At 60.4% G+C, this 233,645-nt stretch overlaps 12 protein-coding genes and 1 long non-coding RNA gene across 40 annotated transcripts; 4 read left to right on the top strand and 9 right to left on the bottom strand.

Moving 5' to 3' along the window:
- Positions 1-374: 374 nt before the first annotated feature.
- S1PR5 (sphingosine-1-phosphate receptor 5) lies at positions 375-1,717 on the bottom strand. Its single transcript, XM_039514087.1, has one exon. The coding sequence runs from the start codon at positions 1,590-1,592 to the stop codon at positions 429-431; it is 1,164 nt and encodes a 387-aa protein (XP_039370021.1). The 5' UTR covers positions 1,593-1,717; the 3' UTR covers positions 375-428.
- Positions 1,718-30,375: 28,658 nt separating this feature from the next.
- ATG4D (autophagy related 4D cysteine peptidase) lies at positions 30,376-39,621 on the top strand. Of its 3 annotated transcripts, none has more exons than XM_039514082.1 (11): positions 30,376-30,505; positions 31,939-32,239; positions 35,022-35,105; positions 35,518-35,691; positions 36,198-36,531; positions 36,757-36,821; positions 37,065-37,213; positions 37,778-37,856; positions 38,326-38,402; positions 38,488-38,607; positions 39,075-39,621. In XM_039514082.1, the coding sequence occupies exons 2-11, from the start codon at positions 32,023-32,025 to the stop codon at positions 39,246-39,248; spliced, it is 1,473 nt and encodes a 490-aa protein (XP_039370016.1). In that variant the 5' UTR covers positions 30,376-30,505; positions 31,939-32,022; the 3' UTR covers positions 39,249-39,621. The 3 variants fall into 3 exon arrangements, with proteins under 3 accessions (XP_039370016.1, XP_039370014.1, XP_039370013.1); XM_039514080.1 differs by having other exon boundaries at positions 30,388-30,505; positions 31,936-32,239; XM_039514079.1 differs by lacking the exon at positions 30,376-30,505 and adding an exon at positions 31,442-31,558 and having other exon boundaries at positions 31,936-32,239.
- Positions 39,622-40,481: 860 nt separating this feature from the next.
- Positions 40,482-42,586, bottom strand: LOC120391241 (galactosylceramide sulfotransferase-like). Its single transcript, XM_039514713.1, has 2 exons — positions 42,486-42,586; positions 40,482-41,586 (listed from the first exon to the last, which is right to left on the bottom strand). The coding sequence occupies exons 1-2, from the start codon at positions 42,584-42,586 to the stop codon at positions 40,482-40,484; spliced, it is 1,206 nt and encodes a 401-aa protein (XP_039370647.1).
- Positions 42,587-43,090: 504 nt separating this feature from the next.
- Positions 43,091-54,712, bottom strand: KRI1 (KRI1 homolog). The gene is made up of 19 exons (XM_039514071.1): positions 54,564-54,712; positions 54,198-54,262; positions 53,761-53,866; positions 53,135-53,237; positions 52,486-52,537; positions 52,050-52,099; positions 51,672-51,768; positions 51,363-51,437; positions 50,564-50,688; positions 49,531-49,657; positions 49,029-49,124; positions 48,410-48,580; positions 47,237-47,312; positions 46,693-46,796; positions 46,391-46,532; positions 45,925-46,055; positions 45,368-45,432; positions 44,757-44,852; positions 43,091-44,102 (listed from the first exon to the last, which is right to left on the bottom strand). The coding sequence occupies exons 1-19, from the start codon at positions 54,643-54,645 to the stop codon at positions 43,676-43,678; spliced, it is 2,190 nt and encodes a 729-aa protein (XP_039370005.1). The 5' UTR covers positions 54,646-54,712; the 3' UTR covers positions 43,091-43,675.
- A 1,795-nt stretch (positions 54,713-56,507) lies between these two features.
- Positions 56,508-59,500, bottom strand: CDKN2D (cyclin dependent kinase inhibitor 2D). 2 transcript variants are annotated; one of them, XM_039514113.1, is made up of 3 exons: positions 59,447-59,500; positions 58,621-58,778; positions 56,508-58,102 (listed from the first exon to the last, which is right to left on the bottom strand). In XM_039514113.1, exons 2-3 carry the CDS (start codon positions 58,762-58,764, stop codon positions 57,743-57,745), a joined length of 504 nt encoding a protein of 167 aa, XP_039370047.1. In that variant the 5' UTR covers positions 58,765-58,778; positions 59,447-59,500; the 3' UTR covers positions 56,508-57,742. The 2 variants fall into 2 exon arrangements, with proteins under 2 accessions (XP_039370047.1, XP_039370048.1); XM_039514114.1 differs by lacking the exon at positions 59,447-59,500 and adding an exon at positions 59,108-59,129.
- A 1,291-nt stretch (positions 59,501-60,791) lies between these two features.
- On the bottom strand, positions 60,792-69,554 carry AP1M2 (adaptor related protein complex 1 subunit mu 2). The gene is made up of 13 exons (XM_039514118.1): positions 69,409-69,554; positions 68,370-68,526; positions 68,110-68,177; positions 65,969-66,099; positions 65,588-65,735; positions 65,257-65,383; positions 64,865-64,978; positions 64,732-64,751; positions 64,348-64,419; positions 63,639-63,797; positions 63,052-63,177; positions 62,008-62,083; positions 60,792-61,789 (listed from the first exon to the last, which is right to left on the bottom strand). Exons 1-13 carry the CDS (start codon positions 69,448-69,450, stop codon positions 61,767-61,769), a joined length of 1,263 nt encoding a protein of 420 aa, XP_039370052.1. The 5' UTR covers positions 69,451-69,554; the 3' UTR covers positions 60,792-61,766.
- A 6,178-nt stretch (positions 69,555-75,732) lies between these two features.
- SLC44A2 (solute carrier family 44 member 2) lies at positions 75,733-119,755 on the top strand. Of its 4 annotated transcripts, XM_039514073.1 has the most exons (23): positions 75,737-75,854; positions 92,250-92,371; positions 97,163-97,211; positions 97,492-97,565; positions 98,649-98,733; positions 99,614-99,698; positions 100,318-100,434; positions 100,633-100,693; positions 101,346-101,469; positions 102,000-102,083; positions 102,937-103,049; positions 103,827-103,958; positions 105,520-105,619; positions 105,911-106,003; positions 106,249-106,336; positions 107,036-107,298; positions 107,427-107,521; positions 108,485-108,588; positions 109,073-109,146; positions 109,729-109,799; positions 110,084-110,172; positions 110,697-110,781; positions 111,920-119,755. In XM_039514073.1, the coding sequence occupies exons 2-23, from the start codon at positions 92,335-92,337 to the stop codon at positions 112,042-112,044; spliced, it is 2,148 nt and encodes a 715-aa protein (XP_039370007.1). In that variant the 5' UTR covers positions 75,737-75,854; positions 92,250-92,334; the 3' UTR covers positions 112,045-119,755. The 4 variants fall into 4 exon arrangements, with proteins under 4 accessions (XP_039370008.1, XP_039370006.1, XP_039370007.1 ...); XM_039514074.1 differs by lacking the exon at positions 92,250-92,371 and having other exon boundaries at positions 75,733-75,854; positions 114,841-119,755; XM_039514072.1 differs by lacking the exon at positions 92,250-92,371 and having other exon boundaries at positions 75,733-75,854.
- Positions 118,346-122,321, bottom strand: LOC120390980. Of its 3 annotated transcripts, none has more exons than XR_005591185.1 (4): positions 121,834-122,321; positions 120,720-120,895; positions 120,394-120,528; positions 118,346-118,414 (listed from the first exon to the last, which is right to left on the bottom strand). It is a non-coding gene; the product is annotated as an uncharacterized LOC120390980 (long non-coding RNA). The 3 variants fall into 3 exon arrangements; XR_005591186.1 differs by having other exon boundaries at positions 120,723-120,895; XR_005591187.1 differs by having other exon boundaries at positions 121,962-122,321.
- A 503-nt stretch (positions 122,322-122,824) lies between these two features.
- Positions 122,825-143,533, top strand: ILF3 (interleukin enhancer binding factor 3). 14 transcript variants are annotated; one of them, XM_039514048.1, is made up of 21 exons: positions 122,890-122,963; positions 123,903-123,969; positions 128,175-128,266; positions 128,350-128,576; positions 128,906-129,086; positions 129,454-129,601; positions 130,918-131,009; positions 131,392-131,487; positions 131,856-131,967; positions 132,690-132,787; positions 133,204-133,315; positions 133,417-133,545; positions 133,826-134,025; positions 134,507-134,677; positions 135,175-135,312; positions 135,543-135,719; positions 135,999-136,155; positions 136,403-136,456; positions 140,199-140,567; positions 142,545-142,679; positions 142,878-143,531. In XM_039514048.1, the coding sequence occupies exons 3-21, from the start codon at positions 128,264-128,266 to the stop codon at positions 143,009-143,011; spliced, it is 2,733 nt and encodes a 910-aa protein (XP_039369982.1). In that variant the 5' UTR covers positions 122,890-122,963; positions 123,903-123,969; positions 128,175-128,263; the 3' UTR covers positions 143,012-143,531. The 14 variants fall into 14 exon arrangements, with proteins under 14 accessions (XP_039369990.1, XP_039369985.1, XP_039369989.1 ...); XM_039514056.1 differs by lacking the exon at positions 123,903-123,969 and having other exon boundaries at positions 122,825-122,963; positions 133,417-133,527; positions 135,190-135,312; positions 142,545-142,670; positions 142,878-143,533; XM_039514051.1 differs by lacking the exon at positions 123,903-123,969 and having other exon boundaries at positions 122,825-122,963; positions 135,190-135,312; positions 142,878-143,533.
- A 7,022-nt stretch (positions 143,534-150,555) lies between these two features.
- LOC120390963 (beta-1,3-galactosyltransferase 2-like) lies at positions 150,556-162,029 on the bottom strand. The gene is made up of 2 exons (XM_039514099.1): positions 161,963-162,029; positions 150,556-152,480 (listed from the first exon to the last, which is right to left on the bottom strand). The coding sequence occupies exon 2, from the start codon at positions 152,414-152,416 to the stop codon at positions 151,328-151,330; it is 1,089 nt and encodes a 362-aa protein (XP_039370033.1). The 5' UTR covers positions 152,417-152,480; positions 161,963-162,029; the 3' UTR covers positions 150,556-151,327.
- Positions 162,030-165,463: 3,434 nt separating this feature from the next.
- On the bottom strand, positions 165,464-213,120 carry LOC120390944 (potassium channel subfamily T member 2-like). Of its 4 annotated transcripts, none has more exons than XM_039514044.1 (31): positions 213,068-213,120; positions 210,581-210,831; positions 197,969-198,048; positions 197,316-197,418; positions 196,893-196,946; positions 196,761-196,809; positions 195,599-195,658; positions 192,990-193,064; positions 192,455-192,538; positions 192,047-192,144; positions 191,556-191,736; positions 188,915-189,079; positions 185,678-185,814; positions 185,306-185,369; positions 183,738-183,846; positions 181,909-182,017; positions 181,343-181,399; positions 180,810-180,959; positions 180,021-180,256; positions 179,032-179,254; positions 178,322-178,427; positions 177,102-177,274; positions 176,829-176,900; positions 176,179-176,313; positions 175,801-175,912; positions 174,145-174,246; positions 173,008-173,091; positions 168,900-169,028; positions 167,983-168,271; positions 166,553-166,637; positions 165,464-166,241 (listed from the first exon to the last, which is right to left on the bottom strand). In XM_039514044.1, the coding sequence occupies exons 2-31, from the start codon at positions 210,667-210,669 to the stop codon at positions 166,136-166,138; spliced, it is 3,516 nt and encodes a 1,171-aa protein (XP_039369978.1). In that variant the 5' UTR covers positions 210,670-210,831; positions 213,068-213,120; the 3' UTR covers positions 165,464-166,135. The 4 variants fall into 4 exon arrangements, with proteins under 4 accessions (XP_039369978.1, XP_039369977.1, XP_039369976.1 ...); XM_039514043.1 differs by lacking the exon at positions 213,068-213,120 and adding an exon at positions 212,294-212,474; XM_039514042.1 differs by lacking the exon at positions 213,068-213,120 and having other exon boundaries at positions 210,581-210,913.
- Positions 213,121-214,119: 999 nt separating this feature from the next.
- On the bottom strand, positions 214,120-221,944 carry QTRT1 (queuine tRNA-ribosyltransferase catalytic subunit 1). Of its 2 annotated transcripts, none has more exons than XM_039513693.1 (10): positions 221,546-221,944; positions 220,522-220,590; positions 218,659-218,797; positions 218,186-218,264; positions 217,334-217,449; positions 216,557-216,695; positions 215,769-215,844; positions 215,473-215,582; positions 215,016-215,100; positions 214,120-214,790 (listed from the first exon to the last, which is right to left on the bottom strand). In XM_039513693.1, the coding sequence occupies exons 1-10, from the start codon at positions 221,774-221,776 to the stop codon at positions 214,638-214,640; spliced, it is 1,197 nt and encodes a 398-aa protein (XP_039369627.1). In that variant the 5' UTR covers positions 221,777-221,944; the 3' UTR covers positions 214,120-214,637. The 2 variants fall into 2 exon arrangements, with proteins under 2 accessions (XP_039369627.1, XP_039369628.1); XM_039513694.1 differs by lacking the exon at positions 221,546-221,944 and adding an exon at positions 220,800-220,824.
- Positions 221,945-222,910: 966 nt separating this feature from the next.
- Positions 222,911-228,365, top strand: LOC120391136. 3 transcript variants are annotated; one of them, XM_039514514.1, is made up of 4 exons: positions 222,911-223,064; positions 226,330-226,513; positions 227,264-227,402; positions 227,870-228,365. In XM_039514514.1, exons 2-4 carry the CDS (start codon positions 226,336-226,338, stop codon positions 228,147-228,149), a joined length of 597 nt encoding a protein of 198 aa, XP_039370448.1. In that variant the 5' UTR covers positions 222,911-223,064; positions 226,330-226,335; the 3' UTR covers positions 228,150-228,365. The 3 variants fall into 3 exon arrangements, with proteins under 3 accessions (XP_039370448.1, XP_039370450.1, XP_039370447.1); XM_039514516.1 differs by having other exon boundaries at positions 223,026-223,064; positions 226,238-226,513; XM_039514513.1 differs by lacking the exon at positions 222,911-223,064 and adding an exon at positions 224,628-224,782.
- Positions 228,366-233,645: the final 5,280 nt, after the last annotated feature.

The following is a 233,645-nucleotide window of genomic DNA, read 5'->3' as shown; positions in this document are numbered from 1 at the left end:
GCCGCGGGATCCGGGATCGGCTCTGCGCCGGGGGGGCCGCGGGATCCGGGATCGGCTCTGCGCTGGGGGGGCCGCGGGATCTGGGATCGGCTCTGTGCCGGGGGGGCCGCGGGATCCGGGATCGGCTCTGCGCCGGGGGGGCCGCGGGATCCGGGATCGGCTCTGCGCGGGGGGGGCCGCGGGATCCGGGATCGGCTCTGCGCCGGGGGGGCACTGGATCATTTGGGGGGGGGGTGGCTAAGGCAGCTTGTGCGAGCCGATTCGGGCCCGCAGCTGTTAACGCGCTGTGCCGTACAGACCAGCAACGAGCTTCATACAGAGCAGGCCAGCAGGGGGCACCCCCGAGCTACGCCCTCGGCTCCCAGGCAGCCAGTCCCAGCCCTTCCCCCGGCCCGTGCCGCGCTCCCACCCCGCTGTGGGGCAGGGGCTCAGTCCTCGGCACTGGGCACCAGCGCCTTGACGGGGGTGGGCGTCCCGTTGCCTGTGGACAGGCTGGCGTCGAGCCCCTCGGGCCGGTGGGACGAGCGCTCCGACTTGCTGGTGCTGCACTCCAGGATGGGGAGGCCGAAGCGCTGGGCCGGGCTGGCCTCGGCCGGCCCCCCCAGCAGGCAGCACAGCAGCTTGAGGATGGCGCGGCGCAGGTCCCGGCTGGTCAGCGTGTAGATGACGGGGTTGAGCAGGGAGTTGAGCATGGCCAAGCCCAGGAAGTAGTCGGCCTTGTAGAGCACGCGGCAGGCCCCGGCCTGCGCCTCGCACCACACGTCCAGCAGCAGCAGCAGGAAGAGGGGCAGCCAGCAGGCCACGAACGTCCCCACCACGATGGTGACCGTCTTGAGCAGGGCCATGGACTTCTGCGAGCGCTTCAGCGTCCCCTTGCGCAGGCTGCCCGGCCGCGGGCTGCTCCCCTTCACCATGCGGAAGACGCGGGCGTAGAGCACCGTGATGGACACCAGGATGGCCAGGAAGACGGTGATGCAGAAGAGGACGTAGCTCTTGGAGAAGAGCGGCAGGACGGTGGAGCAGCTCCCCAGCCTGTCCAGGCAGTTCCAGCCCAGGACCGGCAGCAGCCCGAGCAGCAGCGAGGCCGCCCAGGTGGCCCCCACGAGCAGGAACATGCGGCCCTTCTTGGCGCCGTGGTAGAGCTTCATGCGGCTCATGGTGATGTGCCGCTCGATGGCGATGGCCAGCAGGCTGAAGACGGAGGCGGCCAGCGTGATGAAGACGCCCGCCTCCCGCAGGAACCACAGCAGCGGGGTGAGCTGCAGGGTGTTGGCGCCCGACATGGCGATGTTGGCCGTGTAGGCCAGGCCGGCCAGCAGGTCCGAGAGGGTCAGGTTGCCGAGCAGGTAGAACATGGGCGAGTGGAACTTCTTGTTCCTCCAGATGGCCAGCAGCACCACCAGGTTCTCCAGCACGATGAGGGCGCAGACGGCCAGGAAGGCCACCGCATCGGCCTTCAGGCCGCCCTTGTACTTGCCGCTGGCCTGCAGCTTCCCCGTGTAGTTGTAATGCAGGGAGATGAGCTCGTTGTTGTGATACTCCCGGTAGAGCCGGACCAGCCGGGCCGGGGACTCCGCCGTGATCAGCTCCATGCCGGTGGCTGCCGTGGGTGCTACATGGCGCGGCCCTGCCCGCTCCGGCTCGCCAGCAGCGGGGGCTCTCCTGGTGCTGGGCTGGGCCCTGCTTGCTACGGGGGGTGCTGCTGTGGCTCAGCAGCGGGGGGCCACTCGGGTGCGGGGCATCCTCAGCCGCCCGGGGAGCCCTGTGAAGAGGGGCAGAGGGACGTCAGGACCCTGGGGCCGTGTACCGGCTGCAATCGAAGGGGCAGGCTCCGCCGGGGCCATGGAGAACACAGGAGGTTGGGGGGCAGAACTCCAGTCAGGGGCTGGTATTGGGGGGCTCCCTGGATCACCCCGTGCTACCTCCCACACACAGAGCTCCTGCTCCCGCCTCTCAGCCCCCGAACTGCCTGCAGCTCCCAGCCACTTCCCGCTCCACACGGGCCTGCACTTCGACATCACAGACCACTGTGTATGCAAGAACCCCCCCAGCCTGTGAAGCCGGCGCTGCCTCCCGCCGGGACGCTCCCCCCCATGCCCTCGGCCTTCAGGCAGCCGGAAGAGCCGCCCGCTTTCGGCAGCGCGTCTGGGGCTGCACATGGCGCTGCGCTCTGGGCCTCGCGCCCCGAGTCCTCAAAGCACCCGGGATCCCAGCACAGGGCTCCCCACTCCCCCCGCTGGCACTGCCCACTCCTCACTCAGGCGAGCAGGGCGTGGGCGTCTCAAGCTCCTGGGCACCGCGCTCTGATTGGCTGCCAGGCAGCTGGGAAGGGATCAGCTGACGCCCTGTGCGAAGTGAGGGGCAATGGAGTCTGGGGGGAGCTTTGCCGGGGGGGGGGGCTGATCCAAAGCCCGGGAAGGTGACGGAAAGGCCCCCCTCCCCCCCTGCAGAGCAGCTGTGGGGCTGTGCCGCAGCCCTGGGCCAGGCGGTTAAATACCAGACACTCCCTCTGAATCCCCAGCCCGGGGGCCGCTGGCAGGCGCTGGCTCCGCTGGGGCACGCCAGGCACTGCTGGAGACGTCACAGCCCTGCCTCCACTGGGGCCTAGCCCCATGGACCAAGCGGGCCAGGGGGCCGAGACGTGGGGGGGGAGCCCGGGGGGGTCTCCCAGGGCCTCTTGCAGCAAAGCTGGGCGCTGGGTCACGGCCCTCATGGCGTGTCCATCCCTCAGGCCATGGCAGAGCCTGGGACAGGTGGGGACCTGTGGGTTTCGCTCTGCCCGCAGGGGGTGTCTGGAATGGGGCTTGTGCCCCCCCATCCCCTTGAGACTCAAATCTCCACAGCCCCTTTGTCACCTGCAGGGTTCAGCTAGTTTCTAATCCCCCCCATCCGCACCCCCACCCCGGAGCACACACCTGCTGCTGGCTGGGCCGGGCGGCAAACGGAAACTCCGGCGGAATAACAGCAGCTGGGGCTGGGGGGGGACAGCCGGGACCGAGGGGCGAGCCAGGCTGGGATCCTGTTCTGGACAGAATGGCCTGGAGGGATTCATGGCGCGGCTGCGAATCCTCCCAGGAGCCAGGGCCAGACGGAGAGATGGGGACGGGTCACTTGGGCTGGCCAGGACAAGGGATGCAGAGAGCAGCTGCACTGGGAGTGACACCCCCTCCCTCCCCCATGTGTCCCATTTCCCACCCCACCCCAACCCCATCGTGCTGCTGGGGCAGGGACTCTCTTACTGTGGGTCTTGGCAGCGCCCGGCGCGACGGGGCCCTGATCTCGGCCGGGGTCTGGGCAGCGCCTGGCATGACGGGGCCCTGATCTCAGCTGGGGTCTGGGCGGTGCCCGGCCCGACGGGGCCCTGATCTCAGCTGGGGTCTGGGCAGCGCCCGGCATGACGGGGCCCTGATCTCAACTGGGGTCTGGGCAGCGCCCGGCATGACGGGGCCCTGATCTCAGCTGGGGTCTGGGCGGCGCCCGGCGCGATGGGGCTCTGATCTCGGTCAGCTTTTCCATCACGCAAACACTAACAATCACTTGTCCTCCCCCAGCTCCGGCCTTTCCCCGGCGCACTCTGAAAATCCCCCTGTGGCGTCTGTCTGAGCCTAGGAACCAGGAGTCCTCGTAGCACCTTAGAGACGAACAAATTGACTTGGGCATAAGCTTCCGTGGGCTGAAACCCACTTCATCGGCTCCCACTCTGAGCCCTGCAACGTGTCATTCGTCCCCTGGGCCCCAGAGCAGCGGCACAAACCCGGGCGTTCGGCAGCTCGGGGGGAGCTGGACCCCAGGGCAGGGTGAAGCATCCTCAGGCTCCCTCTGAGCACTGGTCAATATGGGCATATGTGAGACCAGCAGGAGGGGCAGAGGGGCTGTAGGTAGCCCGAGCTCGCTCCACAGACCCAGCACGGAGCTTGGGGGCTGGCTGTGACCCCCGGGGGAAGGAGGGGGGAGCCTGACCCGGCCCAGAGCCCCCCAGCCCCGGAGCATGTGCCTAGGGCCAGCGCGGGGCGACTCCCTGTGACCTACCCCCACGGGGCAGGGGGCTCCGCACTAGGAGCGGGGCTGGCAGCGGGAGGGGCGGATGGCTCAGCGGGTCTGTGCTCTGCCCCCAGCGAGGGGCAGGTGGCAGAGACCCAGGGCCCATCCCCGGCCACCCTCGAGAGCAGGGCGGAGGGGCCAGGCGGGGGGAGGGAACGGATCCCGAGCTGGGGGCCGGGGACCGGGGGGGGGCCGTGCCCCCCAGGGCATCGAAGGCAGCGAAGTGCGGGTGGGAGCATCTGCCCCTGGGGACCCCAGGGTCGCACCGTGATTCTGCCCCATGGGGCCGGGACCCCCCCGGTCCTGCGCTCCGATGGGGGGGCCGTGGACACCCCCCGATTTAATCCAGCTTTGAGCCCCGAGCCTTGTCCGCGCGGGGCAGGCGAATCCCCCAGCGCCGCGTTCCGCCCGCAAATTCCACGCGGGACAGTCCCGGGTCCCCGCGAGTCCCGATCCCCGCCCGGGGGCTCCTCCGCGCCAGCCCCGCACTTACCGTCCGGCCGCGTCCCAGGCTGCAGCGAGTAACGTGCCGGAGCCCGGAGCCCGGAGCCTGGCCCGGTGCCTGGTCACGTGGGAACCTCCTGTTTCCCCCCCCCCCGTCCGCCCCCGGCCGGGGGAGCGCAGCCTTCACGGGGGGGCGGGGGGAGGCGAGTCTGGGCTGCAAAGGGCCAGGAGCTGAGAGGGAGGCTGCAGGCCAGAGCTGGGAGAGAACCCAGGAGTCCTGGCTCCCAGCCCTCACTCCCCTCCCAGAGCCAGGATTAGAACCCAGGAGTCCGGGCTCCCAGACTCCCCCTGCTCTAACCATTAGACACACTCCCCTCCCAGAGCTGGGAGAGAACCCAGGAGTCCTGGCTCCCAGCCCCCCTGCTCTAACCATTAGACACACTCCCCTCCCAGAGCTGGGAGAGAACCCAGGAGTCCTGGCTCCCAGCCCCCCTGCTCTAACCACCAGCCCCCACTCCCCTCCCAGAGCCAGGACTAGAACCCAGGAGTCCGGGCTCCCAGGCCCCCCCCTGCTCTAACCATTAGACACACTCCCCTGCCAGGTGTCCTGGCTCCCAGCCCCCCTGCTCTAACCCAGCAGCCCCCCGTCCCCTCCCAGCGCTGGGGAGAGAACCCAGGAGTCCTGGTTCCCAGCCCCCCCTGCTCTAACCCACCAGCCCCCCGTCCCCTCCCAGCGCTGGGGAGAGAATCCAGGTGTCCTGGCTCCCAGCCCCCCTCTCTGAATGTCAGGCCCCTTCCCCATGGGAAGAGTGGCTGAGCTGGGAACTGGTCCATGTGGGGGGGCTGGGGGATCGTTTCGGGGGGGGGAAGCCTGGCCCGGGGCAGCGACATCAGCCCCCGGGGCCTTGGCCTGGCTCTGACCTCGGGGCAGCGAGGAAGAGGCTGCCCCCCCGCCCCCCCCGGACCTGCACTGGGGAGCAGCTGGGAGGCCTGGCAGCCTGGCCCAGCTCCCAGCACGGACCCGCCACCCTCCACATTCAGATGCTAATTCTGTCCCCGCGTGCCAGAGCCCCTGGCACCGCCCAGCTGCTCCCATCCCCGGCACCACCCAGCTGCAGGGGCCCGGCCGGGGGGGGGGGGGGGCTGGCACAGCCTGGAGCCGGCTGCGGCGGGGGAGGGGTACTGCAGTGCCCCCGTCCAGGCCGCCCCGTCCGCTACCCAGGGGCTGTGCTGGGGGCAGGGGGCACAGGGTGGTGGGGAGGGGAGGGGAGGGGACGGAGTCCCAGGGCATCCTGTGGGGCAGGGGCCTGCAGCCTGGCTTGGTATTGGGGTGTCTGGGACCAGGGGGACGGGCGAGGGGTGATCAGCCTGGGCTCCCATGGTGCCCCTCAACCCCGACCCGCAGCCCCTGCTATCCCAGCCCAGGGCTCCCCCCCGAACCCTGCCGGTGCCCCTCACTCCCGACCCGCAGCCCCTGCTATCCCAGCCCAGGGCTCCCCCCCGAACCCTGCCGGTGCCCCTCACTCCCGACCCGCAACCCCTGCTATCCCAGCCCAGGCCCCCCCCTCCCCCAACAGCTCTGCCAATACCCCCCAATCTCAGCCATGCTGTACCAGGTTTTGCCATTTCCTTGCTATCGCGGGCCCCTAATACCCCTCCCCCAGGAGCCAGCTGTCCAGATTCGGGCGGTGGCAGGGGGGAGTCCCAGCTCAGAGGCAGCTCGGGGGTCCAGGGTCTGGGGCGCTGCCAACTACAGGGTTAGGGATGCTCCACCGGCTCTGTGTGCGTTCGGCTGGCACTGCCCGGCAGGGAGGAACAATACCCTGTTCGGGCAGGCGGAAGGGGCAGTGGCCGTGCCTAATGCAGACACAATAGGGACGGGTCCCGCGGGGTGAATCCTCCAGGAGCGCTGGAAGACAGCTCAGCTCCCTCTCCCCAGGGAAAGGAGGCTCAGGCTGCAGCCTGGGGTCAGAGGATTTCAATGCACCACTGGGATGGGGGGTCTCACCACTCCCTGGGCACGAAAGCACATGGGGGGAGTGATGGGAGCCAGAGCACAGTGAGGAACCACCACACCCAGCGCTGGGGAATGCAGCCCCCACGGCCCATCTGTCCCACCCCAGAGGCAGCCGCATCTCAGCACCTGGCTAGGGGTCCTTGACTCCATCTCACCCTCCCAACCCCACAAGTGCAGGTGCGTCTTGCTGTCAGCCCCTGTGACGAAGTGGGAATTTTCTTAATGTTTCCTCTGAATACTGGTGGGGGGGCTCAGTTTCTGGCTGACACTCTGTGTCCTGGCAACTAATGGCCAGGCCCTTCCCCCCTGCAAGCGGATGCTAAAGGTGGGGGAGAACAAAGAGATCAGGTGACCTCCTGGCCCAGGGAAAGAGACAAAGGCCAGAGAGGAGGGGCTGGAGAGGTTCAGTCTGGAGCTGGCTGGGGACGAGGAGTGAGGGCAGACGTGGGGGTCTGGCTCACTGCCCCCCAGAATGGACCTGGCCGAGGGGTCAGGTTTGCGGTACCTACAAGCTCTGTGTTAGACCCTGTTCCTGTCATCGAATAAACCTCTGTGTTACTGGCTGGCTGAGAGTCACGTCTGCCTGCGACGTGGGGGGGCAGGACCCTGTGGCCCCCCAGGACCCTGCTGGGGGGACTCGCTGGGGGAAGCGCACGGAGGGGCCGAGGAGGCTGAATGCTCCCAGGAGAGACCCAGGAGGTGAAGCCGTGGGAGCTTCTTGCCCTGCAGACAGGCTGCTCCGAGGGAGAGGAGGCTCCCCAGAGTCCTGCCTGGCTTTGGGGGGAGCAGCTCCAGAGCAGCGCCCGGGGACTCCGGGACACCCCCCCATAGCACCCCCTGCCTCTCACCCTCTAGCCCTCGACCCCAGCCCCTTCCTCCTCTATCTGCCCCCCTCTGGGCCCTGCCCCTCCCCAGCCACATTCCCCGGAGACGAAGCAACAGCTGCCGGGGTGATGGGAGCTGCCAGGGTGGGCAGGTGGGAAGATGCCAGGGGGCTGCCAGGATTCGTCTATTTGGGAGCAGCCGTCCAGAGTCCCGCCTGCCCCATCCCCTCCCTGCCCTGGGGGCTGGGCTGGATGGGGGGGTCCCTCTGGCTGGAAAGGCTCCCCAGAACCCAGGTGCCAGGCTGCATCCCACGCCAGACGGCCCCGGCTGCCGAGCTTCCCCCAGCTGGAGGTGACGGTTCCAGGCAGGGGAAGGGGCGACGGGGGCCCACTGGACAGAAATTCACGTCTGGGGCAAGGTCTCAGGTCTGGGCAGGATGGGGAGAAATGGGGGGCGATGGCCCCCAACCCCAATACTCCCCTACTGCTTCCACAGGGGGAGGGGTGGACAGAGATGTCTGACCTCTGCCTCCGCCAGGGCCTGGGGGGAGCTGTGGGGGCAGCACCCTCTTCCCTGGCCCCCAGGGCTGGGCACCGCGTTTCCTCCTGGGGTGCCAATGGGCCGGTGCCTCCGGATCCTCCCCCGTCTGGGGGAATCTGAGCCCCGCGTGCCCTCCTGTGGGGATGCAGCCAGGGCACTATCCCTGCCGAATCGGCCCCCAGCTGCACCCCCTGGCACCCGGCCCTTCTGTTCAACCGGTTCCTCCGCCCGCGGCCCCTGCCGTGCTGTGCTGTGCGTCTGGCTGGCTGGCTCCTCCTCCCTGCCAGGCAAGCCCCAACCTGCTCCCTCGGGTGCAAGCACCCAGCCCTCCACCCCAGGCCTGCTGGGCGTGGGGCTTTGGCTTATTGGGTTGGGGCTGGGGGTCAGGACTCCTGGGATCTGTCCCTGGCTCGGGGAGGGGAGCGGGGGCTGGTGGTTAGAGCAGGGGGGGCTGGGAGCCAGGACTCCTGGGTTCTGTCCCCGGCTCGGGGAGGGGAGCGGGGGCTGGTGGGTTAGAGCAGGGGGGGCTGGGAGCCAGGATTCCGGGGTTCTGTCCCTGGCTCGGGGAGGGGAGGGGGGGCTGGTGGTTACAGCAGGAGGGGCTGGGAGCCAGGACTCCTGGGTTCTGTCCCTGGCTCGGGGAGGGGAGCGGGGGCTGGTGGGTTAGAGCAGGAGGGGCTGGGAGCCAGGACTCCTGGGTTCTGTCCCTGGCTCGGGGAGGGGAGCGGGGGCTGGTGGGTTAGAGCAGGAGAGGCTGGGAGCCAGGACTCCTGGGTTCTGTCCCTGGCTCGGGGAGGGGAGCGGGGGCTGGTGGGTTAGAGCAGTGGGGGCTGGGAGCCAGGACTCCTGGGTTCTCTCCCCGGCTCTGGGAGGGGAGTGGGGTCCACTGGCTCAGTGCGGGGAGGGGGCTGGGAGCCAGGATTCCTGGGTTCTGTCCCTGGCTCGGGGAGGGCAGGGGGCTGGTGGGTTAGAGCAGGGGGGGCTGGGAGCCAGGACTCCTGGGTTCTGTCCCGGCTCGGGAGGAGTGGGGCTGGTGGGTTAGAGCAGGTGGGGCTGGGAGCCAGGACTCCTGGGTTCTGTCCCCGGCTCGGGGAGGGGAGTGGGGGCTGGTGGGTTAGAGCAGGGGGGGCTGGGAGCCAGGACTCCTGGGTTCTGTCCCCGGCTCGGGGAGGGGAGTGGGGGCTGGTGGGTTAGAGCAGGGGGGGCTGGGAGCCAGGACTCCTGGGTTCTGTCCCGGCCCGGGAGGAGTGGGGGCTGGTGGGTTAGAGCAGGGGGGGCTGGGAGCCAGGACTCCTGGGTTCTGTCCCCGGCTCAGGGAGGGGAGTGGGGGCTGGTGGGTTAGAGCAGGGGGCTGGGAGCCAGGACTCCTGGGTTCTCTCCCTGGCTCTGGGAGGGCAGGGGGCTCCACCCCAAGGGGGTGCATCGTGGTGATCCCATAGGAGCCTGGGGAACCCGACCCGCCGTGCTGGGACGTGGGAACCGCCTGGGGCACAGGCAGCTGCTCAAGCACCGACAACCTGGCTGCTGAGCGAACAGCACCGGGGGCTGCTCCCCGGCTCCCTGCCCCACCCCAGCACGTCCTGCGGCTGCGAGAAGCAGAGCCATGGCAGCCCGCACCAGCAGCACTGGGGGAGGGGCCGTTCACCCTGAAACCTAATGGTGCTCATTGAAGGGCAACCCTGTTCACTCTTCCTGGGAGGGGGGTGATATCTAGAGGTTCGTGCAGCGGGGGCTGGGAACCCGGACGCCTGGTTTCTACCCCAGCTCTGATCCCAGCCCGCAGGGGCTTAGAGAGACTTCCCCAAACTCGCCTGGGGACTGAGCCGGGGCTCTGGCTGGGGACTTCCCCAGGGTCCCCCCCAGCCCCAGCCCCACGGGGAATCCTGCCCGGCTGGGTCACCCTCGGGGCAGCTCCTTCAGGCGAGACGTCTGGGAGGGGAACAACCGGCGACTGGCCCTGGACCTGACTCGCTTCCCACCAGGCGGCTGTAACGAATCTCTTCCCCAGCCAGCCAGTCCCCCAGCCCCGGGGCCAGGTCCGAACCGGCGCCTCCTAGAGGGGACAGGCCGCCTGAGCCGACCAGCCCCTGCCCTGGGGCCGGATCTGAGCCGGAGCCCCCCCCCCCCGGGGCGAGGGTCCCACGTCCCCCCTTCCTTTTCCCTGCAGCGACCCCACAACCGCCCCTCGGGGAGCTCCCAGCTCTGGGGTGAACCCCCCCGGCTCAGAGCGGGGCAACCAGCCAGGACCGCCGGGCAAGTGTCCGGACGAGCGGCTCCCCACACCGGAGGGACGGGTGGGCCCGGCTCGGGGCTGGGGGAGGCAGGGTGACAGGACAGAGCAGGTGGGTGGGCAGGAAACGAGATCGGGAGGAGGATCTCCGGAGTCCCCTGCAAGCACCGCTGCCCTGGCTGGGGGCTGCCCCCTCCCTGGGGGCGGGCGAGGCGCCTTGTTCGGGTTTTCCTCATCCTCACCCACCTGCCCCGGGATCCCGGCCCAGCCCTTCCTGCGGTCCATAGCGCCGCTGCGGCCCCCACACCTGGCGCTGGGCCCCGGGCTGAGGCCAGCCCAGCTCCCCCCCAGGATTGGCCCCTGGCAGCCATGGAGTCAGATGGGAGTTTTGCCATTTTCGTGGGGCGCTCCTGGCTCACCCCTGTGCCCGTCTGCACGGCGCTTCGAGCTCCTCGGGCACAGGAGGGGCAGGGCTAGTCAAGGCTTCAGGCAGGTCTGTCCCCCCCCAGCCTGGCGCTTTGCCGCTGGCTTCGCTGGTTCTCCGCTGGCAGCACCACGTGGGGTTTGTGGCAGGCAGCGGAGCCCACGCGCTGAGTCACGGAGAGGGAACCGCTCGCCCCAGCTGCTGAGCCAGCAGCTCTGTGCAGCGAGTCCCCGGGGCACGTGTCAGCTGCAGGGCTCCCCGGCCCCGCTGCCAGGCCGGCCCCACGGGACTGGGGATTTCTCCAAACCGGGCCTGGAGAGACGCTGCCCTGCGCGTGGCTGGGGCGTTAACGGGCCGTGGGGCGGCTCCTGGCGTGTCAGGGTGTGGGGGGAGAGCCCAGCGATTTGGGCTGATCAGCCTGAGTCGGGAGGCACCGGGGCGAAGGGCCCGTGGGGATCAGGAGGGGGCTTGACCCATCACCGTACTCCTGGCTCCCTCCTGCCAGCCCGGCCGCTGCTTCCTCCCGGGGCTCCTGGGAGTGTGGGGGGCAGACGTGTGGGGGCTGCTTGGGGGGTGGGGATGATTCCTCCCAGCCAAGGGTGAGCTCCCACCTCTCACATCCTGCCCAGGATGTGCCCAGCGGCCCCTGCCCCGGCGCATCCCGCCTCAAGCCTCCTTCTCCGGGACGCGGGCCGAGCCGGCCCTGGGCCAGGACGCTGAGGGGCCCTGGGCTCTCCCATGTGCTCCTCACGCCCCGGGGTTCCCCTCATCCCAGACACTGCCCCCTGGCAGCACAGCCCCCCCGGCCCCACTGACTTCAAGGGGAGATCGCCCCCTGCTGAGCCCCCCCAGCTCCCTGCAGCACAGCCCCCACCCCGCCCCTGCCGAGTCACCCGCGCCGGTCCCTGCTCCCGGCACACTGCCCCCCAGCACCATGCTGGGGCTGGCATCAGAGCTGACTGTGGGGCAGAGCGCCCCCTACTGAGTGCCCGCATAACTCCCCGCAGCCCCCCGCCCCCGCACCTCCTTGGCGTTAGGTCCTTCTGCGTTTGAAGGTTGAAGGAACGGGACCTTCCGCGCTGTTTTCTGGTGTATTACGGTAGCAGCCGTGCGGGCGCTGTACATTATTTATTGGGTGAATTACGGTAGCACTGAGGCTCAAGGCCCGTTGTGCCAGGCGCTGTACGAATATTTGTTTGGTCTAATTTCTGGTCCACTTTGTTTCTCTGCACACAGGATAAAAGCCTCTGTCTCCGTGGGGAGCTGCCGTTTGTCTGTCGAAAACACGGCCCCCAGAGCCCACACGCAGCCTCGCAGAGCGTGGTGCAGTGTCCCACCGCTGCCGCCCTCAAATCAGCTTGTTCCACCCCCCAGGACCCAGGGATGGGACACTGGCAAGCAATGAAACGGGGCCCCATCCTACCTTTCAATTCGGAGGAGGCCTGTCCCCACCAGATGAGCTCCCGAAGACTTGGGACCACAAAATGAAGGGAGGTGAAACACGAGCGGCTCCCCTCGTGCTCCAGAGGGGCTGTGGGTTGAGATTCAGCATTTTTCCTACACTTGGACACGGTCTCTCTGCTTTGGGAAGCCTGCGGTTTGTTGGTTTTGTAAATTATAAAGTTGCCTTCTGGCTAAAAGGGCCAGCGCTGAAACAGAAGGGAAAATCAGTGAAATCTGGCTGCGCCCCTCACCGGAAAGGTGACTGGTTCTACGGCTGGACAGGTTTCGGGGCGGGGGGGGGGCGTCTTAGTCCAAATCAGCAAAAACAATGGGGAGTCCAGTGGCACCTTAGAGACTAACGCATTTATTTGGGGAGAAGCTTTCGTGGGCTAGAACCCACTTCCTCGGATGCACAGAGCAGGCAGGTATCAGTACGCAGCCCATGAACAGATGGGAGCTGCCTTGCCAAGCTGGGGATCAGTGCTAAGGAGCCAATTCAATGAAGGTGGAAGTGGCCTGTTCTCAACAGGTGACAAGGAGGCCTGAATGCCAAGGGAGGGAACGTTACTTTCGTAGTGCTAAGGAGCCCAGTGCAGTGTTGCAGTGTTGGCCCATTTCCAACAGTTGACAAGAAGGGCTGAGTCTCAGCAGGGGGAATTCGTTTTTGTCGTGACCCAGCCACTCCCAGTCCCTGTTCAAGCCTAATTTGATGGTGTCCAGTTTGCAAATTAATTCCAGTTGTGCAGGTTTTCGCTGGAGAAGGTTTTTGCTGCAGGACGGCTGCTGTTACGTCTGTTATTGAGTGTCCAGGGAGAGCGAAGTGTCTCCTCCCGGCTTTTGTACGTTACCGTTCCCGATGTCCCACTTGCGTCCATTTATCCTGCGTAGAGACTGTCCGGGTTGGCCAATGCACATGGCCGAGGGGCATTGCTGGCACACGATGGCACCTAGCACATTGGCGGATGTGCAGGTGAACGAGCCCCTGACGTGTGGCTGGTGTGGTTAGGGCCTATGATGGTGTCCCTTGAATAGATACGTGGACAGAGCTGGCACCGGCGTTTGTTGCAGGGTTTGGTTCCTGGGTTAGTGTTTCTGTGCTGTGGTGTGTAGTTGCTGGTGAGTACTTGCTTCAGGTTGGGGGGTGTCTGTAAGCCAAGCCTGGCCTGTGAGAGAGAGAGTTTTCCAGGATCCTTGGTAGAGGTTTGAGCTGGGGGCTGTCCGTGATGGCCGGGGTGGGCTGTTATTTTCCTTGTTGGGCCTGTCCGGGGTACCCGTCTCGCTCGGGCAGTGGGGGGTGTGGTACTTGAAGAACGCTCGCTGGAGGCCTGGGGGAGTTTGTCTCTGTCTGAGGGCTCGGAGCAACAACAGCAACAGCACCAGCGACGCTTCCCCACCTCTCGTCCCCTAACGCGCCTCCTCTCCTTGCGCTGCACGGACACATCCGGACCCCTGGAAGACGCCTCAGGGCCTGAGGGGCAGCAGGTCTGGCACCGGACAGGCAGCCAGGGCACCTGGGGGTTATTCCAACTAACCTGCTGGGGAACCCTCTCCCCGCCCACCCCTGGCACCGCCCTCGGGCGGCTGGTTGTCCATGGCACCCCCGGGCGGCTGGCAGGACCCGCCCCAGGCAGCGAGCCCAGCAGGAAGTTGCCAGTGACTGTCACGGCTGGGGCTCGGCTCCACTCGAACGTTCCCGTGGACTAACCCAGGGTGCGGATTGAAAGCTCAGCAGCTATTCTTGGTTCACTTCCTGCGAGCGCCTAACACGAAGGCCACGAAATCAGGGAGGGGGGAGGGCGGCTTGGTCCGGGCTCGAGGCCCCTTCCAGCCCAGCCGAGCTAGGAACACGGGGACACGGGCGGCCACGAAGGGAGCTTGTCAGGAACAAGGCCAGGAGCTGACAAGCCCAAAGCCACAGGCTGTGCCAAGCACCCTCCGTCAGACACCACTGGAAGGAGCAATGAAGCCCTCATCGTGCAGCCGAGAGCTCCAGCCAAGGAGGCACTGCCCAAGGCAGGTGGCAGCGCAGAGCAGAGCCCTGGGGGCTGGGAGGTTCCCAGTCGCAAGGCCGGGATTGCAGCCTGCGGGTGCTGGAGGGAGACGGCAGGAGAGGCGCTGTGAGGGTGGCTCTGGGAGGAAGCCGAGAGGCAGAGCTGGCTGAGCACAGAGCTCGCTGCAAGAGCAGATGCGGGGACTTCAGAGCAAGGGAACTGCCTGCTGCTGTTTGTACCCACGGTGCCCAGGGAACCAGGACTCTGTAAATAAACAAAATCCCACCAAGCACAGAGCTGGCTCCTGGCATCCATCTCTCCTCCTAGCCAGCCCTGCCCAGCCCAGAGGGGCAGCGCCACTCCAGGCAGGCTCTGCCCGTGCCCTCACCACCCTGGGGTCTGTCACGTGTGGCTCGCTCGCGCTCTCACCCTGGAGCGCAGGCAGCGCAGCCTTGCGGAGACAAGGCCTGGGTTCACTTCCTGCCTCTGTCACTGGCCTGCTGGGTGACCTTGGGCAAGTCCCTTCCCCGCTCGCTGCTTCGGTTTCCTTTGCAAAGCGCTGGGTGCTGTGTCTGACGAGCGCTGGGAGAACGGCCAGGGGAGGAGTGTGTGTGCAGCAGAGGGGTGGTTTGGGGCAGGGAAGGAAGCCAGGCCCCCAGGGAGCGTGTGCCACAGCCCCTGGCAATGCCCTGGCCCCTTGGGGGAGGATCTGCAAGGCCCCGAGCTGTTCTGCATCGCAAAGGCCAGGGCGAGAAGCCAAGCACAGGGCAGGCGGCGGCCGGTGCCCACCCCTGGTGTCTCAGGAGGGCCCGTGTCGAGGTGCGTGAGGACACGAGGCGGCCAGCGGGTTCCAGGGAGCTGCAAGCAGCTGGGCGTGAAGCGCCCGTGCTCAGCCCTGCAGCGTGCACTGGGGTGGGGTGCAGAGCTGTGCTGGGCCTGAGGTTAACAGCGGGAAAGCCAGCCTGCCTCTGCAGCTCTCCACTGCGCTGGGAAGCCACTTTCACACCTCCCCGGTGCAGGCCTGCGGCTGGCTGGACGGGGGATGTGGGGGGTGGTTCTCGCGGAGGTGTAAGGCTGGGTGCAAAACTCGCTTCTTTTCAGGAAATGAAGAGCGAGGCTGACGACACACCAGCCCCCCCAACGTCGCTCCCCCCAGCAGAAATCCCAGCCCCCCCCCCCCGGGATCTGGCGAGAAGTTCAGGCTCGGGACAGTTTATAAACGATTTGTGTCTTCCCAAGGCGCAGAGGAAGAAACACAGGAAGCCCATTCGTCAGCGAGGAGACGGGTGCTCCCAAAAATCTCGTCACCAGGGTCAGAGCACGCAGGGGCCTGGGAGCCAGGACTCCTGGGTTCTGTCCCAGGCTCTGACGAGGGACTGGGGTCTCATGGTGAGAGCGGGGGGGGGGCCTGGGAGCCAGGACTCCTGGGTTCCGTCCCAGGCTCTGACGAGGGACTGGGGTCTCATGGTGAGAGCCGGGGGGGTCCTGGGAGCCAGGACTCCTGGGTTCCGTCCCAGGCTCTGACGAGGGACTGGGGTCTCGTGGTGAGAGCCGGGGGGGTCCTGGGAGCCAGGACTCCTGGGTTCCGTCCCAGGCTCTGACGAGGGACTGGGATCTCGTGGTGAGAGCGGGGCAGGGCGGGGCGGGGGAGCCTGGGAGCCAGGACTCCTGGGTTCCATCCCAGGCTCTGACAAGGGATTGGGGTCTCGTGGTGAGAGCAGGGGGTGGCCTGGGAGCCAGGACTCCTGGGTTCTGTCCCAGGCTCTGATGAGGGATTGAGGTCTCATGGTGAGAGCAGGTGGGGCGGGGAGCCAGGACTCCTGGGTTCTGTCCCAGGCTCTGATGAGGGATTGGGGTCTCATGGTGAGAGCAGGTGGGGCGGGGAGCCAGGACTCCTGGGTTCCATCCCAGGCTCTGACAAGGGATTGGGGTCTCATGGTGAGAGCAGTGGGGGCTGGGAGCCAGGACTCCTGGGTTCTGTCCCAGGCTCTGATGAGGGATTGGGGTCTCATGGTGAGAGCAGGTGGGGCGGGGAGCCAGGACTCCTGGGTTCCAACCCAGGTTCTGATGAGGAATTGGAGTCCAGGCTCTAACAAGGGATTGGGGTTTTGTGGTGAGAGCGGCGGGGGCTGGGAGGCCGGACTCCTGGGTTCTGCTTAGGAGCCCTTCGCCCAGCAGATTATCTTCTTAAGAGGCCTGGGCAGGCGTCATGTCTGGTTACTATCCGGGAGCCGCAGGGCCGCCGGGCAAGGAGCATCTGGACTGCTGCTCCCCAGCACGGGAGGGCTGGCAGGAAGCCGTGCTGGGGCTCCAGGAGCAGGGCTGGCCTGACCATGAGGCGAACTGAGGCGGCCGCCTCAGGTGCCAGACTGTGGGGGGCGCCACTGGGGCCCAGAGTGTAGAAAATTGTGTCTGCTGGTGCACACGTATTCTCTCTGCTCGAGATGCACAGAGATGGTGGAGTGCTGGGCTCCATGTTCCCCAAAGACAATGAAAACAGAAGTTTCCATCCAACACATTCCTGGCGTGAAATCCCCAATGGTGACAAAGTGGAGAGACCACGGCTTATGCACTAAAACCCCAGAATGCTGCATCCTGGTTTTGTTGCAAACTCTTCCAGTCTAATGTTCCAGCCACATTGGATTCTACAGGAACGAAGGACTGGAAAAATCTGGCTAGAAATCTGGCAGGCCATGAGAAGGCAGCGAATCACCAGAGAGCAATCCATAGGGGGAAAGAGCTTGAGATGAGACTAAGGTTAGAGGCCACCAGAGATGATCAGCATCAAGAGAAGGCTGCATGAGAGTCTCTTTACTGGCAAAATGTTCTGAAAAGGCTCATTGCCACAGTGAGACCCAAAACCTAGCACCGCGGGGCACTTCAGATCAGCTGCATGTGCCAAACAACGGAAACTTCCTTAACATTGTGGAGCTGATGGCTGAGTTTGATGCTAGGCTCCAGGAGCATCTAAGAAGAGTCACCACCCAAGAAATGTCCACACACCACTACCTTGGAAAAACAATTCAAAATGAGGTCAGACACTTACTGGCAACAAAAGAAGATCGTGGCAGATCTGAACTCAGCAAGATATTACTCTGTTATGCGGGACGGCACAACTGACATCAGCCAGACGGAACAAATGACTTTAATGGTGCATTTTGTAAAAACAACAGAAGCTAGTGAAAATCTCCCTGCAATGGTGACTGTCAGAGCATTTTCTAGAATTTCCTGACATTGATGATACTACAGGAGCTGGTATGACAAATGTGCTTCTTAAAAAGGGGAATTGTGATAGCTGACATGAGAGGTCAGGGCTACGATAATGGTGCCAGCATGAGAGGAAAGACCAGAGAAGTGCAGATACGGATCCGAGAGTTACACCCTCGAGCGGTTTTTGTCCCATGCAGTCTCATTCATTGAACTTGGTGGCCAGTGATGCAGCATCAGCTTCTAGTGAGGCTGCTGAATTTTTTAATGTAATTCAAAGCCTCTCTGTATTTTTCTGTGCATCTACTCATCGATGGCAAATTTGAAGCAACATCTGGGAACATCCTCTCACATTGAGTGCCACACGCTGGGAAAGTCGAGTGGAGGCTCTAGCCTATCAAACAGCACACTGGGAAGACAGACGAGGCCGCAGTTGCCATTCTGGAGGATAATGCTAGGACAGGAGCTGTTCGTGGGAGAACAGTGGCAGAGGGAAATGGAATCGCCAGAAACATACATAACTCCACATTTCTGTGTGGCTTTGTGTTGTGGCCTGAGACACTGTTTGAAATAAAGGTTGTAAGCAAGAGACTCCAAGGTGCTGACCGTGAGCTATCTGGAGCAATGGAACAACTGGACAAAGCAAAGTCCCACCTACAGTCTGACCAGTCAGATGAGGGATTTCAAACCGTTCTGAAGAGTGCACAGACGTTGGCGGAGGAACTTCACACTGAAGCTATTTTCCCACCCATTCAGTCACCGACGAAGACGACATTTTGATTACGAGACCCGGGATAATCCCAGACGAGACCCCAAACAACAGTTCAAAGTTGAATTCTTTAACCGCGTGCTAGGTTGTGCAATACAGTCAGTTGAAGAACGTTCCATGCAGCTCAAGGAACACAGCAGTGTATGTGGGATGTTGTAGGATATTCCCAAACTCCTCACTCTACCTGAAGAAGACCTACCCCAGCAATGCAGGGCACTAGGTGACATGTGCGATATTGAGGGAGTGATTTAGGTGATGAACCGAAAGCCCTTTCAAGATACATTTCAGCAAGATCAACTCCAAAGGCTGTTCTGGAATAGATGTGCACCAATAAGATGACCACCCTTCTTCCAAATGCTTTTGTTGCTCTGCGCATACTTCTAACATTTCCTGTAACAGTTGCTAGTGGAGAACGCAGCTTCTCCAAGCTGAAGTTAATAAAAACTTTGGGGAAGTGACAGCTCAGTGGCTTGAGCACTAGCGTGCTAAACCTCAGGGTTGTGAGTTCAATCCTGGAGAGGGCCATCTAAGGCAAAAATCTGTCTGGGGATTGGCCCTGCTTGGAGCAGAGAGTTGGACAAGGTGATCTTCTGAGGTCCCTTCCAACCCTCCTCTTCTATGAAAACCCATCTGTGCTCCACAATGACACAGGAGAGGCTGGTCGGCCTTGCAACCATCTCAACAGAGCGGGAGCTGTCACAGAAAGCACCACTTTGATTATTCAAACAGATAAAAATGCCAGTGTTACTATGCAGACAAGAAAAGTTACATTTGCTGTCCAGGCATTTGAAAGTTTAGTGTTACTTAAAATTTTTGAACAAGGCATTTTAAGTTGTTAGTTCTCCTTTACTGGGGTAGGCAGCAGAGCAGGACCATGAGAGGAGCAGAACGGGAAGAAGGCAGAATTGAGACCTTTCAAAATGTTGGCCCAAGCGAGGGGGCTTGGGGGCATCATTTGAGCTCCCCGCTTCAGGAGCCGAATGTTGTGGGCCGGCCCTGCCTAGGAGCCAAGGCAGCCGGGGGGGGGGGCAGTGCACTTCCTGTCCACCGTGCTGACACACAGGCCCTGCGGCATGGGCACAGACGGGGATGTGCAGCAGCTCCAGGGGACACCCCAAGGCAAGACCCGCCACCACCCCTTTCAGGGAATCGCCAAGGCAGAGACTGGCTGTTCCCGGGAGAATGAACAGAACAGGGGGGTCCAGCTCTGAGCCTTTGGATACAGATGGTCGCTGAGGCACTGTCCCCAGGTTACAACAGGGATTGTCCCCATTTCACGGGGGGGAAACTGAGGCACAGAGAAGGTAAGTGACTCACTCATGGTCATACAGTGGCATAGGCAGGAACAGAACCCACAAGTCCTGACTCAGAGCCCCCCTGCACTAACCACTAGATCCCACTCCCTTCTCTAAGCTGGGTTTAGAACCCAGGAGTCCTGGCTCCTGCCCCCCCGTTCTAACCCAGCAGGCCCCACCCCCTCCCAGAGCCGGGAAGAGACCCCAGGAGTCCTGGCTCCCAGCCCCCTGCTCTAACCACTAGACCCCACTCCTCTCCCCGAGCTGCGCAGAGACCCCAGGAGTCCTGGCTCCCAGCCCCCTGCTCTAACCACTAGACCCCACTCCTCTCCCAGAGCCAGGGAGAGACCCCAGGAGTCCTGGCGCCAGCCCCCTGCTCTAACCACTAGACCCCACTCCTCTCTCCGAGCTGCGCAGAGACCCCAGGAGTCCTGGCTCCCAGCCCCCTGCTCTAACCACTAGACCCCACTCCTCTCCCTGAGCCGGGCAGAGACCCCAGGAGTCCTGGCTCCCAGCCCCTCCTGTTCTAACCCAGCAGGCCCCACCCCCTCCCAGAGCCGGGGAGAGACCGCCAGGAGTCCTGGCTCCCAGCCCCCTGCTCTAACCACTAGACCCCACTCCTCTCCCCGAGCCGGGCAGAGACCCCAGGTGTCCTGGCGCCCAGCCCCCTGCTCTAACCACTAGACCCCACTCCTCTCCCTGAGCCGGGCAGAGACCCCAGGAGTCCTGGCTCCCAGCCCCCTGCTCTAACCACTAGACCCCACTCCTCTCCCCGAGCCGGGCAGAGACCCCAGGAGTCCTGGCTCCCAGCCCCCTGCTCTAACCACTAGACCCCACTCCTCTCCCCGAGCCGGGCAGAGACCCCAGGAGTCCTGGCTCCCAGCCCCTGCTCTAAGCATAGCCCCAGTCCCTTGGCACACTAGAGAGGGGGAGCTCTGTGCTTGGCATGGGGCTGGGTCAGGACAGTGGGTGGCCCCCCAGGGACACACTGCGGGAACGGGGCCCTTGGCCAGACCGCTGCCCAGGCACATGGGAACGGGGGCCCCGAGCCATTGGCCCCGGCACTGCGCAGAGCCCCCCTGCCCCCCCCCCCCCAGCAGCCAGGCAATACACCCACCGGCCTCAAATCAACTACCTGAGCAGGAGGCGGGGCTCAGGCTTTGCACAGGCTCCTCCCACTGGGATGGGTGCCGAGCCAATGAGATGCAAGAGTGGCCCATCCCTTGTCAGGCCGCGTGCCCATTGGCTGATAGGCAAGCTGGGGCTCTGGCTCCGGCCCCCGTGGCCCCCAGGCAGCTGGGCCCCGAGGTTTGTCCTGGCTCCAGCAGAGCTTCAGGCTTCCTCTGCTTTCCCGGACGCCTGGGTCCCCCCCCCCCCCATATAGCCCGGGAAGCCGGGATCCGGGCTGGGAGTGGGGACAGGGCTGGGAGGCCCCTGGGTTGGACCCGAAGCCGCGGGTGTGTACGGCCCGTTTGGGAGCCTGCGTGTGACGCGAGTTTGGGGGCCTCACCTTGGGGAACGTCCCTGTTCGTGGCAGCAGCATCGCCCCCCTGCACATGTGGGGCAGGGCAGGGGCACAACATTCTGGATGCTGCAGCCCGGCCCTGTGAACCCAGCTCCCTGCCCCCCAAAACCCTCACACTATCCCGCAGCCCGGCCCTGTGAACTGCTGGGGGGGGGGGCTAGATCCCAACTCCCTGCCCCCCAAACCCTCACACTGTCCCGCAGCTCAGCTCTGTGAACCACCCGGGGGGGAGGCCTGGATCCCAGCTCCCTGCCCCCCAAACCCTCACACTGTCCTGCAGCCCGGCCCTGTGAACCACCGGGGGGGGGGGAGCAGGCCTGGATCCCAGGTCCCTGCCCCCCAAACCCTCATGCTGTCCCGCATCCCGGCCCTGTGAACCGCCGGGGCGGAGGCCTGGATCCCAGCTCCCTGTCCCGCAAACCCGCAGCCCAGCCTTGTGAACCGCTGTGGGGGGCTCCCCCCAGGAGCCAGTAGCCCTGCATGGAGCCAGGAACCGGGGGCTCAGCCCCTTCGTTCCTCTCCGGGGGCAGAGGTGCTTGGCACTGGCAGGGCAGACGCTCCCCCGCATGTGCACAGAGTCATGCTCCCCCAGGACTCTCTCCTCCCTGCTTCCCCCTGCGACAGCCCCGATGCTGCATGCTGGGCCCCCCGGCTGGCAGTGCTCTGCTCCCAGTCCCTGCAGCTGGCCGGGCGATAAGGATTTATCGGCGGCCGCAGCCGGCTGCCTCTGGCAGAGCTTCCAGCTCCCAGGCTGGGCAGGAAGGAGGGGGCTGGTCGATGACCCAGATGAGTCAGGCAGTGGGAAAGTGCAGGGATGCCCCCACCCCCAGGCCGGGCCTTGCCCCCCGCCCGGTGACTTTCCCAGCTCTGCTCTGCGCGGAGGCGTCAGGTTCCTCAGAAAGGGGCACCCAGGGGCAAGGCGGGTACTGGCCTCACAGGCTCCGCCCACACCGCAAACCCCGCCCACTCCAAAGGCACAATCAGGGCAGATTGAGCCGATCTCGGGAGGGTCACCTGGCTCTAGCTTCACCTGCAATCCCCCAGGCCCCGCCCACTCCTGGTCTCAGCCACAGCCAATTGGCCCAATCTCATGTGTTGCTCCGCCCACTTCCCATCTGCTTTGATCAGCAGGGAAAGGGTTAACAGAGCTGCCCTGTCAATCAGTTCTCCGCAGGGATCTGGCTGAGGCCAGCACGGTTTGCTCAGGCTCTCGGCAAACTCAGGTCCTGTTAGAAGGGTTCCTGGCACTAGTGCCAGGGGCTGCTGGCGTTACAGATACTCACCCTGGGGCAAACCCCTAGGGGAACTGCATGGCAGGGCACTGCCTGGCATGTGGGGGGCATGTTACGAGCCCTGCTTTGCACAGGTAGAGTGTGACTCTGCTTGGGAAATAGAACCCCGGAGTCCTGGCTCCCAGTATCCCCCACTTCCCTCCCAGAGCCAGGGATAGAACCCAGGAGTCCTGGCTCCCAGTATCCCCCACTTCCCTCCTAGGACCAGGGATAGAACCCAGGAGTCCTGGCTCCCAGTATCCCCCACTTCCCTCCCAGAGCCAGGGATAGAACCCAGGAGTCCTGGCTCCCAGTATCCCATATTCCCTCAGTTTATCAACACCAGCGGGTTCAGATCAGTGCCAGTCTCCATGGGGCAGAGGGGACTGGCCTGTTTGATCTTTAAACAAGAGCTGAGGCCGTGGGGCAGTGGGGAGAGGGGGGCCCTGCTTCACCCCAGTCTGAGTCCTGATAACCCTCCATCTCCCTGCTCCGTGACAGGGAGCAGGGGAAGGTGGGGTGGGGGCAGGTGACCCAGCTCTTGTTTCGCTGGCTGAGAAGGCGCCCGGGAGCAGGGCTGGGCATTGGATTGGTCAGGCTGGGTGTCCGTAAAGCGGGGAGCACAGAGGTGCTTGGGGGAGGCCACGGGGGCACAGCTGGGTTCTTGCATCCCAGCTTCCACCCCCCCTCTCCGCCCGGCAGCTCAGATTTCCCAGCATCCTGCAGCTCCGTTCCCAGCCACCGGGCTGCTTCCCCCCCCCCCCGCCCCCGGGTTCCCCGCACAACGCCAAACGCTCCCACTCCTGGGTGGAAAACTCCCTCCCGCCCACCCCTGTCTTCATCTACCCCCCCACCCCCACACTCGCCTTGTCGCTGAAACAGACCCACTGCCCTCTGCCCACAGGCCCTAAGCCAGTGTGACAAACCGGCAGCTTCTCCTCCATGGCCCATACGCCGGGCTGCCGGCAGCGTCCTCGCCAGCAGAGACAGAGCAGCCTCCAAGCTAAAGGAGACTCCCCCTAAGCAGTATAGGGTCTAGGAGGCATGGGGGACTGGAGGGCAACAGTGGGGGCCAGGGATCCTGATTGGCTAAGAGAGGGCAATGACCCTCCTACTGGCCTCTCTCTGCCCCCGGCCCCACCTGTTCCCAGTGCTCAGGAGCAGCTGGGGCTCTGCCACCCGCAGGGCCCAGCTCCTCTCCCTGCTGCTGCATGTCCCGCCACGTCCCGGAGCTGCCCGGCCCCAAGCTGCAGCAGCCGCAGCGCCGCGTTCCCACGGGTCCCCTACCTGCAAACCCCGCCCACGCTGGGCCGGCTGACGGGCACTGGGGCACCCCAGCAGGGGGCAGCAGCCTTTCCAAGGGGGGGCGGAGAACGCTGGCCTAAGGCAGCTGGCTCAGTTCCCAGCTCAGCCGTGGAGCCCGCGGGCAGGTGGGGGCCTCTCACCGGGCCCCATTCCCCCAGGACGACGGGGAGCTTTGCGAGGCCAGGCCGTGTCCGCGCGGTGCCCACAGCGCCTGGCGTGACACGAGGGCCCCAATCTTGGGCCAGTGCAGGGGCCTTCCTGGCTCTGCCCCCGGCCTGCCAGGCTCCCGGCTCTGGCCCAGGGTCTCCAGGCTGAGTGGGGCGCCTGGGAAGCAGAGCCCGTGTCTCTGTTTGCTGCGGCCGGTTGCCCGGCAATGCGAGCAGCCCCAGCGATAACTAGCACTTTGCCTTCCCCGCTTTGTTTCCTGGCAGCACCAAGAGATTCCTGGAGAGAGACCCCCTCCCCCCGCTTGAGCAGCTTCCAGCGGCCCCCCTTCCAAGGCCCTGCGGTTCCTGGGAAGGCAGGGGATGAGGCTAGTCCCAAAGGAATGCAGCTTCCCACAGGGACCTGGAAGCTGAGCGGGAGGGGGGTAAAGCCAAGGAGTGGCAAAGGGGATCTGAGAGCTTCCAGGACAGCTGAGATGCAGAGATACAACCTTGGGGAGCCCAGGGCTGGGTTAGCAGGGGCTGCGTGTCGGGAGTGAGGGGCACAGGCAGAGTGGGGGGGCGACGCTGGGTTAGCAGGGGCTGCGTGTCGGGAGTGAGGGGCATCGGCAGAGCGGGGCGGGCGACGCTGGGTTAGCAGGGGCTGCGTGTCGGGAGTGAGGGGCATCAGCAGAGCGGGGGGGCGACGTTGGGTTAGCAGGGGCTGCATGTCGGGAGTGAGGGGCACCGGCAGAGCGGGGGGGGGCGACGCTGGGTTAGCAGGGGCTGCGTGTCGGGAGTGAGGGGCCTCGGCAGAGCGGGGGGGGGGCGACGCGGGGTTAGCAGGGGCTGCGTGTCGGGAGTGAGGGGCATCGGCAGAGCGGGGGGGGGGGCGAGCCCAGGGCTGGGTTAGCAGGGGCTGCGTGTCGGGAGTGAGGGGCATCGCCACGGGTTTCACAGAGGGGCTGCGGGTTTCACAGAGACATCTGCCCGGCAGAGGCAGGAAGCTCCAGGCTCCATCTGGAGGCTCTGGCTCTGAAGGGAGGGAGAGGGGTTCCCCCTAACTCTGCCATTCCCAGCCCAGCGAGGCCCCGGAGGTTCATTCCCCTGGGGCCGGGGGCGGCTGGAGACAAACCTTCCACACACGAGCAAAGCAGCCGGGTTTGCGGGACTGGCCCCAGCCGTTCCCCTCCCTGGGAAGGCAGGTTCTCCACGGCCCGCAGCCCTCCGCTCCCTGTCCCTGTCCCTGCCCTGAGCGGGGGCTGCCTGGCAAAAAATGAAACATCCAGCCTCCCCTCCTGGGGGGGCGGGATCTGCCCTGGTGGAGGGGGTGGGGTGGATCCACCCTGGGGGGATGGGATCTGCCCTGCGAGGGTGGGGGTGGATTGGATCTGCCCTGTGGGAAGGTGGATCCACCTGGGGGGGTGTTGATGGGATCTGCCCCGGGGCGAAGGTGGATCCAACCAGGGGGGGGTGTTGATGGGATCTGCCCTGTGGGAAGGTGGATCCACCCTGGTGGGGGTGTTGGTGGGATCTGCCCCGGGGGAAGGTGGATCCACCCAGGGGGGTGTTGATGGGATCTGCCCTGTGGGAAGGTGGATCCACCTGGGGGGAGGGGGGTTTGATGGGATCTGCCCTGGGGGAAGGTGGATCCACCCTGGTGGGGGTGTTGATGGGATCTGCCCTGGGGGAAGGTGGATCCACCCGGGGGAGGGGTTGGTGGGATCTGCTCTGCAGGGAGGGTCGGGGTGGATCTGCACTGGTGGGGAGCGGGGGCATTTTTGCAGCCAAATGACAAAACCCGGCCTGCGTTTGTACAAACCCCGGCAGAGGCAGCATGCTGCTATGCAAAGCTGCAAAGGCCAAACTCCCCTCCCCTCCCCACGGGGATTTCTGTAAAGCATTTGCTTCCTCTTATCACTCGAAACCCACTCGCCAACGCACTGTCAAATTCTGTAGTCCCACAACGTAGCCTCGAGTGAGCTGCTTCGGGTCTGGCAGGGCCTCTGCATTCCCCAAACGCCCCCGGCCCTCAGCAGCTGGGAAGAAAACCCAAAAACGCAGGGATAGTTTCTGTAGGGCCTACAGGAGAAGAATGGCTAATGCTCTCGTGCGCCCCCTGCTGGCTGCCTGCTGCAGCGCTCACACTGACGGACCCTACCTGCAGCAGCCCATTCCTACAGCTTCCCTGAGGGTGACCAAGGAGGCCTGGGGGCTTGGAGCGACCCAGCCTTGTTCGCTGGGGGGTCCTGTGGGGATTTCCCAGCCCAGGAGAGACCCCCCCCCCAGCAGTGGGGATTCTGTTCTCCTGGGAACGAGCAGCACGTGCCCGCGGCTCCAGCGCTGCCTCTGCAATGGGCAGGGCTCTCCCCACGCTGCCCAGAGCTGGCGCGTGTCTGCCGGCCCCCGGTGCCCCTCAGTCTCCACCCACAGGGTCAGGGGTGGGGGGCACAGCGGGGTAGCAGCTCCCGGCCCAGGCAGGCCAGGGGCAGCCTGCCAGGCACTGGGCTGGGGGGACCGGGAGGCCCGTGCGGGTTTGGTCCTTGGCTTGGAAAAACAAAAAAAGCTGATTTCAGCTCTTCTGAAGCACCTCAAATTGGATGGTAGCGTTAAACCGAGCGGCCGGGGGGAGGGTAGGGGGGGGTTACGGGGCCCAGGCCAGCAAAGCCACAGGCCCTGCGGGAGGCAGGGGAGCAGAGGGCTGGAAGGATTTGTGGCCAGCCACTCAGCAGCGCAAGGACCACGTGCCCCGGGAGGCCGTGGGTGTGAACAAGGCCGGCACGTCTCCCCTCCTGTCCCCTGAGGTTTGCTCTGCGGATGTGAAAGCTACAGAGTGTGAGGCCAGGGGTACGGGTGTGAACACGGCCCGGGCTGCAGCATGCGAGAGCCTTGCCGGGCGTGTCCGCGGCTCTGCCCGTGCGGCCGGGGCTGGGGGGGGCTGAACCCCAGGTCCCGGCTCTCCGCGGGGGAGGGGTTGGTCATGAGAGCCATGGCCCTGGGGGTCTGCGGGAAGCTGCGGTTTCACCCAAGGGCAAGGGACTCAGCGAGGGAGAAGCCCTGGGCCACTGAGGGCACCGAATGAGGCCGCCTGGGGGCGTGGGAGGGGCTCTGCATGCACTGCCCCACCTGCACCAGCAGAGGGCACACGTGCAGGCCCAGGTTCCCCTGTCCCGCCTACGACGCCCATGCCCCAAACAACAGTGGAGCAGAGCAGCCCCCGCTTGACCTCTGACCCCCCCCCACAGCTCCTAGGGGTCCTCACTCCCCCTCCCCCGCGCACCCAGCAGGCCAGTTCGATGCCTGGGCGTCTGCACTGCTACTTTCTGAGGGGGTGGGTGGGGAGGCGGGGTCCAAACGCTGGTCCCCGGGGCTGGCTCCTTCCCAGGGAGGTGCCTGGGGTCCAGCTGTCCATCACGGGTGTTCACAGCCCCCTCCTTTGCACCAGAGCAGCGTGCGCACGGACAGGGCTCTGTGAGTGGCCCTGCCGGGTGGTAGCCCCTCCACAAACACTGTTTGTCAGCGTGTGCCCCGTTGCTGTGTGCCGCCTGCCGATCTCCGCTCCAGAAGTGGCCGCATGTCGGAGAATCTGGGGGTATTTGGGATGACAAGAGAGTCACGTTGTCTCTTGCGCACAGCTGGCCCAGGCGTGGGCAGGGGCAGGTTACATCCGTGTACCCAGTATCCTTGGACATTTAATTAGCACTTAACGAGGACTGAGCCCTGGAGGTTGCCTACCCTGCGCTAGGCACTGGCCCCTGCCAGCTGACTGGGGCTCCGGATTGTGGAACTGCCGTGTGGACACACCCCTAAACCTTAGCTCCAGCCCGACGGAGTGTGACACCTGCTGTCCACAGCCAGTATTGCACAACAGCACAGAGCAGTGGGTCTCAACCGTGTGTCCTGGTGACCCTTTCCCACAGCAAGGCTCTGAGTGTGACCCCCTGAGCCAGCCAGGCCCCCCTATGCAAGAGCCAGCGCCCCCTCTCTCTCGTTCCCACTCCCAGCCTCCCCATTTCTAGCATTCTAGCCTGCTTTGCCATGCACCAAGCAGGGTCCTGAGCCTCTCCAACCCTCGGAGAAGACACTGTTCAGATCTGCCCCGCAGCAGCGGGAGATATGGGCCAGGAGCACCTCGGGGGGAAGGTGAGAGCTCAGAGCACGCACAGGTGGAAGTTGAACCTCAAACCCTCAATAGAACCAGCAAAGAACCCGGCACCCAGGACCCTGCCATGTAAAAAACAGGCAACCAGCTAGCGCCATCTGCCCTGTAGCGTTAAAACACTCCGCACCCACACTGCAGAGCATGTATTGTCAGTGTTATTAGGTGTATTACGGTAGCACTTAGCAACCTCAGACACAGAACAGAGATGGTCCCGGCACTGACCTCCTCTGTGCCCATCACCCGCTGCACATTCCAGGTTCGCCCCCCGAGGGCTGGTCCTTGGGCCCCACACCGGGCTCGCTGGGTGGGAGTTAGCAGCCGGTGCAGGAGCTCAGACTCCTCGACCTGGGTCCCTTCTGGCCTGACACTCCAGGACTCCAGCACCCGTCCCCTTAGAAAGGCTGCGTCTGTGCTAAATCAGGGTTCCCCCACGCCCCGCTGCACAGAGGAGCCCTTGCCATCCACTCCACATTGAACCTAGGGTTGCCAACTTTCTACTCGCACAAAACCAAACACCCTTGCCCCGCCTCCTGCCCCGCCCCATCGCTGAGGCACCGCCCCCTGCTCACTCCATCCCCCCTCCCTCTGTCGCTCACTCTCCCCACCCTCACTCACTAGCTCATTTTAACCGGGCTGGGGCAGGGGTGCGGGAGAGGGTGAAGGCTCCAGTTGGGGGTGTGAGCTTCAGGGTGGGGCCAGAAATGAGTTCAGGGTGTGAGAGGGGGCTCTGGTCTGAGGCAGTGGGTTGGGATGCAGAAGGGAATGAGGGCTCCAGCTGGGGGGTGTGAGCTCTGGGGTGGGGCCAGGGATGAGGGGTTTGGAGTGCAGGAGAGGGCTCCAGGCTGGGGCAGGGAGTTGTGATGCAGGGGGGGTGAGGGCTCTGGTATGGGGCCAGGGATAAGGGATTTGGGGTGCAGGAGAGGGCTCCAGGCTAGGATTGAGGGGTTTGGAGGCGGGAGGGGGGATCAGGGCTGGGGCACGGGGTTGGGGCATGGGAGGGGTCAGGGTGCAGACTCCGAGTGGTGCTTACCTCAGGCAGCTCCTGGAAGCAGCGGTATGTCTCCTCTCCCCTCCCACGGTTCCTGGCCAATGGGAACTGCAGAGCTGGTGCCTGGGCAGGGGCAGGGGCAGCGTGCAGAGCCCCCTGGCTCCCCCACACTACGCATAGGAGCCAGGGGGAGACATACTGCCACTTCTGGGAGCCGTGCGGTGTCACGGCAGGCAGGGAGCCTGCCTTAGCCCCAAATGGACTTTTAACAGCCCAGTCAGCAGTGCCGACCGGAGCCACCAGAGTCCCTTTTCAATGGGGTGTTCCGCAGGGCCACCCAGAGGATTCTGGGGGCTCAGGGTCTTTGGCGGCGCGGGGCCCTTCCGTTCCGGGACCCGCTGCCGAAGTGCCCCGAAGACCCGCGGCGGGGCCCCGCCGAATTACCGCCGAAGTGGGACCCGCCACCGAAGCGCAGCCTGGTCTTCGGCGGTACTTCGGCGGAGGGGGGCCCCCTCCGTGGCTCTTCGGGGCACTTCGGTGGCGGGTCCCGGAACAGAAGGGCCCCCCGCCGCCGAATTACCGCCGAAGACCAAGCTGAACTCAGCGGCGGGTCCCGCTCCGTCTTTGGCGGTAATTCGCCAGCGGGGGGTCCTTCCACCCTGGAGCGGAAGGACCCCCCCGCCAGCGAAGACCGGGAGCAGAAGCAGCTCCTGCGCCCAACCCCGCAAGAGTTTTCCGGGCCCCCCGGAGCGAGTGAAGGACCCCGCTTCAGGGGCCCCGAAAAACTCTGGTGGGGGCCCCTGTGGGGTTCGGGGCCTGGGGCAAATTGCCCCTCTTGCCCTCCCCCGGGCGGCCCTGGTGTTCCGGTCGAAAACCTGACACCTGGCAACTCTAATTGAACCCCGCTCCTCTCTCCTACACACTCCCATTCCCCGACCTCTCCTCAGCCCTGCCCTCCACGCCAGGCTCCCTCTAGTGCCGACTCCACCACGTGCCCCAAAGCCAGGCGCCCTCGACTCCTCAAGCACAACATCGACTTGCTGCTGCTGCTGCCAGTGTCTGGGACGTCCCCATGGTCTCCCCGCGCTGGTGCTGGGCTGTGTTGATGGTGATGTTTGGCGTGATGACGGGGGCCCCAGGCACCAGACACAGACCGGCTGGGCACCCTAAATGTGAGAACCACTCAGGGGCCCCGGGGGCCGAACCCAGCACTGATCTGCCGCCGGAGGGGGCCTCTCTCCCCACTGGGACCCTGCGCCCCAGGGCTGGGTCTGAGAGCGGGTCGCACCCCAGTGGGGCTGGCGACACCCGGCTCACTGAACTGCCCTGGGCAAGCGGGAGAAGCCGACCTCCGACCTGCTGCTTAGGCGACCTCTGACCCCTGACCCCTTCCATTTGGGCGACCGCTGACCCCTCACCCCTCCATCTGAGCTGTCCTCTGACCCCTGACCCCTGTTGCTTGGGTGATCTCTGAAGCCCTCTAAACTCCAGTGACCTTTGACCTTTCATCCCATCCTATTTTAGTGACCTTTCACCTACTGCCCTTCCAGACCCTGATGACCCGCCCGTGACCTCTCGCCTGACACCCGCTGACCTCTGACCCCGACCCCCCCCTCGAGACCTCCGCTGTGACCCCTGACCTCCCCCGTTCCACACCCCGGTGACCCCTCACCGGAGCCGCGCCGGGAACGACTCGCCCCGTCGCCTGGCAACGCCACTTCCGGTGACGTACGGCGCTGGCAGGGAAGCGCTTCCGCCCGGAGAGGGGCCGGCCGCTTCCGGGTTCTGGCCCGCAGCTAAGATGGCGGCGGCGGCGGGAGGCGGGGGAGCAGCGGGGCCCCCCCCGGGGACGGAGTGAGCAGCGGAGCCGGCCGGGCCCCCCCAGGTGGGGCCATGGGGGAGCTGTGGGGGGGTATGGGGGTATTTGGGGCCAGGGGCTCTGGGGGTTACTTGGGGGCCGGGCACGGGGGCTCTGGGGGTATTTGGGGGCCAGGCACGGGGGCTCTGGGGTATTTGGGGGCCAGGGGTCTGGGGGTATTTGGGGACCAGGGGCAGGGGTCTGGGGGTATTTGGGGACCGGGGCAGGGGGTCTGGGGGGCTACTTGGGGGGCCGGGCACGGGGGGGCTCTGGGGGTATTTGGGGGACCGGGGGCAGGGGGGTCTGGGGGGTTACTTGGGGGGCCGGGCACGGGGGGGCTCTGGGGGTATTTGGGGGACCGGGCGTGGGGGGCGCTGGGCTGCGGTTAGGGGGCTGGGCTGTCCTATGTGAGGCTGTGGGGCGGTTCCAGGTGTGGTGGGGGAGCAGGGCCGTGGGGCAGGTGTCTGGGAAGCCCTGAGCTCTGGGGGGTGCGCTGCGGACAGGGCTGCAGGTGGGAAGTGCCGGGGTTATGGGGGGGGGCTGGAGTCCCCCCAGCAGGCCTGGGGGGTGGTACTGGGGCAGGGCTATGGGTTTTTTCTGGTTGGAGGGGCTCAGTGGGCAGGCTGTGTGGGGATGGCCGGGGCTAGGCTGTGGGGAGTTTGGGCTGTAAGGGGATTGTCAGGGGATCTCTGGCAATTCCTGGCTTAGTAGGTTGGGGGGGGCCTTGGCTGTGGGGTGCCAGAGCTGACTAGGAGGCATTGGCTGGATGGGGAGCAGCAGGGCTGGGGCAGGTTTGGGGGGGTGCCAGAGGTAGGTCTCGGCTATGGGCAGTGTCTGGGGGGGACTCGGGGCTATGAGAGGTCGCTCTGGATAGCTGCATGGCGGAGAGGTGGTGAAGGGCCTTGGTTGGGGGGCGCCAGGGCCGTGGAGGGGACCACGAAGGGATTCCCTGCCAGAGGAGCTGCGGGAGCTCAGGTGATGGGAGGACCAGGGTGTCCAGGGCTGGCAGTTCTCAGAGGGCCCCCGCAACCCAGTGTGGCAGGAAGCGGCTTCTCCCTGCGTGCCAAGTATGGAAAGAGAGTGGGGACAGCACCGTGGGGGTGGGGCATGTGGGTGTAAGGTGAGGCTGGAGAGAGGTGTGGGGCAGGGCATGGGGCAGGAAAAGGCTGTGGGGAGAAAGGACGTTACGGGAGGCTTCCCTCTGTGCCTTACCCACTACTAACCACTCTGCGCTGCCCTGGCTTGGGGTGTTGCGCTGACTTACTGCCCTGCTGCCTGGATTTGTTCGTTGAAATGCCCTTCTCTTGCAGCGGCGTTGAGGGGTGGGGTGCAGACCTAGGGGAAGTGACAGGGTGCGGGGGGGAGGGGGTGTGTGTGACCTTCACCCCCTGTGCTAACGGTGAGCATCTGAACGTCGCCGCCTCCCTGAAAATAACCCCTTGTCTCTGGTCGCTCAGCAGCTCTGCTTTCCTGGCAATGCACGTGCACTGGCGTCCCGGCCACGCCACCCTGAGAACACCGTCCGCGCCCGTCCCGCCTTCTCAATGAATTCCGTCTCACCTGCCTCGGTGCAGTACGTCAGCCAGGACGAGCTGCGCCATTCAGATGGCAGGAAGCTCTTTAACCCCAGGGCCGGGGGCCAGGATGGGAGCTGCAATGGGCTGTTCCCAGGGGGAGCGCAGAGCCGCCAGCCCAGCGAACCTGACGAGGTGGACAAGATCAAGAACAAGCTCCTCTCGGCCTGGAACAACGTGAAATACGGTGAGCGCCCTGGGCACTGCCCAGCACGCTGGGTACAGGCACTTGTGCTGGCCTTAGGAGCAAGGAGACCTGCGTCCTGCTCTGACTCACCGCTCAGTCAGTGTGCTGGGATTTCAAACGTGCCGGGGGCGGCTTGGCCAGCAGGGAAGAGAATGATTAGAAGTCACTTGTCTGTGTTGGAATCGGGCTGCCCCCAAATGTGCTGTCCCTGGGGCTTTAACTCCCCCTGTTCCCAGTCTCCTGGGAGTGCTTGGCCTGTGCCAGCAGGAGCACTGGTGCAGTGACGGTAAAGGGAGTGTCCGTGTGTGGAAAAGGCTCTTCCCCCAGCCCTCGAGCTGGGGAGCGGCAGCTCCAGTGGTGGCAGCTGTTGGTCTGTGGGCAGCAGGCAGGTCGATGCATTGCGAGCTGCCAGTTGTCTTGTAGATTCCTGTGTCGGTACCCCTGGTGCTCGTGTCCCTGCCCCTGGCCATAGGGGAGCAGCCCGTCCCGGGTGCCTACAGGCTCTGTGGCATGGCCAGGCCTATGAGCAAGCCAGGCCTTGATGTTTGTGAGAATCCTGCCAGCTGGATTCCAGCCAGGGGGCCCTGCTGGGAGGCTGGGCTACCACCCGTGCTCAGCCCCAACTGTGTTGCGCCCCGAAGACTTTCCTCAGTCTGCCTTGAAATTCCTGTTCTAATCCCAGCCCTGAAACTGACACGCTCTGGACCCAGGGCAAGTCACTTAACCCTCTCTGTCTTCCCCGGCGGTCGACCGGCTCACCCACCGCCCAGGAGAGTGGCAAGGATCAGTCAGTCGGTGCCTCCACGGCCCCGTAGTACTAACGGTGCTCGGCGTGTCTTGCAGGCTTAGCAGGGTCCCTAAAAAATGGGGACTGTCTAGGCTAATGGCTACAGATTGGGCCTATCATTCTACCCAGGACAGCTGCGAGTCCCGCTCCTAGCAGGGTAGCAGAAACCTCGCCATGAGCGGAGAGGGTGAGGTTCCCCAGCGCAGCTGAGTGCAGGTTTCTCTTCCTGTAACTCCGTCAATTCAGGCTCCTCCAACTCACTGGCTGCTGCTGACGTGGCTGGAAAGCCCACACTCCCCCCAGTGCTGGCTCTGTTTGTGTCAGGGCATCGAGGGCTGACCTCAGACCTACCCTCCTCCTCCTGGGGGAGCCTATTGCCTGCCTGTGAGAGGCACTTTATCTTGCTGATAAACTTCGCAACGTCTGCTGCATCAGCATGTCAACAACGGCAGCTCTGTGTCCTGCGCTGCTCTGGGTGGTCAGGGGCTGGCTGCTGGGAGATCAGCTGTGCTCCTACAGAGCCCCTGGCCGAAGGTCACCTGCCTTAAGGAGGAGCAGGCGCCTCCTCCTGGGCCCTGGAGCAGCTGGGCTGAGGGGCTAATGCAGGAGTGTTTCAAAGGAATCGCTGCCTTGCAGCCCTGGGAGTGGCCAGGATCCAAGCAGGGTGGGTGCCGCAGGGCCATGGAGGGCTGGTAGTGCGCAGGGAGCAGGGAGCAGGTGAGCGAAATGCAGAGCTCGGACTGTGCGAGCTGAGAGCTATTCCTGGCCCCAGCTGGCGGATGCGCCCTCGCTCCAGGCTCGGACCCTGCTCATTGCTGGGCCAGCCCAGTTCCTCCCAGGCGCGCACTAAGCAGGGGGATTCGTGTCTGTCGCCTGTGAGTTCTCCTCCACCCCGGGGAGCAGCCCGTGCGGTGGCGTGTCTTGGTAGCACTGTCGGGTGTGTTGGAATGTCCCTGCTGCTCTGTGCTGGCGAAGGCAGGTCAGAGACGTGCCCCTTGCGTTTGGAGCAGGTGCGAGGTTTGGGAAGGCCCTTGGTGCCCAGAGTTTGTTCCACCGTCAGGGAGTGGCCCCTGGGAAAACGCTCTGCTGCCCAGCCAAGCCTTACCCCGAGGGCGCAGCGCTCCATTGGGCCGGGGAGTGGCACTCTCGACCACGGTCCCCGGAGCTCTGGCCGGTCTTTTGGATCTCTTGGGCCCAGGCCAAGACGCGAACCCCTTGAAGCTAAGGACCGAGGCCTTGATCTGGAGCCAGGGAGCCAGCGTAGAGAGTGGAGTGGAGGAGAAAGAAGCAACCCCTTTCGTCCCCACCCAGGGTCTAGATCAGTGCATGGCTGCGTCTAACAACCTGCTCCATGCTGCTGGCAAATGCTGATCGCAGCTCCTGGAGCCACCCACAGAGGGAATTTCAGGGCGAGGCTCTTGCTTGTTGCCTGTTTCACTTCCTCCAAAGGGCTGGAGCCGGTAGCTTAGAGCAGCAGAGTGACTTGGTGGGAGGGCCATGGCGCAGGCAGCGAGTGGAGCGGAGCGTTCCTGAGGGAGCTGCCCAGGGGACTGGCTTGGGTTTGACGGGGGAGGCTGCGGGGCAGGATTCAGCTGCCCCTTGACCCGCTCTGGCTTGCTTTGCACCAAGGCCTGGCTGCTGGCATGCAAGCAGGCGGGTGGCAAACACAACCAGAGCCATGGAGACGGGCGCAGTCAGCCCAACCCCCAGTGATTCTCTCCCCCCCTCGCCCCCAGCTGAGTACGTGGTGCCCACCTGACCTGATCGCAGTCGGGACGTGACGCTGAGAACAGGGCACCTCTGGAGCACCTGGGTAATGCCCCGTGGCAGCCAGCCAGGGCATCAGAGCTTTGTACACTGGCTGACTCCATGCCTTGTGCATACAGCTGAGGGTTATTGACTCTGGCAGCTGGGGAGGTTCAGCAGGAGGAAGGAGCTGGCTACTCTCTGGGACGGGAGGACACTGCTCACGTCTCTCTGCTTCTCCCCTCCCAGGATGGACGGTCAAGACTAAAACCAACTTCAGCAAGCTGTCCCCCATATACCTCTTCGGCCACGTCTATTGCTTCGAGGTGGAGGGTGAGTAGCCGGGTTAGCTCCGAGATCAGCCATGGCTCCACCTTGCTGTTTCACCAGCTTCTCGCCTTGGGGAGGAGGGAGGCAGCTGCGGGGTTGTGGCGTTTCCAAAAGGAGCAGTTCCGGTTTCTTCCTCACGGTTCGGGGAGGAGAGAAGTGTCAGCACCTCACACTTGTGTTGGGTGAAACGCTTCCCACCCAGCTCGATGCGGAATCCCCCGTCCCCAGTGTTTGGAGCCCTGGCCCAGAGCGCTGCCCTGCTGAGGGGGCTCCGTGCGAACATCGTCCCCTCTGGCTGCTGATGGCGCAGCGCTGAGAGGCTCCGAAATGGGGCCGTGATTGAGTGGGGAGGCCCCCATACATGTCTGGCTGGGGGTCCCCTGTGGCTGACTGGGCAGGGGGGTCTCTCCTGCAGAGGACGTGGAGCGGTTCCAGAAGGACTTTGCCTCCCGCATCTGGCTCACCTACCGCCGGGAGTTCCAGCAGCTGGAGGGCACCATGTGGACCACGGACTGCGGCTGGGGCTGCATGCTGCGCAGCGGGCAGATGATTCTCGCCCAGGGGCTCCTCATGCATTTCCTCGGCAGGAGTGAGTGGGGGGACACCGCAGAAATCCAGGGCTGGCCAGCGTGTGCCCAGGGCTCCCGGCTCCGTGCCGAGGCCCTGGTGGGTGGCAGGTGGGGAGGGCGTACGACACCCTGCAGGAGGCGGCAATGGGACCGTCTGCCCCCAGGGGAGAGTTCTGCCCCGAGAGCTGGCACAAGACACTGCACATGCTCAGCTGGTCGGGGTGGAGGGAGCAGCCGGTGCTCGGAGCACCCTGGGTCGTGTCCCTGCCTAGCCCCTCCCTAGGGCACTTGGCCTTTCACAACGCAGGTGGGTGTTTCTGAGGGAAACTGAGGCAGGGGCAGGCACAGAACCCAGGAGTCGGCCTCCCAGGTGGACAGGGCGTTTCTGGCCTGGACTCCACGAGTGACTTTCAGGCTGAGCTCTGGCCCTTGGAGAGGGGTATTGGCATCATGCCATGCGTGGACCCTGCCCCGTCCAGGGCACGCTTGTGGAACACGCTGCCTGTACCTCTCCTGTTACTCTTAGACTGGACCTGGCCCGACGCCTTGTTCACCACCAGCCTGGTGGAGATGGACCCCATGAAGCCCGTCTCTCTCGCCCGGCCTGGCAGCGCCAGCCTGCAGCAGCTGCCTGCCCTCGCTGTGGACAGAGGCAGGGACCCCTGGCGCATCTGGGCCCCGCTGCGCCCCCTCAGCCCGCAGGAGCTGGAGAAGGAGCGGAGCCACCGCACCATTGTCTCGTGGTTCGCCGATCACCCCCGGGCACCCTTCGGCATCCACCGGCTGGTGGAGCTGGGCAGGAGCTCGGGGAAGAAAGCCGGGGACTGGTACGGCCCCTCCATTGCTGCCCACATTGTCAGGTGAGCAGACGATGGCCCCCGGCACGGGGATCAATCCACGCTGGCTCCACCGGGGTGGCCCTGGGCATGACACGGGAGCCCTCCTGAAGCACAAGCCTGCGGCCTGCGATCTCCACCCCCGCGGCGCCTGGCGTTTTCCGGGCTGCAGGTGTCTGATCCCAGTCGCTGGGCTGGGGCGCGGCCAGGCCGCAGGACGCTCATTCTCTTCCCTTCCATCTCCTGCAGGAAGGCGGTCGAAGGCTGTTCGGAAGCCAGCGGCCTGGCTGTCTACGTATCTCAGGACTGCACAGGTGAGTGCTGTGCTGGGGGCTAGCCTGTGGCTGAAAGCTGACGTGCTCCATGGACCCCCGGGCTAGGGGGCGCTCTGACTCTCAGGTATCACACCTGGAGGCTGGGGGTCTCTCCCTGCCCCCAGGCTAGGATCTGACCCCCCCCTCCCCCTTGGCAGAAGAAGCCAGACTCTACTGGTGTCTAGGGTGGCACCAGGCTGCCAGTGACTAACCCCCCTCCCCTCTGTCTGGTGACCCACTCAGTGTACAAGGGGGACGTGGCAAGGCTGGTGTCTGGGAGCGACGGCCGGACGATGCCGGATCCCGGCGCCAGGCGGAAAGCTGTCATCATCCTGGTGCCCATGCGCCTGGGCGGGGAAACCCTCAATCCTGTCTATGTAGACTGCGTGAAGGTAGGGCGGGGGCAGGGGGCCCTGCTTGGTGGGGGAAGGAATGGGAGGCAGGACTTGTCCAGAAGTCCCTGGCTGTCTCGGGTACTTGTCCAGCCCCCCCTCACGTTAGTATCTGCCTGTCCCAATCTCTAATGCTCTCCGAAAGGCAGGGCAATGCTATTATCCCCACGGCACAGATGGGGAAACTGAGGCACAGAGCGGCTAAGGGAGGTCCCAAGGTGCCCCAGGGAGTCTGTCAGAGCTGGGAATTGACCCTGGGTCTCCCAGGTCAGCACCGTGTCCATCCTTCCTCTCCGTCCCCGTCTCGCCAGTTGCTCTGGCACAGCACGTCAAGCTGCCTTGAGCCAGGTCCCAGGGTAGGAACCTCCCGAGGCCCCGTCCTCCTGGAATTCCTCTCGGTGCCGTCCCCGTCCAGCTCCATTGTGGAGAGCAGCCCCGTTTAGCTGCCTGGATCCCTGCTGTGTGCCGGGCCCGTGCTGGGGGCAGGGCTGCGGCCGTGGGTGGGGCAGCAGGAAGTGAATGCCACGGCTGAGCCCCCCACTCCGTATCTCCGTCTCCTTCCAGGAGCTTCTGAAGCTGGAGCTCTGCATCGGGATCATCGGTGGGAAGCCCAAGCACTCGCTCTACTTTGTGGGCTACCAAGGTACGTGCCCGCAAGCCCTGCCCGGCGCCCGTCCCCGGCATGTTCGGGGCAGCAGAACGGGAGCGGCTGGGCAGAAAACCGGCTCTTCCCGTGGGAAAACTGCGGCCCCTTGGCAAAAAATGGAAACAACAGTTTCTGATTCGGAAACGCTGCTGCGGTGCCTCCTGGGAGTTGTAGTTGGGGTCGGCTCCTTGATCGAACTAAAGTTCCCATGATACACCACAGTCTCCCCCTGGTGCAGGGAGGTGGTTGTCTCATGGGAGTCCCTGGCCACAGTGCATCATGGGAGATGTAGTCTGTCTGGGGAGCCTGGCCCATAGAAGAAGGGGGAACAGGAGGGAACCAAACTACAGTTCCCATGTGGCACCACAGCAGGGTCTGAGTTACAGAGCTTTGGGTGCTGGGGCCGGTGTGATCCCGGCTGCTGAGCTCCTGCTGATGCTCCCCCCGCCCCCCCCTTGCCTTCCAGACGACTTCCTGCTGTACCTGGACCCCCACTACTGCCAGCCCTTCGTGGACACCACCAAGGAGAACTTCCCCCTGGAGGTCAGTACGAGCCGGGGGGCGGGGGGGCAGCTCCTGCCGGGGGCTGGCCCCATGGAGTAACCCGCCTACACGCTCTCTCTCCCAGTCGTTCCACTGCAGCTCACCCCGCAAAATGGCCTTCAGCAAAATGGATCCCAGCTGCACCATCGGCTTCTACGCCGGCGACGGGCAGGAGTTGGACACGCTGTGCTCGGAGCTGACCAGGGTAATGGCCGCAGCGGGCAATGCCTTGGTGCCGGCTGGAGTAGGGACCGGCCGGGGGGGCTCTGCTGCGGCCCCAGGGCGCCCTGGCCGTAGCCCTGCCGCAGCCCCTGGGTGCCTGGCCTCGGCGCCGTGCGTGTGGGCACCTGCCTGGGAAAAGCGCCGGGTGGATTCTGCCTCCTGCCACTGGCGGAGACTCAAGCCCGCCTCAGTATCTGGATCCTGGCGGGTCAGGGCAGGGCAGCTCCGTGCTCCTCCCCCAATGCGTGCCCATGCGGAACCCGCCGTGCCAAGCCGAGGGGCTGATGCCGCCACTGGCCCCAAGCCTGCAGCAAAGGGGCTCCCTGAGGTGCTGCTTGGGAGCAGGGGGGCGCCGCGTGGATTTTGCAAGCAGATAACGTGTATATGGCGAGGGGGGGGTGGCTCTGTCTCCCTTTTGTGGCCCTCTGACCCCAGCCCTCCGCCCCCCAGGTGCTGAACTCCTCGTCGGCCAAGGAGAAGTACCCCATGTTCACGGTGACGGAGGGCCAGGCGCAGGAGTACGGGCTGGCCGAGCTGTGCTCCCGCTTCTCCCAGCAGACCGTGCAGCTCCCCAGGCGCAGCAAGCCCAAGGCGGCCACCTCGGACGAGTTCGTCTTCCTGTGAGCTGGGGGAAGCCGCTCCCCCCTTATTTATTACTTATTTATAGAGACACGGCGGGGGCCACGGGCTGCCCTGCCCACCATGTCACAACACTGGCGGTGCAGCAGGGGGTGCTGGGACGTGGCTCGAGGGCGCCCCCTGTGGGGACAGGCAGCTGGCGAAGGACGCGCCGGCGAACTGGAGCGCCCCCTGCTGCACGCTGTGATTTACACTGGAATAAATCCCTGGCACGCGGGGGAGAGCGGTGCCCTCACCTAGGCCGGGCCTGTTACTGCGCTAGGATCTAGCGCCCCCTGGAGCTGATCGACTGCTGCGCGGGTATTTGCTGTTTCCAGCTGGAGTCTGGCTCTGCCCGGCTGCCATGGCAGGACCCGGCTGCCCCACGGCTGCAGCCTGGCCGCAGAGGGAGCTGCCATCTGCAAGCACTGACCCTGTGAGGTGGGGGGAGGCCTGTATCCCCTAGGGGACCCTAGCACTGCTCTCCCCCAGCCCCCCGTCCTTGTGCATCAGCCCTCGCACCACAGGGAATGAGACTAGGCCTCCGAGCCAGCCTGGGGCTAGGCCCTTCCCCCCCCGGCTGTCACTGGGGGGAGGGCAGGGAGCAGAGCCACAGGGCTCGTGGGGGGGCACCAGGCAGCCCCTCCCTTGCTCTGATCCAGCCCTGGCACAGTGGAAAGCTGCAGCCGGGGGCCCCATGGCTTGTAGGGTGGCGGCCGGCTGAGAGGGCTTTAGCATGGGAATGGAACCAGCCATGTGCGCCCTGTGTAGGGGGGGGCACGGGGGGCAGGCTCTCCCCACCCCCCCATCAGCACCCCCCAGCCCGGGGCAGCCCAACGGAGCAGGCTCCTCCTGCAGCGGCGTCAGAACATCAGCCCCAGCTGCTGGTTTCGAATGGACCTGGTTTATTTAGGGTGGGTGCCCCCAGCTCAGGACAGAGTTGGGGGGGGGCTCCCCTCGCCGAAGTCCGGCACCCGTTGGGCCTCCCGTGTACGGTCCTGCGGGAAGGCGAAAGCTGGGGCCCGCGTGTGACACGGGGGGGCAGGGCTGCTCCCAGCTTCTCCAGGGTGAGCTACGGCAGCTCAGGGGAGGGGGGTCGGGCTGGGCGCTGCACCTGCTAAGCTCGCGGTCCCCGTCCCCCCGAGCGCTGGCCTGAAGGGCTCAGTCTAGCTAGGCAAAGGGGGGGGGGCAGCAGCGAAGCAGCCCCAGCTGTGCTGCCTCCTGCTCTGGGGCTCCCCCCTAGTCAGCGGGCTGGGCGCGCAGCTCCCTGCCGTATTGCCGGTAGTAAAGGCGGGCGTGATACTGCAGCTCCGGCAGCACCAGGCGGTAGCAGCTGGCGTGCTGGGCCGGGGGGAGGTCGGGCCGCAGCTTGTAGCCCAGGATGGCGGCGGTGTCGGGCTGCCAGGGCCGCAGCTCGTCGGCCGTCTCCTCCGGCCCCACGGCGTCCCCGGCCAGGCAGGTCTCCCGGGTCTCCTGCAGCAGCGAGCGCAGGGCCTCCAGCTCGCCCTTCATGCGCGTGTAGCCGTAGCGCTCCACCCGGCGCCACAGCACGGCCTGGAAGTACCGGTAGAGCCGCACGTCCAGCCAGTTCCACGCCCGGATCCGCCGCGCCAGCCCCGGGGCCAAGGCCTCGGCCTCGTCCCCGCCCCCCCGGCGGGCATTGAGCCGCACGTAAGCCAGCTCCTCCAGGCGCAGCCCCAGCAGCTCCCGTGCCAGCAGCAGGGACTCGTCGAAGTGCTCGGCGATGAGCACCAGCTGGAAGGTCTGGTTGAGCCGCTCCAGCTCCCGGTCCCATTGGCTGCCCCCTTCCTCCCCGCCGGCCTCCAGCCCCAGGTCAAAGGCCATGGGGTTCCTGGCCAGCCCGTTGCCCGCGGCGGCCGGGTCGTAGTAGCGCGCCGGGGCCTGCAGGAAGGCGGCCAGGGGCCGGGGGTGGCTGGCGAGGGCCCGGAAGGCGGGCACGGTGCTGCGGTAGTAGGCGAAGACGGACTGGAAGGTGCGGACGGGCTCGCGCAGGATGGTGAGGTAGAGGCTGTCCGGGGGCATGACCCGGCGCAGCTCGCCGGCCGCCAGCCGCAGGTGGCTGAGCAGCAGGTTGTAGCGGGCGGCGCCCGGCGGCAGCGGCTCCACGAAGGCGGCGGCGAAGCGCTGGGGGTAGGCGAACTGGTAGGTGTAGCGGGGGAAGGCGACGGTGAGGTTGTGCCGCTCGCCCAGGCGGAAGAGGAGGTTCTGCAGGGTGCTGCTGCCCGTCTTGTGAGTCTTCACGAACACCACGTTGGGGGGCGGGCGGCCGGCGCTCTCCCCCTCCCCCCGCAGCGGCTCAGGGGGGCTGGTTCTACCCACCTCCCTGCGGCGGGAGAGAGGGGGCAGGTGAGGGACCCCAGATGCTGCCCGGTTAGGCCCAGCCCCACGGCGCTGAGTCTGTGGGGGACAGGAGCGGGGGACAGGAGCGGGGGAGGGGAGGAGGACCCCGGTGTCCTGAGCGCCAGCCTGGGGCCCTGGCTGTGCGGCTCCAGGGTAAATCTCCCTAGCCCCTGCCCAGCCTCAGGGCCTGCGGGCACAACTGCCCTGCCTGCTGGCAAGGCCGGAGCGGGGGCACCCGGTGCCCACCCTGACCCTGCACCGCTTGTCAGCGTGGTGGTGCCAGGCTTTGCCAGCCGCAGCCTGGGCCCCAGCCAGCACCTGGGGGGCTCAGGGCCTGGCCCACCCATGGCAGGGATGGGGGGGGGAGAGAGACGCCCTGCCTGGGAGAACTGCCCCAGCAGCCACTAAATGCCAGGGAGTCCTTGGGGCCCGGCCTGTCCTGGGGTTGTGATGTGCCTGGTACAATGGGGAGGGGGATGCCTGGGCACTACCGTAATACACCCCCCCCATGTACAGTGCCGAGTGCTACTTTAATACCCCCCCCCCTGTACAGCACCAGGCGCTACAGTAATACACCATGTACAGCGCCTGGCACAATGGCAGCCTGAAGCAGCAGCCCCCTTGCTTTGCTTGCTGAGGTACGTGGCCATTGGGGAACCCTGGGCCCCACCCCAGCCTGCACTATGGGGGGTGGGGGGGGGTGTCATCCCAGCCTGCCCCCAACCAGCCTGCCCCCACAGCAAGAGCTGGGCCCTGAATTACAAGGGAGCCGTGGCCCAGCACCCACAGCTGCTCCTGGCCCTGCTGACAGCCACATTCAGCCCCTGCTGCCCCGGTTTGCTGAGCTCCCCCGACGCCCCCCCCCAGGTGCCAGATACTCACTGCTTGGCCGCCTGCCGGAGGAGCAGCAGCAGGAGCCCTGCCAGCAGCAGCGCACGGCACCGCCCCGGCACCGCCGAGCACCACAGGCGAACCAGGACCATCTCCCCAGCACTCCTGCCGCTCTGTGCCCAGCCTGGGGCCTCGCCACGCCTGCCCTGGCCCCTTAAACCGCTCGGCACGCCAAGGGCCGCCTGCCTCGCCCTCGCCTCACCTGCTAAGGCGGCTCAGGGGCTTAGCTGCAGAGCGGCAAGGCAGGGCCCGGCTCCAGCCTCGGGCACCGGGCAGCACCATCAGCCCTGCACGTCCCCTGTCCCGGCCGGTGCTGGGAGGGACAGGGCAGCTGGGCCCCACAGCACCAGGGCTGGGCACGGCCGGGGAGCAGCAGCTGGGAGCCACAGGCGGCACCGGGGGCTGCCCCAGACCAGAGACAGGCCCTAGCCCGGGGCAGCCAGGCTGACAGGACAGGGCCAGGGGCTCGCCCAGCTGGGGGGCCAATTCATGTAACGCACCTCAGGGCCCTGCCCCCCAGCCCAGGACGCCCTGTGCCCCCAAGGGAACTGGGGAAAAGCAGGATCTACCCCCCCCCCCCCCCGCCTTCCCCCCGAGGCAATTCTGCACCAGAAAAACCGGCTTTGGCTCAGTTTGCGCCGCCTGGAGCCGGCGCTGGAGACTCGGCTCCACGTGGCATTAGCGGGTCCCCCGAGGACACCGGCTGCCAGGGCTAAGGCCGCCCCTGCTCTGCGGGGGGAGGGGGGACAGCTGCTCGCCCGACCCGGCCCACCCCGGGCTGCGGGAACAGGCCCATTTTACGGTAAGCAGCAGAGTTTCCGGGGGAGCCGCAGCTGGCACGGGCCGGCCCGAGAGGAAAGCTGCTCTCTGAGCCGGAGCACCGGGTCGAGGTTTATTTCAGAATCTGTAAACAAGGGAACAACGCCCAGCGGGGCTGGAGGAGAAACGGGCCCTGCTCCGCTCTCTGCAACCAAACACTGAGCACCAGCTCCAGCAGGGGAAACTGAGGCACTGAGCCAGAACTGGACCCAGGCGTCCGGGCTTCGAGCAGCGCCGCCTCTGTCCGCAGCTGGCAGGAAGGGGTAGGGACAGTGACCCCAGCTGCTGGCGAGGGGCGCGGTAAACCTGGCCCTGGGGGGGAAGTTGCCACCCCACCCTCAGTTCCAGGGTAGGCCTGGGGCTCAGGCCCGGGGGGCTTTGCCCAGGGGCCCCTTGGGCCGCTGAGTCTGTTGCGCCGGCCGCTTCCTGCTTCGGCGCTGGAGCTGGCGGTGGCGCAGGCGGCGCGGGTTGAGCCCGTAGGCCTGGAGCCTGTGCCCGCTGAACTCCCGCCCGCCCACCCGCACCTTGGCACCCAGCAGCAGCCCCTTCCGCCCCCGCCGCCTCGGCCGCGGCCCTGCCTTGGGCCCAGGGGAGGCCTTCCCCGCCGGGCCCCCAGGCTGCCCAGCAGGGGGCAGGGTGGGGCTGAGGGCCCCTGCCATGGGCACCGAGGGCCCCTCGTCCTCCTGGCACTCAGCCAGGCCGGCGCCGTGCGGCTCCTGCTCCTTCGCCTTGTCCTGGTGCTTCTTTCCCAGCCTGGGCCGTGTCTCGTCCCTGCCGGCCGCCTCCGCGCTGCAGGACAAGGAGAGGGGCCAGGTGAAAATCTGGGGGGGAGCCTAGGGCATGGTGCCAACTCAGCCCTACCAGAGCCACCCACCCCCCGCGAGGCCTGCGGCCCCGAGAGCAGGGGCATCGCCAGCCCAGGGGCCCATCCAGCCGGGTATCCCGTCTCCGGCGGAAGGTGCAGGACGCCCTGCAGGAGGCAGCAGAAGTACAAGCATCCAGGCTTTTCACACTGCCCAGCTCTTGGCCTCCCTGGGCTCATGTGGCAGGGAGTTCCACCGACCCCCGGTGCCTCATGTGAGCACAGCATCTCCCGGCTCAGGGGCACCCCCCGCCCTCCCAGCCTGGCAGGGGGGCACTGCCCAACAGGCCCAAGCAGCAGGGGGGAGAGGAGGGACCCTGCTCTCTGCAGAGCAGCCTCAGTTCTGAAACCCCAGTACAACCCCCTCCTGCTGCCAGCCCCCCGGAGCCCCACAGAATGTGCAGGGGGGGGGGGGGCATCCAGCAGCCTCCTGGGACTCCTAAAAACCAAGGGAACTCCCAGCCAAAACAACGTGGTTAGGGACGAGCTCCCGTGCAGGTGAAGGGTTCAAATCGCGCGGCGGGAGCATGGGGGACCCAGCGCTGGCGCCCCCTGCTGGAGCCCAGGCCCAGGGTACGTACGCGGCTGAGAGGGACTTTAGGACCTGCTGCTTCTTGCTGGTGTTCTGCGCCTTGCGGGTGTAGGCGGCCTTGTCCTGGAGCTCCTCCTTCTCCGACCTGCGGGGAGACGCGGGGTCGGAGGCCTCAGATACTGACCCACAGAGAGGGACCCAGGGGTCACCCTCCAAGGCCTCTAGTTGGAGGAGATGGGCTGAGAATCAGCCTGGCAGCGTGTGAACGGGACATGGACAATAATCCGGCAATGCTATGGAGAGGGAAACTGAGGCACACACAGAACCCAGGAGTCCTGACTCCGAGCCCTCCCCTCCACCTCAGCTCTAACCTCCACACTTCACTCCCCTCCCAGAGCCAGGGCTAGAACCCAGGAGTTCTGGCTCCCAGCCTCCCCCCTGCCCTAACCACTAGACCCCACTCCCCTCCCAGAGCCAGGGATAGAACCCAGGAGTCCTATTCCAGCTCACCCTGCCTGCTCACCTGAGCAAACCCAAGTCCTGGTTTGAAGCACCCCTTGTCCCCCAGCTGGGCCGGGGGCCCAGGACCCATCTGCTGCCGTCCCATCCCCCACCCCACCCCCAAGCGCCGCAGGGGAGGGCAGCCCCCCAGCCCCTCACCTGTACATGCAGGTCTTGCGCAGCGAGCACCAGCGGTTTAGCTCCTTGTCGTCAGCGGCCAGGATCTGACGGGGGGCGAGAGCAAAGTGGGGGAGGGTTCATGACCTGGGAGGGGCAGGGACCCGCCTTGGATCCAGACGGGGAAACTGAGGCACAGCGAAGGGACAGGATTGATCCCCTGAGGTCAGAGAGTCGGGGCAGAGCTGGGGAGAGAACTCAGGGGTCCTGGTTCCCAGCCCCCTGCTCTGACCACTAGGCCCCACTCCCCTCCTGGAGCTGGGACAGAAGCCAGGCTGGGCCCTGAACTGTGGGGAGGCCGGTGGAGCACGGGGCGGGTGCCAGGCAGGGAAGGGGCTGCGGCTGCCGGACGGGGAAGGGGCGCCGGACGGGGGAGCGGCGGGGAAGGGGCAGCGGGCACCAGGGGGCGGCGGGTACCTCGTCGGTGCTGAGGCCGAAGTCGCAGGGCACCACGGCGCGGTACCAGACGGGGCGAGGGAGGGGCAGGGGCGGGACAGCGGGCAGTGGGGCAGGGGCGGGCACCGGGGGGCGGCGGGTACCTCGTCGGTGCTGAGGCCGAAGTCGCAGGGCACCACGGCGCGGTACCGGAAGCGACAGGGCAGGTCGTCGATCAGGTCCTCATAGTCCAGCCGATAATACTCGTCCAGGTATTGCTCGAAGGAGCCCTCCTCTGGGGGGGGAGACGGGGGGCTCAGCACAGCCCTGGGGGTGGGGGGGCTTCAGGGGCTCCCTGGTCCAGCAACCCCCTCCCAGCCCAGGGCAGCACCCCCAGTGACCCCCCCACCCGGGTCAGTTCCCTCTCTCCGCTGGGGGGGGCCCTGAGGCGGACCCAGAGGGGGCTGGGCCCCCTGGCCGCAGGACGCCCTTGGGGCAGACCCAGAGGACACCGGGAGGGGCAGGAGGGCGGCAAAGGGGGGCCCCCAGGGGCTCCCGGTGGGGTGGGGCAGGACGGGGCCCAAGGAGCTGGAGCAGGCTCCGGGCAGAACCCCCCCCGCCCCCCCTTACCAGGGTCGAACGGGGGCTTCTCCCGCTCCACGGCCTCCGTGAACCGCGTCTTGCGCTTCCTCTTCCCCAGCAGCCTCGGCGCCTCCTGCTGCCGCTGCCGGGGGGGGTCTGGCCGCCCGCGGGGGTCGTAATCCGCATCCATCTGGGGGGACAGGTCACACTCGGCTCAGGGAGACGCCCCCCAGCCCCACGGCCGTGCCGGGAGCGCCCCCTGCTGGAGTCCCCCGGCACTGCCCCCAGCGTCAGGCGTTCAGCGGGGTCTGAGCACCGGCTGGCGAGTTCCCTCTGCCCCAGCGACGTACGACGAAGTCGGGGTCCTCGCAGTGCGGCTCGTAGCTCCCCTCGTCCTCCGGCCACTCGCCCCCCTCCGCGGCCCGGCCGCTCCAGGTGTCCCAGTTCCAGCCGTCTGGGTCCAAAGGGGAAAGAGACGGTTTCGCCGGAGCGGATTCGTACCCCCACTGCCCCCCCACGCCCCCAGCTATGAGCCGGGGCAGGGATCACCCCGCCCACCACTGAGAGGCAGCCACCTCTGGCTGGGGCGCGGCAGCTGATTTTAACAGCCCTGCCCACAGGGTTTGGGACAGGAATGGGGGGGAAGCTCAGATGCAATGTCCCCTTGCTGCCCCCCCCGCCCCGTTTGCAGTTTGGGGGCGCTATGGAGCCAGCCCCTCCCAAAGGGAGTGAGTCTCATTTGCATATGTGAATATGCAAATCAGATCACCTTCCCCCTGCAGAGGGGGGGTGGGGGGAGAAGTGATCTCCCCAGCTGATCTGAGCACAGAGGGGGGGTGGCAGTCTCATGCTGCCCCCCCATTGTCCTCCCCCCACATTCCCCCACCTACTTACCATCCACACCCTCCTCCTCCTGGAACTGCGGCTTCTCCTCCTCAGCCTCCCCATAATACTCGGCCCCAAAGAATTTCTGTGGGGTGGGAAGAGAAGGAGCCGAGTGACCAGCTGGGCGGAGAGGGGCAGGATCCCTCCTCCCCCGGGGCAGGGAGTCCCAGGGGGACAGGACAAAGGAGTCCCCCCACGGCAGGTCCCCACCCCAGCCCCCTGCCGGGCTGCACCTCTCGCCCCAGAGGGGAGGGGACCCCCCTGCCGCTGGGGATGCGGCCCGGAGACCCACAGAGGAGTCAGGCCAGGCCAGGGACATGGGGCCCGGGCCAGATGGGAGCCAGCTGGGCTTGGCACGGGACATTAACCCTTGGAGCCCAGATGGGCGTGGCAGAGTCAGGAGATGCGAGGGCCCCATGGGGAGAGCGGGGAGGTCCCTGCAGGCCAGCCAGGAGGTGCCGGGAGGCGCCCAGGCCCCACTGGGGGGCAGGGGGGGTGTCTGTGGCACAGGGCTGAGAGGTGCCAGGGCCCAGTGGGGGGCAGGGGGGGTGTCTGTGGCGCAGGGCTGAGAGGTGCCAGGCCCCAGTGGGGTGGGCGGGGTCTGTGGCACCGGGCTGTGCGGGGCCAGGGCCCCGTGGGGTGAAGCGGGGGGGGGTGTCTGTGGCGCAGGGCTGAGAGGTGCCAGGCCCCAGTGGGGTGGGCGGGGGTGTCTGTGGCGCAGGGCTGAGAGGTGCCAGGGCCCAGTGGGGTGGGCGGGGGTGTCCGTGGCGCAGGGCTGAGAGGTGCCAGGCCCCAGTGGGGGGCAGGGGGGTGTCTGTGGCGCAGGGCTGAGAGGTGCCAGGGCCCAGTGGGGTGAAGCCGGGGGGGGGGGGGGGTGTCTGTGGCCCAGGGATGAGATGTGCCATGCCCCATTGGGGGGCAGGGGGTGTCTGTGGCGCAGGGCTGAGAGGTGCCAGGGCCCAGTGGGGGGCAGGGGGGTGTCTGTGGCACAGGGCTGAGAGGTGCCAGGGCCCAGTGAGGGGCAGGGGGGTGTCTGTGGCGCAGGGCTGAGAGGTGCCAGGGCCCAGTGGGGGGTAGGAGGGCGGGGGGCTGTGCCGCAGGCCAGGAGGCGCCAGGCCCCCCAGGGCGAGGTGGGCGCATCCCGGTCCCCCGGGCGAGGGCAGGTGCACGGGGGCCTCTCGCCTGCATGAGCCGGTCGTGTTCGGCCGGGTCGAAGGCCCCCTCCAGCTCCTGCTCCCCGAAGCCCACGGTCGCGTTGCCCGTCGCCTCCCGCAGCTTCTCCAGCTTGGCCAGGATCTCCTGGCGCTTCAGGTTCTTCAGCTGCTTCAACTCCTCCTGCTTCCGGGCCTTCTCCTGGGGGGGGGGAACGGACCGGGGCTTATTATGGGATGGGCTCCCCTCGGTCGCTGATGCCTCCGCCACCTCCCCCGCAGCACAGAGAGATGGGGGGGGGGGGGCGGCTCCTAACCCCCAAGAGACTCTGTGTCCGATAGAACCAGCCCCTGGAGACACCAGTACACGGAGGCACCAGTACACGGAGGGTAAAGACCAACCAGAGACAGGAGCAGGAAGAGAACCCAGGCGTCCTGGCTCCCAGCCCCCACCCCGTGCTCTAACCACTAGACCCCACTCCCTTCCCGGAGCTGGGGCTAGAACCTAGGCGTCCGGGCCCCCTGTTCTCTCCCCCCATTGAACAGTCTTTGTTCACTCAGCTCCGCGACTCAGGCTGCCCCACAACCTCCAGGGGTGGAGAACCCCCAACCCCCCCTTCTACCCCCCCCACACTGGGGGCATCTCTCACCTTCCTCTTCCTCTCCCTGATCTCCTCACGCTTCTCCTTGCGCCGCTCGTCCTTCCTGCGCACCGAGCTGGCGATGGTCCGCGGATAGGTCCTCACCTGGGGGGGGACAGGGCACCCGTATTACCACCAGATCCCCCCCCCACACACACACAGGCGAGACTCCAGGGACCCTGGCGTCCTGCACCCACGGCCTGGACACTCCCACCCACAGTATGGGAGGCACCCACACTGCAGCCCCCACTCCAGCCGGGGCGGGGTCTCCCAGCACCGCCCTCCTGGGACCCTATCGCGTCCCACCCAGCTGCCCGTGGCTCCAGAGTCACTCCCCCTCCCCGGGGGAGGAACATGGTACCTGGGGAGGGACACAGCACCCGGGGGCGGGCACAAGGGGGACATGGCACCCGGGGGGGAGAACATGGCACCCGGGAGGGGGGCGGAGGGGGGGGCGACACGGCACCCGGGGGGGGCAGGGGGGCGACACAGCACCCGGGGGGTCCCTTACCAGCTGCGCATCAGGCTCCTCAAAGCGAAAGTTGTACTTGCGCTCAAACTCCTCCTGCTTCTTGAGGAAGAGCTCCCCCTCGTCCGAGGAGTCCTCCAGCCGCAGCGGCGCCACGGCCCCGGGGTCCCTGGGGAGAGACAACAAGGCCATGGGGGGGGGTCTCCAGGAACTAACCCCCCCGGAACCTCTCCTGGGGGTGACGTGACACCCTGGCTGGGCCATCGGTGCCGGGGATCGAACCCACGACCCCGGGATCTAAAGGGCTGAGCTAAGAGCCAGCAGCATCAGCCGGGCCTGGGAGCAGCAGGACAGAGTGGGGGCGGGGGGGGGCTCAGCCCAGGCTCCCCCTCTGCTCTAGCCCTCCCCAGGCCAAGGCCAAGCGCCCCCCTGCTGGCAGCCGTCACCCCCACTCTGCAGCGCCGCATGCTTGCCCCATATGTTGATTTCAACAGGTGCCCCTCCAGGCACTAGCCACCCCCCTGGGGTAACCTGATTCCCCCGCCCCAGCTACAGGGACCTCTGCTCACAGGCCATGTTTTCACCCCTGCCCGCTATCCCCAGGAAGCCCCCTCCCCCACAACACTCCCAGCCCCACGGCTGCCCCCCACTCCCCACCACACCCGTCCCCATCTGGTTCCAGTGGGTTCTCCTCCTGCCACAGCAATAACCCCCCCCAGCTCCTGCTCTGATTGGCCACACCCACCCCAGACTGGCCAATGGGAGAGGCGGCCGGTCTCCAGGAGTTCCAAAGGACACATGTCCAGGCAGGCGCAGCTGGGGCGGAGCCGCCCACCGGGGGGCGCTGCTGTGCAGAGCCATGATTCTGGGGGCCCAACCCCCACTGGATCTGCAGGGCACGCAGCACAGGGGGTCAAACCAGGCCCCCCAAGTTAGAGACCCCCCACCCCCACCCAATAAAACATGGTCCGCTCGTGATCTGGCTCCTGGGGTCGGGCTCCCTCCTCCAGCCCCACGCGGCAGGGAAAGACAGAGGGCAGGAAAGCTGCTCCCCAGCTGCACCCACTGCACTTGCCTTCCCTCCTCCTCCTCCTCGTCCTCCTCGTCCTCCTCCCGGTAGCCCTTGTTCAGGATGTAGTCGCGTAGGAAGCGCTCCCCGGGCTCCAGCGTGGGGTCGCTCCAATACTCCTTCAGCGGGGCCTGGTGGAGAGAAGCCGGCGGAACTCACTGCCACAAGGTGCTGACTGAGGCCAGGTTGGGAGAGGGGCTTAGGACCCCCTCTCGCTTTGGGGCAGGACCCCAACGCTCTAACTGACGTGGGTCGGGAGGGACTTCCCCCAGGGGCAGCCAATCCCATTTCTGCCTCCCGCTCCCACCTCTGAAGCAGCTGGTGCCACTCCTGTCCGAGCCGGGATCCCAGGCTAGACGGGCCCCCGGGCCGAGCCAGAGCTGCAGGCAGATGGGGGCGGGCAGGAGCGGATCGCAGGCTGGGCCGACCCACACGGCGCCCGTCACAGGTTGGCCGTGGGGCGCCGCAGTCCCAGGAGATCGCAAGGGAGAGAGAACAGAGCCCGGAGGGGCCGGCGCCCGGCAGGAGCCTCCTGCCCGTGGCTGAGGATGGACTCTCCAGAGGGGAGACGCTGGAGCGCCGGCACCCTGGGCAAAGGGCGAAGTGCTGGGCCAGGGGCTGGTGGGCGCGATTTGGGTTTACACTGGCTGTGGATCCTATTCACCCACCAGCAGGGGGCCCCCAGGCATCCCCCCCCACCGGCCGCGCCCAGCCCGGGCAGCCAGGGGCAGGTCACAGGGGGCGCTGGCCCTGGGGTCCGGGGCTCCGACAGCACCTGGCCGGGGGAGAACGGGCGCCCGCTTACCAAGTCCTCGAGCTGCTGGTCCGGGGGCGAATCCTGCCCTTTGAGCCAGCTGACATAACCCTCCTCCTCTCGCGCCTGGGGAGGAGATAGCAGAGACCCCGTCAGCACCCTGGACGCCTGCGCAGCCCCCACGGCCCCCGCATCCAGCCAGCCCAGCAGGAGGCGCCGTGCCGAGATCCTCACCTAGGGGAGTCAGCTCCCAGAACTGCAGCCCCCGAGCCCAGCCGCCTGACCCCCCCCCAGCACAGGAACCATCTCTGCCCAGAACCCCCACTGGCCCAAGGACCCGGAGCCCCCCCAGTCACCCACCTTCTCCTCCGGGCTCTTGATCCGTTTCTGCAGCAGGGCCGAGCCGCCCTCCCCCGCGCTCTCCTCCCCGTCGCTGTCTGCCACGAACGGCCGGAAGCTGCCGGGACGGGGACGCCGCGGGATTAGCAGCGGGAACCGGGGTTCGAAGCCACCGGCCACCACCCCAAACGACCACAGGCTGGAGTGCTGCCTGGCTGGAGTGCTGGGCACCCCTAGCCCCCCAGCCGGCACCTCCCCAATGGGCGGCTGCTGCACACCTACCCCTATGGGGGTCACAGCCCATCCCCCCAGCGACCCCCGTGTCTGGTGGGTCCCTGCAGGAACCCACCCTGGTCACCCACGCCCACCCTGTGCCCCACACTCCGCCCTCCCCCTCACCTCTCCTTGATTCGCTTCTGCTCCTCAACGTAGCTCTGGGAGGCGGCTCTCTGCACAGCAAGGGAAACAGAGGGCTAAACCTGGCACCGGTCTCCATACCCCCAAAGGGATCCCCCCCCCCAGCGCTGAGATGCGGCCACCTCTGGGGTGGGGCATGGAGGCTCTTTATACAAGGTTCCCTCTCCTGGCACTGAGATGCGGCCACCTCTGGGGTGGGGCCCAGCAGTCTTTCAGCAGCTCTGGTGCAACAACATAGGGCAGGAAGAGGAGAATCCCACGTCCCACTGACACCGCAGGTGGGGTTAAGGAAGCACAACAGGCTCTGTAGGGGGAAGGCTTCCCTGGCACCTCCTCCCTCCCTCTCTCTGGGCAGAGAAACAGCCCCACCCCCGCCCCACACACAACCTGAAAAGGCCCTTTCCAAACCCCTCCCCACCTTCTGTCTTTCAGCTGCTGCTTCCTCGTCCTCCTCATCCTCCTCGTATTTGCTGGAAGAGGAAGAAAACTGGTTACCTGGCAGCTTCAGCCCTTACGCAGCCCCCGCACCATGTCAGCCGCCATCGGCAGAGGGGCCAAGCACCCAATCCCGGCTATGCCAGCACTGCCACAGACCCACAGCTGCCTGCCGGAGGAGGAGCCCTCAAACTCTGCACTGCCCTTTCAGCGACGGGGCCACCAGTCCTGGGCCTTTGGCCAGTGGCCAGAAGGCTCCAGAGGGAGGCCAACCCCTCATCCGCGTTGTCCTCGACACACACCCAACACCTGAAGCTCTGCATTAAGCCAAGGGCTGTAATTCAATCGCAGGTTTCAGGGCCTCAGCCAGTCGCTGGCAGGGGGCAGGAAGGGATGTTTTTCCCAGTGCACAATTAGACAGATATATCCTGGGGTGGGGTCCCCCTCCCGCCTGCCTCTAAAGCATCAGAGATTGGCCTTGGCTGGAGACGAGATATCGGTCAGTGCACATCAGGGCTCTGACCTGGGACAAAGCGTCCTGCTGCCACTTAAAACAGCCTTAAACCCTATGAAATCGCCCCTCGAGAGACCTCCGTAGCCCCGCCCGGCCCAGCCCAGCCCCCACTCCTTACCCTTCCTTCTCCAGGATCACCTTCCTCTCGTAATCCTTCAGGTACATGGGTTTCTCCTTCCTCTTCGGAGCTGCTGCCTCCCTCCCGCTTTCTGACAAAGAATCTGAGAACAGAGCCACAGCCCAGCTCAGCGCGGGGAGTGCAGGGGAGGCAGCTGGACGTGCGGGTGTCCTGCAGGCTGAGAAGGGCGTCCCCATAGATCGGGGAGCCACAGCCCAGCATTCCTGGGTCGGGGACCCCAGCCATGGCCTTGGGGGTGGGGACTTCAGGAATGGAGTAAAGGCAGCGGGGGAGGGGTCCCAGCTGGGAATTAAGCTGGGGGGGCAGGAAGGGGATCCCATGCAGCGTGCCCCTCCTGGGTTACTACAGCAACGTGGCGGGCTGCCCATGGGAGCCAGGCCCGTGCCTCTGCCCCGAGCGGTCCCAGTCCCCATCCCGCCCCGGCACAGCTGGGCAAGGGGAACAGAGTTACTGTGACCAGCGGGACCCACCTCGGACAATGCTTCCTCCTGGCAGCACCACAGAGTCACGCCAACCCTGCGGCTCTGATGGGGGGGAGCCACCGGGGCAGGGAGCGAGGGGGAGGGGTGCACAGCAGAGGCACACATGGGAGGGGGAGACGTTACCTGCTTGGCTGTAGAAGGTGGTGTCTTGCTGGTAGATCCTGGGGTCCTTGGTTTTCAGCAGGGCCAGAGTGCGGTAGAAATCTCGGTCTTGCAGGGGGTCCAGCTCCTGCCAGGACCAGCGAATTAGTCAGCAGTGACCCCCCCCCTTTTTCTGGGGCACTGTGTCTAGCACGGACCCCACCCCACAAGGTACCAAGGGGCAGCTCAGCATTATCCCCACAGGACAGAGGGGGAAACTGAGGCACTGAGCAGGGAAGTCACTCACCCGAGGGCACAGAGCCAGTCAGTGTCAGGGGGAATCCTGGCTCCCAGCCCCCTGCCCTGACCCACTAGCCCTCTCTCCCCTCCCAGGGCTGGGGATAGAACCCAGGAGTCCTGTTCTGAAGCCGCTCCCCGTTCTCAGGCCCGCTGACCCCCAGCCTCCATCCCACGCTCACCACGTCGTCCCCACTTTCCTCCGACTCCGAGCTGGACTCCTCGTCGGCCCCATAGCGATCCTGCACTGGGGTGGTCAAAGGCAGTGGGGTTAGCGGGGAGCTGGGGGGTCTGTGGGTACCTCCTCCCCTCTCCCCCAGGTGCCCAACCCGCCCCAACTTCGCCCCCCCAATCCCCTCCTCCAGGACCATGGAAGGAGCGGGGGGGGGGTCTCTGGGTCAGGGCGGGGGGGGCTGCAGGGGCAGATGTCATGCAAGGGGGGGGGGCTGCAGGGACAGGCCCCTGCTGGGGAAAGGCGCCCTTGGGTGGGGGGTTCCCCAGGCTGGGATCAGGCCCCGCCCCCTCGCCAGGCCCCGCCCCCGGCTCACGGCGCTGCAGCTCCTCCCGCCGCCGGTAGCGCCCGTAGCGGGCCGCGAAGCCCGCGTTGATTTTCAGCGCCGGCTCCGGCATCTTCCTTGCCCACCACGTGGGCACCGGGCACTTCCGGGTCGGGGAAGCACGTGGGCAGGCCAGGAGGCGGGGCTCAGGGGCGGCGACCCAGCCCCACCCCCACACATTTAAAGGGACCGCAGCAACCTGGAGCTGTCGGTGAAGTGTCCCCACCCCCTGCTCCCCCCACCAGAGCCTGGGACACCCCCCCACCTCCTTCCCCAACCAAACACCCCCAACCAGAACCCCCCCAGGACATCCCCTCCCCCATCTCTGCCAGTGCCCCTCAGTCCCCCCCCCCCGACTATCCCAGCGCCAGGTGCCCCTTAGCAAACCTCTGTATCTGGGGTAGTTCTCTGGCTCTTACCCCTGTGGTACCCGAGTGCCATAACCAGGAGGTGGGGCAGAGCTTTCATCCCTATTGTACAAATGGGGAAACTGAGGCCCAAAGAGATTTGGGCCTGGGGTCTGTGGCACACTCTGCTGGGGGGAGAGATGCACAGTTTGGGTTCACCCCACGGTGAGCAAATCACTGGGATGCCGCAAAGACAGAACAAAGGGGCCTGGCATGGGGGTGAGGAGCTGCAGCCGGGAAAAGCCTCTGTCTCCGGTAATCTCTCAGCTTCTCCTGGCTTCCGCCACTTGCCCCAGGCTGGGATGTTGTGAAACGGCCCCAGCTGGGCCAAGGGCTTTCGCTTTTATTTTGTAAAGCTGCTGGCAGCAGCCAGCTCTCCTTTCTCCTCATCTCCTAGCTCGGAGGCTGGGCTGCCCCACCCTGGCCTGGCAACAGGCACCCAGCTAGCGTTGCCAAATGCCGGCTTCCTTCCTTCCGTTGCTGTGTCACTGAGTGCCCCACCCAGAGGCTGGGCCCAGGCCACAGTGACAGCCCGTCCGATAAAGCATCCCTTGCAGCGTCACCTCTTGTGCAAAGATCTCTGCGGAGACCCGGCCAGCCCTAGGAGCAGAGACAGGCCCGGGAGCTGGGATCCCCATCCCACGAGCCCCAGAGCGGATCCCGCTGCCCCCCCATCTCCTACAGGTTCCTATAGCAGCATCTGAGCCAGGACAGATGCCAGGCCAGTAGCTGGGAAACCAGCTCCCCCGCCCCCTAGGGGCCTAGCAGAAAAGGGGAAGGTACCCGGCCAGCATCCCCGAGCTGGGCTCCAGGCACGGCTTTGGGGAAGCACAGTCCCCAGCATTGCGTGTAGCATCTAAGGTTGTGCTGGATTCCCAGCCAGCCCAGCAAAGGCCCCGGAAAAACCTGAATAGCTCTGAGCCCTTCTCCCCACAGCACATGGATCAGGGAGGGGAGCTCTGCCCGAATCACTGGCATCTGGGCGGGTTCTTTGCATCTTCTCCAGTCCCTGGTGCAGGCTACAGGGGAACAGGAAGCTCAGACAGGGGAAAAGAGAGGGTGATGCACCAGGGAGCAATGGTGCCAGACCCCCAGTGTCCTCCCCCCGGCAGTTACAGCAACTGGCACACAGGGCAGGAGAGCCCCTGGCCCAGCTCATCACGGGGGAGCCCAGAGCCGGGGGACTGTGCTGCCATAGTTGTGTGGGATGTGATGTGGGTGCAAAACAAGAGGTATCATGGCAGCTGCAACTACTGCCCAGCTCTGGGAGGGGAGTGGGGTCTAGTGGCTAGAGCAGGGGGGGTGCTGTGAACCAGGACTCCTGGGTTCTGTCCCGGGCTCTGTTGCAATCTGTGATACCTCAGAAGAGTCACTTCCCCTCCCAGTATCAAATGGGAGCAGTGACGGGAAGTCTCACTGAAAAGTGCATTGAGATCCTAATTCCCAACCTCTGTGGCAAGACGGCTGCAGGGAACCCACCAGCCCCGCCCACGCCGCCATCTCTGCCGGAAGGAAGAGCCAGGCTTCATAATCCACAAATATTAATTTAATGGTTAAAAACATTAAATTATCCCCCAACATTTCCTCCAAAGCACAATAAATAGAATCTGGTTTAATCTTTTCTCTGTTTTAAAAAAACACTATGTACACAGCACAGATCCACCAATTCATCCGGGGAAGAGGCTGCAGCCGGAAGAATCAAGCTCAAACGTTTTCAACGCACAGACAATTCTGTTTCAAACACACGGGCGCTGGGGGGGGGCAGGCGCACTGCTCACCCGTCCCCGAGGGACCTAGCAGAGGAGCGAAAACACCAGCCACCAGCCCCCAAAACGTGGCTGGCGCGTGGCTTGGCGAGACCACAGAGCCCGGCCTGAGCTGCATTGCATGCTGGGATGTGTAGTCTCTAGGGCAGCCTGGACCAAGGAGGGGCAGGAGGCACAGAGCTGGGACTGGGTATGGAACCCCCATGGGGACGCCCCCTTTAATGGCAGCCCCATGCATGGCCATGGGGGATCCCAACTGCTGGCCGGCCCTAGACACAGGTATTTGCCCCATAGCTCCTACTCAAATCCAGCGCTGCGCTGAGACAGGAGCAGCCCCCCACTGGAGACCCATCAGCTCGGTCCCATTAACCCTTTGCACGCCACAGTTCCCAGTGCCCCCGCCCCTCCCGGCTGGATTCAATGCAAAACGGACACTCACAAAATAACACTGTACAGGGGAGGGGGGGAACGGCAGATACGGGGGTGGGGAGAGACCAGAGAGCACTGTGCATGGAGCTCTCTCCTGGGGAGCCACACAACACCGCCCCCCCCCCCCCGCTTTGCACTGAAGTGGGAGGGGGCAGGGAAGGTCCGGCTTTGCAAGGCAAGGTTAGCAAGCCACCCAGGGATCCGAGTTCGAATCATGGGCAGCAAAACCAGGCATTCCCCCTCCCCCCGCAACAGGTCAGCAACCCGGAAGGGAGCGGGGACGCAAAGAGGAGAGGGTGGGGAGAAGCCCCCCCCCCACTTGGGAACATCCTAGGAGGGGAGAAAAGCACCCACAAAAAATATAAATAGGAACAACAGTGAAAGTTACAGACGAACTCTGAGGTAGGTGGGGGGTGGGGAGCTGCCTTTACACGGGCCGGGATTTAGGACGGGAAGGGGCAGGCAAGTCCCTTTGGGGCGGGTACAACGGAGGGATTGGGGATGTCCCCGGAGGAGCTAGCCACCCCCACCCCAGAGCGGTGCCACCCACCTCCTGCCCAGGAAGGTGTTACGCGGGGGCAGACAGGTGCTGCCCCAGAATGGCCTCGAGGTGCGACAGGCCCAGGTGACGGGCAAGCTCCAGTGGGGTGCGCCCCTCGGCGTCACGGTGCTGCAGGTTGGACTCGGGCGCCAGGTACTGCACCACCTCCGTGTGCCCCTCCCGGACGGCCACGTGGACGGGCAGTGCCCCCGCCCCATCGGGCACGTTGACGTCGGCCCCGTGCTCCACCAGCACGCGCAGGGTGTCCAGGAAGCCGGTGCGGGCGGCGTCGTGGGCGGGTGCCCGGCCGGCCTCGTCCTGGATGTTGGGGCTGGCGCCCTGCTTCAGCAGCTCCTCTGCCACAAACGTGTTGCCGAACATCATCACCTGGGCGAGCAGAGGGGGGGGGGTTGAACCCAGGACCATGCCCCCCCGATGGGCAGCTGGGGACTGCACCTGTGTCCTAGAGCCCGCAGCCCGCTCTAGCCAGGGAGCTGACGGGGACTGGGGCTCAAACCCAGCCCCCCCACCCCCTGTAAGGCCTGGAGCCAGGCCAAGGGGCTGTGTTTGGTCTGCACCCTCCCCAGCTGTTTATAAACATCTCTTGTTTGGGAGGCACCTGGGGGATCAGTGTAAACCGGGGGAGGGGGGGATGCCGGGGCACTGGGGGGATGGGACCCGGGTGCCGGGCGGGGACACACGCACACGAGGGTGCGGGGGGGGGGTCTGGAGATGATGGGGGAACAGAGATTGGGACCCCGCGGGGAGGGAGAGCCCTTAGCTGGGCAGCCTGGGCACAAAGGAGCTGGGGGCTCCCTCACCCCACAACTGCCCTTCGACCTGCAGCTGGGAGGGGGGGGCTGCCGGGGGGGGGGAAGCGGGGGGGCGGCCCCGGGGGTCCCCACCTGCAGCGCCGTCTTGCCGAAGCGGTTGTGCGAGTCGGGATGAACCAGCTCCTGGTGCAGGAGGCGGCGCAGCTCGGTCAGGTCCCCCCGGGCGGCGGCTCCGCTCAGCCGGTCCCCGGCGCTGATCTCGTCCCCCAGCAGCATGGCCGGGCGGGGACCTGGGGGCAGACACACGCGGGGAGGGGTCAGGCCGCAGCCCCGCCGGGCATCGCCCTCCGCCCAGGTACCCCCGCCGGCCCGGCCCCCCGGCCCCTCAGCGCCTTCCCTGGCTCCCCGCCCGGCCCCCAGTGCCTTCCTCGGGCTCCCCGACACCCCGGCCCGGCCCCCCAGCGCCTTCCCCGGCCTCCCCCGCCCGGCCCCTCCCGGGGCTCCCCGGCCCCCCAGCGCCTTCCCCGGGCTGCCCCGCCCAGCCCCTCCCGGGGCACCCCCGCCCCCCAGCGCCTTCCCCGGGCTCCCCCGCCCGGCCCCTCCCGGGGCTCCCCCGCACCTCGGCCCGGCCCCCCAGCGGCTTCCCCGGGCTCCCCCGCCCGGCCCCTCCTGGGCTCCCGCACCTCGGCCCGGCCCCAGCGCTTCCCCGGGCTCCCCTGCCCGCCCCTCCTGGGCTCCCACACCTCGGCCCGGCCCCCAGCGCCTTCCCAGGCTCCCCGCCCGGCCTCCCGGGGCTCCCTGCCCCCAGCGCCTTCCCGGGCTCCTGACACCTGGCCCGGCCCCTATCGCCTTCCCAGGCTCCCCGCCCGGCCCTTCCTGGGCTCCCCGCACCTCGGCCCGGCCCCCAGTGCCTTCCTCAGGCTCCCCGCCCGGCCCTCCTGGGCTCCCGGCCCCTCACCCTGCTGCGGGGCGGCTGCGGCCAGGAGCGGGGCCGGCGGCTGCGGCAGCGGGGAGGGCGGGGGCCGGGCGGAGCTGGGGGCGGGGCGGGGCGGGGCCGGGCTCAGCGAGGCTGGGGCCTGGGCCTGGGCCTGGGGCTGGGGCCGGTCCCGGAGGGGGCGGGGCGGGTCCCGCGCTCGGCTCCGCCCACGTGGCCGCCCCGTGTTTGTTTTTCTCTCCCAGCTCCGGGTTCGAAACATTGTATCCGAAGCACCGGCCCCTGGCCACGCCCCCTCCCCCGGACTGGCCAATCAGAGCCCGGCTCCGGGCCAGCTCTTGCAGCCCCTCGCCTCCTGATTGGGCGCGAGGAGGCACCACGGAGGGCGGGGCTCCCTGATTCAAACGCAGCTTCGGGCGGGAAGGAGGCGGCGGCGCCGGAATGACCGGGACCCCCTGACCCGCCCCTCCCCCCATAACCAGGAACCCCCCCGGGACGGGAACCCCTGACCCGCCCCTCCCCATAACCAGGAACCCCGGGCGGGAACCCCTGACCCGCCCCTCCCCATAACCAGGAACCGCCCGGGCGGGAACCCCCTGACCCGCCCCTCCCCCCATAACCAGGAACCCCCCCCGGGGCGGGAACCTCCTGACCCGCCCCTCCCCCCATAACCAGGAACCCCCCCCTGGGGTGGGAACCCCCTGACCTGCCCCTGTCTGTAACCCCTCCCACCTGACCTCTGTCTCAGTGACCCCACAGGGCAGGAACCCCTGACCCGCCCCTGTCTCAGTGACCCCGCCCTTCCCCATAGGCAGGACCCTCCCCGGCCCCTGTCTCTATGACCCCCAGGGTGGGAACCCCTGACCTGCCCTTCCCCATAGCCAGGACCCCTTTCCCCTGACCCTGTCTCAGTGACCCCCCCAGTAACTGGGACCCCCCTCATGCTAGGAGACTCGCAGACACCAGGCCCCCTAACCCCTGGGGCCAAGCCCCCAGGCTGAGTGACCCCTGGGGCTGACCCCACCTGAGGAGCCACCCCCAGCTCATGGTCTCTGTCCCCACCTGCTAGGAGCCCCCCATCCCATGAACCCCCCACACGCCAGGAGCCTTGCAGAAGTTCTGGCACCCCCAGACCTGGGCTGTGCCCCCCCTTCCTCAGATTCCCCCTGCCATGCTCCATGGGGGAGCGGGGGGCAGCAACTCACCAGCAGCAGAGGAAGCCGCTGATTGGGGGCGGGGGGGTGCTGGTAGCAAGGCAGGCTGCATGCCCAGACACCAGGCCCTAGCCCCCCTAGATGAAGCACCTGCCCCATATGCTGCATTGGAAGATGGGGGGCCAGCTCCCCTGCGATCCAGCCGGGCATACTCAGCTCTGCCCCCCAGCTCACGGCATTACCAGTGTGGGGAAATTCTCAGGCCTTTCCCCACCCCCGGTGCTGCCCCCGGCTGAGAGGGGGAGGATACGTTCCTCTCCATGCAGCCAGGTCAGCGCACCCATCCATCCTGCCTCGCTCCTGCCCCCACCCCTCCGCCTCCCGGCACGGGCGCCAGGCTGCAGGGGGGTGGCCTTTACTCCGGGGCCATTAATAACCAAAGCCAGCAGGCCTGGGCCCCGGGGAGGGGCCGCAGGCGGTTTGGAGCCAGGCCCCGGTTACCTTTCCCCATGAGCACTAGGTCAGACCCTCGCCCTGGGCACTGGAGCTGGCAGGGGACGGGGCAGGATTCTCTGCCTCCTGCCCCCGTCCCGTCCAATTGCCCTCCCAGCTGCTCCATAGCAGGGGTGACGCAGTACGAACCGGCCAGCCGGCAGCAGCCAGAATCCCGTCTCGGGCAGAGGGAGGGACCCGGCGCCCTGCAGGGCAGCGATTCCTCGGCCCCGCGGTGCCCTCCTGGCCCATTGGCTCATGCCCTGAAGCAGGTGGGTTTGGATCCCATCCCAGCTCTCAGGCTCTGTCGTCCTCCCTTGGGATCCTGGCGGGGCCCAATCCCGTGCTCAGGGACGCACACGCAGCCCCACTGACGGCACTGGGGAGCAACTGAGGGCAGAATGTGGCCCTCTGCAAGCCCCGCCCAGGTACCAGCAGCGCCTTCCAGCCCCCCGGCCGCTGGCCCCAAAACCATCCTCAGAGCCGAGCGAGGTTCATTTTCTCTTTATGCAGCGAGAGAGACCAGGGAGAAAGGACCAGGCCTGGGGCCGGCCAGAGGGCAGCGGCCCGGGGGAAACGCACACAAACAAAATTCTCTTCAAAGGGCCTCTCGAGTCACCGGGGGCTGGCCGCGGTCCGGGGGCTGCAGCCTCCTTCGAGCGCGGGGGCGGCAGGATCCCTCGCTGCCCAGCTGGCGCCTACTGGGTCCGGAGCTGGTAATCTGGAGCGAGAAAGGGAGACGTGCGTGAGGGGGGGTCACCGGGATCACGCCAGCGCAACGTGCACCACGGCCCTGTGACCCTTCCCGGAATCTGCCCGTCCTCAGTCAACCCCACCCCCATGGCCAGGGGCTTCCCCCATCTAGGGCTGAGAGGGGAGACCCCAGAGGACCTACCCTGGCCAAAGCACCCCCCAGCTGGGCAGCCCCGGGTGACTCACCCCCGCTCTGGGTGATGTATCGCACCCAGGGCAGCGCCTGGTACCCGCTCTTCTCGATGATCTTCATGTAGCGCACCTGGGGGGGGAGGAAGTCACAAGGCAGGTGGCTATTTGGTGGGGACGTTCCCACCCCCCACTGGCACCCCAGCCTCCCTCCAGCTTGCCAGGCACCGGGACCTTCCCTTCTGGCCCCTCAGCCACCCAGAGACTTCAGGGGCTCGCTGCAAGCTCCAGTCCCCTGGGAGCAGGTGAATTGGCAGACGGGGGAAACCGAGGCACAGGCCTGACCTCCCTGCGTCTCCAACCCATCTGCAGTCGCTGCATTTCCCTTAGCCCCAGCCCCCCAGACAGCCCAGACTCTGCGTCAGGGTCGCAGGCTCAGGGAAGAGGAGGGGGAATGAACCCCACACCTAGCTACTGAGCTGCAGTCCGGGGGGCGGGGAGCTCCCCCACCGAGTCGCTCGCACACAGAACCACCATGCAGCGGGCGCGTCCCCGGCAGGAACCAGAGCGTCCCCAAGCCGTGAGCGGGGAGAGGGGGATCTCCCCACACCCAAGGGAGGCACTGGCTGCCCCCCAAGTCCTGGGAAAGGGTCTAGCCCTGCCCCACATCCTCCTAGTTCTCACCTCCCCACACCCAGCCCCTCTGCAGTGGGGAGGGGCAGATTGGGGAAGCAGCCACAGCTGGGGCCACACCCAGTCAGCTCACTCCAGGCTGAGGCCTCGTTAAAGGCCCAGGGGCTGCAGAGGCAGCCGGTCCAACCCCCTCGCCAGCGAGAAGTGGCCACGACGGAGTGTCTGCCCCAGGCAGCGGGGGCGGGATGACGACTGGCAGTAGCCACTGAGGCAAGGTGGGCCTCGAGGGCGGGGGGTTCCCCTAGGAGGGGAGGGGCACCGCTGGGGGGCAGCACCCCAAGGTAAGGGGCACGGGGGGCTGAGGTGCTCAGACGGCTGGAACTGAGCTAATTCCCAGACTGACCAGCAGGAGGTGCCATGGCAGGGGGGCCCCTCACTCCATACAACCCCCCGCCCCCTCCTGCCTACCTGGATTCCTGAGACGGTGAAGTAGGGGATCTCGAAGCGGACAGCGATGGGCGGCCGCCCCTCCAGCTCCTCCTTCTCCACGCTGGGCAGCCCGAAGTGGGCCCGCATCAGGAACTCTTTCCCACCCTGCGGAGACGAGTGCAGCCCTCAGGGGGAAACTGAGGCTGCAGATTGCCGCAGGGCACCCCCTCCCCTCCGCAAGCAGCCGGCCAACCCGGGGGAATCGATTCGACTACACAGGCAGCAGGCAAGTAACTCACCCAAGGTTACTTAGCAAGTCAGTGGCAGAGCCAGGGATTGAATCCAGCAGCCCTGGCTCCCGGCACCCGTGGCTCTAACCACTAGACCCCACTCCCTTCCTGCAGCCAGGGATTGAATCCAGCAGCCCTGGCTCCCGGCACCCGTGGCTCTAACCACTAGACCCCACTCCCTTCCTGCAGCCAGGGATTGAATCCAGCAGCCCTGGCTCCCGGCACCCGCGGCTCTAACCACTAGACCCCACTCCCTTCCTGCAGCCAGGGATTGAATCCAGCAGCCCTGGCTCCCAGCCCTTGCGGGCGGAGGGGGGGCGCAGGGGCTGCTCTTACCGGGAACGACTTGATGCTCCAGATGACGATGTTCTTCTCAGGCACGTACTTGGCGCTGCCAACGCTGGTCTTGAACTTGGGGGAGTCGGCGTCGCTGGGGACGGGGACTGAGATCTCCACACTGTTGGCCACCGACTGCTTCTTGAACTGGCCCTTGGCCTTCCCAGGGCAAGGGGGGAGGCAGCGTCAGAGGCTTCCCCTTCACACCTCAGCGTCCCCGTGAGCTGGGGCCGGGCGAGGGGGGGATCAGACCCTCCTGCTGCTCGCCCACGGAGGAGTTCATTGGTGGGGCTTGTTATCAGCCATTAGCACCTGGCCCTGCAGCCCAAGGAGGGCTAGCGGAAAGGTCTCCTGCCCAGGTGCCTGTCCGACCACTCAGTCACCTCCTGCCCCCAGAGGGAGGCCACGTTATCCCCATGTTACAGATGGGGAAACTGAGGCATGGGGCAGCGGCCGTGACACACTCAGGGTCCTGCAGGAAACTGACCCCAGGTCTCATGAGTCTAAGGGAGTGTCCCACCCGCTAGGCCCCTCCTGGCGTTCGTTCCCCTTGGCAGGCTCAGTGCAGGCCAAGGGGAGTCCCCACACCCCGTTACTCGGGGGGATCTGGCACAGCAGTGTGAAAATCCAGGGTGGGTGCGAAGGAGCAAGGTGCCTGGGGCCCAGTCATGGCAGGTTCGCCCCGCCCGCACCCAGCCCGGGGGCTCACCTTCACCATGATCTCCACGCGGCTGTGGGAGAACTTCTCGATGACCGACTCGATCCAGATGAGGGGCTTCACCTTCCCACGGGGAGGGAGAACAGGGAGTCAGGCAGCCCTGCCCCGGGTGCTGCCCAGGAGGGAGTCACTCAAGGGCCCCCAGCGAGTCATTGGGAGAGCCAGGGGCAGAACCCAGGAGTCCTGCTTCAACCCACTAGATCCCCACTCCCCTCCCTGAGCCAAGGGCAGAACCCAGGAGTCCTGCTTCAACCCACTGGATCCCCACTCCCCTCCCCGAGCCAGGGGCAGAACCCAGGAGTCCTGGCTCCCAGCCCCTTGCTCTAACCACTCTCAGCCGGGAGCCCCCTGCCCACCGTGGTGAGGAGCCCGGACATGAGTTCGACCCAGGAGTCCTGCTTCCCCCCCTGATCCCCCTCCACTCCCAGCCGCAGGCCAGGCCAGAGGAGTCGGCCCCCCCCCCTCTAACCACTCACAGCTCTCCCCTGCCGGGATGAAGGTGTTGAGCGAGTGGACTTGAGTTGCCAGTCTCCGTCGGGCCGGGGGGCGGAGATGAGATGATCGAGCCGCACACACTGGTGGAACTTGACGTCCTCCAGTTCCACCGACTTGTTCTTGCCACCTGGAACGCAGAGCAGAGGGGGCAGCTGGGGGGGGGCAGAAGGGCTGGGGGGTGCAACTGGATGGGGGGAGCCCTGCAGACACTTAAGATCTCCTGCTTTAGCTGAAAACCAAGACACAGTTTACGTAGGACCTACAATAACTCAAGGCGCTAGAGGGAGCTCTGCGGTGACCTGTGGGGTCAGCATGGCCCCACCCCTCCAGACAGGGCGCCCCACCCCTCTCTCTGCCCCAGGCAGACGGGGCTCACCCCTGGTAGGGGGCACCCCGGGTACTTACGCCCGGTCAGCTCGAAGAGCATGCGGTCGTTGAGGCCCAGCCGCAGCTCGGGCATGCCGGAGAGAAACACCTTCAGCTTGATTGTGCCCACGATCTCGCTGAGCAGGACGCTGCCGTTGGTGTTCACCTGGGGGGCAGGAGCACGGTCAGGGGCGGGACCCCGTTCCCCTCTCCCACGCTGACCCGGCGGCTGGGCCCGGGCTCGGCTGGGGGGCTTGGGCAGCCACCGGCCAGGGCAGGGAGCCACGGCCGGCGTCCACTCTAGCTGGGGGCGTCTCTCCAGCCCCCGGGGCCCTTGGCCCGTCTCCCTCGTGCCCCCCCCCCCGCTCACCAGCAGGTTCACGGACTCGATGACGTCGATGAAAACCTCGTTCTTCTTGTACTTGATGCCCTCGGAGCGCCAGGACACGGCGTTGGTGACGGTGGGGGGCACGTGGGACTTGCCAGTCTCCAGCTTGTTGCCTTGCTGGGTGATGTACCTGGGGACAACGCCCGGTTAAACGAGCCCGTCTCCGTCCCCGGGGCCTGGCCTTTGCTGCCCACTCCGCCCCTGGCTGGAGATCCCGGTTCCCCCCCAGCCCCACGAATCCGGCAGGAAACTCGTCTCTGTGTGAGCCTCCATTTCCTGAGCTTCTCCGTTCGCCTTGTTTCCACTCGCTGCCTCCCCAGGCCCAGCCGCGGGAATCCACCGGCCCCGGGCCGGGCTACTCACTCCTGCAGGATTTTGCTGTCGGTCGTCTGGGGGAACCCGAAATCCATCAGCTCATCCAGCAGCTCGTAGATGACGACGAAGTTGTCTCGGATGCTCTCCTCCTCCAGCTCCTTAAAGTACTCGGAGAAGACCTGGGAGAAGGGCAGGAGCACCAGTCACTTCAGACCCCCATCGCTTGCCCGCCTCTTCCCAGGGGCCAGGGTGGGATCTCCCTCCCCCAGGAATAACCCATGGCCCCACTCTGCCAGCTGGGCGAAGCCATGCCAGGCACGGGGGCTGGGGGCAGCAGAGGGATGACCATGTGGATCTGTTCTGGGATCACATGGAGCTGGGCCCTGCCAGGCCAGCGGGGGGATGAAGGGGAATCAAGTGGATCTGTTCTGGGAACATGCAGAGCTGGGCACTGCCAGGCCAGCGGGGAGATGAAGGGGAATCAAGTGGATCTGTTCTGGGATCACATGGAGCTGGGCGCTGCCAGGCTGGCAGGGGGATGAAGGGGAATCAAATGGATCTGTTCTGGGATCACATGGAACTGGGCACTGCCAGGCTGGCAGGGGGTGAAGGGGAATCAAGTGGATCTGTTCTGGGATCACATGGAGCTGGGCGCTGCCAGGCTGGCGGGGAGATGAAGGGGAATCAAGTGGATCTGTTCTGGGATCACATGGAGCTGGGCGCTGCCAGGCCGGTGGGGAGATGAAGGGGAATCAAGTGGATCTGTTCTGGGATCACACGGAGCTGGGCACTGCCAGGCTGGCGGGGAGATGAAGGGGAATCAAGTGGATCTGTTCTGGGATCACATGGAGCTGGGCGCTGGCAGGGGGATGAAGGGGAATCAAGTGGATCTGTTCAGGGATCACATGGAGCTGGGCACTGCCAGGCTGGCGGGGGGGATGAAGGGGAATCAAGTGGATCTGTTCTGGGATCACACGGAGCTGGGCACTGCCAGGCTGGCAGGGGTATGAAGGGGAATCAAGTGGATCTGTTCTGGGATCACATGGAGCTGGGCGCTGCCAGGCTGGCGGGGGGATGAAGGGGAATCAAGTGGATCTGTTCTGGGATCACATGGAGCTGGGCGCTGGCAGGGGGATGAAGGGGAATCAAGTGGATCTGTTCTGGGATCACATGGAGCTGGGCACTGCCAGGCCAGCGGGGGGATGAAGGAGAATCAAGGGGATCTGGGATCACATGGAGCTGGGCGCTGCCAGGCCAGCGGGGGGATGAAGGGGAATCAAGTGGATCTGTTCTGGGATCACATGGAGCTGGGCACTGCCAGGCTGGCGGGGGGATGAAGGGGAATCAAATGGATCTGTTCTGGGATCACATGGAACTGGGCACTGCCAGGCTGGCGGGGGGGTGGAGGGGTATCAAGTGGATCTGTTCTGGGATCACATGGAGCCAGCGCTGCCAGGCTGGCGCGGGAGATGAAGGGAATCAAGTGGATCTGTTCTGGGATCACACGGAGCTGGGCTCTGCCAGGCTGGCGGGGTGCTGAAGGGGAATCAAGTGGATCTGTTCTGGGATCACACGGAGCTGGGCGCTGGCAGGGGGATGAAGGGGAATCAAGTGGATCTGTTCAGGGATCACATGGAGCTGGGCACTGCCAGGCTGGCGGGGGGGATGAAGGGGAATCAAGTGGATCTGTTCTGGGATCACATGGAGCTGGGCGCTGCCAGGCCGGCGGGGGGATGAAGGGGAATCAAGTGGATCTGTTCTGGGATCACATGGAGCTGGGCGCTGCCAGGCTGGCGGGGGGATGAAGGGGAATCAAGTGGATCTGTTCTGGGATCACATGGAGCTGGGCGCTGGCAGGGGGATGAAGGGGAATCAAGTGGATCTGTTCTGGGATCACACGGAGCTGGGCACTGCCAGGCTGGCGGGGAGATGAAGGGGAATCAAGTGGATCTGTTCCGGGATCACATGGAGCTGGGCGCTGCCAGGCTGGCGGGGGGATGAAGGGGAATCAAGTGGGTCTGTTCCGGGATCAGGCAGAGCTCCAATGTCCAAGGCTTTGCTGCCTCCCCGTGCAGACGTCATTGGCTCTCCCAACCCCTCTGTGCTCAGCCCAAGTGGGGGCCAAGGGGACGTGACACCGAGGCTGCAGCCCATCCCCCCCTTGGATCCAGCGCCACCCGTGCCCTCACCTCCACCACCTTGTAGAGGAAGGAGTAGACTAGCGAGGCGTTGGCATTCTTCATGGTGGTGGCCACCACTGAGAGGCGGGTTAAGGAAAGGGGGGTCACCTTGGGGAGCAGGGAACCACCTTCTGCCCTCGCACCCACCCCTGCCCCAGGAGGACCTGCCAGGGGAGAGGGGTCGGGCGGCTGCCGGTTAGCGCCAGGAGATCATGGGCGCCGGAGCTTGCAAAGGGGTGCAGGGGCGGCAGCCAGCGCTGGCAGGATACGGTACAGGTTGGTGTGCTTGATCCAGAGGAAATGGACTTTGCCGTGGGTCAGCAGGGGCGTCAGGGCCCCCTCCTCCTCCTTCTGCATCAGCAGCGGCATGAAGTGATCGATCTCTGCCATGCTCACGTCCCCCTTGTAGTTCCGGCTGATCAGCGGCTGCAGGACAGAGAGGCGGGGGGCACATGGGGCCAGGCCCGAGGGAGCCCCCCACGGGGACCCCCCCAGGAGCGCACCAGCCCTGCCCCCCACGGGGACCCGCTCCCCACAGCCAGGCTTTGGCCCTGTTCCAACAGGGGCTGAGGACTTTGTGGCCTTTCATTCATTCAGGCGAGTGGCCTGGTGGACTCCTCGCTCAGGGGACCCCCCCGCCAGGCTCCCCATGCAGCCCCTGCCCCCCAAGGCCCAGCAGCCTGGCAGCCCCTCCAGAGCCCAGGCAAGCAGCGCCCAGAGCTCGGTCAGGGTGGGACGAGACCTTCCTGGGGCAGGTTGTTCCCCATCTGCCCCTGTGGAGCTGGGGCCGGGCATCCGGACGGGAGCCGGGGCTGGCCAGTCCCACCTGGCTGTGGCCATCCCGGGACCCCGGGTGGAGTGGGACGTCCCCCCCTTCACAGCATGCTCCTCCCCACATCTCATCTGCTGAGCCAGGGGGCTGGGAGCCAGGACTCTGGGATGGGAGTGGGGTCTAGCTGTTGGGTGGGGGGGGCTGGAAACAGGACTCCTGGGTTCTTCCCCCAGCTCAGGGAGGGGAGAGGGTTCTGGTGATTGGAGCAGGGGCCTGATGCCAGGACTCCTGGGTTCTATTCTTGGATCTGGTTCTGTGGTCCCCCCACCCCCCAGTGCCTCGGTTTCCAGGGCTAGTTGTTCAGGGCTGGGGCTGGGGTGGCACCAGACCAGGGCAGAGCATGCTGGGGGGGTCTCTCCAGCCTCCCTTTAGGGACCATTTGCAAAGTCCCCCCGTTCTCCCCTGCCTGGACCCAGCTGCCCAGGCCGAGCCGGTCGGGGGCGGGAGGCCTGGGGGGCAGCAGGCCCAGGGCTCACCTTGCCTTTGAGGTCCAGGACAAAGACAGCGGAGGCTGACATGATCCTGGCCTGGCCTGGCCCCCTCCGGCCTGTGCACACTGGCCAGGGCTCCCTGCTGCTGCTGCTGCTGCTTCCTCCTTCCTGGCTCCCCCCAGCGTCACCTGGGCCAGGTGAGGGAGCTGCGCCCACAGGTGAGCTGGCCCCTTAAAGGGGAAGTGACACAAATCCGCCGACAGGCGGGGGGAGGCGCCGAGCCCGGCGCACCTGGGCACCGGGACAGGCGGTGCTTGTGCCCTCCAGTGGATCTGCCCCACAGCTGCCCTGGGCTCTGGGCTGCAGCTCCCGGGGGCTGCACCCCCTCTCAGTGCTTAGCCCCAAACTGCTGCCCCCTGCTCAGCCCCTGGGGGGGTCATTCCCAGGGGGAGCAGAGCCCAGTCCTGGGGCTGTCAGCACGTGGGGGTGCCTGGGGGGAGGGAGCTGGGGGGCATTGTGGAAAGATGGGGGGATAGGAGGGGCAGGAGAGGGGGTGGCCTGGGCCAGGGGAATCTCCTTGCTCGGCCCTGGGCCCTGGCCTGGCAAGAATTCCCCAGCCAGCCACGCGGGCGCATTCCAGCCCCGGCCCGGGCGACCTCGCCAGCCAGGACAATGCGGGGCTGTGCTGGGCAGGGCCGGTCCCAGCTGGTATCCAGCCTCCTCTGCGCCGGGCTATGCAGCTAGGCGCTGACGCGTGGCTCCAGGCGTCAAAGGCGGCTTGTTGTGGAGCGGGATGTGGACGGACGTGGGAGCCTGGCACGAGCCGGGGAATGCAGCCAGGCGGCAGCTGGAGCCGTGGGAGCTCATGCCTCAGACTCCATTTCCCGCAGAAGATTCTCGCAGGAGCATCTAGAAGCCCTGAGCAGCATCGGTGTGTGGACGCAGCACGAGAGCGATTCCCTAAGGAGCCAAAGCCTGGGCAGGGACGTAGAGGCCCCGAGGGATGTGACTTGCCCAAGGTCACCAGCAGGGCAGTGGCAGAGCCAGGAACAGAACCCAGGTGTCCTGAGCCCCACCCACTAGCCCGCACTGTCTCTGTGGTATGAGGAGCGCGGGCGGCTCCGGTACCTCCTCTCCCCGGCCCAGCAGCAGCACTGGACTCTCTGGGCCTTTCCCCTGCTCCAGCTCTCAGCCCGTTTGCTAGTGGGGCGGGTGCCCACCCCCCAGAAACCATCCCCGGCTTGGCACCCCCTTGCCAGCAACCTCAGCAGAGAGGAGCCCTGCTCCCTCCGGCTGGGGGGGAATGTGGGTACTGGGCACGGCCCCTCCCTGAACAGTGCTCACTCTCCCCCCGGGAGGGGCCCGCTCTCCCCCCGGGAGGGGCCCACTCTGCCCCCGGGAGGGGGCCGCTCTGCCCCCGGGAGCTGGAAGGCAGCCGAACCCAGGGGCCGTGGGGACGATTCCGTCACAAAACCCAAACCCGTGTGGGCGTCCGGCTCGGCTGCTGCTCCGGGGCGGAACTCAGAGCTCTGAGCGTCTCCTCCCCGGGCGCCAGCCTCAGGGAGAGTCACCCCAGCATTGGGGGCCCCCCCAGGGTCCACTGCAGCTGAGCTGCCGGGGGGCTAATGGGGTGCCCGGCTCCAGACAGCGGCGTCCGAGCTGCCAGGGTCTGGCTTCCCCATGAGCAGGGGACTTGCCCTTTTCCAAGGGACCCGAAGCCCTCGGCTGGGACGGGCCCAGTCCCTGCCCTGTCCCCACGGGTCCCTCGTGACGTGTTTCCTGGGCGAGCGAGGCAGCAGGGGGCGCTGGTGCCCCCTTTCCAGGACCCAGGGAGCCTGTTTCCATGGGCCTGCCCCCCTGGGATCTCTTTAGGGGTGTCCCTGGGGGAGCCCAGGAGGGGCAAAGACCAGCCCGTTTGGGAAGCAAACCCTGGGGCTTGGCAGCACAGAGCCGAGGAGGGATGAGGAGGAAGGATGGGCTGGCGGCCGAGGTGCTGGGTAGGACCCAGGAGATCTAGGGTCAGTTCCTGGCTCTGCCCCAGATTCTCCTGTGGGGCCTTGGGCCTCTCCCTGCATCTCTCTCCTTTCCCCTCCGTCAAATGAGAGTGACCTGGTGTTCTCCCACTCGGGCTGTCTGGTCTTTTTAGATTGGAAATATGGATGGATTGTCTGGGCGGCGCCCGGCGGGACGGGGCCCTGATCTCGGCCGGGTCTGGGCGGCGCCCGGTGGGACGGGGCCCCGATCTCAGTCAGGTCAGTGCAGTGCCCAGCGCGACGGGGCCCTGATCTCGGTCAGGTCAGTGCAGTGCCCAGCGCGACAGGGCCCTGATCTCGGCCGGGGTCTGGGCGGCGCCCGGTCCGACGGGGCCCTGATCTCGGCCGGGGTCTGGGCGGCGCCCGGCCCACGGGCCCTGATCTCGGCTGGGTCTGGGCAGCGCCCGGCCGGGCCCTGATCTCGGCTGGGGTCTGGGCAGCGCCCGCCGACGGGCCCTGATCTCGGCTGGCGTCTGGGCAGCGCCCGGCCCGACGGGCGCCCTGATCTCGGCTGGGGTCTGGGCAGCGCCCGGCGACGGGCCCTGATCTCGGCTGGGGTCTGGGCGGCGCCGGCCTGATCGGCCGGGTCTGGGCGGCGCCCGCGGCGGGGCCCTGATCTCGGCCGGGTCTGGGCGGCGCCCGGCGACGGGGCCTGATCTCGGCGGGTCTGGGCGGTGCCCGGCGCGACGGGCCCTGATCTCGGCCGGGTCTGGGCAGCGCCCGGCCCGACGGGCCCTGATCTCGGCCGGGTCTGGGCAGCGCCTGGCGCGACGGGGCCCTGATCTCGGCTGGGGTCTGGGCAGCGCCTGGCGCGACGGGCCCTGATCTCGGCCGGGTCTGGGCAGCGCCTGGCGCGACGGGCCCTGATCTCGGCTGGGGTCTGGGCAGCGCCTGGCGACGGCCCGATCTCGGCTGGGGTCTGGGCAGCGCCCGGCACGACGGGCCCTGATCTCGGCCGGGTCTGGGCAGCGCCCGGCGCGACGGGCCCTGATCTCGGCCGGGTCTGGCGGCGCCGCGACGGGGCCCTGATCTCGGTCGGGGTCTGGGCAGCGCCCGGCGCGACGGGGCCCTAATCTCGGCCGGGATCTGGGCAGCGCCCGGCCCGATGGGGCCCTGATCTCGGCTGGGGTCTGGGCAGCGCCCGGCGCGACGGGGCCCTGATCTGGGGCAGGGTCTGGGCAGCGCCCGGCCCAACGGGGCCCTGATCTCGGCTGGGGTCTGGGCGGCGCCCGGCCCGATGGGGCCCTGATCTGGGGCAGGGTCTGGGCAGCGCCCGGCCCAATGGGGCTCCGATCTCGGTTGGGGTCTGGGCAGCGCCCGGCCCGACGGGGCCCCGGTCTCGGCTGGGGTTTGGCGGCGCCGGCGCGACGGGCCCTGATCTCGGCCGGGTCTGGCGGTGCCCGGCCGACGGGGCCCTGATCTCAGCCGGGTCTGGCGGCGCCGGCGTGGACGGGCCCTGATCTCGGCTGGGGTCTGGACAGCGCCCGGCCCGACGGGGCCCCGATCTTGGCCAGGGTCTGGGCGGCGCCCGGCGCGATGGGGCCCCGATCTTGGCCGGGGTCTGGGCGGCGCCCGGCGCGATGGGGCCCTGATCTCGGCCGGGGTCTGGCTGGCGCCCGGCCCGATGGGGCCCTGATCTTGGTTGGGGGCTCTCAGCGCTGCTGTAATACATATATAATAATAAGGGGAAGCTCAGGAAGAAAACTGAAGCAGGCAATCGCTCTGTGCCAGGCAGTGTGAGCAGACGCTGGTGCCAAGTCCTGGGCTCTCTGCCCAGGGACAGAGCCCTCCATGCTCAGCATGTCGCTGTAATTGCACGGTGTATATTGTGGTGGGTACAAGCACATTCTGTCGGGGGACGGCCCACGGCGCAGCAGGGCCCACGCCCAGGGTAATTGGAGGTGGGCAGTGAACGAGGCAGTTCCAGGCTGCCGCCTGCCTTTCACAAGCGTTCCTGGATCTGAGGGAGGCAGCAGGCTGCGGCTTGGTGGGGCTGCGGTTGTGAGTTCTTGTCGGAACAGCCCAGGATCACAGGCCAAGCAGGAAATGTGGCCGGCTGGCTCCTTCTCAGGCACTGACATCGATGTGTGCAGCCCACGGGCTCCATAGGGCCATAGGGGTACGTGCTGCTGAGACCCAAGGAGGAGCAGGGGGAGTTCTGGGGGGGTCTCAGTGCCTGGGTCCAGTGCCCCCTCCCCTCCTGCTGAGCTGATGCTGGGGGTGAAATTAACAATGAGTTTTCATTAAAAAAAATTCAAACTATTTGGACTGATTTGTTCTGACAGGCTGCAGGGACGATGGACTGATGGCCTCATCCAATACAGCTGGGATACCAGGCTATATGGGCCCCTAATAATCTATAGGGCATGACAGGACTATATGGACCAGCAACAGTCCATATACACCTCTACCCCGATATAACGCTGTTCTCAGGAGCCAAAAAATCTTACCGCGTTACAGGTGAAACTGCATTATATCGAACTTGCTTTGATCCACCGGAGTGTGCGGCTCTGCCCCCCAGAGCACTGCTTTACCGCGTTATATCCGAATTCGTGTTATATCGGGTCGCGTTATATCAGGGTAGAGGTGTAGTATAGCAGGCCAATGGACTATATGGACCAGCCACAGGCTATATAGTATGGCAGGATACTGGACTGTATGGACCTGTAAGTCAGGTCCACTAGGGAAGAGCTGTGGATACTGAGGTCTGAGGCCTGGTCCCGGCCAGACCGGTTCTTCTGTTCCGGACTGTTTAGGTTCTTGTCCGGTGCTCATCACTGTGGTGTGTCTCCAGCGCAGCAGGGGGCGGGCCAGTGGCCAGCGGACCGGTAACGGCTCGATCCTGCAGGGCGGAAAGGAGGGTGCTGGACTCTATGGCCTGATGGCTCGACCTGGCATGGCAGGCAGGGAGATATCAGACAATAGCGACCCATGAGCTGATCTAGGGTGGAAGATGAGATATGTGGAGCAAAGTTCTGATCTGCAATGGCAGGAGGTTCCATTGATCTGGAGAAAGGGGTAAACAGTGAGGTGGCAAAGTTTGCAGATGATACTAAACTACTCAAGATAGTTAAGACCAAAGCAGATTGTGAAGAACTTCAAAAAGATCTCACAAAACTAAGTGATTGGGCAACAAAATGGCAAATGAAATTTAATGTGGATAAATGTAAAGTAATGCACATTGGGAAAAATAACCCCAAATATACATACAATATGATGGGGGCTAATTTAGCTACAACGAGTCGGGAAAAAGATCTTGGAGTCATCATGGATAGTTCTCTGAAGATGTCCACGCAGTGTGCAGAGGCGGTCAGAAAAGCAAACAGGATGTTAGGAATCATTAAAAAGGGGATAGAGAATAAGACTGAGAATATATTATTGCCCTTATATAAATCCATGGTACGCCCACATCTCGAATACTGTGTACAGATGTGGTCTCCTCACCTCAAAAAAGATATTCTAGCACTAGAAAAGGTTCAGAAAAGAGCAACTAAAATGATTAGGGGTTTAGAGAAGGTCCCATATGAGGAGAGATTAAAGAGGCTAGGACTCTTCAGTTTGGAAAAGAGAAGACTAAGGGGGGATATGATAGAGGTATATAAAATCATGAGTGATGTTGAGAAAGTGGATAAGGAAAAGTTATTTACTTATTCCCATAATACAAGAACTAGGGGTCACCAAATGAAATTAATAGGCAGCAGGTTTAAAACAAATAAAAGGAAGTTCTTCTTCACGCAGCGCACAGTCAACTTGTGGAACTCCTTACCTGAGGAGGTTGTGAAGGCTAGGACTATAACAATGTTTAAAAGGGGACTGGATAAATTCATGGTGGCTAAGTCCATAAATGGCTATTAGCCAGGATGGGTAAGAATGGTGTCCCTAGCCTCTGTTCGTCAGAGGATGGAGATGGATGGCAGGAGAGAGATCACTTGATCAATGCCTGTTAGGTTCACTCCCTCTGGGGCACCTGGCATTGGCCACTGTCGGTAGACAGATACTGGGCTAGATGGACCTTTGGTCTGACCCGGTACGGCCGTTCTTATGTTCTTATGTTCATACTGGGCTATACTCGGGGGCTAGCACAGGAGGGAGCTGTCTGACCCTATGGACTGACGGTCCAGTCCCAGGCAGCAGCAGGTGGAATATTGGACCATATGGACTGATGGCAGGATGGAGCCGCCATGGGGCTATATGGCCCCTCCCCTCCCCAGGCAGGCGGCTCTCGTAGCAGGGGCGGGGCGCGCGGCCCCACCGAGGACCCAGGCGATTGGGGAGCCGAGCTTTGGGGGTGTGGCCTCAGACCCCGCCCCCCGGGCGCCCCTCCCCGTGGATCCCGGGCTGTGCCAGGCGAGCGGCTGCGGCGGAGCAGCGCGGGGTGTCGGGGAACGCAGCTGCCCGCTGGGGCCAGGACAGCGATGGAGAAGGGGCCGGGCCGGAAGGACCAGGACGGGGCTTGCGGTAAGGGGGGGGCTCCGTGGGGCTGTGCCCAGGATCGGGGCCCTCCACCGCCCGAGGGGAGCGGGGTCGGGGCTGCCCCCATCTGCTGGGCTCAGCCCGGGGGGGGGGGTGAGCTGGGTTCCCCAGTCGTGCCCCCCCACCCCAGTGTATTTCTCCTTAGGCCCCTGTAACGCCCACGGGCTCAGCCCCGCATTCCCCCCCGCGCGCCCCTGAGCTCCCGCGGTCAGTGGGGGGCTGTAAGGGGGGGTCAGCCGGAGGCTGTGGGGGGAACCGGGCCTGTGAGCTGGTCCGCTGCGTCGCCGGGGCGAGTGATGTGTGATGGTGTGTGACGGGGGGACGGGCCCTGTGGGGCTGCGAGTGCCCGGCGCTGTGGGGCTGGGTTCGGCGCGGCTGCTTTGAAAGCAAAGATCCCAGCTGGGTGCAAAGGCAGGAAACCCTCAGTCCGGCCCTGGGCGGGGCAGTGCAGCCGAACCGAGAACTGCGTCCCGGAGACCCCGACCCAGATCCGGGCCCCGTCGGGCCGGGCGCCGCCCAGACCCCAACCCAGATTCCGGCCCCGTCGTGCCGGGCGCTGCCCAGACCCCAACCCAGATTCCGGCCCCGTCGGACCAGGCGCCGCCCAGACCCCGACCCAGATTCCGGCCCCGTCGGGCCGGGCGCTGCCCAGACCCCGATTCCGGCCCCGTCGCACCGGGCGCCGCCCAGACCCCGATTCCGGCCCCGTCGCACCGGGCGCTGCCCAGACCCCGATTCCGGCCCTGTCGCCAGGGGCGGCTCCAGGCCCCAGCGCGCCAAGCACATGCTTGGGGCGGCTGCCGCAGGGGGTGCTCTGCCGGTCGCCGGGAGGGCGGCAGGCAGGGCTCCGGTGCACCTCCCGCAGGCGTGCCCGCAGAGGGTCCGCTGGTCCCGTGGCTTTGGTGAAGCCTGCGGGAGGTCCACCGGAGCCGCGGGACCGGCGACCGGCAGAGCCCCTCCCCCCCCGCGGCATGTCGCTGTGCTTGGGGCGGCGAAATGTCTAGAGCTGCTCCTGCCCGTCGGGCCGGGCGCTGCCCAGATCCGGCCGAGATCAGGGCCCCGTCGCGCCGGGCGCTGCCCAGACCCCGGCCGAGATCAGGGCCCCGTCACGCTGGGCGCTGCCCGGACCCCAGCCGAGATCAGGGCCCCGTCACGCCGGCGCTGCCCAGACCCCGGCCGAGATCAGGGCCCCGTCGCGCCAGGTGCTGCCCAGACCCCGGCCGAGATCAGGGCCCCGTCACGCCGGGCGCTGCCCAGACCCCGGCCAAGATCAGGGCCCCATCGCGCTGGGCGGTGCCCAGACCCCGACCGAGATCAGGGCCCCGTCACACCGGGCGCTGCCCAGACCCCAGCCGAGATCAGGGCCCCGTCATGCCGGGCGCTGCCCAGACCCCGACCGAGATCAGGGCCCCGTCGCGCCAGGTGCTGCCCAGACCCCGGCCGAGATCAGGGCCCCGTCGCGCCAGGTGCTGCCCAGACCCCAGCCGAGATCAGGGCCCCGTCGCGCCGGGCGCTGCCCAGACCCCGGCCGAGATCAGGGCCCCGTCGCGCCGGGCGCTGCCCAGACCCCGGCCGAGATCAGGGCCCCGTCGCGCCGGGCGCTGCCCAGACCCCGGCCGAGATCAGGGCCCCGTCGTGCCGGGCGCTGCCCAGACCCGGCCGAGATCAGGGCCCCGTCGCGCCGGGCGCTGCCCAGACCCCTTGAGTTACAGCTCTCAGCTGCTGTCCCTTGGCGGGGAGCCGGCTCTCACCCCCCGGAGCAGCTCGCGCATACGCAGGCTGATGTGAAGATGGGGGCTGGGAGCACCGGATATGTGATGTTACAGACCATTAGTTCCCCCCCTGGCATTCTGTCCCCTCCCCCCCCAGCTGTCAATCGTCTCCAGTTCCTGGGGTGATGTTTCCAGGGGCTGTTTATCCGAACCAGCCCTGGGCTTGGCCGCCTTCCGGTTTCCATGGCGCAGGGCCCCGTGTTTCTAATCAGCAGCAACACTTGCGTTGTTTCCTTCCTCCCAGACTGAGGGGGCAGGGGAAGGGAGTGGGGGAGGGGCCTGGGGCACACCCTGCAGCCCTGTGAGAAATGCGACGGGCCGGGCGGGTGCCCACACTTGCTCTCCTGCACAAGCAGCACTGACAGCTGTGGCGGGTGGGGGGGGAGAGCAGGGTCTGGGGCTTGCCCCACCCCAGCTGGGGAGCAGGGTCAGGGGCTGCTCCTAGCAGGTCCCAGAAGCAGCGGCATGTCCCTCCTCCAGCTCCTATGCATAGGGGCAGCCAGGGGGTTCTGCGCCGCATGCTACCTCTGCCCCAAACGCTTCCCTCACTGCCCCCATTGGCTGGGAATCGCGGCCAATGGGAGCTGCAGGGGCGGTGCCTGCAGATGGGGCAGCGCGCAGAGCCTCCTGGCTGTGCCTCCATGTAGGAGTTGGAGGGGAGACATGCTGCTGCTTCCAGGAGCTGCCTGAGGTAAGCGCCACCTGGGGCCTGCAGCCCTGAGCCACCCCCACCCCCTGGTTGCCCCTCCCTGTGGCCCAACCCCATTCCCCGTCTCTGATCCCCCTCTTGTTCTCCAAACCCCTCGGTCTCAGGCTGAAACCCCCTCCTGCACCCCAAACCCCCCAGAGCCACCCCAGAGCCTGCACCCCCAGATGGAGCCCTCCCCCTCCCCCCGCACCCAACCTCTCCTGCCCCAGCCCGGAGCCCCCTCCCGCACCCTGAACTCCTCATTTCTGGCTCCACCCTGGAGCCCGACCCCCGGCCAGAGCCTTCGCGCCCTCCTGCACCCCAGCCCAATTGCGTGAACATTCATGGCCCGCCTACGATTTCTATTCCCAGATGTGGCCCTCAGGCCAAAAAGTGCCCCACCCCCTGATCTGGAGTCTCGCCCCTTTCACTGCACAGCGCTGCGCAGCCAGAGGATCAGTCGGGGGCGCTCGTTAATGATATTGCTGTGGCTACCAAAGCTCGGTCCTGAGTGGAGCCCCTGGGCCAGACGCTGCCCAGACCCCGGCCGAGATCAGGGCCCCGTCGCGCCGGGCGCTGTACACAGGGGCGGCTCTACCGTTTTGGCCGCCCCAAGCAGTCATGTGCGGGAGGCGCCCTGGAGCCGCGGGAGCAGCGGACCTCCCGCGGGCATGACTGCAGAGGGACCGCTGGTCCCGCGTGGCTCGGCTGGACCTCCCGCGGCTGTGGACGGTTCGCGGATCCCGCGGCTCCGCTTGAGCTGCCGCAGTCATGCCTGCGGGAGGTCCAGCTGAGCCGCGGGACGAGCGCCCCCTCCGCAGTCATGCCTGCGGCAGGTCCGGTCGTCCCGGGGCTCCGGTGGACCTCCCGCAGGCATGACTGCGGCAGGTCCGCCGGCCCATCCTGCCGCCCCCTAGATTTGGCCGCCCTAGGCAACAGCTTGTTTTGCTGGTGCCTAGAGCTGCCCCTGGCTGTACAAATCTAGACTGGGAAATAGACCCTGCCCCAAAAAGCTCACTTGCTAAGCAGCCCCCTCCCCAGTGCCCAGATGCAGGGGACAGAACAGGGCTGGGGGGGCTCTCACCTTCCTGGTTTATAACAAGCTCTTTCCTCTGTCCTGGTCCCCACCCTGGTGATGCTGCGGGTCTGGCAGCCAGATGGCACCAGAGCTGCTGGGATGCTGGGTTCGGCCCATGGTTCTGGCTGGTGTCTGGGGGGGGGTTTGTTCTCTGCTGGAGGAAGAGCTGTGGCTGGAGCCAGACTGAATCCACGCGAGCAGGTTTCTTGGCCCAGGCGGCTGGTGTGACCGGCCGCAGGGCTGGGCTCTGTTCTTCCCTGGGGCCAGCTCTGCGTGTGCCGCCCTGCAGACGAGGCCCAGGGTGCTTTTCCCTCCCTGGAGCTCGGGGGGGTCAGCTCAGCCAGGCACAGGCCGCCGGCGCTTTGTCTCCACGCTGGCTAACTCCGGCCCAGACACCTCGTTCTGGAGCATATGGACTGGTGGCCCCGGAGGTGAGAGCTGCTGGGCCTGGCCCAGCGGGGGCCTGATCCTGGCAGCGGGTGGCTCCACAATCCACACCTGCCGCAGCCCCTCTTCTCTCGGTAGGGGCTGCGCCGCACCCATCACCATGGTATCCAGCCCCTTCCAGCCGGGCGTCACATGGGGCTCGCTCCCTCGGTGAGCTGAGCGTCCGGGATCCTCCCCCCGGCCTGGGGGCAGGGCAGGGCAGTCACCCTCCAGCAGGGGAGGGCTGGGCCCTCGCCTGGCAGCGCTAGGTTGGCTGGGAGAGGGCAGCCCGGAGGGGGCAGAGGCATTTGCAGGGGATGCGTCTCTCTCTGTAGGGGCTCTCAAGGGGGGTGTGTGCCCTGCCCCCTGTCCAAGGGGGGCGGCGTGGCTGGAGTCGGGGCTTGCAGCCAGGTCAGTGCGGAATTGGTAGCCCCAGGGGCTGCGTTTGCCACAGCGCTGGCCTGGGAGGGGCCGGTCTGGGGCACTTGTCTGTTGGGCCTGGGACGGAGCCCCCAGGCACCTTCCATCCCCGGGCCGGGGACAAGCTACTCGCTGGCAATTCGCTCCGCTGGCTGCAGATCAGGGGTCGGAGGTGCCCCCCCCCCACCAGCTGGCAGCGTTTCAGAGCATGGCCTGCTGGGAGGAGGGGTGGAAGTGAGGGGGAACTGAGGCAGGGAGGTGGCTGCCTTCCCGTCATTCAGCACAGGGCGGGTCGCAGAGCCACTCACTGCCCAGGGACACGCCTGGGGGGAGAGGCCACAGAGCCACGTGTCTCTTGCTTTCGATACATGTGGCTTTTCACTCCCAACCCTGCTGTGCTTCAGCGGGGAAGCCCAGCCCCTGCCTGTGCTCACCTGCCCAAGTCTGAGCTCACAACGGGAGAGGGACCCAGAGGCAATCTGAACGCGAGGCCACCCGTGAACCCAACTCCACTGTAAGGCAGCCGTGCCTGCTGCGGGGGTTTGCAGAGGGGCCTGCTAACCAGGTGCACAGGAAGGGCTCTTCCTAGGAGAAAATGCAGCTGCTTCTGGGGTGGAGCGGGTGCTGTTTAGCAGTGCACAGCCACAGCTTAGGGTGTGTGTGAGGAGTTCTGTGCCCAGAGAAAGACGGAGCTGCTCCCTGTTTGACCCTGCACCCGAAGCTGTTGTGGGAGGGGGTGGGGGATGTTTCCGTCTGTCAGGTGCTGTTCAGTCTCCTGGAGGTTCAAACGCTGCCTAAGGCCCCGGTCCCTGGGGTCAGACCGTTATGGTCCAGAGGCTGCAGACTTTGGCCCGGCTGGAGGAGAAGGAGCCTCCCCTCTGAGTGGACTCCTGCCCCAGCAGCTGACTCAGGGAGAGGGAATCTGAGCAAGGCGGGAGCCAGCCGATGAGAGGGAGTTTTGAGGGGGTGGAGAACCAGGCTCTGAGATGCCTGCCAGGTCACATGCCAGTCAGCACCCAGCCTCCAGGGAGAGCCGCAGATCCCGGCCACGCTGGGGCCCGTCAGGGCAGCAGAGGCCAGAGGCTGGGGAGCAAACAGCTGGGGGTTGGTGCTGCAAACGGGTACTGGGTTGGGAGGCTGGAAACGCCAGAGGTGCCAGGACCACGTGAGGATTCGGAAAGAGGCAAGCGCTGCCCACGGGCCCCCATGGAGCCCCCAGCATCAGAAGGGCCCTGGCCGGGCCTGGCACAGTCACTTGTTACAGGCCAGGCCTCTAGCTCGTCTGGCTGCGCTAGCAGCCATGACATCCTGTTACAAGCCACACGGGTCACGTGCTCCCGCAGGGGGATTTCCTCACCTCAGGGCTGGAAGTTGGCAGCAGAGGGCAGGTGCCAGACTGGCAGCTCTGGAAACTGGCATCCGCTGGGTAAGCCCAGAGCGGGACCGTGGCAGGGTGACCCCACACCTGGGGGGATGGAACGGTTTGTGTAGTGGGGGTGCTGAGAGCCGGTGAACCAAACTCTAAATCCTGTAGGTGATGGAAACCACTTCAAACCAGGGGCTCCTGGCACCCTTACTTGTAGCACCTGTGCCCATGCCCTGTACCCACTGCCGCTGGGCATCCCTGGCCCTGGGGTCTCGAGGGCTCTGTTCTCGCCACAGGTGCAGCCGGGGCCGGGGCAGGATGGACCCCAGGTAGTAAATCAGAGGTTGCGTCCGGAGGCTGGAATTGGGGAACCCGTCCTTCCCGTGTCCTCGGGCACAACGAGGGGGTGGCTGGCCGGGCGGGGGTGGGGGCATCTGACCCAAGCTGGTCACAAGAGCAGCTTTGTATCAGCGGGAAGATCCCCCCAGACCAGGAGACCGGCCCTGCGGAAACAGGCCACAAGCTGGTCAGTTCCGGCAGGAGGAAACCAGGGCCCGGCTGAGGGAGGAGTTGAGAACCCGTCTGGGCCTCAGCCTGGGCTGGGGCTGCTCTGCCGGCTGGTGACCAGGGGGAGGAGGCGGCTGCAGGGATGGAGCGAAGGGCATTGGGAGAGTTCAGCTGGGAGCCAGGACTAGACTTTGGTGAGGCTGCAGGTTGGGACTGGGGGGACAGGCCTGGGGTAGCAGGGGGCTGCGGGTCGGGAGTGAGGGGCACCGGCAGAGCTGGGGGGGGGTAGGGCTGGAAAAGTGGGGCATGTGGTAAAGGGTTGAGGGGCAACGGCAGAGCTGGGGGCAGGGCTGGGCTAGCAGGAGCTGCGGGTCAGGAGTGAGGGGCACCGGCAGAGCTGGGGGGGGGCAGGACTGGGATAGTGGGAGCTGTGGGTCAGTGTTGATGGGGAACCGGCAGAGCTGGGGGTAGGGCTGGGATAGTGGGGGCTGTGGGTCAGGGTTGAGGGGCACCGGCAGAGCGGTGGGGGTAGGGCTGGGATAGTGGGGCTGTGGGTCAGGGTTGAGGGCACCGGCAGAGCTGGGGGTAGGGCTGGGATAGTGAGGGCTGCAGGTCGGGAGTGAGGGGCACTAGCAGAGCTGGGGGTAGGGCTGGGATAGTGGGGGCTGCAGGTCGGGGTTGAGGGGCACTGGCAGAGCTGGGGGTAGGGCTGGGGTAGTGGGGTTGTGGGTCGGGTTGAGGGGCACTGGCAGAGCTGGGGGTAGGGCTGGGATAGTGGGGCTGTGGGTCAGGGTTGAGGGGCACTGGCAGAGCTGGGGGTAGGGCTGGGGTAGTGGGGGATGTGGGTCGGGGTTGAGGGGCACTGGCAGAGCTGGGGGGTAGGGCTGGGATAGTGGGAGCTGTGGGTCAGGGTTGAGGGGCACCGGCAGAGCTGGGGGGGTAGGGCTGGGATAGTGGGAGCTGTGGGTCAGGGTTGAGGGGCACCGGCAGAGCTGGCGGGGGTAGGGCTGGGATAGTGGGAGCTGTGGGTCAGGGTTGAGGGGCACCGGCAGAGCTGGGGGGGACAGGCCTGGGATAGTGGGGGCTGGGGGTCAGGGTTGAGGGGCACCGCAGAGCTGGGGGGGTAGGGCTGGGATAGTGGGGGCTGTGGGTCAGGGTTGAGGGGCACCGGCAGAGCTGGGGAGGGTAGGGCTGGGATAGTGGGGGTTGTGGGTCAGGGTTGAGGGGCACCGGCAGAGCTGGGGGCGGGGTAGGGCTGGGATAGTTGGGGCTGTGGGTCAGGGTTGAGGGGCACCGGCAGAGCTGGGGGGGACAGGACTGGGATAGTGGGGGCTGTGGGTCAGGGTTGAGGGGCACCGGCAGAGCTGGGGGTAGGGCTGGGATAGTGGGAGCTGTGGGTCAGGGTTGAGGGGCACCGGCAGAGCTGGGGGTAGGCTGGGATAGTGGGAGCTGTGGGTCAGGGTTGAGGGGCACCGGCAGAGCTGGCGGGGGTCGGGCTGGGATAGTGGGGGCTGTGGGTCAGGGTTGAGGGGCACCGGCAGAGCTGGGGGGGCAGGACTGGGATAGTGGTAGCTGTGGGTCAGGGTTGAGGGGCACCGGCAGAGCTGGGGGGGGTAGGGCTGGGATAGTGGGGGCTGTGGGTCAGGGTTGAGGGGCATAGATCCTCCACTCTCCCGGGCAGCGAACTCTTTCCCAATTAAAAGACAAAACCAAATTAACCCCCTGTTACAACAGGTCACAAACTCAAGTCCCTTTAAACTGATAAAGGCTTTAAACTGAAATTGTCTCTTCCGTCCCTTCCCCCACGGTGGGGTCAGCGAGGTGGGTCTAGCAGCCGCTGGGGGGTGGGGGGGTGGACAGGCTAAACCCAAGTCGCCATTGTGATACTTTCAGCCCTGCAGCGAGCCCGCGGCTGCCCAGGGATCTCCGGCTACGCCCCACTTCCCCGCTCTCGCGCCCCTCGGAGCCAATGGGGCAGCAGTGGCTGAACAGCCGAGCACGAGGTTGGAGACCTCGGAGCGTGTTACGGAGTGTGGGGGAGTCCGGCCCTGCCCCCCTCTTCCGGGGACTCACAGGGACTCTCAGCCAGCCAGGAAAACAGAAGGTTTATTGGACAACAGGAGCACAGGATACAGCAGAGCTCGTGTTCAGAGCCAGGACCCCTCAATCTGGCCCTTCTGGGGTTCAGGGTGCTTGGATCCCAGCCTAGGATCCCCTGAACTCCCAGCCCCAAACCGAAACTGATCCCCCCCCTCCACTCAGCTCTCTGCCTTTCTCTGGCTTCCCGTTGACCTCCCCTCCCCCCTGCCTAGCTCAGGTTACAGGCTGAATACCTGTCCCCCACCTAAAGTCCTCCCCGGCTCTCCCAACCCCCACACAGACAGCCCCTGCTCCATCACATCTCTCCCCCCTTCGAGACTGAACTGAGCGGGGTCACTCGATGGCCCAGGTAAGATACTTCAGCCATCCCCACCTTGCACTTCTCCGCCTTTACGGTTAACCCCGCCTCCCGGAGTCGGTCCAGCGCTTGTCTAACCTGGCACACGTGATCCTCCCAGGTCTGGCTGAAGACGCAGATGTCGTCAATATACGCCACGGCAAAACTCTCCATCCCCCTCAGTAGCTGATCCACCAGGCGCTGGAAGGTGGCCAGCGCTCCCTTGAGGCCGAAGGGCAGGGTCAGAAACTCGTAGAGCCCCAGAGGGGTGATGAAGGCCGATTTCAGCCTGGCATCTGCGTCCAGCGGCACTTGCCAGTAGCCCTTTGTAAGATCCATGGTGGTGAGGTACCGAGCGCCTCCCAGCTTGTCTAGGAGCTCGTCAGGCCTGGGCATGGGGTAGGCATCAGATACGGTGATGGCATTGAGCTTTCGATAGTCCACGCAGAACCAGATCGACCCATCCTTCTTGGGGACCAGCACCACCGGTGAGGCCCAAGGGCTGGCGGACGGCTGGATCACCCCCAAGGCCAGCATGTCCCTGACCTCTCTTTCTAGGTCCTGGGCAGGTTTCCCGGTGACCCGAAAAGGGAGGCATCTTATAGGGGTGTGTGACCCGGTCTCCACCCGGTGGACAGTCAAATTAGTGCGCCCAGGTGGTTGGAAAACAGCTGTCGGTACAGATGCAGCACCCCTCTGATCTCAGCCTGCTGGGTTGAGGTCAGCTGATCAGAGAGGGGAATCGCCTCCAGGGGGGAACCAGCTTTTGTCCCAGGGAATAGATCCACTAAAGGGTCATCTCCTTGCTCCTCCCAGTGTCCACACACGGCCAACACCACATTCCCCCTCTCATAGTATGGCTTCATCATATTCACATGGTGCACCCGGCGGTGATGAGCCCGGTTCGACAGCTCCACCACAGACCTTCTGCTTCCTCTGGGCTCGGGCCAGATTCTCCCTGGCCAGGCCCATGAGCTCGACAAGTCTTTCCCGGAAGGTCAGGACATACTCCACCACCGACTCTCCATCGGGAGCAGCCTTCCCCTCCCATTCATCTCTCAGCAGGTCCAGGGGCCCCCTTAGCCGCCTTCCATATAACAGTTCGAACGGCGAGAACCCAGTAGATTCCTGGGGTAACTCCCTGTACGTGAACAGCAGGTGAGGTAAATACTTGTCCCAGTCTTGCGGGTGCTGGTTCATAAATGTTTTTAGCATCATCTTTAGCGTCCCGTTGAACCTCTCCACCAGCCCGTTGGACTGGGGGTGATACGCTGAGGCCCAGTTGTGCTGGACCCCACATTTCTGCCACAGGGACTGGAGCAGGGCTGACATGAAGTTGGACCCCTGGTCCGTTAAGACTTCCTTGGGGAACCCCACCCGGCTGAAAATGGTCAGCAGTGCATCGGCCACGGTGTCTGCTTCAATAGAGGACAAGGCCACCGCCTCGGGGTATCGAGTGGCAAAATCTACCACCACCAGGATGTATTTCTTCCCCGACGGGGTCGCCTTGCTGAGAGGTCCCACTATGTCCATGGCCACCTTCTGGAAAGGTTCTTCTATGATGGGTAAAGGCCTCAAAGCTGCTTTCCCCTTGTCCCGGGCCTTCCCCACCCGCTGGCAGGGTTACAGGATTGGCAGTACTGTCGGACATGGGTAAAGACTCCAGGCCAGTAAAAGTTCTGTAGCAGCCTCTGCCTGGTGCGCCGGATTCCCTGGTGCCCTGCGAGGGGGATGTCATGGGCCAGGTACAGGAGCTTGTGGCGAAACTTCTGGGGAACCACCAGCTGCCTCCTGATCCCCCATGACTCCACTTCCCTGGGGGGAGCCCATTCTCGGTACAGGAACCCCTTCTCCCACAGGAACCTCTCCTTGCAACCTCTCCTCATGTTCTTTCTGTTTCTTACGATCCTCCAGCTCTCTCCGTTTCATCTCTCTCTCCCATTCCAGCCGCTTGCTCTCCACGGATGCCAAGCGTCGCCGGGATGATCCCCGGCTGGGGGGTGAGCTTTGCCGGGAGGATCCCCTGCTGGCCGGGGGGGGTCACGGTGCCCTCGGTAGTCGCTGGGCTCCTCCTCCCCCTCCCCCTAGGCATAGGAATGGGGGGTCTCGGGAAGCCCTCAGCAGCCGGCTGACCACTCCCAGCTGGGACAGACACTGGTGCCTGCGCTGCATCTGCCTGGCTGCTTCCCTCAGAGACAGGGATCAGTTCAAAGCGATCTCCCTCCTCCAGCCGGGCAATCAGCTGGGCCTTGGTGAGCTTCCCACAGTGCAGCCCCCTCTGCTTGCACAGCTCCACCAGCTCACACTTGTGCCGCTTGGCAAACATCTTCCTGCTGGCCACTCGCAGGCCGGGGTGCTCGCCGCTCCCCCCGGGTTCCAGGGGACCCCTAGTGTGCCAGTCCCTGAGGTCACCCCCTCTCTGCCAGGGTCGAGCTGCAGACTCCTCCGCCCCTGGGATTGCTCGCGGTGATCCCCCGGGGGACCCTGTTACTGCAAAGTCCTGCTCTCTGGCCACACTCTCCCAGGGGTTAATCGCCCCTTCGTTTTACTGCTCCCCAGTCACTTACTGCAGGAAGCGCCGTCCACAGGGTGCAGTAGATCCCACCGCTGCCACCAGTTGTTACGGAGTGTGGGGGAGTCCGGCCCTGCACCCCTCTTCCTGGACTCACAGTGACTCTCAGCCAGCCAGTAAAACAGAAGGTTTATTGGACAACAGGAACACAGGATACAGCAGAGCTCGTGGCCAGAGCCAGGACCCCTCGATCTGGCCTTTCTGGGGGTTCAGGGTGCTTGGATCCCAGCATAGGATCCCCTGAACTCCCACCCCCCAGCCCCAAACTGAAACTGACCCCCTCCGCTCGGCTCTCTCCTTTGTCTGGCTTCCTGACCTCCCCTCCCCCCTGCCTAGCTCAGGTTACAGGCTGAATACCTGTCCCTCACCTAACGTCCTCCCCGGCTCTCCCATCCCCCACACAGACAGCCCCTGCGCCACCACAGAGCGGTTCCACTTTCGGGCTGTGAGGAATATGCTGGTTCCCTGCCCTGGGGAGGGGCCTCGGGGGCTTCCTAGGGCTCAGCAAACTTGCGGCTTCCTGGCACTTTCTCTGGAACAGCCTCTCTATCGAGCGCCCCTTTGATCCTGGCTGAACGGCAGATAAAAGCCGGCAGCATCCATCTCTTTTAACTAGCGCCACTTCATTTCCTGTTGATCAGGTTGTGCTTGCCAGGATGCTGCTCGCCACCTCCTCTGAACAGCACCCACTGGGGCTGGTGGCCTGGGCAGAGCCGTGCGAGATGGGGGGGTCTCCGGACCGTCACTGTGTGTGGCCGGAGGCAGAGGGCAGCTGGCTCGGGAGGTGACACTTTCGACCTTCTCCTCGTCCCCGTCCTCAGGCCCAGCAGCTCGTGGCTTCCGAAAGCTGCGAGGCTGCGTCTGGGGCGCAGGGACGGGGGCTGCCTCGGGGCTCAGAGCCTGCAGCTTGAGGACAGAGAGGAGGCTACGAGATTGCGCTCACCCGCAGGGGCGGCTCTAGACACCAGCGCGCCAAGCAGGCGCTTGGGGCGGCCGTTTCCCGGGGGGGGGGGCGGCATTTGGCTCCGGTGGAGCTCCCGCAGGCATGACTGCGGCGGGTCCCGTCTTCCCGCGGCTCCGGTTGAGCTCCCGCAGGCATGACTGCGGCAGGTCCGCTCGTCCCGGGCTCCGGTGGACCTGCCGCAGGCATGCCGGCAGGAGCTCAACCGGAGCCGCGGGAAGAGGGGACCCGCCGCGGGACCGGGGAAGGGCGGCGCAGCGCTCCGCGCTGCTTGGGGCAGCCCGATTTCTAGAGCCGCCCCTGCTCACCCGGCTGGCGGGGCGAGGAGAGAGCTGCCTGCGGGAGCCTCTCCTGAGGGGGATTGAAACAAACCCGCAGAATCCATGTTGGGGAAGGAACATGGCCAGAGGGGCCTGGGAAGGCCACGTGATGGGACAGTCAGAGGGTGACAAAAGGAACCCAAATAGCTCCGGGTGTGTGAATAACCGAGCCAGCCCCCCCACCCCCCGGTGAGCTGCCCACGCCAGGGGCTGGGGTATCTCAGCAGCTTTGCTAGCCCTAGCTATGGGAGCTGCTTCTCTTGCCCAGCCCTGGGCTATTACTCATGTTGTACAGCTGGGACGCGAGGCACAGAGAGACTAAGTGACTTGACCAAGACCACACGGGGAGTCAGTGGCAGAGCAGGGAACTGAGCCCAGATCTCCTGAGGCTGAACCCCTGGATCGTCCTTCCTCCCCACACTGCCTGGATCTCCCAGTCCCACCCCTCCAGGCTTCCCGCTTTGCTCCCTCTGCCCCCAGCACTGCAGCTCAGGGACCGGCTAGGAGCATTTGCCCTCTGGGCTGTGGTTAATCGGCCTCCCTCATGCATTCACACCCACTCGTTTCTTGTTCCGCTCTCCCCACCCTCCCTGCAGCAGCCTGAGTGGCAGAATGACTCATGGCCCAGCAGGCTCTGTCCTGCCTAGGGAGTGGGCCTGGCCTCTCTCCTCTCCCCAGCACGGTTGAGGCTTCCCCAGCCCTCCTTTGTGCTGAGGGGCAGCCTGGCGCTGGGCAGGAGGGTGTGGGTCCCTCAGTCCAAGGCAGCAGCTCCAGGAGAGATGCTCAGATTCTCCCGCTTCTCCAATCCCGGCTTTTGTTTCAGAGCCGTAAATCGTGGCCTACCAGTCTGCCCCATGACATCACCGCCAGCCAATGGGAGTGCAGAGCTGCTGCCAGGGCAGGGGCTCACGGGCGACTGGCAGAGGGCACGTAGGGCAGCGAGAAACGTGCTACTCCCACGGTGCGGCGTTAGGTCAGGCCCCAGCTCTGAGCCCAGCAGCAAACGATGCAGCTGCAGGGAGGTGGATTCTGCGCTGGCTTAGGGGGGTTGCACAGGATGTACCGTCAACCTTTGGCCCAGTTACTATCCAAAGGAAGTTCTGTCTAGTGCTTAGAGCAGTGGGGGCTGGGAGCCAGGACTCCTGGGTTCTATTCCCAGCTCTGGGAGGGCAGTGGGATCTCCTGGTTAGAGTGGGGGAGGGGCTGGGAGTCAGGGCTTCTGGTTTCTATTCCTGATTCTGAGTCAATGTGGCTAGTGGGGATTTATTTGCAATCTAAATATAGCGAAGAGGGAACACGACAGCAATGAACTGTGGGCTCAGGGGACAGAGTGGGCATGAGACGCTCAGTGATTTCAACGGCAGCCCGAGCTCGGAACGTGCGCCCTGACGCAACGTGAATTTGGTGGGTCTCAGAACTGGTACCAGCTGGCTTCTTGCTCTTGATCCCAGCAGAGGTGCTGAGGATGCTGAGATGGAGCTGAGGCCCTGGCAGGAGGTGGTGGGAGGCAGAACCTGCTGTCAGGGTTCCCTCCCCACTCTGAGCTCTGGGGTACAGATGTGGGGACCCCCTAAGCTTATATTCCACCAGCTTAGGTTAAAAACTTCCCCAAGGCACAAATTCCTTACGCTGGGATGGTATCGCCGCCACCACCAAGTGAGTTAGACAAAAATTCAGGGAAAGGACCACCTGGAGTTCCTGTTCCCCCAAAATATCCCCCCAAGCCCCTTCACCCCCTTTCCTGGGGACCCTTGAGAATAATATACCAACCAAATAGGTAACCAAGGTGAGCACAGATCAGCCCCTTGGGTTTTTAGGACACTAAAAACCTATCAGGTTCTTAAAAACAGAACTTTATAATCAAGAAAAAAGTAAAAGAAGCACCTCTGTAAAATCAGGATGGAAGGTAATTTTACAGGGTAATAAGATTTAAAACACAGAGGATTCCCCTCTAGGCAAAACTGTAAAGTTACAAAAAAACAGGAATAAACGTGCCTCTTAGCCTGGGGAAAAGCCACAAGCTAAAACAAAAGATACGCTAAGGCATTTCCTGGCTATTACTTACAATTTCTGTAATATTAGATGTATCATTTCAGTAGGAGCTGGATTACTTGCTTGGTCTCTCCTTGTCTCAGAGACAACACCACACAGAGCACAAAACAAAAACCTTCCCCCACAGATTTGAAAGTATCTTCTCCCCTTATTGGTCCTTTTGGTCAACCAGGTTATTTGAGCTTCTTAACCCTTTACAGGTGAAGGAGGGATTTTATGCCCCCCTTAGCTGTATGTTCATGACACCTGCCTTGCTGTGGCTCACCGTGTGCCCCTCAGGATCAGAGGAGGTGCTGGGACTGGCAGTCTGCCAATTGCGCTGAGTACACGTTATGAACACAACGAGCAGAACCAGCTTCCAGCCACAGTCCCGCACCTTGGTCCCGTGCCAGCAGTGGCCAGCGGGGTGGCTAAAGGAAGAAGAAGGTCTAGTGGTCAAGGGCGCTAGCCTGAGATGTAGGTGAGCCAGGTTCAAATCCCTGCTCTGCCACAGACTCTCTGTGTGACCTCAGGCAAGTCACTTAGTCTCTCTGGGCCTGCAGTCCCATCTGCCCACTGGCGGTAGCAGCCCCACCCCCAGGGGGGTGAAGGAGGGCAGATGAGCACAACAGATAGAAAGGCTTAAAGCTTTTTTTTAAAGATACAATTCTAAGGTCTTGTCTATACACAAAAGCTTAACTCTGTCGGCAGAGTCACCTAGTGTGAACCTGGTTAGCCCGATACCAAGGTGCCTTGAACCAGTCTAGCTATTCCTGACAGGAAGGGGTGCAAATCACCTTTACTCTGGCATACCTGCATCCGCGCTAGAGGCTGTAGGAATTACTGCATCAGGAACTGACACAGTTCTACCAGTGCAACCACGGTGCCTCGGCCCGTCAGCAGAATAGAAACGTGCGCGCACATCTAGCTGCGTCTCTCTCCGACTTGTGCGTCTCTCATTCTCTGCGTCGAGGGCTTGCGAGAGGAATGTTTCTTTTTCAGAAGAAAAGAAACTCAGACTTTCTGCCTGTAGCGGTTGTTGCACATGCCAAGCGTGCATGACTGAGAGGAGAGAAGAGAATTCACCTGTGCAGGGGTCAGAGCATTGCATACCTATTTGCATGGGTGTAAAAAAGCTTATTTTGTTAAGCAATAAAACTTCCCCCATTTTGTTGCCTTTTTATGGTTTAAGCAGCTACAACTGTTCACAGCCTGTCTGTGAGACTCCCTTCTCCTGGCACTAAGGCAAAGAGCTGCTTCATTCACCCCTTTCTTTGGGGAGAAGTTCTTCACAGCGGGTCAGATCCTGTGTGTTTGGGGGTGCAGGGCGTCGTGGTTGGGATTTCTCTGTGCAGGGCTCTGCTTGGCCGCAGACCTGGCCATGGGAGATGGCTAGAATCTGATACATCTTCCATGCGAGGGGCATCTTGAGAGATCCTACATGAGTGCTAAAGAAAGAGCCTCGGCCCTGCTTTTGAACTGGCCCCGGCCTTGCACCCTGGGTGATGTTTCCACCCTTGTTGCTGTTCTGATTCGGGAGCATTGACATGCTTTGGCACAGGGTGTGAATGACCAGACACGGCACAGGGCCTGGGAGAACAAGGCCAACAACCCAGCCCTATCCTAGAGGAGGGCTGCTGTTCCTTTAAATGTACTCGCTGAATGGGTTTCTGTTGTTATTGGCTGCTCATAGTCACACCCAGAGAGAAGGGGAAGAGGGCGAAGCCAGCCAGAGAATCAGTGTGGGAAAGAGCCACGCAAACTGCCTGCAAAGGGAGCTTTTTACTAAATACCTATTACAGGTTAGCCCAGTTCAGCCAGAGAGGAGCCCGACTGACTGGGGGAGTCGAAAGGAAGGGAGCTGAGCTCCTGCAGCGAGTTGCTGGCATGGCGGGAGACGAAGAGAATTATTATGGCAAACACGGTAAGAGCGTGCGTCGTGCAGCAATGTCCAGCGTGTCTCCTCTGGGGCCTGCTTATGGCGGCTCCTGCGCTCCCTTCCTGCTCCTGGCGCTTTCTTTCCCCTCTGTGGTGTGCAAGGGTCAGCAGTGGACGGCTCTTAGTTCTGGGAAATCGGGTGCTGCCTCGCCTGGGTGCCTTGGGACTTTGCCAGTAGTGGATGCCTTTCCGATTATGGGCGGAGAGTCTGGAGTGGAATCTGGGCATGGACGGACAGGGCTGGCTCTCAGCAAACTCCCTGAACTTTGATGAATGTCTGACAGTCAGACTCCTTCACAAGCAGCTGAGGTCCATGGAGGGTAGAGAGGCTGCAGTGTTGCAGTTAACAGCTTCCTGGCTAAGCAAGGCAGCAGCTGCCTTTCCCCTGCATTTCTTTTCAGTTGTGGTTAGCCCTGCCCTGAGGCTGAATGGAGAAACAGGTGCTAAGCCCTGGTATCGAGGCACCCTAGACCCACAGAGCTTATTCCCTTTCTTGCAGGGGAATAGCTATAAAAGCACCTTTGTAATCAGTATAAACACTAGCTGGCCTGTACTGCTTTCCATGGTGTAGTTAAAGCAGCATGACTTGTGTGTGGACAAGTTGTCACTCCCTTGTTGGGAGTCACTCTGTGTTAGGTACGTAGCCCTGGGCTCTGGCCCCTCCTCTTTCAGGCTCCCATGGCCACAAATTAACCCTGGAGGCTCTTGGCCCTGATGGCTAAGAAGCTGGACCTCCAGTTCTCCTCTGTGACCCTCACCCTTTCTGCAGAGGTTCAGAGTTCCCCTGCCGTCAGCACAGAGGGTGGAGAACCCCCCCCCCCTTGCTGTCCAAGACATCCATGGGGGGTGGTTAGTTTGGGGGCAATTGCCACAACGTTGTTGCTTGTGTGGTATTTGTAGGGAAGTGAAAGTTCCAGCAAAGTTAGCCAGCGCTGCCCCGGAGTGACCCAGGACTGGAAGAGCAGGGTGGGGCAGAACTGCGGGGTGTTGGCAGAGTTGGGGGCATGGGAAGTCCAGGACTGGAATAGAAGCGAGATGCACTGACAGTGTCCAGGATGAGCAGGGAGGGGCTGCACGTTTGGCCTGAAGGAGGCTGTTAGTTCCAAGCAGGGCTACTAGCTGCTCTCGCTCTGAGCAGTGAATTGTGATCCTCCTGAAAGAGGGAAATCAAGAGCTGTTTCATTTCACGGGTGCCAAGTGTCCTGCTGAGAGCTTGGTGATCTCTGTAGCCTGGCAAATGGGCAACGGTGCATCTTTTGAGTGCGGAGTGGGAGCGGCAAACCTGCCGTTATAAACTCTTCTGCATAAATTCTCCCTGGTGGGGGTGGGGATGCAGCTGCTCTGAGTGTTTGCGCAAATAGTTCACAAAAGCTGCCAAGAATCCTGCTCTGTAGATAACGGAAACAGGGGCCTTGTAAAATCACTTTACTGCTTGTCCACAAGCAAGATAGCCAGGGTGGGTGCTCTGTGTGGGTGAGAGATACAGAGAAGGAACATTGCACACTCATGTCTCTTCCCCAAGTGCCAGCTGTAAGTACATTAGGTAACTGGAATTTCTGGCGTATGTATGCTAGTCTTGCATCCTGTTTTTCCAGGAAATCCACTTGGTTTCACTTTCAAAGCATCTGTGTATGCCTGCCTTGTGCACTGGCTCTTAGGGAATCTCAGCAGCTCCTAGGCTTCTCAGAGAGGGATCTGTGCCTGGCTCCTTCTCAGGGCGGGAGGTAATGGAATGAGCAGTCTGGCTCCAGCTATTGAATTCCAGCCAGAGAGTGCTTGGCTGGGTTAGGGTGGTTGCAGCCTGTAGAGAGAAGGGATTTCTAGGTTAGGGTATGGCTACACTTACGGTTTGCAGCGCTGGTAGTTTGCAGCGCTGGTCGTCCAGCTGTGTAGGAGCAGCGCTGGTGTGTGGCCACACTCACAGCTACCAGCGCTGGTGTGTGGCCACATTTGGAGCATTTGCAGCGCTGTTGGGAGTGCTGCATTATGGGCAGCTATCCCAGCATTCAAGTGCACCAACATGCTTTTCAAAAGAGGGGGGTGGAGGGTGGTGTACTGTGACAGGGAGCGGGGGGAAAGAGAGAGGGGATTTTTGGAGCCAACGCTGTGTGTTAGCTTCCTGGATTGGAAAAATCACAAAATGTTCATGAGTCCTTAGTCTTAATTCTAATTGCAAACAGCCTGCCTCCAACACAGACTGCCCCCTGATTCACTCACTCCCTGTGGTGTACTGTGACAGGGAGTGGGGAAGAGAGAGATTGGAAAAATCACAAAATGTTTGCAAACCCTAACAGCCTGTATCCAACACTGTTTCCCCTGCCTCTCATTTGATCGTTCACAGCCAGGTACAGATAGCTCCTGTTTGCTGTGATCAGTGTTTGTTTTTATAGATAAGCAGTTCAACAGAGCTCCGATCGGCTCCGTTCTGTTTCATTCACTCTGCCTGCCTGCCTCTCATTTGATTGTTTACAGCCAGGTACAGAACGGAGCTCGATGGGAGCTCGTTCACAACAAAACAAAGAGAGGCTGCATAACAAAACAAAGAGAGTAATTTATAAAAGCATTCTGGGATACACCTTATTCCCTGGAGGCCAATCACAGCGCTGGTGTGTGGCCACTCTTGATGACCAGCGCTGCAGCACCAGCGCTGGAATCCTTATTCCCCATGCTGAGTGAGGTATACGGCCAGCGCTGCAGCCAGGGAGTTGCAGCGCTGGAAGTGCCCTGCAGGTGTGGCCACTTACTAATTGCAGCGCTGGTGGAGGCTTTCCAGCGCTGCAAATCGCCAGTGTAGCCATACCCTTAGATAGAACTTGCTATCCTAGGTCTGGAGCTGGCTCTGGGTAACCTGACTGAGGGGCCCCGGGCCTCTTCTGAGGCTCTGAAAACATTTCTGGTGACTTTCCCTCTTGGAAGATTCCCAGGAGCTGAATGGAAACATTCTCTAAGAATTGGCTGAGGAGCTATGTGGAAACTGAATTATTTCCAGCCCTGGACACTAGGATGTCAGAAGAAAAGTGATGTCTTGGTAGATTATTTTCCTCCCTGGTTCTGGGTAGTCTCCAGGCCTTTGTTGTAAAGGTGAAACCCGCTTCCAGCCTCCTCCATCCACACCGTCCGTGGTGCCAAGATGAGGATGTAGTATTCTAATATCTAAACTGTATTGTTAAATCTAGTCACCTAAATTTGGGTTATTGCTGACTATGTACTCTATGTATCATGTGACTTTTAAAAACTAACTTTGTATTTGTGGATAATCTCTAAGCACTATACCCAGATGTACAGACACTCTTTTCCCAACCTACGTATTATATATATGTTTTTAACATTAGCTTTAGTAAAATTTTTAAATCCGTCTCCTGCGATGTGTCCCATGCTTTGGGTGTACTTTCCTGGCATCTCTCCTGCCTCTGTGCAGCGTTATTGGTACGGCACTCAAACGAGGGGTGCCAGTTCCAGATGAAAAGACAAGACGTAGGGAAAGCTTGGAAGGAGCTTTCAGGAGACAGAGGCATGCTTTTGTGGGCTGAGTTCATGAGAAGGAGATAGGACGCCCGGGTTCTGTTGCTGATTCACCATGTGACTGAGGAATTAATTTTTCCATTTTGTGCCTCACTTTCTCCATCTGTAGAATTATGATTCTGACTGGCCTCCCTGGGAGGTTGAGGCACAGGTGATAAATGTTTTGTTTGTAAAGTGCTTTGAGATCCTTGAATGGAAGGCACTGGGGAAAACCTGACATCCTTGGTGGATGGCCAGTATTTCCTTCCTTCCTAGGAGCATTACTAAGTGTTTTGGCTCCAGCCATTTGTCTCTTTATTTTTAAATTCCCCACGTGCCCCAGTGACTTAAAGCAGTTCTCGAGCTGATGAAGTGTTAAAATAAAAAGGTGAGAGTACAGCCCTTGGAAGCTCACAGAGCTGGCTGTAAGGCATGAACTGCTCCTTGGGCCATGAATTCCTGGTATTTTTAGATCTGCCTGGAGTGTTGGTATTTGGTGTGTGACAGAGGCAGGTGAGGGTGGCTGTGTCTCTACTGCTCTTCTGTGCTGCTGGATTGTTTACCTAGCATTTTCCTTAATTCCCGTGCTCCTGGGGGATGGCTAGGATCCGCCCAGAAAATGGTGGTTGGAGGTGATTTCCTGTTCTGAATCTTTCTTGCCTGCGTCTATAGAACTGAAGTTCTCCTGCGCAGGAGAGCCCCAAACTCATTACTAACCCACAGCTTCCTGAGTTCTTCTCTTCTTGGTGGGAAGAAATTCAACTGTCACAAACAGACAATTAGACTTAGAATCAGACTTCTTCAACACACCTTCCCCACCATAACATAGCAGAGGTGCACAACTCTGATTTTGAAAAGTAAATACAATGGGTCATGGTCTGCCCTCTGGGGTACCCCACTGCTGCAGGGCTGCATGGGGTACCCCACTGGGGCCAGATTTGGCTCAATCTGTGTCCGGTGGCTGCAAAGAGGGAACGTTGCCAAGTAGTTAGAGCTGTGGAAAATGGTGTCCTGTTCCTGGCTGTTGCACTGATGTGCTGTGTCCCTTTGGGCAAATCACTTCCTCTTGCTCGGCTTCAGTTTACCCGCTGCCTTGCCACCCGATGAAAGGGGTATTTGTCATCTCTAACCAACACCAATATTTGCCACGTTCCTGCTACTCCTGAGTGTGAAGTAGCCCCATAACAGGTCCTAGTAGGAGGAAAAGGATGGGGAAATTGTCCCAAAGCTACTCCAAATGAATGGCTAACTCAGTGTCCTCTGACCTTCTTTTTAGGGACGCCACAGAAATATGACCCATCATTCAAAGGTCCCATTCATGACAGGTAAGAGCAGTCTCTCAGCAGCTGGCAATAGGAGTGGGGTGCTCCTCACCTGTTCTCATCCGACACTCTGCAGTGGCAATAATATGAATAGGTGACTGGGGAACGCTGATTGCCGCAGAGACCTTGGAGGCAGGAGCCACGTCTCAGCTAGAACGTGGATGTGATTGGTCTCTGCAGGGGGGTGCTGGGATGAAGCAGGGGCTCATAGGGAGTGCTCTAGTCTCCATGCTTTTCTGGGGCTAGTGCCTGATCTTGTTCTTACTTCTCCTCCCTCCCTCAGGAGCTGCACTGACATCGTCTGCTGTATCCTCCTCGTCATTGCCACTGTTGGCTATGTCGTTGTGGGGATAGTAGGTAGGTAGCATGCGGCCCTCTCTTCCTTTCTCTGGTTTTTAGGAAACCGAGTGGCATTTGTCACCCTCAACACCTCTACTCGGATCCTGGTGGGGACAGGCCCTAAAAAGGCATTGGGGTAAAAACACCAGGTTGACAAGTGATTAAATGCTTACTGTGCTGTGCTGTTACATACGTGGGGTGGGGGGGGGGCGCTCACAGGGCAGTACTTGGCACAGCACCCAGTGCCCAGCCACTAACAGGTGATGTTTCTGGGTAGGAGGGATGGTTCTCCTCTTGCAGGTGGAGTCGCCCCTGCTCCTCGAGGCAGGATCCCTGACTGTGACGTGGCAGGGCTCCTCCCCAGCTTTCAAGCGTATGCTGCCACGGCCAGTATTACTGAAGAAAGTTTATTGTCCAAACCAACAAAACCAGTTCCTCAGCTCACCTCTATCCTAGTGTTTTGTGGCCTCTCCTCCAAGGGGTTTCTGGTAATCCTGCTTCTTGCAGCTTTCTGGTTTCACCCAGCTTCCCTTCTTCTGGAAGGCTGGCACCAGGGTTACCTCCTTGAGCACCTGGGCCCTTGTTCCAGGGATCCATCCCCAGGGTTAGCTCCACTCCTCTGTGGTTTCTGTGCTCAGGAACAACCGGCCCCAGTCACTCCTCTGCCCGTGCTCTGACAAGCTCGACTGGGCCCACCTACTCTGGCACAAGGGAGCCAGACCTGGTCTGTTCACAGGGCCCAGCCACCCTGGGACAATCCCTTTAGCTCCTCGGCAGCTGAAAACTCATGGGGGCAGGTTGTCATTTCATGTACTACCTCAGTTTTCTGTCTGCTCCTGTTTCAGAGGGAGGCTGGAAGAGACTGGTCCATGTATCCACAGCCATGTCAGATCAGCACAGAGGAGAACTCTGGGTGGGGCTACTCACGATGAGGCCACCCCCATTGATTTGTTTGGGGAGGAGGGTGTTTATATGAGATCACTTGCTAACTGGGGGAGGTCCTTGGCCAATGATTGACTCAGCAGGTTGATACAGCAGGTGAGGTGGGAGAAGGGAATGAAGGTTGCCTGGTTAATCGTGGCTTTTTTTTCTCCCACTCAGCATGGACACACGGTGACCCCAGGAAGGTGATTTACCCCACAGACAGTCGCGGGCAGTTCTGTGGCCAGCTGGGAACTCCCAATGAGTATGTGCCTGAGATCTCTCTTCCTTTAAAAGACTGCCAGGAAAGCTGACTTGCCATTAGATGGGAACACTGAGTAATGTCCTGTCTTTGCTCCATAACACCTCTAGAAGCAATATAGCCTCAAAATACTACAACCTTCATTTCATGGCTCCCTACAACTCCATTCAACTGTATCTCCTCCCCTCCCCTCCCCTGGCTGCTAGGAATGGGGAGATTTGCCCCTTTCCCTCTGTCCCCCCCCAACCCCAAGCTCCTGTGAGGTATAAAGCGGGACACCAACAATCCTATCTGTTTGCTCAGTGCTACCTTCCGTTTTTCAGGCTGTGTGAGCACCCCGCCCCCTCCTCTTGCCGCTGCCTGAGACTAGGCAAAGCGAGAAAAGCTCTAATCAAACCAGCAGAGACTACTAGAGCTGCAGGTAGAGGCTATGGACCCGGGCTGAGCAACTCAGCCTTTTGGTCTCTATTCACACCCAAGTGTGGGTCATTATGATTTTCCAAGTGGCAGCTCCAGTTCTAATCAGCCAGGAAGTGTATTGCTGCGATTCTCTCATCCTAAGAGATGAACCTCTAGACCACTTGCCAGGGAGCCAGATAAAAGAGCAGGATTGGAACTAGGTTCTCCAGCCTGGTGAGACAGAGCATTTGACTTTAGGTTCCTGCTCCAGCTCTTTGGTCTGTGACAAGGGAAGCAGTATAAATGTTTCGAAAGCACTCAGCTGTCTTGGCTGTGGGAGGACAGTGTGACTTCTCCACTGCAGTCGGATGGGCAAGGCAGCGCAGGGTCTCACTTCAGGCCTGAAGCAGAATAGGTGGTGCGGGAGGTTCCTGGGTCCCCTCTTGGACAGGAGAGTCCAGAAACTGAAATGTCTTGTTTGCAGGAACAAGCCTTTCCTGTTTTACTTCAACATCCTAAAGTGCGCCAGCCCCTTGGTGTTGCTGGAGTTCCAGTGTCCGACCAAACAGGTAACACAGCTCTCCGCAGCGTCTCACGCTCCCAAACACCACTCGCTGCTGCGACCCCGGCTTTGTTCTCATTTGGAAGGTTTTAAATAAGAGCTTTGCAGTGTCCCACGGGCTATTCTTAGCAAATGTCCTTGCAGATAACATGCAGACCACCGCCCGGGGAGCAAGGGGTGTTGCTTTCCAGTCAGCCATGAGGGAATCCTGTAACTGGGTGGGCACTGGGTATTGTGCCAGGTATGTAGAGCACGCGTCTCCCAGTGTTTGTGTCTCAGTGTTTAGGGAGAGAGGAGCTACTTGGTGCGGGATGCCCTCTCTTGGTTGTGCCTGGTCATTGCAACAACAACTGAGAGCCTGAACAGAGAGAGGTGCAGGAACAGGAGCAAAAATGAGTGGCTTCTCCTGGTGATTTGCTTTGAGTTTTATGGCACGATGGGCAAGCGTTGAACTGTAGGCTGAGACTGGATGCTGGCTAGCAGACTGCTGCCCCTGCCCCAAGAGGGAGCAGTGACCTGGTGTCTGTCTCATCCGCTCCTCTCTGATTAATAATGATACTTAGATCTTATATAGCCCCACTCAGTTCTTTCAGTCTTAAGTACTGTGCATGTCTGAACTCTTTCAGATCTGTGTGAATAAGTGCCCCGAGCAGTATCTCACGTACCTGAATGCCAGGAAAGAAGTCAAAGACTTTGAGTACTACAAGCAGTTCTGCGTCCCAGGATTTGACAATCCGCAGAAGGTGAGTTTTATTAAAGGAAAGGGATGTATTTTAGAAGTAAACTATTCAAAACTGGTCCCAGTATGGTGCCATTCCAGACTCTTCTTTCTCTGATGTTAACCTGATGCTTGCATGTTTCTCCAGAGGAAGAGTGAATGGTATAGAAATTTTCAGGCTGAGAATTTCATTTAAACTTGTGTGTGTCTCTCTCTCCCCTAGAGCCTCCCAAAAGTGCTGAAGGATGGAGACTGTCCGGCCATGATCACTCCCAGCAAACCCTGTGAGTTTGACTGGGGAAAAGAGGAAAAGAGGCTGGGAAGGGTCCTGGGAACTGAATACGGCTAGTGTTTAAGTTCAGACAGGGTTTGTTGCCTCTGGTGCAACAGCATGTGAGGGCAATGTACATCCCAGATAGCTTTGCACACAGGTGTGTTACTACCAGCTGGTCTCCATATCTCTGTGTCCCCCTACCTAGGATTGGCTCCAGTTCATTCCCTTGCAAGTTGCTTGGAAGAGACCTGCAGATACAGGGGTACAGGTTCGTTCCCCCAGCGGCACATCCAACCAGCTGGGACGGGGTATTGGAGATGGCAGTGACTGAGCAAAACCCCCATTAAATTGCTGGATAAGAGCAGGAGCAGACCAGCTGCTGGGTTTGGGAGTGCAGCATGGTGATGAGAGCAAGGGAACCAGCCAGGTTCTAAACCCAGCTCTGCTGCTGATCTGATGTGGAACTGTGGCAGAGTTCCTTCTCTAATCTGTGCCTCAGTTTCCATATATGTGTAAAATGGTGTTAGTGGTATTGACACTTGTGTAAGGCACTTCCTGTTAGCCTTTACCTGAGGGTACTGGATTTTTCTGATGAGGCAAGTGGTGATTAGACTGCTTTGCTCTCCAAAGTTCACCTGTGCCTCTTATGCTTCATCCCTCAGTGGCGCACAGGTGTTTACCAGCAATCAACACCAAGAAAGGGGTCGTCATGGTTGGGAACGACACCACCTTTGAAGATGGACTGGGACAACGAAGGAGTGTGACAGAGCTGGTGGAGGGGGCCAAGTGAGTTCTGAGCCTCATCTCTGAGGCGAGGTATCCTGGGTGCCTCTGGGCTTGTCTTCGCTAGGAAAATTGGTCATGTTAGAACATGACCAGAAGGCATCATGGTCAATAATTTGATGGTGAAATACTACTTTTTTACTTGTGTTGTGGTAGCACCTAAGAGCCCTAGTCCTGGACCAGGAACCCACTGTGGTAAGCTCTGTGCAAACACAGAACAGAGGGTCCCTGGCCTAAAGAGCTTACAGTCCAAGTATAAAGACCAGAAAGAGGTGGAGACTGACAGACAGCTGGGGGAGTACCAGCACAGCAACCACCGAGTCACTAACAAAATGTTTGTAGGCATCACAGCGGAGTTCTGAAAAGGTATCTGAAGGAAGACAGTGAGGTAGCTTTGAGGATGTTCAGTGAGAACAATTCTTATCCTGGCACCGACAGGGCCTTGGTTGACCTATAAAGAGTGCAGGGTTGATCAGAAACTGACATGCCTCCCCCCCCCACCCTCCCCAACTCCCTGCTGTTCTTAATTCCAGAAAAGCAAACATGGTTCTGGAAGCAAGACAACTGGCCATGAAGATCTTTGAAGATTACACAGTTTCCTGGCACTGGATAATAATGTAAGCAGAGACCTGAATGGCTGAGCTAATGCATACAAAAAGCATGATGTCCGACCTCCTTCCAGCCAGAGCTGTATGGGAACAGAGCCAGGGAGCCGCTAGTGCTTAATGGGTACAGAGTCTGGCAGAACATGTGCTGTCTGAGAACAGTGCGGCATTTGAATGAATACGTATCAAAGCCTGCTGGTTATGGAAGCTGTAGGGTTTTCTATCCCCTGTGTAATGAGGCTGGGCGGGGGCAGGGGGGGGGCGGGTTCCACTCCACTCTGCTGATGGTAAAAAGGTGGTAGTGGAACTGTGTTAAAATAAAGAGTTTAGAGAGACTGGCTGGTTTGGGATCTGAAAGGAATCCAGGGTTTGTTTTTCTTTATTTGTTGGTTTCTGATCCACCACCAATGTGGCAGTGGCTGAGTCATTCACCTCTGAGAGTTGGGCATCTTGTGTGCAATGAGTTTGGTGGGTCTTGGTCCAGTTCTTATCAGGACACGTGTTGCCAGGACTAACTGCCCCCATTGCTGGTAGCCGCCATCTAGAGACCAAGGATTTGAACAGGCATTGGGGACTGGCCTCTTTCCCCCGCCCTCCTCCAGGAATGGGAGACACAGAGAAGGCAGTTTAGGGGAAAGTTTGCTCTGAGGCTGTTTGTTGCATCTGCTCTGGGGAGAGAGGACTTCAATCAGCAAGGCTGCCAACTTAGCCCCTTCTGCTGCTGTTGAAGTTCACAGGAAAAAAACAAGAGACTAAATCAGTTAATGGAACAAAGCTGCAGGGCACAGAAAATGGGAAGCTCTGACGCGGGCTCGTTTCTGCGTGTGGTTCTGTGCTCATGAACTTGCCTCTCTCCCCTCCACAGAGGTCTCGTGATTGCCATGGTGTTCAGCTTCATCTTCGTTGTCCTGCTTCGCTTCCTTGCTGGGATCATGATCTGCGTTATGATTGTGCTGGTGATCTTGGTGCTCGGATATGGTGAGTGGCAGCTGAGCTCAGAGTCTCTGACATGAGGCTGGCTCCAGGGTTTCTCTCCTTGCATTCACCCTGCAGAACTATCTGAGATTGGTTTAGTGACTGAGGTCACAGCCGCTCAGTCTGTGTTCTAGTCTCTTCTGTTTCACTGTGATACTGCAGCAGGGTTGCAGGGCTCTTCTACCTAAAGATGCAGTTATTTCCACTGACTTATGCCAGCAGGTGGATCCTATTATTTCCAACCCAGGATACAAGAGGATGGAAATATCCCTCTCTGAGGCAGAGGGACAGGGGGTTTTGCAAGGAAAAGCTGAGGAACAGCCAACCTTAGTCAGAAGTTTGTTTACATTAACAATAAAAATTAAGTAAGCTCCAGGAAGGAGGCAAGTTTGGACCATATCCAGCAGGTACATTTTGTGTAGACCAGGGTGGGAACATACATGAACATCTGCTGGGTGGGGAGACCTGACTAAACTGGCTGACATCTTTTGGTCTGTCGCTTAACCCTAGTTTGTATGGGGCTGGGGCCAGAGGCCCTCTCCAGTTATCAGTTGTTTCTTTGCCTGGAGCTCCTCTGAATGGTTAGAGAGAAGTTGCTCCTGTAGATATGCACTGACTGAAGTCTCCTCATTCTTGCATCCCAGAGAGCTGACAGACCCTCCCCATGGTCTCCTTTTAAGGATAGTTCCCGCTGGGTAGCAGATACTCTGAGCATGAGGTTAATCAGAGGCTGCTAACAGTTTCACTCTAAGGCAGTCAAATCTCTGCTCTCCACTGCAGGAATTGTCCACTGTTCCCTGGAATATGTCCGTCTAAAAGGAGAAGCAGACTCTGATGTTACCCTGAAGGACCTGGGATTCCAGACGGATCTGCGTGTCTATCTCCACCTGAGGCAAACGTGGTTGGCCTTCAGTAAGTCTCACTTCTGCTCTCCTAGACCTGGTACAATGCAAACAAACAAGGGGCTGGGGGACAACCAGCGCTCCTATACGCTCATCTCTTGTGCTCGTTTGCTTGGAGGAAGAGGCTAGAAAGTAAGACATCATGAGGGTTTTAGGTCCTGCTGTCCTGCAAGAATAGGAGATGGGGGTCTTAGGTGGGGGCTCTGCAGATGCACAGCAAGAACCCACTGTGACAAAGTTCCTCCTTTACCTTGTTGGGTCCTGCGCTTATTGGCAGATTTGCTCACCTCACAGATTCACCCTGCGGATCGGGAAACAGCCCAGAGACCTTCCCCTCTGGTAGAAGCCACAGTCCAGGTCAATTCCTCCTGTGTTTGATCAGGAGTTGGGAGGTTTGGGGGGAACCTGGGCCCGCCCTCTACTCCGGGTTCCAGCCCAGGGCCCTATGGACTGCAGCTGTCTACAGTGCCTCTGGGTACAGTTATGCAACAGCTACAACTCCCCGGGCTACTTCCCCATGGCCTCTTCCCAACACCTTCTTTATCCTCACCACAGGACCTTCCTCCTGATGTCTGATAACGCTTGTACTTCTCAGTCCTCCAGCAGTGCCTGCTCACTCTCAGCTTCTTGCACGCCTCTTGCTCCCAGTTCTCGCATGCACTTCTTCTCCTCTGGCTCCCTCTGGGCTGACTGGAGTGAGCCCTTTTATAGCATCAGAGGGGCCTTAATTAGAGTCAGGTGCGTAACAGCCTCACCTGACTCTTAGCAGGTTAATTGGAGTCAGGTGTTCTCATTAGCCTGGAGCAGCCCCTGCTCTGGTCACTCAGGGAACAGAAAACTACTTATGCTGTGGCCAGTATCTCTCCCTTTGACTACTCTGCTGTTCTCAACTGGCCTGGGTCTATCACACCACATATCTCCATATGTGATGTCCCAATCAGGAGACTGTGTTCATGGAAGCATTCGACAGGCAGAAATGCCTGGCTGGGGGGGGGATGTGAATTTCAGTGCTGGACTGACTGCACCTGGAGACAGGAATCCTCAATCTCCATAACAGGCCCACCAGCATGGGCAGTGGCAGGACATGTGTCTTTTTCCTAAGCTCCTCTGGGGATGTAAAGGGAAGAGAGTTCATCCTCCATGGCCCTTCAGTCCTCTGACTTTCCGCTGAGACTGCCGAGAAGGCCGCCAGTTTTTGTCCATCTTGCAACCTGGATGCCTGGGAACTGGAGAGAAGGGAGAACTCCTTCAGAAACCAATGTCTAAGGAGGACAATGACGTTGCACAACTGCCTGGTCAATTATTTGGAAAAAAATGTAGCCTGTCCCCTACAGAGGATATCTATGCTCATAGCCTCTATAGAGTTTAAACCCAGGTGTATCAGTGATCATGCTACCCCCAACCCAAAGTTGGTGGGTTTCCTTAGGACTCGGTGGAAGAAGAGGTGGCCTCTTCAAGGTGCGCTGCTCTCATATCTAGGGGCCAGCATTGTAGGGTCCTACTACAAAGAAACCGCACGCATCCAGAGCTCTGATCATGGTACGACTCCAGTTTTCCCCTCTCTCTTTCAGTAATTATCCTGTGCATCATAGAGGTGATCATCATTGTGTTACTCATCTTCCTCCGCAAGAGGATCCTCATTGCCATTGCGCTCATCAAGGAAGCCAGCAGGTGAGCTTCGTGTGGACTGCTGCAGCCACACGCAATAGCAGGGAGCGCTGTGCTCGCTTGGGGGGTGGGGGTGGCGAGGACCAACTCTTGCTGGGTCTAACACACAAGCCACATCTCCCCTCTGGCCCATGAAAGAGATGGCTGCGCAGTGGCGATTCCAAACCTGTGGTGGGAGGTTTGGGGGCTATGCAAAGCAAGCTACTGTCTGGATGGTTTTTCCTCCACCTGTTTGGATTTCCCTTGCAATGGGAGGGTTTTTGTTATTTTTACTGATTCTCTCTTCCCTGGCAGGGCTATTGGTCACATCATGACGTCGCTGGTGTTTCCTCTGTGCACCTTCTTCCTGGTGTGTCTCTGCATTGCTTACTGGGCCAGCACCGCTGTGTATCCTTCCATCTTCCTCTCTCCTCCACCTCCAAAGAACCCCTGGTGTGGTGGGGGCAGAAATCACACATCCCTCAGAAGGCTAGAAATGTTGTGGGATTATTTACTTACATGTATCCAGTCTCATGATCAAATTAAAAAAAAAAAAAGTGTTAAGCAGGATGGTAAGAGCTGGTCTGTATGGGACAGATAGAGAATCGGGTCCAGTCTCATAAAGTTGAATCCCCTTAACTGCTTCTTCCCAGTTTCTTATCTACTTCTAATGAGGCTGTCTACAAGGTGTTTAACGAAATGTCTGAATGTGAATATGCTGGGCAGACCTGCATACCAGAGGTGAGGGGCTCTCTGAATAGTCACAACTGAACATGTTGGACTTAATAAGATTAGTCTCTTGAGCAGACATATTGTGCAAAAGCCAGTTTGGCAGCTACTGTAGCCTCCATCCCTGGAGTACCACATGGCTCCATTTGCTGTGACAGTCCCTTGGGCTAGCTAAACTATAACCTCCCCTCCCCACCCTTTGTTCATATTTACACTCCTCATATCTGTGGATTGCTCTCCTCCCCTCATAATCCTCCTTTAACCATTGTATATGCTTAACCCTGTCCATCTCCAAGCCCCTCTTGAGAGTGGGAAATATATATTCCCATTTTCCAGAGGAGAAACTGAGGCACATACTTGGCTGAGGTTGCAAAGGAAGTCCTGTGTCTGAGTGAGAATTAGAACTTGGGAGTTCCTGACTCTGCGCCCTGAGCTTAGTTCATGCCTGTACCCCTTGCCCTTGTGATGTTGAGGCACCAGAGATCTTCACAGTACTCCCAGGGGCTCAGTGAGTAGTGTGTGTAGACAAGTTCTTTTACCCATCTGAAATGCAACTGCTTCTGGGGTTGAACGTGCTGTACGGGAAGTGAAAAATAATTTCCTGGACTCAAACTCCAGAAATGGCTTTTGGGTTGTCGAGAACTACTGTCTATCTTGGTTCTTATATGGTCCTCATCTCTGCAATATCTAAGCGTCTCTGATTTTCTCTAGAAATTCGATATGACCAACATCACCAAGCAGTGCCCAGATGCCCGCTGCCTCTTTGCATTCTATGGGGGAGAGACGGCCTACCACAAATACCTCATCATCTTCCAGATCTATAATGCCTTTATGTTCTTCTGGCTGGCCAACTTTGTGATTGCGCTGGGCCAGGTCACGCTAGCTGGAGCCTTTGCTTCCTATTATTGGGCCTTCAAGAAACCCGATGACATGCCGGCTTTCCCCCTCTTCTCCTCCTTCGGCCGGGCACTCAGGTGAGCACTGGAGCTTTTCCAAAGAGAGGTTTGGGTTTTCTTGTTGGCTACAGGAGAAATAACTTAAAAGCAAAAATGCCAAGAAGCTGCATCTAACAGAGGTCCTCTCCTCTTCTTCCACATGGCAGGTATCACACTGGCTCGTTGGCCTTTGGGTCTCTGATTCTTGCCATTGTCCAGATCATCAGGGTCCTTCTGGAGTATCTGGATCACAGGCTGAAAGGTACCCAGTTGAGGACAGTTTGGGAAAGGGCAGGTGGGGGACAAACAAGGTGAGGAAGGTTTCTCCATGTCGAGTCACAACTCAGGATAATTTGGTCCGTGTAAGCAGATGCTATTCCTGCCCTACTTCAAACGTTCCCTTTTCCTTTACCTTTGTATCTGATTACACAGGTACTGCTCTGTGCTTCCTTCTGAGCCTAGCTGTTCCTAAAGGCTTTCTCTGTCAGACCCCCTCTTCTCTAGGTTTTCTGCCTTTGTGAGCAGAGAGACCTTACATACTCCTCTTGGGTAGGCACTAACCCACTTGGTCTGACTGGCAGTGAGTCAGTAGAATGGCTCTGGACTTCTGTGCAGAATTGCACTTGACACCCTGTTACAGTCCTGGTCTGACTAAATGACTTCAGTGACTGTGAAATGTGAGCTGTGAATTAAAGCGCAAGAGTGACACGTGAGACCTTCCTCCCGGTATGATTCTCCAGAGCACCCTCTCTGTCCACAGGAGTAGTACAGTCTAGTGGGTAGGGCTCTCACTCCAGACAAGAATACTAAAATCCCAGTGCTTCCACTGGTGTGATGGCTGTGGCTAACTGGAATACCCAACCTAAAACTGACATGGGATGCCCACGATGAAGTGAGGGACTGCTGCTTGCTTCTTCTCTGAGGACACTTTTGATTGTGGATGGCTAAAAAAGAAATTTGGTTTATGTTTCCTGAAAGTATCTCTGCCAGCTACATCTGTCAAAGTGATGGTGCTGTGACATAGGGTTAAGCTGAAAGGAGCAAAGAGAGATGGCTGGAGAACTGATATGGGTGGGGACTGTGCACAGGATGGGGGTTGGAGGGGTGTGTTGCAGGGAGCAAGGGGTCTGGTGCTGAGATTTTTAATACTAGAAGAGTTGCTGTTTCAAAGAACAACTTTCTCTTCTGCTCCACACTCTTTCCACTGTGTCTCTTGTGCTTTTAGCTGCTGAGAATAAGTTTGCCAAGTTCCTGCTGACCTGTCTCAAATGCTGCTTCTGGTGCCTGGAAAAATTTATCAAGTTCCTGAACAGGAATGCATACATCATGGTGAGGACCCCAGTTTAAGAATGCCACCAAATATCCAGTGAATGAGGAAGGTCACAGTACATTTGGAGATTCTCCAAAAGGGACTGCTTCTGAACACTCCTTCCCACCCCATCAACGGTTGGCTTCCCCGAGCTCCATGAAGATCTCATTTAGGTCTTAAGAGGCATTGGCTGTCTTATGTTAGTGACCCGACATCCAGCAGTGTCCACAAGATCAGGAGGTCAGATCTGCCCTGTGTACTAGTGACAGATGGCACAGGCTTCAGACAGAATGGCCGCTTGGCACATTCTGCCCTGGCAGTGTGGTGAAAGGGCAGGGGGGCGGGGGGGTCTCTTTACCCTAATGCGGCTCTGAATGACTAATCTGTACTGCGACAGTTTGGTGACAATCTTTAGGCTTCAGGGCAAAATCTTCTGGAAGAGACCATGACTGCTACTGAGTAACCCCATTTCCTCTCTGTGTCCTCCTTTGTGATCCGTCCCAGATTGCCATCTATGGCACCAACTTCTGCACTTCAGCCAAGAATGCATTCTTCCTGCTCATGAGGAACATTATCAGGTAAGAACCTGAAAACTGGTGGAATCCTCCCTCCTCCAAGACTACCCAACAAGGAAATGGCTCCTCTTCCCCAGGGCTACTATTTACCAGGCTTGGCCAGGGTAGCTGACTGAGGGCATGACGTGGGTACAGCCAATCCATGAAAGCAGCTTGGGATGCCTTGCCACGCATAGACAGGTGACCATTAATAGATGGGTGACCTGTGGAAGAAGGTATGTTGGGAACAGAGAATAAGAGGCAGCAGCTAGAGGTAAGAGGACAGGGAGATATTCTAGTCTCACTTGGAAGTACCCTCTCTGGGGATATGTAAAGGTGGCTTTTGTATCTGAAACCATTTCAGAGGCCTTGTGAACAACTGACTCTCACTGTGGATATCCAAGGTCTGTGTATCTGCCAGATATCAGGTGGGAAATGCATATTGGCTCTAGGTTTGCACAAACCATTGTGTCTTTAGCCCCTTAGCAACTCCTATCCTGGGTTGTCTTTACCACAGAGGAGCTTGGATGCACTTTGCCTCTTTTACTCTCCCCCGCCCCCCTTCCTGGAGGGTACGGAAAGACATGCACTTCTCTCTGTTTTCAGGGTGGCTGTTTTAGATAAAGTCACAGATTTTCTGCTCTTCCTTGGTAAACTCCTCATCGTGGGAAGTGTTGGTAAGTTTGGGATCTCAGTCCTCTGCCAGGGCTTACTTCGGTTAAGCCCCTCCCCCTGAACCCTGTTGTTGTAGAGAGACTGGCGAAAGCTGCATGTCCTTGCATCTTCTCAACCCCTTGCAAATCTCCCCAGCCATTCCAGGAACCAACTTCCTTTCCATAATCCCCCTACTAGATCTCTAAATTCACCTTCCTCCTCCCTCGTCAGCCCCCCATAATGCTGCCCTTTCTTGCTTGTCGCTAGTGCATCTCACAAACATCTCTTATGATTTTCTCCTCTCTAGGAATCCTCGCCTTTTTCTTCTTCTCCCAGCGGATAGATGTGGTTCAGGACAGTGCACCTACTCTCAATTACTATTGGGTCCCTATCCTGGTGGGTATCTTACTTGCCTTACAATGAATTTAGGGACGTTAGCCCTTCTCCAGAACATATGCAGCTTGAGCAGAGAAAGCTTCTCCTACTCACTGTCCTCAAGGAGTCCCTCTTTGTAAAGGAAGGAGAGCTCATTCTCAGTTTGCCATTCAAACCTTGGCTTCTCTGCGGAGTCAGCCAATTAATGCAGAAGCACATCTCCCTATAGGCACTTCCAGGCAGCCTGGCCAGCTTCCATTCACTGGTGCTACTGTGCCTCCATGTGCCTGAATCAGGTTGGGCAAGGCCATTTCTCTTTTCCTATGGAAACGGAAGGGGGAACCGTGAATGGAGTTCAGCAGGTCTTTTCTCTCTTTCAAGGGACCTTCTGCAGCATCTTGCTCTCCATACTGGTATCAGGTTATAGATTTCAAGACCAGAAGGGATCATTGTGATCATCTAATCTGACCTCCTAACACAGGGCAGAGAACTGCCCCAAAATAATTGGGTTCAGCATTGAGGTGACAATCCGGTTTCTCTTACAGACGGTGATCGTGGGCTCATATCTCATTGCACATGGATTCTTCAGCGTCTATGCCATGTGTGTGGACACCCTCTTCCTTTGCTTCTGTAAGTAACTGGGCCGCTTGGGTTTTGGTGCTCAGTTGAATATTACTTTGTGGCTACACCTCTGTCACCCCAGAGGGCTGGCCTGTGGAATTGTTCTGTTGTGTTTGGCTCATGCAACCTTTCTTTGACTACTTGTCACTTCATAGTTTGCTTCTGCTCTACTGAACTACTTCCACCGACATGGCTTTTGCTTAGGGGGGGAGGGATAGCTCAGTGGTTTGAGCATTGGCCTGCTAAACCCAGGGTTGCAAGTTCAATCCTTGAGGGGGCCACTTAGGGATCTGGGGCAAAATCAGTACTTGGTCCTGCTAGTGAAGGCAGGGGGCTGGACTCAATGACCCTTCAAGGTCCCTTCCAGTTCTAGGAGATGGGTATATCTCCATTATTAAATTAAATTATAAAAGAGAGCAGCACACCACAAAAGGACACTCAAATCTCCATCCTCCCTGTTCCCAAGAATTGAGGTGTCATACTTTTTTCCTTAGTCTAGGGCTTCCCCATACTTCTCATTGCTATTAAAGGCTGTTATGGGCCCTCACAAACCTCCAGCTTTCCTCTGCTTTCTGCATCACAGCTCCATTAATCTCAAACGCTGCCTCTTGTGCATGGGCTGCAATGGGAAGGATGAGCCCAGGGCTTAGAGCACTTGGGCAAATCTTTCAAAATGCCAAAGGATTTAGAAGTACAAGTCTTCAAAATCTCCCCCGAAGAGCTGCGTACAAAAATGCGCATGCACCAACTCGGCATCAGTGATTTAAAACCCTGAATAAACTGAGATGATGGAAGAACCCCTGAAAGCTAACTCCTTCTATCATTTCTAAAACTGTGACGTTCTCTTCTGCCTCTCCCTGTTCACCACTCCCATCACCACTCTAACAAGCAGCTCCTGTACGCCATGCTTGGTAGCAGTAGAAATGTGTAGCCTAAAATTAGACTCTCTGTAATCTGTTTTAGTCTCTCTAAATTTCTTGGTGCTTTGATCTTGGTGGTGGAATCTAATTGCAACTAACTTCAGTTTTTTCCCTCCCTCTGTTGTTCTTCTCTCTTGTTTTTGCTATGCTGCTCTCCTTGCTCCTCCACTGCTTCTCATTCCTCCTTTCCGTGGCCACTTCCTTCATCTTCCTGGGGTTGCGAAAAGGTGAAGACCTGGAGAGGAATGATGGATCTCCTGAGCGACCTTACTACATGTCCCCAGAGCTGAGTGAAATCCTGCTGAAGGGGAGCCTAGAATCATCCAAAAGTGCTGATAGCTCGGCTCTCTGAGCAGGGAGGGCTAGCACATGTGGGTGTCTTGTAGAAGACTTGTGCTCACCCAGCCAATCTGTAATTGTGTGGCATTCTTCCAACGCTCCACCCTGGTGGTGCATGATTTTCAGCTGCTTGTCTTTGGAATTCTTGAGGGTAGACGGGGGTGTTGATTTTGGAAGGACAGTGCAAGTGGGTGAATGCTGTATCAAATCCATGTTCCTTCCCCCAACTAATATTCTTGTACCAAAATGGGTGGAACTGTAATTGGGACTCTTGTGCATTTGACATAATCATCTCCTAGAATGAAGCTCGAGTCCCACCTGTCCATTGATGCATGATAGGTTAGCAAAATGTTACCTAAGCAACAAGACTCTGCCTCCACAGAAGCCAAAGTTGGGTTTATAGATACACAGGATAGTGTATATCTCACTCATTAAAAAAATTACCTTGCATCCTCCTCTACTCTCAATTGCCCATAATGAAAGGGGCATTATAGCTACTTCTGGAATGTCCCTTAAAAGTTGACTGATTTTTGCTCTGTCCTGTTCTATGCTCTATTTGTGGGGGAGCCGTTTCTCTTTGCAGTTGGTGAGATGCTAATTTGTAGAATGATCAAGAGGTTTACAGCTGCCCGTATGTCAATCTGTTCTGGATGCAACTATATTTTCCTCTTTATTGCTCAGCCCCAAGCTAGCTGCAAAGAGAAATTAACCACTTTTCTCACTACTATTTCTATGCAAAGTGGAGCTGGCAGATCTGAAGTTTTCTTTACTAGGTGGCATATGCTTCACTTTCAAATCTGTTGTTGTGTCCATGAGGGTCCTGGAAACCTTTGTGTCCCAAAATGGAATTCTCTCTGTTTAAAGTAGGAAACTTGTAGTTGCTGTTTTCTCACACTGACTCTTCAGAGAGGTTATTTTTGGGGAATGAACAAGTTGGCAGGAATTTTTTTTAATATAATTTTTTTAAAGTTGAAAAATCTAATTGATCTTTTCACTCGTATGTACAGCTTGACTTGTATAGAATTCTTTCAGTCTGTCTCCCACTTCCTGGTTGGCTACTCGCTTAACTAGTAACTAAATGGAAGATGGCGGATCTTTGTGGTAACTGGCTTACAGAACTCTGCCCATTCCTGAGGTAGTTCAGATGATGTTTGTCTCATTTTTCCATGAGAAAGATAGATGGAGGGGGTAAAGCAGCTTTCCAGGGTTATAGCCTCCAGGTGTTTCAAATAAGATCCTGGCACCTTCTTAGCTCACAGCCCAGCGCAGTCAGGACAGTTCGGTAGAAAATAACTGAAGCTGAGCTACACAGAACAGAAAGGGACTCCTTAAATAGCTACTATGATTTCCCTTTAGCCACTAGACCATCCATCAAGTCTAGATGCCACAAGAATCTGTGATTATGTACCCATTGTTAATGACTGGAAGAGCAAGAGAAAATGGCAGATATTACATTTGGAAGGTGTTGCAGCATGATGGTGGACAGAAATAGTACAACTGAATCTAGAGAGATTTGACGGATGGCCAATTTTTAAAGTTTTTGGCATCTAAAACATATGCCCGCAAACACCTGATGGATGTTCCTTATTTTCTCCTTACTATATCAAGGACCAGAAGGATGTTGTGTGGGGTTTGTTGTCTTATTTTGATTGATTGATTTAGGAAGGGTCTCTTCCTTGAGGACTCAATTCTGCAAACACTGCCAAATCTTGCATTACAAATTCCCATCCAAACAAGGTTCCCATATTTTGAGTCTTATCCTTTTAGGAAAAAGTTTCTGGGTTTTGATGCTCATGCCCTCATCACTATGCCATCAACCTCAAAATATTCCAGGACTGTTTCACTAAGCTATGAAGCTGATGGTCTCTGTGATTTTTGGCTGTTAGTCTCCTATGGCTTTTGCTGGAGCTTCTGCTCTGCTTTGAACGGCTAGCATCTGAACAATATATTCTGTGCCAGGGACATGCCTAATTATTATGTATGTAAAAGCAGCAGAGAGTCCTGTGGCACCTTATAGACTAACAGGCGTTTTGGAGCATGAGCTTTCGTGGGTGAATACCCACTTCGTCGGATGCATGTTGACAAGGGTGTTGTACACTAGGTGAACTGTGCCAAACAAACAACAAGTGACTTGCTTTACAATCAAGTCATGAGCAGTTACGCTAGACTGAAGAACAATGAGTGAGCACTGTCTTGCCACACTATCCCGAAGTAATGGTAATCTCTGTATTTCCAGGCAATGGTAGTATTGAGGAACCTGTTCTGTTCATATAGGAGGAGCCCCTGTCTTAGCTGATTTGTAACCTCACACTTTAGACCCCCTGTTCCTTCCAAATAGATGTTGATAAACAGCCTCCCTTCAGGAGTCCAATACTCTGTCTTTAAAATGGGAGTGGTACAAGTGTAATTGTGACTTTTACATTTGGAAGCTGCATATATCCAGGGTTTTAGAAGAAAGACAGAATACACATACATGCACTGCCTGTGAGAAGCAGAAGGGCATCCACATCTCAACTAGGTATTTAAAGGATGAGTATTTACATCTGTTCTTTTAGCACTTGTCTGTCTCTAGGCTTCTTAACTGCACCTTCCAGCACAGGGACCACAGCAACTTTCCCCAGCATTCAACTCAGTCTGAATCATGAAAAGTTTGGGCATGCAGATGTGAGAGCACCTGCTGTTTAAATGGCACTGAAAACAAATGTATTCCTACGGGGCTTGGCAAGCCCAGTAACTGGTTCTAGTCTGAGGTGTTTACAACCCTGCAGTACTTAAGCTCTGAATTTTAACCCCCCCCTCCCTCCTGCAGTGGAAGACCTGGAACGTAATGATGGTTCATCTGAAAAGCCTTACTTCATGTCGTCTGACCTGAAAAAACTTCTGAACAAGACAAACAAAGCTCACTAGGATGCATAGCAGCCTCCTCTTTCCTCACTGCTCTCTTCACTTCTATTTGTCCCTTCCCAGTTTCCATTTCAGGAGCAACGCTGCATGGATAACATACAGCATTAAGTGCTCTTAGTCCAATATTCAAACCTTGTTAGTACATTGTGAACTGCAGTATCCTTTACTCAAATTACGATGGACGGCTTTGGCTGTCAGCCTCTGCATTGGCCACAAGCTTGTCCAGAGCAGTGGAATTTGTTTCTGGAGAGCATTTTGCTGGATTTTCCTTCCTCAGATCGAGAGAAGGGATTAGTGTCAATAGTTCTATGTAAGATTGTTAGGCAATGCTAACTAAAAACTGAGCCCACTGCCCTAGTAGACAGGTATTCAGTACTGCAGAACCCAACGCTACTGGGACTTTGTTGGTCTCAGGAGAGAGATGAAGAAGTGAATTGGTCAGTTTACAGCTGAGGCCCACTGATGTAAGGCCCTGCCTTTGTCCATCTCCATCTATTCTAGAGACTGAATTCAGTCTACAGGTTTGAAGCCAGCACCAATCACAGATTCACAGACACCAAATGAATTTTAAAATAAAACTACTAAATCTGTCACACCAGTAAAACTATATGATTCCTCGATTAACTTGCTAGAACATCACTAACCTACTTGACTGCACTCAGATACTACCATGCTGGACACATTAAATACCTGAACTGATTGAGGAATGCACCCATTAATGCCTCGTCTTCATGGACGATGGCAGGGACAGAAGAGAAATCTGCAGTGTTAATCAAGCTGTAGAACTTGAACAGCAGAGGAAATGCAAAATACTCAGAGAAGCACTTGGTAGGGAGCGTGCATGTCTGGATAGTCATTAGTATTACTGATGAAAGCTCTATGTATTTGTTTTGTCTCTAGTGAGATTGACAGCCCAGGAGTGTGCTGCTTCTGTACCTTTAACTTGTTTGGTTTATTGGAAAAATCCAGCATTATATGCAAAAACCCATTTGAATGCATGGGAAAGAAAGGATGCTCACTGTTGCTTTATATAGCTGTGTATATATATATAAAAGAGCTGGCTAATGTAAAAGTACTGTTAACTGTGGTAAAAGAAACCAAAGGGTCAAACAAACAAACTTGCCTCCCAGTTTTGAAAGCCACTGTGTTCTGTGAACTCTACCATCCGATGGGTGCGCCTGCTGGCAAGTTTCCGTCGAAGGGACGCTTCCACCTAGAGAAACACCAGCAATGTGTGTGAGAGAAAAAGTGAGACCGGAATGCCACAAAGCCCAGTGTTGCAAATTAAGTTATCAGGCACGTTAAGAATCACTGTAGTTTCCTTTAAATGGTCGCCATCTCTGACTGTGTCCAATGTTGGCAAAACTGGTAATGTACCACAGGTGCAGCCGCAGAGTAGACAGGACTCCATTTTTTTTTTTTACCAGTGAGCAGGGCTGGCCAAGATGGTGGGAAAAAGGACAGGTCTCGGGTCGCACTAGGGCATCCACCGTTGCTACTGCTAGCTGTAAATTACAGGTTCTGTTTTCACTAGTGTAGATGGGGCCTTCTTGGGGATAGGAAAGGTGGCCAACCTCATGACTTCATTTATTATTTGTAATCTGCTTAAACAAATTGCAGTGGGGCTATCTGGATGATTTACAGCTTCCAAATGATGCAGGAGCACAGAGGTGCAAAGAGGCATTGTGAGGTTATCTGGACTCTTTTTATTTTTTAAACAAAAAGGAATTCTTTATTTCAAATATTTTAATTTGGCCAGTTAATTTTAACATTTAATTTGTGCTAAAGGTTATATTTTACTTTTTTTATACCTATTTCTAGTAACCTTTTGATCCTGTAGTATTTTTTGTAAGATATGAGAATTGTTTTATATCTAAAATATTAAAGGGTTTTTTGGTTTTGTACAATTTGTTTTTATTAGTTGTACCCATGAGCTCCAGTACTGTTATTGGTCAATACTGCTTCTTCTGTTCAACAGAGATCTTAGATACTGGTATGGCTCCTTAGCCATAAAGTCACACCAGACTGAAGCATAGCATAGATGATCTCATTACAGCAGTACATTTGTAATGGAGATATATATATATAAATAAACTTTTGTTAAGTTTTCTTTCTCTCCAATGGATGATCAGCTTTGCACGTTTGAAAAGTTGGTAGTTTATAATGCAAACCAGTTACCTTGGACATTTTACTTTAGTTTTAAATAAGCCAATAAAAATGACCAAATTTTTGAGTTTTGAGGCAGCTCTAGCTACTCTTCTAAGGCACTCTGCAATGGAAAAGACTCACATGCTGTTGTCAAGTTGCTATTGATTTAATACTTAGAACTTTACAAGTTCAAAGCACTTGTCAAACGCATTAATCCTCCCACAGTCCTGTTAGGCAGGTATTATCCCCACTTTACCATTGGGAAACTGTGGAAGAGATGTGCTCTGACCTTGCCCAAAGCTTCCACCGGGAGTTGGTATCAGAACTTTGGAGTCCCTTATTCCTAGAACTGTCCTTTGGACCACTGGGTCTCAGAAGCAGCATCTACATTAGGAAGCTGATCCGTTGCTGACAGTAGCAGGGGGTAACCAGTCCCCTTGAACTGGTGTGAGAAAAGCTCTGCTAGTGTAGATATAACAGTGTTGAAGAGTAATTTCTACTAAGAAAATATGACTGAGACTTGCCAGATCACTGACCAAAGCAGCCCCAAAACCCTAGCAAAACACTGTACTGCATACACTTCTCCCTCTGCAGAAAGGATGAGAGAAATAAGTAATATCTGTCACGTGATTTGTTCTGTCACTTAACTCACTACTGGAAGGTGCTCAGATGCCACAGGTGCAGTACAAGAACCTATATAGAACTGGGGAAAAAAAAGCCACCTGAGCATGGTAAGCAGGAGTTGCCCCTGTCAATGACTCATTGACTAAACTTCACCTCTTTGAAACAACTACAGCCTGTTACATAGATAATTTGTGTGCTGTGGAGCCAAGTCTCCAAACCTGGCATCATCTACCTGTCTCCTACAGCTTGGCTTTGCCTGACAGCTAGTAATCCCTTCAATGGGGCTATATAGACCAAAAACATCCACAGAAGCTACACTAGAGGATTTCTCACTCTACCCTTACATAAACTCCTGGTGACTCCTTTAGAATCCCCTTCCCATTTTAAAATATAACCCTGTGTGATCTTCATATGTCCTGTTATGCATCATATATTCACAGTGCCACTTTTTTTTAATTAATCATAAAGGTAGGGTGACCAACTGCATTTCTAGGAAATAAAAGGCAATTGCTCCTTAAAAACCAGCTTTTCTCCTTCATCCCCAATGTGTTATTCATGGCACAAAATCCTAGACTTACAGCGCATGATCCTTTGCGTGATTTTTACCTGAAAACAAACTATCTGATCAAATGCTGCTTACCGGAGATGGGCTGTGGGACAGTAAGCACCAGATACTGGCTGTTCAAAAGCACAGGATGGATGGTCACCTAGGTAAGGGAACAGGAGTGGTTATCAAAACTAAACTAGAGATTTGATTTACTGGCATCCAATGGAATATGTTTGTAAAATGTTTTGTGCAAGATTATTCTGCTCGTCTATTGCTCTTTTTCATCTCTTCCACAGTCTTTTGTTTTGTTTTTACTGCTAGGGATATTTGCCTGAGGACGGGCTCTGTGGGTGGTCTATTTCTGCTGCTGCATTCTCCAGCTCAACTGCTAATTATTTTTCTAATAGAATCATCTTGGTTGCTGTACAAATAAAGTTCTAAAATAGCAGGTGCCCAGGAGGACCAACAGCAAAGGGATTTCAGGGTCTTTCTGTTCTTAGGATATTTTTCTCATAAGGTGGCTCATTTTAAGTCATTATGGAAAGATTTGTATTTTCAGGCATACAAGAGTTGATGAGGAAGCATAGTTCCAGCAGAAACCATTGCTTTGGCTTAGGATGTATTCTGCAGACTCAGTTGTGGTCTAAGAAACTATGGAATGTAAGGAACAGGATGGGGAGGAAGTCCTAGTTAAATTCCCTAAGGATAACAGACAGCAGCCCTCTCTCTGCCTTCATAGTCTTGATACAATTGTAATGTAGCCTCTTCCCCCTTTTTAAAGACGACAACTACACCTACACTATACTATAATGAACATCCTTCTTTATTCATCCCGGTGAAGTAGATAAACATTGGAGGGGTCCTGCCTTCTGCAGCAAAGGGACATATCTTTTATTAAGGAGCTGTTCAGAATATGAATGTTGTCACTGAATCACTCAGACTGGAAAGACCGTCTAGTTCATTTACACATGCACACTGTGTGGCAGGATGCTAATGCCCCAAAATAAACTCCAGTGATTGATTGTTATGCTGTGACTTGGTGATTCTCACTATCTCCTTATGGGAGCCTGTTTCTGTTACTCAGTTAACTGTGTGATTAGAAGCTTTTTTCCCTACCTACCTGAGCTGCATCTTAAAGCCATAACTGCTTATCTTACCTTTAAGAATAACTGTCCCTGACTGCCTTTAAAATACCTCTTTATATCCCTGTAAACCACTCATGTTCCACTTCCTTCCCTGGGTCCTTCAGGGCTGCTCCTGCAATGGTATTTTGCCTGTACAAAGACTGCAGGATTGGCCCCTCTATGTTGTTGTGATAACTGTCCCTTCCTTTGATTTCCCAAAGATGCTCACTCTATGCACAGGGGCCTTTTATGCAAAATTAAAAAAAAAACAACAACCTTGGGTGGGGATGTATGTATATATTTCCAATGTATATGTGATATTCCACTATATTGATGTCAGCATTCCAACCACAAATAAAGTGCCTACTTGGACTGGAGCTTGGCTTTCCTCCGAGTGGATCATTCTGATTTGTGTGGCTAATCCTTAGCCAGATTACACTGTCATGACAAATAGTCTACTGAAATCTCTTCACTACTTTCATTTCTCCTCTTTCTGATAAGGTAGGTGAACAAATCAGCATTGTTGTCATAACAGAGTAACATTCTACCACATGCAGAAGGGTGTTTGACTGAATTCCACTAAATGTCCAAATTTTCACTGTGGGAAAGGGAGGACACAGCAAGACCAAGGCCTGGACCAAAGAAAATACAGTAGAGAGAGAATCAGACTCCCTGGCCTTATCTAAACAGGTAATTTTAGGGAGTTCCTCCACCATTGGTCCAACCCTGATGCTAGCAGCACAGGGAGCACTTGTGTGGAGGAGCTTCTTTGTGTCTTTACCAATGAGCTGTCCAGACTGCTGAGGTAGGTGACAGTGGTAAAAATGCTGTCTAGCAGTCTACATATTATACCCTTTATCTAGCTGGCATGGCTAAAAATAGTACAGATGCAGTGGCATGGGCTGTACAAGCCCACCTGGGATCTTGATTACTTTATGTTGCTAGCCTGCACTGAGGCCCATGATGCTACAGCTTTGCTATTTGAGTTGTACCTCTGACTGCACTGTAGACATACCCTGAATCTGGATCAAAGACTGGGACTCCAAGGTTGCTAATGGCCATCATTGGCTGTTGTTTCTTGACATTTTAAGGAGACATTAGCACTCATCCCCAGGAACTTGGGTCACTCAGCTGCTTATCAAAAATCATCCTAAAGAGTTACAAATAAAGCTTGGTGAATTTCTAGATACTTCCACAATATTTTCCACAAATGGCACAATATTTTCTTCTTCCGTACAGTTACAGCCTCCCTTTCACTTTGATACTTTGACTTAGCAAATGCAAAGAACCCAAACCAAAAATTCCCCTACTGTAGCACCACTGTAACCAAAAGGCACTTACTACCTTCTTCTCCATATGCGCTACTCTGGTAAAACCTCAGATCTCTTCTCAATTGTGTTCCCCAAACAAAGGCTGTTCAGTGGTTCACCCATCCATCCAAAATCAAACATTTTCTGCCTCTTCTTTACACGGAAGAGTTCTCAGCAACAGTAGATAGCAGGATCCTGTTTTGTTGACTGCATCCAAACAATATAATGCATGAAGTAAATCATAAGTGCACGCAGACCAGCCAGGATAATAATGTGCAGGTGCTGTGTCTGCACTCTACAACTAGCAAGTAACACAAATGTAAGTTATTAGAAATGGCTATGCAGCTACTTCAGTGTCACGGGCTCTCAAATAAACTAGGGTGACCAGATGTCCCAATTTTATAGGGACAGTCCCGATTTTTGGGTCTTTTTCTTATATAGGCTCCTATTCCCCCCCCCCATCCCGCTTTTTCACATTTGCTGTCTGGTCACCCTATAAATAAACTGAATTCTTCAGAGAGTAATATCTATGGAAGTGTGCATCCAAAGTTTGCTTTAGCAAGGGATGCACTGTTATTTATGTGAATTGTCAACTTGCCAACCCTCTGAAACCTGCTCCAAGTGAAATGTACAGAATTTTAAAAGTCACAGTGCACCCAAGCATAATATTGGCTCTTGCTTGGAAGCTGACTTGAAATGGCTTGTTTGGCAAGTTCATGAGACTAGCAAAGCAGGGACTTGATCCTGCAATCCTCACATGACGCTGATGGACTGAGTAAGCAGTGCAGAACTGGTCACCTGACCTTCAAGTCTGAGACAAAGAGCACTCAAAAGTTTGTTCACAGGTGGGCCCCCATCTGTGGGCAGCGCTGGAGAAGGATGCTACCACTTCTCCCCTCCTGCCCAAGCCTCCACCCTGAAGGATGGAGAACAGTAACAAGACAGGGAGGAGAGAGAGCATTGGAGAAATTGGCAAGTGTTTCCATATTTCTAGCTTGGAAATACAGTCATCCAGGCTCAAAGAGGGCAGGGGGGGCCTAAGTCCTGTCAAGTGAGCCTTCTGCATTGTGCTGAGGGTAAGAGCCTCACGCATGCATGCACACAAATGCAGGGAATGAGAAGATCTGAGCCCTTCCATACTCCACCTCATAAAAGGTGTGAGGTGAGCAGCCACCCAGTGATTCTTCCCATGCTCCTTTCATGACAGGATGGACAACTGCTGCAAGGCTCCCCACAATCCTTTCTGCTCACAGCTCATGCTTCAGGCAGTCACCTGCAGGGGTCAGGAAGAGATTCCCCAACACCCCCATCTATTCTGTATTTGTATTTTGTTTGTTTCCCTCCTCAGAAACATCAGTGATGGCTTCAGTTGGCTGGTTCTTGTTCACATCATGCTCAGAGTCTGACTGAGTGCTATATGCAGATTTCAGAAGAATTTTCCCCCAGGTCAGATTGGCAGTGACCTTTGGGGTTTTTTGCAGTCCTCCGTGGCTTGGGGTGTGGACTGCTTGCCAGGATCATCTGGGTATATCTCAATCAGTTTCCTACCACAGCAAGGGCCTTAGGCACTGGGACACCTCACTCCTTCCTCCTAGTCTCTTCCTGTGGCACATCACAGGTTAGTCTCCTGAGGGCTGTAATACCCTCAGGGTAACTGCCCCCCACCCCTTTCCCCTCAGGGCATCTGCCCCACACTGCCCCCAAACAACCCCTCCCCTCAGAGCAGCAGCCCGACACCCCTCCCCCTCAGAGCAGCAGCCCCCCACCCCTCAGAGCAGCTCCCCGACACCCCTCCCCTCAGAGCAGCTGTGTCCAGCCCCCACCCCTTCCCCTCAGAGCAGCTGTGTCCTGCCCCCCTTCTCCTCACGACAACCCCCCCACCCCTTCCCCTCAGAGCAGCCCCCCCTCGCATTCCCTTGCCATCAGGGCTGCCACCCCACAGTACCCCCCATCTAGCCCCGCCCCCTCGTCTCTGCCCCAGTTCCCGCGCACCGAGCCACCTCCCCCTCGTTCTGAGCCCGAGGCGCCCCGCGAGGAGACGCAGACCAGAGAAAGGCGGAGCCTAGCCGGGCGCGCAGGTGACGTCACCGCGCCGCCCCGCACCGATTGGCGGGGAGCGGACCCGGCGGCCTCCCCACGTGATCCCTCCCTTCCCCCCCGACGGCCCCCTCCCCCATTCTCCCGCCGGCTCCTCCCCCCTCGCTGCAGTCGGAGCCGAAGAGCGCTGCGCACCGCACCGTGTGGGGAGCCGGCGGCGGTGGGCACGGCCCGGCCGGTGAGTGCGGCCTCGGGGAGCCGGGCAGCGGGGCTGGGAGCGGGGCCGGGCGAAGCAGGGGCCGCCCCCGGCCTGAGGGACTCCCCGCGCTGAGGCGGAGGACGGGGGGGCGGTGCTGGGCGGGGGGGGCGGTGCTGGGCCTACCCCGAGGCCTGGCGGCCCCTTCCCGCCCGGCCTGAAGGCGAGCGGGTGCCTGGTCACCCCCGGGCCCGGCCCGGGCCCCCGCTCCGCTCGCCCCATTGTGCTGTGGAGACAAAATGGCGGCGGATGGCGGTTGGGCCGGGAGTAGAAGCGGAGGGGGGGGAGCGGTACCGCGCGGGCGCAGAGGGGGTGCTGCGCGCGCACCTCACTCTCACCCCCCCCCCGCGCGCTGCCCGGCTACGGGGGGGGGGGGTGGTGGGGCGGGATGGCGCGTGCGGGGTCTCGCGGCGGTCGCGGCTCCACGCGCGGCTCGGGGCCGCTTTGTTCTCGCGGCCGCCTTTGCAAATGGCGGCGGCTGCGCGCGTGGGGGGCCCGATCCTTCCCCCCCCTGCGCGGCGCGAGGCCGGGATTCCCGGGGCCGCCCGCTCCCTCTGCATAGGGCGGAGCGCCGCATCCCGGGCCGGCTGCCCCCCAGTGCACCAGTGGGGGCTGGGCGGAGAGCCGCGCTCAGTGCACCCGAGGCCGCATCCTCGCAGTGAGCTGCAGCGCTCTGCCTTCCTCAGGGCGATGAAACACCGCTTCGGGGGAGGGTGAATCAGCCAGGGCACAGGCCCGATGGGGAAACCTCCGGCTGGGTCCCGTTGAGTTCATCCCCCCCACCCGGGAGCCACGGTATAGCTACTTCTCCTCTCTTCCCCTCGCCCCCGATATTTATCCTCCATGGGTTTGGCCAGTCAGTTCTAAATGGACACCCACAACTTCCCTGATAGCTGAAATGTCTCCTTTGTTCTACTGCAGATCAGTTTTCAGAGCTGCTGGATTTCTGTGTAACTCAGAATTCAATTTAAAATACGACTCTCAGTAGGTATGCCATTACCAGTCTGCAAAACCTGGAAATCTGTGCTTTCCATGAACATCCTGCATCTCTTTACATTTGCGCCAGGTTTTGTAAATCTTCCCACAAACAGTCTATTCGGGGACCAAGATTTGACCAACTCAAACATTAGTGTCCTGTCCTGTTACTGAAGAAGGACTTGAAAGTGTAACTGGCTGTAAACAAAAATGAAATGGACTACTCAGTCTTATTCAAATCGAGGAAGTTAAAACAAATGAACTGTATAAATGGAGAAATAGAAACTTATTTTTTTCCTCATCAATCTAAGATATCTCAGAATAGACGGGGTATTTTTATAAAAAAAACAAAATTTTAAATCTTCAGCATTCTAATTACTCTCTTGCATTTCACCCACATGAGCCAGTTTGGGCCATTACTTTGAAATGCAAGAACTCAATGCTTCATAGCATTGGAATAATTAGTTAAATCATGGTTGAAGTGGAAATGATAGCAGGAAATTTTAGCATAGTAAAGAGCATGATGTGATTTCGAAGTGCGTGTTACCTTATTTTAGTCCTTTCCCCACGTTTTATTGAATGTTAACTTTGTGAAGCATTATCGATAGTTCACACACCATACCTAGAATTAATGTTTTTAATCTATTCTGTGGTTACCTTTCCTGCAAGGTCTGAATCCTGTGATGCTGCAGAAGCCATAAGTAGCTCTTATTCTCACATTAAAAAGGAGTTTCTGTGATCTTAAGTGCATAGGTAATATTAGTCTTAGAAAATAGGAAATATCAGTTTAATCTGCTATAGCATTTTCTGAATGTGACAGTTACTTTTTTTTATTGACATGATTCAGAATTTCTCATCTCACTTGGACACCAAACAATAGAGATGTCAATAACAAATATTAATGTTTGGCTGTCAACCCTTATTTGCAAAATGAATATTCAAGGTACAAATGAATTTAACAGTGATTTTTAGTAAATTAAGTAGATATTTGGCTAACAGTTGAGGACATTTTTCAGTAATGGTACAAATACTTTCAGAATACAAGTATTCAGAATCCAAACTCAGGCCTTCGGACAGGGATTAGAGAGGTTAGGATTTGCATGTGTTCCTAACATATGACAAGATGTGTGACTATGTCAGAATACCAGCACACCTCTGTATTACAGGATAAGAATGAATTCTGGAATTGTCTGAGACATCTAGACGTCAGTCCTGCAAACGCAGACACGCATGCTTATCCTTATTATTGCAGGTAGTCTCATTGAAGTTAATGGGACTGCTCATAGTAGGAAAGTTAATCATGTTTGTAAATATTTGCAGAATTGCAGCCCTAGCTGTTTGTTTTAATATGCTTTCATAAGAGGCTGCATGGTGAAAATTCCCCACTTGTTGTCACACAGGATTAATGATAGTGGCTTGTCTTCATTATAGCCTATTATTTTGTGGGGTTAGGGGACTGCCTTTTCCTTCTGTATTGGTGCAGCACCTAGCACAGTGGGGTCCTAGGCACTATGATAATACAGCTAAGAACGTTATAGCAGCACTGCTTTAGTAAAATACGGAGTGCTTCATTGCTAGCATTTTTTTCTTCCTAGCCCCTCACAATAGTTTATATTTATTTAAAATGTGTCAGGATTAATTGTAAATCACTATTGAAAAAGTGATATGGCATCCTGAGTATATTGTCAGTGCTAAGTATTTTTATAGTACTCATCAGGGTGTTTTTGTTTTTACAGTCTCCTAAGATACCTGTCTGCATGAATCCCAGTGTAATTTAATGTAATAAAGGTTAAAACTTAGTCCCCTTTTTGTGAAGATGTATGTTCATTTGCATATAGCTGAAATTTGAGTACATGTATTTGATTCTGATTTGTAAAATACAATTGAGACATGATTGCCATGTAAGTCTGAGATAGGTAGAAAATGTGAGAGACGGTTAATATGGATGCATTTAATCTAGTAAAACTGACTAAATTAAGCAGTTTGACAAAATCTGAATTGAAATTAAGTAGAGCCCAGTAGTGGTGTTGAAGTTAAGGGTCTGCCAGCACTTGTATACAACTATAATTTCTGTTGTAAACCTTTACAAATGTATTCATTAGCTTTGAGGCTTGATAACTTTGCATCACCTTTTTGAGATCATGAAGAATTTCATGTTGGAGATGCCATATGCTTAGAAGTTTTTAGCCAGCACCTAACAGGTAATCTAGTTCCTTGAAGTTATTAGAAAACTAGGAGTTTGGGGGTGGTAAATTGACTTGTAAGGTTTTGCAGAGGGAAATCATGGAGACTTACTAAAGGGTAAATATTTTCAAACTGATTTTGAATTACTGTCTCTAGTCCAAGAAACTGTTGGTTCTTGTCATATTCTTATTTCATAACTTCCTGCATTCTGATTGCTGCTTAAAACTAGAAAGGTAAAGCCAGTTTGGTGCTTGATTGTATTTTGGGCTCCATGCCAAAAGTCACCTGCACATCTTAAAACATTCTTGGAAAGGTGTCACCTTTCACAAAGAGGAGCTATGAATCCTTAGGAGATGAATCTTACTGCCATCTCTCTACTATTAAAGATCAATCCAATGAAGAAACAAAGGGGTAGACGTTTGAGTTGATACAGAGTTTAAAACCCGTTATGGCATAAACTGTTTTAAAGCATTTTTGTTCATTTCTAAAGATGACCTCAGAATGGTGATCAGTAATCCCATGGAGATTCTTGTATAACTGTAGCACAACAGTTATGGGCATTATCAAACACTTGTATTGCTACACAAAAATTAGCTATCTTAGAGTTTAGTTTGCACAAGTGTATCTCCTCATAGGTGGGCCTGGAAGGATTAGATTTTTACCAGTAAACATGGATTTCATTGAACACACAAACTGATGGAAAAATGTTAACATTAAAATTTACACATAGTCAAAGTAAGAAAAATGTTTGAATCATTAGGGTTGGTTATAAGGATATTTACTCTGTATATTTTGACATGTGATGTTGACAATTTGTTTTAACCGTTATAAAGCTTTAATTTTTTGAATCTCAGTGTTTGCTGGCATAAAATAATTGTTTGACCCTCCCCTTAATTTGTGCAACTGGTGAAAATTTAATTTGATAAACATCAAAAAGAGTGCTTAAAAATAGACATCAGTGTTATCCGTCAGAAGTATAAAAACTCGAATTCTGCCAAGCCTACTCATAACACAAACAGGGAAACAAGGAAAACAAAAGTTATGGCAACCAACATAACCATACTTGCTCATATACCATCCTAGTGAAAGGCTGTCCAATTACTTGTAGGCAGTAGGATGAGGAGGTGGTATGGGAAATAGATTATTGCAAGTGATCACTTAGGCCTGTCTGGGATGAATAGGCATTAGAGGATCCTTTCTGCTAGGACACCAGGTTGTTCCTTTCGCCATAAAACTACAGTGGTTAGTTAAAAGTTTGCAGTGATTTTGTTTTTCATGCTCCACTTCGCTAGTGGAGACTAGTTTTGAATTAACTGGGGATTTAGCTTAGTTGCACTTACAAATTCATGTCTTTACAATGTAGAGAGGGGCTTTTGTAGTGGATTTTGCTTGTAAAGAAAATGAGTGAGCTTTTTAGGCAGAGGGAGGCTAAATCACTTGCCCAAGGCCACAGTGGGTACAGTGTAAGAGCTAGGATTAGAAATCAGGCAGTCTTGTTTGCTCAGACCATTGGACTCTTATAGTTAAGTCTTTAGACAATATGAAACCTTACTCCTTTTGTGCTCCTGAATGAAATATAGCATAGGGTTGGCATTATACATTTAGGTCTGTGTAGTTATTTCCCATGTTGCACATCTTTAATGTGCAACGGCTGTATGGTAATGGTTGTCAAACCTTTATTAAATAGATATACTTGATGAACTCTGGAATGTTTTCATCCTTCCGCTCAAAGAAAGAACTTTGTAAGCAATTCATACATGTTAGAATGGTATCTGTATGGCAAACTTGATTTTGATCATTATTCTGCACTTGGGTTATTGTTCAGCTACTATATCAATGCCTGTGGGTATTGGTCTTCAGGGGTAGAATACTTGGTCAGCTATAAACTGTTCCTATGGTCCTAATCTACACAGTTTATATGCCCAATTACTTTGATAACAAATTTGAGTTACATATACACACTTACCAAGTAGACAGATGATTTATCAAGTCCACCTACAAATCATTGGTAATTATTTTTGTTGTTGTGTTTAGATTATAGGAAGCTGTATTGGTGTAGTTCCTTGGAGGAAGAAGCTAGATAAGTACTTTTTGAAAGCTTCGGCAAAGATTCGGAAGCAAAAATGGTAAGACTCTGAAATCTCCAGCTTTCAGAAATAAATATTATCCTTAGTCTATTATTAAATTGCATCAAATTTTGTCTTGTCAGCGACCGATGCGTATTTTTGTGAATGATGACCGCCACGTGATGGCAAAACATTCTGCTGTTTACCCAACTCAGGAAGAGTTGGAGGCAGTTCAGAACATGGTCTCCCATACAGAACGGGCTCTCAAAGCTGTATCTGACTGGATTGATGAACAGGAAAAAGTCAGTGGGGAGCAGCCAGAACCGGAGGCCATGGAAACAGCAGCTGAAGAAGAAAACAAAGAAGGAGGGTAAGGCAGGCACTAGTCGGCTGTTTTACAGGGACTCTCAAGTGCTTTAGTAGTGTTTTTTCTCTAGACTGATAGTAATGTGCTCTTAAGTGCTTGAAAAGACATTAGTTCTCACTTTCCCCCTAATTCTAACATTCCATAGCCAGAGGAAATAAACATAGAATTCAAGTAATTTTTCCTGTATGTCTGTAGTAATATTAACCATATTTTGGATCTAAACCATTACTGCTTTGTCCTGTGAGCTTGGTTAATTATTTAAGTGTCCCTTTAAGTGCACTTCAGGCTTTGACTTTTGTGCTACCATAACTGCATTTACATATCTTTCACAGGGATCAGAAGGCCGCTGAGCATCTGACTAGGACCCTTCGTGGAGTGATGCGTGTTGGGCTTGTAGCAAAAGGCCTGCTACTGAAGGGAGACTTGGATCTTGAGCTAGTTCTCCTGTGCAAAGAGAAACCCACAACTGGTCTCTTGGACAAAGTAGCTGAGAATCTTGGAGTACAGCTTGCTGTGAGTAAAATCCTTTGATTGTGCATGCTTGTCACAGTGAACACACGCGCACGCGCGTGAATGGATTAAAGGGACTAGAAGGTAACTGGGATATTTATTAGCCTTCTTACTAAGACAGAATGGGAAAATGTGGTTAATATCTTTGTGCAGTCTTTACAGAACCACCTTGTAAAGTAGGTGGGTGTCATTTGCCGCAAATGATGATTGTATAATCTCACTTCATAAACTAACTAAACTGAAAAGTAAGTTACAGCATCCGTACAAGGCTTGTTGATGCTACTTAAGGGAAAGGGCAGTGCTGTGCACTTGGGAAGAAATGCATAAATCCAAGAGGAAATTTCTAAATGGTAAAATTATTATATTGTAGACTATTACTGAAGATAAATATGAAATAATCCAGTCTGTGAGCGAAGCTGCAATTATCATTAAGAACACACAGGAGCCTCCATTGACGCTGACCATTCACTTGACATCTCCTGTTGTGAGAGAAGAAATGGAAAAACTGTTAGCTGGAGGTATGGAGGACTGAAAACGGCTAACAGTCAGTCTGGAAACTTACGTTGTCTGTTGCTAATCACTGTTAAAATGTGCTATTCAATTTCAGATTAGGTAGTCCAAGCTGTTTGAGACAAAAATATTTCATGCAGACAAATTCAATTTCCAGATTGTAATAGTTCAAGAAACCATGGATGTGGATAATTAGAAACAGACTCCTAAAATTGAGTAGCACCTTTCAAGTGGTATTTCACTTTACTTACTTGGGTCTTTAGTTCACTAATATGTAATATTGTTTAAATCTTTTTTTATACCTAGCCATGTTAAAGGCCCACACAAATGACATCAAATGTAAGCTTGTACTTTAAAAAAATATTGAAGGCTTCTTGTAAATGACTTTTGCATGTACATGAAATTGGATATGTTATATAAAATGGTTTGTGTTGCAGCAAGAATGATAGGTACACTGTTGGGTCTCTTTGGCTGTTTTATCAGCTAAAGTTCAGAATTCCAGGATGTGATGCAGAGTTTTGGATAAAGTTAGACGCCATCCATGATCTTATTCAAACTTACTCTTTGGAATAAGACTTCAAAAATACCTTCACTTGAAAAATCTCTTACTATGATCAGTTCTGTATCACAAGCATCACACGATTTGACTCATGAACTTGTATGCATAGCAAGTGTTCGAACTAGCCTTATCTAAAACCCTGGTCTTCAGACACTTCAAAATTATTAACACATATCTTCAGTTTTGCTGCAGCACAGACTGGAGAATATTTTTGTGCTCTATTGATTGTCTATGGTTCTGATATCTGACTTCGTCTACCAAGCCTTCTAGTTTGTCAATTTTAGGGACGCTGGACCTTTGACCAACAGGACGCACTCTGTCACGGGCCGGGGCCAGGGCAGTCAAGCCTTGTGGGCGGAGGGGGTTCCCTTGGCTTTAGAAAAGCCTTTACCTCTGCTCTGGATGTAGAGTGAGGGTTAACTTCAAACTTCCCTTTCTGTTAGGCACTGTAACATTCTACTTTCTGAAGCTTTGTTAAAGCAGTATAGGCTTTCTGTCCCCTCCTATGTAGAATTCCTCTTTCCCCTCCTAGTATAGGAGTTAGCCTATTCCCTGTTACATTAATCTCCCCCTCTCTGCAGTGTGAAGTTCCAGTTAAGGGTAGTAAAGTGAAGTGTACTGCAGGCTATCCTTTCAGGTAAAGGGTATAGCTCAAGATCTTTTGGGAGCCTCCGCTGCCCTTTAGGAAGCTGCCTCATCCCCTCTCCACCTGACAGAACCCCCTTGGTCAAACTGTGCCTGTCTTCTTATTCCATCCACGAATAGAAACGCTATCAGTCAACGACACCCCGGACGTTCTGGACAGGCAGAAATGCCTTGCTGCCTTGGCGTCACTCCGACACGCCAAGTGGTTCCAGGTTTGCATTTTGTTCTTATATTTGTCTTTATGTAGCCAGTTAAAGTTTACAAATTATCTAACTTTATATTAAAGTACTTTAACATTGGACAATAGTTGTGCTGAACTTAGCATCTGTCAACCATACGGTTGCTAAAGAAGCACTTAAGCGAATTTAATGTTCAAAGATGAAACTTTTTTAATGAGTAGATGCATAGTTGCTGCTTTGTGTTAAGAGTAATGTTGCTTTTGTACACTGTAATTACTATTGCATTATAAAATTGTAATGTAAATATATATTGTTTACCCTTGACAAAGTAGCACTGCAAAAATTAATATTTGTCTGCACATTAATTGGTTTGGTATTTTTATTGAATATGCCTTTGCTTGATTACTTATTCTAGGCCAGGGCTAATGGTCTGAAATCGTGCGTCATAGTCATCAGGGTGCTGAGAGATCTGTGTACTCGGGTTCCTACTTGGGGACCACTTAGAGGATGGGTAATTCTTACTTTTTTTTTTGGTTACTGTTTTCTGAATTGTTTGGTTTTATTCTTTAAGTCACTGGAGAGAACTGTTCTTCAGTCTGAAATTCCATTTTCACAAATTGCAACTTTCTTTAATTTGAAGAAATTGAAGTATTCTGTTTTTGAAATACACACTTGAAGACTTTCTATATGATATAATCACATACTTTGGATCTGTGGGCTGAAATTAAAGTAACTTCTAAACTTATGGCAGTTACAGTCCTCTGCTTCTTATATCCAATTTGGCGATTATTTTGCTGTTGCTTAGGCATCTGCTGTAAAGTTTCCCTAAAACAGTCGTGTGTGCGCATCTCACTTTTTAAAATCTCAAATGTCTTACAGCCTCTGGAGCTGCTGTGTGAAAAATCAATTGGAACAGCTAATAGACCAATGGGAGCTGGTGAGGCCTTGAGGAGAGTACTTGAATGTCTTGCATCAGGAATTGTTATGCCAGGTTAGATGGTTCTCTGCATATACATTTCAAAGCAAGAAATCACATGGGATGCGATTAAAGTTTGGTGCATTGTAGTATTGTGTAGTAGTTACAAGGACCCCCTCGTTGTCAGGGATGATCTAGGTCAGTGGTTCTCAACCTATTTACCGTTGTGGGTTGCATATGTGGCCCACAATGTGTTATGTGGGCCGCATGCAATACTACCTGTATGGCCCTGAACATGTCACATGGTCCGTAGGTCTGTGCTGATTGGGCTGCAAGTCGGCCTGTGGGCTGCAGGATGAGAACCTCTGGTCTAGGTATACTTGATCCTGCCTCAGCGTGAGGAGAAGGACAAGATGACCTCTCAGCCCCCCAGCCCTACATTTCTATGATTCTGTGTTTGCACAGTTGAGATTTAAAAGTTCATAAAAACGTGTAGTGTATATGGGTATTACAGTACCATGGTTTTATTTAGGGTACATGGACCCATGATGATAAGCCCTGTAGTGTGAAGTACCAGGTTCTACGAGTGTTAAATTGGTTGTCTTACTTTCTAAGTGGTTTTGACCAGCTTCACTTATAATTGTACTTGTAAAATAATCCAGATAAATTTCAAAATGTTGGACATTGATTGGTGTTACACAGATGAGTGTTGAATGATGCCAAGGGAATACTTAGTTTAGTTTTTTTAGAAACACTAGGATAATTCTCTGCATATCTTCCTTGTTTCCTGCCTTCAGATGGTTCTGGTATTTATGATCCTTGTGAAAAAGAAGCCACTGATGCTATTGGGCATCTAGACAGACAACAAAGGGAAGATATCACACAGAGTGCTCAGGTATAGTTTTGCCTACAGATGTTGCAAAAACTTAATGAGTTCAATTTATGTTGAACTTCCATATTGGTTAATGGTAGTTTAGTAACCTCACTGAGGTTGGTTTTAATTTTTTTAATACCTAGTCATGTAAAAAAATGGGTCTCTCACTAAAAAAGAAATTTATAGTTTGATCTACCAGAAGCAAAGTATCAGGTTTTAAGTAGTGACTTACCACTATGGCCCAGGTTTTGGATTGAATTTAGAATTCTAAGGAGCATCCCATTTAAACTGAGGTGTCTTTTTTTTTTGGTGTGTTTTTTTGTTGTTTTTTTTTTGTGTACAGGGGTGGGTAGAAGATTCCTCTTTGAACCTCTGCAGTGAGCAAATATTACTTTAGCGACTTGTGCATCCCATTAACATGTGTTCCATCTTTCTAGCATGCTCTGAGACTTGCTGCTTTTGGCCAGCTTCACAAGGTCTTGGGGATGGATCCCCTACCTTCCAAGATGCCCAAGAAACCAAAGAACGAAAATCCAGTTGACTACACTGGTAGGTATTGTAATAAACGAATACATTCTCAGTGCCCAGTGCTCTTGCTACTCTGTCACTCAGTAATTGATATATTTAGCTGCCTCTTATGGTTTTTACAGTCCAGATTCCCCCCAGTACCACGTATGCCATCACCCCAATGAAGCGCCCTATGGAGGAGGATGGAGAGGAGAAGTCTCCCAGCAAAAAGAAAAAGAAGATTCAGAAAAAAGGTATTGAGTTAACGAGAGGTAGGTAACAAGTTGATGCCTAAGAGCTGTTTTCAGACTAAATGAGGAGCAAACTGCAAAAGAAAGTGTTTCTTGTGGAATGGCTTGTAAATCTGAGTGACCGGATTTTTCTCCTGCTTTTTAAGGCTTTATCAAGTGTAAATGATCCTTTCAAATCTGTACTTCTAAACAAGAAGTCCACAGTGGCAGATTGTAACCTCTTATTGTCTGAACTCAGTTGTCAAGTTTATCTTAAAACAAATGTGCATGTCTGACAAAGAACAAACTGTTTTCTGTTTAGAGGAAAAAACTGAACCTCCCCAGGCTATGAATGCACTGATGAAATTAAATCAGCTAAAACCTGGTCTCCAGTACAAACTTGTGTCTCAGACTGGTCCAGTTCATGCTCCTATCTTTACTATGTCCGTGGAAGTCGATGGCAGCACGTTTGAGGCATCGGGACCTTCCAAAAAGACAGCCAAATTGCATGTGGCAGTAAAGGTAAGAGGTTTGTCTGCATGTAAGCGCTTTTTTTTCCCTTCAAATTCCTTTCTCTAAAAAACATTAGTATCCAGACAGTTATTCCCTTAAACTTGATCTTCTGGAAGATCATGTTAAAAATTGTATGTGAAGCATTGTAGGTCCTTCTACACTGGATACAGTTTTGTGCTGAAGTTAAAACACTGAAATAGTAGTAGCACTTGATGGATTAAGTAAATCGGTAGCCAGAAGACTTGTTGCGAATGTTTAAAGGGCCTGGGGCAATGGTTATAGCGTCCTGGAAGTTCCAGCACCATCAGTGGGGATGGATGAAGCTTGGGCTGATACGACATTTGGAATGAATGGAGGTAGTAATTTCTGGGACAGGGCCAATGGACCCACTTCTACACAGCCTTCTCAGCTGCTTATCTCACAGTAGAGAGCCATGGAGGATATAATATCCACACTTCTCAATGGCCTTTCTCCCTTCCCACACCCCTAGGTGTTGCAAGATATGGGTTTACCCACAGGAGTGGAAGGCAAAGAGTCTGGAAAAGGAGATGAATCGGCAGAGGAAACAGAACAGAAACCAGTAGTTGTTGCTCCTCCTCCTGTAGTGGAAACTATCTCTACACCCAGTGCTGCCTCTCCTCCCTCAGAGCAAACTTCAGAGGTGAGCACAAACTTTTTACATCTTTTGAAACCAAATCTTTCCTCCAACCTTCAGGAGAGCGATGTTGTGACAAGCTGCTCAAATGAGTCTTTCACTCATGAGTCTGAAACTCTCAAGCATTTTTTTAAAAGGAATACTGTCCTCTTGAGTTTCAGTGGAGTTTTGGTTCAGTAGTGTGTCCTGAAACTCCTTAGAATCCATAAAATATTTGAGGATTTTTTTCTTTCCTGTTTTAAAAGGGTATTCTAAGTAAGGAGTAAACTGACTATACATAATGCTGACAAATGCAAAATAAAGCTGATAAAAATCATTAATTTTTCAGTTATAGTAATTATAGGGGTTATAACTGAAATTTTTCTACCTCAAACTTAACTTTCAATGTAATTTTCCCTTTAAGGTTAACATTTTCCTTAATTATAAAAACCTTGAACATATAGTGGATAACTCCAAGTCCAACAGCTCGTTGGACCTTTATTGGCACTTCCAATTTATTTTAGAATGTGAAACAACAGGGACCAATCCTGACGAAGCATGGCAAGAATCCAGTGATGGAACTCAATGAGAAGAGGCGTGGTCTAAAATACGAACTGATTTCAGAAACGGGTGGCAGCCATGACAAGCGCTTTGTCATGGAGGTGAGCTGACTTTTTGTAGTCCTCTGTACATAAGGTTACATTTATAGACATTCTGTGCAGTTTTAACTTCCAGGCCTAGTAAAATTTCATTAGTTCATACTAATTTCTGTCTGATACTGCGTGTGGAAGTAGCAAGCTATGCCATAATTTACCAACATGGCAGTGACAAAAGTGACTTTCTTGTATGGCTATTACTGATTCATAGCATGGTTATTTAATCTGTTTCTAAGGTTGAGGTTGATGGGCAGAAGTTTCAAGGAGCTGGCTCGAACAAAAAAGTGGCGAAAGCCTACGCTGCTTTAGCTGCCCTGGAGAAGCTGTTTCCCGATGCGCCAGCTGCTATTGAGCCCAATAAGAAGAAAAGAGCCCCTGTACCTGCAAGGGGAGGACCTAAGTTTGCAGTAAAGGTAGGTAGACTTGCTGGTGATTAAGTGTCCATGTCTGCTTGTGTCCTAAGCAATACTACTCAACCCCTTGGAGAGGCTGGGGAGGGGTGGTGGTTATCCCAGTTTACCTTCGGAGAAATGGAGATTGATTTACCCCTAGTTTTAGAATTAGGACCAAACACTCAGGTTCGTGGCTTAGTTCTACCCGCATTGAACTTTAGCAACACAAACCAGTTTCATTTTGGACATTTAAATACTGATATAAAAACAGGATTGTGTAACAAGTTGTCTTTTCCACAGCAGCATAATCCAGGTTTTGGAATGGGAGGCCCCATGCACAATGAAGTGCCACCTCCCCCAAATCTGCGTGGACGTGGTAGAGGAGGCAACATCAGAGGCCGTGGTAGAGGCAGAGGTGGATTTGGTGGTGGCAATCATGGTGGCTATATGAATGCTGGTGAGTTACCAGGAATGTTTCACTCTACTAACTTAATGTCTGCTGTCTCATGTTAAAGTGAAGTACCTGTTCACAAATAGATATCTCCAATGGAGTTGATCAGCTTTCTTGCAAGTTCTTACATTACACAAGTTAGATAACTTACACTGTAGCTTCTTGGAAGTGAAGTTTGTTTTAATAGCTTTTCATTCCTTTCATTAACAATAGAAAATGAATATCTTAGAGTAATTGCTTTACTCCATTCTAGGAGCCGGATACGGAAGCTATGGTTATGGAGGAAATTCTGCAACAGCAGGCTATAGTAAGTGTTAATGTTTTAATCTTTGAAACACAGCACCCTACTGGGGTTACTCAAACTCTGGGTTACAACATACAGTGATATACCTGTACCTGAACCATCATAGCATGTTCATTTTTAAAATGAGAAATAATGAAAGGGAGCTGAATCAGATGTTTAAAAATTAAACTCAAATCCAGGTGACTTTAGGTTTCCTCTTCAAATGTGAATATTTTAAATTTCTCTGCTTTAAGCCATGTGAAGCAATCCACCACTCTTGTGAATAAGATTTTCCCGAAAATACACAGCTATTTGTCTTGAGAAGAAACCTTCATTGGGGGGTGACAGGAGCAGAGAAATCTAAAACATGACTTTCAAATGTGGCGCATTTTGCCATCTTCAAAAGAATTCTAATTTTTTTCTCTGCTCTGTCTCCCCCTTTTGTAGGTGACTTTTTCACAGACTGCTACGGCTATCATGATTTTGGGTCTTCCTAGATCATCTAAAAGTATTGCAAAAAAACAGCTTTTTACTCCAATTTTCTCGAACTCCAAAACCCAAAGTGTTCGTGCTGTGTCCCTGTGCTTCACTGGGTTTCTCAACAGTGGCTTTTCACCGCAGCTTGTCTGAAACTATTAGCCTGCAGAACTTAAGGCAGTGGCAGTTTTTATTGTGATTTGCCTTTGAACTTGGTCGTAATTTGATGTACACAACAGGGGGAACTAATTATCCAAGAACGTTTTTGTGCAGTTTGCACAAATTTTAAAGTCAGCTCTGTTCAGCATAAAGGCAAAAAGCCCACCTTTGCTTTTTATGGAAAGCATTACTTTATTTTTAAGAAACAAATACTGAAGTTTTAATCTACCTTTGTCTTAATTTACAGCAGGTTTTGTACAAAATTTAAGCCTTTTAATAAACAACAGTACTTGGGTTGATGCCTTTGACAGTAGGGAAGATACTTTCAATGTTTCTGAATCTAGTAGAGCCCAGCTTTTTAAGCATGCAAAATGGTGACTTGTATGTGGAATCATATGTGCTAAATTAATCTTTACATCCTTTGTAACACACTGGTGGATAAATGCTGGAGGGGTGTGACTTATTGTGGCTGATAGCTAGTATACTGTCAAAGGTATTGTATTGTGCTTCCAATACTGGTACAATAAATATCCAGGCATTAAGGAGTTGATGTAAAAAATGCCAGTTTTGATGACTTCTACAAATGCGTGGGGTCATTAGTTACATAAAATCGGGCTTTTTTTGATCCAAGTATAAAGGGCCTAAAGCACTTCAAAAACTAAAATGTCCAAGGGTTGCAAACCCAGCAGGCTGACTGGCTGCTCAGGCCATCTGATATTCTCTACAGCTTATGCCTCTTGTAAAATACTCATTGCTCTAAAAGCAGAAGTATTTAATAGCCCGGACAATGAAACTTCATAAGATTTTGAAGTCTCAGGGAATCAATTGCCCTTTGAGACTCTGGAATGTTTAATAAAACATCATGTGTTCGGTCCTTTATTCTTGCTATGATACTTATGTTTCAAAATTGTATTTTCTTTGTCACTGTTCTTTTTAGCTGCAAATCCTGCAGCACTGCATTAATTTAATTTGTGAGGCTCAATAACATTTGAGTTAACTCAGTAATTTAAACTGGTGAAAACAGTAACCTGTGAAATATCAGGTTGTTGAAACCTCCTTGGGCAAAATTTTAAATATTCAGTGTGAACACTTTTTAAAACAAAACGCATGTCCTATTTTTTTTAGAAAGTTATTGTTTGAGATAATGTCTTTTTATACAAGGGAATAGATATTGTTCTGAATGAGGTGAAAATGCCATTTTTTTTTAAATGAATACATGTTAAAGTAACTTGTGTGTTGGATATTTTTATTCAGTAGTTTTAACTGAACGGGGGTGGAATTCAGGTGTTGAACAGTGTTAATGCTTGCTTAGTTAAATATGAAGGGTTCATCTAGAAATGACGACTGTCCCAAAAGCTCTCTTAACTTGCTTGGGAAAGGAGTCAACTTCCACCATTTGTTTTCAGCTCAGGTGATGCGAGTTTCTCCCTCACCTCCCATTCGGAAGAAGTTCACTTCTGCGTTCTTTCATATATTCTTTTGCTAGAACTCTGGATCTCTGTTTGTACCAAAGACTGGAGTTTAGTACCAAGCTACACACTACAGGAATATTTTTATTGTGGTATGGCTGTGCCATAACATGTTATAACTTCTCTTGGGTGGAAAGAAATATTAAAGAACCTTGTTTCTGCCCTGTTGAAATGTGGCCTTCTGCCCACAGAAGAAGAAGAAACATGTTTTAACTTAGTGTGAAAAGGGCCTTACCCTAATTTAGAGGTGGGGTGAAGTCAGTTTAAATGGTTACTCTGGGAATATTAGGAGTTTTAAACTAGTATGCAAAATAAAAAAGCTGGATGGTTTCTAGAGCCAGCTCTTCTGTACAAACTGCAGGTTTTGTTGGAGATGAGCTGTGAGTCACATCCCATCATTCAGATGGGCTCTTTAAAGTTTCACAAATGTGGAGCTGTTAAAACAAATCACAAGTTTACTCCTTGACTTTCTAACCTTACAGCCTTCTCTATTTGAGAGGTACTAAGTTCTCAGTACACCCCTCCTTTGTTTCTAACGTAGTTTAAATCAGTAAAGCTCCACCTGTCTCTGAAGCATCACTTAAGCTCCTGGAGCTGTACGTACTCTACTGTGGGCGGTGATGCCGGTTTTTGTCTAGATCCTAATGGCTGTCGTTTCTTGGTAAATAAGAATCATGACCTTTATTAAAAAATCAAACCACAACATACCTCCTCTCGACTTAAGTTATTAAAGTTGGCCAATTACCTAGGGCCTGAACTGAACTAGTCTGTTAAATGTGAACATGTTTAAATTGGGCAGGAAAGTAGTTACCAACAGTGCAAGATCCAGTCTGTTAGTGCCACAGGCCGATCAGAAAATAAGTTTCTAGCTGCCAAAAGACTGAGTACAACGTTATTCCAGTTACTCCTTTTGGGGATCCTAAGCCCTAACACAGGATTCTGGTAACCTCCTGAGTTCATGCTGGTGCCAGAATTTGATGGAGTGAGCACTTTGGTACAATTGAATAAGCTTTCTATAAGGCATCTTTAATTTTAGTCAAATTATTGCTATTCAAACAGCACTTCATGTGGAAAGGGCTCTTTATTTTAGAGTGATCTGCATGGGTGTTGGCTCCAAGTCCTTGTCACTGGAGTAAGATTCTTCCTGATTGTCATTCCTTTTCTGTGGAGAATGAGCTTCAATTCTCATTGGTGGCTAGCTTGTCTCCAGTGTAATTTGAGGACTAGACCAACTAACTTTGTAGAACATGATATTGTAACATGCATTGGAAAAACCACTAGTCATCTTGAACTTAATTCTAGAATTTGGTATTGATACTTAAAGTTTTACACACTTAATTCCTATGACTTGGAGAGTTGTTAAATGAGCAGTGAGAGTAACTGGAAGATCCTGTGTCAATGTGTATAGTGATTCCTTATCTACTTAAATGAACAAAATGTTACACCGGTTGGCCTTGTCTGGAATTACTTAAATCTTTATTCATGTGTTGGTCAAAATAGTCCTAGATTCGAAACTGCTGCTTATATAACGGCAAAGCATCGTGGTGTGATATAAGGCACACAAGCATTTACATTTAATAAGGTATTTTAAAACACAGGGGTGGAGTGACTTTCCTCAAGCCTATCGGAAACACCATTTGACTTCCTCTTCCTTTGTTCAGGCCAGTTTTATAGCAATGGTGGTCACTCCGGCAACACGGGAAGTGGTGGTGGTGGTGGCGGCGGCGGGGGCTCCTCTGGCTATGGATCCTACTACCAAGGTGGTGACAACTACAGCTCCCCAGTTCCACCCAAACATGCTGGAAAGAAGCAGCAGCATGGAGGGCAGCAAAAACCGTCCTATGGGTCAGGGTATCAATCCCACCAAGGCCAGCAACAGCAGTCATACAACCAAAACCAGTACAGCAGTTACGGCCCTCCACAAGGCAAACAGAAAGGGTATAATCACGGACAAGGCAACTACTCGTCTTACTCTAACTCCTACAACTCCTCCGGCGGAGGATCAGACTACAACTACGAGAGCAAATTCAGTGAGTGGGGGATTTTCTCTGCTTGGAAGTGTGGTGTGGCCCTCCTGCCCCACAGTGTCACTGCAGCGGGGGGTTCCATGGAGTCTCGCACTCCCAAGCAGCCAGGTTGACTGAACTTTGGACTTGGCAGTCTGCAGCTCAGTACTCCAAGGGGCTGAAATTTAAAAATGGAATGACATGTTTTATAAGGAGCTCATTTACATTTTAGTGAGCTTCAGGAGTTGTGATGGGGGGGGGAGGGATAGCTCAGTGGTTTGAGCATTAGCCTGCTAAACCCAGGGTTGTGAGTTCAATCCTTGAGGGGGCCATTTGGGGATTGGTCCTGCTTTGAGCAGGGGGTTGGACTAGATGATCTCCTGAGGTCCCTTCCAACCCTAATAATCTATGTTACGTCAATGCCATATTGGCATGCAAGTCCATTATGGGTGTGTTGCTCTGCTGAAACTTCCTTTATTGGTTAAGGAGCAGTGTCATGGAATCAGGGACCTGAAGATTCCTTCTAATCCTGTTCAAGGCCCGTAAACACTTCTGTCCAGAAATACTGTTTCTTCATGGTATACAGCCCAAATGAAAGATAGCTAGTGAGACTGACTAGCCCTCGATCACATGTCTGGTCTGAGATGTAGGGAATTACAAAGTCTCTAAATGCAGGCCCATCCTGTGTAGCTGGCCTGTCTGTTCCCTGGTGATTCTGGGCAGAAAATCTGTGGGTTTACAAAAATATATCCTCCTATTTTGTGTAGTTTAGATACAGTGTTTAGTGTTCAACTGGAAAGAAGCAGGAGTCCCAGTGAATGTAAATCTGTTATAAAATGGCACCCTGTGCACTTCATTCCAGAGTGAGATGTTATCCATATTCAGGATCTGAACCTGCTAGAATAATGTAGGTAGGTAGTGAAGTTAAACTGATCCTGTTACACTTAGGGCTGGTCTACACTGGAAACTTACGTCAGCATAGCTACATCTCTCAGTTGTGTGACAAGCTACACCCCTGAGGAAAGCTAAGCTGACCTAACCCCTCGTATAGACAGTGCTAGGTCCATGGAAGAATTCTACTGCCTTTCTGGGAGGTGGGTTAACTACAGCAATGGGAGAACCCCTCCTATCGCTGTTGTGAGTGTCTACACTGAAGAGATTCAGTAGTGCAGGTGCAGCTGTGCCACTGTAGCGTTTTCAGTGGAGACATAGCCTTAGTTGTTTGCTGCCAAATGTAGCAGATACCAGATTGGCCTGTTAGACTGATCCCTCTTCCATTCCAATGCTACTTCCCATGGTCAGTCAGAGCTGTACCAAGGAGAGACTATAGTCTGTTATAGGGTAACTTCTTCTCCACAGCCTGTACAATTGTGCCGTCTCTTTATGGATATTGTCTGCTACATTACTGCTAATGTGATCAGTTGGGCATTTAGTCTTTCAAATGTTTATTCTTCTAAAGCTATTACAGTTCTGCTCTTTCCATCACAAATCAAACTGCTTCAGGGGACTTATGCCAAAAGCCAGCCTGCTTGTTTACATCCAACACTCATGTAGTTTTTGGCTAGGCAAGGCTAACAGGCTACCCATGTGACTCAGCCAAAAAATTACCCAAGTGCCCACTCTCCACAAAAGGGATCTTTTTACTTGCATGAGCTGTTCTTCCAACTGTAGGCCAGACCTACACAATTGTACAGGCTGTGCAGAAGTTACCCTGTTACAGACGATAGTCTCTCCTTGGTACAACTTTGACTGATCAAGCTTCTGCTGCTCTGGCAGCTAGGCCAGTGGCGCTTTTACCAGCCAAAGGCTGCAGGGGAAAGATCTTCTCTAATTGAACACTTGGCCGTAACCCTTACCTTGATGAGTCATAAACTCCTTGGCAGTTTCTATTACTAGCTCAGTTCTATGTTGATAGTCTGGGTATTTTTAAGGTGTCCTGGTCTAAGAGCAGAGTTGCAGACCTCATTGTCAGGCTTGCTTAGCATGTGTTCTCGATTGCAGATTACGGTGGCGGCAGTGGCCGTGGTGGTGGAGGAAATAACTATGGGTCAGGAGGTGCCTCATACAATACTGGTTCACACAGCGGCTATGGGGGAGGATCTGGGGGAGGAGGGTCGTCTTACCAAGGTAAGCAAGGTCAGTACACAACCCTCTTCGACTCTCCTTTGTTAAATGTTTTGTGTGGTGCGAAGACCGCTCTTCTGTTTTCTGTGTGCACTCTGCGGGATGGCAGCCCAGACTGGATAAGTAACAACAATTCTTGTTGCGTACGGTTGTGTTAAAATAGCTCTTGTCTCACCACATGGTTTAGATGGACTCCTCTCTCCGTTGCAGGTGGATATTCTTCTCAGACTAACTACAGCTCTCCCGGTTCAGGCCAGAATTACAGCGGTCCCCCCAGTTCCTACCAAGCTTCCCAAGGCGGCTACGGCAGAAACGATCACAGCATGAATTATCAGTACAGATAAACCGACCCTTTCTCCATGGGTGTGAAGTTTTGTTACCTTCTGCACTTGCGCACCCTTTGAATATTCAGTTTTATTGCATCACAGTAAACATGTAAACCCCCGTTTCCATGTTGCAGTGCTCTTTGTGATACCCGTCACTAATGGTTGAGTACCTGTAATTCCAGACTTAGCTGTATTTTGGACATCTATGTATTTAATGGTTTGTTAGTTGCCATTACAACTTTGTCTAAATAGAATTTTTGAGTTAATAAAATTTCAGTATCCCTTTTCTATTTAAAATGGTCATTCAAGTGTTAACCCAGGATGGCTTTAAATAGATAAGGGATATGCCATCTGTTAATGCTTTTGTGAAGTGAGTTAAACAAGCTTTCTGTATTTTAATGCTTTAGTGTTTCAGTTTTATAAGTGAAGATTTTATTTTAAAAACCAGTGGGAAAGAGAGTGGGTTTTGTATGTCTGGATCATTCAGGCAGTACATCTGGATTAAGCTGAATGTAGACAAATAAACACAAACTCTTGATGTCTTTGTCTCCAACTGTGAAGTTTTGCCTTGCATACAAATGTCAGCTAGAATGTTTGTCTGTAGCAGAATAACTTTTCTTCCTCCTTTAATAGACACAGTGGCACAAATAGTGAAAAACGGCCAGAAAAGCATTTTGCAGAAATATATCCAGCAGCCCCAGAGGTTTGCAGATGAGAAACCTGAGTTCAGTAGCTGTTTCTATCTATATAGAAAGCAAAACTCAAAGTTCGTTCTGCTGGACGTGCTGCCCTAGGTACCCAGGGACTGAAAGAGGTGAGAGATCAAAGGAAATCAGACCCTGAAGGACTTTTACATAAGAGATCAGCAGTTCTTCTCCACCTGGTTATGGAGACCGTGGACACCTAAGAGCACCAGGCTGTCGCAAACACTGACTCTTGCCAGAATTAAAAAACTGGCCTAGGTCATCTGGCCCATGGAAGATGGAGTGGAAGCTGAGAGCCCTGTCTCAAGCAGGCATGTCTGAAATGCCTTAGTTGAGCACTAGGTGGCGCGGCTGTCTGCCGGGGAACGGGAAGACTGAAGGCTTCGCCTGTGTTCAGAAATCGGGTTTGAGCCGACTCCCACCTGTCAGTTTTCATTCTCCCCTCCACCCCCAGCGACCTCTGTTCACGCTCCCTGTCCAGAAGCAGCAGGGCCATGCCGACTCAGCCAGCTTTGACCTCTTCTGGCAGTCGGGCTTGGTCTGTACTGTTAGCAAGACACTTGCAATAGCTCGGTTGGGATGACGCAGAAATCAGTTTCTCTGAGAGATTCCTCACCCCCAAAAGTGCATCAGTCACTAAGCTAAGGTGCTGGGAAGGATGGCAGCCTCTGCTGCCTGCCATGCCCATCGATTTCAGTCCTCAGTGGCTGGCAAGCTTACCCAGCTGTAGTCATCCCATTTGACAGCAGCGGGTTGTAACACGTGAGCCAGTGGGTCAAGCAGCTTGGGGACGGCTGAACTTTTCTGCCTTGACTCATCCTTTGCGCAAGCGGCGCTGAGGCAGGCAGCAAACCAGCCACAGTGACTGATGTCCCTCTGGCCTGTCAGGCGCCAGCCGTGCAGCTTTGCGCAGCGACCCGTCTAGTGAGGCCAGGGCGTCTGATGTCGCAGGTGGAGGCAGTGAGGGAGCCGGGCTGCTGGGCAGTGGTGGGGAATGGGCCGGAGTGTAGCATCAGCAGTTCAGTGCCAGATGGGTGGGCAGGTTAACAGGGGGCAGTGCACTCCCCCCTCTGTGGAAAGAAAACTGCCCTGTTGCTGTGGAGCTGAGGCTTTCCAGCTTGGTTCTGCTCCAGCCTACCTGTACAGCTGCCCTCCTTTGCTTCTACGGGCCCAAGTGTCCCGGGCTCGTTACCCACGCCAGTGCACGGCTAATAACCCCTTCCTGGGGCGGATCTGAAACCTGCTTCTGCCCGAATTGCCATGGGAAAGATTCCATAAATGGCTATTAGCCAGGATGGGTAAGAATGGTGTCCCTAGCCTCTGTTCGTCAGGATGGAGATGGATGGCAGGAGAGAGATCACTTGATCATTGCCTGTTAGGTTCACTCCCTCTGGGGCACCTGGCATTGGCCACTGTCGGTAGACAGGACAGTGGGCTGGATGGACCTTTGGTCTGACCCAGTACGGCCTTATGTTCTTATGTTCCCAGGAGCGCTCCTTGCTGCTGATTTAGATAGTCTTTGAGTCTGAGCCAGAACCTGCTTAGAAGAGCCAATCAGCGCTGGCCCCCTCGCTTTGTGCCCCACCTGCCAAGGGAAGGGCAAGGCTTCATGGGCACTCATGCCAACTCGGCCAGCAGGGTGCCAGTGGGCACCCTGCTCTCTTGCCAGGTGCAGCAGGAAAAGGAACCCTAGGGTGCTGCATCTGAGTGTGGGGGAGATGGGAATGCAGCACCCACCTTGCTGATAGAACACTCAGGCCAGGCTAGAAATCAAAGGGAAGCTGGTGTGAGCTTTCATGGAAGTGAATCCCCATCTGCTTGGATGTTTGGTTCTCCCCTGGTTGGGCACAGCCTGCGAGCCCCTGTCTGGGGCCTCGTCTGTCCCAGCTGCAGGTCCTCGGGTTTCCAGACAGGCTGTGGGGGAAGATGCACCAGGGAAGGGATTAATGCTTAAGCAGGCCAGGGGAGCTCTGGGGGGGAGGAAATGAAAAGGACCTTTTCCCAAGCCATGCAGGTTACGCCTAGGGGTAAGATGATGGGGGGAGCTGTTGGATATGGGGGGGGGGGGGCTGACTTTCACAGGAGAGAAGAGCAGGGTCTGGAATAAAAGGAAGCGGCCTCTGACCGCCAGAAGCTGGGAGTGGCCCACGGGATGGATCACTCAGTAATGGCCCTGTTCTGTTCATCTGGCATTGGCCACCGTGGGAAGACAGGATACTGGGCTGGATGGAGTGGCTGGTCAGACCCCATGTGGCTGTTCTTATGACTGGATATTAGTGGGGAATTCTGGAAAACCAATTTGAGAGGGAGGGAGGGAGAAAGTGGGGAAATAGCCCCATGTCTTGGGGGAGGGAGGGATGGACCCAGCCACACTAGGCTCTAGCTGTGCCTGGCTTGTGGGAGTGGGGGGGGGTGTATTGAGCACCTTCCATAAAGCTGCACAGGCTTTGCCAGCTGCATATTCATAGAAATGTGCCCCTTGCTGAAACCAGGCAGCTCACTTCAAAGAGCCGGGTGCGAAAGGGGAGGGAGGGAGGGTGGCTGCAGGAAGCTATTCACTGCATCATGCAGAGCTGGCTTTTGCCTGAGATTTGCATCACCAGCTCCACTTGCGTGTGATCATTCCAGGTTGCAGGGCCCTTTTCCCAAGGCTTGGGGTGATAACCCTGGTGTTCTGCTCGATTCTGGCACGGGAGATGGTGCTCTACCTACTTGAACACCTCCTGACGGTTTCAGTTAGCACCACCTAGCTCTTACGAGTAGATCTCAAAGCACTTTGCAAAGGAAGTCAGTATCAGCATCCCCATTGTACGGATGGGGAAAACTGAGGCACAGAATGGGGACTTGATTTGCCTGAGGTCACCCAGCCAGCCAGGGGCTGAGCTGGGACCCGAGTCGAGGTTCGGAGTCCTCAGTCTCCAATCCTCGGTAGTCACAGGATTCTCTTCTAAACAGCTGTGCAGTTCTCAGAGAGTTGCTGCGTCCCACCCCGGACGCTGTTTCTGGGCGTCCTTTGGGAGAAATGCCGGCATAGAAATGCAAAGAATTATTAACAAACCTGGGCCTTGAAGCCTGGTTTTAGCAGTGACACGAAGTACGTTTCTGAAACTGCTGCTTTTACGCTTACTCCACTAAAATCAGAGCTCTAGGCTGTGCCCTGGGAGAGCTGGGGGGGTGGTCCAGCTGCCCTCGTTAGAGATTCATTCAGCGTAGCAGTCTCCTGCCGTGTGGTTTTGCATATTTGTAAATCCACTCATCCCCCAAAAGACTACGCAAGGTTATGTGTCGGTCACTGCGCCGGTTCCCCATTGTGTGAAGAATAAATCAGACAATTGGTACATGGGCAGAGCACCAGCGTCCTGGCAGTGACTGTCGCTTGCCTCCCCAGGCCGCACCGCTGAACGGAATCGGCTCTTGGCTGGCGCACGGCACGGCAGTAACCACAAGTTGACTTTTGGCCTTGGCAGTTTGCTTTGTTTTAATCTCATGCAGCATCTCGGCTGAGAGACCGGGCGCCTTAGGGAACAACGTTCAGCCCAGATGGCCACCGTTTTCATCGTGCTTGTAGACAAAAGCGTCGTAACCAGGGCCTGAGGAGGAGGTGAAGCGCAGCGGCCACCTGTCTCCACCAGGGATTTGAGCTGTGTTTGTGATGAGTCGGGGGTTAGGGAGGCGGTTGAGACAGCTGCTGAAGTGTGCAAGTCCTCAGCCCTAGACCTGCATCTCATTAGGGTTTTTCCTCTTCCTCGCTGGCATGGCGCATGCGGGGCCAGATTGGGAGAGGTTGTTGTTAACCTCAGTCACCTCAGCAAGGGCGGGGGGGGGGGGGGACTTGAAAAGGGGAATGGAAGCGGCTTTCTCAGCCATGAGACGGTGGCTGCTGGAATCACAGGGTGCAGCTCTTGGAAGCACGTCAGGCTACATCTAGCATGGTCCCTCCTGGCCTTCAAATCTCCGAATCTAGGATCTACCTGTAAATCAAAGAATCCTGTGGCACCTTATAGACTAACAGACGTTTTGCAGCATGAGCTTTCGTGGGTGAATACCCACTTCTTCGGATGCAAGTGGGTATTCACCCACGAAAGCTCATGCTGCAAAACGTCTGTTAGTCTATAAGGTGCCACAGGATTCTTTGCTGCTTCTACAGAACCAGACTAACACGGCTCCCCTCTGATATCTGAAAATCAAAGGCTCTGAATTGAGGCTGGAATGAAAAGCAGGGGGCGGACCTGAGAGCGGAGCATGACCCTTGTGAAACTTGAGTTCTTACTGCAACCCACCCTCCAGCCCGATTTGCACCTGCCTCCGTGGCCCCTGCCCTTACCCCGCACTAGGGGGAGCCCGGCCCGTGTCTGCGTGCTGCTGTCACGCATGGGACTGGAAGTGGCACTCAAGGGAGTTCCCGGAGCTGGCCAGTAGCCGGGGCCCCCTCCAGCTGGGTCAGGGTGATTTTGCAGATGCAGAATATTTTCCCATTAGCCACTTCCTTTATCGCTGCCCCATCTCCCAGTTCCGAGTAGCGGGGAGTTGGAGGGGACGGGACCCAGGACCCAGCATGCACCACCCAGTCTGTCCCTGTGCGCTTGAGGGTAGCAGGTTGTGCCTTCCCCGCTACCAGCCCAGCATTGTCGAGGTGACGCCACTGGTCTCCATGGGGAAGGGGGATGGGGTGGGGAGGATGCTATGGCAACCAGCTGGCACAGGGGAGAAGGGAAGAGGAGTTGCCTAGCAACAGAGAAAGTGCCAGGATGTTCTGATTTAACCAGCCCTGATGTTTGGGGGGAGTGGGGTGGGGAGGAGAAGCGAAGGTGTCCGTGCTGTCCTGGGGGTGGGGCTGGGGAGGATGACTCCTCTAATGTCTGCAAACAGCTTTGGCCATCGGGGTGGGGGGGGAAGCACTGGGAAGGGGGGCGCGGGGCGCTGCGGGCAGTGCCTTTGCGCAGAGGGGTTTCCCACCCCGCTGGAGCAGCAGCCAGGCTGCGGTGCCAAGCTAGGGAGCGGCTCCCAGGGCCGAGATGTTGGCTGCAGGTCAGCGAGTCTCAGGCACTTGGGCTGGATTCATCCCAGGGGGGAATTGGGGGCTTGTTTTTCTTTTAGGAGGGCAGCTCCCCTCCCTCGGCCCAGGTTTCCCGCTGGCTGGAGCCCTATGTCCTGGAACGGCTCCGGGCTCCCTCCTACCCGCACACGCCCAGAGAAGCTCCTGTCCCATACTGGGGGGCTGGCAGTTCGCTAGCTCACCGGGACGTGCGTGTCAGCCCTGGCTGCAGGCAGGGACCAGGATGGGACAGATGCCGCTCGCTGGTGCCTGTTGGGTACTGAATTGTCACCAGACTCCCCCTTACACACACCCGACTCGGACCTAGGCGCACAGGGGATTGCTGCAGGGCTCTCGGTACCTCGGGCCCAGCTCTGGCTCCAGCCCAATTAAACGGATGCGGGTGAGGTGCAGCGTCTCAGTGTTTGTCTCGGCCAGGCCCGTCTAGCCCCTAGGAGGGTGGCAGAGCGCTGGGGGTTCAGGGAATTCACCCGTGTACGTCGCAGCGCCGGTCCCAGCTCAGCCCCTGGAGCCGAAGGGGTCACTAACGGCTCTCGGGGCTAAGCACTTTCTCGGCTCTGCACCCAAGTCCCTGGTAGCCCAGACCAGAGCCTGTGGGCTCCATTCGGTCAGTGGGTGGACTGGGCCCAGTCATGGGAGCGTTTCTGCCCGGACCAGCATAACGCCCAGGCCTGCAATTGTGGAAGGTCACCAGCAGGTGGCAGCATGCCAGGCCTTATTTTTCTGTTGCCGGGACTGTTGGTTGCAGCATCTGGCTTTGTAGCGAAGCATCCCCCCAGCTCCCCGATTCCCTCCAGCCCCCCTGCTGCAGTTGGTCCCTCACACCTCCCCAGCTCCTGGGGTTGGGGGCAGCTGCTCCTCCCTGGCGCAAGCGGCTACGTCAGCCGCTGCGGTGCCCAGTGACTCATCCGGGCTGGAGCCCTGGTCCCCTTCTGGGTTCTGCGCAGCACAGGAAGGGCCGGATTCCCCCACCCACCCGGGGGTGTTCAGGCCCCTCCACCGAAGGCTTTAGAAGCCCTAACAGCTGGGGGGGGGGCAGGGAACCGTTTTAACCCTGATTTCCGAAGGAACCAGCCAGGAGCAGGGGGAATTAGCAAGGAAGAGAACTGACGGGCTGGAGGACTCAGTCTGGCTGGCCCGTAGCCAGCCCGTTTATTACAAATAGAGAGATCTATAATTTAATACCGAGCCCGGTGCTAAAGCCAGGGCCTGGGCATGGGAGCCCTGTGTCGGCGTCGCCGGGCAGCCGCAGGGTGGGGGCTGTTTGCTCTCTGGCAAAGGCAAAGAGACATTTCAGGATAAGCCCATGAGTCAGCCCCTGTGTGCAGTGCTGGGGGGGCCAGCATGGGGAGGGGGCTGTTCGTTGAGGTCCAGCTGAGAGCCCTGAGATTATGCAGCCAACGAGGCCTGAGCAGTTGCCCAGGAGCCTGAGTTTCTGTCAGGTGTCGGTGCTGTCTGAGGTTAGGCCGGCTGGGTGGGGGTGGGGGGTGGGGGTGGATGGCAGGCAGGGAGGGTAGTGTCTGTGTGTCAATTGTACGGTTGGTGAGTGAGGGGTAGAGCTGTGGGGTGTGTATATACATTGGGCATGTGTGTGTACATGAGGGTGTATACCCTGGCGTGTGTGTGTGTGTGTAGTGGGGGTGTACACAGTGGCATGCGTGTGTGTGTGTGTGTGTGTGTGTGTGTAGTGGGGGTGTACACAGTGGCATGCGTGTGTGTGTGTGTATTGGGGGGTGTACCTAGCGGCATGCGTGTGTGTAGTGGGGGTGTACACAATGGCATGCGTGTGTGTGTGTGTACATTGGGGGTGTATACACTGGCGTGTGTGTGTAGTGGGGGGTGTACCTCGTGGCATGCGTGTGTGTAGTGGCGGTGTACACAGTGGGGTGTGTGTACATTGGGGGTGTATACACTGACGTGTGCGTGTGTATGTAGTGGGGGTGTACACAATGGCATGCGTGTGTGTATGTGTACATTGGGGGTGTATACACTGGCGTGTGTGTGTGTGTGTATTGGGGGTGTACCTAGCGGCATGCGTGTGTGTAGTGGGGGTGTACACAGTGGGGTGGGTGGGTGTACGTTGGGGGTGTATACACTGGCGTGTGTGTGTATTGGGGGGTGTACCTAGTGGCATGCGTGTGGGTAGTGGCGGTGTACACAGTGGGGTGTGTGTGTACATTGGGGGTGTATACACTGGCGTGTGCGTGTGTATGTAGTGGGGGTGTACACAATGGCATGCGTGTGTGTATGTGTACATTGGGGGTGTATACACTGGCGTGTGTGTGTATTGGGGGGTGTACCTAGCGGCATGCGTGTGTGTAGTGGCGGTGTACACAGTGGGGGGGTGTGTACATTGGGGGTGTATACACTGGCGTGTGTGTGTAGTGGGGGGTGTACCTCGTGGCATGCGTGTGTGTAGTGGCGGTGTACACAGTGGGGTGTGTGTACATTGGGGGCGTACACCGCGGCAGGTGTGTGTACCCACTGGGGTGTCAGTCCGGGCAAGGCTCCATGCCCACCCCTGCGTCCCCGCCTGTGCCTTCCTGCACACGTCCCAGCTCCTTCCCCATCCCGCTAGCTGGGGCAGGTCTTGTTCCCGCCCTGGAAGTCCGGCCAGACCCTCAGCAGGTCCGTGGGCCCGAAGTGATGCACCAGCACCACCCTGGAGAACCGGCACTTCTCGTACTCCAGCCTGGCGATGTTGAAGAGGCCCCAGGGGCTGTCGGTCACGCTGACGCCCAGCTTGTGCAAACACAGCCCCATGAACACGTCCTCCATGTTGATGACCCGGAGGGTCTGGGCCACCCCATACACCTTCTTGGCGAGGTCTCCGGAGAGCACGTAGCCGGGGCCGCCGCAGTACGGGGGGTAGGTGTCGTTGGGGTACACCGCCCGGGGCACGTACCACTTGTAGGCCTTGCTCCGCAGCGGCCCCGTGTTCCTGTAGATGTAGCCCGTCATGAAGTCCTTCTTGGGCGGCCGCTGGGGCTGCAGCAGCTCCCGGGCGAGGAAGCCCACGTTGAGGAAGACGTCGCTGTCGGCCTTCATCACGTAGCTGGCATTGGGGCAGTGCCGGCTCACCCACTCCATGCCCAGCAGCGTCTTCAGGGTCAGGTTGTTGTAGGTGTCCAGGAAGTCCTGCTGGATGATGTCACGGTGCAGGGCGCTCTCCTCCTCCAGCAGCCGCTGCAGCGGGGAGCCGTAGCGCGGGTGGAGCCCGGTCAGGAAGAGCCGCACCATGGAGACCCCGGGCACGGCGCTCTCGTTGCCCCAGGTCTGGCGGATGACGTTCCTCACCACGATGTCCTTGGGCTCCGTCACCACCAGCAGCACCAGGAAGGGCGCCCGCTCCCGGCACTTGTCCGGCTCGTTCAGGAGGAAGCGGTAGCTGTAGGGGTAGACGACCTGCAGCGGGTGCCTGGTGGCCGCTGGCGGGCTGGGCGCGGGCACAGGCACGGAGTCCCCAGCTCGCTCCGCCTCGGCGCCTCGCCACTGGAAGATGGGGCTGCCGTGGAGCTGCTCCGCAGAGACAGGCTCACCCCGGGGTGCATACAAGAGCTCCCACGGCAGGGTGCTGGGGGCGTCCTGGTGGACGATGACAACCAGCAGGAAGAGGCAGGAGACGCAGGCGAAGAGCGGTTTGCGCAGGAAGCCGGGCCTCATGCTGGCAGAGTTCTCAGGGACGGGGCAGCGTCGCGGCCCTCGCCGGCTTCGTTACAGCGCAGCCCTAGAGAGAGGGAGGCCCCGTCTGCGTTAGAGCGCGAGCGGCCACGAGCCACGGGGAGCAAGCCCGGCCCCCTGGGGCTGTGACCCCAGCTCCCGGGGGGCTGGGACTGCTAGTGGATGGGAGATCACCGTGTGCTGCAGGGGAAGGGGGGCGTGCCACTCAGTCAGCTGCCCCCAATGCCCCAGCCTGGCACTAGGGGGCGCTGTGCTGCAGGGAGTGGGGTGGGGGCTCAGCAGGGGGCGCTCTCCCCTGGCAGTCGGGGCTGCCCCCAATGCCCCAGCCTGGCACTAGGGGGCGCTGTGCTGCAGGGACCAGGGGGCTCAGCAGGGGGCGCTCTCCCCTGGCAGTCGGTGCTGCCCCCAATGCCTCAGCCTGGCACTAGGGGGCGCTGTGCTGCAGGGACCAGGGGGCTCAGCAGGGGGCGCTCTCCCCTGGCAGTCGGGGCTGCCCCCAATGCCCCAGCCTGGCACTAGGGGGCGCTGTGCTGCAGGGACCAGGGGGCTCAGCAGGGGGCGCTCTCCCCTGGAAGTCGGTGCTGCCCCAATGCCCCAGCCTGGCACTAGGGGGCGCTGTGCTGCAGGGACCAGGGGGCTCAGCAGGGGGCGCTCTCCCCTGGCAGTCGGTGCTGCCCCCAATGCCCCAGCCTGGCACTAGGGGGCGCTGTGCTGCAGGGAGTGGGGTGGGGGCTCAGTAGGGGGCGCTCTCCCCTCTGAATTGGCAGCTTAATTCTAAGTGGGTGAGCCATAACAATGCCCCAGGTCCCTGGCACTAGGGGCCCTGTGCTGCAGGGACCAGGGCCTCAGCAGGCCCTTCCTCCCTGCAGCAGTCGGTGCTGCCCCAGCTATGCCCCAGCACCCCACTGGCACTGGTGCGCAGTGCTGCAGGGAGTGGGGGGGGGGCAGGGGGCGGCTCTCTCTGAATTGGCAGCTAGCCCCCAAAGTGGGTGCATAATAACAAACAAGGCCTCTGCTTACGCTGCTGCTGCTGCTGTGGCTGCCTCCTGCTCATTCCATTGCCCCCCCTCAAGCTCCTCAGGAGACGCACAGGAGCCGCCGTCACCCCCAGCACCCCCCTCCCCACTGTCTGGTGCGTGCGTTGCCCCTGGTGCACACACGGGCTGCTCCACCGCAGAGGCAGCTGCAGCTCAGTGGCTGGTGAGCAGCAGTTCCTGTCACCAGCACCACCTCACACTCCACACGCACCAGGGGCTGGAAAACCCCCAGTGGGGCGGGGGGGCTCCTGGTCTCTGGGACGCAGGTGCTGGGAGGGACCAAGCCGGGATAGTGTGAGACCAAAGCGTCCAGCCCCACGTGCCCCAGACAGGCAGCGCTTTGCAGCCAGCCCCCTCCTGCGGCAGCTCCGTGAGTCACCCGCACCCACCCCGCTGCCTCCAGCCGGCCCCAGCATCCTGGAACGTTGATTCTCAGATTGCGGGAGATCCGGGACTGGCAGGGGCACCCCTTGGCCTGCTGAGACGCAAACAGAGTCCAGCAGCGTCTGGGCCTGTGCCCAGAGCAAACACGGGGGTGGGGGGTGGGGTCTGGCACAGAGCTTAGCACCGGGACACCTCGGCCAAGTGTAAACAGCTTGGTGTGGTGCGGAGTGGGCAGCGCCTGCCTGCTGCTCTGCGGCTGAACCCGTTGGCTGATGTATTTAATCTTCTGCCTCCCCAGAGTTGTTCGGGAATGCAACAGGATCAAGGCAGTGGGGAGGGGACATTGGGAGCTGGGCTCCAGGCTGCCTGGGTTCTGTCCTGGAGGGGGGTGGGGTCTAGTGGTTAGAGCAGGAGGGGCTGGGAGCCAGGACTCCTGGGTTCCATTCCCAGCCCTGGGAGGGGAGTGGGGCCTGGTGGTTAGAGCAGGGGCGGGGCTGGGAGCCAGGACTCCTGGGTTCCATTCCCAGACCTAGGAGGGGAGTGGGGTCTGGTGGTTAGAGCAGGAGGGGCTGGGAGCCAGGACTCCTGGGTTCACTCACTAGGTGAGCAGGATGAAGGCCCGTCCCTTCGCTGTGTCGGTTTGGCTGGCAGCCCATGGCACTGGGTTGCAGCTGGCCAGCCTGCCCAACACACCCTGGAAGGTGAGATCTTCGCAGGAAGAGTCTCTGCCTCTCCCACTGGGGCCTCCCCGCCGGCTGCTAGGCAGCATTCCTGCGGCCCTGTGGTATTTCCTCCACGGGCAATTGATGCCTTTGGCAGCCGTGCTGTTCCAGAGCCAACGGGCCATAAGAGCTGGTGCCAAGGGGAGTTGCCAGAGTCGGGAGCTGCCGCCCAGCGGTTCGCAGCCCCGTGAACCTGGCCCCGGCGAGGCCCCGGTGTGCAATGGGTGTAAAGTGCTGTGTGGGCAGAGGAAGGCTGGGCCTGTGGCTGGGGCTCTAGCTTAGCACTCGGGAGCCCAGCGGCAAGGCCCTGCTCTGCCGTGGCGTTCCTGAGTGATGCCATGACTCAGTTTCCACCTGTGTGTGATGCGCTGCCCCCCACAGGGGCTGGGGGTGTGAGGATCAAGGCACTGCAGATTTGACTCCACTACTCAGCTGATGGGGGGATGGACAAAGAGATTTCCCCTCTAGTGGCTGCACTGCATACAGGATAACAGCCCACTACTGCCGCTCGCTAACGGAGCTGCTGCTTTAGCACAACCCAGAGAGACTTGTGCTGTGGACATGAGGTTACAGCGCTCAACCCCCACCCTGGAAATTATTAGTGTTATTATGTCACTAGGATGGTAGCACTGAAAGGCAGCAATCAAGATCAGGGCCCCGTCGTGCCGGGCGCTGCCCAGACCCCGGCCGAGATCAGGGCCCCGTCGCGCCGGGCGCCGCACAGACTCCAACTGAGATCAGGGCCCCGTCAGGCCGGGCGCTGCCCAGACCCCGGCCGAGATCAGGGCCCCCGTTCCGTTAGGTGCTGCACAGACACAATGAGAGACAGTCTAAATAGACAAGTGTGGGGACAGGAACCGGAGATGGTAAACAGGCCAAGGTCATGCAGCGGGGCAGTGCAGAGCTGGGGACAGAACCCAGGAGTCCTGACTCCCAGGCCCCCCGCTCTAACCACCAGCCCCCACTCCCCTCCCAGAGAAAAGGAGAGAACCCGGGAGTCCTGGCTGGCTCCCAGCCCCCCCTGCTCTAACCACCAGCCCCCACTCCCCTCCCAGAGCCAGGGAGAGAACCCAGGAGTCCTGGCTGGCTCCCAGCCCCCCCTGCTCTAACCACCAGCCCCCACTCCCCTCTCAGAGCCAGGGAGGGAACCCAGGAGTCCTGGCTGGCTCCCCCTCCAGTGCGCCACCAACTAGGCCCTCTTCCTACCAAGCAGGTGCAGAGGGGCGCTGCTGGCGAGAGCGGGGACCTCGCCCTTCCCGTGGGACCTCGCCACGACCCAGCGGCTGCTTCCACTTTTCTGTGAACTGCTCGTCCCCCACCACTGCTTCCCCCCGCCCTGGCCTGACGCCGAGACATGGGGGCGGGACTCAGCTAGGTTACATCGACTGCGATTGGAGGCTCTGTGGGGCAGGAACCCTCGCTCTGTTCTGGGCTCCTAGGCTCTACCGTACTTCACCTAATAAATAACGTACAGCACCCAGCACAATGGGGCCTGGGCCATGGCTCCCAGGTGCTACCGTAATACGCCTAATAAATACTACTAATAAAATAACCTAGGATAATTTGCAAGAAAAGCTGTCACAGAACCAAACAATGGGGGAAAGGGGCCACGAGACGTGTGGGGGGCCACACCCCACAGCACTGGGTGTCGGTTTCCCCAGGCGTCCCAGCTTGTGGGGGGGGGGCGGAAAGTGACAATCTGCAGGAAGCTGAAATGCGCTGAGGGCACGAGGAAGGAAAGTGCCAGGTGGCTGCACGTGTGACCAAGGAAATGCCTCTGCCATGTGGCTCAGCAGCAGCATGTGGCCAACGGTGCCATGACCCAACCCCAGGCTCTGATCAGGCGTCACTCAGCCGGCCTGGGCGATATCACCGGACATGAGCCAGGAAGCGAAAAATTCCCGTGTCTCTGGTTCCCCAAGCCGGAGCCCAGCCCGCCAGGGTGGGGGGAGGGCAGGGGGTCACGTGCAGACAAGGGCAGAGGACCCACCCTTCACAGGGGTTTCCGTGGGCTCATTCCTCCCTCCCCGTCACTCTCCCGCCTTCTGTGACCTACCGGGGGCTCTGAGCCCGGCCCCAAATGGCAGCGAAATGACCCAGGCGGCCCAGTACTCTGGGAACAACCCGCCTTGAGGGGGCGCAGCCAGTCGCTTGGCCGGAGTTGTGCCTGATGCACCACTGTGCTCTGGGTTGCCACCACCCTCCGAAGCGCAGCAGGGACGCCTGGCCGCTGTCTCTCGCTCGCATGCTCAGGCTCAAATGGATCATTAGATCTGGGGCAGAAATTTCCCCCCAGCTCAATGATCCGGGGGAGTGGGGGGGGGGGTGTTCACCTCCCTCTGCAGCGCGAGGCACCTGCTGTGGTCACCAGGACACGCCTCACCTCATCACAGTCCCTGCCTGGGCGTTGCTGGCCTCAGCTGCTTAGTCTCTTGAGGGCTGTATCTGGCGCTCAGACCGGAGGAGCTAATGGTTCCTTCTGGCCTGAAACGCTGACACTAGCACAGAGGAGACCACACACCGGGTGTCAGCTGAAGTGATCTGGATCTGAAATGGAGCCTTGAACTTCCCCCCTACACAATGCAACTTTCCAAAGAGTTTCACAGTGACACAGGTCGAAAACGAACCATCTTCTTGTAAAGGCGTCTTGCTGGGCCGATAAGAGCCTGCCGAAGTGCATGTCCCGTGTCCTGCTGCTGGGGGACGCACGCCGAGCGGCCTTGCTGCTATCGCTTAGACACTACCCCCGAATGTGGGTTCGGAATGAAACCGTCCAACCCGCTCAGTAACATTCTGTAGCTGGGTTTATCTGCCCCCAGGGACGTGCACCACCGTGGGTTCCTTTTCAGGACCTGCACGTGGTACTAATTAGACGATTGGATTCTGATCTACTCTGGCTGCTGCCTTGCTGATTCGGCGGCGGCGTTGTTTGGTTTCATGCTCAGTGGCGGATTCTATTTCTATTTACGAACATAGGAACGGCCAGACTGGGTCAGACCAAAGGCCCATCCAAAGGCCTCCTGTGGTAACTCAGGCACTGTGTGAAAACCAGGCCTGGGAAACGAGGCCCCCACGGGGCCAGACCTCAATGGGCCAGACTTGGGGGGGCTGGAAATGAGGCCATGGGAGGACGGGCTGGCCTGCTCCCGGCCCAGCTGGGCGGCCTCACCATTGGACCTTCGTTGTCCCGAGCCCAAGAGCTGGCCTGAGCGGGCGACCCAGAGGCCATCACCTCTAGGCGGGATCCCAACCACCCCCTGGCATACGAGCCCGTCCCACGCCCCTCGGGTGCCCTTTCCTGCCACACCTCCTAGCTCCTCCTGCCCACCGTCGCCTGGTGCCTTTGATAAAGCTTTTTGCAACACCGGGGCTGGTTTGATAAAGCTTTTTGCAACCCCGCGGTGAGCCCGCGGCCACAGTGAGCCGGAGGAAGCACCACCCTTGGCAGCCTGACGCAGGGCTGTGTTTGCCAGGCCTCGGAGCGGCTGCCCAGCCCGTGCGCCAGGCCTGTGTTTATCCAGTAACAAGCTGACAAGGAAAAGTCAACTCGGCTCCTGTTTGTTCTCCCCCCCGGCCTGTGTTTGGTTTTGTCGTCTAGGAACCGCAGCCGCTCAGCCTGTCTCTGCCCCCCAACCAGGCCAGTTATCACCAGCTTTACCACCACCCCGAAGCGTCAAAGCGCAGGGCGTGAACCCGCTGCCCCGCTGGGGGCCCAGGGCTGGGCAAATGAAACCCTCCCCAGCCCCCCGCTTTCGGTAGCTTTAATAAAGGCTCCAAGGCTCTTTGCTGGCAGGTTTGCCGCGGCGCTGAGCAGGCTCCGGCTCCCCCCCCCCCCGCTCGGGTTCATGGTGGCCAGTTCCAGGGTCGTGTTAGCACCGCTGGCTCCTAGGGTCCATTCGTTCCAGCTCAATTAATGCCCCAGCCCAGCGCCGGCTGCTGGGCACCACCCATTGGGACTGGACTAAGGGGGGTTTCATCGGGAAGGGGGATTAGCCGGGGCCAGGCCCGGGGTGTTTTCTCCCTCACTCAGGCTCTGTACTTTGACTTCAGCTTCGCTCTAGCCCCACCCCAAGCCCTGGGCTGGACACGGGGCCTGCGCTATGCAGGAGCAGGGGGCAGAACCGCTGGGCGGTGGCCCTGGCGCTCGGATGGGCAGCTGGTGCTAAAGGGCAGCGAGGGGACTGCGGAGAGACGGCCCCTGAGGGCAGCGTGAGGCCCAGGCTCTGACCAAGGCCCCGGTTGCCTTGCACAGCCCCGTGGCCAGAGACGGCCCCCGCCCCAAGGAGCTCACGCCCTGTCCCAGAGCCCCGGCAAGACGCTGGTTCTAGTCCTGGGCCAAGCGTGTCCTTGGTGTGTCACTTCTGCAGCTCTAAACCCAGGATAACGGTGGCCACTGCTGGTAACAGGCCCTGCGGATTGCCCTGGGGCTTGGCTGCTAAGCGGCTTTTCACACCCAGGAGCCAGAGCAGTAAAAATCTTTCTAGGGCTCTGGGAGTGCCCAGCCCACAGCTGTTTTCTAAAGCCTCTTCCCTTCCAGGCTGGGAAGCGGGGGCAGGACAGCAGGATTGCAGGGCCGGGGGAGATCTGTTCACAAGGGGAACCATTAGCAGCAGAGGGTCGGAGTTTAGGAGTCCACATTTGTGTTACTGCCAGGAAGGCAGGGGGACCAGACAGCAAGTGTGAAAAATCGGGACGGGGGTGGGGGGTAATAGGAGCCGATATAAGAAAAAGACCCAAAAATCGGGACCGTCCCTATAAAATCAGGACATCTGGTCACCCTACAGGAAAGCAGCTATGGCAGACAGCTGAGAGCAGCGGGCTACCTCCCCCCTCCCCCCCCCGTTCTGGGAGCTGAATGGGGTCCAGAGGTTAGAGCAGGGGGGGCTGGGAGCCAGGACTCCTGGGTTCTATCCCTAGCTCTGGGAGGGGAGTGGGGTCTAGTGGTCAGAGCACAGTCAGGGTTTTTATTACCTTGTGCCAATTCCTCCCCTGCTCCATGCCTCAGTTTCCCCCTCTGTAAAAGGGATGGTCCTGCCTCCATGAAGTGCTTTGAACTCCATGGATGGAAAGTGCCCGTGGCAGGCTCTCTACCGTAGAGTTGCTAATGGCAGGTACTTACCAGGCCCCCACTCTGGTATCTGGGCATCCCGTGGGGGTGGGCTATTCCCCCACAGCAGCTCCGTGGCTCACCCACAGTCCAACAGGGACTCGAACCCGGGGCCAGGCCAGCAATCTAAACACTGCTCCCCTCTGCCCCCTCGCCTACTCTGGGAGGGAGGGAGGATGGAGCAAAGGTGACAGTGGAAGCTGGAGCCAGGTGCTCTGAGGTGAGCGAAAGGGCGTGGCACCAAGAGCGCAGGGCTGGGGCAATCTGGTTAGAGCACATTTCGGCTGATGACTCACCGGAAAATGTGATTTCCCCAGCACCCGTGGGAAGGGCCGGGGTCCCGCTGCGCCCCCAGCAGGAGTGGGGAAGCCAGGGACTCAATCGTCCCTTTGCGGGAAGGGCTGGGGACCCGGCTTCTCCCGGCTAGCTGGGGAATCATCCCCCGGAAGGGTCAGGGGCTAGTTAAAGCCCTGCTAGGACAGGACGGGGGGCAGGGGGGGCGTGTCAGTTACATTCAGCCCCATCAAACCCAGCCGCAGGGGGCGGGATCGAGACCGGGCCCGATCCTGGAAGCCCTGACAGGCGAGTGCAGCGTCACTAGGGTGACCGGCCGTCCCGCTGTGATTGGGACCATCCAGCATGAGGGGCTTTGGCTTCTATACGCAACTATTCCTGACACACACACACCCCCCCCCCCGAAAAAGTGTCCCGATTTTGCACCCTTGTTATCTGGTCACCCCGAGCGTTACGCCCATGAGTCAGATCCAGCTCGGCCAGCGGGGAAGCAGAAAGGTGGCCGGCAGCTAAACTCCCAGCCAGGCTTCAGCCTTGGCAACAGGAATTTCCGGTTTTCCGTGCAAGCCCCGTGGAGGCTGATGCACAGAGTCATGTCACAAATGTCGCAGCTGGGGCTGTGGGGGTAGAAGGGCTGGGCTGGGACTCAGGATTCCAAAGTTCAGTTCCTGCCCCTGGCTCCCTGTGTCGAGTCACTGCCACTCTCCGTGCCTCGGTTTCCCCCCACCCCAGTGCAGTTAGACTGTTAGCTCTTTGGGGCCGGGATTGTCTCTCACGCTGTGTCTGGGCAGCGCCCGGCACAACGGGGCCCTGATTTCAGCGGGCGACTACTGTAACAGACGCAATCCTAAGCCCCTTTCAAAGTCCTGCTTGAAGCTGGCCGGGGCCGAGAGCCCTTTGCAGGGAAGGAATCACAAGCAGTACGGAAAAGCAGCCAGTCCGCGATTCAGCCCAGCCCTCAGCGAGCCCAGCCTGCCTCGGGAGCTGCTCTAACCCCACTGGGGAGTCCTGCCCCCAGCCCCTCCCATGAGACCCCCCAGCCCTTGCCTGGTCTCTGCAGACCCCCCACAGCAGGGACTCTCCCTCTAAGCACCTTCCCATTCAGAATTGCAGATCCCGGGCGTCTCACCTTGCGGGGAGCCGCATGGGCCTGTTGGTTAGATTTCCCCTCCCTCCCCTCCAGCAACAAGGCCCTGACCCACCCGGTGCTTGTGGGGCGACCGGCAGCGTGGGAGGGACGGGGTTAAAACCAGCCAGCACAGCACACAGGGAGCATGAACCGAACCCAAGAGCCCAGGCGTGACGGGGGGTTTCCACCGCGCTGGCTGGGCCGAGCAATTCCTCCGGCGCAGGATGGTGCGGCTTGGCTTCCTTCCCCTTTACCGTGAGAGAGCGAGAGCGCGAGCGAGCGATCTGCTGCTAAGGGCTGGTACAATCCTTCTCCTCACTCTCTAGCCCGGGGGAGGCAACCCGTGGCCCAGGTGCCGAAGGCGGCCCGCGAGCTGATTGCAGGGGCACTCACCCTGCCGGGGCCTGGCCACCGCTCCGGGGGGCTCTGCATTTTAAATGAAGCTTCTTAAACATTTTAAAAACCTTATTTACTTTACGTACAACAAGAGTTTAGTTCTATATTATAGACGCCTAGACAGAGCCCTTCTCAAAACGTTCCAGCGTGTGACCGGCACGCGGCCCCGTCCGTCAGGGTGAATCAATGACGACTCGGCCCAGCGCGTCTGGAAGGTGCCGACACCTGCCCAGCGGGTTCTCGTGGCTTCTTCCCTTAGCTCCCTGTCGCTCTCTCTCCAGCCGCCTTTCTGACTTGTCATTCTAACCCGCTTCCCAACTGTTCATCCTGCCTTTCACACCGCTCCCTTCTCGCTCGCGCTCACCTTCAGCCGTTTCCTTTTCTCGTGCCATGCGTTCCAGCCGCTTCGCTCTCCCCCCACCGCTTCCCTTCCCCGTCCTCCCAGCATCTCCCGCTCACCTGTGGCCCGTGCGGTGCCGCCCGTCTGAGCCCTGCTCGCGTCTCTCTCCTGTCCCGGGCCCCTCCCGCCACACTTTATTCCACGCGCTCTGGGTGCGGGGGGAGGGTTACACAAGGTGGCTGACGACAGCGCCCGCCCCGCAAACTTCCTGCTTCCCTCCCTTGCCGGGGCAGGTCCCTGCTGCCCCGCTGCTTGGGGGCAGGGGATGGGGGTGGCTGGCTGGGCTGGGCACTCACCTGTACTGCGACAGGGTGGGCTGGGCCAGCCGCTTTCCCTGACGTCAAGGCCCTGCTGCCACCTGGCCCCGGGTACCAGGATCTGGGCCCCTCTCGGGTGTGGGGTCTGGGCCTTGTCTGCCCCAGGGAACCTCCCCCCTCCCGGGCCTGGCCAGGCGCTGGGGGTTGGTGATCAGGGCTGAGGATCAAGCACCTGTCGGTCTCTGGGCCGCCCCCCCCCTTGCAGCCCTGGGGCCTAATCCTCACCCCCCACACTGAGCCTGATCCTTCCCCCTCCCCCCACCAGCCCTGGGCCTGATCCTTGTCGGACCCCCTTGGATTGCCCAGCGGGGGCCCCCCGGGGCTGCTCACCGCTCCCTGGGCCGTCACCGGCTCCGGCAAGGGCCGCAGTGTCGGAGGTCGGTGCCAGTGCAGGGCTCGGGGAGCCGGGAGAGGCTCTTCCCCGGGGAGATTTGCACTGGGGCCTCAGGTGAAGGGCCACCGACGCGGGAGCTGGGCTCCACCTCAGAGGCAGCTGCATTTCAGCGCCGGGTATGTGAGCCGGGCAGGCTGCCCCTTGCTCCTTTCAGGCTGGAATCTGACTCGCCCAGCCCCACCCCAGGCCCGGGGCTACAATACGGACCTGGAGGTAGCAGTTCCTGGACACTCGCTCCCAGAGACAGGGATAGAACCCAGGAGTCCTGGCACCAAGCCCCCCTGCTCTGACCCACTAGCCCCCACCCCCTCCCAGAGCTGAGAAGAGAACCCAGGAGTCCTGGCTCCCAGCCTCCCTCTGCTCTAAGCCATAGACCTGGCTCCCCTCCCAGACCAGGGAGAGAACCCAGGAGTCCTGGATCCTACCTACCCGCGCTCTAACCACCAGGCATCACTACCTCCTTGTCCAGAGTCTCCACCCTTTCGACCCATCTCTGCTCCAGCAGGGGAACCTGCCACGATCCCAGCCGTTAATAGTGACGCCTGCGGCATGGCCCCTCCCTGTGCGCCGTAGGCCCTGGCACCGGATTACACCCCCAGGCAGTGGGATGCACCAGCCCCTTGTGGGGTGGCAAACGCTCCCACACCCGGCACCGGGGCGGGGGGGGACACCAGCTCGGGGCCAGGCTCTCAGCCAAACGCAGCCCGTGGCCCTCAGGGACCTAACCCCACAAGCAACTCACTCCACCCACCCCGGGGCGGGACAAGTGTAACGGCCACAGAGCAACCTGCACAGGGGTCGCCCCACCACTGAGATGCAGCCACCTCTGGGGTGGAGTTTATACAGGGAATCCTCTTCACATGGGGAGAGATGCAGCCACCTCTGGGGTGGATTTGGAGCATGTTTGTACAGGGATTGCTCACCTGGGGCTGAGATGCAGCCACCTCTGCTGGTGCCTGGGGCGGGGGCACTGCTGGCTGTGGGCTGCAGCCATTCTTGGGCAGAGGCCAGGGCACTGCGGGATGTGAACAACACCTGCCAATTACAGGCCGAGAGGGCTCACCCACTTCCTGGCCTGGGCAGCTGTCGGCAAAGGCCCAAGATTATTTGTGTAACGACTCAAAACTCCCTTCTTGTGTATGGCCAGGATGCTGGAGCAAGCGTCCCGCTGCTGAGCCCCCGCCCCGCTCCCCGCAGCCCGGCACCCCCCCGCCGAGCCCCGGCCCCACTCTGCTCCCCAGCACCCCACCCCTGGCCCCCACCCCGCTCCCTGCAGCCTGGTGCCCCCACTGAGCCCCGCCCCGCTCCCGGTACCCCGCTGAGCCCCCGCCCCGCTCCCCAGCACCCCACCCCTGGCCCCCACCCCACTTCCTGCAGCCTGGCGCCCCCCCTGCCAAGCCCCTGCCCCACTCTGCTCCCGGCAGTCCGGCACCCCCCAGGTCCCTGCCCCACTCTCCGCAGCATAGCGCCCCACCCCTGGCCCCCACCCCGCTCCCCGCAGCCCGGCACCCCCACCCCGCCGAGCCCCTGCCCCGCTCCCCCTCCTCGGTGCCCTCACCCCGCCGAGCCCCCGCCCTGCTCCCCCTCCTCGGCGCCCCCTAGCCCGGGCAGTGGGCTCGTGCTCAGGAATTGCAGCTCCTGGGTTCCAGCCTGGCTGGAGCTGAGGCAGGCCCCGCGGTTCTCGTACTCGCAGCCACCCCTGCCCAGCCCAGCTGCCCCCGGCAGGGTGGGTGCCGAGGCCTCTCCCCGCCGGGGCTGGCTGTGCCCGGGAGGGGCGTGACGAGGCCCTCGCCCGGGGTGTGGGGCCCGCAGGGCTCTTGCTGGAGGCAGGGGTCTCTGCGGGGTTCAGGCCTCGCGGCTGCTCCGGGGTGAGGAGCCCAGTCTGGCCCGGGGCAGCGACCAAGCCAGGCAGGAACCAACCCCCCAGCCCTGCTCCAAGCCAGAGCAGGGAATGGCCCAGGCCCCACCTGCTGCCCGTCCCACCCGGGGGGCCCTGGCTCGCCTGCACCCGGAGGCCAGGGCAGCGCCAGCCTGGCCAGGGGGAGAGCAGCCTTCCCCACCCACCAGGCTCTGGGGCCGGCCCTCCAGCTCCACTGGGGGGGCTAATGCAGAGCAGTGTGAGGGGGCCAGTGGTCGGGACCCCACTGGGGGTCGAGGGACCTGTCCCAAACTGGGAGTGCGTGAACCAAACTTGTCCCTCCGAGCTGGGCCTGCTGGCTCCAAGCTCCCCCTCTCCCCCACACCCCAGGGGCAGAGCCGCCGGGCCTGAGGTGCCCGAGGAACCAGTGCCCTGTGATGCTGAGGGCAGCAGGGGGGCCTGGCCCGGGGCGGAGCCCAAACCGAGCTGCACCCCCCCACACACACCAGCGCCATAAGCTGAAAGAACCAGGCAGCAAATTGAGCCCCCTCCACCCGCCCACGAGCCGAAGGGTTAAAGTCCCGCGAAGGTGACACACGTCGGGAGCGGCGCTTAGACCCACGTGCTCCTGTTCACGTAACCACAGATTTCCAGCGCCCCAGGCTGGCCGGCAGCCAATGGAGCGAAAAATCACGAGACGAGATTAAAAATCACAAGAGTTTAAACAACCCGGCCCGGCGGCTCAGCTCTCCGCGGGCTGCGTCTGCTGCCCGAGCCCGGCTCGTCTGTCACCGGACGGCTGCACAGCTTCGCTCACTGTTGGTTAAACAAAAGCCAAACGTTGCCTGTGATCACAGAACTCCGGGAGCTGGAGATTTATGTGGGGATCCCAGGAAATATGGCAAGATTCACGAACACGTGGGGAGAGGCAGGCCCCCCCACACACACACATTGATGGAGCGTCTCCCAGGCAGCTAGAGATCCTCTTGAGTTTTATTGTATCTGTACAACTAAGAGCCCATGTTCACAGTGAGACCAGAGCCGGAGACCAGAATCTCTGGCATTAAGAAGTCCCTTAGCCAGCGGGATGGGGGAGCTCTACATTCCACCAGTGGCTGGGGGGGGGCAGTGCATTTCCCAGCATGCCCGGCCTCGATCCTTAAACAGGAGGGGTGCCCGAGCTCGGCTCCCTGGGGATGGGGAGCTGCCTGGGGGAGCAGAGGGGCTGGATTCCTGTCTCTGGGGCTGGAAAGCATGGGGCAGGGCACAGGGCCATCTCAGCCAGCCAGCCAGAGCTCCAGGAAGCATGGGGCAGCGGGCACGGCACAGCGGGACAGGCCTGGCTGACTGTCCCGTCCCATGGGGTGCCCAGGAGGGGGCAGAATACGCGCAGTGCCCGCTGGGTCAGGGCTGCCCGCTGGGTCAGGGCTGCCCGCTGGGTCAGGGCTGCTCTTTCCAGAGCCAGGGGGAAAGCCCTGGACCCGGAACGGGCACGGCCCCAAGTCTTCTCCGGGCAGCGCCCCCGTGGCTCCGGAGCCGTAGCGACTGGGGCCAGGATCAGGCCCGGTGCCCTGGGGGCCGATCCTGGCGGGGGGGCTGGCAGAGTCCAGTGCCGAGCAGGGGGGACGGGGTCACAGTGTTGGCACGTGTCTCCTGGCTGGGGTCACAGGGGGGTGCTGTCCTTGAGGTCCTCGCAGCGGCTGACGCTGGCTTTCCGGCTGGGGCTGCTGGCGGAGACCAGGCTCAGGGGGTCGGGCCGGATGAGATACCTGTGGGGGGACAAAGGAGACGTTAGGGGGGCCGGGGGCCAGGCAGTTCATTGCCCTGCCCCCATAGCAGCAGGCTGGCTCTGCCCCGGCACCTCCCCTCTCTGGGGGGGCTGCTGAGCCCGGCCCTCCCGGGCCCAGGGGTGGGGGGTGCTCCCTCCCCAGGGGGGGCTGGGGGCTGCGAGGGGGGAGAAGGCCAGCGTGGATTTGGCCCAGGGATCGAGGGGGAAGGGTACGGGGGGGCAGAGGGTGCGGGTGCCCCCCCAGAAGGCAGCCCCACCCCCGCTGGCCGTGCCCCCGGCCCCTGGACTCACACCACGTCGTTGATTTCCAGCCGCGTGTCGGGCGAGGGGTTGAGCAGGATGTAGGACAGCGTGTTGCCGTGATCCAGCACGTCCACTGCAATGGGGGGGGGAGATGGTGAGACCCCTGCCCGGCCCCCATCCCATCCCTGGGCGGAGTCAGCTGGCCTAGGACCACCCCCGACCGCCGCTCAGACCCCCTGGGCCCGGCCTGCCCAGACCCCCATCTTCCAGCTCAGCCCCCCGGGACCCTCCCAGCTCAGCTCCTGGGCCTGGGCCCCCCGGGACCCTCCCAGCTCAGCTCCTCGGCCCGGCCCCCCCGGGACCCTCCCAGCTCAGCCCCTGGGCCCGGCCCCCCCGGGACCCTCCAAGCTCAGCTCCTGGGCCTGGCCTGCCCGGGACCCCTCCAGCTCAGCCCCCCGGGCCTGGCCCCCCCGGGACCCTCCCAGCTCAGCCCCCCGGGTCCGGCCCGCCTGGGACCCTCCCCGCCCACCTCCTGGGTTCGGCCTGCCCGGGACCCCTCCAGCTCAGCTCCTGGGCCCAGCCTGCCCGGGCCCCCTCCCGCACAGCCCCCCGGGCCCGGCCCCCCCGGGACCCTCCCAGCTCAGCCCCCCGGGCCCGGCCCCCCCGGGACCCTCCCAGCTCAGCTCCTGGGCCCGGCCCCCCCGGGACCCCTCCAGCTCAGCCCCCCGGGCCCGGCCCCCCCGGGGCCCTCCCAGCTCAGCCCCTGGGCCCGGCCCGCCTGGGACCCCTCCAGCTCAGCCCCCCCGGGACCCTCCAGCTCAGCTCTTGGGCCCGGCCCGCCGGGACCCTCCAGCTCAGCCCCCGGGCCCGGCCCCCCCGGGACCCCTCCACCCCACGCCCCTGGGCCCGGCCCGCCCGGGACCCTCCCAGCTCAGCTCCTGGGCCCGGCCCCCGGGACCCTCCCAGCTCAGCTCCCGGGCCCGGTCTGCCCGGGACCCTCCCAGCTCAGCTCCTGGGCTCGGCCTGCCCGGGACCCCTCCAGCTCAGCCCCACAAGCCCGGCCCCCCCGGGACCCCACCAGCTCAGCTCTTGGGCCCGGCCCGCCCGGGACCCCTCCAGCTCAGCCCCGGGCCCGGCCCTCCGGGACCCCTCCAGCTCAGCTCCTGGGCCCGGCCTGCCCGGGACCCTCCCAGCTCAGCCCCTGGGCCCGGCCCCCCCGGGCTCCCAGCTCAGCCCCCCGGGCCCGGCCCCCCTGGGACTCCTCCCAGCTCAGCTCCTGGGCCCGGCCTGCCCGGGACCCTCCCAGCTCAGCCCCCCGCGCCCGGCCCCCCGGGACCCTCCCAGCTCAGCTGCTGGACCTGGGCCCCCAGGACCCTCCCAGCTCAGCCCCTGGGCCCAGCCCCGGGACCCCTCCCAGCTCAGCCCCTGGGGACCCTCCCAGCTCAGCCCCCAGCCCGCCTGGGATGCCCCCCCCGTACTGTATCCGGCGGCCGAGAGCCCCAGGTGTTTCATGCGGGTTTTGACGAGGGCGCCGAGCTCCTGGCGCTCGGAGCGGCGGTACAGCGTCAGGCGCTGCTGGCTGATGCGCTCGGGGTGGCGCCCGCCCTTGCGGCTCAGCCGCCGCGCCCACTGCATGCTCTTGCGCCGCAGCAGCGGCTGCTCGGCCTGCTCGCTGCCCGTGGAGTCGCGGGGCCCCAGGCGGCAGATCAGGGCGTCGCGCGGCTCCCGCGTGTCCTCGTAGTCCTCCACGCTGACGGAGACCTGCGGCTGGGGGGGCGGGGGTTAGCGCGGGGGGGCCGCGGCGCTGGAGGCAGGGCAGGGGGTGGCATCTGCCCCTGCACCCCACACCCCGCCCGGGAGACCAGCCCTTGGCCCCTGAACACACTGGAGGGGATGGTCCCGCTCCTGAAGGGGGGGCGTGAGCGTGAACTAGGGGTGGATGGGGGGCGGCAGCCCTGCTTCCAGGGGGGGATGGAGAGGGGGCGAGCCCTGCTCCCTGGGGGTCTGAATGGGGGCCCAGCACCGCTCCGGGAGGGGCGGGGGTGGATGGGCTGAGCCCTGCTCCCTGGGGGTCTGAATGGGGGCCCAGCACCGCTCCGGGAGGGGCGGGGTGGATGGGCCGAGCCCTGTTCCCAGGGGATTGGGGCCCAGCTCTGCTCCTGGACGGGGGTGGATGGGCCGAGCCCTGTTCCCTGGGGGGCTGAAGGGGGACCCAGCCCTGCTCCCGGGGGGGGGAAGATGGGGGCCCATCCCTGCTCTGGGGTGGGGGTGGATGGGTAGAGCCCTGCTCCCAGGGGAGCTGAATGGGGGCCCAGCCCTGCTCTGGGGTGGGGGTGGGGGGTGGATGGGCCGAGCCCTGCTCCCCGGGGGGCTGAACGGGGACCCAGCCCCACACCTCGGCGGTGGAGAACCGGTGGCTCTCGGTGCGGTAGATGCCGATCGGGATGTCGCCCGTGCTGGAGCAGAGCTTCTGGTAGAGGCGCCCGTACGAGCGGATCCACAGGTCGTCCTCGGTCACCTTCAGCTGCGGGGGAGAGAGACGGGGTCACCCTGCGGGGGAGGGAATGTTCCCCTGCCCCCCGAGCCTGCCATCCCCTCCCCCAGCGCAGCAGAGACTGCTGCCCCCCCAGCGGCCCCTGCAGGGGGACGAGGAGCGAGACCCACACAGAGAACAGAAGGGAAAGGGGGGGGACGGGGGCGTGTGTGGGGACCGACGGACAGAGGGCTGCGTGTGGGGACCAAGCAGGGGTGGGGGATTTGGTGGGGCAGCTTTAACCGTGAGGCCAGGCCGGGGGCTACTTAGGGCAGAGAACTTAGCAATTAGCTGACAGGAGCCTGGCTCTAATTCCTATAGAAAAGAAAGAAAATTCAGTAACTATTAGACCCGCTCGGCCCTAATGCGAACACGTTCTGACATCCTGTGGCCAGTCACTTAAGGGACGCTGGTGAGGTTTAAAACTGTAACGTCTGTTCTCACTTTGTTACTAACTGCAGAGAGGGAGCCCCTGTCAGGACTCCTGGGTTCCATCTCAGCTCTGGGAGGGGAGGGGGGTCGAGCAGGTTACAGCTTGGGGGAGATACACCTGGGTTCTACATAAGAACATCAGAACGACCTGGGTCAGAGCAAAGGTCCAGCCAGCCCAGTGTCCTGTCAGCCGACGGTGGCCAGTGCCAGGTGCCCCGGAGGGAATGAACAGAACAGGGAATCAGCAAGTGACCCAACCCCTGCCGCCCATTCCCAGCTTCTGGCAAACAGAGGCTAGAGACACCATCCCTGCCCAGCCTGGCTAATACCCGTTGATGGACCCCTGGCCTCTGTGAACTTCTCTAGTTCTTTTCTGAACGCTGATATACTCTTGGCCTTCACAACATCCTCTGGCGAGGAGTTCCACAGGTTGACTGTGCATTAAAGAAACACTTCCTTTTGTTTTAAACCTGCTGCCTGTTAATTCCACTGGGTGAGCCCTAGTTCTTGTGTTTTAAGGGAAGGAGTAAGTAACACTTCTTTATTCAATTTTTCCAAACCAGTCAGGATTTTGTAGATCTCTATCTCCCGTTAGTCGTCTCTTTTCCAAGCTGAAAAGTCCCAGTCTTATTAATTTCTCCTCATACAGAAGCCAGTCCATCCCCCTCATCATTTCTGTTGCCCTTATCTGCACCTTTTCCAGTTCCAATAGATCTTTTTTGAGACGGGGCGACCACATCTGCAGGCAGGATTCAAGGTGTGGGCGTCCTATGGATTTATATAGAGGCAATATGATATTTTCTGTCTTATTATCTCTCCCTTTCTTAATGATTCCCAACATCCTGGTCGCTTTTTTGATTCCGCTGCACATTGAGTGGATGTTTTCAGGGAACTCTCCACAGTGACTCCAAGATCTCTTCCTTGAATGGTAACAGCTCATTTAGACCCCATCATTTTACACGTATAGTTGGGATGATGTTTTCCAATGTGCATCACTTTGCATTTATCATCACTGAATTTCATCTGCCATTGTGTTGCCCAGTCACCCAGATTTGTGAGATCCCTTTGCAGCTCTTCTGTCTGCCTGGGACTTAACTATCTTGAGTAGTTTTGTATCATCTGCAAATGTTGCCACCTCACTGTTCACCCCTTTTCCAGACCATTTCTGAATATGTTGAACTGCCCTGGGCGCAGTACAGACCCTGGGGGACCCCACTATTTACCTCTCCCCATTGTGACCCCTGCCCAGTTATTCCTGCCCTGGGTTCCCAGCCTTTCCCTGGCGTGCCTGGCACGGCTTTCAGGCTCGTTAACCAGCCTTAATCTGCTTTAATGACAAGTCTTTGGTTATCTTAATCACCTGCCTCTGGCTATAAACACACTAGGGGGCAGTCAGGGGACAGGTAATGGGTGGGGAGGGGGGTTGGATAAGTGTGGGTGTCTCCGGGGCAGGGGTGTGGATAGGGGTCAGGGGACGGGGGGGGGTTGGACAGCCGTGGGGTCCCGGGGGGCCTGTCGGGGGGGGGTGGATAGGGGACCCAGAACTGATCCCTGCAGGACCCCACTCGTTATGTCCTTCCAGCATGACTGTGAACCACTGATCACTACTCTCGGGGAACGATTTTCCAACCACCTTATAGCAGCTCCATCGAGGTTGTATTTCCCTAGTTTGTGTGCAGTTAACTACTATCTACAGTTGAGAGCTCCGTCTCTGTGAGCAGAGCTCAGGTACAAAACTCCCCCCCCTGCCCCTCCTAAATGGCGCCCTTGGACAGACAGAGGGTCGCATGTGGGGCCGGCCGGACAGAGGGTCGCGTGTGGGGCCGGCCGGACAGAGGGCCGCGTGTGGGGCCGGACGGACAGAGGGCCGCGTGTGGGGCCAGCCGGACAGAGGGCCGCGTGTGGGGCCAGCCGGACAGAGGGCCGCGTGTGGGGCCAGCCGGACAGAGGGCTGCGTGTGGGGCCGGCCGGACAGAGGGCCGCGTGTGGGGCCGGCCGGACAGAGGGCTGCGTGTGGGGCCGGCCGGACAGAGGGCTGTGTGTGGGGCCAGCCGGACAGAGGGCCGCGTGTGGGGCCGGCCGGACAGAGGGCCGCGTGTGGGGACGGATAGACGGATGGACAGGGCCGCGTGTGGGGCCGGCCGGACAGAGGGCCGCGTGTGGGGACGGATAGACGGATGGACAGGGCCGCATGTGGGGCCGGCCGGACAGAGGGCTGTGTGTGGGGACGGATAGACGGATGGACAGGGCCGCATGTGGGGCCGGCCGGACAGAGGGCTGTGTGTGGGGCCGGATAGACGGAGGGCCGCATGTGGGGCCGGCCGGACAGAGGGCTGTGTGTGGGGCCGGCCGGACAGAGGGCTGTGTGTGGGGCCGGCCGGACAGAGGGCCGCATGTGGGGCCGGACGGACATAGGGCCGCGTGTGGGGCCGGATAGACGGATGGTCGGAGGGCCGTGTGTGGGGATGGACAGACGGATGGACAGAGGGCCGCATGTGGGGCCGGCCGGACAGAGGGCTGTGTGTGGGGCCGGCCGGACAGAGGGCCGCATGTGGGGCTGGACGGACATAGGGCCGCGTGTGGGGCCGGATAGACGGATGGACGGAGGGCCGTGTGTGGGGATGGACAGACGGATGGACGGAGGGCCGTGTGTGGGGACGGATGGGCGCACAGGGATGTGGAGTGCGGACAGCGCAGGAGAGCTCTCCCAGCGCTGGCGTGGTGCTCACATCATCTGGGTGTCATTAGCAGAGCGCTGGGCTAATAAAACAGAGTGGTCTGACAAACTGTGAGTCCTGAGTCTAACTTTGACAGACGGATGGACGGAGGGCCGCGTGTGGGGACGGATAGATGGATGGACGGAGGGCCGTGTGTGGGGCCGGTCGGACAGAGGGCCGTGTATGGGGACGGACCGATGGACGGAGGGAGGGTCGTGTGTGGGGACGGACGGAGGGCCGCGTGTGGGGACGGATGGAGGGCCGCGTGTGGGGCCGGTCGGACAGAGGTTCCGTGTGTGGGGACGGATAGACAGATGGACGGAGGGCCGCGTGTGGGGACGGACCGACGGACGGAGGGAGGGCCGTGTGTGGGGACGGATAGACAGATGGACGGAGGGCCGTGTGTGGGGACGGACCGACGGACGGAGGGAGAGCCGTGTGTGGGGACGGACGGAGGGCCGCGTGTGGGGCCGGTCGGACAGAGGGCCGCGTGTGGGGACGGATAGACGGATGGACGGAGGGCCGTGTGTGGGGACGGACCGACGGAGGGAGGGAGGGCCGTGTGTGGGGACGGAGGGAGAGCCGTGTGTGGGGACGGATGGAGGGCCGCGTGTGGGGCCGGTCGGACAGAGGTTCCGTGTGTGGGGACGGACCGACGGAGGGAGGGAGGGCCGTGTGTGGGGACGCATCACCAGCCTGACAGACGTGTAAAGCAGAGGGATGGATAGGAGAAGTGAGAGGCAGGCAGAGGGACACAGACACACGTGCCCAGAGGCCGGGGTGAGGGGCAGGTGCCAGGCGGCACCCAGCTGGGTACTCACCGCGCACAGGAAGCCGGAGCCTGGCATGGAGTCGAGCCCCAGGAGCAGGCGGGTGATGGAGATCATGTAATCCTTCACAAACGACTGCAGGAGAGGGGGAGGGTCAACGGGGAGCTTTCCGGGCCACCCCCCACCCGACTCCCCATCTCCCCCGATTGGCAAGGAGGGGGCTGGGGCAGATCTCACGGTGCAGCTCGGTGTGGGCAGCCTGGCCCCTGGCCCCAGCTGTCACGGAGCGTGGGGGGGTCCGGGCCCTGCACCCCCCACTCCTGTGATTCCCCAGGACTCAGCCAGCCGGTAACACAGACGACAGGAACAGTCCCCAGCAGGGCTTGTGGGTACAACCAGGACCCCTCAGTTAAGTCCTCTTGGGGGCAGGGAGCTTAGACCCCAAGTCCTGGGGTTCTCGCCGTCTCCCCAGCCAGCTCCCAACTGAAACCCCCTCCAGCCTCTCCCCAGCCTCCCCCCGGCTCCTCCCCCAGCCTTTGTCCAGTGTTTGGGCAGAGGTGTCACCTGGCCCCAACCCCCTCCTGGCTCTCATGTTACCTGCTCAGGTGTCCTCCCTTCCCCAATGCAGCCCCTCCCGGCACAACTCCCCTGCACCCTTCCCAGGCCAACGCTCCGCACTCCCTGCCTCACACCAGCACAGCGGCTCTGGGCTGCCCTGCCAGGGCTGCAGGCTGGCGCCTCCTATGGGGGTGAGGGGGGCTGGCACGTCCCACGGAAGGGGGGGCCAGGAGTGGGGGGTTACCTGGGACGGCTGGTTACCCAGGAGTCGGACTGGTAGAGAAGGAGGCCAGGGGATGCAGGGCTGGGAGTGGAGGAGGGGTTCCCAGGAGCAGGGAATGGGGGTATCCCCAGGGAGGGTGCCCAAGGGCAGGGAGGGGAGGGATCCTAGAGGTGGGGAGGAAGGTCCCCAAGAGGGTCCCCAGGGATGGGGAGGGGAGGTCCCTGTGGGTGGGGGGTCCCCAGGGACAGGAAGGGGGGTTCCCAGGGGAAGGGGGTTTCCCTGAGGAGGGTCCCTGGGGGCAGGGAGGAAAAGTCCCTGGGGAGGGTCCCCAGGGGCAGGGAGGGAGGTCCCCAGGGGAGGGTCCCCGGGGCAGGGAGGTCCCCAGGGGCAGGGGGTCCCCGGGGTACCTGGTAGAGCAGCGTGTCCAACATGCTGACGCTGAAAACCTTCCCGGCGGCGAAAGGCAGGCGGAACATGAACACCAGGTTGGAGCCGTTCTCCCGTTCCTTCTGCGGGACACAGCGAGTGAGCGGGCGCAGGGGGCTGCAGGGGGCCGGGGCACAGCAGGGGATGGAGGGGTACTGGGGAGCAGCTGGGGGTGTGGGGTGCAGCAGGGGCTAAGGGGGTGCAGGAAGCCAGGAGATTGGGGTGCAGCGGGGGGCACACTGGGGGGGCAGGGGACTGGCACAGCACAGGGGGCAGTGGGGGCAGGGGGAGCAGCAGGGGACAGGGGACCGGAGCGCAGCAGGGGACGGAGGGGTACTGGTGAGGGCAGCATGGGGCAGAGGACCGGGGTGCAACAGGGGGATGGGGGCAGGGGCCCAGCAGGCGCAGGGGAGGGGTATGGGGCAGCGTGGGGGCAGGGGACCGGGCACAGCGGGGTGACGGGGCAGGGGCCCAGCAGGGGAGGGCGGGGACCGGGGCACAGCGGGGTGACGGGGCAGGGGCCCAGCAGGGGAGGGGGCAGGGGACCGGGCACAGTGGGGTGACAGGAGCGGGGGCCCAGCAGGGGAGGGGCGGGGGCCGGGGCACAGTGGGGTGACGGGGCAGGGGCCCAGCAGGGGAGGGGGCAGGGGACCGGGGCACAGTGGGGTGACAGGAGGCGGGGCCCAGCAGGGGAGGGCAGGGGACCGGGGCACAGTGGGGTGATGGGGCAGGGGCCCAGCAGGCGCAGGGGCGGGGCGGGGGCCGGGCAGCGCGAGGTGACAGGGGTGGGGGCCCAGCAGGCGCAGGGGTGGCGGACCGGGGCACAGTGGGGTGACAGGGGCAGGGCCCAGCAGGCGCAGGGGAGGGCAGGGGACCGGGGCACAGTGGGGTGACGGGGCAGGGGCCCAGCAGGGGAGGGGCGGGGCTGGGGCACAGCGGGGTGACGGGGGCCGGGGCCCAGCAGGGGGAGGGGGTGGGGGCGGGGGCCCGGGGCACAGCGGGGTGACAGGGGCGGGGGCCCAGCAGAGGGAGGCGGGGCCGGGGCACAGCGGGGTGACGGGGCAGGGGCCCAGCAGGGGAGGGGTGGGGCGGGGGGCCGGGGCACAGCGGGGTGACGGGGCAGGGGCCCAGCAGGCGCAGGGAGGGCAGGGGACCGGGGCACAGTGGGGTGACAGGGGCGGGGCCCAGCAGGCGCAGGGGAGGGGGCAGGGGACCGGGGCACAGTGGGGTGACGGGGCAGGGGCCCAGCAGGGGAGGGCGGGGCTGGGGCACAGTGGGGTGACGGGGGCAGGGGCCCAGCAGGGGGAGGGGGGCAGGGGACCGGGGCACAGTGGGGTGACAGGAGCGGGGGCCCAGCAGGGGGAGGGGGGCGGGGGGCCGGGGCACAGCGGGGTGACAGGGGCAGGGGCCCAGCAGAGGAGGGGCGGGGCCGGGGCACAGGGTGACGGGGCAGGGGCCCAGCAGGGGAGGGGTGGGGCGGGGGCCGGGGCACAGCGGGGTGACAGGGGCAGGGCCCAGCAGGCGCAGGGGAGGGGGGCAGGGGACCGGGGCACAGCGGGGTGACAGGGGCGGGGGCCCAGCAGGCGCAGGGGGCGGGGGTGGGGGGCCGGGGCAGCGCGGGGCCGGCCAGGCCGTACCTTCTCCAGCTTGGACAGGGCCAGCGCGTAGCGATCCTTGGCCTTGAACTGCATGAAGCGCATGTTGGCCGGGTGCGTCAGCTCCGTGATGATGTTCAGGCCGGGGAAGAGCCTGTGCCGGGCACAGATGGGGTCAGAAGGGCTCCTGAGCCCAGCCCCCCACCCCTGCTCTAATCACTGGACCCCGCTCCCCTCCCAGAGCTGGGGAGAGAACCCAGGAGTCCTGGCTCCCAGCCCCTCCTGCTCTAACCACTGGACCCCGCTCCCCTCCCAGAGCTGGGGAGAGAACCCAGGACTCCAGGCTCCCAGACCCCCTGCTCTAACTCACTGGATCCCACAGCCAGGCAGGGAACCCAGGAGTCCTGGCTCCCCCCGTACCTGAACAGCGTCTGGACGTTGACGATGGTTTTGGCGTCGGCCATGTAGTCCTCGTCCGCGATCATGGAGCTCTCCTTGTCCACGACCACCATGTTGGCAGCAAAGGTCACGCCGCAGCGCAGCAGGTCGTCCAGGCTGGGGGCCGGGGGGTCAGCGGTCGTGCCAGGCAGCGCCGCCCTGCCCCACGCCCCTCCCACCCCACGTGTGCCCAGCGCCACCCACTGCCCCCTGGTAATATCACGGGGCCTTGCCAGGCCCGGCCCCCACTGGCTTCCACCCCGAGGCCTCCAAAGCGACCCAAATTGTGAGCGCAGCCGTGCAGAGGGGGGTGAGGGCACCACGACGCCGACGGGATGTGGCCAGAGCTGGCCTGTGCCACCGGCCTCCCAGCTCAGCCCGGGACGGCACCCGAGAACCAAGGGCCAAAGCGGGTGTGGCCGGTAATCCAGAGGGGACGAGCGATTCGGCCCCCCCAGCCCCTCCCAGGACCCCAGCTCCGGTGGGACACCCTTGGGCCAAGCAGGCTCAGGTCTCCGCCCCCCAACCCCGGCTCACACTGTTCGGTGCCAGACGGGCCCGGGGCTCTGTGGGGTCACGGAGCCCCCCACCCCCCAGACCCCCCCGGTCTGCCCCATGCGGCACCTACTCACTTATCGATGGAGCCCACCATGTAATAGACCAGCGGGAACCAGCAGATCGCCTCCAGGAAATGGGTCTCCGGCCTGCAAGGGAAAGGGGGGCGGCAGTGGGGGGGCAGCCCCGGGCAGCACGGACTGGCAGACCGGGGGAGGGGCCTATCCCTGCCCCCACCCAGTCTGCTTTACCCTGCCCCCACCCCCCAGCCTCCTGCCCCCACCCCCAGCCCATGCCTGTGGCCCGGTGGCTGCTCCCCCCACCCCCTTTGCTCGGGGCAGGCACCGTACATGTTCTCCAGCAGCAGCACGATGGGGTTGAGCTCCTTGCGGGGCCGGTAATACGCCCGCAGCGGCACGATGAAGTTGTACAGCCCGTTGGCGGCTCTCTCGGCCGAGACGATGATGAGCTTGTTCTGGAAGTGGTAGGCGCGGGCGTCCTCGTACGGGGAGTGGTGACAGCTCTGCGGGGGCAAGCGGGGTTCACCGGGGGCACAGCCTCCACCATTCCCTGCCAGCGCTGAGACTGGCGCCCATGACTCCCCAGGGATCTGGGCTGGCTGGGAGTACAGCTGGCTTCTGGGGTGGCAGCACTGCGGGGGTTAAACCCCACCGATCCCCCAGCTGGGAGGGGCCGTGACCCATCCCCCCATTTCCCACCAGCAAAGCAGGGGTTAAACCCCACTGATCCCCCAGCTGGGAGCGGGCGTGACCCATCCCCCCATTCCCCACCAGCAAAATGGGGGTTAAACCCCACCGATTCCCAAGCTGGGAGGGGGCGTGACCCATCCCCCATTTCCCACCAGCAAAACGGGGGTTAAACCCCACCGATCCCTGAGCTGGGAGGGGGCGTGACCCATCCCCCATTTCCCACCAGCAAAACGGGGGTTAAACCCCACCGATCCCTGAGCTGGGAGGGGGCGTGGCCCATCCCCCATTTCCCACCAGCAAAACGGGGGTTAAACCCCACCGATCCCTGAGCTGGGAGGGGGCGTGGCCCATCCCCCATTTCCCACCAGCAAAACGGGGGTTAAACCCCACTGATCCCCCAGCTGGGAGCGGGCGTGACCCATCCCCCCATTCCCCACCAGCAAAGCAGGGGTTAAACCCCACCGATCCCTGAGCTGGGAGGGGGCATGACCCATCCCCCCATTTCCCTCTGATCCCCAGCTGGAGACCAAGGATCACCCCCCCACACCCATTTCTTCCTGGACCCATAAGTTGGGGCGGGGGGGGGGGGTTGTATCATCGTTTGCTCACTTGTGCCCCAGACAGGCCATGGGTAGGTGCACCTACCCCCCATCCTCCCCCACCCTCTGCCGTGCCTGCCCCCCAGCCCCTCACCTGCAGCCTCCCAGGGGGACCCGCCCTGTGTCCCTGGGGTGGCCTCAGGGAGTCACAGGGGCAGGCCAGGGGCCCCTCTGGGATGGTGCTGGGGGTCCAGCTCAGGGCCCCTTGGCATCACCCCCCGCCCCCCGCCCCGCAGGCGTCTTGCCCAGCCCTGGCGGTACCTTGTCCAGCCGCAGGCAGCAGAAGGGGATCTTCTCCTGGACCAGGTGGCAGAGGGTGGGGGAGCTGCCGATGTAGGGGGAGTTGGTGGGGTAACCCTTCACCCAGCTGGAAGACCAAGAGAGAGGGGGAAGGAGGAGCTGGGGGGCAGGGAGAGGGGGAGGCTGGCACCCTTTGGGGGGCCTCGCTCCTCATAGCCCCAAAGCACCAGGCCGGGCGCTTTGGAGCTGGGCAGGAGACACGGGCATCCCGCCAAGCCGGGCAGCTCCTTCCAGCTGGGTTAGTGCCACGGGGCATGGGCATCTGTCTGTGCCCTGGGCAGCCCTCAACTCTCAGGGGTCCCCGGTGTACCCCCAACGCCGCACGCCCACGTGCATGGAGACACACACACATGCTGTCGTTGGCAAAGCCCCCCTGGGGTCTCCCATGCCAGGGGGAGCATGTGGGCATTGGGGGATTGCGGCTCCCGACCCACGGAAAGCCAACCCCCTCCCCACTGCTATAAACATTTCCCGTGGGACGCTGCGGGGGGCACTGCAGATCCGGGCCTGAATTCGGGGGGGCAGGATGGGCGTACCCCAGAGGCAAGTCCCTACATGCTCCACTCCCCTCCGTCCCCGTGGCCTCTCTGTGGATGGGGCCAGTCAGGACGCTGAGACCCCCCCCAGCTCGAGCCGCATCACACAGGGCCCCGTGGCCGGCGGGTCCTTACGTGCCGGAGGCGGCCGCGTCGTCGTCAGAGTGGGTGGCCTCGTCCTCCGACTGGTCGCTCAGGAGGTCGAAGGTGGGGCTGGGGATGGCGTCCACCACCTCCAGCACGGGGGCGATGCTGTGGCGCTTCTCGGTGCCCGCCGAGTCGGCCGCCAGGCCCAGCGTGGTCCCGTCCGCGCTGTCCGGGCTGCTGCCAGAGTCCGGCAGGTCCATGGCCACCGTCCCTGCGCGGCCGGGGGGCAGGTGGGGCTGGTCTGGGCACTCTGAGCCTGAGCCCAGCCATCCCGGCTGCCCCACACACACCTCCCCCGGCCCGCAGGGGGGCGTCTGGGGCAGCCAGGGGCTGATTCAGTGACACGCCGCCCGGGGGGGGGGCATGCTGAGCCCCAGCAAACTCATAGCACGTGGTGCCACCCAGCTGGGCTGGACTGGAACCCGGCCCCCAGCTGGGCCCCGCCCCATCAGCACCTGGAGCCCTGCCTCCCTGGGCCTGTGCTGGGTGGGGATTGGCTGGGGAGGTGTGAAGGGCTGGCTGGGGATTGGTGGGCCCCATGCTGAGTGATGATTGGCTGGGGAGGTGTGAAGGGGTGGGTGAGAATTGATAAGGGAGGTTGGGGCCCAGTGCTGGATGGTGATTGGCTGGGATAGTATGACAAGCCAGCTGGAGTTTGGTGGGAGTTTGGCAGGCCCCTTGCTCAATGATGATTGGCTGAGGAGTGAAGGGCTGGCTGGGGATTGGTGGGGGACTCGGGGGAGGGAGGTCCCATGCCAGGTCGTGATTGGCTGAGACCTGATGGGCCAGTGAGGGGGGGGGTGGAGAAGGCTGGGGCTTGGTGCTGAGTTCTGATTGGCTGAGGCAGGGTTTAGCGCCAGCAGGGGATTGGTGGAGAATTGGCGATTGGCTGGAGAGGTGTGAAGGGCCGGCTGGGGACCGGGAGCCCCGTGCGGATTGGCTGGGGCGGGGTGATGGGCGGGGAGGCCGGGGCTCACCCATGCTGGCGATGATGCTGTGCACGGGCAGACGCGTCAGGCCGTGGTAAGCCGGAGTGGCCAGGCGGCTCCGGTGCAGATGCTCCTGCTGGCGGAGGACGAAGGCCGAGTTCTCCTCCTTGGAGATGTTGATGTAGAAGCAGGTGTCCGAGGAGGCCAGGATGTGGCAGGGCCCCGGGTTGAGCAGGATGCTGCTCTTGTCCTCCCGGCACACGCCGATCAGGCACACCCCGAACCTGCCGGGGCAGCCAGGGTCAGCGCCTGCCACCCCCGGCAGGGGGCTCAGCCCTGGGGAGCTGGGGCAGGGAGGCGTGTGTGCAAGCCGGCTCGGAGTGTGGGGGTGCAACAGGTGTGCAGGCCTGGCTGGGGGTAAGTGTGCTCCTGAGCAGAGAAGCACGTGTGAGCTGGATCATGTGTGTGCACGGGGGGGGTGGTGAGGATGTCTGTGCATGTGCAAGGGCGTGTAAGTGTGTGTCTGCACGCGTGGCACGTGTGTGTGTGTGTGTGTGTAAGCATGTGCAAGCAGAGGGAAGAGTGTGCCTGTGTCTGCATGTGCACAACCATGCACGTGTGCGTGCATCTGCAAGGGTGTGCACCGATGCGTGTAAGCATGCACACCGGGATGTAAGCATGCCCATGCGCGTGCAAGCAGGTGGAAGAGGGTGCATCAATGTGTGTAAGCGTGTGCATAAGTGTACGAGCATGTGTGTGAGCATGGGCACGAGCACACGCATGTGCGTGCATGTGCAGCACACAGAGGGGCACACGCCCTGCCCCGGCCCCACTCACCTCTTGTGGGCGTGGAAGGAGGCGTAGGTGAAGCTCTTGCCCTGGTATTCACTCAGGAACTTGCTCTCCCCCAGCCGGACGTGGTAGACCTCGTTGGCCGAGCAGCGGCTGTACATCCTCTGCCATTGCTCCGGCGAGGCGGGGCCGTCCCTGAGGGGGGAGAGACGCCCCCCCCCATGTGCATCACAGCCCTGGGGTCGGGGGGGGCCACTCCTGACCCCCGCCCAGGAGCTCTGGCCTGTGGACTCAGCCCGGGGAGAGGACTCCAGGCCGGTGTCGCTGGCGCCTGGGTCACGGCAGGGAAAGTCCACGGGGCCCAGCCACGCAGAGAACGCAGCGGGGGGATCTGCCAGAGCTGGGCAGGGTTGGGCCCCCCCCTCTGCTGCTTGCCCAGCTCTGGATGCAGGGGCTCCAGCCACGAGGTCGGCCCCAGGACAAGGGGCCCCAGCGTCTCCTCCTGGCCCGTGACCCAGGGGCAAGCGCGTACCCGCCCCCTGCAGCCCATCGCCCACCCAGGCCCAGCCCGGACTCACCTGGATGGGGGCTGCCAGGCGCTCGGCCGCGGCTTGAAGGGCTCCATGGGGGCAGTTCTGGCCAAAGGCACCAAGGGACAAATGAAAACCAACCCCACCCCCACCCTGGCAATCGGCTCAGGCTCTCTGCACACTCAGGCAGATGCTGCTGGGGCTAGGCTCCCCCATCCTGCTGCTGACTCCTGCCTCCCCCAATGCCCGCAGTGCTGTTTCCTCCCCCACCCTGGCACTGGCTCCTGCTCCTGCTTCTTTCTCAGTGCTTCTGAGGGGCACAGGAGATCTCCAGGGCAGGAGGAGGTGCCATGGGGCTCCCTGGTCCCACCCCCCCTTGACTGCCTTCCCTCCCAGAGGAGTTTGAGTACTGACCCCAGGGTGGGGGCAGAGACCTGCTGCTGGGGTGTGAATGGCAGGACCCCCAGAGCAGTGGGGCTGAGAGTCAACACCCCACTGGGATGCACTGGGTGGGTTCCCCCGCCCCGAAAGCGATGGGCTTCGGCTCTGTGCAGACGTGGGCAGTGCTGCTGGGTCTAGTCTGGCCCCGGCCGGCGAGGGGCACAGCTACTCACTGGCCCCGCGAGGTGTGGATCAGCAGTGTGATGAGGGTGGAAGTGGCTGGACACACACAGTTCAGAGCCAACATGGCGTACTTGAATTCTTCTTCGCAGACCACGTGATCTGGAGAGAGAGACGCACGTGGGCTGGGAGCCAGGGCTGGGGCTGACCGGGAGGAGCTGGGCCTGCTCCCCCAGCCGCTTGCTTCCTTCATCCGTCCCTTCCTTCTTCCCTCCTCCATCCGCCTATCATCCTGCCTCTGCTAGCTCTGCCGGCTCTCCGTCCACCAGCCACCCGACCACCTTCCCTCCTCCTATAGCTCTCCCTCCATCCCGTCCACTCCGCCGTCTGATCCATCCCTCCATCCCGTCCACTCCTCCGTCTGATCCATCCCTCCATCCCGTCCACTCCTCCGTCTGATCCATCCCTCCATCCCGTCCACTCCACCGTCTGATCCATCCCTCCATCCCGTCCACTCCTCCGTCTGATCCATCTCTCCATCCCGTCCACTCCTCCGTCTGGTCAATCCCTCCATCCCCGTCCTCTGTCTGATCTATCATCTACCCACCGTCTGATCCATCCCTCCATCCCGTCCACTCCTCTGTCTGATCCATCCCTCCATCCCGTCCACTCCTCCGTCTGGTCAATCCCTCCATCCCCGTCCTCTGTCTGATCTATCATCTACCCTCCGTCTGATCCATCCCTCCATCCCGTCCACTCCTCCGTCTGATCCATCCCTCCATCCCGTCCACTCCTCTGTCTGATCCATCCCTCCATCCCCGTCCTCTGTCTGCTCTATCATCTACCCTCCGTCTGATCCATCCCTCCATCCCGTCCACTCCTCCATCTGATCCATCTCTCCATCCCGTCCACTCCACCGTCTGATCCATCCCTCCATCCCGTCCACTCCTCCATCTGATCCATCTCTCCATCCCCATCCTCTGTCTGATCTATCATCTACCCTCCGTCTGATCCATCCCTCCATCCCGTCCACTCCTCCGTCTGATCCATCCCTCCATCCCCGTCCTCTGTCTGATCTATCATCTACCCTCCGTCTGATCCATCCCTCCATCCCGTCCACTCCTCCGTCTGATCCATCTCTCCATCCCGTCCACTCCTCCGTCTGATCCATCCCTCCATCCCCATCCTCTGTCTGATCTATCATCTACCCTCCGTCTGATCCATCCCTCCATCCCGTCCACTCCACCGTCTGATCCATCCGTCCATTCCCGTCCTCTGTCTGCTCTATCATCTACCCTCCGTCTGATCCATCCCTCCATCCCGTCCACTCCTCCGTCTGATCCATCCCTCCATCCCGTCCACTCCTCCGTCTGATCCATCCCTCCATCCCGTCCACTCCTCTGTCTGATCCATCCCTCCATCCCGTCCACTCCACCGTCTGATCCATCCGTCCATCTCCGTCCTCTGTCTGCTCTATCATCTACCCTCCGTCTGATCCATCCATCCATCCCGTCCACTCCTCCATCTGATCCATCCGTCAAATCCCGTCCAGTCCTCCATCTGATCCATCCCGTCCACTCCTCCATCTGATCCATCCCTCCATCCCGTCCACTCCTGTCTGCACTATTCATGTACCCTCCATCTGATCCATCTCTCCATCCCCGTCCACTCCTCCGTCTGATCCATCCCTCCATCCCCATAGACACCCCCTTCTCTCTCCCCTCTCCCCCACTGCCGACCACTGCAGGAGCACGGAGTGGGGGCAGGAGAGGGTGCCAGGGGCACAGCGAAGGCAGGTGCATGGCAGAGGCAGGCCAGGGGGCAGAGAGGGCCCAGCAGGGGCCAGGGTGGGGAGGTGCGGCGGGCGGGGCGGACAGCTCACCTGCGAATTTGATGTGGAACTTGTTCTCGGGTTTGAGGATCTGCACGTACAGGGGGCAGTTGGGGGCAAAGTCCTTGACCGCCCAGGCCCTGAGGATGGTCTGATGATCCTGGGGGGCGGGCGAGATGAGGCAGAGCGTCACAGCCAGGCCAGACCCCCTCACATTTCCCCCAGTCCCCCAGGTGCCAGGAGGGATCACGCCTCCCCCCACTGCCCTCCCGCAGCCCCCAATGCCCTGCGGAGGACAACATGGCTCCTGCCAGCGTGTATCAAAAGAAGCCGCTGCAGGAGAGCTGGCCGGCCCGGCACATCGGGGCCCCAGTCGGGGTTGGGGTTGTGAGGTTGCACTGCCCATGATTTGAGGGCACTATGCTGGTGAGTGTGACTATAGTGTAACTGGAATGTGCTTCGTGCAAACGGTCTCTTGTAAGGTGTCCTTACAAAGCTTATAATCTACGGCGTGTGGTCATCCTGATTGTCTAACTGTACCACTCGTGTATCTGAAACGAGGAATATGAACTAGAACCCTGAGGGCCTATTGTGATTATGCAAAGTGGGGGCCATTAATGGGGGTTTGGAAGCTTGATGGCTCCCATTAATCAGGACAATTGACTGTGCATGGGTCTGTTTTCCTGCAAGCCTTCCTGTGAGTCAGGCCTGGCTTGGGGTCTCCCAGGACATGTGACCATGTCACCTGGTACCAGAATCCATCTGAAACCTGGGGCTTTTCCATGCAGGAGGGGGGTGGGGACCCAGAGACACAAAGGATTCCCGCCTTGTGCCAAAGCTGTAAAAGGGGGTGGAACAGAACAAAGGGGGCTGCAGTCATGAGCCATCCCCCAGCTACCACCTGAGCTGGAACAAGGCTGGACCAGGGGAAGGGATCGGGCCCAGACTAGGAAGGTGTCTAGTCTGTGAAAGAAGCTTCTTGGAACCTCTCTGAGGGCGAGATTTCCCTGTATTCAGTTTCCTACTGTAGTAGGCTTAGACTTGGGTGTTTTGTTTTATTTTGCTTGGTAACTTACTTTGTTCTGTCTGTTGTTAGTTAGAACCACTTCAATCCTACTGTTTATATTTAATAAAATCACTTTTGCTTATTAATTGACCCAGAGTAAGTAAGTAATTCCTGGGGGAGCGAACAGCTGTGGGCATCTCTCTGTCAGTGTGACAGAGGACGGACACTTTACCCTGGATACGCTTTATATGGAGTAAAACGGCTGATTTGGGGTTTGGATCCCCATGGGAGCTGGGGGTCTGGAGACAGGTGACTTGCTGAGCTGCTTTCAGTTAAGGCTGCAGCTTTGGGGGCCGTGGTTCAGACCTGGGTCTGGGTTGCAGCAGGCTGGTGTGTCTGGCTCAACAGGGCAGGGTGCTGGAGTCCCAGGCTGGCAGGGAAAACGGGCGCAGAGGTAGAGTCAGCACATCAGGTGACGCTCCCAAGGGGGGTCTCTGACCGACCCCCTCACAGGGGTATCTGGGTGCCACCCTGCAATAAATTCCCCTCCCCTGGTACCATCTTTAACCTTGTGCTGGGCCCGGCTGGGTTGCCCGCAGGGCGTGGCACCTACCGCAGCGATCCGGTCCCCTTCGAAGCGGTTGCTGAGGATAAAGCAGGCCTCTGCGTCATCCATCCTTCGGCGGGGGCAGAAGAGACGGGGGTTAGCAGGAAGCCAGACCCCAGCGGGGCAGCTTAGACCAGCTGGGGGGAGCAACGTGGCTGGAGACAGGATGGGACTGGACCCCTTGTCCCCCCCACAGACAGGGCCAGCCCCCTGCCCTGGCACCCCTCCCCTCACAGACAGTGTGGGGCAGGCCCCACCCCCCCATGTGGCGTTCTGACCCTATTGGCCAGTTCCATCGATTTCTTCTGTCCATTGGCTGACAGGGGTGGGAGGAAGGGCCCCCCAGGCCTGGGGCATCCCCGCCCAGCTGCCACTCACTTGGCCCGCATGAGGTCCTGGTCCTTGAGGGCCGAGCCCTGCAGGAAGATGACGCGCTGGGACCAGAGCGGGATCTGCAGCACCCGCCTCACCGCCACGTCCATCTCCGTGGGGCACAGGATCACCACATAGTAGTCCTGCCGGGGAGACGTGGGGCATGGTCAGGGCACCGCCAGCCCTCTACACCCCCCGGCATGGCCAGCCCCCCATGCCAGCCCCATATCCCAGCACAGCCAGCCCCCTGGGACAGCCCCCCCTGCCAGCCCCATATCCCAGCACAGCCAGCCCCCTGGGACAGCCCCCCCTGTCAGCCCCATATCCCAGCACAGCCAGCCCCTGGGACAGATACCTACACCTCCCGGCACAGCCAGCCCCCGGGCCAGCCCCTGCCAGCCCCATATCCCAGCACAGCCAGCCCCTGGGCCAGATACCTACACCTCCCGGCACAGCCAGCCCCCAGGCCAGCCCCTGGGCCAGCCCCCATGCCAGCCCCATATCCCAGCACAGCCCCAGGCCAGCCCCTGCCAGCCCCATATCCCAGCACATCCAGCCCCCAGGGACAGATACCTACACCTCCCCGGCACAGCCAGCCCCCTGGGACAGCCCCCCCTGCCAGCCCCATATCCCAGCACAGCCAAACCTCTGGGCCAGACACCTACACCTCCTGGCACAGCCAGCCCCTGGGCCAGCCCCCTGCCAGCCCCATATCCCAGCACAGCCCCAGGCCAGCCCCACCTGCCAGCCCCATATCCCAGCACAGCCAGCCCCCTGGGCCAGATACCTACATCTCCTGGCACAGCCAGACCCCTGGGACAGCCCCCCAGCCCCATATCCCAGCACAGCCCCACCCAGGCCAGCCCCACCTGCCAGCCCCATATCCCAGCACAGCCAAACCTCTGGGCCAGACACCTACACCTCCTGGCACAGCCAGACCCCTGGGCCAGCCCCTGCCAGCCCCATATCCCAGCACAGCCCCCAGGCCAGCCCCACCTGCCAGCCCCATATCCCAGCACAGCCAGCCCCTGGGCCAGATACCTACATCTCCCGGGCACAGCCAGACCCCTGGGACAGCCCCGCCAGCCCCATATCCCAGCACAGCCACCCTCCAGGCCAGCCCCCGCCAGCCCCATATCCCAGCACAGCCAGCCCCCTGGGACAGATACCTACACCTCCCCGGCACGGCCAACCCCTGGGCCAGCCCCTCCACACCAGTCCCCCAGGCCAGCCACCCCCTTTCCATCCACCACCCTCCCCCCACCCTTCCATGGGGTCCCGAGGGTTCAGGGAGCAGAGGTCCCGCCTCGGGCGACGCCAGCCCTTTGCCTGCCTGCTGAGATGCTCTGCACCCTGCACCGCAATGGGCAGACCCCTGCATCCAGGGTGGGGGCAACGTGGATTGCTACCCCAGACCCCCCCTCTCGGCCGCAGAGCGGTGCCAAGTCACCAGCCCATTGGGGCCCCCTAGAGCAGCCCCCCCCCCCGAGCGCCATTCCCCTGCACCTCCCCAGCTGGAATCAGGGCTCAGTGCCCCCTCGTGCCCAGCTCTGCCTGCTGCGGTATAGCCCACAGCTGCCCCGGGCTGGGTCTGCACTCGTAACCTCCAGCCCTGCAGTGGAGGAGCACCCCCCCCCAGCAGGCAGCAATAGTAACCTCTTATCCGGTAGGGCACCGGCCCCTCTGCTGGGGGTACCCAGGGTCTGCCCCCTTCCCCGGCCATAATGCAGCACAGAGCTGACAGCGCTCCATCCAGGGTGTGACGCTGGCATCGGGACTCCTGGGTTCTACTCCTGGCTCCACCCGCTCCGTGCCTCAGTTTCCCCTTTGTCTACTTACAGTGGTTACCCTCAATTTATCCTGAGAACCCAGGACTGGGCCCTGAGAGCTTCCAAAGCACGGGGAGGGGGGCACTGAGTCAGCTGCCCCATCTATGTCCCCCCGCAGCCCAGCTGCTGGTTCGCTTCCTGGGCAAGGGAGATAAAATGGGTCACTCTGTTCCCTGCGCCCTACTCCCACCTAGGCTGTGCCAGGCACGACGGCCATGCAAGACACGGTGCAGCAGTCTGTGGGGGTGTCTCATTTGCATATGTGAAAATGCAAATCACCCCTTCTGCTAGTTGAGGGCGTTGCTCCTGATTTGACAAGGAGTGAATGTGCTGGCGGGAGGGGGGCGGGTAGACCAGGGTATGCAGTGAGTGGGGGAGCGAACGGTGCATTAACCCCCCCAAAACCTGAACTGGACCCCCCAGACTTTCATATCCAAATCTTACCCCAAGCCCCATGCTGACCCCTCAAAACCCGGCTCTGCCTCCACCTCCACACTGACTCCCCAAACCATGTTCTGCCCCCAAGCCCCACACTGACCCCCCAACCCTGTCCTGCCCCCCAAGCCCCACACTGACCTGTCCTGACCCCCAAGCCCCACACTGACCCCCAAACCCTGTCCTGCCCCCCTAGCCCCACACTGACTCCTCAAAACCCGGCCCTGCCCCCTACCGCCACACTGACTCCCCAAACAATGTTCTGACCCCAAGGCCTGTGCTGACCCCCCCAAACCATGTTCTGCCCCCAAGCCCCACACTGCCCCCCAAACCCTGTCCTGACCCCCAAATCCCACACTGACCTGTCCTGACCCCCAAGCCCCACCCTGACCCCCCAACCCTGTCCTGACCCCTAAGCCCCCACTGACTCCTTAAACCCTGTCCTGCCCCCAAGCCCCACACTGCCCCCCAAACCCTGTCCTGCCCCCCAAATCCCACACTGACCTGTCCTGCCCCCCAAGCCCCACACTGCCCCCCAAACCCTGTCCTGACCCCCAAGCCCCGCACTGACTCCTTAAACCCTGTCCTGACCCCCAAGCCCCACACTGACCCCCCAACCCTGTCCTGACCCCCAAGCCCCACACTGACTCCTTAAACCCTGTCCTGCCCCCAAGCCCCACACTGACCCCAACCCTGTCCTGCCCCCCAAATCCCACACTGACCTGTCCTGACCCCCAAGCCCACACTGCCCCCAAACCCTGTCCTGCCCCCCAAGCCCCACACGGACCCCAAACCCTGTCCTGCCCCCCAAGCCCCACACTGACCTGTCCTGACCCCCAAGCCCCACACTGCCCCCCAAACCCTGTCCTGCCCCCCCAAACCCTGGCCGGAGACAATGCCTGTGCAGGGCTGGGCTGTGCCCTGGCCCGTCGCCCCGGAGCAGCTGGCAGCGGGGTGCTGGGGGGGCCCCCCCTCTCACCTGCAGGCGGGGGTGGGCGTAGAACTCATTGAGGAAGTCCATGAGCAGGTCGATCTTGAGGGAGCTGACGCACAGCACCACGTGCTTCTCCGTCTGCGCCCGGTACCGGCTGTAGTTGCCCCCCGACTTCTGGCGCTCCATCCACAGGAAGGCCAGCTGCTCGAACTGCGGGGTGGGGGCGGCTTAGGGCCCAGCGCGGCGATGGGGGCGCAGGGCCACCCGGAGTGGGGGGGGCGGCCTTAGGGCCCAGCGTGGCGATAGGGGGCGCAGGGCCACCCGGAGTGGGGAGCGCCAGGGCCCAGCGCGATGGGCGCAGGGCCACCCGGAGTGGGGCGGCAGGGCCCAGCACGGCGATAGGGGCGGTGCCCCAGAGCGGGGTGGGAGCTCAGCGGGGTGCCGGGCCACGAGGGGCAGGGCAGGGGCTCAGCGGGGGGCACCGGGATGCGGGGAGTGGGGGCTCGTGGGGAAGGGGGGGGCACCGGGCGGTGGGGCGGGGGGCGGGGGCTTGGCGGGGGGCCAGGGGCCCTGGGGAGGGAGGAGGGGCTCGGCGGGCGGGCGTTGGGCCGTGGGGAGGGGCGAGGCTCGGGCGGGCGTTGCGCCGTGGGGAGGGAGGAGGGGCTCGGCGGGCAGGCGTTGGGCCGTGGGGAGGGGGCTCGGTGGGGGTGCCGGGATGCGGGAAGGGGGGTGGGGGACGCCGGGATGCGGAGGGGGCTCAGCAGGTGATGTGCAGCTAGGAGCCATGCGAGGACACCCCAGCACCAGGCGAGGAGGGATCCCTTATAAACAGCCCCCACCCCCCACCCCAGAGGTGGCTGCATCTCGGTGCCGGGCGAGGGGCCCTGGTGCATGGGGCACGGGCTGGAATGGGGCCCATAGCATGAATTTGCTCTGGGTCCCCCCCCATTCTGCTCTGGGCCCGGTGGTGCCAGCGCCAGGCAGTGAGGTGCCCGCGCTCCCAAGGCCTCCGCTGGCGACAGCTCACAAGCCGCTGTCCTGCCAAGCAGGGGGAGGGCTGGGCCCGTGGGGCTGCCGGCTGGGTTAGCCCCCTCGGGCGGGGATCCCACCCCTTCCTGGCGGGCAGCGCCCGCCCTGAGAGTCCCCGGGCCGGGCAGTGAGGGGCTGGGAGCGAGCGTGGGGGGCAATGGGGAGGCAGAGGAGCTGGCGGGTCACTTCTCGGGATGGGGGCTGTTCCCTGGGGGTGGGGCTGGGGTGTCCCTGGGGGTGGGGGCTGTTCCCTGGGGGTGGGGCTGGGGTGTCCCTGGGGGTGGGGGCTGTTCCATGGGGCTGGGGGGGCTGTTCCCTCCCTCCTGCTAGAGGGGCAACCCCCCCCGCTCCATCTTTATCCCCCCCCTGCCCCCCAGACCTTCAGCCCCAGGAAAAGCCGGCAGCCTGTCTGGGGGGCCCTGTCTCCTGCCTTACCCTGGGGGACAGGGGACGCTGCGGCTCTCCCCAGGCTCCGGGGCTCCCCAAAAACCGGCTGTTCCCAGCCCTGGAAGCACTAATCCTCCTCTCCCGGAGCCGACAGACGGCAGGAGCCAGCACGTCATGTCCTCACCCGCCCCCGTCACTTGTGGGGCCTGCTGCTGCCAAGCCGCCAGGCAGGGCTCCCCACACGCCAGCTCCGGGTGGCAAGTACCCAGCACCCTCCAGACCTGGCTGGGACTGTGGACACACCACACACGCAGCCACACGCAGCTACAGGCAGTGCACACGCAGCCACATGCAGCGCACATGCAACCACACACAGCGCACATGCAGCCACATGCAGTGCACACGCAGCCACATGCAGCGCACACGCAGCCACATGCAGTGCACATGCAACCACACACAGCGCACATGCAGCCACACACAGCACACACGCAGCGCACACGCAGCGCACATGCAGCCACATGCAGCGCACACGCAGCCAATGGAGCAAAGGCCACTGATGCCAGCTGGGGATCCTGTCTCTGGGCCCAAATGCAGTGGTGCCAGACGCCCCGGAGGCGGTTCCCCTGCAGGGCTGATCTGGGGTGACCCCGCTGGAGCGGCGTGCTGGCTACACCAGGGCAAGGGAGCTCAGCGAGCCCGAGGTGCAGCGGGTGGCCCTGGCTGGGCTGCCGGGCTGGAGCTGCGAAAAGGCAGCGGAGAGGCAGGACGCCCCCTCCTGGCCCGCAGAGAGAGCTCAGCTGCCACCCTGGCTCCAGCTTTCCCTCTCTGGATTCCCGCCCCCAGCACTGACCTGCCCCACGGGCACCCCAAGCGGCTGGACCCTGCTCCTGGGGGATCCAGGGCCCCCCAGCCAGAGTCGTCGCTTCTTCCCGAGATGCCACGGCCAGAAGGGCCTGGTCCGACGCCCTGCCCGGTGCAGGCCGTGGGCCGGCCCTGAGCTCAGAGCAGCCAGGGACGGGGAACCCACTGCACCCCCGGGGTCATTCCCCTCCCTGGCAAACATCGGCACCGTGTGGCCAGCTGGACCTCGGCCAGCGGCACCTTCCAGCCGCTGGAGGGAGCCGGTTCGAGCTCGGCTGGTCCCCAGGGAGGCCAGGTCCCCCTGGGTTACACAGACAGGCCCGAGCCCCGTGGAGTGCACCTGGCTCACCACGAGTCCGACCTGGCCCCCCGGTCCGCCCCCCGGTCCGGGCAGCCTCCCCCAGCTCACCTGGATGGGCAGCACAATGAGCGCCACGCAGATCATGATGACGACCAGCAGCTGGGAGGGCCAGATCTTGGGGGTGACGTCCCCGAAGCCCACGGTGGAGAAGGTGACGATGCAGAAGTAGAGCGAGTCGAAGAGGGTCAGGTTGTTGCCCGCGCGCTCCAGGTGCTGGATCCCGCAGATGCTGGGGGGGAGGGAGCCACCGGTCAGCGTCACAGCTGGGATCATCAGGATGGTAAATACCCCGGCGACGCGCTGCCTGGTGAGTGACGTGCCTCGCCCCAGAGCTGGCTGCAGCAATGCACACGGGGGGCCAGGACATCCCCACGCTGACCTCTGCAGGCGGGCGCGGGTACCGCATGCCACGCGCTCAGCCTGGCCGGCTCTGGGGGTTCAAGTCTCCAGCCCCAAGGGGCAGGCGGCCAAGGCCTCCACTCACCCGGCCCCACCTCCCCGGGACCCCTCCCCGCCCCTGCTGCCCGGGCCCCACTCACCAGGTGAACATCAGGCAGACCAGGGTGCAGACCAGAATCAGGACCTGGTTGAACATGGCCGAGTGCGTCCGCTGGATGGCGCGGTGGAGATCGTTCTGCTGGGACGAGAGGCGGGGGGTGGGGGGGCCGCTGAAGGGCCGGGTGCTGCCGTCCCCTCCCCCAACCCGGCAGGCAACACGCACAGCCCTGCACAGCTGGGACACACGACACACACCGAGCCCGGCACAGCTGGGACAGGCAGCAGAAACCCCAGACCCAGCTGGGACCGGGGGCGCGGCTCATTGGCATGGTGGGGGGCAGGGCCCTGCCCGACAGGGCCAGGGAGCCAGCAGAGGCGAGGGAGGGGGGAGGCAGAGCCGTGTCCCGCACCCCTGGGCGAGCCCCCCCTACCCCAGCCTTCAGACTCACAATCATGTTCTCCAGGGCGTGCTTGGCCAGCCAGCAGTTCAGGAACACCGGGATGAAGAGATTGCGCAGCGGGGGCCAGAACACCTGAGCAGAGGGCGGGGGGAGGTTCGCGGGGGGGGGCAGAGCTCCCCCCACACCCCTCCAGCACAGGACAGACCTCCCAGCAGCAGGAATCTGCCCTGCCCTGTGCTTTGCTGGATGTGGGAGGCCGAGGCCCGGACAGGGTGGGGGCGGGGTAGGGATCCCACCTCTGCCACCATGGGCCCCTGGCCTAGGACAGGAACATGACAAGGGCCAGTCATCTTAGGGGTGGGGGGGTGATGGATGGGTGGGGGGGTTGTTGAGGGAAGCAGTGAGCTCAGGGAGGGGTTTAGTTGGGGCTGGGATGGGGCGGTTGGTGGGGGCGGGGGGATGGAGAGGTTAGCGGGAGTGATGGGATCTAGCGGGGCAGGGGATGGGGGGCTCGTGGGGGAAGGGGGTTAGTGGGGCAGGAGATGTAGGGGAAGCAGGGATGGGGTCCCTGGCTCCGACTCACCGTGATGAGGAAAGGTGCCGTGTTCATCATCTCCAGCATGAAGGGAACCCGCAGAACCTGCTCCCACAAGTTCCCCTGGTGACGGGAGAGAGGAAATCAGAGCCCAAGGCCCTCCCGCCAGGGACAAACCGAACCGGATCCCCCTGCCCCCCAGCCCCGGCCCCCCAGCCCCCCGGCCTGGCCCCCCTGCCCCCAGCCCCCAAGTCTGGCCCCTGCCCTGGCCCCCAGCCCCAGGCCTAACCCCCCTGTCCCCCAGCCCCCAAGCCCTGCCCCCCCTGCCCCAGCCCCCCTGCCCCCCAGGCCTGGCCCCCTTTCCCCAGTTCACTCAGGATTGAGGGGCATCAGCTGACCTGGCAAGGGAACCCAGGGCTGGGCTGGCAGGGGCTGTGGGGTGGGTGAGACGGGCACCGGCAGAGCCGGGGGGGAGAGCCTGGGGCTGGGCTGGCAGGGGCTGTGGGGCAGGAGAGTGGGGCACCGGCAGTGACGGGGGGGAGAGCCTGGGGCTGGGCTGGCAGGAGCTGTGGGGCGGGAGTGACGGGCACTGGCCGAAGGGAGGGCAGCCCAGCGCTGGGCTGGCTGGAGCTGTGGGGCGGGAGTGAGGGGCACTGGCAGTGCCGGGGGGGTGAGCCTGGGGCTGGGCTGGCAGGGGCTGTGGGGCGGGAGTGACGGGCACTGGCCGAGCGGGAGGGCAGCCCAGGGCTGGGCTGGCAGGGGCTGTGGGGCGGGAGTGAGGGGCACTGGCCGAGCGGGAGGGCAGCCCAGGGCTGGGCTGGCAGGGGCTGTGGGGCAGGAGTGAGGGGCACTGGCCGCGCGGGCGGGCAGCCCAAGGCTGGGCTGGCAGGGGCTGTGGGGCGGGAGTGAGGGGCACTGGCCGAGCGGGAGGGGAGAGCCTGGGGCTGGGCTGGCAGGGGCTGTGGGGCGGGAGTGAGGGGCACTGGCAGAGCCGGGGGGGAGAGCCTGGGGCTGGGCTGGCAGGGGCTGTGGGGCGGGAGCGGGGCACTGGCAGAGCCAGGGGAGAGCCTGGGGCTGGGCTGGCAGGGGCGGTGGGGCGGGTGTGAGGGGCACTGGCCGAGCGGGGGGGGAGAGCCTGGGGCTGGGCTGGCAGGGGCTGTGGGGCGGGAGTGAGGGGCACTGGCAGAGCTGGCGGGGGAGAGCCTGGGGCTGAGCTGGCAGGGGCTGTGGGGGCGGGAGGGAGGGGCACTGGCAGAGCTGGCGGGGGAGAGCCTGGGGCTGGGCTGGCAGGGGCTGTGGGGCAGGAGTGACGGGCACCGGCAGAGCCGGGGGGGAGAGCCTGGGGCTGGGCTGGCAGGGGCTGTGGGGTGGGTGTGACAGGCACCGGCAGAGCCGGGGGGGAGAGCCTGGGGCTGGGCTGGCAGGAGCTGTGGGGCGGGAGTGAGGGGCACCGGCAGAGCCGGGGGGGAGAGCCTGGGGCTGGGCTGGCAGGGGCTGTGGGGCAGGAGTGAGGGTCACTGGCCGAGCGGGAGGGCAGCCCAAGGCTGGGCTGGCAGGGGCTGTGGGGCAGGAGTGACGGGCACTGGCCGAGCCGGGGGGGAGAGCCTGGGGCTGGGCTGGCAGGAGCTGTGGGGCGGGAGTGAGGGGCACTGGCAGAGCTGGCGGGGGAGAGCCTGGGGCTGGGCTGGCAGGGGCTGTGGGGCAGGAGTGAGGGGCACTGGCTGAGCCGGGGGGGAGAGCCTGGGACTGGGCTGGCAGGAGCTGTGGGGCGGGAGTGAGGGGCACTGGCTGAGCGGGAGGGCAGCCCAGGGCTGGGCTAATGTGGGGCTGGGGGTCCGGACTGAGGGGAACCCGCCGAGCTGGGGGTGTGGGGGGAGCAGTTTCCATTGGCCCTGTCCACGCGGCTCTATCAGTCTTTCCCCAAACTACCACAGCCTGTTGTAAAGCCGGGAGGGGGCGGGGGGGCTCCGCAGGTGCTTGTCTCCCCCCTGGTCCCACAGCTTTAATGAGTCGGCTCAAAGGGGGGTCGTTAAAGGAAACGAAGGGGAAAGATCTGGGAACCCCCATCCACTTGGGCACCAGACGGCTGATTGGGGAGAACTGGCCTTGTCAATATCAAGACTGGGGGGGGCATTAAATCCATCTACCCTGCCCCCCCCCGGCTACAGCCTCTCTCCCCTCCAGTCCCAGCCCCACTCCCCCCATCACCAGGGAATGGGATGATCCCAGGACAGGGGGGTCCCTCTCTGCCCATCCCCCGCAAAGAGCTCATCACTCCAGGGGTGTCCGCCAGCTGCCTCGGGAGGGGGCCGGGTTCCCACGTACTGGGGGATTGGGGGCGGGGCTGGAGCCCCGAGGGCCAGATCCTGAGCTGGGGTAAACCAGGGTGGTTCCATTGATTTACACCCGTGCCGAGTCTGGCCCCCTCCCCTGGCTCGCTCAGAGGGACGCCCCCTGCTGTAGCAGGTGACAGCAGCGGAAAGGCAGAGATCCTGGGGGGCGGCATGGGGGGCAGAGGGGGTACCCGCTTTCTCCTGGCATTGCCCTCCCAGGTAGAGTCCAGGGCCGGGGATTCCTGCCCCCGGGGTCCATTGAGGGGGGCGGGGTTTCAGGCCAAGGCGATTTGCACAGAGCAGCCCCCCCCCCCCAGGTTGTACCTTGTAGCCGAGATACACCAGCAGCATCGTCTCCAGGAAACTGATCAAAGCCACCAGCACCTGGGGGTGGGGAGCAGCGGGAGGGTCAGTAAGGGAACGATGCTGCCAGCCCCACAGGGAGCCCAGAGCTTTCCCCACCAGCGCACGGCCTCGGGGCGTCCCAGGGGCCTGGAGAGGACCCCAGCTCCCGCCAAGCAGCCGTCGGCCCCGCAGGCCCCAGGATTACGGCTAAGGTTTGGTCACGGGTGTTTTTAGTAAAAGTCAGGGACAGGTCGTGAGCTCAGTGAATTTTTCTTTTTTGCCCGTGACCTGTCCCTGACTTTTACTAAAAACACCCGTGACCAAATCTTAGCCGTAATCCTGGGGCCTGCGGGGCCGATGGCTGCTTGGCGGGAGCTGGGGTCCTCTCCCAGGCCCGTGGGGTGGCTGGGAGCTCCGGGGCCGGCACCGCCTGGGGGGGCTCAGAGCTCCAGGGTCCCCCTGCCGCCCATGGCGGTGGGGAGCTGTGGGGATCCCCCTGCTGCCCATGGCGGCTGGGTGTTTGGGGGCCCCGCTGCCTCAGGCGGGACCCTGCAGCTCCCAGCCTCCGGGGCTGAAATCACGGAGTCTTTGGAAGTCACAGATCCCATCCGTAGCCGTAATGATCCCCGGGGCCCTTGGCCAGAGGGTAGATATTTAAAGTGAGTCAAGCCAGGCTGCCGCTGCTTTCTCCACCCCGACCCCGACCGCCCACCCCCAGGCTGGCTGGGGCTTCCGAGCCCTGGGCCTTCCTGGCTTCTGCTCTTCGCTGCCTGGGATCAGCTCTGTTCCCTTGCCCCTTGTGTCGCCCTCAGCTGCTGTGGGGCATTGGCCAGCGGCTGTTAAACGTTGCCGGGTGACCACGCCCCACCCCAGAGGTGGCTGCACGTCAGCGCCCAGAAAAGCAACCTCTGGGATCCTTTGGGAGGAAAGCGGCTGGTGAAACTGCTGAAACGACACCTCCCTCGATAACCCGTGGGACCAGCTCAGCCCCCTCCCAGTGCGGGGGGGTCCCTCCATGTGTCCATCACACCCCCAAGGCAACCCCCCCAATACTGGGACACAGACTCCTAGGCCCCCACAAGTCACTAACCCCCCTGCTCTCCAGCCCCCCGCTGCGCCCCCTGCAGACCCCCCCACTCACCTGCAGCCCCCAGAGGGGCAGAGGCCTATTCACCCAGATAATCGGGGTCCTGAAAGAGAAAAGCCACGTTGAGGGCAGGCTCCAGAGCTCCCCAGCCCTGGCCCCGCCGGCTCGGCACCTCCGGACACTTACCAGTCGAATGTGCTCAGGTGGTGAGCAGAGCGGTTCTGCCTGGGGCAGCCCCAGCTGGAAAGGCAGAGAGACAGACAGACAGACAGACAGACTTCTGAGCCCCGGCCATCCTCTCCCCGGAGGCTGAGCCATTCACCGGCCGGCCCTGGTTTCTGCCCCCCATCCCCACCCCGGGGTGCCCGCTGTGATCCCCATGCCAAGGTTGCTCAGACAGCCTCTCCTGCCCTGCACATGCAGCTGGCACGTTCCTGGGCAGGGTGGGGTGATCGGAGCCCCGGGCGAGCCGGCAAACCCAGCAGTGCCCGCGGCAGAGAGCCCGTGGAGGCTGCCGACGGGGCATCACCCCACCCTTTCTGTGCGGCTCCCAGCACGGCGCTGCTGGGTCTGAGCTAGTCCCAGCCAGGGCAGGGGGCCCCCACTCACCAGCCCCCACGGCCCTCCTGGGGGTCGTCCAGCAGCACCCGGATGATGTACAGGAGGCAGCTGAGCAGCTTGAGAGAGAAGTTAAACAGACGCACCCGCAAACCTGAAACACACACGGGGGGGTGAGACTGGCAGGGCCCCAGCGCCGCGCTGGGGGGAGCACAGACTGTGAGGGCAAAGCCCCCACCCCACTCCCTACAAGGGAACCCAGGAGTCCTGACGCCCAGGCCTCCCTGCTCTAACCACTAGACTCCACTCCCCTTCCCAGAGTTAGCTAGAACCCAGGAGTCCCTGCCCCCCACTGCTCTAACCACTGCCCCTCCCAGAGCTGGGGATCAACCCAGGAGTCCTGGATCACAGGGTTCCTGCCTCAAGCCCACAGCTTGGCTGGGCAGCAAGAAAGACAGAGTCACGCCCACGAGGCGAGGGAGGAGCTGGGGCTGGAGGGGGAAACGGGAGGTTCCCGGGGGCTCCGAGCTGTGATCTGGTCCCATCCCTGTGGCCCAGGCAGACCCTGTTCTGGGCCCCAGCAGCTGCAGACCCATCGCCGCGGGCTGTGGTGCCTGGGCCGTGGGGAGGCCGCGCCCTGCTCTGGCCGTCCCAGACTCTGTGCCAGGCCCCCCCCAGGACGGGCTCCGGACGGAGCGACTCACTGGAGCGCTGGTTCTTGATGAAGAAGAGTTTCAGCCGCTCCTTGAAGGTGTTTTCGTTGACGTAAAACTCCACTTGGACCCTGCGAGAGAGAGAGAGACTGGGAAGAGCTGAGGCTGCAGGGACCTGCCTGCTTGGAACGGGGCTGCCAGGCCTGGGTCAGCACCAGAGACAGCTCCCCAGGGTGCCACCTTCCCGGACACAGTCCAGGGGCTTTTACCCCACAGCGCCCCTGGGAGGCAGGGCAGGGTCAGTGACTCGCCCACGGGGAGTCGGTGGCAGAGATGGGTGGCCACCCAGATCGCCGAGTCCCGGCCCAGCCTCTCCCCACCAGGGTCCTATCGGGCTGCGGTGCCCCTTTGCCTTGGACTGGCAGAGCCCGGCTGCTCCAGGCCCTCACTCCAGCACATCACTTACTGCTGGGTGCTAATTGGCTGGCAGGACCCTAAGCTAGACTCCCTTCGCTTGGCCTCCCCCGATCGGCATCTCGTTAGGTGTGATCACTGAGCCGGAGAGGGAGCCTGGGGTAGTACCAGGCCTGGGGGGGTGCGGGGAGGGATGCTGGCATCAGTGATGTGCCAGGATGCAGAGAGCAGCCAGACATTTGGAGTCCAAAGCCCCTTGTGCCACCGTCTGCCCCCAGAAGAGCAGTGGCGATCGGACCTTCCCCCCGGCTCCGCTCCAGATCCATGGGTGGAATTGCTGGCTCCAAGACCTCACAGCCTCCATCAGACCAAGGGCTCAGGTTATGAGACCAGCCTGCAGCCCCAGGCTCCCCCCAGCTCTGCTGGTGCCCCACAGCCCCGGGCTGCCCCCGCACCTCGGTTCTGACCTGCAGCACCTTCTGAAGTAGCTCACTGCATTCAGATACATCCCTCAGCCTGAGCCAGTGCTCCCGGCCACCCGCTGCCTCCCGCCTCCTCCCTCGCTGGACAGGAGCTGATAGGCCGTCCCTGATCTGCTTGCAGGGCAACTCAGCCCAAACCCCTCTACATCCCCATGGCACAGCCCCGCTCCTAGAACCGGCCATCTTGCTGCGGTGGTGCGTCCCACCCCCAGCTCCGTGCCCAGCCACAATCCTGGCTGAGCGGCTCCCAGGTCCCCCCACTGGCGTGTTCTCACTCCTGATGAGCCACCAGCTCCGGCAACCCGTGTGCCGCCAGATCTCAGCCCTCGGCAGGAGCAGACGCTGTCACATGCAGGCTCCCCGTGTGGCTTCACGTTCAACTGGAACATCCTCAGGGCAAGGGCTGGCCCCCATGCCAGAGCTGGGGAGAACCCAGGCGTCCTGACCTGCTGCACCAGCCACGGCAGGCCAGCGAGCCGCTGTGTGATACCTGCTGCAGGGATTCTTAGCTGCTGATTTCTCCTCGCCCCTCCCCAGAGCACCTGCCTCATTTGCATTCGTCAGGGATCCTGCCTCCATCACCCCTGCTGTAATGTGAAACCCAGGACGTGGCTTTGTCCATGTCATTCGCCCCGGGAACCAGTGGGCCTGGGGGGCAGGGCTGGGTTACAGCCCTGCGCTGGGATCTGGGCCCAGCGCCTGGCATCCGCGGGTGAGAGCAGCCTCGCGACGTTCAGCCACCAATTACGTTTCTAGCCCTTGTGGGTTGCAAAGGAAAAGTTTAAAGAACATCGAAACGGCCAGTCTGGGTCAGAGCAAAGTCCAGCCAGCCCAGTGTCCTGTCTGCCGACCGCGGCCAGTGCCAGGTGCCCCAGAGGGAATGACCCGAACAGGGAATCACCAAGTGACCCAGCCCCTGTCGCCCATTCCCAGCTTCTGGCAAACAGAGGCTACGGACACCATCCCTGCCCAGCCTGGCTAAGAGCCATTGATGGACCTGGCCTCCGTGAACGTATCTAGTTCTTTTTTGAACCCTGTTCTAGTCTTGGCCTTCACAACATCCCCTGGCGGTGAGTTCCACAGGTTCACTGTGCGCTGTGTGAAGAAATACTCCCTTGTGTTTGCTTTAAACCTGCTGCCTGTTCATTTCATTGGGTGACCCCTAGTTCTTGTGTTATGAGATGGAGTAAATAACACTTCCCTGTTTACTTTCTCCACACCAGTCAAGATTTTACAGACCTCGATCATATCCCCCTTAGTCGTCGCTTTTCCAAGCTGAAAAGTCCCAGTCTTATTAATCTCTCCTCATACAGCGGCCGCTCCATCCCTCGAATCATTTTTGTTGCCCTTTTCTGAACCTTTTCCAAATCCAATATATGTTTTTTGAGACGGGGCGACCACATCTGCACACAGTGTTCAAGGATGAATACTGGATTTATGCCATGGGTTTATATAGAGGCATTATGATATTTACTGTCTTCTTATTGCTCTCGTTCGTAATGATTCCCCACGCTCTGTTCGCTGCTCTGGCTGCTGCAGCACACAGAGTGGATGTTTCCAGAGAACTACCCACAATGCCTCCAAGCTCTCTCTCGAGTGGGATCAGCTAACTTACATACAGTTGGGAGGATGTTTTCCAAGGTGTATCACTTTGCATTTATCAACATGGAATTTCAGCTGCCACCGTGTTGCCCAGAGGATGTGTGGGCATGTGATGAAACAGTGTCTGCCTGGGTCTGCAGGGAGCCTGAGCCCATCGCTGTGAGTTGGGGAGCTGCCCTGAGTGTGACCGTTGCAGTGATGCCGGGGCAGGAGGGACACGTCCCTGACACCCCCACCACCACCATTCGGGACTCACCTAGCAAGGAAGGTGCCTATTCCCTGCTCCCCAGAGGCAGCCGGTCCCCCACCCTGGAGCCGGATGGGAGCTGAAGCTCCCTAGAGGGGAAAGGCCCTGTGCCCTGCCCTCCCCCAAGCCAGCCAGCCCCCTGTTCTGGGGCCAGATTGGAGCCGACATCCCTAGAGGAGAAAGTCCCCATGCCCCATTCCCTGCCCCATCTCATCTTTGGGCGGCTCAGAAGGGGTCCACGGTTGAAGTGAGAGTGTGGGGCAGCCTGGTGCACAGTGGCTCTGTGCCACAACCCCCCCCCCCCCCCGGGGCAATACTGAATCCCAGTGCGGGGCCAGGGGACGGCGAGGCAGCCCCGTGGATCCAGCGCGGGGAGAAATAACGAAACCTCGTTAGAGCTCAGTGTGGGACACAGCTGGTGCCAGGCGCTGCCGACGCCCAGACGCCTGGGGGCTGCTCTCAGCTCCCCATGGCTGGAGGAGACGTCCCCTTCCCCAGCTCACCCCAAGGGGTCCAATCGTTAGCGCAAAGGGGCCATTGCTGGGGGTACCCCCACACCCCAGCTTGCATGGAGCTATTTAGAACACGGGTAACAGGTGCTGGCTGATGGAGGCTGCATTAGGCCTGTAGGGTTTCTTTGTATGGGGGGGTCCTGGTCACCCCTTCTTTTTGTCTCAGTGGGGCTGGGCAGGGTGTCTGCAGCGGCAGGGGTGAGTCTGTCAGGAGGTAGGATCCACACAGGCAGCTGCCCCCGGGCAATGGGAGGCTGGGCGGGGAATCTGCCTGCCCGGCGTGCCCAAGGCAGGTGGGGAAATGATCTCAGTGGCCAGGCACTGGGGAGGATGGCACCAGGCGTGGGGGATCTGTGCCTGCGATGACACACATTGCACAAGCCCTGGTGATACCAGTGGGGTTCTGGCCCTTTGGCCCCACTGAGGATACCCCCAGGAGTGCGCTGGGATGTGGGGAGGGTGTCCCAGGCTGGCCCCACGGCTGGCCTGCATGGGGTACTAACGAGACCCTGCCCCCTTGGCTTCATTCTCCCCTCGCTGCTCCCCAGGGTGCGTGCCTTGCCCTGCCTCCAGGGCACTGGGAGGGGAACACCCACCCTAGGGCTCTGGCTGCACAGGGGTCAGCTGGACCAGAGCCAGGTGGGCTGCTCGCTGGGGAACGGCTCCCCCAGGCAGGGGCGGCTCTAGCCATTTTGCCGCCCCAAGCACAGCGGCACGGGGACCTCCCGCAGACGTGCTTGCAGAGGGTCCGCTGGTCCCGCGGCTCCGGTGGACGATCCGCAGACGTGCCTGCAGATGCTCCACCGAAGCCGCGGGACCAGCGGACCCTCCGCAGGCACGTCTGCGGGAGGTCCACCGGAGCCGCCTGCCGCCCTCCCGGCAACCGGCAGAGCGCCCCCCGCGGCGTGCTGGGGCCTGGAGCCGCCCCTGCCCCCAGGCTGCAGGGGCAGGAGCCTTTCCGGGGGGTGATGAAAGCTCCCACCTGTGCCTGGCTGCTGCAGGCCTGGGGTGGTGGATTCCAGCCAGGCCTCCCCTGGGCTTAGGGGTCCCCCAAGCGCTGGTGCTGTCCCCCTCTTAGCTTGTTGGAAGATCATCAAACTAGGGCTGGGGCATCCCTGCCCCCGCCCCGCCCCCGTGACGCAGTAGGGAGCCGGGCGGACTGACCCGGGAATGTGTCTGGTTACTGGGGCTGGCTGCATGGGGGAGGGGAGAGCAGGTGAGAGTTACCTGAGCCTGTAACCTGAGCCAGGAGGGGGGTGGGGCCAGGTGACACCTTTGCCCGGGGAGCTGGACAAAGGGGGGGGGAGCTGGGGGGAAGGGGGGAGAGAGGCTAGAGGGGGGGTTGCTTTCAGTTTGGGGCTGGGGGGGTGGAACGCCGGGAACCCCAAAGCTGGGGTCTAAGCTCCCTAACCCCCCCCAGAGGGACCTGGCTGGGGGATCCTGGTTGTACCTACACGCCCTGCTTGGGACTGTGTTCCTGTCATGTAATAAACCTTCTGCTTTACTGGCTGGCTGAGAGCCCTGGTGATTGGCAGGAAGAGGGGTGCAGGGCCCTGACTTCCCCCCACTCCGTGACACCCCCAATCACTTTTTAAACACCCACAGGAAAATGTTCTCGGAAGGTCAGAGGTCACAGGTCAGCCTTGCCACAAAGGGTTAACGCTTTCGGCACACTCTGGAGCCAGCAGGAGTCACCTCGGCTGGCGGGCGCCGAAGCGCCGGCGATTAAAGCGGGCGGTTAGAGCCGGCGGCCTGCGCGGAATACAGATCAGCCCTGCTGCAGCCAGCCGGCACCCGCAGCAAAGAGCCTGGCGCAGAGAGTCCCAGCATCACCACTCAGCCCTGGGGGGCAGGGACAGCCCCCCAGTCGCCCAGCCGGGAGCCAGCTGATCCTGCTAGGCCCTGGCCGCCCCCTTCCCCAAACGCCAGGGGGTGCTGGGCGAGAGAGGTGCACAGCATCGGGGGAGGGGGGCCAGCACCCCAACCCTGGGGTCTCTCGCAGCACAGAGCACCCGCCCCGGGGCTCTTATGGTGCGGGATAAACCACAGGCACGTCCTCATTGGCTGACGCTCATGTCACCCCCGTACGCTGATTGGCTGTCAGGGGAACACCACACCCATCCTCTGACCAGAGCCACCAGATGTCCCAATGTTATAGGGACGGTCCCGATTTGTGGGTCTTTTTCTTATATAGGTTCCTATTACCCCCCCCACCCTCATCCCGATTTTTCACACTTGGTGTCTGGGTCACCCCACTTCTGATTGGCTGTCAACAGTGCCACACCCCTGCTCTGATTGGCTGTCAGAGAGCCTGCCACCCCCACCCCCACATTCTGATTGGCTGTTGGCAGTGCCACACCCCCCTCGAATTGGCTGTCAGGGGAATGCCACCCCCACATTCTGATTGGCTGTTGGCAGTGCTACGCCCAGGCACGGATTGGCTGCCAGAGATGTCCCGTGTGGTGCCCTCTAAAAGCTGCCTCTCTCACGTGGCCCTGTCCACCCTCCGTGCAGCCGGGCCCCTGTGAGACGCCCCCACCGCCACCCCCAGGCCAGGGAGAGGCTGGCTGGGAGCGTCTCACGCCCACGTTGCACCGGTGCCAGCGGCTGCACCAGGACCTGTGGGGCTTGAGTGCCACAGCTGGGGCGAGCTGGGCGATCCAGGGGACGGTGGGCTGGTTGCCAGCAAGGCGTGGCCAGAGCAGGGACCCACCAGCGGGACACGGATCTCCCAGGCAGGCACTGGGCTCGAGGCTGGGGCCTCTCTCCACCCCCAGAGCTGGCTACCGAGGCAGAACGGGGACTCGCAGCCCGGCCAGACACAGCGTCTCTCCCGGGGACGACGGGGCGCAGCCACCCGGCTCCCACACCACAGAAGCGTCAGGAAAGCCACTAGACATGTGAGGTGGCTGGTGCAAAGATGGATTCTGGGACTGGGGAAGGGACAAGCTGAGCCTTCCCCAAGGGGCTGAGGGGGGAGCTGCTGCCCTTTGAAGGCGGCAGGCGCAAGGCCCTTTCGACGAGAGCTAACGGATCAGCCCTGGGATTCTCTGGGAGCGGGGCCGGAGCTGGGCTCGGGGGCTGGGGCTGAGCACACAGGCCGGGACCCCCCGGGGGACTCGCTCCGCCGACAAACAAGCGGACGGGGGAGGGAAATTGACACAGGTTCCAGCTTCCACCTCCCGTCAGGTGGGAGCGATTTGCTGATGCATCCAGCCAAGGGGCAGGAGGCTGCGCACCCCCCGCCCGACCCCCGGCCTAGAGAGCTGGGCTGCGGGTCGGGGCTGAGGGGCACCAGCGGAGCTGGAGGAAATCTTGCCTCTTTCTCGCCCACGCGCCCGCCTGTCTCTGACGCTCCAGCTCTGTGCAGCTGAGGGAACTTTTCCCTCTTCTTGTGCCCCACCCCCAGTAACAGGGAAGAACCCAAAGCCCCTTTCCCTGCAGGCTGGGAGGGGGAGGGGAGGGGCCTGCCTGGCAGGCGAAGGCCGAATTTAGGCTGCAGTTGCTGGGCCGGAGCCTTCCTGGGCGGCTGAGACCGGCAATGAAAGGAACCAATAACGAGCCAAGAGCAGCTCCCAGATTTCCCCTCCGCTCCGGCCGAGGCTGAGAACCGCTGGGGCCAGGCAGAGTCCACGGGGAGCAGAGGGGCTGGCGGGAGCAATATCCCCTAGGACTCTGGGAGCCAGGACTCCTGGGTTCTCTCTCTGCCACTAAGAGGGGAGTGGGGTCTAGTGGTTAGAGCAGGGAGCTGGATACCTGGGTTCCATTCCCAGGACTCTGTCATCCAGGCTGGAGAGGGGGGGTGAATCCTGGAGCCCTCTCCCACTGGGGCTCCACCCTTTGGGAGCATTTCCAGCCCCTGCAGCCATGAACCCAGCCCCCCAAGGCCCCCAGGAACTGCTGGTGGCTGAAATGTGGCGATCAGCCCTGCTGGAGCTCCCGCGTGGCGGGTGGGTGGCCCAATGAGGGAATCTCTCGCCGGCTGCGTTCTCGTTCGGCGCCCACCCAGGACCCAGCTCCTGTGACAGTCCAAGAAAAACAGTAATTTGCCAGTTAGACGCCTCCCCTGGCTGCTGGGAAGGGGGCGGAACTGGCACCGTTATCAGCACTCACCATGCCGCCTGGCACGCTGGGTGCATGGAGCCGGGTGCCAGATTGTTATTGTAGGGTGCGTGGAGCTGGGCACTGGTTATTGTAGGGTGCATGAAGCTGGACGCTGGTTATTGTAGGGTGCGCAGAGCTGGGCACCGGTTTATCGTAGGGTGCGCAGAGCTGGGTGCTGGTTTATCATAGGGTGCGCAGAGCCAGGCACTGGTTTGTTATTGTAGGGTGCATGGAGCTGGACACTGGTTATTGTAGGGTGCGCAGACCCCTATAGTGTTTCCTTAGTGTAGGATCAATTATGAGCACGGCAGCTGCACTGACCCGTATGTTAATAGAGGGTCACGCAGGGGCTCCATGTGCTGGTTTGTTATTGTAGGGTCTCTAGGTGCTTTGGGGGCTGAGCCACCCAGCTCTGTTCCCAAAGTGCCGCCCTGCAAAACGCAGCACCCATGAAACCTCCCCAGCCCGGCACCAGCCCCTGCAGCACGACTGAACCCATCGTCCCCAGCAGCAGCACCGGCAGCCTCAGAAATCCCAGTCCCCATTAAACCCTGCTGCCAAGACACAGCCATGGAGAACAGCCCCCAGGCCGATCACCCCCACCACCTGCTCCCCGTACGGCTCCCGCGGCTGCTGGTGGGGGAGCTCCCTGCAGATCACACATCAGACAGGCCCCATATTTCAGTGCTCCCTGCCTGGCCCCGGGGCTCCCAGCTTCCCAGCTGCAGCTCAGCGCAGGGGCTGATCAAATCAACCTCGGTAAATGTGTCCTGCTGGTAAAAGCCGCTCCAGTCGGACGGCTGGCTCTGGCTCTGGTGTCAGTCCGGATTCAATCGGGGAAGCGGGGCCCCGGGAGCGTCTGCGGGGGGGGTGCACGGTCCCAAGGCAGGGAGAGGGTGGGGCGGGTCAGGCAGGAGGGGCCGAGCTCGGAAGGGCCTTGGCAAGTAGCTAGTGGTGGGAACCAGCTGGGGGGCTGTGGATGAGGGGAGGGGGGCCGTGGCCCCTGCCTGGCCCAGCTGAGCACTCAGGGCTGGGGGCAGCTCCCCTGGGCCGGGCGACTGAGATCAGAATCCATCCCCCACTTCAGACCAGCAAGTCGCACTGGGCCTGCCTGCCCCTGGTTCTGCTGATGCTCCCAGGGCTTTCACCACATTGGTTCTGCTCTGGGGCCCAGCTGGGGGGGACGTGTGTCACCTCTCCAGCTCACCCTCCCTGGGCCAGCGGGCACAGGGGCATCAGCGTATCAGGGGATTGGCTCAGCCCCTCCTGTGGTGCCTTGTTTCAATTGCAGGAGACGCATGTGGAACGAAGCTGTTCGTTCCCACCCTCAGCTGCGCCCAATGTTCACACCCTGCCTCCCTTTGCTGCTCCAGAGCCAGCCATTGAGAGTCGTGCCAATAGCGGCCCCCCTCGCACTGGGCACCACTGGGTGCTCATTGTGCCAGGTGCTGCCCAGACCCACTGGGGGAGATCAGTGCTGCACAGACATAGCGAGAGACAGCCCCTACCCCGAAAAGCTCCCACTCTACTAGACACAGGAGGGATTATTGTCCCTCTTTTACAGATGGGGAAACTGAGGCCTGGAGAGATGCACGGACGTGCCCAAGCTCCCACAGGGATGGAAAAGCAATGCCCCCCACAGCTCTCTCCCAGCCCGCTGATGCCTCGGCCAGTGGAGGCTCAGGAAGGGCCACAAGCCACTGGCGGGGACCCATTTGCCTGGCGCCATCAAGATTTCAGCTCCCTGAGGAGCTGGGGGCCAGCAGCGAATCCTGAGAGGCCCAATGCCAGCCTGGGCCAAGCTTGGTCCGCTCCTTCCGCCCAGGGCCCCATCCAGCTGCAGATGGGCACCTGACCACCTCCATGCCCACAGCGAGGTGCAGCCACAGAGCCCCTCACCGTGGGAGAGGATGGGGAGCTACCAGCATTGTGCAGAGGGGGAAACTGAGTCACAGAGCAGGGAAAGGGCTCAGCCCAGGTCACCGATCCATGATTAGAACCCAGGAGTCCTCACTCCAGCCCCTCCCCCATCTACCCCCCCTTCCCTCCTACAGCTAGGGTTCCAGCCCAGCCAAGCGATGCCTCATCGGCAAAAGGCCAGGATCCCACTGCCGCAACTGCCCTGTTCTCTACTCGTGGTGCTGCAGCCCCAGGAAACTACAGTGCCCACTATGCACCACTCTATCGCTAGCCAAGCATAAATGGTGGGAGGGAGCAATGCATGCTGGGAGCTGTAGTCTCAGCAGGCTGCACCTTGGTGTTTGAAGTTGGGACGTGGGTGGGAAGCGCGTTGGTCCCAGCCTTGCCCCCTGGGGAGGGGGTGGGGAGAGGCAGGCCAGGGGACGCCAGGCTGGGGTGAAGTCGGCAATGGGGGGACACCGAGGCAGGGAGGGGGAGCAGGCCTTGCAACCAGCAACCACCACGTTGAGACACCAGTGTGGCCGCGGGTCTATCGATCTCCCTTCCTCAGCGAGTCAAGCGAGCGTTAATCACTCCGGCTGCTCCTAAGCCTGGCAGGGATGGCTCCGTAGTCGGGGCCGGGGGCGGGAGACAGGCTGCGCTGGGGGCAGGGCCGGGTTTAGGGCGATTCTCCCAATTCCCGGGAATCAGGCCCCGCACCCTCTGCCGAAGTGCCACCGGAAACAGCGGCAACCGATTGAGCTGCTGCCGAATTGCTGCCACTGTCTTCGGCGGCATTTCAGCTGCAGCTCTTTCGAATGGGGCCCCGCCCGTCCTAAAGCCAGCCCTGGCTCGGGGGCTGCCGTCCATCAGGGAACAGACACTGAGAAAACCCAGGGTTGTGAGTTCAATCCTTGAGGGGGCCATTTAGGGATTGGTCCTGCTCTGAGCAGGGGGTTGGACTAGATACCTCCTGAGGTCCCTTCTGACCCTAATAATCTATGATTCTATGGCACATTCTGCTGAGATGCTCTGTATGCAACATTCAGGGGGAGGTGAAATCCCACAGGGGGCGTGGGCTTGTGAAGCAGGCACAGCCCTGACATGCAGGACTCCTGGGTTCTATGCCCAGCTCTGCCACCCAGTGAGCAGGGCGAGTCACTTGCCTGCTCTGTGCCTCAGTTTCCCCTCCAAATCTTTGTCTGTTTTGGGCTTCAGTTCTCCCTTTGTAAGCGGGTGAGAATGATCCTTGAGGAGCTCTCTGGGGGAGGGATGGGCTCTCACTCGGTCTCTGCAGCGCCCAGGACAATGGGGGGCCCCCGGAGCTGGATTGTGGTCTGTGTGCACCATAGTGGGATACACCTAATTAACCACAACAGATCTCCTTCACCCAGCTTCTGCCTGCTGGTCCAGATCCAGGCTGGCACTTAAAGCCCTGGAAGGTTCCCCTCGCTGGCACCAGCCGACAGCCCCGGGTAGCCGCTCAGGCTGCAGGGACCTGGCTCCAGGAGGCCTCCCCTCAAGGGGGAGGAGCAGGGGCGACAGGGGGAAATGAGCTGAGGTTGAAGAGGGTCCCACCCCCGCTCCTGCTCCTTCCCATCTCTGCCCCGTATCCACCCCGCATCCACACCAGCCCAGGGCGCACTGAAGCTACCCCCGTATCCCCCGCTGCAATGAGCAGCGCTGGAGTCAGGCAGCAGCCGGTGACTGTCGCAGGAAGCAGGCTAGGAACAGGAGGGGTGTGGGTGGATGGGGGGGGGTGCAGAATGGGCTCCAGGGAAGCTCTAAAAACACCCCCCCTCCCCCAATCTGGGCTCACAGCTTCATTAACCCCTTGCGAGCTGCTAGGTCCCAGCAGCCCCAGGCCACCAAACCGAGACTTGGGTCACTGGAAGAACAGACCCAGACCCGCCCCACGCTGGGCTCCCCCCACCCAGCCTCACTCCTGACCTGCAGAGCCCTGCTAGCCCAGCCCTGGGCTCCCCCTGCCCCCCAGCTTCGCTGGTGCCCCTCAAGCCTAATGTGGAGCCTCCCTCTATGGGTGCCCCTCGCTCCTGACCTGAGCCGCTGCTACCCCCCCACCACTCTACCCCTCACCATCCAGCCCCAGAGCAGCAGGGACTGGCTGGCCCAGGGGGGTGGGGAATGGGACATGGGACCTTTCCCCTCAGGGGGACCCCATCTCCAATCTGACCCCAGGGGCGGGATCTCCAGGGGGACTGGCTGCCTCGGCAGAGAGGCTGGGCACTGCATGAGCGATGGAGATGGAGCGTCCCACTGGGCAGGGCTGGGGGTGGGGCACACTGCCATGGCCCAGAGCCCCTGCCCCCACATGGTGCAGCTGGGGGGACCCCACTAGGCCAGCGGCTGGGGGCGGAGGGACATTGCAGCACCAGGCCGTCCCCTGTGCATGCCAGTCAGAGCCAGGGAGACCCCGGGAGACACCAGAGCCCCATGCACAGTGCCCCACACAGTGCCATGGAACCCCCCCCGCCATGCCACGGGGAAACCGCCCAGCTCCACACGGAGCCACGGAGGCTCCTGCTGCGCCATGCAGCAGCCGTCAGAGCCACAAAGGACCCCGGGGCACCAGGCGACGCCACAGGGTGCTACGGAGAGCCACCGAAAGCCAGCTGCTGTCCCAAAGCACCCAACATGGGGTGGTAAACAGCCCTGTCTTCCTCAGGGATGGCGCCAGCCGTTCTGATCCAGAGCCTACACCTTCTCCCAGAGCTGGAGGGAGAACCCAGGAGTCCTGGCGCCCAGCACCTCCTGCTCTAACCACTAGACCCCACTCCCCTCCCAGAGCTGGGAACAGAACCCAGGAGTCCTGGTACTCCCCCAAACACCAGACGATGCTGCCGCTCCTTTCCCTCTCAACGCCCTAAGGCAGCGCCTCCCCATTTCTCCCCATCCCTCACGCGGGGGGCCCAGAAGTGGCCAGAGACAGACATCAGCAGGGAGCATGGGGGAGGCTCTCGGGGTGGTGGCACTGGTCAGGGAGGGGGACTGAGCCCCCTGCAAGTCCAAAGCTGGAGCCTGTTTCCCCCCCCTCACCTCAAAGAGGGGATGAGGGGAAGGGGAAGACGAGGGGCTGCCCGGGGGGCATCACGCGCCCAGCTCCCAGGGCAAAGTGCTTCGGGCAGGCGGGCGGCAGACCCAGCACCCACCACCCAGGCCGGCTGCAGCAGACAGCACAGGAACCACGACAGGAGGCCACACCCCAGAGATCCCGACGCCCCCAGCACCGCCCGGGCACAGCTGGCCCGAGGTGGGCTGGCAAAGCTGGAGCTGGGACCAGCATCTCCGGGGCTGCTCCAGTCCACCCCGTGCGCCCCTCACCCAGGCCCCCCAGGGCGCCAGCGCCCACCGTGCCCAGGCACCAGCACAGGGCTCCCCTCACCTCTCGTCGGCCTGCCAGTCCCCCAGCAGCAGGTCCCGGAAGCGGTAGCGAGGGGGCAGGGGCAGCACCTCCTTCTCCAGCTCCACCATGTTGGCCCTCGACGCCGCCGTCCCGCCGTCGCTCAGCTGCGCCCTGGTGGCTTGCGGGTGCCGGGAGCCGCTAGCCAGGGCGGCCCGCTACGCCCGGGGCCCACGGGCATGGTGGGGCAGGGTGGGCATCCGGGAGCAGCTCTCTGCCACCCGCTGCCTGGGCTGGGGAGGGAAGCGAGCAGCTGGTGCCATCAGCCTCGCCTTGCCAGCCGCCTGGTGCCCGGCTCCTGCAGCAGCCTGGGAGGTGCCCCCAGCGGAGGCTGCCGCTAGCCCATGGCACGGCGCCCCCCAGCTGGCAGGCCGGGGGCCCCTGCCAGGCGGGCTCGGGGCTCCGGAGGCAGGGGAAGGGAGGCGGCCGAGCGAGGGGAGGCAGCCGGCTGAGCGCGCCTCGGTCTCCGGCAGGGATGCGGGGGGCGGTTTCAGGCAGGAGGGGCCGCCCCGATCCGCCCCTCGCCTGGGGGCTGCTGTGCTGTCCCCTCCCTCCCCGGGCCACCTGCGGCCGCGGCGCTTCCTTAACCCCTCGGGCTGCGGGAGGGGGGACAAGATGCTCCCAGCCTCCTTGTTCTGACCAGAGTCGGGCGAGAACCCAGGCGTCCTGGCTCCCAGCCCCCCACTGCTCTGATCCACCAGCCCCCACTCCCCTCCCACAGCCAGGGAGAGAACCCAGGCGTCCTGGCTCCCAGCCCCCCACTGCTCTGATCCACCAGCCCCCACTCCCCTCCCACAGCCAGGGAGAGAACCCAGGCGTCCTGGTTCCCAGCCTCCCCTGCTCTGATCCACCAGCGCCCACGCCCCTCCCAGAGCCAGGGAGAGAACCCAGGCGTCCTGGCTCCCAGCCCCCACTCCCCTCCCACAGCCAGGGAGAGAACCCAGGCGTCCTGGCTCCCAGACTCCCCTGCTCTGATCCACCAGCGCCCACTCCCCTCCCAGAGCTGGGGAGGGAACCCAGGAGTCCTGTCTCCCAAGTGCTCTGCTCTAACCACTTGACCCCACTCCCCTCCTCAAACCAGGATAGAACGCAGGAGTCCTGCTCCCAGCCCCCTCTGCTCTCACCCACCAGCCCCCACTCCCCTCTCACAGCCAGGGAGAGAACCCAGGAGTTCTGGCTCCCAGTCCCCCCCCCACTCTAACCACTGCCCCCCACCCTGTGGTGCAGTGGACCCCCGACGGCCGCATTCACACAGCACCCTCAGGACAGACTCAACCCTGGCCCTCGCTGTGCGTACTCCTGAGTGCACGCTTGGCACTAGCACATCTTCCCCCAGCACCATGGCCCCCTTCCTCTCCCACCCTGCTCCCCCTTCTCCTAGGCCCAGGCACCTCACCACCACCCCCCGCCCTCCATGACAGCCTGTGTCAATGCATCATGCCAGGTACAGCCTGGCACAGGCGCTACCTGAGCCCAAGCCATGTACAGCTTAACCCCTGGGTCACCCCCTGCCCAATGTACCCGCTGGAAGAGATGCCCGGGCAGGGCAGAGGTGCCCCATGCCTGGCAAGCGCCTGCCCTGTGATGCTGATGGCCCAGGCAGGGGGACCCGGGCAAGGCTGGTCTCTTGTGCTGGAGGGTTTGCAAAGCTGAATCTGCCCAGAACAGAGGCGCCCCAGTGCCAGCCTCGCTTACCCACTCACCAGGTGCCCGGGCAACAGTACCCAGATGCAGGCCCCTCGCCTCTTGGGCTCCTTCCCGGGGTGCCCTGTTCCAGCTGGCAGGGACACGGGACCCAGGGCAAACGCAGGATGGATGGAGCTGGCAGGGCTAACAAATGCACCAGATCTTCCCAGCCAGCTGCTTTACCAGGCACAAGCCCCCACAAGCCAGGTGGGCGGGCGTAGGAACCCCACCCGGCAAGCCAGGATCTGTGCTCTGGGAGGGGAGTGGGGTCTAGTGGATAGAGCAGGGGGCTGGGAGCCAGGACTCCGGGGTTCTCTCCCCAGCTCGGAGAGGGGGGGTCGTGTGCTTAGAGCAGGGGGGCTGGGAGCCAGGACTCCTGCGTTCTCTCCCCAGCTCTGAGAGGGGAGTGGGGGCTTGTGGGTTACAGCAGGGTGGGGCTGGGAGCCAGGACTCCTGGGTTCTCTCCCCGGCTCTGGGAAGGGAGTGGGGCTAGTTGGGTTAGAGAAGGGGCGCTGGGAGCCAGGACGCCTGGGTTCTCTCCCTGGCTCTGGGAGGGGGTGGGGGCTGGTGGGTTAGAGCAGGGGGGGGCTGGGAGCCAGGACTCCTGGGTTCTCTCCCTGGCTCTGGGAAGGGGAGGGGGTGGGGGCTGGTGGGTTAGAGCAGGGGCGCTGGGAGCCAGGACTCCTGGGTTCTTCTAGTACCGGATCACCCCTCCCCCCAGCAGTCCCTGCTCCAGGACAGAAGCCAGCCCAGGGTCCCCGTTAGGATGCGAAGAGCACTTACCGTAAACACCCCCGCACACACGCAGCAGAACCTCCCCAGTTCGCTGCGGCGCCGCCAGAGCACCGCTTTCGTCGAGCACCTGCTGCCCCCTGCTGGCCGATGGGGGAACCTCCCGTTCCCAGCAGCTGGTTCCCCTTTGGATGCTTTCCCCGCGGAGCAGATCACGACCTGCTGGGGCGCAGGTGGTGGGGCCGGGCTTGGGGGAGAGGCAGGAGTGGGGGGTATGGGAGGGGAATGGGATCCTCACAGCGCTGCGGGCTGCAGACGCTCTCATTCTAAGCAGGGAGGCAGGGCTAGTAGTGCCACTGTACCCATGGGGAAACTGAGGCACGGAGACACTAAGCCACTGGCGCAAGATCACACAGGGAGGCTGCAGCACAGCAGGGACTTGAAGCCAGGTCGAGGAGGCCCCAGCTTGTATCCTAACCCCTGGGCCCTGCTGCCTCTCCTCCGCCTGCCCAGTGCATAGGGACGGGGCACCCAGTAGGGACTGTAACAGGTTGCCGGTTGACAGACTGGCTAGATCCTCCCTGAGTTAGACCAGGGGGCGCACCCACAAGCCTAGCCCCAGGCCCCGCCCATGTCAGCCCCCATCGGGCACAGAACAGGTTGGAGAGGAGCATCGAAGCTTTCCCCAGACAGCCCGGGGCCAAGCCTGGCCCTGCCTCCCAGCACTCCTGCTCGCCCCATGTCCAGAGCAGGGGCTGCGAGCGCTGGTGCTGTACCACTGTTGAACAGCCGCCAGGTCCCACCCCAGAAGTGGCTGCAGCTGAGCGCAGGACCCCTGTAGAGCCGGCTCCTGCGCCACAGCCTAGAGGCGGATGCTGCTGAGCGGGTTCAGACCCAGCCCAAGGGACACAGAAGAGCTCTGGGGCTGCCTCCCCCTGCGCATGCTGTAAGGGGATTTGACTCCCTCTCCGCCTCACAAGCACGTATGTGCCCTGCGTCACGGGGGGCTCTGGGCGGGGGGGGAAATCTAGACTGTGCCCCAGGGCAGCCCCGCCCCCGCAAGTCAGTTCCCCACCCCCCACAGTCTGATCCATTTCCACTGGCAGCTTGGCAGTTTTTATTGGGGGCTGGTGGGCAGTGCCCAGCCCTGTGGGGAGCAGAGCGCCTGGCTCTGCCTCGTTAAAAACCCAACTGCTAATTACAAACCGTGTACAAAAGGGGAGGGGAAAAACAGTAAAACAAAAACCAAGTTTAAAATCATTCCCACCCCCCCTTCTTAATGAGCTTGGAGGCTGCTGGGATTTAACTCTTTGGACCCCACAATCCAGGCACCCGCATTGCTCCTGCCCCGGGGCTCCCGTGTTACCCAGAACCCTTTGCACAGAGGAGCTCAGTGCTGCAGCCTCGCTGACCCCCCTCGGCCCATGCTGCGACGAGCAGCCCCTGCTGGGTCTGGGCCTCAGAAGCTGGGGCGGCTTTGTTCCCGAGCCTTCCAGCCCGCTGGGCTGCACATCTGACCCCTCCGACCGCAGGGGGCAGCTGGGATAATCCAGGCCAAAAAGATTCTCTGTGCCCCCCCAAGCTCATCTTCCTTGTAAAACATGCCCCCCCCCCCCCGCTGTCACTCCAGGGTGATATTGACCGAGGCCAGGGCGTCCACGGCCCACGGCGGGTACCGCTCCCGGCTGCCGTACATGGTTCTCATGAAGTCTCGGACGAACTGCGGGAACCTCTGCTCCACGATGCTCTCCCGGATTGACCGCATCAGATTCAGCTGGGGGCGGGGGGGGGGGGGGGGAAGAGGCCGATTACAGCCTGAACAGCTCGGATACTGCCCACGTCCCCTCCCACACCGACCGGGGCCAGACCCACGGGCTCACCACACACCCAGAACCCGCCTGGCTCCGAGGAGGAAGCAACCGCAACCGCCCCACTTCGCCCCCCCAGCCTCCAGGGCAGTTAACACCCGGCCCAGAGGGCAGACGCCCTGGGGACCCACCTGGTAGGCGATGTTGTGCACCGTGAGGAGGTGCATGGCTGCCGTCTCGCTGCGGAACAGGGCGTGCAGGAAGGCCCGGCTGTACCTGGGACGGGGAAACGCCGCGGTGAAGGAGGCGCAGGCCGCAGGAACCGACCCTCCCGGGGCAGCCTCGGAAGGGACAGCGCTCGAGAGGCACACGGGAGCCCCCAGTGACGAGCTGGGGCTGAGATCCAGGGTCAGTCCCCAGGGGTGGGGGCAGCTTGCTGGGGGGGCGAGCTCTGTCCTCCATCCCCCGCCACCAGGGCAGGAGATCCGTGTGAGGGTGGGGACCCAACATCCCCTGCCCCCAAGCACCAACCCACTTCGAGGTGCCCGGCACAGCCGCTGGCTCCCAGCCCATCTGCGGGGCGAGGATGTGGCCACAGGGAGGAGAACGACCCCCTGCCTGCCCCCTCCCCCGACCCAGGGCACGCACCTGCGGCAGGTGGGGCAGTCGCAGTTCTCGTCGACGGGCCGGAAGTCCTTGGCGAACTGCTTGTTCTTCACCGGCAGGGAGCCCCAGGGCACCAGGGCTGAGCCGAAGCGCTGGGAGAGGAAGGATCCGGCGGGTCACTGGGACAGCGGCCAACAAGGGGTTATTGGGGGAGGGGTGTGTGTGATCCCAGCTGCTTTCCCATCACTATGGGGCAGCCCAGCACACAGAAGAGCAGCCCAGGGTGCAGCCGGGCAGAGTGACGCCCCCCACCCTGTCCCCGGGGGGCTGCCACTCACCGCAGTCCGGGTGGGGAAGACGCAGTCGAACATGTCGCAGCCCAGGGCGACGCAGACCACCAAGTCCGTGGCGTAGCTGTGGGGGGGAGACGGCAGCTCTGCAAACTGGCCCAGGAGCACGTCGGGTCTCAGCCTAGGGCCCCCGACACCCAGGCTCCAGCCCAAGCCTGGGGAACCTCAAGGGAGGGGGGGCCATAGTGGGGGCCCCTGGAGGGCACATGGGAGGGGAGGGAGGTTAGCACTGGGGCCCTGCCCTGCCAGTGAGTGGGCCGTACCTGCCGGCCCCTGGGCACCACCCTCTTGGCGAAGGGGCACGTGCTCCCCTCCCATGACCCAAGAGGAAGTGGGGTAACTAGGCAGCCATGTTTAGGCTTCAACTTCCCTCAAGCGCCTGAACCCCCTTGGTTCCCAGCACGAGGCAACCCATATCCCAGGTACCTAAACCCCCTCGGATCGGCAGCATGAAGCACCCCCCGCCCCAGGCTCCCAGTGCCTGAACTCCCGCGGTTCAGCAGCATGAACTACCCCCCTGCCCCAGGCTCCCAGGTGCCTGAACCCCCGCGGTTCGGCAGCATGAACCAACCCCCGCCCCAGGCTCCCAGGTGCCTGAACCCCTGCGGTTCTGCAGCATGAACCACCCCCTGCCCCACAGGCTGGGCCAAAGCTCAGCAGCAGCGGGTGCTGCGTAGACGGGACAATCCCTGAGGGAACCAGCCCCCCGAGACGCCAAGCCCAGCTGAAAGCTCCAGAAGAAGGGGGAGCGGGCGCCGCTCGGCGCCGACACCTACCCGACCCCCATGAGGTAGCGGGGCTTTCCCCTGGGGAGGCGGTCGGTGCTGAGGGTCACCACCCTCCAGAAGTGATCCTTCGCCTCGCCGCCGCTAAGCCCCCCGATGGCGAAGCCGGGCACGTCCCGCTGCGTCATCTCTGGGGATGGAAACAGAGCTAGGAAGGTCCCGTCCCTAAGGGGGGAGGGGGAGGGCAGGATCGCACCCACCCACACCCTCGTGAGGGTCTCCACAAGCTAAGGGGGCATATGCAGCTTCCTCTCCCCACCCCCAGGGCGTGCCTCCATCCCATGGGTTAGTGCCCTCCGTCTTGCCAGCAGCTCCAGATCCTACCCCAAAGCCAGCTGGGGGCTTCCTGCCGCAGGCATCAGGGGCCCCCCACAGCTCCCACGAGCAAAGCGGGGCTGGAGACCCCAAACCAGGCCCTGCCCGGCTTCCCGGCAGCTCCTAGGGAGACCAGATGTCCCGATATTTGGGACTTTATCTTATATCAGCGCCTATTACCCCCCACCCCCGTCCCGATTTGTCACACTTGCGGTCTGGTCGCTCTAAGCTCCGGAGAGGTGAAACCGCTCAGCACTGAGGCCTCGCCCGAGATCAGGCCCGGCCCAAGGAGCTCACGGGAAGAGTTACCAGTGTCCAGATGGGAACTGGGGCCCAGAGAGTGCAGGGACTTACCCACAGTCACCCCCGCCCCCAAGTCCAGCCCATCCAGCCCCGGGCTCGGAGCACAGAGACCAGCTGTTGCCGGAGGGAGCAGAGCCAGGTCTCCGTTACCTTCCAGACACTTGGTGCGGAGGGCAGGGTCCAGCCCGCCCTGGATGATGGCGAAGAGGTTCTGCTTGTCGGGTTGGCTGTTGGCGGCGATGCAGCGGTCCAGCCAGCGGATCGACCTGCAACACACCCGGCCTGCTCAGTTCCTGCCAGCCCACGGGAGAGTCGTCAGCAGCGGGGCCTCATGGATAGAGCCCTGGACTGAGACTAGGCAGGGCTGGGTTCTGTTCCCGGCCCTGCCCCCCGACTGCTGCGCCACCCTGTGCCTCAGTTTCCCCATCTGTAAAACGGGGATAGTCATGATAGGGACCTGCTTCGGAAAGCACTTGGAGATTGACGGACACACAGCTCAGCCGGGAGCTAGGGATTAGCCCCGTCCCCATGTTAGAGATGGGAAAACGAGGCAGAGAGAGTCAGCAACTGAAGCCATCAGATGGCCGAGTCAGGGGCAGAACCCTGGTATCCTGATTCCCACCCCACTGGGCCACCCAACCTCCGTATTAGAGTCCCACTGTACCCCCCCATCCGGGGGTACCCCCGCCAAGGAGGAACACGCAGGCAGGGCAGGACAGTGACAAAAATCAGACTCCAGAGATGACGAGAACCCACACAGGGGTGAACTGGGTGAGAGAGGAACGCCCTCGATCCACCCGTAGCTGGGACCCCCAGGCGATGGGGCTCCGGCCTGCCGAGGGTTAACCCCCCCCCCACCTCGCACCCCCCCATGCTCCTGGGGCAATGGATAAAGCAGGAGGTGGAGGAGCCCGAGTGGGGCACCGGCCCATCATCCGGACACTGCCGCTTGGGGAAGGCTCTGCTGGGCGTTATCCACCAGGCTACAGAGACTCGACAAACCTGTACATGGCTTCCTCCACCCGCGGCCCCGTGAGGGTGCTGCTCACCACGTCATCCAGCTGCATCATGATGTCTGAGCCTAGGAAGGGAACGGGGGGAGGGCCATTCTCCGATTCGCTGCCCTGAACTTCACATCCCCTTCCAGAGCCCAGAACAGGACCCAGGAGTCCTGGCTCCCAACCCCCTGCCCTCCAGTCTAACCCACTCCCCTTCCAGATCAGGGAGAGAACCCAGGAGTCCTGGCTCCCAGCCCCCCTCCCCTCAACCCACTAGACCCCACTCTGCTTTAACCAAAGGAAAAGCATCCACAGCAATTAACGTCTTCAAAGCACTGACCCCTCCCAAGCCCTGTTGCAGGACCGGGGCCTAAACCATTTCCAGAGTTACATTAGTTAGTTTCCTCGGTTGGTCTGCACCTCGGGGATGAGCCCATTGTGTGACCCAGCCAGCGGCTCCCAAACAGCACGAGTTACCCAGCGCGTTCTGGATTTGGATGGATTTCTCCGGCGTCAGCAGGATCTCTTCCCCATCGTACGGAGACTGGAAGCGGACGCCCTCCTCCGTCACCTCGGACAGCTCCACCAGGGAGACCATCTGGAACCCACCGCTGTCCTGTGAACAAGCCCATCCGGAGCTAGAGGATACAGGGCCTGGGGGCGCTGAGATTTAAGCCAGAGATACTGCCCAGGGGTCAAGGGTGCAACACAGGGAGGAAGGAGGCTTGGCAGCTTGAGGGAGGGGAACAGAGACTCCAGGCCTCTGCTCTGAGCCCACTCCGGGTTGACAGTGGCCCATCTACCATGGTTGTTCCATGGGGCCATCACTGGAGCATCTGAGCACGTCAGTCATTAGTGAGCTTGCTTGCAAAGCCCTCTTTGCAGATGGGGAAACTGAGGCACGGGCAGTCACTGACTTGCCCAAGTCCCGCAGGGAGTCAGCCACAGAGCCGGGAATCAAACCCAGATCCCCCAAGTGCCAGACCGATGCCTTCGCCACGAGGCCCCTTGCTAGTCACCCTCTCCTGGGTGCTCAGTGAGGCAAACGGTGCTAAACAGCAGCCTCAGAGGCTTCCCCGCTCGCTGCTGGGGCAGCAGAGAGGCCTGTTAGCTACGGGCAGCAGCTTGGAGGGAGCTTGCCCTGCTGGTGCCCAGGCTGAACCGGTAGATACACAGTACAGAAGCTGCTTCAACGTGGGACCTTCCACCAGCACTGAATGTACTCTTTGTACTATCTATTAGGTGTATTACGGTAGCACCTAGGCACCCACCATGACCCATTGTGCTAGGAGCTGTACATGATGTATTAGGTGTATTACGGTAGCACCTAGGACCCCATGGCAGTACGAGGTGCTGTAGAAACCCAGAACAAAACAACAGTCAAGAGAAGCCGGACGCCACGTAAGAGTCAGCACAGGGGGAACATACCAGGGCTCCATGCTGCAACCCAGCTCTGAAATGCTGTGGCACACTACCCACGGGGTCCCAATCCTGGCCACCCACCCTGCACGCTGCCCAGGGGGGCCCCCAATCCTGACCACCCACCCTCCACGCTGCCCACGGGGTCCCAATCCTGGCCACCCCCTCCACGCTGCCCACGGGGTCCCAATCCTGGCCACCCCCCCTCCACGCTGCCCACGGGGTCCCAATCCTGGCCACCCCCTCCACGCTGCCCAGGGGGGCCCCAATCCTGACCACCCACCCTGCACGCTGCCCAGGGGGGCCCCCAATCCTGGCCACCCACCCTGCACGCTGCCCAGGGGGGCCCCAATCCTGGCCACCCACCCTGCACGCTGCCCACGGGGTCCCAATCCCGACAACCCACCCTCCCCTCTGCCCACGGGGTCCCAATCCTGACCACCCACCCTGCACGCTGCCCACGGGGTCCCAATCCTGGCCACCCACCCTCCACGCTGCCCGGGGGGCCCCAATCCTGGCCACCCACCCTCCACGCTGCCCACGGGGCCCCAATCCTGGCCACCCACCCTCCACGCTGCCCACGGGGTCCCAATCCTGGCCACCCACCCTCCACGCTGCCCATGGGGTCCCAATCCTGACCACCCACCCTCCACGCTGCCCACGGGGTCCCAATCCTGACCACCCACCCTCCACGCTGCCCAGAGGGGCCCCAATCCTGGCCACGCCCCTTGCACGCTGCCCAGAGGGGCCCCAATCCTGGCCACCCACCCTGCACGCTGCCCAGAGGGGCCCCGATTCACTCCCCAGAGCCAAGCTCCCACGAGAGGCTGCCAGAGCGCCTGGCTTCTAACCCGCTTCCCCCTGTCGCCACAAGCCACAGGGATCAGGCCTCCTGGCTCAGCCCTGGGGAGCCCCACTCACCGTGAGCAGGTTCTGCTGCCAGTTCATGAACCCATGAAGGCCGTTGGCTTGTTTGATGAGCTCAGGCCCCTGAGGCAGATTTAGGGGGGTGGGGAAAAGGTGTGTTAGAAACGTGAACACGGCCCAAGGCTTCTCCAGAAATCAGACCTCCAGAAACACCAGCTAACCCCCCCACCCCCACAAAATCAGGCTTGCACCCGCCCTGCAGGCTATTCCGAGATTGCAGGGACAGGGACACTCACCAGCCTCATGCCCAGGTGGGCGCGGAGGTCACTCACCGGCCTCATGCCCAGGTGGTAGGTGGGGTCAGGCCCCAGCCGGGGGTCACCACGGCCTCATGCCCAAGTGGTAAGTGGAGGTGGGGTCAGACCCCCAGCCGGGGGTCACTCACTGGCCTCATGCCCAGCTGGCAGGTGGGGGTCAGGCCCGCCGCCGGGGGGGGTCACTCACCGGCCTCATGCCCAGGTGGCAGGTGGGGTCAGGCCCCAGCCGGGGGTGTCACCACCGGCCTCATGCCCAGGTGGTAGGTGGGAGTCACTCACCGGCCTCATGCCCAGGTGGGAGGTGGGGGGGGTCAGGCCCCCAGCCGGGGGTCACTCACCGGCCTCATGCCCAGGTGGTAGGTGGAGGGGTCAGGCCCCAGCCGGGGGTGTCACCACCGGCCTCATGCCCAGGTGGTAGGTGGGGTCAGGCCCGCAGCCGGGGGGGTCACTCACCGGCCTCATGCCCAGGTGGTAGGTGGGGGGGGGTCAGGCCCCCAGCCGGGGGGGTCACTCACCGGCCTCATGCCCAGGTGGTAGGTGGGGGGGGTCAGGCCCCCAGCCAGGGGGGGTCACTCACCGGCCTCATGCCCAGGTGGTAGGTGGGGGGGGTCAGGCCCCCAGCCGGGGGGGGTCACTCACCGGCCTCATGCCCAGGTGGCAGGTGGGGGAGGTCAGGCCCCCAGCCGGGGGGGTCACTCACCGGCCTCATGCCCAGGTGGTAGGTGGGGGGGGTCAGGCCCCCAGCCGGGGGGGTCACTCACCGGCCTCATGCCCAGGTGGTAGGTGTTGCCCAGGCAGATGCGGCAGCCCAGCGCCTCCAGCTGCCGGGCCGTGATCCCCTTCATGGTGCCCTGCGTGCCCACGGGCATGAAGACCGGGCTGAGCACGGGGCCGTGCGGCAGCCGCAGCTCGCAGGCCCGGGCCTTGCTCAGCCCGCACTCGGCCACCACGCGCAGGGACAGCGCCGGGCCGCAACTGCTGGGCGCCGCCATCTTGGCCGGGAGTGACGTGACGCCTCATTGGGCGCCGCCATCTTGGGGGCCGTCATGTGATCCCGAGCCGCTCTCGTTGCCTTGGCAACGCGGAAGTGCGGGTAGCGAAGCAGGCTTCAGCCTCAGCACTAGGCCCGAGCCCCCTCGGGCCCCAGAGCAACGCGCCCCCCACAGGCCCAAGCCCCCTCATGTCCCAGAGTGATGCCCCCCACTCCAGCCACCCAATGGCCTGAACCCCCTCATACCCCAGAGCAACATCCCCGCACTCCAGCCTGCCCCACAAAGGCCTGAGCCATCTCATGCCCCACAGCGATGCCCCCGCACTCCAGCCCCCCCGAACCCAAGTGCCCTCATGCCCGAGAGCAACACGCCCCCCACTCCAGCCCAGGCCCCCTCAGGCCCCAGAGCAAATCCCCCCATGGCCCAAGCCCCCTCATGTCCCAAAGCGATGGCCCCGCACTCCAGCCCCCCCCCACCCAAGTGCCCTCATGCCCGAGAGCAACACGCCCCCCACTCCAGCCCAAGCCCCAGAGCAAATCCCCCAATGGCCCAAGCCCCCTCATGTCCCAGGCGATGCCCCCGCACTCCAGCCCCCACGACCCAAGTGCCCTCATGCCCGAGAGCAACACCCCACTCCAGCCCAAGCCCCTCAGGCCCCAGAGCAAATCCCACAATGGCCCAAGCCCCTCATGTCCCAGAGCGATGCCCCGCACTCCAGCCCCCACAACCCAAGTGCCCTCATGCCCGAGAGCAACACGCCCCCCACTCCAGCCCAAGCCCCCTCAGGCCCCAGAACAACACATCCTCTGCTCCAGCCCACCCCCACAACAGCCCAAGCCCCCTCATGTCCCAGAGCAAATCCCCCAATGGCCCAAGCGCCCTCATGTTCCACAGCAATGACCCCCCACTCTAGCCCAAGCCCCCTCATGCCCTAGAGCAATGTGCCCCCTGCTCCTGCCCAAGGCCCCAAGCCCCCTTGTGCCCCAGAGCAAAACATCCCATGTTCTCCCCCCCCCCCCCTTATGCCCGAGAGGGCAAACCCCCGGCTCTAGCCCCCGAAAGAGCAAGATACTGACTTGCAGAGAAATCACCTCCCTAAACCTTATTAGAAAGCAGTTGGGGGTTGAATTGGGAGGGGCTAATAAGGGGCCGATTGAATTAGGTGTGGTGGGGGTCAGGTGTGAGGAGTCAGGCTGCTGAGTGAGGGCATCAAGGCTCCTAGTATATAGGGCCAGGTGTGGCAGCTGGAGGTGTCTGGCAGGCAGGTGTAAAGAGGAGATAGCTGGGGGTAAGTGAGTAAGGGGTTTGGTTTGAAGTGTGGGGGTTATACTTGATTTGCCAAGGGCTCTAGGTTGGGCCTGCTATGCCCCAAAGAGGAGAGCATAAATATTAGTCAGGCAGGGGGCTTACAATGTGGTAGGGTTGGTGTCAGGCTGTTTTTCTGTAGCTCCAGGGTTATGGGTTTTTTTTTTCCCCTTGTGTGAATAATTTCCAATGTTGGGTGTAAGAGGAGGCTCATTTTTTATGGCCTGCAGCTAACTGAAGTGAGGGATCACTGGTGTCTGTCTCTACTCTCTCCTAGGGGGGATGGCTGTGCATGTTAGTTATGCCTGCTGACTTTGCTGAGGTAGAGACCCTCCTGACAGGCAGGCCAGTGCTCTCCTTAACCTTGTCAGGTATTCTGGCCCTGCAGTGAGGGTGTGTAGTGTGGCATCTCTGCCTACCTAGATCAGGAGGTGGTGAGACTGTCCACAAAGCATGCGCAATATGGGAGGGTATTGAAAAGAGCCTGCAAAGTTCTACTCTCCCCATCTTGTAACACAAGAGCAAGGAGCCAATGAAAACAAACGGTGGCAAATCCAAGATGGATAAGAGGAACTGTGCTGCATAATTAAACAGTGAAGTTTATTGTCTTTGGCTGTCACAGAAGCATTAAATCTTAGGTGACTTTGACAGCGCTCTCTGGAAAACAAGGCTCCCTGGAGTCCTTCTAGTCCAGAGCTTTTTGTAAAGCTTTTCAGAAGGGCTCTGAAACCTCATGATTTTCCTTTGCAGCAACTAGCTCTGGCTGCTGTTGGAGACTGGTTAGTGAGCTACATGGCCCTGGGGCTGAGCTGACCTGGCAGCTCTTAGGTGTCTTTTCTTGTTTGCTGAAAAGCAATGGCCTGTTGATCCGTTTGTACAGTGCCTAGCACACTGGAGGGCAGGTCTGCATCCAGTGCTCTGAGGTGCTGCAGCAGAAATACGTGGTAATACAGGGGCCTGGCCAGCAAATGTGTCCTGGGGTGGGCTCTGCCTGCTGCCTGGGTGTGGTGTGAGCAGCAAAGCTGGTCTGTCCTGAGGTTTGCAAGCAAAGGGGGCTGGGTGCTCTTCAGGGGGTGCAAGCCCTGTTCATGCTGCATCTGTTCTATTGCTGGGGACCTGCAAGGAGATAAATCCAGCACCTTTCTCCCACCACCCCTGAAAGGCACCGACTCCCTAGCCCAGCAGTGCTAGGCTGCCTCCATGGCTAGGGAACAAAAGGCTTCCCACTGGCAGTGCTTTGGGGTGGAGGTGCATTTCTAAGGAGGCTATGGAAAGAATGTGCTGCTTCTGTATGGGAGAGGGCCCTGTGTGCTAGGTGCTACACAGATACCTAATGAGAGACTGAGGCTTAGTGCCTGACTAAACAAGGAACCATCATTGCTCCCACTTCACAGATGGGGAAACTGAGGCATCCAGTTGACGTGAGGTGCTCCAGGGAGTCTATGGCCGAACCAGGAATCAAACCCCTATCGCCAGAGTTCCAGCCCAGCACTTTGAGCATGAGCGCATCCTTCCTTGCAGGCTGAGCCCTGGGCTTTCACAAATGTGTTTCCTAGCAGGGAGCAGCAAGAATCTGTAGGCGAAGCCTGGCTCATTTACTGGACTGAGCTCTCCTGCGTGTGCTCCCGAATGGAAACAAATCGAGGGCTGTCTCTGAAGCAAACAGCCAGCTGCCTGCACAAACCCCAGCTGGAAATCTGGGTAATAGATTAAATCCGGTGAGGGATTTAATTAGTTCTACCCAGAAAGCCAGAGGTGGGGAAAAGAGAAATCATTAGCTGCTGCTGGCCCATCACTTATTTTCATGGGCTCCCTTGTCACCTCTCCAGTTCAATCATTCTGCCTGTTCAGCCCCGGTAATCCCTCTCTGCATCGCAAGCAACAAAATCAATTTTTTTCTTGTCCTTTTGGAACACTGTGTTCTCCCCTGCACAGTGATTTCAGTGTCTGCCAAAGGCGTGTGTTTTCAGTGAAACTGTGGCCTCTGGATGATTGGGTTAAATTGCCCACCATGTGGGGCATCACAGTCCCTCGAGGCTTCTCCGTCTCCAGCGCTGCACAGTTGGTTAGCTCCATTATGTTCCCAGTCAGCTATGCAGCATTGAATGTCGTATTGGCAGGGTTACCTGTTCTGTGGAAGGAGAAAATATCGGGCTGTGAGCGCCAAAGGCAGGATGTGAGGCGAGCTAGACCAATGGTCTGACCTTGTCTGGCAGGTACAGGGCAGAGGAAAGCTGCCATGTGTCTGTATTGAACTGAACTGGTGTGAAATACAAACCAGGTACAATCTGGCCAGGATCAGAGAACCTGCAATTCTGCGGCTGCTGGGCAAAGGGGGAGTGTGTGAGCACGTAGCACTGGTGGAGGTTCTGCTCTGCAGGGTTATCAAAGTCCTGCTGAGGATGCAGAGGGAGGTAGCTCTGAGCTGCTTTTCCAGAAGGGCTGAGCAATTAGGGAGCAAAGCTGCCAGAACACAAGGTGGGTGGGGGTGACGGCCCCAGGTGGAGGCAGATGGGACCAGGACACTTGAGATCTGGGTTCTAATCCCAGCTCTGCCACTGAGTCACTGTCTGAGCCTCTCGGGGGGGCATGGCCTGACATCTCTTCAGGCCGTGTAGGCAGCTAGCCCCATGCGATGCTTCTGGGTCACTTGGGTAGGGCTAGAAATCAATTGCCATGGGGGCTGCATGCCATCCTGCAGGCCTTGTGTAGCCCAGACAGCAGCAGGATAACAAGGGGTTGTCGTCATGTCCTGTGTATGTTGTGTTGTGTCCCTGGGTGTGTGGTTGGCAGCAGAGATCAAATCTGAGCTCAGGATCTGAAAGCCTGAGCTGAAGCTCACTGCTACTCATGGTGGGGGGTGTCTAGGTGCCATATGGGATTAGGAGAACATCTCTTTAAATCGCTTGTGAGCCCACTAGTGCTGCTCCCTGTGTTCTAGAGGCTTTCCCAGGCCAGCTGGCGCAGTAGGACGTACACAGCCAGGCCTTGGATCGCCATAAACACAGGTAGTTGGGTCTCAGTGGTGCCTGAGTGGCTGCTGCATAGGGGGGTTGGTGCTGGGTAAAGAGCAAAAGACCAGGCTGCAGTGGCACAGCAGGGGTCACCCCCACTCGTGTGCCAGCTCATAGACCTTCTCCCTGGTGTATTTTGAAGGGTACCAGCTACTGGCCTTACCCTCAGGGTGGGGGGATATGATCTAAGGGGAGCTGTGCTGGCCCGTTCCACCCTCCCGCTCTCTCTCCAAGCCGAAGATGAACGTGGTGCACGCTCTGCGCTCGGAGCACCTGGCTGCGCCGCGAGTGGAGGCGATGGAGCGGCCGAACCTGCGGGCTGTGGATCAGCTGAGCCCAGAGATCAAGATGGAGAAATACGTCCTGCTGAGCCTAGATGGGAAGCTGCTGGGGCCAGAACTGAGCCGGATCCGGAGTGGTAAGGCCTCAAGGGAGGGAGTGGGAGGGGGAATGGGGAGGGGCTGGAGATGGAGGGGAATTTGGGCCACGACCCTGCTGGGGCCCAGTGGATCCCGTATTGCCTGTGAGGATGAGCAGCCCTCACCTCTTAGGGACCCTGTGTCCCCAAGTGCCCATCAAGATCTGGGCCCAGAGAGACAGATCCTGCCCCTGAGAGCTCCCAGCCTAGGCAGACCGGGGGTGGGAAGGGAACCAGCAGCTCAGAGGTGAAGTGAGTTGCCCCAGATCATGGAGCCAGGAAGAGAACCCAGGTGTCCTGAGTCCCAGGCAACCCCCAATGAGAAGCTTAGCAGGGTCTCAGTTGAAGATGACCATGCTGCTCTGTCCAGCCTGGCTCTGCGGTGTTGCTCCCATCAGACTGTTGGCCTGTGGTTTCACCAGGGCCGCAGCCCAGCACAGCTCGCCTTCGACTGGGGCACCACATGCTTTCCTGCCCAGTGCCTGGGGCAGGGTGTCGCGTGAGAGCCTCCTTTCACTGTGACTTGGTGCAGAGGGTCTGGAGTCCCGGACACTCGGGTTTCCTAGGTGCCTGGAGCCTCTACCTTTTTCCTTCACCCGCAAGGGGGTGCCGCTTGTCCGGCTCTCTGGCCAAAAGGCTGGTGGAGTGGGTGGCAGGACTTGCGCCAGGGCCAGTGCGAGTGGCACTTTCCCATGGTGGCCCTGGGCTAGCATTACTGGGCTGACACATCCCTCTCCTCTCCGTGCTCAGAGATGGCTCTGCCCCTGGAGCGCCTGGATGTGGAGCTGCCCCAGGAGCTGCCGAAAGGCTACCTCTCCCACAAGCGTCGCTCCCTGCCTGCCTTCCCCTTCTCTCCTGCCAAGAGCCCCTGCAGCTCTCCAGGCCTCAGGTAACTACGGGACAGGGCCCACGCCATGGGCTGCTCCTGCTAGACCTGGCATAGGCTATAGCCGGACGCCTTGCCTCGAACACAGAGATAGAGCCCAGGGAAACGGACTCCCAGCATGCAGTGCTCCGCCTCGAGCTGAGCAGCCAGCCATCTGGCACTGCGGTGGCCTATTCATTATTTAGTAGGTGCACTGGTCCATGTCTGCGGCTCTGCTCCTTCGCGCTAGGTGCTGTACAAATACAGTCCTTGCTCCAAGGAGCTGACAGTCTAAAACTCCTGATCACTCAGCTGCTGCAGGCTGTGACCATGCAGAACTCCATGAGGGTAGCGCTTGGAGCCCCTGTCACTGAGCCCGAGGACCAGCTCCATTGGCTGTTGGTGCTACAGGGCAGTTCTGGACCCATCCATTAGAGGGTGGTGTCTATTAGGCTGTGGGGAGGGCAGCCTGACGTTTCTTTCTCTTCCAGGAGCCCCAGGAGGAGCACAGAAGCGCTGTGTGTTGGCCACTTCCCCATGGGGCTCAGTCAGCTTGTGACCGGGATGCAGAGTCCTGGGCTGCGAGCCCCTGTGTCGCCCTCTCCTCGGGGTGCGAGAAGTCTGGCTGCACAGCCCAGGGTAACCCCAGGCAAGGTCACTGGCAGCAAGACCAAGGCAGGTGAAGCCGTGTGCCGCAGCCATGGGCCCCGGATGCAGCCGGAGTCTGACAGGAAGCAGCAACAGACACAGGGCGGAAAAGGGGCCTGCTAGGAATGACTGGTGGGGCAGGGGGTGGTGGAGGGGGACGTGCCCTCTGGGAATTGCTGGTGTCTCCAAGGGGTGGGGGTGGGGATTGTACTTGGGAGCCAACTGTTTTACAAACCCAGCAGGGGCCAGGAGTCCTCCAGGCACCCCGGCCCTGCTTCCCCCCCTGCAGTTAATGTGTGTAACCAAAGGGATCCTAAATAAAAGACTCTTCACTGTGAAGGCTCCTGGGGGCTTGTCCTTCTTCCAGGGAACTGCTTTAACTCAGCCTGCTGCTGGCCAGAGGGGGGGCCAGGCCCTCTATAGACCACAAGGCCGGTGCTGTGCCCTGAATACGGGGTGTCACCGTAGCACTGATGGACCCCAGCAGAGGTTGGGGGTGGGGCACTGTGCTGGGCGCTGTACAGACAGTGAGACTCCCCCTGTCTTGAAGAATCTCAGTCTAGAGAGAAGTGGTGCAGGATGGGAGATTTTCCTGTTTTACAGATGGGGAAACTGAGGCATGGGGAGTTAGTGGTGCAGCTGGGAATGGCTCCAGGTGTCCTGAGCATTAGGCTGGTGTCTGAACCCTGGGGGGCGGGTGGGCTTCCACCCTCTGCTTGCTTCCCACCCCTGCCCTGGAATGTCTAAATCCAAATGACTTTTGGGCTTTTTAAAATAAACGCTTAAGACTGTTCTGTTCCTTTTCCAACAGCTCTCCTCCCTCCTTCACCTGCCCATAGAACCTGGGAGGGAGTGTGTGCGCGCACTAGGCGTCCCCGCAGCGGCTGGCTCATTAAGGGATGTCTCACTGGTACCAGCAGGCTAGTAACTAGCTTTCCCTGGCTAATGGCACTTACACCACTAGAGGGAGCCAAATGAGTGGCTGGACTAAGTGACTGCAACTTATTCCAGGATGTGAGCAAATCTATTTTGGTGTAACTGATGCTCCCCAGGGGGCACCCCACAGCTCAGGGGTGCATCACCCTGTCACCTGCTAGCATGCAGAAGTCTGTGGATCAGCTCCCTGAAACCACCAGCCTCTGGCAACCCAAGCATGGCTTTGCAGGCAGGGGTGGCTCCAGGCACCAGCATGCCAAGTGCATGCTTGGGGTGGCAAGCCACGGGGGGCACTCTGCCGGTCACCTGGAGGGCGGCAGGCAGGTTGCCTTCGGCGGGTTGCCTGTGGAGGATCCGCTGGTCCAGCGGCTCCGGTGGACTGCTGAAGCCGTGGGACCGGCAGACCCTTTGCAGGCACGCCTGCGGGAGGTCCACTGGAGCCGTGGGACCGGCGACCGGCAGAGCACCCTCCGTGGCATGCTGCCGTGCTTGGGGCTGCAAAATGTCTAGAGCCGCCCCTGTCTGCAGGCCTTGCTTTCTAGGGACAAGTTAGCAGCTGCTTCACCCCAGCCACTATCTCTTTGGCATTTGTCCCCTGTCACATCCAGCCCTGTTCTCCTAGACCCACCCCCGAATGACCAGGCTGGCTGTTCCCAAAGGAATAGTGCACAGCAGCTTGTCTGATTCAGTTCAGCATCACCACTTTGCTTAACACCCCAGCACTTAGATACATTTATCGTGAAAACAAGGGTAACTTGATCATCAAAGAACAGCGGGTGAATGAGGATATGGGAAACCCTGGTTACATATAAAACTAACCCCCTCTAGAGACTGCACGTAACTAGCAGGTTAACCTCCTCTTGAAAGGATCATCTCGCCCAGAGTTCTCACCAGTGTTCTCAATCAAATCTGGTTGAGGACCCTTTGTTCATGAAGAAAACTTGCTGCCTGGCTCCTCTGGAGGATGACTGGGTGCCATTTTTGTCCTCCAACTATAGTCAAATAAACCTTGATGAGCACATCAAGCTAAGTATCAGAGGGGAGACGTGTTAGTCTGGATCTGTAAAAGCAGCAAAGTCTTGTGGCACCTTATAGACTAACAGACGTTTGGGAGCATGATATTTCGTGGGTGAATACCCACTTCGTTGGATGCAAGCTTTTACATCAAGCTAAGGTTCCCCTGACCTGCTGGTTTTCTCATTAGTGTCTTTCTGAAGTCCCCACTGGCTCTTCATGAGCGTTTCATTTACAGCGCTACTGGTTGCCCGTTAGAGACAAGGTGGGTGAGGGACCCTTTATTGGACCAACTTCTAGGGGTGAAAGACGAGCTTTCGAGCTCACACAAACTGCTCTGCAGATCTGGGAAAGGTGCTCGGCATCATCCATAAATACAAGATGGAAGAGATTGGCTCTAGTGTAAGTGGCTAACACATATTCCAAGACCCCATTCAAGCTGAAGTGACCAGCTAACACCTCTGTGGTCACTGGATTCTCTCCCCCCCCCCCCCAAAAAAAAAGGGGAGTAATGGTTGATGGGTCACAAATTGTTGTAATGAGCCGTAAATCCAGTGTCTTCCTTGATTTGTAGTAGCTAGCAAAGTTATGAGTTAAGCTCATCTTTTGAAGGACCGGCCTTTGAGGACAAGGCCTGAGAGGTGAGATATGGAGTGATGGCTCTGTGACCTGCATTCCCACAGGTGATGTGGGGTTTGTGTCTTTTACTGCTCTTCTGTGTGAGTTTGTTTCAGAGCATTGTATTGTCTCGCTTCACCCATGTTGGGGCATTTTGTGCACTGGGTGGGGCAAGCTGCATCTGTAGGAGCCATTGATCTCAAAGGGTAAGGGGGTGGGGTGGGGGGGCATTGATCATCCTGGCGGTGGAGATAAGTGCAGGTTTTGCATCTGTTCTGGCAGGGTCTGATGCTGGTTTGCATTGGGGAAGGGGTTTGTGCAGAGCTTGCTTCTGGTCATGAGGCTGGGGGGAGGTGTTTGAAGGCCAGAAGAGGCGGGGGGGGGAGTGGCAAAGATTTCTTTCAGGATGTGGTTCCCATTGAGTATGGGTTGTAATAGTTTAATGATACCCTGTATGGACTCCAAGGGGGGTTGGTAGGTGACAACTCGGGGAGTGAGGATCTCCTGAAAGAGCTCTGGGTGTGAGCCTGAAAGCTTGTCTCCCCAACAGCCATGGGTACAATGAAAGATTTCCACACCCCCCCACCCCCATCTTTCTAACACATTTTCTATTAGAGACCTCACGAGACACTCTGTAAATACCAGACTCTGGAGTCGTGTAACCCTTATGCCCTCTACCAATTGGCACCAGGAGGTCTGGGTCAAGCAACCCCCAAAGAAAATACAAGGGAGAGTCATAGCCACCTCCCCCTCTCTCCCCTGCTAGGGGGACTGGGGAGATCTGTGTTCTAGTCCAGTTTTGCCACTGACATGTTAGGGGACCTTGGGCACTCACTCTGCCTCAGTTTCCCCTTCCATCCTGTGTCTATTTAGATTGTGAGCTCTTCAGGGTAGGGCTATTTCTCACTGTCTGTGCAGCACCTGGCACAAGGGGGCCGTGGTCGTGGTTGGGGCCTCTAGGTTCTATGATATGAATAATAAATCTGGTGCGAGCTCTGGAGTTGTGCTGGGAGAGCGCTACGGAGCAGTGCCTGAGTGACCAGACTCCCTAGCTCCTCGCTTCACACCGCAGAGGAACACGGCGTGTGCCATAAGAGGCCCCACTAGCCTTGTTATCCAAGCAATAACACAAACCCGACTTCCTCATGAGAGGGGTGAGGCCCTGGCACGGCCGAGTGCTTCTGATGTTCCCAGAGCCCATGGGTGAACTGCTCCAGCCAGAGAGGGCGTTACTGAGGGAAACAGGTTGGGAATTTTTTTTTTGTGTGGGAAACTGATTCCTCAAAACTGTTCATGACCCAGGGCTGCTTTGATGAATCAGGATGAATCTCCTGACTGTTGGAGAAAGTTTGCAATTGTCCATTTTGTTTGGTCATTTTTTCTTTAAATAACCAACACCTGTTTAGAGCAACATTTTGCTTTGAAATCTAACTAAGCAGCCGAGAAACAAAACGTTTGGCCTGACTCCCACTGAGGTTTTTTGTTGGGGTTGCAGCCATTTTGATTCAAACTCTTGCAAATACGTGCCTGCCTGGAAAGCTTCCTGCCCAGCTTTAGTGCAGGGATGGTCTGTCGTTTGCCCTCTTGTCCCTGGATCAGGAGAAGGCGTTCGACAGGGTGGACCACGGGTATCTCCTGGGCACTCTGCGAGCGTTAGGCTTCGGGTCCCCGTTTGTGGGTTTTCTCCAGGTGCTGTACACTTCCGCAGAGTGTCTGGTCAGGCTCAACTGGACCCTGACCGAGCCGGTCAGCTTTGGGCAGGGAGTGCGGCAGGGGTGCCCCCTCTCGGGCCAGCTGTACGCTCTGGCGATCGAGCCCTTCCTCTGTCTCCTCCGCGGCCCCTTTCGGCATGCGGCTTTGTGAACATGGGCAGAAGACTCAGGAGGAGCAGGGGCAGCCAGAGAGAAGCAGTGGTTTCCCCTTCAAAGCGCTGCTTCTCTCCAGCCAGCTGTGGGGCCGCGCGGTGCTCCTGCTGAGTCCTCTGGCTGCATTCCCTGTGCTCCTGCCACTGTGGTGCCACCTGCACCGCCCACCTGCTCCCGTGCCCCTGCTGTGCAGTCCCTCCCCCCCACGGCAGGTGCATTGGTGCTGAGCTGCCTGAGTACCTGGCCCTTGGGCATCCTGTTTGTGAGGGGGGGGGGACCCATGCCCAGGCACCCTGTGTTCACTGGTAAATCTGAGCTGTGCCGCCCAGCCGTGCTACTGGCACGGTGAGCTGAGGCTGTGGGGAAGGGGGCCAGCCAGGAGCTGGGCAGGACAGTCCCGTGGGCCATAGTTTGCCCATCTCTGTCCTAGAGCCTGCCGTGAAGGTCCCTGTGCAGGAAAGCACTTCTGGCTTCATTGCAGATGCTTTCCTGAGCTGGAGTCATTAGTGGGCAGAAGCAGGCATGAGCTGTGTTGCGTGGCGGGGAATCTGGCTTGAGGCAAACGCCCAGAGGAGAGCAGGCCCAGCCAGAGTCGGCTGATGTTAGGAAATGCTGGGAAAACTTTGTCTCCAAAGCTTTTCTCCCCAAGGCTGACACTTGTGCATAGGGTGACCAGCTAGCAACTGTGAAAAATCAGGCTGGGGTGGTGGGGTTTATAGGTTTCTTAGATAAGACACAACCCCTAATAGTGGTGTGGTCCTGGTAATATTGGAACATCTGGTCACCCTACTACACCCCAGCAGTAGCCCTCCCCTTCTACCCAATAAACCCCACCAGCAGCAAAAATCCCTCAGACAAATCAACCTTTACAAAAATTATCAGTGAAAAAAGCCCAGCCAGAACTTTCTCTCCCCTGCCCCCAAGAAGGGAGAAGTGGCCGAACCTCCATGAAATCTCCTAATGTCTTTGCTCCTGATTACATGGAAAGTGCCCGGAACCCAGGCTGAGGGGCAGCTGCATGAACATCCTGGGCTCCAGGAGAGAATGGCTAGAGAGCATCACTGGGAAAAAGGGGTAGAGCCAGGGACTCTATTAACAGTCCCAAACCTTTGTATGTGGATTTAAGATTGGCCACCTTCATTGATTGCTTAATTATTTGCTCCACTATCTTTCCAGGTACAGAAGT

Source organism: Mauremys reevesii, linkage group 25, assembly GCF_016161935.1.
Source record: "Mauremys reevesii isolate NIE-2019 linkage group 25, ASM1616193v1, whole genome shotgun sequence".
Taxonomy (NCBI): domain Eukaryota; kingdom Metazoa; phylum Chordata; order Testudines; family Geoemydidae; genus Mauremys; species Mauremys reevesii.
The sequence above is the reverse complement of the archived record's forward strand: the minus strand, read 5'-3'. Positions and strand labels throughout refer to the sequence as shown.

What these genes read in the sequence shown, in the direction of transcription:
- S1PR5 (XM_039514087.1), bottom strand. Translation starts at nt 1,592, where the DNA reads ATGGAGCTGATCACGGCGGAGTCCCCGGCCCGGCTGGTCCGGCTCTAC.
- ATG4D (XM_039514079.1), top strand. Translation starts at nt 31,457, where the DNA reads ATGGGAGGACCAGGGTGTCCAGGGCTGGCAGTTCTCAGAGGGCCCCCG. An exon ending in CATGCATTTCCTCGGCAGGA is followed by an intron (nt 35,692 to 36,197) that starts GTGAGTGGGGGG and finishes TGTTACTCTTAG; the next exon opens with ACTGGACCTGGCCCGACGCC. An exon ending in ATTGCTGCCCACATTGTCAG is followed by an intron (nt 36,532 to 36,756) that starts GTGAGCAGACGA and finishes CATCTCCTGCAG; the next exon opens with GAAGGCGGTCGAAGGCTGTT.
- LOC120391241 (XM_039514713.1), bottom strand. Translation starts at nt 42,586, where the DNA reads ATGGTCCTGGTTCGCCTGTGGTGCTCGGCGGTGCCGGGGCGGTGCCGT. An exon ending in CTCCGGCAGGCGGCCAAGCA is followed by an intron (nt 41,587 to 42,485) that starts GTGAGTATCTGG and finishes CTCCCGCCGCAG; the next exon opens with GGAGGTGGGTAGAACCAGCC.
- KRI1 (XM_039514071.1), bottom strand. Translation starts at nt 54,645, where the DNA reads ATGCCGGAGCCGGCGCTGAAAATCAACGCGGGCTTCGCGGCCCGCTAC. An exon ending in CACCTTCTACAGCCAAGCAG is followed by an intron (nt 53,238 to 53,760) that starts GTAACGTCTCCC and finishes CTCTGTTCTCAG; the next exon opens with ATTCTTTGTCAGAAAGCGGG. An exon ending in TCGGCCTCAGCACCGACGAG is followed by an intron (nt 45,433 to 45,924) that starts GTACCCGCCGCC and finishes GCCCCCCGTCAG; the next exon opens with ATCCTGGCCGCTGACGACAA.
- CDKN2D (XM_039514113.1), bottom strand. Translation starts at nt 58,764, where the DNA reads ATGCTGCTGGGGGACGAGATCAGCGCCGGGGACCGGCTGAGCGGAGCC. An exon ending in TCGGCAAGACGGCGCTGCAG is followed by an intron (nt 58,103 to 58,620) that starts GTGGGGACCCCC and finishes CTGCTCGCCCAG; the next exon opens with GTGATGATGTTCGGCAACAC.
- AP1M2 (XM_039514118.1), bottom strand. Translation starts at nt 69,450, where the DNA reads ATGTCAGCCTCCGCTGTCTTTGTCCTGGACCTCAAAGGCAAG. An exon ending in CAAGCACACCAACCTGTACC is followed by an intron (nt 68,178 to 68,369) that starts GTATCCTGCCAG and finishes CCCGCCTCTCAG; the next exon opens with TGGTGGCCACCACCATGAAG. An exon ending in GCGTGGAGATCATGGTGAAG is followed by an intron (nt 63,798 to 64,347) that starts GTGAGCCCCCGG and finishes TGCCCTGGGAAG; the next exon opens with GCCAAGGGCCAGTTCAAGAA.
- SLC44A2 (XM_039514072.1), top strand. Translation starts at nt 75,812, where the DNA reads ATGGAGAAGGGGCCGGGCCGGAAGGACCAGGACGGGGCTTGCG. An exon ending in GATCACTCCCAGCAAACCCT is followed by an intron (nt 100,694 to 101,345) that starts GTGAGTTTGACT and finishes TTCATCCCTCAG; the next exon opens with TGGCGCACAGGTGTTTACCA. An exon ending in CTCATCAAGGAAGCCAGCAG is followed by an intron (nt 105,620 to 105,910) that starts GTGAGCTTCGTG and finishes CTTCCCTGGCAG; the next exon opens with GGCTATTGGTCACATCATGA.
- ILF3 (XM_039514047.1), top strand. An exon ending in CCTCAGAGCAAACTTCAGAG is followed by an intron (nt 134,678 to 135,174) that starts GTGAGCACAAAC and finishes AATTTATTTTAG; the next exon opens with AATGTGAAACAACAGGGACC. An exon ending in TTCTGCAACAGCAGGCTATA is followed by an intron (nt 136,457 to 140,198) that starts GTAAGTGTTAAT and finishes TCCTTTGTTCAG; the next exon opens with GCCAGTTTTATAGCAATGGT.
- LOC120390963 (XM_039514099.1), bottom strand. Translation starts at nt 152,416, where the DNA reads ATGAGGCCCGGCTTCCTGCGCAAACCGCTCTTCGCCTGCGTCTCCTGC.
- LOC120390944 (XM_039514044.1), bottom strand. Translation starts at nt 210,669, where the DNA reads ATGGTGGAGCTGGAGAAGGAGGTGCTGCCCCTGCCCCCTCGCTACCGC. An exon ending in GTTCCACATCAAATTCGCAG is followed by an intron (nt 182,018 to 183,737) that starts GTGAGCTGTCCG and finishes CTCTCTCTCCAG; the next exon opens with ATCACGTGGTCTGCGAAGAA. An exon ending in GTGCTGCTGCTGGAGAACAT is followed by an intron (nt 176,901 to 177,101) that starts GTACGGTGCCTG and finishes TTTCCCTTGCAG; the next exon opens with GCCGGAGACCCATTTCCTGG.
- QTRT1 (XM_039513693.1), bottom strand. Translation starts at nt 221,776, where the DNA reads ATGGCGGCGCCCAGCAGTTGCGGCCCGGCGCTGTCCCTGCGCGTGGTG. An exon ending in CCAAATCCAGAACGCGCTGG is followed by an intron (nt 218,265 to 218,658) that starts GTAACTCGTGCT and finishes TTCCCTTCCTAG; the next exon opens with GCTCAGACATCATGATGCAG. An exon ending in TGCACAACATCGCCTACCAG is followed by an intron (nt 214,791 to 215,015) that starts GTGGGTCCCCAG and finishes CCCCGCCCCCAG; the next exon opens with CTGAATCTGATGCGGTCAAT.
- LOC120391136 (XM_039514513.1), top strand. Translation starts at nt 224,711, where the DNA reads ATGGAAACAAATCGAGGGCTGTCTCTGAAGCAAACAGCCAGCTGCCTG. An exon ending in AACCCCAGCTGGAAATCTGG is followed by an intron (nt 224,783 to 226,329) that starts GTAATAGATTAA and finishes TCTCTCTCCAAG; the next exon opens with CCGAAGATGAACGTGGTGCA. An exon ending in TGCAGCTCTCCAGGCCTCAG is followed by an intron (nt 227,403 to 227,869) that starts GTAACTACGGGA and finishes TTTCTCTTCCAG; the next exon opens with GAGCCCCAGGAGGAGCACAG.